Here is a 288,358-nt window from a genome sequence, read left to right as displayed (position 1 = left end):
TGCCTGCACTAGCTTTTGGAAGCTTCTAGTAAGTTCTAGGTTCTAGTAGATTCTTGAAGAAAGGAAAAGATAGAAGCAGAAAAGGAGTCCCAAAATTTGATTGTAAAACCTAGGGGAGATGAAACTTAAAATATGTGTGGGAAAAAACTTTGGATTATTGTGCATTTCACATTCAGTCAATAAGGAAGGCAAACTCAGGTGGTGAAAGCATTCATGTGATCTCAAGCTGCCTTAGTAGAGCTTCTTTCCACAGTTGAGGTGGATGACATGACTGACCACACTGAAATCCAAGGCAACTCACAACTCCAACAATTGACTAAGAGTAAAAACTGCTTCTGTGGGGGCCCTGATGTGGGAAACCATAGCACTACCAAACCCATAGCCTAGCAATGGGTGCTAATCAAGACACCCCAAATGGTGGCCCTTTGCACTTAGGTTTATAGCACCATACTGGCTTGTCTTTTAACAAATGTTCTGATTCTGATCCAGTCAAAGCAATGATTCGGCTTCTAGCATCTCAACTTCAGCACGCACACGATATGGCTCTTTGTGGTCTGTGTTGTGTCCCTTCAAAATTCATATTTGAATTCCTAACCCCAGTGCCTCAGAATGTGACTGTATTTGGACATAGGATCTTCAAAGAGGTCATTGAAATTAGGTTATGGGTTCAATATGGCTGGATGTTTATGAGAAGAGACCAGGACCCAGACACACACAAAGGAAAGACCATGTGAGGACATAAGAGGAAGACAGCCATCTGCAAGCCAAGGGGAGAGGCCTCAGAAGAAACCGAACCTGCCAACATCTTGATCTTAGACTTCCAGCCTCCAGAACTGTGAAAAAATGCATTTCTGAGTTTAAACTGTCTAGTTTGTGGTATTTTCTGTGGCAGGCCCAGCAAGCTAACATAGGCTCCAACACTGTGGAACATGCTTAGTCATCACACATAAGTAGTTCCTGCATTATCTACTTCACTGGAAATCCCTTGCTATTGGATTTCTGTTAATGACTTCATCTGAAAACAACACCACTTCCTGCCAAGAGCTATACCAGGAATCAGATATGACCATTTCCCAACAGAAATACAGTTTCTAGAAAATGGAAGGAGGGATTGTGCTCTTCTCTGGCCTGCCCGGATCCTACTTGTATTAGGATACTTCTCCCTTGTACTCAGTTGCTGTTGATGCATTCATCTTCCCAAATAGACCCATGGACAACTTTAGTGCAAGTTCTCTGCCTTCACCATCCTGGTGCATACCCTACACATGTACACACACACACACACTACGGAGTTCCTAGGGCAACAAATTGGCTGAGTGGATGAATGTCCACCAAAAAAAATTCTTACAAATAGTTCATTTTCCAGTGGTCATCTTCCTTCTGGGGAGAGAGAAAAAGCAAAGGCCGGGACCCACAAATCTACTTGTAATCTGGCTTCTTGGACAGGAGGAAAGTTTTCTCCTTATAACTTAGCTACTCATCTATCATTATGATTTGTTCAGTGCCCATTAGTCTCCCTAAGAATGGGTATGCTCTGTGTAAAATCCATTTTACAAGAGAATTTCTAGTGTGTTTTCCTAAACTTCAGGCATTAACTTGAGCTTGGATTTTGCTATCTGGTGGCCTCTCCTCTCCCCAGCAAGCCTTACCATACCAGCCTCTCTCCTTTTCCCCACCAGGCCTCACCCCATCAGCCTCTCTTCTCTCCCTATTGGCCCTCACACCATCAGCTCTCCCTTCTCCATCTCCTCTGTTGTCATAACGCCTCAGTTCCTTCAGAGCATTATAATAAAAATGCTATAAACTGGCGGGTGGCTTATAAACAGGAAACATGTGTTTCTCACAGTTCTGGAGGGTGGCAAGTTCAAGATCACGGTGTCAGCAGATTCGCTGTCGAGTAGCAGCTGGCTTCCTGGTTTATGGATGGCTGTCTTCTCTCTGTGTCCTCACATGGTGGAAAGGGTGAGGACACTCATTCCATTCCTAAGAGTTTACCCTCATAATTCAGTCCCCTCCAAAAGGCCCCACCTCAAATATCACATTGAGCATTAGGTTTCAACATATGAATTTTTCAGGGACACACGCTTTCAGGCCATGGTATATATCCACCATAGACTTCTTGGATGGGCAAGGCAGACACTTCCTCCAGCATCACCGAGGGAGCCCCAGCACACACATTCATCTCTTTTCAAAACCCTCAGTGCTTCTCTGTGGCCTTTCACAGTGGTTTTCAAAACAATGTCTGGGAAAACAAAAACCATACTTTGCACTATTGCTTCCATTTTATTTTAGTAGCAATGCATAATTCATCTTGTAATTTTCAATAATGTTAAAGGAGAATGTGTCATTTTGATGGCTGTGGGTATGAAGAAAGTGAAAAAAATAAGTCCTGTCTGATAAAGTCCACATTCCTTAGAATGTCTGAGAGCCCTACTGACCTGGTTCCCACTTTCCAAGCTCTCAGCCTCATCAGTCCTATTTCCCCTACACGCCCCAAAGCAGGAGACCCTCTAAGACACTCAAGCCTCCTAAGCCATTGTGTGCTGTTTCTCTACCTAGAACAGCTTTTTTCTCCTCTCTCCTTGACCAGTACTGGTTATTCTTCAAGGCACAAACCTCATCACCTGACAGAAGTCGACTTAGTTTCCTTTCCATCATCACGATTGTGTTATATCATGGGGATGATAGCATTTGGGTTGGCTTTTATTTTTGGTTTTCCCCCTTTAGTGGCAGGGATTGTGGCTTCTCCAAATATGTTCCCCCCAGGCCGAGCACAGAATCAAGGGTAGGGGAGGTGCCTGATGGATGTCTGGTGTATGAAGAAATGAGAGCCAGAGTAAATATGAGATACATCAGAGCTGGGTAATCTACATCATATTCCTTCAACTAGAGAGTCCCACCTGCCTTGTAAGTCTTCTGAGGTCTTGGGGGGGGGGTCACAGCCCCACATTTCATCTTCCAATGGCTACAGGTCTGTGAGACAGAGTCCCCTTCTTGAGACATCTGCCTAATTCACTTACGTGAACTCAAATTACTTCCCTGTGCTTGCTTCCCTTCCTGAGGCTTTGTGCTTGATATTTGTTCACCAAGTATATCAACAGTGTCGGGGGTTTAATCGAGATGTATGGACTATAAAAGGATTTACAGTATTGGCACATGTGTATGTTGGGGCCAGAGCTGGAGTCATCACTCATGCCTGAAAACGTGTCAACAAGGTGAAATGGCCAGATGTCTTATTTTCACAATTTTGTAATTCTCTTTGAACAACCAAAAAAAGTGTTCCATCCAGACAATATGTTTCTCTTCTAATAGATGTCACCTCCAACTACAACTGTCTACATAAAAAAATGTGCTAGGTGCCCTCTATAACTCTCCCTGCTCAGATCTGATTTGAACCCAAACAATAGGACTCGGGAAAATGGAAAGAGGGAGATGAAAGCAGAGCTCCCAGTGGAACCAAGAATGACAAAATAGTGACACAGAAAGCACGATTTATCAAATGGAAATGAGATCAATCATAGCCATACACTACAGGCATTCAACGAGTTTACCAAGAGCCTTTAGCTCTTGTCCCAGAGACTCCACTTTTGGGGCTCCTTCCAATGTGAAGAGCTTCTGAAGTGTGTAGTATAACAGAGTAGATAAAGAGATATAGTTTGGAATCAGAGACGTCCTTGAGCAAGTGATTTAAGCACTCTGAACTTCAATTTTCCCATCTGCTAAATTTAGCCAATAATGCATTTATCTTCTAGAATTGCCATGGGAATAGAGAGGAATAATTCAGGGTAAACACTAAGCAAAATACTTAACATGCTGTAAGCACATCATTATTATAACATATAAGAATGAAATGTAGAATATACAATTAAACAACTCTTCATACTAGGAGAAAGATCAGCAGTGTCATACCATGGTTCTTGGTAATGATCAAAGTATAATTGGGAAAATTTTTAAAAAGTGACTTTCTGGATGAAAGTAGAAAATTCAAGATTCTGGAGATAATCGGACCTGGGTTTGAGTCTCAGACTCTCTACATTTTAGTTTTTCAAATTTCTTCCCATCTTTATACTTGATCTTTAAAATGGGTTTGATCAACCCTCTTTACAGGGTTCATGTCAGCAGGAGAGCAATGATGTCCAGAGCAGGTTAGATGTAGAACCTGGAAAATGTTTAGTCCAGGGCTGAGGGATGATTAGTACCAATCCCCTTTGGTTTCTGCTAAAGGTATGGAAGGATGAGTGCTTCCCTAGAGGGAAGATCCTGAGTTTGAATCCTGGTACTCTTACTAATAGGGCACAGATATTTATTTAACATTTTAGAGGCCTTAATTCCCTCATGTGAGGAAAAAACAACAAAGGGCATACTACTGGATTCATGGCTATGAGCATCTGTGGCTCCATCCTTCCCGGGCACTTCTGAAGAGTGCCCAGAATGCCTCTCATGGGATTTCCTCCCAAAGACCAACCAGGAAAGTAGGACATCCCACTGTTGAGAGTTGCCCCTGGGGGTTGTAACACCCCTGCCCTTCCAGATCATACATGGGTGCTTGCTAAATACAACCCACCAGCCCTGGGGCTCAAGTGGGTGAGAAAGATGCATGACCTCAGCCTAAGGGGGGAGGCACCAGCATACAGGGCACTTGAACCTGCATGGCACCACCCACCCTGTCAGGGCCATGAACAGAGATGAGGGTGGAGAGGATGGGAGCTGGGACATGAAGAGGATGGATACATTATATGAAGTAAATAATCTTGAATTGACTCAAAATATTCCCTTCCAGTTCTAAATATTTGGTTCACCTTACCCTGAGTTGATATAGCAACAAAAACCAGGTGTTGGTTGAAAATGTCTTTCAAAAATTATGTGATGACAGATTTCTGAAAACATCTGGATGCTTAATGAAATTTATGTTCATTTTGTTCTCTCATTTACAAATACACACACACACACACACACACACGCACACACACAGAAGGGGATGGAAGGGAGGGAGATATAGAGAGAGGAAGCCGTAACCTGTGAGTAATATCAAAGAAGGGGCACTATGGACTAAACATTTGTGTGCCCCCAAAATCCATATATTGAAGCCTTAATTCCCAGTCTGATGGTGTTTGAAGTGGGGTCTTTGGGAGGTGAGTAGGTTTAGATGAAGTCATGGGGTATAACTTCCACGATGGAATTGATGGTCCTATAAGGGATGAAGAGACCATCCAGCATGCTCTCTTTCTCCCCACCATGCAAAGACATGGCAAGCAGGTGATCATCTATAAACCAGAAAGAGGACATCCACCAAGAACCTGACCATGCTGGCACCCTGATCTCAGACTTCCAGGTTCCAAAAATAAATGTTGCTTTAGCCACCCTGTCTATGGTATACTGTTACAGCGGACCACACTGACTAACACAGGAGGAAGCCCAGCCTCTGCCTGCCCCACCCCACTTCTCAGAGCTGAACTCCCAGTCTGAGGCTAGCACATGGGTGGAAGTCTCATCTGACAGAGATTATGGTATAAGGTAAGAGACATCTATACATTGAACTTCACTAAAACATCATCCTAAGGTCTTTGAAATTTCTCATTTCAAAGCTTTGAGAAATTCTCTGTGCTACAATAGATGGATAATTGGTTTCATCTTGGGAGCAGACCATTCTTTTGTTGTAGGAATACCACCTTTCAGATGGGAAAAGAGGATTGCTGTCCTTCAAACTCACCCCTTCTTTCCTTGCTGCCCACAACCCACATACATAGAGCAAAGATCCTCTTCTGAAATGGGGAGCTTTAAGATGCTGAGTTTTAAGCAGCTGACTACCTATGAAAAAGTGCTTAGATCACGGTCAGAACTGAAAGTCAGCAACTTGTGTTTCCTAGCAGAAACTTACTTCTCTATAGGCTTTAGAATTAAAAATGTTTCATTTGTTCTTAGATGTGTGTATAGAAGGAAGCCTTTGTGATCCATTTCTCACAGGACATCAGGAATTGAGACTTTAAAGATGCAAAAATAAGATGTGGCCCTGACTACCATGTCCAGTTCAAGGAGAATGTGCAATTGACCCGTATTAGATTGCTGATGTCCCACACAGAGCAAAACTAAGTAGGCAATTCCAGAATGAAAGTCACCAGCTAGATGCATTGTGCTGCATTTGGATGACTACCTTCTGATGGGATTGTCCTGCTGGAAGACACAGCATGAGGCCAAATCTTCTAGGAAGAGGGTAGGGCTGCTAGGAGGGAGTGGACTTTCTCTGCAAGAGCAAATCTGGACACAGAGGAGAAGCATCTGAAGGCAGGCCTTACACCAAGAAGGAGAGGGGACTTTGTCCAATGGAGGACAGAGATGTACTCAGTGTCTTACCAATGTGGTGTGGAAGGGAAGGCTGGCCTCTGCTTAAGGAGGAAACCAGGAGTGGTTACAAGACAGTTCTTACTGGACCAGCTTGGGGAGAGTCTCTTCCTACAGAATATGAGAGTGGTTTCACTCAGTATAAGTACTCTGAACTGTAATTCCCTTATTACTCAAGTCTGCCGGAAACTTCTGTTAAACATCACAGAACAAACTATCTTGAGGCTGTGGGATAAAAAGGAAGAGGGCCTTTCCTTCTCCCTGAAAGGCATTTAACCCAAGAGGGGGCTGTTGCTTCCAAAGCTGTGGTGCCAGGTAGAGACCCCTAAGTGAAAACTCCGGTGAGTGAGGAGACATTTGGGAGAGCCCCAGAGGGAACACACGCTGGGCACCATCACATATACCACGGGGAAGGACCCAGGACTGGGCTGAATTCCTGCCACCACTCCAGCAAAGGTCACAAAAGCACCCCTGGATTGGACTTTCTTCCTTTCTTTCAAAATATTCAATTGTCCAACTCAATTTCTTGCCAGGCTAATCTCTCCTTAGGAAGTTGCCTGGACAATACAAAATGCTATCTGATGTGTGGTGTTACCATCTTTTAGTTGAAAAGGAAATAGTTAATGAAAGCCAGGTTTTCATAAACTTAAATTTTTTGCCCTTCACATCTGCTTTTACCCCTTTTAATAGAGAAATTGAATCTGAGATGAGCTTTTAATTAAAAATCTCATAATAATATACAAAATCCAGGAGATAAGGAAATTAAATATTAAATACGGATTTTTTTCCTTCTCTTTTCCTCTCCACATTTCCTGTTATTTGGCATGGGCAAAGTTTATTGGAACAATAGGAGACAGAAGATCTTTTAGTGTCAGAAACGACAATGCCAGAGAAGGTTAATTTTGGTGATGTGAAGGTCCAATGGCCTTTTAACATATCAGTCCAGAACCAGACCAAGGGGCGGGCACCCCCACCCACACTTGGAGGTTTGGACACCACCACCCCACTCTCAGATAGCTAAATAAGTGAAGGACAGTCCACAACGGTAGCTGAATACCCTGGGAGACATGGGGGGTGGGTTGGGGGGAGGCTGTAACAAGGAGCTTGAATGGATGAAAGGCCTGAATAGGGGAAAAGAGAGATTCTGGGGGAAATAAGCTCTCCTGAGAAGTAAGGAGTCTCGTTTGGGTTCTTTTCCGCATCTGACAAGCTGATAGTGACACTATTGGACTGTGGAATGTGCATCCCCTTTCTTCCATGATGGGGGCAGGAGAGTGTGGTCGCAGGAGAAAGGAAAAATCTTAAATGTTTGACATTATAACTTTGATTCTAATGAAATTTTAAAAATAAAAATAATAATGTTTTGCAGTTCCTTGGAAAATTCCAATTATCTTGAAGTTCTTGATGAAGAGAGGGTGCCTAGTACCTTAGTTGTTTTCCAGAGCTGAATAGTCCTGGGACAAGAAGCTTTAGAAAACAGGAACACAGGCCTCCTAGTGACGTTTTTTAGTGTTTCACCAGCCAACTCATGCCTGGTGTTAAGGCAGGGAGATTTTAAAACCTACCCTGGCAATCTCTGGTGTAAAGATGTATCTGGCATGACAAGAGTAGATTAACTAATGTCTCCAAGGGGGGTGGAAGGGACACAATGATAAGAAAGCCAACAAACACCTCAGTGCTTGTCATTGCGAATTCACAAGGACATAGGTTTGTTTGCCATGTGTTTGTTTAAACCTCACCCCGTTCTGAAAAGAATCTGAGGAAATCCTTACGTATAGCACAGCAAGATAAAAAATAAAAATAAATTAGAAAACGGGGACAGAGGCAAACTAAGCTGGAATACTAAGATGAAAACAGAATTTAGAAAAGTCCTCAAGCAGAAAAGCATGCTGTGAATTTCTGCACAACGATTCCAGTTGGGCCACAGATGTATTTCTGAGCAAGGTGCACTGATTTTCTACAGGTAGAGGCACATAGGCCAGCCCTCAAATTAGCATTTGGACCAATTTCCATGTGGCAGGCATAGCTAGACAGAAAGTTTATGTGAGTAGCTCTGTCCCTACTATTAGTGGGAAAGGCACATATATTGTTCCTTAAGAAAAAAGTTGTTTAAAGATTTAATTTTCATTTGATCTGGGAATGTCCATGAAAAACACCTCAAAGCCCATTCTAAACTTCAAAGCCAGTTTCAAAGCCAGATGGTGAATTCCTTTGCTAATTTAACAATGAACTGACGACCTATTACTGCCAATATCCATGCTAGGTGCTGGGGACTGAGAAACTGGTAGATCAGGGTTGCCCACGTGAAACTAAGGGGAACAGACAGGCCAGTGACTTGGCAGGGATGGTGCTGGTCATAGAGGTATCTGTGGGTGTACAGAATTGGGATATACAGACAGAAATGGGATATAAATGTCCCCGTTCACTTGAACCTCTGGTGGGATAATGCTGAGGCATGCGCTCTTCGTCATTTCCCCGAGTTTCACCGTGGAGCTAAGCTCCAGGACCTACTATGGCAGTTGGCTTAAAAATGTACCCTCTAGTGGCTTCCTTCTCTGGGGAAACCAAATCAAAACCTTCCTGTGGGACGGACTAAATGGTTGTATATGGATGCGCAGGCTATTGTAATCTTAGAATGGGTATCTGTAAAGGCCCCAATATTCTCCCTACCACATAGTAGGTGTCCAAGGAGAGTAATGGGCATTTTTCGAGCACTTACTATACATACACATTCTAAGCACTGTACACATATGACACATTTAATTCTTACAAGAACCCTCCCAGATGGTATTACCATTATTATCTTCTCCACTTTTTATGCGAAGAAGCTGAAGGTGTGAAAATCAGTGTCTTGGCCCATGGTTACTCAGCCAGTAAGCAGCAGAGCTGGGATTTGAACCTAGGTCATGTGTGTGCTACGTTCACTGGAGGCTACCCTGTAAAAATCTCAGTGCTATACCACTTCTTACCAACATACAGCCCTCCGCTATTCATGGAAATGAAGTGACGCCAGGCTTTAAATGCATCCAAAATAATAAAACGTAAGAGAAAAAGGACAAAGCCCGCTATTTGGTTAAAGAAATGTATTACCCAGCACTAGCTCTATAAACTCAACCCAAACATGATTTTTACTTTCTCTGCATAAACCCAACAATCAAAAATGGAAGGTGCGGAGCAGCAGACTTTGGCTCATTATATAGGAGAGCTTTCTAATGGTCAAAACTATTCGACATATAAACGGGCTGCTTGAACAATCTCTTGAACACCAAGAGCAGTCGTGTCATTTGTGCTGGAGCTGTGGAGGGGTTCTGTGCATCAGGTGGTGGGTATACAGTAAGATGCTGAAGACCCCTGCCGACCCCAAGATCCAACAACACAAATTAATTGGTGCTTTTGGCCCTAGACTGTTACTTGTGTGTGTCAATGAGATATTACAGTCTCTCATGTAGAAATTAACGCACTGCAAACTTTCCTTCCATCCTCCCTTCTTTGCACGGCTGTTACAAAGGTAAGAAATAATGCTTATAAAGTTCCAGGCACACAGGAAGCAAGGATAATGGGGCCATTGGGTGGTGGCAATTAGGATGCAGCCTGGAGGCTGGCTCCTTGTACTGACCACATGGAAAGAGGTCAGATGGGTGCCCACCCTTACCCTCGAGGTCGGTGTCTTATCCTTAGGAGCCATGGCTCTGGGTTTGAGAGAGATGCCCAAGGTCACACCACCAGTCAATGTTGGCACCACATCTGCCTGATTCTAGAGCCTTTTCTGCTCCCTCCCTGTCGCCTCTGAAGGGCACCAATCAATTCTTATCCATCACAACTCAGGATCTTTTTTAAAACGACCTCTCCTGACTTTCAGTGAGGACAACAGGAGTGATTTAATTGAAAGAAAGGGCATTTTGCAGCAAGAAAATGTTGTCATTTTTGACTGTTGGCCCCTAAAACATACACAGGATTGATGAACTCACTGTAAGCAATCTTTCTCAAATTATTTTCCCTGAATCCCACAGAAATTGTGATTGTTTTATAGTAACTACTGCTGTGACACAAAGTGCCTTTAGCAAACATCAAACATGGCTAATGCCTTCACCAAGGGGAACAGCTGGCTGTGGAATAACAGCCCAGCCCAGGTGGGATCACCAGCCATGGCCTTGGCTTCGTGATTGAGATCTTTGAACATCAGTTATAACCCAGCCCAGGCGAGCTTCTCTTGGAATCAAACGAATTTATTGAAATGTAGCTTAATATTAGCTGCACAGATTTTAATTTTTTTTTTTTTTTTGCGAAGGGGGTTTTTACTTCATAATTTTGCTTAACGTTCTTCAAACTGCAGCCCTACAAAATAGGATGGAAGACTTTAGACCTGCTGTAGGAACTCTAGTTCCCGAAGCTCACCTTGGGCAAGTCACTTAACTTATTTTGCCCTCTGGTTTTAAGGAATAAAAGGAGGATGGGGAGAAGGGAAGGAGAAAGAAGAGAAAAGGAAAGCAAGAGGCACAAGGATAGGAGTTGGAGGCAGGAGGAAGAAGAGGAGAAGGAGAGGAAGAGATAAGGGAAATCCCAGGCACTGGACATACTCCTCCGGCCCTCCTGCATCAGAAGTCTGGGTTCTCTGGTGATGTATGAACTTTAGTTTCCCGTGTCTGACATTGTCGCTGATGCAGAGTCTAGGGGCCCGTCTGTTTTTGTAGACACGGACATGCAGCAAAAGAGCCATGTGGCAACACGGCCATCAAGCCCAAATCCCCTCCCATCCCTGCAAGAGCAGAACTATGACATCTGACCTAGAGCTGTGACAGCTGGGAACAACTTCATGCCATGTGAAGGCAGAGCAAGAGAAGTCCCCTGCCACATGGACAGCTGGATCTGGGATGGCTGTAGCCAGTGGAATGTGGGAAGGAACCTGTACCACTCTTTTCAGAATCCCCCAGTGCCCATTCTTCATCCCAGTCCCAGAGCAAAGTCCGAGTGCAGGAGAGCCACGGCCAGAACAAGGTCACAGCTGCCCCAGGAGAGGTAGACAGCAGGAATGAGAACCTTGTGGCATGAGCCACTGAGAGCTGGGGGTTGGGTGTCTCTATAGAATTACTGTGTCATCCCAATACCTACTAGTTATAGGGAGCCTGGGGGAATAGGAAAAATCACAGGCTGTAGTAAACGGCAGGGCTCAGGGACCCCTTGACCGCACCAGTCATGGCTGGCTCCAAGCTCCTGCTCCTGCTGCGGTGGTCCCCGCAGGCGCATTCACGCTATGGGTGCCTCTTCTCCTCCCAATGCGGACTCACCCAACCTCCTCTTAGTTTCTGATTCCAGGTGGAAGCCAGACTGACCTTACCCCAGCAGCTTTGTTCTTAGCTCTGGACCCGTACGGAATGCAAGAACTCTCAGTGTAGCTGTAACTCTCTGGAGGCACAAAGAACTTGCCAGAACACCATGTCAAGAACCCGGCCAAGCTTTAGCCTGGCTTCTACCTACACTGAATTGTCTCCCTAAAGGTGTCTCCAAGCTGAGTCAATGCTGCTAAGCCACTAAATGTATTTTGCTCCAACCCACATCGCCAAACCGGGCTCGGTGAATCTTTCCTTAGCTGCCTTCTGTGGTTTTCCATTTCCCCATAGCCCTGCCAGTCCCTCCTTGTTTGCCTTCCCACTCCTCATGGCCTCCTCTCCTCTCCTCTCCTCTCTGTTCTCCCTTTAGAAACCTCACCTCCTTGTCTTAGGTGGAGTTAGGCTCAGTTTAGCCTGGGGTCTTGCACCCCTCGTGCAGGAGTCTAAACAAAGCCTGTCTTGCCACCTTCAGCAAGGGTCCAGTGTGCGTCTCCTTGACACAAGGAAGCCTAGTGTCATGGAAGTAGGTACCTTTCATCTCTGGGAATGGCACACTGGGATGCTTCCATTTCTTCCCTCAAAACATCTTTCCATCAAAGGATACCATTGCCCCCCTGCTTGCCTTTGCATACAGCCTGCTCTGCTCTGGGGTGGGGTGGGGTCCTTTGTCCCATGTTCTGCCCAAATGACTCTCAGGATGTGCAGCCCTAAGCCAGGCTCAGATTGGAGCCCTCATCCTGGGGAGGGAAGAGCCAAGCGGAGCATTAGCACTTGACACCTGGTGAGTAGGCAAAGCAAAGGAGGTGTGGGCATTCCAGGTTAAGCACCAGCTGGAGAAAAGGTCTGGAAGCAAGAAAAAAAGCAGACAAGCAGGAAAATGTTAAAGACATTTTAAGACAGGCCAGGCAGGAGATGAGACTGTAGAACGGAGCATGACCAGAGCCATGGGAAGGTTGTGAGCTGATCAGTCAGATGCGCGTTTTGGAAAGATCGCTGTGTTCATCACAGGATGGCCGGGAGAAGGGATGGTGGAGGGAAAAAAATCCATCTTACTGACTTCTCAGTACCCAGCATTTAGCCAGTGGGTGGCTTGTGGCACTCAACATACATAGCTAGGCCCTAATTCATTAACAAGTGACTAACTGCTAACATTTACCAAAGGGCTGCTCTATGCCTCATACTCAGCTAGGTGTTGGATAAACACGCCTCATTTTATCTTCAAAACAAGCTGTTGGGAAAGACACTGTACTTATCCTCATTCTACAGGAGGTCGGGTAGCAGGAAGCTAATGCTTCCTTCGGTTCCATAATTCACTCAGGGTTGCTGAGCAAGAAAGTGGTAAAGCTGGGATCTGACCCCAGGGGTCTGCTTTAAAGCACCTGCATTCCTAACTATTGGGCCCAGTGTTCCCCAAGCTCCCTGAAGATAAAAATCCTCCAAGTCACTCCCGAAACCTACAGATCACTGGGGGCTTCTCGGCTGGGCTCCCAACGTCTGCTACTTTTTACTAGTCTGTTCATTATGACAGGAGTCCCAGGTGATGCTTATCTGCAGGGAAGCTTGGAAAACAGGGAGGGAGTAATGAATCCTTGTTGAATTGGCCCAGAAGGTGACAAAAATGCCTGGTGAGAAATGATAGTGCTGATTGACATGAAGAGGGGGAACAGAGCTGGGAGGCATGCCAGTCCTGGCAGAGGAGGAAGAGAATGCCAGGGACCCTAGATGTCAGGCCCCACACCCCTCCTCCCATGATCTAAGCATCAGGCAAGATCAAAAGAAGCAGAGAAGAGTCCTCAGTCACCCCCAAGCCATCATTGCAAACACCCTAACCTTGCAGGGAGACCGGGGCACCGCCCAGTAGTGAGGAGGGCTCCTGGGACCCTTCTCTAAGGTGCAGGCCCTGTGTGAGCTGAGTCAGTCTGCTGAAGATGGGCTCCCAAGTCCTTCCAGGTGCAGTTGAGCTCACTGCCTGGGACTCTTTGCCTCTGAGTGACCTGACCCTCTCCTTAAAGCAGCCCAACCCATCCCTGGGTGCCACCCCTGGATGTCAGACAGGCCCTCTGAGGCTCCCAGGGTTTGGTTGGTGATGTTCACCCTGTCCTTCTTTGCTTTGTTTTTCTCTTCATCCCTGTCTGGGTTCCCCAGGCTCCCCACTCTTGATTTCATCCCTCATATCTGGCCACATTCCTGACCTCTCACCTGGACAACTAACTGGGGTTTTCTCTGTCTGAACTACAGCATCTGGCTCAGACACCACACTGGAGTCTCTGTCCTTCCCATGGAGCTCACCTCCTGAGTCCTGCCCACCTCACTGGGGCCCATGGACCTGCCAGGACCTCAAAGATGGAGGCCCCACTGGGAAAAGAACCATTTGCCTCTAACCCAGGGCCGGTCTTCCTTCCTTTCTTCCTTCCTCCTTCCTTACTTCCTCTTTCTTTCTTTCAGATTTTATTTATTTGTTTATTGCAGATTTTATTCACTTATTTATTTATTTGAGAGAGAGAGATCGCATGAGCAGAAGAGTGGCAGAGGGAGAGGGAATCTCCAGCTGATGCCCCACTGAGTAGGAGCCTGACCTGGGGCTCTATCTCACAATCCTGAGATCATGACCTGAGCCACCCAGGTGCCCCTAGGGTCTTTCTTGGATTCAGAGTCCAGAGTGCTCACCATTACACCATGGAACCACCACCCCCAGGGCCTTTCTTAAAGGACATGGCCAGGCTGAGAACTACTTTGGTGAGGGCACAAGTGAATGTAATTGGAATATACTTTGCCTAAGTCAAAGCTTTTTTACGTTTAATATGCAAACAAATTACCTGAGGAGCTTGTTAAAATGTAGATTCCTGCCCGTGAAGGGAATGGGCAGGTGGTGGAGAGTCTGTACTGTGAGCACACACTCACATGATCTCAGGCTGCTGGCCCAGGGTCCTCACTTTGAGTGGAGAGGCAGCACTGATTCTCAGGCAAACTCAGCAGACAGAGGCTCTGTCCCCCAGAAGCCCACCCTGACCTCCCACCCCAGTTCACCTGGGCTAGGCGTCCTTCCAGCACCTCTAGAGCTGTCCGCTCTGCCTGCCATCTCCATGGTAATTACCACCCACCCAGCAACAACCAAGAGTTCTCTGAAGGCAGGAACAGGATCTTCTGGCTCTCCTTTCCCAGGCCTGGCACATTGCATATTAGCATTTGTTGCTTGAATGAAAAAATGAATACAATATGTCTAGGTAGATAAAGTTAAGTGTACCAAAGACCTAGAGTGAGGGTCAACAAACTTACACTGGGGAAGGCTAGATTGTCACCATTTTAGGCTTCGCGAGCCATAGGATTTTTGCCACAACCACTGAGCTTTGCCTCGGACACTACATCTATGAATGGGTGTGGTTGGCTCCAATCAAACTATTTATAACATAGTTTGTGTTGGATTTGGCCCAAGGGCCATAGTCACCGACCCCCTGACCTAAAAAATTCTTTTTTTTAATTTGGACAAACATTCAAGTCATTTGAATTTGGTTATTTGTGCTTCCTGTTTTTTATAGTGTCAACCAGTTTTGTTTTGTTTTTTTTTTGACAAATTATATTGGGTATACAACATTACTGGATAGAGGATTGACTTATTTAAACCTCTGTAAAATGAGAACAAGAGCCATTGACTTCAGGTCCCTTGATTCAACCTCTGACATTCCCACCTAGAAGAAAGTTGTGTCCCTCTGTGCTTAATCAAAACTGGAACCTTGGCTTTCCTCGCAGATTTTTCCTTGGTTCACTCTTTTAGCTCTTGGCCTTGCTCTTGGCTCAGGAAGCAACCCTAGCCTTAGGCTCTGGCACAGGGAAGCCACATCTCCTTATGGGTCCATAGCCCAGACCAGCCCACTCTCTTGGCCATCTGAGGGAGCTCATGTAATTGTGGTCAAGAGAGGAGCTGGTAGGACATGTGACATGGGAAGCAATCTGTCCACATCCTTTTCTCCACCTCCTCCCCCTCCTCTTCCTCCTCCTCCCATTGTCTCTGGAGGAACACATCTCTGCCTATAAGGTGGTGGTTGGATAAAAGGGATGATGATCAGGCAAGGTCTCTTGACTTCCTTGGGAAAGTGACAAGAAATGTAACAAGCTCATAGATCACACCTTCCTGTCCAACTGTTCCCACCAGATTGGCTTCTCGCTTTGAAAGATTGCCCAAGCAGGCGGCACAGGACAGACACCTCAGCAGTGTAGTGCAAACAACTTCCACCGTAATCCTATGTTCTCCTGTAACACTTGTCTCTTCACACATTTCTCAGGGAGCCCTTTTCCCTACCCCCTATTTCCCAGAACAGATCCGCACAGACTTATGAGGTTTTCACCCGTCCAAGGTGAAATAAGAAAAGTCATCTAGGAGCCCTCTCTTGTTACATTGTAAGGGAATCCTCCGTTCTTTCAAATCCTGTCCTTCAGAGCATTTGTCCAAATCATTAATTATAGATTTATGTGGATGGCTCCCTACAAGGTGATATTTTCCATGAGGAAAGAACCGTGTTTGTTTGGTTCACCTCTGGATGTCCGGCATGAAGGATGATTTTCAAAATATGGCACAGCTGGTATGGCGAAGTGGCTCCTTGCCAATCAGAGTGGAGGAAGGTCTGAACTAGCAGGTTCCAGTGGACGATCAGCCCCGCCCAAAGCCAAGCACAGTGCCTGATGCCGGCTAAATTCTCCACCAGCATTTGGGAATGAATACGTGAATGTATTGTGTTTTTCACAAAGCTAAGTTCTGTCAATTTAAAGAACTGAGTTTTATTCTGAGAGTATGTTCTTCTCACTTTCTGATGTGGGAAATTAGAATACTCTTTCTAAAAGAAATTAGAGTGCTAGTACATAGTAGAGTCTGTGTGGTTTTCATTTAATGAGTTTTTTAGTAAATTTTTTTTTAAAGATTTTATTTATTTATTTGACAGACAGAGATCACAAGTAGGCAGAGAGGCAGGCAGAGAGAGAGGGGGAAGCAGGCTTCCCGCTGAGCAGAGAGCCCGATGTGGGACTCAATCCCAGGACCCTGGGATCATGACCTGAGCCGAAGGCAGAGGCTTAACCCACTGAGCCACCCAGGCGCCGCCCCCTCCCAGACTCCACATTATTTTGAAACATTGAAAGTTTAACAAATCCAGGGTTCAGGGAAACTCTGCCCTATTCTATTTTTGTATTATTTTTGCTGCTGTTATTAAGATATAATTCGTATACCATAAAATTCATCCCTTTAAAATTTACAGTTCAGTGGGTGTTAGCCCATTCATGGAATTGTGCACCCATCACTGCTATCTGATTCTAGAATATGTCACGACTCTACAAGAAACTCAACACCTCAGTGAGTAGTCAGTTCCATCTCTCCCACCTTCCTTCCCTGATAATCACTAATTTGCTTTGTGGCTCTACAAATTTACCTGTGCCGACCATTTTGTATAAATGGAATCCTCAAACATATGGTCTTTTGTGTCTGGCTTCTTTCAGTTAACATAATGTTTTCAAGGTGCGTCTACACTGCATCATTACTTCATTCCTTCCTATGGCTGAAGATTATTCATCTGTATGGATATACCACATTTGTCTATCTATCGGCCACTTGGGTTGTTTCCACTCTGGCAATTTATGAACAACTCTGCTGTGAACATTCATATCCAAATTTTTGTTTGAACATTTGTCTTAATTCTTTTGAGTATACACCCATGAGTAGAATGGCTGGGTCATATGATAAGTCTATGTTTGACTAGCGGAAGAATTGCCAAGCATTTTACAAAGTGGATGCACCCTTTTACTTCCCCACGAGCAGCATATGAATGTTCCAGTTTCTCTCCAGGCTGAATACTTGTTATTGTTTGTGTGTTACAGCCATCTGCCTTAGTTCAGTCTGCTATAACAAAAACAGGTAGACCGGGGATCTTAAACAACAAACACTTGTTTCTCGTAAGTCTAGTTGCTGCGAAGTCCAAGATCAGGGTGCTAACAGATTCAGGATCTGGTGAGAGTTCTCTTTCTAGTTTGCAGGTAGCTGTTTTCTTGATGTTCCCTTGCATGGAGAAGAGAGAGGCCATCTCTCCCATGTCTCTTCTGGTTAGGACATGAATCCCTCTACCCTCAACCCTCATGATTAACCTAATTGCCTCCAAAAGCCCCACCTCATAACACCATCACTAGGGATAGGGTTTCAATCTATCAAGCTGGGGGGTACACAAGCATTCAGTCCATAACACCATGCTTGAGGGTATGAAGTGAAATTCCATTGTGATTTTGATTTGCATTTCCCTCGTGGCTCATGATGTGAAGCATCGTTTCGTATGTTCATTGGCTATTTGTTTATCTTCTTTGCAGAAGTGTCCATTTAAATCCTTTGTCCATTTTAAGAAATAGGTGTTTATCATGTTACTGAGTTGTAAGACTTCTTTGTGTATTCTAAATACTAGGCCCTTAACAGATACATAATTTGCAATGTTTTCCCTTTCTGTGACTGTCTTTTAATTTCCTGGTTATTGCCCAAGTTCTTTGTACAAGTTTTTAACTTTAATGAAATCTCATATTTCTATTTTTTTTCTTTTTTCACTATGTGTTTGGTGGTGTATCTAAGAAAACGTTGCTTAATCCAACATTACAAAGATTTACATCTATATTTTCTTCTAAAGGCTTTATAGTTTCATTTTTGTGTTTTGATCTAAGATTTATTTTCAGTCTATGATTCATCCTGAATTGATTTTTATATATTGTGTGAGGTAGAGGTCCAAGTTCATTCTTTTATATATGGGTATTTAGCTGTCTAAACACCATTTTTTTTTTTTTTTTTTTGCAAAAGGCCATTCTTTCTCCAACTGAATTGCCTTGACATTCTTGTTACAAATCAGTTAACCATAAATGTACGGACTTCTTTTTGGGCTTTCAGCTCTATTTCATTGATCTATATGTCTATCCTTATAGTAGTACTACATTGCCTTAATTACCTATAGGTTTCTACTGAGTTTTGGAGTCAGGAAGTGTAAATCCTTCATCTTTGTTCATTTTGGCTATTGGCTTGGCTATTCTTGGAATTTTGCATTTCCTTGGGAATTTTAGGACCAGCTCGTCAATTTCTGCCATGCACTATTTTACTGAGGCTTTGCCACATTCTCAGAGTCTCTGGATAGAGTTGACAACTCAGGTCAGGACCTGGAGGGACAGCACGACAGGGCCTGACCAGAACCTTCAACTTGTTCCAGGACAAGCTCTTGCTTTAGCAAAGCTACTCAGAGAAGCCTGAGTGGGTGGGGCTCCTCCCTGATACTGTGAGGTTCCTCACCTCAAATTCTGCTTGTTAGAGAGTGGCTGGTCCCCAGATTCTCAGAAACCCTGCCCTTCCTATTATCTCTGTCCAAGGAGAAATGCCGGTGCTAAAGGATCTCACTACCAGGGTACCCACAAACAGTGTTCTACGCAATTTTCCAGACCTCTAGCGTAATTTTGACCAGATTATTCTAAACTTAAACTCTTGCTGGACTTAAACTCACAACTCTGAGATCACAGCCTAGATTTTCAACTCTGACAACGTCTTCTCCCTATCCCCCAAAGACATTTGAGTCTGTGCTCCTCCAAACTTCAGACATTACCTCCCTGCCACACCATTCAAGCTGCCAGCTTGCCCCTGACTTGGCCAAAGTTAGAGAAACCAAACCCACATCTAGCTTCTCAGTTAGCGTTTGGACCAGCCCTAGTCGACTCTTCCTCCCCATCAAAGGGTCATAGGTGATTGTTCTTTAAGGAGAGCCTGGAGCAAGGGTCAGTGGAAGAGGGGAGAGAGTGATGGGTACAGCTGAGAGGAAGCCTCAAGAGAGAGCTAAGGAGAACTTAGTGGGTATGGAATCTGAAAAAGAGTATAAAGAATGCAGAAAGTGCTCCATAACTCATAGAAGATATTCATTAACCAATCTGAGCCACAGACATTAAAACATAGAGGAGCATCCACCTTTTTAAAACTTAATACAAGTCATTTCTAAGTTCTATTGTAGTAAGTGCTACAGAGAAAAAGTTCAGATGCTATTACAGCATACATGACAGACACTGTAGTCTGGGTAGCCCAATAGCTGTTCCCATCTGTACCTACACCCCGACCCCACTACTACTTTTCCTCACCACCTTCCATTGTGGAGGCTGGAGAGCCAGATGCCTTCCCAGCTTCTCTCGTAGCTAGGAGTGACAATGAGATGTGGTGCTGTTCAACAGGATGCAAACGGAAGACTGCTGCACACTTCTGAGAGCGCTTTGCTTTTCAAATGACGAGGACATCACCATTTGGAATTTCTTCCGCTCCCTTTTTATTGCCTTAAATGTGGTACGATGCCTGGAGCTGCATCAGCCTCTTTGCAGCCACCAAGTAACAAGCATGAAAATGAACAGACTAATGGTAGAATGAAAAGAAAGAGAGCCTAGAGTTTCTGGTGCCTCCTTGAACAACGAAGCCCCTGCCCACATTAGCAAACACTTACCTCCAGACTTTGTTGAACTGCTCTACAACTCCTAGAGTGAAGGGTCAGAGATAGTGTCACCGGTATATCCCCCACTGCTTTGTGGAACTGCCAGCACATGGAAGAGATTCAGAGAATGCACGGTGCACTGGCCACCAACTCGTTGTATCTCATACAGTCCTCAGTACTTAATCTAAACAAGACTGCCTGACTTGCCCAGGCACTTAGAGGTGAGGACCCGTCCAAAGTATCAGGAGATTACTGGCAGAGCTAGAAACAAAGATTTTTCATTAGACATGACTTTCTTTCTAAGGTCGGGTCCTTCTCTGGGGTCTGGTAAACAGCCTCACCTTTACTGTAGAGCTGCATCCTCCCAAAGTCCTAAGGTGCTTTGCTTCTTTCCGGGAGAACACGAGACATTTGCAGGGAAGGGAGAAGATGATAAATTCACAGAACATTAGTGTTCAAAGACATTCTAAACCTCGCAGCTTGGGAGTATAAATTGGTGCAACCAACTTTGCAGCACCATTTGGCAATTGCTAATAAAGCATCTGCATAAGCAATTCCCAGCTATCCACTCGCAGGTATAATCTTCAGAGGAGCCCTTTGATGTGGACATAGCAGACAGGCACAGAGAAGTTCATTGTCATGGATTTTGTAAAAGAAAACACATTGGAAAGTCCCTAATTGTCCTTCCATGAGGAACTGTATCAATGACTTACGGTCTCGTGGGTAATCAATGGTGCAATGGGATACCACACAGACGACAAACCAAATCCACTGGTACAGAAGCGGGGGGTGCAGGCATGTCTCAAAGCACACCACTGAGAGAAAAAAGCAAGCCACAGTAGACAAAGGAGACTGGATCACTGCTTCAGCCAGGTCAGGCTGCCATAACAAAATACCATAGACTTGGTGACGAAAACAACACAATGATTTCTGGAGTTCTGGAGTTGGAAGTCTGAGATCAGGGACCAACATGGTCACTATGTCCTCACATGGCCTTTCCTGGGGTTCAAATCCCATCAGACCAAGTCCCCTCCCTCAGGACATAATCGCCTCCTAAAGGCCCCATCATCAAATGCCATCACACTGGGGGCTAACGTTACATTACATGAATTTTGGAGAGACTTAAATAATCAGCCCATAACAACTGCTAATTCCTGCCTCCCATTTGGTGGACAGAAGGACCCAGCCTTTCGGAGGGTCATAAGCTTGCCTATAGCCACCCATACCATAGATAATAGAGCAAGCCTCCCTACCCCCGCCCTGGGGTGGGGTTAGCCATACCATAGAGGTCTTCCCTAAGCCATATTGGTCTTCACCAGCCATACCCATTTCTTCCTGCCACCATCATGTAACTTATAAGAATGTGGATTATCATTACTTTCTTCCATAATGCTGCCCACCCACTATTCTTTCCTTCCCCACCCTACTTGCCTGGGATTCAACTGGGACATTTGTACTCCACACGCTCTCCTACCTTTGAGAAGGAATTTTTCTTGGTCTGTTTGGTGTGCCTGTGAGTCCCTGTGCCTTCTGCCAGAAGCAGCTAACACATGTCTTTAGCTAGTCTACAAATGTTTGCTGAGTGCGTATATGCCAGATATTATACCAGCATGGGGGGAAACTAAAAAAAAAAAAAGTTGTTGTTTCAGATCTAAAGATTTTGGAGTTCAGTGGTGAGTGGACTTAAAACCCTCACTATGTCCTGGACACTGTTCTAAGTGTTTTACTGAAATGGATATATTTAATCTTCACAACATTATTAGTCCCATTTCACAGATAAAAATACTGAGGTAAGAGGTTTAGTTCAACTCACCAAGGTCATACTGCTAGCAAGTGGCAGAGCCAGGATTTGATTTTAAGGAGCCTGGTTCCAAAGTCAAATAATGATAAAATATCCCCCAGATACGTAAGAAGACAAAGACTGGGTGCTGTGCTGAGCTGTAGGACCCAATTCTCTGGAGGATGTGAGAACCCAGAGGAAGAAATACTCTTGGAAGGCTGCCTTGAGAAAACGACCTTTGAGCTCAGTCATGAAAAGGGCCAGAATTCATCCAGATGGAACTGGACAGATGTTGTCCAGACAAAGGGGAAAGCACATACACGGACCTAAGGTATGTGAGGGAGTAAATATGTTCAGGGTACTATGAGATATTTGATGAGGCACAGTCAGGACTGAAAGAGGGAAGATGCAATCCATCCATTTCAAAATCCTTCCTCTATTGTTTTTCTTTAATGAGGTAGCACAATATAGTTTCATCACTCTAAGTGCCCACGTTTTAGACCCAAGGAATGTTTGTGCTTAAATCTCAGCTCCAAAGTTTCTTAGCTTTGGATCTCATGGCATCTCATTTCCTCACCTATAACCTGGGGATAATGAAGCTCTTGCCTCAGAGTTGGGGTAAGAATTAAGTGAATTAATATAGAGCTCTTAGAATGAGGAAGTTTTTGTCATCCTCATCACCACCATCATTTGGCTCATTCATTTGTTTGGCATACTTGTCATGTCCCAGGGTGATGTGATGCAGGACAGAGTTGTGGGGGCAAGTCCTGAATCTCATGTTTCCAGCTCTTCCCTCTCAAAAGTAAATCCAAGGCTAGTGAGGGGAGGGACGTACTTTCAGCCTGTCACTTGGAGTAATGCAAAACGGCCCCACATGTCCCTTTCTGATGACAGCAAGCAAGGCCACTGCTGAAAGACAAGGACTTCTATTAACAAGGAGCACAAAGGAGCTGGGCATATTAACGTTTGACTTTGTGGAAGGAGAGACAAGGGCGCAGAGTGGGTCTCGGAGGCAGATATGGCTCAGTGGAGAGCGGCTCCCCAGGGGACTCCCACAGCAGGTGACCCTAGAGCCTGCAGGAAGGACCCAAATAGTAATGATCTCAACATTATCAACATTGCTATTTTTAACAATAGGGTCCTAGCTTACATTTCTAGGATGCTTTACTGCAATCATTAGTTTCTTTAAAGCTCACCCTACCCTCGTGAGTGAGTAGAAGCTGGGCTTATTTCTCCTATCTTGATTTTTAAGCTGAGGACCAGTTATATAACCTACTAAGAGGCAAGGCTAGAATCATAATCTAGACCCCAACCGTCAGGTCGAGATCTTTTTACTATAAATATATCCCTGCCCCGTGATTGTTCTTGAAGTACAGATAAGAACCAGACTTGTTCCTGTTCCATTTAAGGAGGAGTCTTCACAATCCAGACTTCTATAGCCCAAATGCCCTCCACTAGGGGAGCTGTAGGGGAGGAAGAAGTCAGACATGGGGAGATGGAGAGGAGAAGGGAGTTGGGGGAAATCAGAGGAGGAGATGAACTTCGAGAGACTGTGGACTCTGAGGAACTAACTGAGGGCCTTGGAGGGGAGAGGTGTGGGAGATTGGGTGAGCCTGGTGGTGGGTATTGTGGAGGGCACGTATTGCATGGAGCACTGGGTGTGGTGCATAAACAAGGAATTTTGGAACAGTGAAAAGAAATTTTAAAAATAAATAAAAATTTTAAAAAATACTCTGTGATATGAAAAATGGAAAAAATAAAAAAGTCCCACATCCCATCCATCGGTTTCCAGAATTTGGAATTTGATGTATCAGTGAAATTTTGCTGAATATTTTGAAGACAGATATCGGGAGGCCAATTTTGTGCTTTGTAAATTGAGAACATAAAAAAAAAAAGTTAAAAAAAACTCCTCCATATAGTATTAGAGAGAGAGGATATTTCAGCATTCCTCAAAAGCTCCCCAAAGTAGAAGGAATTTAACATCAGATGAAGGGCATTCCCTGAGAAATACACAAGGGGAGGGCCTTAGAAAAATGCACAACCCATTCAGGACAAGCTGTGAATGACTGTACAGGTTGTATACTGCACAACTTCAGGGTTGGGATTACAATTCACAAGAACTATCCTGATGTGGCCCTTATTTCTTATTTCCCTAGAAACCAGCATACATTTTTTTGGGAGGTAAAATGGCAGGTAAGAGTCCCTTCTAGCGTGTCATTTGTGTAATTCTCAATGTTCTAAAAGGACGTATAAACACTATTTGGTGTGTTTTGAGAATCAAATGGCATCTACCAAGTTTTCTCAAGGACCACTTAAGTTACACAGAACAATGTTTTAATTCCCTTTTATGTAGTAGCCTTTCATGCAAACATTTCTCAAAGAAAGTGTTTTGCATAGAACAAAGGTTGGGAAAACGCTAGTCTTTCCCATGCACCTAATTTTACAGAATAAAAAAAAATTAAAAAGTAACACATATCCCTGAGAGGTCCTGTGACTTTGCAAAGAACATGTGGTCTGTTAATGGTAAAACCTGGGGGCGCCTGGGTGGCTCAGTGGGTTAAGCCTCTGCCTTCGGCTCAGGTCGTGATCCCAGGGTCCTGGAATCGAGCCCCGGATCAGGCTCTCTGCTCAGCAGGGAGCCTGCTTCCCTCTCTCTCTCGGCCTGCCTCTCTGCCTACTCGTGATCTCTGTCTGTCAAATAAATAAATACAATCTTTAAAAAAAAAAAACCTGTTTGGCAAGTGGCTGGAAAGATGGGGACCACCTTTGGGCACTGTGAGCTGACAGCTCCCTACACCTATCTCAACTCCATAGACATTTGGCACTGAGGGAGTATACATGTACTCCTGGATGCTTCTTTACACATCTTTTCAAGTTAAAAAAAAAACATTTTGACCCCCCAAAACAGACCCTATTTAGACTCAGCCTTAAGTTCAAGTCACAAACATTTATCTGTTCCTTATTCTGTAGCAGACCCTGTGCTGGGTAGTAGAAGCTCATTCACTTAGAGTTTTTAGGTAATCAGAGATGGACTTGTTCCTCAGGATGATCTCTTGAATTCTTAGGAGAATTTCCCTGGAGTCCTATGTTACCGTAGCATTGAAGGCCTATGTAGTGACCTCCCTGTATATATGACCTTTGCCCTGTAACTTGTGACTCCCTCCTATTCTCAAAATGGGCACATCCATGTGACTTTCTCTGCCCCTTAGGGTGTTGGAAAACATTGTGCAAGCAAAGGCTCCTCCTGCTGCCAGCTGGCTTTCTGGAGGGATGTGAGAAAAATGAGGAGAGTTGGATCATTTTATATGAGGACCTTCTAGATCGGGGTTGCATGGGACAAGTAATTGCTTGGAACATAGCCTACTAAAAGATGATTGTTGTTTACCTGAAACTCAAATATAAGTGGGTGGCCTGTAGTTTCATTTGCAACAGCTTTCCAAGGATGTATCAGCTGGCTGCAGGCATGTGAGTGAGCCCAGCCAAGATGAGCCAAACCTGGCTGGATGAGCAGAACTGCCCAGCTGATCCACAGGCTCCTAAGAAATATAATGTCTGTTGTTTTAAGCCACAGAGCTGTGGGGTGGGGTGGGATTATTTTGCATCCCTAGGATGGATATCCACACAGCACCTTAGAAAAAGCCCTCCACTGATACAATCAGCTGTAACAGAAGAAAGCCAACAAAAAATCCTGTGTGAGCAGAAACAAAACTTTCCCATAAACAGCCTCTTGATAATGGTGGATTTCTGAAAATCTTATGGTCTACTATGGTTTGTGTTACCATTGGTAGCACACTGAGGTGTGTGATCAACAGGCAGTATGTTAATAGGGCACACGTCTTGTGGGTTCATATGAATTTGTGTGTGAGCTCCCACATATACATATCTCCAGATCTCGAGAGAGGCTGACTGTTCATGTGAGTGGTCAGTGTTGGTCTCTGAGATGCACTTTTGAGAGCTGGACGCCATGGTAGAAAAGGTAGGGGTGTGCTGTAGATCTTGATGGTTTCTCAAACCTGGGGCAGGAAGGGCTCATTCAATAAGAGAGGCTCCCAGGTAACTTCAGACAGAATGAAGTCACCATGATCTGGCCTGTCTGCCTTTTGTCTTCTTGTTTGCCTTTTTTCTTAGTTATCACAAGCACTATGGCTCTATTTCCATTGGGAAAATTTCCAGTAATACTAAAATACATAGTAAAGAGCAAGAATGTCCCTCATACCCTGTCTGTTCCCTGATGGGACAGATTTAACCTAGCATTGCATGGGCACGTTGTCCTTCTCCCAGCCCTCCAACACACAGGAGATAACAACATAATCATGGTTCTGCAAATTGCTGTTTTCTCTTAAAATAAGTCTTAGCCCTCGTTCCATGCAGTGTCTGACTGTTCTCACAGAGGCAGAGTTTTCTCCCCGCATAGGCCATGGATTGTAGAGCACTTCCCTTTTAATGGGCAGTTAGGTTGTTCCCACTTTTAAACGTTAAAAATAAATTTCTAGTTAATATCCTTGAATTCATGCATTTGTGCCCAAGAATGATTCTCTATTTAGAATGTTTTCAGAGCAGCAGAACTTGAGCCAAGGGTACATTTTAGAGTTTGATGGCTATTGTCAAATTTCCTTCTAAAAAGTATTAACCAATTCATCCCCCATCAATGATGCCTGAAAGTATGTATCTCCATACATCTTCCTAGCCCAGGATTATCAATCTTTAATCTTTGCCAAACTGAGAGGTGGAAAATGTTAATTTATTTCCATTTGAGTGTCTTTAGTAATTAAACAAGTTGAGTATTTTTCCATGTGTTTCTTGGCTGTATGTGTTTCTTTTATGCCTCTGCCTATTTTTCTGTTGTACTTCTTGGTTTTCTAAATGATTAAAGAAAAGATTTTCTATATTCTGGATGTTCATGAAAATATTACAATAATCTATTCCAGCAATTTAATTGTCTTCAACTTTATTCATTATGGAATTTGACAAATAGACGTTATTTGTTTTTACTTTTTAAAAACAATTTTAAATTTAGAATAGTTTTAGATTTACAGAAAAATTGTGAAGATTATACAGAAAGTTCCCATATACACTACATTCAATTTCCCAAATACCGGTGCATTGCATTAGTAATAGTACATTTGTTGTAATTAAACCAATGTTGTTACATACATTATCACTAACTGGAGTCTGTGGTTTATTTAGATTTCCTTAGGTTTTTTTTTTTTTTTTGGCAACTGTACCAATAATAATTTTATTTGTACATGTGTGTGTTTCTTTTAAGTTTCTACTTTAATTCCATTTGTTAACATACAGTGTTATATTAGTTTCAGGTTATGATATAATGATTCAACAACTTTATACATCATTCAGTGCTCATCATGGACAAGTGCATTCCTTAATCCCCATTGCCTATTTAACCCATCCTCCCACCAACCATTGCCTGTTGTCTATAGTTAAGAGTCTGTTTCTTGAATTGTCTCTCTGTCTCATTTTTTCCATTTATTTGTTTGTTTCTTAAATTCCACATATAAGTGAAATCATATGGTACTTGTCTTTCTCTGACTGGCTTATTACACTTATCATAATATTCTCTAGCTCTATCCATGTCATTACAAATGGCAAGATTTCATTCTTTTTGATGGCTGAGTAATATTCCATTGTGTAGATCTACCACAGCTTTATCCATTCATCTGTCGATGGACACTTGAGCTGCTTCCATAATTTGGCTATTGTAAATAATGTTGCTATAAACTAGGGATGTGTGTATCCTTTTGAATTAGTGTTCCTGTATTCTTTGGGTGAGGACTCAGTAGTATGATTGCTAATTTCTAGGACCCTCCACACTGTTTTCCAGAGTGGCTGCATGAGTTTGCGTTCCTATTAGCAGTACATGAAAGTTCCTTTTGTTCTACATCCTTGCCAACCCCTGTTGCTTCTTGTGTTGTTGATTTTAGCCATTCTGACAGGTGTGAGGTGATATCACATTGTGGATTTGATTTGCATTTCCCTGATGACTAGTGATGTTGAGAAAGTTTTCATGTGTCTGATGGTCAACTTATGTCTTCATGGGAGAAATGTCTGTTCGTATCTTCTGCCCATTTTTAAATTGGGTGTTGAGTTTTATAAGTTTTATGAATTTTATAAGTTCTTTATATAGTTCAGATACTAACCCTTTATCAAATACATCATTTACAAATATTTCCTCCCATTCAATAGGTTGCCTTTTAGTTTTGCTGATTGTTGCCTTCATTGTGAAGAAGCTTTTCATTTTGATGATGTCCCAAAGGTTTATTTTTGCCTTTGTGTTCCTTGCCTCAGGAGACATATCTAGAAAGAAGTTGGTTGCTATGGCCTGTATCAAAGAAGTTATTGCCAGTACTCTCCTTTAGGATTTTATGACTTCAGGTCTCACATTTACATCTTTCATCCATTTTGAAATTATTTTTGTGTATAGTATAAGGAAGTGTTCCAGTTTCATTCTTTCACACATTGCTGTCCAGTTTTCCCCATACTATTTGTTGAAGGGACTGTCTTTATCCCATTGGATATTCCTTCCTGCTTTGTCAAAGATTAATTGACCATATAATTGTGGTTTTGACCTAATGAAATTTTTCTCTTTCAGGATCCCACCCAGGATACCACATTACAGTGAATCATCATATCTCCTTAGGCTCCTCTAAGCTGTGACAGCTTCTTGGATGTTCCTTGTTTTTAATGACCATGGCAGTTTTGATGAATACTGATCAGGTATTTTGTAGGATGTCCTTTAGCTAGAATTTGTTTGATATTTTCCCCATGATTAGATTTTGAGTATGGTTTTTTTTTAAAGAAATACTACAGAGGAAAACTGCCATTTTTATCATATTATATCAAGGGTACATACTATCAACATGACATCACTTTTAATGTTAATCTTGATCTCCTGGCTGAGTGTTTGTCAGGTTTCTCCACGGTGAAGTTACTCTTTTCCTCACCATTCCATATTCTACTTTTAAGAAGAAAGTCACTTAAGGAGTCAGGCACTGTGTTCTACTTCCTGGAGGGAAGAGTATCTACATAAATTATTTGGAATTCTTCTGCACCAGAGGACTGTCTATTCTTCCCCACTTATTTATTTATTCAACCATTTATTTGTATCAGTATGACCCATGAATATTTATTTTACAATTTGGGTTATAATCCAAGGGAACTTTAATTTTTTGCTTGAATTGTCCCAGCTTTGGCCATTGGGAATTCTTACAGTTGGCTCCTGTGTCCTTTTGATAGATTCCCCTCTATTACTGTGACATTAAAAAATAAATACTCTATGGTATTATAAGGCTTGTCTTGTATGTTTCATGCTCCAGTCTTAGAACCAACTATTTCTAAAAGAAATCTTGGTTCCTTTTATTGGACAATGATATTACCAACCAACATTGGGGTGGTAGGTATGCTTGTTGGTATTGTTCATTCTTTAAGATTTCAACCACTCTAATAGGTGTGTAGTAATATCTGATCGTCGATTGAATTTATAATTCTCTAATGGCAAATTATGTCAACTATTGTTCCACATGGTTATTTGCTTCTGCATATCCTCTTTAGTGAAGTGTGTTTAGGTTTTTTGCCCTTTTAAAAAGTTGTGGTAAAATATACATAACATAAAATTTACCATTTACCCATTTTTAAGTGTATATTCACATTCTTGTGTAACTGTTATCAATAGCCATCTCCAAAACCTTTTCCATCTTCCAAAACTAAAACTCTATACCCATTTAACAATAATTCCCCAAATCCTCCCTTCCCATAGCCTCTGGTAGCCATCAGTCTATTTTCTATCTCTATGAATTTGACTATTTTAGAAACCTCATGTAAGTGGAACCGTAAAATATCTGTTGTTTAAGTCTAGCTTTTTTCACTTAGTGTAATGTTTTAAAGGTTAATACATATCGTAACATGTGTCAGAATTTCCTTCCTTTTAAAGGCTGAATTATATTTCATTGTGTGTACATACTAGGGTTTTTTTTAATCCACTCATTTATTAATGGACATTTGGATTGTTTCCACCTTTTGACGATTGCAGATAATGCGGCTATAAACATGGGTGTATAAATATCTCCTAAGTCTCTTTCAGTATTTTGGGGTATACGCCCAGAAGTGGAATTGCTGGATCATATGGTAATTCTATGTTTAATATTTTGAGCAGCTGCCACACTGTTTTTCATAGTGGCTATACCACTTTACATGCCCACCACAGTGCCCTGGGGTTCCAAAGGCTCCATATCCTCTGATACTTGGTGTTTTTCATTTGTTAATGATGCCCCCCAACAGGTGTGAAAAGCCATATCATTACAGTTTGATTTACATTTCTCTAATGATTAATAACGTGGATCATCTCTTTATGTGCTTGTTGGTCATTTGTATACCTTCTTTGGAGGAATGTCTACCGAGTCCTTTGCCCATTTGTTTGTTCTTTAGATTTTGAGTTATTTGCTCATTTATTAAGTTGTTTGTCTTTGTGTTGTTGAGTTAGGATTTTTTGTATGTTTTGGTTGTAAGTCCTTTTTAGATATTGTTTTATAAATATTTTCTTCTTGTCTGTGGCTTGACTTTTCAAACTCTTAACCTTATCTTTCACAGGGTGAAGTAAATGTAGATTCTCTCCCATACTTTATTCTAGAAGTTTTATAGTTTTTTATTTACATTTAGTTCTATAATCCATTTGAGTTCATTTCTATGAAAAATATAAGGCCTCTATTTCTGTTTGTTGTTGTTGTTATTATTATTATTTTGCATATAAACATTCAGTTTTTCCAGTACCATTTTCTTTCCCAGCACCATTCATTGAGAAAATTATCCCCATTGCATTGAATTTCTCTTGCTCCTTTGTCAAAGATCAGTTAACTATATTTATGCGGGTCCATTTCTGGACTCTATTCTGTTCTGTTGACTAACATGTCTATCCTTTCACCAATACCATGCTGTTTGATTACTGTAGGTTTGGAGTTTGTGTTGAAATTGGGTATTGTTAGTCTTCCATCTCTGTTCTTTTTCTTCAGTATTGTGTTAGCTAGCTTTGGTCTTTTGCCTTTCCATGTAAACTTTAGAATCATTTTGTTATCCACAAAATATCTTACTGATGTTTGTATTAAGTTGCATTGATCTACAGAGCAAATTGTAAAGAATTGACATCTAACATTGAGTTAACATGTTAATATTGAGCCTTCCAACCTGCAAACATGGACTAGCTCTCCATTTATTTAGATCTTTCTTTCATCACTGTTCTGTAGTTCTCCACATACAGATCTTGTACATAAGTAATTCATTTTCTGGTTGCTACTATAAACACTAATTTTTTAATTATAAATCCCCATTGTTCAATGTCAGTTTATAGGAAAGCAATTCACTCTTTATATTCATCTGTATCCTGCAACCTTGCTATAATCACTTATTATTTCCAGAATAAGGAATTTTTTGGCTATTTTTAAGATTTTCAACATCAGGATTGCCCAAGTGGCTCAATCAGGTAAGCATCTGCTTATGACTCAGGCTATGATCTCAGAGTCCTGGGATTGAGTCCTGTGCCTGGCTCCCTGCTCAGCTTCTCCCTCTCCCTCTGCCCCACCCCACTCCCCCAACTTGTGCTCTCCATCTTTCTCAAATAAAGTATTTTTTTTAAGATTTTTTTTTAAATTTATTTATTTGACAGAGAGAAATCACAAGTAGGCAGAGAGGCAGGCAGAGAGAGAGAGGAGGAAGCAGGCTTCCTGCCGAGCAGAAAGCCCGATGTGGGGCTCGAACCCAGGACTTGGGATCATGACCTGAGCCGAAGGCAGCGGCTTAACCCACTGAGCCACCCAGGCGCCCCTCAAATAAAGTATTTTTTAAGGGATTTTCTATATCAACAAACATGTCATCTGTGAACAAAGTCAGTTTTATTTCTTCCTTCTCAATCTGTACACCTTTATTTCTTTTCTTCCTGTCTGTTTTTTCTTATTGCACTGGCCAGAACTTCCAGTGTGATGCTGAATAGGAATGGTAAGAGAGGCCATCTTGACTTGTTCCTGATCTGGAGAAAAAGCACCTAGTTTTACACTATGAAGTGGGATGCTGGCTGTAAGGTATTTTACAGCTGCTCACTATCAAGTTGAGGTAGTTCCCTTTTATTCCTAGATTGCTGAGAGGTTTTTATCATGAATGGGTATTGTCAAAAGCTTTTTCTGCATAAATTAACATGGTCATATGGGCTTTCATATGTAACCTGTTGATATGGTAGTTTACACTGATTGTTTTTGAAATGTAAAACCAGCCTTGTATCCCTGAAAGAAATCCCATTTGGTCATGGTGTTTAATTCTGTTTACACATGATTGGATTTGATTTGCTAATAGGTTGTTGAAGATTTTTTACATCTATGTTCATGGGAGATATTGAGCCATAACTTCCTTTTGTTGTAATTTCTTAAACTGCTTTTGGTGTTGGGATAATTTTGGCCTCATAGAATGAATTACGAATGTTCTCTCTGATTTTATCTTCTGAAAGAGATTATGGACAACTGCTATTATTTGTTCCTTAAATGTTTGTAGGATTCACAAGTGAAACCAGTGAAATAAATTATCTCACAGCACTATTTTCATTACATCAAACAATTTTTTATAAGTTTGATTCTCAATTTGATTTTCTTCAAAATATTTTTAAATTTCCCTTCAGATTAGAGAAGAACTCAAGGTGAAGGCATTCTGGGTCAAGGACACAGCAAGGATGAGTGAGGGAACATGCCAAGTTTGTAGAATGAAGATTAATTTTGTATGACAGTTACAGAATAGAGGAGTAGTACCCAACAACAGAAAAGATAAGGGGTAAGAAGTCAGATCATTAATACCTTCACCTGTAGTGCTAAAGAGTTCAGATTTTATCTTAGAAGTAATGGAGGATAAAACACCCTACTGATTAGTGTTGAGTCCAGATACTATACTTTAATCTAAATGCTTGTTTTTATCTAGAATTTTTGCTACCTGGCATCTATCTAATCAGTATGGCTTAGAAGAGCCAATCTCCACAGTACCCTCATGTCAGGAAAATGTGGAATGCTAGTCCCTCTCCTGCCACTGAATCCTGAACAAAGGAAATAAGAGGAGTCTATTCTTCATTTCCCAGATTACAGTAGGTTACCAAGCAGTACACTGTCAGAGTACTCCAGAACATATTCCTTATGTAGCAAATAAATTCAATTGCAATTTACTGTCCATCTTCCTCTCTAAGGGTTTGGATGAGGGTGCAGTGGATTCCCTGACCTTTTCTCCCTAGCACTACCAATGACTGAGCAAGATTCTAACTGCCTATATTAAATCCCTTCCTCTTCAGAACACCTGAAAGGCTTTATCTTTTTCTGAAACACACCCCAACTGCTTCAGTACATGTCACAGGGGTGGATCCAAGGAACAGGACATCCAACGTGGTTATATCTGAAGGTAATAATGGCCTCATCTCCAGTGGAAAATCGAAAGTTGGGAGTGCTTGGCAAGTATTGGCTGTTTGACAAGGCATTACAAAAACAAGATGTACTCAGAGGACCATTAGCTGGTTTATAAGCAAAAATAAAAGAGAATAGAGAGAGTCCAGAAATGTGGGACCTTGCAGGATCAGAAAAACCTGACTGACTCTAGATTCCAGATGGTAGAAAATAAGATTTAGAAAGCCTTTTATCTAAAGAAGCAAGCAAGCAAACAAACAAATCTTGCAACAAAGATGAGATTAAGAATGTATGACTTTCCCACTTAATCCCAACAGCCTCATATACCATGAAATCGAAAGAGAAAGGCATGGGAGTGAAGAAGCAGAAAAAAAAAAAAAGAAGAAGAAGAAGTAGATTTGAAAAATATGTTCAGGAGAGATTTTTTTGGTATTGTTATTGGCTCATGGAACTGTCAGGAAGCAAAAAGATCAGAAGTCTACTAAGGTTTTGGGAGGATTGTATTACCAAGGAAACCATAATTTCAGACTAAAAAGATCCCTGACGATTTGAGACTTGAAACAACTATCACTCCTTCAGCCTTCTATAAGCAAACAACAGTCTCCAAAAACTGCGCAGCCCCCCAGGAGATTTTCTACTCAGCATCTACCTCACATGTGCTCACAGAAGAAAATGAGCAAAGAAGGATTCCCCCAGAGGGCTAACGCTGGGGCCATTGAGGAAAATGGACATGTTGGTTCTGCCCAAAGACCAGAACAAAAGTCTTGGGAACCTCTCTCTGCTAGGGCAAGGAAGCTTCATAATCTCTACACTATAGGATTTCCACTTTGATATGGATCAGTGACTAGGATGTGCCTTCTTTCCTCTCCTTTTGTGAATGAGAGATTTTACTGTGGAATTTCTCTCCCCATTTCACCATTGTACATCAGGGGAAAGAGACAGTTTTTAATTCTAGTTCGTAAGTTCCCAGATCCCTAATATCCTGTGTGGTCCTCCATGTCCTTTCTTGACCAACAGCATTTGGAGATTAACACTTAAGAGGACCTTGAGAATGATGTACTAAAAATAGTATGCCCACTAGGCTGGGTCCCTGAATGATGGTCTAGAGAAAGTCTTTTGCTGACCCATGTGGCATGGTGATGTCAGAGAAATAAACATCTAATGGGTTAGGAAGCCAAGATTAAGGAATTGTTTATTATAACTTTTAGAGTTAAGTATCCTAATACATTGAGAGATAATCTCAAGCCACATAGTAACTCAGAAAAAGATACACCCAGTACCCTGGTCTCTTGACCCCAGTCCAGTAAGTTTTCCACTGGTAGAATATGTCTTGGGCTGACCCTAAAATGACAGGTCACTCCCTGAAAGCCCACCTTTATTCACTAGAATGATGATATGGTTCTGTTGTTTCTCAGTCTATGGATCTAGTCTAGGTTAGCAAGCATGATGGAGGTATCATCTGCTGTCCCGGTTTCCCTCCCTTTACTTGTTGAAGGGTTTTATGAAGGTCTGTAACTAGGTAATCATCCTCATCCTTTATGAGCTGTGACAATCTTCCCCCCATTTTATTACATTTACTGTTCTTGCTTGCGCAGGTGCTCTTATGATTGGGAGAACAGTTGTCTTGCTCTTGAGAAACTCAGGATTATTCCTCAGTGTTTCGTATAACTTGTCACAGTATTTTTCACAGGAATTCTTCTCAAGTTTGCTGTGAGAGCCTGGCGCCGGCATCCCCCTGACAGTACTGTGAGGTTGGAGGGCTCTGACAGTAAAATCATCCCCTCCCAGTGACAGCAGCTAGTTCTCAGACCCCAGCTGGTCTCTCTGTTCCTTTAAATCCACCACCCAGGGTCTCCTTGGTTACCTCATGAATTCAGAGGCCTGAGGCCAAAGGCTGAAGGTTAAGGGTTTTCTTTGCAGGAAGAGAAAAGAAAGGAACACAAAGTCCTTTCGTATGTAACCTGTTTGCACTCATACAATAGTCCTAGTCCGTGGTGGGGAGTGGGGTGTTATCTTTTGGTACACAGTCTTTGAGGTATTGGCCACCCTGGGAAGACTGTGCTACTCCAACCACCATCACCCTATTTTACTTAGATGACTTTGTCTTTCCTTTGTTCTTCCATAAAACCCTACATTTATCTCTCTTGCAATATTTATCTGTTTTGAGAATAAAACAGCCATTCATCTCTGAATCGCAGACAGCTTAACCAGTGCGTGGTACACAGTGAGTAATCAATATTCGTCAAGCCAACATTGATTAAGCACATACTAACACCAGGACCTGTACTAGGCTCTCCAACACAAGAGTAACCAATACATACAAATCACCCGACCTCAGAGAGGTTGGGTTCATGGGAGATAGACAAGAACCAAGGTCACAAGGAGGAGAGTGTTGGGAGTCACTATTGCCACGGAGACAATAAGGCATTGGTGGTCCAAAGTTGACCAGAGGCAGAGGGGAAATGACATGGTCAGGGAGACTCGTTGAGGAAGACCCCAGAATGGAAACCCAAAAGAAGGGAGAGGAAGAGATCTGGGTGAAGACAAGTCCAGGGAGAGGGAACATTTCAGTCTTCTATGTGGTAGCGGAGCAGCAAGGACAGCAATGTAGCCAGATGGGGCCCAGCAGAAGGTCTGAGGTTGGATGGGCAGCCGAGGACCAGGTTGGTGCAGGCAGGGACCATGGCTTCATTCTGAGGACAGTGAGAAGCTACTGGAGGGTTCAAGCAGGGGAGCAACATGCTGCACTGCATATTTTTAGAAAGATCCTTCTGGACTACAGGGTTGGGAATGGCTGGCAAGGTTGAATGGCCCCAGGGATAGGAAGGAGGTGTTTGGTGCTCCCAGCAGGGGCTGAAGGTTTAGGCAGAGGGACAGCAATAAGCCTGGGCAGTGCTTTCGAGGTAGAGCTGAGGGGATCACAGTTCCCCATTGAGAAGGGGATAAGTCAGCCTCCAAACACATTATGACATTTTTAAAGCATCTCTTCCATTCCAAGTGTTTTACACTTGTTACCTCATCCCTGCATTCATAGGACATTTAGGGCTCATCCTATAGGCCAGGCACTAAGAAGTAGAAAGTATTATCTCCATTTCAATACTTGGGAAGTTCGATGACAGAAAGATAAAGGGCTCTAACCAAGGTCTCAGAACTGGGAACAGGATATAAGTCTCACTTCAACGTCCCTGTCATTACAGCAAACTATATTTCCTTGCACTGCTCTCAGAGAGGCAAGAAATTCCATAGTTTTTATCTCCTTCTTAAAAGTACTGTAACTACAAATAATAATCACACCTCCCATTTCTTGGGCACTTACTATGTCCTGGGCACCGTACCTAGAGAACAATATACAATGTCTCATTTAACTCTTAACACCCCTGGGAGGTAGATGATGGAAGAGGCTGAGGGAACTAATTAGCCCACATTAATATAATTAATATAGAATGCTAGCAAGAATCAGTAGGTAGTGGAACCTGGTTTCAAAACATGCCTCTGAAGGACTCTTTACCAAAATGGTTTTCTCTCTCCAGTGATACACAGAAAAGATCTGTATTGTCCTTTACCGTTTATGGAACACCCCCTACTCCCAGGAGCCACATCATCTCCTGTAGGGTTTGGACTGTTGGCCAGCACAGGCTTAGGCAAAAGAATGACAAAGAGACACAAGGAAGCTGTTGTGGACACAAAGTCTGGCGAGACTCCCCTGTTGTGCCACATTGTTCCAGAAGGAGAGCAGTAGCCCAACCCAGCATTTACCCATGTGGGTCAGATTCCAATACACACAAAGCACCTGAAAATACATCCCAGACAGATCCTTTGGATTGACACAGAAGAACCCCCCCACCCTAGAATGTTATTGAAAACATTGCCAATAAAAGTGATGAACCACTTCTGCAAGTGACCCAAGACTAAAACTTTTTTTTTCCCCTTCTTTCCTAGAAAGGCATCCCCTTCATCTGTCTTATATTGTAATCAGATACAACCTTGATAGAATGAAAGCAGAGGTCACACTGAACAAACTGGCACTTTACGTGCTCAGAAAAAGGCTCCTTTGTAACAGGGAAATTATAACATTTCTATAGAGGGATTTTTCTTAAAAGGACAGGTTGCTTTGTTCAAATGGTGCTGATTTCAGCGCTCTGAGGAGAGGCCCCTTTCAGAGTGTCGACCTACTGAAATTTGTGGGGTTCCTTTTGTTTGTAGAAAGCTGAATATATTACAGGGGGGTGTATTAAAATAGAAATGGTAAGCCATTTGACTAGGCAATGTTTTGATTGTCAAAAAACACCAGACCACTTTACATTTTGCTTATACAGTGTCAGATATCCTAGGAGCACTGTGTGAAACACGGTTTATCAGATCTCTGTGGGTCCTGAGTCACACTTTCTGTCCATAGCATGTTGATTCTCTTGGGAAGAGAGCTGACATTTTTTAGCAGTGGGAATCCTGATTACGGTATTAGGTGTACATTTAAAAGGACAAACAACAACAGAGCAAAACTCCTGAGTTTAGGTGATGTACAGGAAGAAAGGAAATAAAACTTGGACCCGTAGTACTCTACCATCCGCTGGAGCCAGGCCAAGCTTCAGGAAATCACATTGCAAAGCAGAGTGTGAACACAGGAAATGTGTTTGAGCTAAAAAGCAAGGTTTTGTGTCAATCGAAATGCCAGGCATGTCATGTCTCAACATGTAATGTTATAAAAAATTAAGTAAAGTGTTTCATTTTCCTGGTGTCAATTCTAACACTTAACAATATTTTTGGCATGGCAATTACTGTTTTCATTCCATTAGGCATTCTGTGAGTGGGAATGTTTTGTCTACAATCCTAATAATCATACTTTTTATGAGCAGATGTACTGCTTCATTAAACCTGATTGTTTATAATGAATAATAAAAGTTTTACCAAACCTACTAAACCCCATATTTGTCCTGCAAGTACTTGCTTCTCACCCCCTAAGATATGTCATGCATATGAAATCAGTACTGCCATTTTTCATGGAACAGCTGAATTTGTGGTGGGGTGAAATGAGAGTTCTAATCTCCTCTTCCCAGGTAAGAAAAAGGAGGAATTGCAGTGTGATAGTCTTTAATTTCTTTCACAGTGTACAAAGCATTATAACTTAAATCAGGGCAGGAAGAAGCTGCTTCCCCCTACCATCATAAGGCCACTGCATTATTTCCCAATAAATAGGACACGAGTTTCACTAATAGGAAACCTATGAATGTTTTGTGCATTCTGGCCCATAAATAAGGAGGAATGAATCAATCCAGAGGCAGCAAGATGGGTTCGATTTTAGACTGGGTGAGAGAGACCTAGCTATAGCACAGAGGAAGAACAACTGCCCCCCCACCAACTCCCCACCGCCAGGCAACTCTTTTGCAACCCTGGGACTGGACCTGCACAACACATACACTTTCTCTGTGTGAAGCTGCTGAGCTCTCAAAGTGCATGCATTACCGCAGCAGAGCCTAGCCTATTCTAACTAAAAGATATTCGCCTCTCAGGGCTGTGGCGAGGATCGGAGGAGAGGTGTTTGCAGAGCACCTGGGGCAGGCGGAGCTGACTCTTGCACATGTGCAGTGATGGTAGCCCCTCTCGCACCCAGCCTGCACTGCTGTTAGAACTGGGTCACCGCACCTAGAAGAAGAGGAAGGCTGAAGAAGCAGGTTGTCCCTGTCTCACGTCTCGGAATGTCATGACAACCTAGAAAATGTTACAAATCCCACGTGGGCATATGCCAGATTTATAGAAAGTTGATAACAGAGCTCTTGGGCAAACAAAGGCAGCTCCGGAGTAAAAGGTTGGAGAACATTTTGATGCAAATGAATGTAGAGGTATTTTTCTCTCCTGGTCAAATCTTCCTTGGCTGAGATAATAAAGAATTGAAGCATCCTGGTCCTGTCCCAGGGTAGTTAATCAGAGATGGCACCTGATGGAGAAGAGGTGGCAGGTCAGCCCTGGCCCTGGCCGCTGGCCATGGGCAGAGGAGCCAGTGGGGTCCTACGGGGTCACTTGCTCTGACTCCGGAAATACCTCCATTGCCACAGTAACGCCAACAGGTTCGGCCTGGAATGGACTTACCCTCTTTGTTCCTTTCTGGACACTAAAGCAGGTGCCGGCTTTGGCTCTATTTTCTGCCTCCAACCAGCTGTGTGCTTGGGAGGATTGTGTTCTCTCTTGGACATCCTTCCCTCCCCTGCACAGAGGCAGGTGGGAACAGAGCAGGGCTCTGCTCATTTCATGCAGCAACAGCAGAACCCACATTCCAAGCACAATCTTGTGCAGAAAGGCACCATAAAGCATGAAACATTAGAAATGTTTCAGTTGAGAAAGCAACAGGGGCTGAGGGACCCTCCACAGCCACCTCACTGGGCAGCTCCTCAGCATCCCTTGCTCTGCGGGCTCTGGTTTGAAAACTTCAGGCTTGGATCATCTTGCAGGTCCTTTTGAACTCTGAAATCCTGGGACTTCCTTCCTTTCATTCATGCACGGTTTCCCCTCCCCCAGCAGAGCCCTGAGCTGCCTGTTCACTGGCAGTTTTGTCTCTGACTTTTCTCAAACCTAAAGCTGGGATTCTTTCTTTGAAGGGACTAGAAGGAAGTGCTTTAACAATTTGGAACCATCCTCTGTTCCTGAGGATCCACCTCTCTTTTTTCCCCTTTGGAAAAACAAAGAGGGTACTGATAGGAACCCTTTCCTGTGTTTTCATAGTATTCATAGTTTGCATAAGTAATTTTATTTTTTTTTAATTTTTAAAGATTTTATTTGTTTGTTTGTTTATTTGAGAGAAAGCGAGCTTGTGGGGCTAGGGGGAGGGAGAGCGACAAACTGATTCTTCATTGAGCAAGAGCCCAGTGGAGGTCTTGATCCCAAGACCCTAAGATCAAGACTTGAGCCAAAATCAAAGTCAGCCGCTTAACCAACTGAACCACCCAGGCACCCCTATATGAGTCATTTTAAAGCCTTCCCTCAGTTTAAGAATATGGTAAAGGATGAGAGAAGGTGAGGCTATCCCCCTTCACCTATTAGAGGATTCCCAGATATCACTCAAAGAAAGACCTCGGGGCTCAGTGAGGTGCCCTACAGAAGCTGCTGCGGAGGGGGGAGAATGGCGCCACCCAGCTCCTTCTCCGGGAACTGCACCCAGCATCTCCGCATCCACCCCGAGCTTTGAATTGTGTGAGCATCTGTGCTTTATCTCCACTTATTTTGTGCATCTTGGCAAGATGTGTCCTTAGGTATAAGAAAAGAGCAGGAAGGTTATTTTTTGGTCTGGGAATGTTCAAAACATTTTCCATATGAATGAATGGTAATTGCTTTTTTGCTTTACCTCATTTTGGCTTACAGATATTTTCAAAGGAATGCTCTGCTTTCAGATGGCGGGGCACCCTGTACCGGGAAAGCAGAGTGTCCCTGAGTACCTGGACAGTATCCAGGAAGATGAATGGAGAAGGAACAGTGAAAGAGGGGAGGAAGGGTTCTGAGAGAGAGTAGGCCTAGAATGGATGGAGTGTTTTCCCAAGAGACCTAAACCTGAAGGGGCTGTTTTAGATGGGAAGAAACTGAGTTTATATTCTCCCCACCACCCACTACCCATTGCTGTCTCCAACAGCCGGAATGAGGAAGGCTCTGGGGCAAAATGAGATCACCTACAGAGAAGAAATTAAGTTATCATTTTTGCACCTGAGTTGTGGTGTGTAAATTCCAATTCTGCGACATAAACAACAGCAGGAACAAGGTATAGAGAGAGAATTGTAGAAAAGGGAGGTGGGTAGCGGACATTCTTAGCTGGCATGGTTAGATGGGGTCTTACCAATATGGTGCCATTTAAACGATGACCTAAAAGGCAAGAAGGAGTCAGACACACAAAGAGCCTAGACAAAAAGGTTCCCAGCAGAGAGAACAACATGCAGAATGGCCCTGCGGTGGGCAGATGCTTGGCATGAGCAGTGGGAGGCAGAGGAGAAAGACGTGGATGGGATTAGAGGTGGAAAAAAGGAGTAGATCATTTCAGTCTCCATAACTATGGTGGAAAGTCATTGAAGCATCTCTTTTAGTAGGGCAATGACAGCATCCAATTCATGCTGTTTGAAAAGGTCACTCTAGTGATGTATGGATAATATTGTGGAGGAATAAGAGTAGAGGAGAGGGTATGCAGGGAACTCTGGGCATACCCCATGCTTGAGATGTTGGGAACTCTGACTAGGGCAGGAGAGAGAGGGAGAGACATGGATGGGTTTGCAAATACTTTAGAGGGAGATTTACCCAGATTTGCTGATTGCTGGTGGATTGGATTTGGAGGGGAAGAAAAGAAAGGCATGAAGAATGAGTCCCAGGTTTTGGCTTGAGCAGCTGCATAGAAGCTGTTGTCACTAAGATGAAGAACACTGGTTTTAGAGATATTAAAAATACGCCTGCAAGTGCTTACCTTCTTGTCCCCAAGAGGTGCGTATTGTCTCCCCTTGAATGTTGTGACTGCATGGGCCAATAAAGTTCAGAAGAAGTGACTGTGGTCCCAGGCCAGCATAAAAGACTAGGAAGTCTCCCTCTTCTTAACTGCAGCATGTAATCCTTGGTCCCTGGGCTGTCACTCTTCTGGTTACTATCACTGCAAAACAAGTTATACAGAGTTTTCCTGATGTCTAGCAGACACTTATTACGCTCATGGATTTGGAAGACCAGAAATTCATATAGAACATAGTCGAGAATGCTTAGAATTCTCATCTCAACTTGGTCACACTGGATACGCAAAGGCTGGAGGCTGGACTGATCCAAAGTTCCTCTCACAGGACTGGCACCTGGGCTGGGAAAACTTAAAGAGCTGGGGACTGGAGAGGCTGGAGGCCTTCAGGCATCTCTAACTGTGGTTTCTCTGTTGAGTCTCTCCAGTTTGGCAGCTTTGGGGGTACCAGGCTTGCATGTTTTAGCCCAGTACGCCAAGGCTGAGAGAGTGAGCCAGGTGGACATGGCATCACCCTTTTCTAACTTAGCCCTGGATGTCACAACGCATCACTACCATTCACTGAAAGAAAAGCACTAAGGCTAGTAGCCCATATTCAAGGGGAGGGAATTAGACTTGACCTTTTGTACAGTGTGTGCAGGAGATACATAGCTATGGGGGTAGGTGAAGTTTGCTTCCCTTAAGACCATAATGTTGGAGAGACCACGTAGGGACACTCCATCGACAACAGCCCAGTGGAACCCAGCCTTCCAGGTATCCCCACACAGCACAGAGCATGTGAGTGGATCCCCCAGAAGAGCCCATCTGCCAACTGAACTCTCACCTAGACTGTCACCTAGCGACCACCATCAAAGTCACATGGAAGAGAAGAATCATGCACCTGAGCCCCACAGGAATTCCTGACCCACAGAATTATAAGGTCTGGTCAAAGGATAGCTGTTTTCACTATTAAGTTTGTACATAGTTTGGGACACAGAAATAGATGACTGAAGCACCGGGGAGGAGAATCTATTTTTGGACTCCAAGGATGGTAGGGGAGGGAGAATCAAGAGTTTCCTAAGAAACCTCGACAAGGTGGTTGAAGAAGTCAGCCAGACAGTCAGTGCACTATGTCAGGACACCTGCCATTGGAGGCACTGACCTAACACCCCCAACAGAACATGCTTGGATCCGGTCCATCTCTCCCTTCTTTCGCTGTGCATGCACAGGACATACTCAACCTCTCTGAGCAGAGGACTGGGACCATGTGAACCAACGGGTCCTGGGCCCGTGTGAAACAATTTTGCCAGGCATTCCACAGAGCTTCTCTCCCTCCACCTTTCCTCTAAGGCTAAAGAAATCTTATAAACGAGGCCCAGTATGAGGATGGAACCCCATCTCAATAAGATCTTAATGAAGTAGAGAAGATGGCTATTTATGTTGTGAGTTTTTTTAAGATTTTATTTATTTATTTGATAGAGAGATCACAAGTAGACAGAGAGGCAGGCAGAGGGGGTAGGGGAAGCAGGCTCCCCACTGACCAGGGAGCCCAATGTTGGGCTGGATCCAGGTCTCTGAGATCATGACCTGAGCTGAAGGCAGAGGCTTAATCCACTGAGCCACCCAGGCGCCCCTACATTGGGAGTATTATAGTCAAGGTATTATAGAAAAATAATAATACCTTGAAAAGAACAATGTTCTAAAATAACGTGTAATTTCTAAATGATCTTTAAAAACTTGGGTGCCTGGGTGGCTCAGTGGGTTAAGCCGCTGCCTTCGGCTCAGGTCATGATCTCAGGGTCCTGCCCGCATCGGTCTCTCTGCTCAGCAGGGAGCTTGCTTCCCTCTCTCTCTCTGCCTGCTTCTCTGTCTACTTATGATCTGTCTCTGTCAAATAAATAAATAAATACAATCGTAAAAAAAATAAAAATAAAAATAAATTAAAAAATAAAAACTCCAGGACTCAAGTGACTTCCCCAGCCCCCACCACCTCCCTTACATAAACATTCAGGAAGCCCAGATTTGTTTGTTCATTTTTTTTTTTTTAATTCAAAACATCCAAGGGGGGAAAAAAAAATCCTTTTCTTCTTTTTGACTCCTGAATGGTATCCACATCCCTCCCTACTATCCGTCAGAACTTCTTTTTTTTCAGTTGCTATTGACAAATCTGAAAAGATTCCCCCTGCACCAGAGAACTTGTTTACATATGAGAAGGAATGGGGGCCCTGCTGGGTCCTTCTGTCTGTCCTCTTGTCTCCCACACAGCCAACCCAGAAAGAGAGGGAGGAAAGTTACACACCAGGAAAAACCACAGATGCAAAACAGCAAACAGACACACTGAAATCACAACCAGGGTCAGTGACTTTTCCAAGTTGAGTCCTCAATGGCGAGTGAACCGGGAGGGCACTGCTTTATTGTAATTTGGCCTCTGGGGAGTAACGTGCCACTGCCATCATCTGCCCTCACCACCAGACCCTCCTTCCCACCCCACAAGAGTTTTTCTTACCCCAAAACAAGATAATAAGGCCATCATGGTTATTTTTTCAAAGCTAAGGAAAACATCTTAAATCTATTATTGGTACTGGGGGGGAAGGGAGATTTGGCTGGGGCCCCAAAGAGTGGAGGTGTATGCTAATTGCATGTTTTCAGTTCCGTTCTCCAGATCCTAAACACAGCCTGCTCCCTGGCAGAAACATCACAGGGGTCTACAGAGGCTTCTTTGAGCCTTGCAGAGGCTTGGACAGAGCCCTTCGGAGCCTGGGTATGATGATCACTGATTTTGTCCCGGCCCCAAGGTAATGGAGCCACTCAGAGCCTTTCTTCTACAGAAGCAAGAGGTGGGGTCAGCAGACAGCAGGACAAGGACGGCCCAGCAGGCTGACAGGAAGCCGCAGGAGGCTCTGGCTGGTTCTGGGCGAGCCAGATCCGAACCTCAGAGAGGGCCGCTCACAAATGAGCTCATCCTTAGCGTGGTGCCTTTCACCCAACAGCCACTGACTGTTTGGGCTGTTTTGAAGTAAGACAAATATATCTCCCAGCGGCTTGGAATAGAGGAGCTCATGTTACAAAGACTGGAGTGACAAAGCACAAACTTGAAAGCTTTTCCTGCTGATTTGGCAAAAGAGAGGGTGGGGAGGTCCAGGGGAAGAGAAGATCCCGAGCTTTAAAGATGTTGTCAGGGAGCTTGACCTTCTTACACCACGGTTCACCAAGGCCAGGAGCTCAGGGTTAGAAGCCACCTGGGAGGCAGACAGGGCAAGGAGTCTGCAGGACGAGTGCAGGTCTTCTCAGGGAGGGGATGCTGGAATCCCATCTTGCCTGTCTTCGCTAGAGATGGTCTGGTGGATTGATTGATCGATTTTATGAAAGAAAACGTTGCCCCCCAGACAGGTACCCTGCTCCACATTTCCAAGGTTCGGAAGGAATTTTATTCTCCTCCTGCTGCCCTTCAGACAGGTCAAGCGCCTGCAACCTCCTCACTCCCCCTCCCCACATTCTCTTTAGATAATTACTACCCTGTAGCGCCAAGGTTGGCTGACCTTGTTTGCACTGCCTTTATGTGCAGATGCCCTCATGGCAGGTCAGGAGATTGGGCTAGCCCACTTCCTCTAGGGCTCCGCACTTTGGACAAGTTGCTCTGCCTCTTCAAAACTTAGCCACTTATCTATCAAATGAGGGATGGACTGGGTGATCCTCAAAGGGGTTCAGGACAGCAGACCCCCCTCCATGTGCCCATTCGACATGCAAATTATTCTGAGCTAAAGGCAATCATGAGCAAGAGAAACTTTTGTCCTCCCTTAACTATGTAGAAGAATCTAAACGGGGGTGGGAGGGAACTTTCCCAGAATAAGGGCTATTAGGAGAGATAAATGTTATCTGTGTGACTCTTCTCGTCTCCTCACCAAACTTCTACTCTTCTTCCTGTTACCCATGAAGTGCATTCCTTTCCTCTGAAGTCCTAGACCTTCGTTTAGGATGATACACCTACCTTCTGTTGCCTAATTTCTGTGTCTGTGTGGATTGCCAGTACCTACACTATTAAATTTTATTTTCTCCTGTTAATGTCTGTCTTGTGTCAATTTGATTCTTAGGTAGAAGGACCCTTGAGGGGACAGGAATTCTTGCTCCTGACACCCTCCGTGCCCTTGCACCGCCCATTCCCAGGGACACCCTACCTGGGTGCCACCGTCAGAAAGTGGATATCGGGCTGATGGCTCCCACCCGTGTGGCTCCTCTGACACCAATAGGGTTGGTGTTGAAAGCAAATTAATTTGATTCTTCTAGAAGAGCTCAGAGCAAATGAAGGCAAATTGTAGAGGAGATGGGAAGTCACTCCTCAGAAAACAAAGGCTCCAGACAGAGAGAGAGCTGGATCTGTATGAGTTTCTTCTTGCTGCTAGAACAATTTGCCACAAACTTAGGGCTTAAAACAATACTTACCATCTTCCAGTCCTGGAGGGTCAGAAGTCTGACACAGATCTCGCTGGGCTGAGATCAAGGCATTGGCAGACCACCTTCCTTCTTGAGGTTCAGGGTCCTTGCCTCTCCTGCTGCTGCTACCTTCCTTGCTTTCCTTGGCTCACAGCTGCTTCTTCACATTCAAAGCCAGCAGCGCAGCCTCATCTAGTCTCCCTCTGACTCTGACCATCACTCCTGGGCCTCCCTCTCCCACCCTCAAGGACCCTTGGGATTGCATGGGGCCCACCCAAATAATCCAGGATACTTTCCTTCTTTGAAGATATGCTGGATAGTTATCCTAACTACCTGCAATGTTAATTCCCCTTGCTGTGTAACGTATTCATGCACATATCCTGGGGGATTTGGACATCGACATTTTTGAGAGGCCATTATTTATTTATTTATTTGAGAGAGGGAGAGAGAGAGAGAGAGAGAGACAGTGTGAGAGGTGGGGGGAGGGGCAGAGGGAGAGGGAAAGAGAATCTCAAGCAGACTCCCCATTGAGCACAGAGTCAATGCAGGGCTCCATCCCAGGGCCCTGAGACCATGACATGAGCCAATATTGAAGAGCTGGATGCTTAACAACTGAGCCACCCAGGTGCCTTAAGAGGCCATTATTTTACTCATCATGAGATTTATACTATGGTTCTTAGACAAGACAAGAAAACGCCCAGGCCTGTGGCCTCCTCTGTGGCCACGGTCCCTGTCAGTGAGATGGAGTCTCCTGCTTTTAACTCCTTATCTCCTCCCTTGCCCATCATGGAGCCCTGAAGAGTTTATTTTAACTACTTGTTGTATAGCTGCTCTCTTTCTTACATTGTAACTTCTTTGAGGCAGGAAACAGTGTCTGTCTTCTTCAATCCTCCGCCCTCCAAAACAGTGAATTAGTCAGCATTTACTGTCAACAAACACCTCCCCACCACCAAACCTCAGTGAGTTACAATGTCTTAGTCAATGCCACAGACTGAATTCAGGTCTGTCCCATGTGTTTGCACATTCAAAGACCCAGGCAATGGCAAGGATGTAATTCTCTTACAGGGAAAAAGCAAATAATAGAGAATAAAAGTACATTCTACCGTACCTGGGATCTATCAAAAATATTACCAAATCGATGATGAGATGAGCTACATTGGTAAAAAAAGGGAAGAACTGAGAATGACTAGGGTGTTCCTGTACATTATCACCTCCTTTAATCTTTATGACAAGTTTGCCAGTAGGTCTTACAATGTTTATATTCCGATGAAGCGTCTACTGGTTGGGAACCTCCTTGCGAACCTTTGTGAGTGTGATCTGAAACGGGCCCCCATTTGTAGAGGACAGGAAGAGACAGAAGAAAGAGGCAGCCGTTCTAGCTGGGGAAGCGGCAGGCAGGATAAGCAAGAGAACTTACTTATAAGGCTTGTCTTGGGCACCGCAAGACGAGTAGATCTCTTCACCTGTTAGCCAAATCTGAAAAGTTTATATAGAGTTTTGAGTTGTCACCTAGACCATCTAGAATGTCTCAATACCACAACACTCTCTCAAGGCTGTGTCCTTGGGGCAGCTTCTGGGAGTGCGGGGGGGCGGGGTAGTGGAATGCACATTCCAAGGACAAGGGAAGAGGTGATGAGCCTCCCATTGTTGGGGTCCAACTTACAGGTCAACTGGTGACCGTGTCCTCTTAGTGATCTCCCCCAACAGCACCTTTGTGCTGGAGTAAGAATTAAATCTGATTCTCTCTAGCCCTATCGCCCTGCCCCTCATCTGACCTATTTCTCTTGAATAATTATTTGGAGAACAGGGCATGCTAAAATGTCATCTTAAAGGATTGACATTTAGTGTATGAGCATAAATTATTATTAATAGTGGGAAGTTTGATTAATATGAATACATACTGTGAAAACAATAAGGATATGATTTATAAAAGCTTTCACGTCCTATCTAACAAACACGAAGCCATGTTTGTAGCAGGAGCTCGCCTCCAGCTTTCTCATCCATTCAGATCCCTTTCCACTCTGTCTTTCTGGACCAAAACTTCTTTTCCCCTATAACAACATGGAGTAGTTGACAGGTAACTGGTGAAAATTGCATTTGCTTTTTACCGTCTACCAGGATATGAGAGTCAACGATTCAGTAATCCAATTGTCGGGTGCCAATTTCATTTGAAATAATTGCTGATAAAATCGAAAAGAAAACTTCAGCAAATCTGAAAACAGATTATGGCAGAACTCAGGGGCACAATGGCTGATATTAAATATTGTTTCAGTACTTAGGATCAGACTTCATATTGAATCCCGATGAACACTGGGTCACAGGATTTGGGTAAAAGCCAGGCAGAGTCAAGCTTCCCATCATTCATGGTACTTGGATTCTAAGTGGGAGCTGATCCCTAATGCAACTGCCCTCACCTGAGTCCACAGTGATGACAGATTTGAATTCAAGAATAGCGTTGCTTGAAATCAGAGTAATCCTACTGAATATTCCTCCTATATACCCATGCCATCCCTCATAATTCTCACATCTCAGGAAGTGGGTATTACTTCCTTCATATAACAGAGGAAGACTTTGATTCCTGCCGAACGTCACACAGATATTGAGAGACAGCGAGGATTGAAACCTAGGTGGTTTGTCCAAGGGCTGTGATCATCCCACTGGACCACACTGCCCCTTACTCTGTCTGGAGCAGTGGTAGCTATATCATATAATTGAGGGTCAAAATCTACCTTGGATAATCTTATTTTGCTTTCTATGCTGATTAGTTTAATTATATTACTGCCACAGTCCACTTCATAAATGCTGCATAGAAAAAGCTGAATGTAATTAAAATAACCAACTATCCAAACAGATGTGCATCTGCAAAGCTGAGCACAAATTGAATTTTTAAGCAACATATTGCATTTTATATGCAGAAACGTCTCCATTAATTTGTTCATTCAACAAACACTTACTAGTGCCTTGATGCTGGCAGACACTGTAACAGACCCTAGAAACAGAGATGAATGTGACCCAGCATCTGTTGTGAGAAGCAGAGACCCCAGAGAGGAGTGACCGACCGAGGAAATCAGTTACGATGAGGCTCCCCCTCTACCTAGACCCCCCCTCCTCCCGGGGTTCCCATCTCTGAGTCACCTACAGCTTTCTCCCGGTCTCTGCCATCATCCCATCAGTCTGCACTGTCCTGAAATGGTGTTGTGTTCTCTTCCCCACTGCAAGGGTCCAGAATGACTGTGCATTAGCCCTGGTTTCTCTCTTGTGTAACTCGTGTGTCGTCCACCATCTCCTGCCCCTGACAGACACTGATACAATAGTGTCAGCCACATTTTGATTCTTCCCCAGCCCCTGGAGATCCCGCACTTGCCTGTGTGATTTCTGCTAAGTCCAAGAGCCTCCCTTCCGCAGGGCTTCTTCAGCCTCTCAGGTCTCTTGCTGTCTGTGCTCTTTCTGTCCTACAGCATGCTGAGCCCAACATGACTGCAGGCTCATTCCCCATTTCTGTGAAGCACGCCCACTCACACACATGCACGTTCCACTCATAATAGGCGTTTATGAGTTTGATAAACTTTAATGAAGATTTGGCAGCTGCGGGAAGGGATAGAATCACACATCACATGGCTTCCTGCAGACTGAGGTCAACAAACAGAGGGAGCTCCCTGTCCCCTTCTCTTCCTATCCTCAGGCTCAAGTTCAAGCTCAGTTTAGAAACATCTCCCAAACAGTAGCCACACCCGAGGCCTCAGAGTGCCCATAGTGCTGTGTGCCCTCAGGAGAACAGACCAGGGAAGAAAGCTCCAGAGGCCCAGCAGGTGGATGGGTTAGTGGCTGCTTGGGAGGGCAATTCCAGAATCCCATGCACCCCAAACCCAGTCTTAAAGGGGGTGCAGAGGATCCCAGTGGGAGGTGACCAAGATTGCCCGGTCTAGGGCAGTACTATTGCTCTCATTGTCTTGTTTCCATCCTTGTGGGTGAGGAAATCAAGGCACGGGTTAAATAACTTGCCCAAGGTCAAAGGGCTAAAAAAGGGCAGAGGCAGGATTGGAACTCAGGCAGCATCGTTCCTAAGAGTCATTGTGTTGCGCTGACTGCCAAAAACAGAGCTCAAGATAATCTCGTGTGTGTGTGTGTGTGTGTGTGTGTGTGTGAAGTAATTCCTCTTCAGAGTTCTACAGGTGCTATACGCTAAGAGAGACAAAAGCCCAAGGACAAGGGTTACCCAGAGGAAATAGTCCCTAACCTGACTGCCCGTTGGGGAGGCAGGCAAGGCAGGAGGAGGTTAAGAGAATGCTTTCCCGGGGACACAACATGGAGACCAAACTCTGGGTCATGCAGACTAACACATGCAAAGGCTCAGAGGCATGAGAGCATAATGCTATTTTCCTAGAATATAATAAAAACCATTATTTATACTTATTGAGCTAATTACTAATCAGTCTTCACTACAGCCTGTCAGGCAGGTGCTGCTGCTAACCCCAGACTAAGGAAAGATGAAACCAGAGCTGAGGTTCAGAGATGTCAGGCCAGCTAGTAGTAGGGTCACCCCAGGTCACCCAGCCAGTGACGGGTAGCAGCTCTGTTTGTAACCACTTCCCAGTGCTGCCGCTGATGAGTTGTGAAATGTTTGTTGAACTGGGTTAGTTGACTAAGGAAGAAGAGGCAACCAGGGCCCCACTCACTAAGGGAGGTGCCTCCCCAAACGTGCTGTCTGAAACCCCTCTTAAGGGCGGTCTTCTGTGTCAGGACCAGCCACCCAAAGTGGGGAATGTCTTGAAATGTCAACTTTTACCTGAACAATTTGAAGCTGGCACACCGGACCAAGGTATCTTCGTGTTTGTTTGTTTGTTTGAAGTTAATAACAATGTTCGATTTGTTACTATGATTCACTCTGACCCAGGCAGGACATCCGTGTTTTGCTGTGTCCTGCTCAGCACTCAGCTGGGGTTGAGTACCCCAGTTGGGAGCGCCGTCTGAGCGATCGATGGAGGCCCACTGAGGACATGGGCTGCTTGATCAGATTTCCCTTCTAAAAAACCACTTTTTTTTTTTCCTCTTGGATTATCTACACTGATCAAATTAGCACACTTCCTTCACTTGGAGGGGTGTATGCTCACTGGATTCCACTGGCAGAAACTCCTTCGTTCTTCAGCCCTCTAGGAGCTATCCTAATGATCTAGGTGGATAAACATTTCAGAATCAGGCTTTTGTTGGAGCTCCTTGCATTTGTAGGGCTCTACCCCTCATCACTTTACCAACTAATGGAAACAAAGCTTATGGCAGCTGGACTGGACTGAGTCCGCTCCTGTCTCCTGATGTGCCCAGTACCTTCAACCCTAGGCCACCTTCCCATGTGCCCTATTTTGATCTGCTGCCTTCACCTGAAGGCTGAGAAGTTTTCACTTAAAAGCTTGACTCTTCCGGGGTGCCTGGGTGTCTCAATCCGTAAGTGTCTGTCTTTGGCTCAAGTCATGATCTCAGAGTCCTGCAATCAAGCCCTACATCTGGGTGGGGTGGTCCCTGCTCAACGGGGAGTCTGATTCTCCCTCTTCTCTTCCCCCTGTTCATGCACTCTCTCTCTCTCTCTCAAATAAATCTATAAAATCTTTAAAAAACCTTGAATCTCCAATGTTACTTCTCCTCCTGTGTCTTGGCATCCATTCTGTCTCCTTGGTTCTTATGCAAGGACACTCTGCCTGCTTTCTTTGATTCTTCCAGGAAGAGTGTCTGGGGTAGATGGTTTCGAAGATGGCCCCTGTCCATCCCTCCCCTCCCCATATATGCATATAGCTTCCCACATCAAGAGGTGCAGTTTACTGCCCATCTTCCTGAATCTGCTTGGCCTGAGGGACTTGTCTGAGTAATAGGATGCAGCACAAGTGATATTCTGGAACTTCTGTGGCTGGATTCTAAGAAGCCTTTAAGATCCATTTGGACCTCTGTAGGATGCTCATTCTTGGCGTGCTCGCTTTTGGAATGAGCCGCTCTGATGCAGAAGCTGAAGCCAAGTGGAGAAGGCACATGTCGAAGCTCGACTCGTCAGCCCTAGAGGGGATGCTGGCCAACAGCCGCCATCAACTGACAGCCACGTGAGGGAACCATCCTGGATGTCCAGCCTTCGGGGAACTGCTGCCCCAGGAGGCCCCCCAGCTGGACCTGTACAACAGATCCTGGACCATCTGTAGAGTCATGAAATAAAATGATTAGTTTGGGGTCTTTTTCTATATAGTGAAGCTCCTGGAATGCCATTGCCTCCAGCCACCTTGTCTGAGGTCCCTGGACCATGGTTCACGTGTTTCGCAATGGTTCATGCCATCCCAGGTGGAGAGGCTGCAAGGGAACTAGGTTTTGTTTTAGCACAATGGTTTTGCACTCAAACCTTGCGCAGGGCTGGGGGGCATCTGGGGCATCTGGGGGGCCAGGCTGCACACTGCAGTAGTGTAGTAACTCAGGAAAATGTGTGTAGGTCCATTGAGTGACCAAAAGCAACAAAGATTGTATGCATATAGCCTGATCAAGACACGGTGAAGGGCAGGTTCTCTGATATACCCCGCCTTCTTTTGACAAGGAGGCCACACTCCTTGGACGGGTCAGATTCCAGGTTGCTGATTTATTGCACCTAAAGTTCAGGACATGGGTGTGATCCTCTGCCCCACTCCCTTCCTTACTGATTGGGATTCTGTTGCCTTCTCCTCTCTTGCACTGACAGCAGAAGTACTAAGAGGCTCTCTTTCTTTGACTTCCAGGTGATGATCAACGGGGGAGAAGACTGGAAATCTGGTGTGGATGAGGTGGTAGAAGACCTCTTAGGCACCCCACTTGAAGCCACTGGTCTAGCCCAGCTTTCCAGAGTACTCCTTTGGGGTTTGGTGTCCATGTCAGCTGGACAATAAAATATTAACTAATTTCTGCCTTACACTGTTTCTTCTGTATGTATCTTCCTATGGTCCTCACTGGGAAAGAAGTCCACAGCTGACCTAGATTCAGATGTCCCTGCATTCCTTGGCCTTTATGTCATCTTGATGCCACTTCATCACATGTTTATCGAGCACCTACTATGTGGCTGGCTCTGGAAATAATACATCAGAGAACCAAGAAGATTGCTGACCTCATTCTGGAGGGAGGAGAAAGGCACTCAAGGGTAAAACCAAAATGTAAACCGTATATCATATGGCGCAAACTGCTGGCAGATGTGAATGACTTCTTCCTGTGCAAATGTCACGGGACGGGAGAGCGCCAACTCCAGAGATCATGGCAGCCTGCTGCCAGCTGGGTGAGAGCAGCCAGAGCCCTCTGGAGACCCACAGCAACCCACCTATAGTGTAGAGATGGGTCACAAGAAGTGGTTCATTCTGGATTTATTTTGTAGGTAAAAGGAACCTGGGTTTTTGTTGGCTTGAGTGTAGCATAGGAGAGAAAATGTCTTTCAGCCTTGCAACAGGCTGAAATGAAATGAAATGCAGAAAACTGCAGGAGGTGCAGTTTTGGAAGTCAATTCCCTCGAGCCTCTTAATAAATATGGTAATTGTTATTTACATGAATATTGTTTGGTATTGGAACTGGGTTTTGCTCCCTACTAACAGAAGAAGCACAGTTAAATCACTTTGCCCCTTGACCCTCAGTTTCCTCATCTGTACAATGGGTATCAAAGTAACCACCTTACAGGTTTGGTATATGGATCTGACATAATGGGGTTAAGTACTTTGCATGGTACCTGATGCACAGCAGGTGCTCGATTGATGTTAGCTGAACACGGGCTTGAATGCGTGATACTGTGGACATTGTTAGTAGCAAAGCCCAGAATTATGTATACTACATGTTCATTCATTCATTTTTTTTTAGTATGCATTCAAAAACATAGGGAATTTGTAGGAAGCTTTGATTTCCAATATTTCCAATATTTCACTGAAAGGTGCATCTCTCCATGGTAGATTTTAAGCTTATAAAGGAAATGGGAATCTGGTTGGTGAGTTTCTTGCCCTGTCTCATTTGGCAACAGGCCACAAAGACAAGGCAATAATTGTTCTTATTTCTTCTCCAGCGCTCCAGACAGACAAGGCAGGTAGTTGGAATAAACTATTTAAACTCCTCTTTCCATTTGCATCCAGGGGAGTTTGCAGCTGTCCCAGTTTGTTACCAAGTAATGAGATGGATTAAATGATCTATTCAAACATAATAGTTACTTCCTTGATGGCTAGAACCCCGTCTTAGTTTTTTCTTGTATCTTACACAGCAGAAAACCTGTATAGGTAGAGCAGGTGTTTAACACATAAGCTGGTGGAATTTTGATTATTCAGCAAACATGTGTTAGAGAACAGCGCCAAGCTTCAAGTCATGGCTCACAAGGCCACCCTCCATGTGGTGGAGGTGATGATGCTGTCGCTGACTAGGAATGAGAAGCAGACACGGACTGTGAGTCAGACCCTGCAGGAGATCAGATGAGCTTACCCCTGATCTGCCCAGCAACCCAATGGAGAGTATTATCCCTATTTTAAGATGAGGACCCCGAGGCCATTGGGAGTGAGAGGATTTGTCCAAGGTCCCACCACTGCTGTGAAGAAAAGTTCGGGTTGGAACCCATATGTACCTATGACTTTTCATCAGATCATGAAAAGAAAAGCCTTATTCCCATGCTGGCGAGGATGCGGAGAAAGGGGAACCCTCCTACACTGTTGGTGGGAATGCAAGCTGGTGCAACCACTCTGGAAAACAGCATGGAGGTTCCTCAAAATGTTGAAAATAGAACTACCCTATGACCCTGCAATTGCACTGCTGGGTATTTACCCTAAAGATACAAACATAGTGATCCGAAGGGGCACATGCACCCGAATGTTTATAGCAGCAATGTCTACAATAGCCAAACTATGGAAAGAACCTAGATGTCCATCTACAGATGAATGGATAAAGAAGATGTGGTATATATACACAATGGAATACTATGCAGCCATCAAAAGAAATGAAATCTTGCCATTTGCGACGACGTGGATGGAACTAGAGGGTATCATGCTTAGTGAAATAAGTCAATTGGAGAAAGACAACTATCATATGATCTCCCTGATATGAGGGAGAGGAGATGCAACATGGGGGGTCGAGGGGGTAGGAGAAGAGTAAATGAAACAAGATGGGATTGGGAGGGAGACAAACCATAAGTGACTCTTAATCTCACAAAACAAACTGAGGGTTGATGGGGGGAGGGGGTTGGGAGAGGGGGTGGGTTTATGGATATCGGGGAGGGTATGTGCTATGGTGAGTGTTGTGAAGTGTGTAAACCTGGCGATTCGCAGACCTGTACCCCTGGGGATAAAAATATATGTTTATAAAGCTGTAAAAAAAAAAAAAAAAGAAAGAAAGAAAGGATGAATCCCCAAGTTTTGTAGCAACATGGACGGGACTGGAAGAGATTATGCTGAGTGAAATAAGTCAAGCAGAGAGAGTCAATTATCATATGGTTTCACTTATTTGTGGAGCATAACAAATAGCATGGAGGACAAGGGGAGATGGAGAGGAGAAGGGAGTTGAGGGAAATTGGAAGGGGAGGTGAACCATGAGAGACTATGGACTCTGAAAAACGATCTGAGAATTTTGAAGGGGTGGGGGGTGGGAGGTTGGGGGCACCAGGTGGTGGGTATTGTAGAGGGCACGGATTGCATGGAGCACTGGGTGTGGTGCAAAAATAATGAATACTGTTATGCTGAAAAAAATAAAAAAATTAAAAAAAAATAAAAGAAGAAAAAAAAAAAAAGCCTTATTCCCACTTGAATAAATATTTCTCCATCAGCTACTTGAGCACAGTAGAACCAGGTTCAAATTCCATGACTCTCCTCCAGCGCATCTAGATTTAACTCAGCTCAATTAGCGTCACTGTTTGAGAGCCAGGAGGCTTGGGCGCTGCTCTACACACCCTGCCGAGGTGAGGGAGACCTCCCTGCCCTGCCTTGGCTGTGCTGTTGCACAGACGAGTGGGGACCCTAGAGTTGTCTTGGATCTGTGGGGCTTTGTCTGCTCCATGCAAGGGTGCCAGTGCCAAGCTCCACACCACCAGAACGTTTAGGTGTTTTCATATTTGGGGGACGTGGAGACAGGGTGGAAAGATGAGAGGATCAAAGGAAGGGAGGAAAATGTGAGTTGCCTCTACCAGGGAATTTGTCTTAGAGAGAATGGAACCAGTATGGTGAAATCTCAGAGAATAGTGGGGAGGTGGAGAAGACAGTATTGGGGGATTTGAGACATATTCCAGAGACAACTAAACTTCTCTAATGAGGACTCTGCTCTGGCTATTTTAAGAATTTCTTTGCAATCAAGCATTATAGAGGGGAAAAAAGAGGGGTCAGGTGCATTATGGGAAAATCACTTTGTATTAGAAAAATAATAGTGTTGATATCCTTTCAACAGATCTTTAAGTATGATTTGTCCCTTTGCTTAATTAATTGCAGATTGAAGAGAATTTATTCTGTGACGAGACTTTGTTCTATTGACAGTCCCATCTGATGAAATATAGATTATTTTAGGCTATTTCAGAAAATGCCTTGCATATAGATATTAAAATAAACATGAATGATCTGGCTATATCTTTCCTTCCCCTCAATTTCACCCTCATGGATCTTCGATCAATTGGTTTGTGTCTGTATCTATTAGCACAAAATTTCATTTCAGAGAAAAATTATGCTATGTGAGGAAAAAAAAACAGTTTTTAGATATTATGAGAAAATGTTAAAAAAAAAAAGGAACATAGTTATGAAAATAATTCCCCCAGTGGAATCACCATGATTGGTTTTCATCAATGATTCATAATGAGATCAGAAAAAAGGGAAATATTCAAAGGCATGGATTTGAGTGGATTTAATCAAGTAAGATCACTGACTGCTGGAGGTAGAAAGATCTCAGAAATAACCTAGCCTTATTCTGTGCTTGTGCAGATGAACCAATTAAGCAAGGCTGTGACGAGTGGGGAAATCTTGGGCTCTGGGAAGAGAAGATTTTTGTCTATCTCATCTGCGTCCCTGGCCTTCTCTAAGAGTCAAAATGCTCAGTCCTCCTTCTCCCCATCTATAGAATGAGGACCCAGGACAAAGTGCTCCCCCTCTAGCTGGCACTGCCCTGACCACCTGACTTCAGCGGATCACTGCTGTTCTCCATTTAGAGCACTTATCACACATGTGATTTCCATGCTGGTATGTGAGCTTATTGGTGTAAGATGTGTCTTACCAGACGAGGAGCAGAGACTGGAGCTCCCTGAGGCCGAGGCCATCCCCCTGCAGCTCCGTGGAGCCCGGCAGAGAGACCCAGTGATTTGCTGAATGGATGAATGAATGAAGGGCTGAAACATAGTCTGATCATCGTGGACGTAGGCACTATCACCTGAATTTCCTGGATATCAGTTACAGGAGAAAAAACAAAAACAGAAATAAGATTTGGGCATACCGGCTTCAGTTTTATTAAAATGGATGTAGAGTTCATTTTTTGGAAATTATTGGCTTTCTACACCTGACGTATAACAAACTGTTAAGTAATTTAACACACATTCAAACTTTTAGCTGATAAAACCCAGAAATTTGATGCTTCTCATGAGTACAGGAAATGAATGCCCTGTATTTGAAGCTCTCCCCACCTCCACTTCCTTAAAATTATCTAGATAATAGCTATAGCATTTTTTTTTATTTAAACGCTAACACTAGCTATCTGTATGTAGTTTCCCTGAAACTACCACTGTTCAGAGCCATCTATCCAGTATAACATGTCAGATATAATGTATGCAGATGGCTTACGTGATGCATGTTAAACCCAATTTTGCTTAACTGATTACGTGGAAAGATGCCACAAACTGATGGCAACAACAACGATGAGTCATTTGTTCATCTACCCGACTAACATTTATTGAACACCTGTGGTCCCTGGGCTCCGGGAAAACACAGCCCGGTGGGGACGAGGGATGAGTGTTTGGAGGAGGCCGTGATACCATGGGGAAGCCCGGGCTCTGGGAGCCCAGAGGATGGGCACCTCATCTAGGAAAGGCATGCTGTCAAGGTGAGTTCTCCAGTTAGAATGGGAGGATCCGGGGGGGCAGGAGGAGCTTGTGAGCTTGTGGAGCAGTCAGGGAGCAAGAAAAGTGATCCTCTGGGATGTAGAACAAGAGCAGGAGACTACAGCTGTCCCAGATGCTGCAGCCCAAACGTGGAACAGACAAGTATCCTGCAGCCTGCTCTCCAGGGTGCTTCGGACAACTTAACAATTTCATCATCAGATGGGCGCTTTGACGGGGGAGGTCAGAGTGAGTCCTGAAATGTGGTGAGAAGTCATGGTCTTACTCGGACTGACGCTCCAATGATCCGTGATATGGACCACAGAAGGTTTACGCTAAACCTGGCAAGACCAGGCATGGACACACACCACGATGGTTCTCAAAGAGAAAGGGTTTCACCATTTCGTTCAGTGCCGCCAGTGATTCAGAAGCTGAATGAGCTTGGGCTTCAATTTCTTTGTCTGTGAAATGGCAAGGTCAGTAGCCTTTGGTGGATACTGCCGAGACACTAATTCCAACAACTACCCCCAACCCGATCCTAACAGCCGAACCTTGTGGACTCTTCACACCTCTCTTCTCAGAAATGTGTCCTCTTATTTCAGAAAATGTGGCTTCCTCAGAAAAAGTGCTGTTATAATTGAGAGATTACTCAGCACTATTTCTAGCTATGAAGAAATAGTGCCATTCCATCCTCTACAATCACAGGGACCAATCTTCTTCCTTGCTTTCCCTCCCTTCTCTTCCACTGCTGTCAGGACTTGACCATTTACAGCTCCCCAGACCTCTGCAGTGGCCAACAGGAGATGCAGGTGAGGAAGAGAGGGAGGCAGGCGCGCTTTCAGCCTGTTGGAGGGGTAGGTGCATCACACACAAGCAAGACATTTACAACTAAACATGGCGGATGCTTCCAGCTCAGCTCAGATCACCGTGGCCCCGAGCAAGACAGAACCTTCCTGAAAGAGGGGAGCAGTAGTCAAGAGTAGGATCCAACCTCAGGAATGGAGGGGGTTGGAGAACACAAGAACAAACCCTCATCCATGCTGGCCCCGGAAGGAAGTCTGCACATGGGCAGGAGCCTGACTAACAGGCTGAGGACACTCTGGGCAGCCCACTGCTGGGTAAAGTTGGGCAAGACACCGCATTCTCGGGGCCCCTCTCCCCTCTCCCCTGTAAGATGGGGGGAAGCATAGAATCCTCTTCACTGAGACACTGTGAGGAGTAAAGAGAGAATTCATGGAAAAGGCGAGTTAGAATCAGTGTTCCAGACATGTATCAGCTACTGCAAAGGTCTGGGCTTTGACAGACTGGTAAAGGGGGAAAGACCCAGCATCTGGAGTTAGATTGGCGTGGCTTCCAAGTCTGACTTACTGGTTATGCAAATGGTCCGAAGGAGGAAAGCATTAATTTCAGAGGATGCTTGGCATGGGAAGCAGATGCAACCCAGCATTTATTAAATGCCTACCATGTGTAGGGTTCTCTGCTCGGTGACTGACATGAGTTCTGTTATTTAAAATCTACCACACTGACATTATTGTCTTCATTACTTTTACCTTTATGACATTGTCATTAAAACGGAGTCTCCAAAAGGTGATGAGTCTCATCTGAGGATACACCTGAGGAGCTGAAGGAAAAATGTTTGAACCACATCTCTGTGCCTAGGACAACCGTTTTGGTTTTGCTACATCCCAGGCCCGAGCCCTCTGGCTCCGCTGAGTCTCACAGCAGACTCCTTCACGTCCTAACGGTTACCTCTGTAGAGGAGCCTTCTTTGGTCATTCCACCCACAGAAGTTCCTCCCATCATTCCCCCCACCCCCAGGGCCTCAATTCCTTTTCTTCAGAGAACTGGTACAATCTGCAGCCCTACATGTCTCCGTTCACATAACAATACACAAAACTATTGTTTATTGAAGACGTTATCCTGATACTATTCTAAGCCCTTTTCTTGTACTATCTCATTATAGCTCATATCAACCTTATGAAGTCAGTAATTGACATATGCTACTTCATTTCATTCCATAACAGTGCTGTGAGGGTGACATCCATATTTTCAGTTTATAGGTAAACTGGAACTGGGACACGGGGAGGTTAAGTGACTTCCTTAAGGTCATAGAGCCAGGAAGTAGCGTGTCTATCTCTTGCACTAGACTCTATACTTTCTGAGGGCAGTGTCCCTGTTCCAAAGCCTGGAGCAGTAACTGACATGTGATTATATATACTCAGTAAACACTGATCAATAGACAGATGAACACCAAGGAGAAAAACACAAAAGGATTATGAACTGGTGAGGAGATGTGCCCTTTGTTCTCAGAAACAGCTGCTCTATCTCTGGCCACACTCATCTACCTAGTGCTTGTCTAGTGTCCGGGCACTGGCTTGACTGTGATAGTCTGGGGGGCATTGTGGGTGCCTGTATATGTGTGTGTGTGATGCTCTGATGGGTTGAGGCTACGGGAGATTGGCTGAATATGTCCTAGCTCTCCACCAGTATGTTCTGGTGGACCAGTGAACCATACTTCCTTTGCAGCCCCCACTGGGAGAGGCCAGTCATAGAAGAGCTCTTTGGGGCTTTGTGTGCAAAGAGGTGGGGAGGAAATGAAGGGATGTGGGTCAACAGTCATTGTCAGAGGGGAGGAAGGGACATGGGTTAACAGAGTCAGAGTCAGGGGGATGTTTGGAGCAAAAGGAAGCCATTGTAGATTATGAAGCTTCCATTCAATGAATTCTTGGTACATTCGTCCAACCCCATAGATCATTGTTGGGGGAGCGAGAAGAGACTTGAAAAGTAGGCAGGGACATATCCACAGGCCTTTCTTGGCTGAATAAAGGGGTTGGGTCTTCATCAGAACTACCAGCAGGGGAGAAGGTTTTAAGCCAGAAGGAAATGAGCAGACTTGCATTGGCCAAGATCAGTTTGGGTGCAACACAGATGAGGGCCAGGCTCAAAGGCAGAGGGCAGGAGGCTTCTGAGGAAAAGGCAGAGCAGGGACAGAGAAATGGGGGAATCTGGGGATATTTGGGAGAGGAAGCCAACAGGTACTGCTAATAGAATCACTGTGGGCCTGAAGGTGAGGCAGTGGCCTTCAGGTTTCTGGAATGACAGAGAGGACACTCCATGAGAGAGAACATTAAAAGAGAGTAGGATTTGGGGGGCTGGGAAGAAGAGTAAAACAAAAGCTATTTTTAAAGGGAAGATAACTATTTTATGAAAGGCAAAGAAGCAAATGCAAAATAATACCAAATTAATCTCTTAATCAGAGGCTCATTTGTTATAAGGGCTCTTAGACTAATTTGAGGGGTCTGTTTTAAGAGCCAACTTGACGTCTTGCTGCAACTATGCAGTGACTTAACTGCTTTGCACACAGCCTCAGATCCTCAGCCAATTTTAAAGATCTTCTTGGAAGCAATTCTCCAGCATCGCACATCTCCTTGGACCTCACTTGAAGTCAACTGTCCTCATGCCACTAAAACCTGACGGCTCCTTCAGTAAAGCTTTGGAGTGTTCTCTTCCACTCTGTATTCCAGGAAATCTAGAAAATAAATCATCAGCGAAAGAGGTAATTTCTGTAGATTGTTTTCTCTACCCACTTTACAGAGTCTGTGTGATTTGACAAGAAGCCGAAGTTTCTATCATTCACTTTCTGTAACAATTATCGCTTACCAAGCCCCCAATTTATGTGCTGGACAATTTATGAACACAATATTAGTTAATCAACCTCAATATTTTGTGAGGTAGATACTTAGAGTTAAGGAAACTGAGGCTTAGAGAAGTTAAGTGGTCTTGATTTTTCAGAAGTGAAAAGACCCTTTTAATGTTAAAAAGGAAAGAAAAGAAGTCACTTGTTAAAGGAGTTGACAGGCTGAGCTCCAAAGACTGGGCTCTTCCCACTATGCCTCTGAGATATGAGCCCAAAGCAAAACACTCAGAGCAAAAGCTCGGAGCCTTCTGATCCACACAAGCAAGATGCATCCTTTGCATGTGACTTAGTTAAACAAACAAACCCTGATGTACACGTGGCTCCAAATTCGTTAATGTTTAAGTCACTGAGCCTGTCTGTGAAATTCAGACTCTCAAAAGAGTTCTCTTCCAAACTTCCTCCTGCCTTACAGATTTTCAAAGACAAAAGATGGGAGGAAACAACTTGCATTCACTGAGAAAGTGTTGTGTTGCCTGGAGGAAATGTTTGACGCTGGAATTAGGAGCCCCATTTCGCAGATGAGACAATGAAGGCTCAGAGAAAGGCAGCGTATCTTGGCCAAGTCACACATTCAAGCTGGGCAGGGAAGAGGTAGGACTTTACTTCCGGTCGACTAAATCCTTCGTTCGTGGTCTTGAAGTTTAGGAAGAGTTTTGTTTTGTCCATAAGACAAAAAGAATCAATACTTTCCAGGCCATAGAATGCCAAACGGTACATCTCGGTGATGTGTGTCACTGAGCAGATCTCTCGACTTTGCTGACTCCATCATTTTCTATCTTTTATTCCTGGACAGACAGACAGACAGTTTTGCTTTGCATTCAGCCCTGGAGGGAGAACAGTGTCTCAGACCAGTACCGAACACTGAGGAAATCAATGAGCCAAAATTTGTTTACAGAGCTGAGATTTTTCTATTTAAGCAACGTTTATAAAGCACATATTATGGCGCCTGGCCCTGTTTTAAGCACTTTCAAATGTTAGCTAACTTCATTCTCATAATAATCTAATGAGGTTGGCGTCCCTGTAATCCCCTTCCTCAGAGTGAGTGAGAAAACACAGAGACGTCAAGGAGCTCAAGGTCACACAGCTAGAGAGAAGCTGGCTCTGTAGAAGATGATCTTCACTGCTATACAAGCAGCCCTTTGCCTGAACTAGGTATTTTTTGGCAGAAGCATGGGACAGAGGCTCTGTGCTACCCTTCCTTTTCCTGAGGACGGGGACCCACCCCTCATGAGCCCTGTCACACTCTTCATTCACGCTCAGATGCTCAGAACATTTGCTTCTACCGTATCTACTCAAACAGGGTAAAGGAAGAGACATTCCTCCCCTCTCTTATTATTTTATTCCTTTAAGGATTCTTGGTGAAGGTTGGCAGTATTAGTAATGATAACTGCGGTGTCACCTTTGACAGGGGCTACCAAATGTCCGTTGGTTCCTATTTCTCCTAGAGGAACTCCACTTCTGTCCAGGTAAAACTCTGTATTTACCAGCTCTGTCCTGGGCAGGTAAGGTTGGCTGTGTGTGTTACGGTTCTGACTACAGATACTTAAGCAAGAACCACTACATGGGGCTTCTCATAAATCTTAACAACAGAGCAGACTCAACAGGTAAAGATCATTTTCCTGTCAGCCCTCCCCCTCCCCACATTTGCCTCCCTGGAATGAGGTCGGATGCCCAGGGAGGGGTGGAGACATCCCACTGTGACACCCTAACATGGGTGAAGCAGAAAGACTGAAGGAGCCTGGCTCACTGCTGACATCTCGCCGCACATTTTGTAGCCGATGTTGGACTCCACGTGGGGTGAGACCGGGACACGTCTTGTCTGGCTGAGCGCTGAAAGCTGGGGTTTCTATTTCATGCCCTCGAACCTCTTCTTCTGATCTGTACTGCCTGATACCACAGCCACTAGCCACATGTGGCTAATGAGCGCTTGATTTGGGGCTAGTATTTGTGAAGAACTAGAGCTAATGGTATTGGTATTAAGTTTTAAATGAATTTGAATTTTAAAATGGGAGCAGTGTAAGATATTCTTCCATTAAATGCATCTTTATAGGGGCTTAGTCGGTTAAGCTTCTGCCTTCAGCTCAGGTCATGATCCCAGGGTCGTGGGATTGAGTCCTACGTCAGGCTTCTCTCTCTGTCAAATAAATCTTAAAGAAAATTTATCTTTATAGTATTGATAGGACAACACTTTATTGTAACCATTTGCACCTGGATTGAGAAGGGCTATAGGTGCAAAGTACACACCAGGTTTTAAAAATTTAACATGAAAAAAAGATCATAAAATATCTCAATATTATAAAAGTATTGATTACATGCTGAAAAATTATTCTGGATATAGGGGGTTAAAGAAACTATCTCATTAAAATGAGCTTTACCTGTCCCTTTTCACCTTGTTTTTTTTTTTTTCCATCTAAAATTACTTTATTTATAAACATATATTTTTATCCCCAGGGGTACAGGTCTGCGAATCGCCAGGGTTTTTTTTTAAGATTTTACTTATTTATCTGGGATCAAGAGAGAGATAACAAGAGAGAGTATGAGGGAGAGGGAGAAGCAGATTCCCCACTGAGCAGGGAGCTTGATTCGAGGCTCAATCCCCAGACCTCGGGATCATGACCTGAGCGGAAGGCAGACCCTTAACCGACTGAATCACTGAGGCATCCTTTTTTCACCTTGTGAATGTGGCTGCTAGAAATCTCAAAATTGCACTTGTGGCTCCCATTATATTTCTGGGTATTTTACATATATGCTCTCCATTCGGGGCTTGCTGGGTGTCAGACTCTGTACAGAGCACTTTACATCTATTTACCTCATGGAGATCTTAAACTGCTTGTGGGAATGATCCTGTTTTCATTCCACAAGTGGGCAGACTGAGGCCAGAAGAGGCTGCTTCACACAAAGCACTCTTTTGGTTGTGGGTAGACCGATGGCTGGGTTTGGATCCTCAGCTGGTGGCTGCAGCCATTCTGTGCTCAAGGGTAACCTACTGTGTAGAACTGTGCCCAGATTACCGTGGTTGGTACAGTCAAGCTGCTGTAGCTTTGCAAAGCTGCTACCAGTGAGTGTGGCTCGGAAACCTCAAGAGAATTCATTCTCCAGCTACGATTCACCAGAGGAAGCTGGAACTTCCCACACATACCCCACGTACCAGCTGCCATTCCAGGCTGGATCAAGTGAATCAAGATTGCGTGAGTTTATCTGGTATCCTACGCCCGCGCCCCTGCCCATTAACAGTAAGCAAAGGATTTCGAGGTGTGTAACCTGCCATTATAAATCCATACAGGGTAGTGATGAAGGCTGTGCATGGGGAAGCTATCGCCAGGTGATACAGAACCCAAAGCATGAAGTCCATAGGGACACCTGGGAAGCCCATGGTTACTGACAACAGTCCACTCCTGTTCTGAGATGTTTTCTCATGCAATTCAGTGGGTGTGAGTACAGAACTTCGACTTCATGTCCCTTCTTCCTCCACAGCCATTTTTGTTAAGATTAGCTCCTCATTTTTTAACAACAGAAAAGCACAAGCAAACACTGGCATTTTTTTTTTTTTTAATGTGACCTGGATGTGTTTGCTTTGCAATAGACTCTCCAAATGTCATCACCCCCTTGAGGGCTGATTGGACACGAACTTGACACTTCCCAAAATGCTTTGTATGAGCATTGTGCCGAACTCAGACACGTGCAGGTTTGTTGTAAAGTGTCTGGCTAATGTGGCTGGAATTGTTTTGTGGACAGCTCTATGCACGTCAACAAGAAAGAGTGGGTTAGGAGATGGACATGGATCTTGTTACTACTGTGGCAAAAATATGTTATATTTCAACAGCGACTTTCAAATCACAGCACCTTACAAAGCACCAGAGGTTGTGATAATTTGATGTGTTGTTGAAATATAGCAAGTGCGCTGGCAGTCCAACATCACATATCCCCTTTTAGTCCAGGAAGCGGGGGACAGAAGGCTGCTGCTGCACAGAGGGAAATAATAAAACACACTTCTACGATGGTTATACCTGGGAACTCAGAGCACTTTTCGGGGTTTTCTCTGCAAATCTTTATTGTTCTCATCAGATCTCAATAAAAGAGGATGAAAACAACAACTAGTAGCTGCTCCTTTACAATCTCAGAGATAGAGACAGAGAAAGCGTGGGGTTTTGGAAAGATCGCTGAGCCAGACAGTGACGGGGTCAATCAAGGGGTGATCTGCTCATCCGTACACACCTGACTGGTTGTGACACGCCAACCCTGGACACGGCAATTCTTGTTAGTTTCCGTTACCTAGCGCGCTTATCCTTGAAACAGACAGAGGCTCAGCATAGAGAAACATCCCTTCCGTAACCTTCCTTTGCCTCGTGCTCACCTCCTACTCTGTGTTCTTCCTTTTTCTTCCTTCTACTCCTGAGTTCTTCTCCCTTCCTCCTATTTCCCCTTCCTTTTCCTCTTTTTCTTTACCTTCCATGTTTCAGTCTTTCACTGAAGAAGATTCTTCACTCTCCTCTCGCCTGGGAAGGAGTTAAATCCTACTTGTGATTCCCTTTTGGCGGCTTCCAAGTCCGACCCAAGCGGGGGAGATCAACCGGACTCAGCAGGAACTTGTGAGGGTGTGTACTTCCACGTTTGGCCACGAGGGGGCGCGTGCGCAATACTGTGGTTCCCATCGGAGGCTCTAAGAACCGCGAGGGCTCCCTTCCTGCTGACCGGTGAGTCTGCTAGAGGGCCTGGGTTTCAGTCTACCCAACAGGGAGGGGAGCGACTGGACTTTCGGGGAACATGAATATAGAGACAAACAGGTGTCTTCAGTATGTGAGTGCCTGAGCTGAAAGGTCCCATTCCACCTGTCGTTAGACGCGGGTGGAGTGTGTGTGTGTGCGCGCGCGTGTGCATGTGTGTGTGCAGTTCTCCACTTCCTGCCTTCCATCACTTAAATGTTCGGGGCAACAGTTTCTTCACCTCTAAAAGCGAGTGACTCGTGAACGAGCTGCCCACTGCGGCTCCTTCCCGCCGTGTCTCTGCACACTGGACGCGGGAGGCTGGGGAGGCTGATTGAGCAAATAGGAGCGAGCCCCTAACAGATCAACTAGTCCTCAGTGAGGCCCTTCCGGGCTGATGGCTGGGCTTTGAACTTTGGAGGGCTACGGACTTTGAGGAGTTCCTCCGTGTCCTCCCGCTCACGTGTTAAGACTTTTTAATCTACTCAAGGTTTGAACGTGCATTTCCTGTCGCTGTCTGGAGCCAGGGATCAGAGCGAACGTGCCTGGTGCCTTTCTTCCTGACACGTAAATGAGTGATTTCTAGGTAAGGCTGTGCCATCTTTTGGTGCTTGTCTTACATGACAAACTCATTTGTCTCAGGTAGCTGGGAAGTGGTGCCGTCAGAGGCCGTGTTTCAGAAGAACGGACTTGAACGGGTGTCAAGGGCTTGCTGCAAACTGACCGCCCAGCCAGGTGCTCTGGCTGTGGAGGCAGAGGGGTCCACAGATAACCAGACGCCAGTGTGATGTGTCGTGGGTGCACGGGAGCGGGGACAATGCTTGCGGGGAGTGGGGAGGAGGGAAAGTCAAAAGCCTTCAGCATGGTCACTTAGTGCCCATGATGGGCCTTAGGAATCTGCTTGGCCACCATCCTGGAAGATACAGATTCCTCTCCCAGTGCCCAGAGACACTGAGTATCTGACTCAAGATCACACAGTTAGAGAGCGGGAGAGCCAGGGGTCAAACCGAGGCCTCAAGTTCCTGGTCCAGTTCTCAACTTCACCCCCCCACGGCACTGCAGGGTCTTGGGAGATCTGGGATAGTGCTCACCCTTCCTAAACCGAAGGAATAGGACGCTTATGGTGTGAACAGCAATCTGGTAACAAACATGACAACTCCCTCCGAAACATGCCGCCCGCTTTTGTGTATTGTCTGAGGCACGCGGTTGCTGTGGCGATGTCTGAGAGGCTGGCCAGTACTTGTCCACACCAACACATGGGGGCGGTAGGTGGGGGCTCAGGGGGATTCTGACAGACAGCCGTGGTGCCAGTTGGCTCAAGTGGCGGGGCTGCTCCCGAGACGGCGTGGGGACGGCAACACTTGATAAGGCTGGCTGCAGAAGAGCCCCTCTGTCTCTGGGGCTGGGAGGTGAACCCCTGACATACCAGAGGTGGGAGAAAAGCTTTTTATTGGAGCCCAGGGCCTCCTCTCCAGGTCAGATGCAAAATGTGCAGATGGGACAAGTGGCCCCCATGGCCCCGCCTGAAGAAGCTCTGTGGAAGTCCGTTTGGTTCACGGCTGGTCCCTTGTACCCAAAGCAGACCCTGCCCTTGGCATGTGCTCAGGAAATACTGGTGGGTGTCTGCAGAGATCTCTGGTCTGAAGGTCAGAAGACCTGAGTTTGAGTACCATCGGCACTGGCTTGCAAATAATCGGAACTGTTTCTAACACCAGATTTTCTCATCTCAGGGATCTGACAGCGAGGGCCCTGAGGAGTGGCCATCTCACGAAGACCGACAGAGTCTGTGGAGAGGTGCGTGGGGGCCCCACAGCCAGCAGTCAGCCAGCTTGGTGGGTGGGGACAATTTCCTGAGCATCTCACAGAGACATTCATCTCCTTCCTCCCTGGAGGACCCCATGTGGGTACTCACAGGTAGGCACCTGCCCTCTTGGAAGGTTCAGAGAGGAGGAGGGTCCAGAGCGGAAGATTCAGTGCCTTTGCTGTCAGCTTCCTGGTGTACAGCCCTCCTCCCCAGCTGCCAGGGGGACGTGTCTGCCAGCCTTGCCAGTGGAGGAGGGCTGGAGCGGGTCACAGCTGTCAGGAACTGACACCTGGGAGGGAAGAACAGGGAAGGGGGGGAGGAGGCCTTAGGGTCTATCAGTCTAGGATCCCTGACTGACAGCCATGGGACTTAAGCAAAAGTATGGAACTGCTCTGAACCTCAGTTTCCTCATTTATAAGTGGTGATAAATAATATCTTCCCTACAGGTCATTGGGAAAACTGAAAATAGTGAATGAAAGAGCCTGGCCCTTAGTAAGTGCTTAATGAAAACAGCAATTACTCAAAGTGTGGGCAGTTACCTGGGCAGAGAGCCTGAATGGAAAGGAGGCTGTAAGACCAAGTGATGAGGGGTTTGCTGAGCGTCCAGCATCTGGTCCCCATTCTCCTCCCCTGGGGCTCACCGATATCCCAGAACACCCCTTCTCCCTTCCACCCTTTAAGTGTGGCCATCAGGGACACACACCCTAGCATGTAGGTCCTGCGATGCAGGAGTAGAAGCCGGAGGTACGTGCATTCCTTTCCAATGCTCTAAGAGAAAACATAGCCCCACGAATCCTTCCCAGTGCCCCCGAGGGCTGCTGGCTTAACCATGGTTTTGGAGATGTGGTCCACATTTGTATCTGTATCTGTATCTGGATTCTCATCTCTCCTTTACAGACGAGGAGACTGAGGTACACAGGTAGGTCACATGAGCAGGAGAGTCATAATGGCAAATCCAGGCTGTGGGGGTCGCAGAGGCTACAAAATTAACCTACCCTTTGACTGCTTCTTGAGAGTTCAGAACGAAGAGAAACATGAACATTCCTTCTGGGAACTCTGAAAGGACACTTTTGCTGGGAGGCACTGCAGTCTAGGGGTGGAAAAGGGGATGGGGTGTTTGTGCATAGTGCTTGGGGCTGAGACTCAGAGCAGCTTAGCGATCCTTGATTTCCACTCTCGGCATCTCTGGCTGTGGAGGCCTTCATGAGCCTGGGAGGAAGATCTGCCCCAGGCAGCTGGCCACAGGATTGGCATTCCATTGGTCTGTTCCTTCAACAAACATTTCTGGTGCCCCCACACCTGTCCCAAAGGCACCAGATGCTGGGGACCCTCCCTGCAAAACAAAATTCTAGCTCTGCCCCTGAGATGCTCAGGGTCTCCTGGAAACAGAATTACAGCTGTGAGCCAGGGCTGACCAGTGCAGGTTGAGGGAGGGGAGGGGGGGGGGGGACGGTGCCTTGACTGCTTTGCAGAGGAAGTCTTGGAAAGCTGTCCAGGGAAGGTGACATTGAGGCCAGGACTTGGGGATGGGGTTTGGCAGGGGAAAGGCAGGACAGACTCAGGAGTCTTTGGCTTGCTCAGGTACATTTTACTCCACATGCCGAGGACACCTGAAAACGTCCTGAGGGAGGGCCTGTTGGGGAAGGGGGCAGAATGGGACCTAAGACATCAGCATCCACGTGTGTCCAGAGGACTCTCCCCATGAGGGGACAGGCTCCTGCAAGGCTCCCTCTTCCTCCTCCAGTCACAGCTCTTTATGGGAGAAGAGAAAGACACGCCGGTGGCAAGTCGGGATGACAAAGACGCCCTGAAGGGCACGCGCTTTTATGTAACGGACCTCGGTACCTGGGGTCCCTCTTTAGGCACCCAGAGCCCAGGCGCCAACGAAGGACGGCGCGCCCGCCTTATTTCCTTGCAAAGAGGGGACAGCAAAGCGAAATAAGTTAGGCAAGTCCTGAGAGCCTTAGAAAGAGCAGGGCGGCTCGCCCGGTTGCCTCTCCCCAGAGCCCGCCCGGCGAGCCCGGACTCCCCGCCCTGACCGCTCTCCCGGCCAGGCCTCTGTCTCCCCTCCGGGGAACGCTCGCCCGGTGACCTTGGGCGAGCCGCCCGACCTCTCGGGGCCTCAGTTTCCCGGCCTCTGCGTCTGCCAGCGCCGTTACCCTACAGCGGGACTTCCCCGCGCCCCCGGAGCTGGAGCAGAGCGCCCCGAGGGCCGGAGGCGCCGGGACGCCCTTCCCAGAGGACCGCAGCTCGGCTGGGGGCGGCCCCCCGAGGCGGAGGGCGGGGCGGGGTGGGGCGGGCGGCGGGGGCGGGGCTGGGGGGCGCGGGAGCGGCGAAGGGGGGGCGCGGGAGCGGCGCGCAGGCGCAGGCGCGGCGGGCGGGGCGGCGGGCGGGGCGGCGGGCTGGGTGCTCCGCGCGGCGGCTCGGAGAGCGCGGGGCGGCGCGCGGCGTGCGGGTCGCGGCTGAGCTGGGCGCCGGCGCCGGCTGGCAGGGCTCGCCCGGGACTGCCTCAGGCTCGCCGAGCTCGCCGCCGGCCCGCGTCGGCTCCTACTCGACCAGCTGCGGGGCTGCGGGGGCCGCGTCCCGGAACAGCGGCCGCCAGCCCGGGGCAGTCGGCGGCCACCCCGGGGGACCGGAGCCGCGCGGCCGACACTCGCCCCGTGCCGCCTCCGCCGGGCCGACCGCCGGGCTTGGCTCCGCCGCGCCCCGGCCGCGGCGCCTGGCCCGGGTTGCGCGCCGCTGGGGCGCGGGCGGGGTCGGGGGTTGCGGGGCCGCCGCTGCTCGCCTGCCGCGCGTCGGCGTCCCGGGCCCGGCGGCCAGCGAGCATGGAGGAGAAGTACCTGCCGGAGCTGATGGCGGAGAAGGACTCCCTGGACCCCTCCTTCACGCACGCTCTGCGGCTGGTGAACCAAGGTGAGGGCGCACGCTGGCCGGCCGTTAACTGTCGCCCTCGGCCGTTGGGGCCGGGGGAGTGGTGGCCGGGGGCTCGGAGACTGGGGAGGGTCGGGAGCGGGTGGAAATGCCGGGCTCTGGGTAGGCGAACCTGTGGGGTTGGCTAGAAATAGACCTGGGGAGGCGGGCGCGGACCCAGGTAGTAATCTCCGGGCATTTGGGTGGGGACCTGGGAGAACGTGGGATACCTGGGGGGAAAGAGAGATGTGCCTTTGGGAGGCTTGGCGGGGGCAGAAGGTTGGGGCGTTCGGATGAGACTTGAAGATCTTTGGGGACTCGAAGATACCCGAGGGAAACTTATTGGTAGAGGACGTTGAACATCTGGGGGCTGTGGCGGGGTGGGGGTTGAATGATCTCATTGGAGGGTAGTTTGTGAGGGACTCGGGGATCCTCGTATGTTTGGTTTGTCCCGGGAACTGAAGAAAGAGCTGGAGCAAAATGGAAGGATTTGAGGGGCTGAAATGCACACGAGGTGAAGGGAACAGGTGCTTGGCTTGTTAGTGAAGTTTGAGGACCTTGGGGGAGGTTTGGGGTCAGACCCTGTGCTTTTCAGAGGAGAGGGACCTGGCGGTCCTAGTAGCAGAGCCCAGTTCCTCTCCTATCCGTCTTTTTCTCCCATGCCGAGCTATAGCCACCCTGGCAGCGTGGTCCGCCTCCCTGGGAGGGGGTGGGGGCAGCTCCAGCCAAGGATTGCAAGCTGGCCTTGGAGGGGTTGGTAGGGGAGAAGAGGCCCACGCAATTGCGCCCTTCTTGGCTTGGCTGTCTTGTCTTTGGGAAGCTCTGGGTGGGTCACCCTCGCTGGAGGCTGGCTAGGGGTTGGGAAGACTGGGCAAGGAGTCTTGCTGCCTATGCTTTTCAGCACTGCTCAGCCAGTTCAGGGTGTGAACAGCCCTGGGAAGTACAGGGCACTGGGATACAGGGACATATGGAGACGTGTCTACCTAGGACAGTATTTCCTGGTTTGTTCTTCCTCCAGCTTCTTGAGTAATCTGGGATGGAAGGTAAATCAAGCCTGCCTTCCCAGGCACAGTCCTCAATTCTTTCTGTATCTGTTAATCCATGTTTCAGATAAAGATGGGTTTGGGGGCCACTGGTGTTCTTTTTTTCTCTGAGTGATGGCAGAAATAGTATCTGGTTAGATCTGTTACCCTTTGCATGAATCACTCCATGAAGTGGCAGTTTGTGGTCCCCGAGTTAAATCGGGTCTGCTGATCCTAATGCTGGCCCTGGTTCTTTTATTGTTGGAAATGAAGGATGAGGCAGACATATTCTATTTGTATATAGATGTCTATATTTTAAAAACAGCAACCTCCAGCATTTGCCTATTTCAACCAGTTCTTCGGAGTAGGGTGTGTTGTCGACTGATGGTGGTAGTGGAGAGACTCAGTGTCTCCAAGAATTTAAGCATGCATGCCGTTTGAATTGTTGAATAGAAATTGGTTTTCAGAGCTTTCCCATTTTATTTTATTTGCAGACTTATTTTTATTTCTTTAATAAGGTGGGCTTGTGGAAAAGTAATGGGCTTACATTCTTAAATTAGAGAGAAAGAATTTTCAGTTTATTCCCATGCTCTTCTGAACGGTTCTGCACTTAGGTTTCTACTCGTTGCTCTTTATGATTTACATAGATCTTTTGTTGCCTGCTGGGCTGTCATTTCTGTGAAAGAAATTTCTTTGTATGTTGTGTGAGATCAATGGCATTAAAAAGATTCTAGACTGTGGAATCCAGTGCATTTTTTTTTTTTTTTAATAAAGAAGTTGACAAAGTTATGTTTCACTCAGTTAAGGAAACAGCTCAACAGAAGTGTAATGAGTTATTTTGAAAGTTAGAATTTTTTTTTTTTTCTCTGTGCCATGTTGTTATAGTACTGTGTTGCTAATGCATTCAAAATTATTTCGGTTTCTGTTTCTACTAGTGTTAATGGCCTCTAGTTACTTGAAACAGATATTGGACAATGTTGCCATTTAGTATTTTTTTAGATGCTGAATGGGATTACCTTACTTTTTCCGTAAAGAATGTAATTTGTGTAAGAAGTACATTTTTTTCACATTGAACAGTTATGTGAAAGAAGGAAAAGGTGATACTGAGATGCTCTTGTTACTGTTAATTTAGATTACTTCAGACAAGCATGTTTTCCCTTTAAATCATAAGCTGATATCCAGAAAGCAAAGCCCTATCATTTAAAATATTAATCATGCTTAATTATGTAACTCCAAGTGCATTTCTAAATAGCATCTTAAATCTGAATCTGAATGGTTATTAGGAAACTTTGATTTTGAATCTGATAAGCGTCTTGTTATTGGCTACAGAAAAGTATTTTTATTCTCATTTAACAGCATTTTTGACTCTTTGCCTTAAAAAGAAACTATTTTTTTTCAGAGTTTATTCTGAATCTCTATACTGGTGTCAGTGTTCCGGCAGTAACTTGTGCAGTGACGACGGTCAGCAGTGAACGTGATACCTCATGTTTGCATGGAGTGTGTTCAAGTTTCCAAGTCTCTTCAGGGTACATGATGTCTAGTTCCTGTCTCATGCTTGCACCCTGGTGAGGTAGACACCGGTGTCTCCATTTTTCCGGGGAGGCACCTGAGGAACCCAGTTATGCAAGCTTGTGGGCAACGGAGATATAATTTGAACTCAGGTCTTCTGTCTCCTAAAGCCATTGTTCTTGCTACTTAGGTCTTCCTGCAAAGACAGAATAAACTACTTCACACATACTTATTTAAAACCCCGCAGAAATCAATATCATTAATATGCTTGCTTCTGGTTGACTTATCTTGATTTTTTAAAAAAGTTTCAATCTGTACTTATCTAGTGGTCTTTTTAAAGAAATAAACGTTGCTAGCAGATTTATCCTACAGGATTTTAATGCTCCGGCCAAGAGGCACTTTTGCATTAAAGCCCTCCTGTGACCTGTTTATTACTTTTGTAATCAACACATTATGATAATGAAACAGTTTATAAATGAGATGTTGCCATTTAAAAAAAAAATCAGTAGTTGTAAACATTGATCAACCTCCTAGCTGAATTATTTTTTTTTCTAATAATCTTTAAGGAAGAACTTGAGCTGGGATGACATTAGGATGTGTGCTCCCAAGCTAGTATAGTCCAGCTCTTACACATTTTCCAGCCTTATGTTTCATGATGGCATTAGTTGCTGACTTTCTTTTTATTTTCTCAGGCTAACTAGCTCCCTTCCCCCTCTCCCCCAAACACTGAGTACTTTCATTTTTCTACCAAATGTAATGGTTAATGTTTACTTGATGTTAAAACTGAGTCAAAAAAGATAGGCTTTGGTACCACCCCCTTCCCCCACTTCCATGCCTATAGAGAATTGACATTGCCTGTTCTAGCCAAGGAGGTTAATTGGAGATGAAAGTAGCGTCCCATGTTTTGTATTGTATTTGCTAGGAGGGGATGTGCTGACTCTTACAAAAAAACCATCTTTAGGAATGTCTTATGCATTATAATTTAATCCAGTTCTCTGGTACTGCTTTGGATGGTTTTTAATCCAAGCCAAGTAACCATTAAATAAGATTACATAACCCTGTATTTTTAATTATCTGATATAATATATGGATTGGTGGCTGATTCACTGCCAAGTTATATTTAGTGGTTGGTTACAGGGGAAGTGTAGCAGAGGATTCAAGATTAAGCTGGTCTGTTTGTGTCCAGATTGATAAAGTTGTCTGTTGGTTTTTCAAAATAATAATTTTTCATCTTACATCAGTTTCTCTAAAATCAGTACTCTTAGCATTATTCAGGATATGTGTGAGGGGCAAAAATGTATAAGGGGAGGATCATTACTAGCCTGATGTGCCGTGTCTCTTTGTTCAACAAAACCTGATGGCTAGTGTTTCCTTTTTGGTGACCCCTTTTGGAAAGTGTTTGTGATTTGCTTGACTATTGTCAGATGTGTGGAGTAAGAGAGACGAAGGAGAATGGAAATTGCAGAATTATATTTAGATGTAGTGTGTGATTCTCTGTTTCATCCAAAAGAGGCTGTGGTTTTTTTAGTTTTCAATTGTTTTTCTTAGGGTTTTCAGAATTTTTAATCATTTTTTTTGGTAAGAAAATGGAGGGGATGCTGTTTCTGAGTTTTGTGGAGCGTGCTATGATTTGAAGTGATCCAGTGGTTGGCGCGTGATAGTGTTTTGGTATCTGGTCATTAGTGAATGTTGCTGGAGAAGCTGCCATGCCAGGTCCTGGGCTGAGTCGTGAGGTGGCGAGGGAAGAACAAGGGAGACTCTGCTCCTGAGAAAGGAGTGTGCTCACATGTGTTAATCTGAGAGTGAGTGTCAAGTGTGGAGATGCCCTCTTCTTTCTTAAGGAAAGTCTTCAACTATCCTTCAGCTGTCCTTTTGAAGTGCTGAGTGACTAGATGGTTTAACTTAGTCAGCCTAGGGACATATTTGAGGTTTTTCTCTGTGCCGGGTCATGTCTGTAATGTGAATACTGTAACCGCCCAGAAATGTAGATGTTACTAGTCCAGTTTTTCAGTTGTAGAAATCGAGACTCCAACAACTAAAGTGAGTTACCGAGGACATTGCAAAATGTCCCAGTGAAGGTACAAGCTTTGTTCTTTCCTGAACCACACTGGCCCACAGAGGGAGAGGGTCCCTTCATGGCTGGGCTGGGATTGAAAGCCCGGTTACATGCCATCCCTTTTTATAGCTTGCCCTTGGAATTTGTGCTCTAAGGGATCTCCTGTGATCATATCCTTCCCCCCGAATGGATTTAGGTGGCCCATTTCTTCCCAGAGCAGCTGGTGCTTACCTCTATGGTGTGATCATCCTTGCGCCATGTTATTAGGACCTGTCTTCCATGGGAGAGTGTCAGCTTCTGGGTAGCTGGCCTGGGCTTCCATGGCTTGGTCTTGAGAACCTCATGGAGCTCTTAGATCTCTCCACTCCTGCCTTCTCTCAGTTTTCACAGTTTTCACAGAGGCGGAAGACTCAGAGTGTTGTCATGGTAGGGCAGCTGACCTGGGCACAGATCCAGTGAAAGAGGCTCTGAGTGGGATGCAGCGTGGGACCAGCAGCAGGAGGCCCCCGTGCTCTTTGCATGTGGTGGGACTGTGGGGCTCTTCTCCAGGAGACGTGAGGAGATATTAGCGGGTCTGCTTGCCACCAGACGTTTATTTACTTTTCTTCTTCTTAAGGAATTTATTAAGCCAATATGCTCTAATACAATTAGCTCTCCTTCCCTAAATTCCTAATGACAGACTAAACCCGGAAATTTGCAGCCCTCGTTACATGGCAGTGAAGCCGTCTTGCCCGAAGGAGTTAATCCTCCAACTCAGAGGTCAGACAGACACCCCAAACCAGGGGAGCAACCGGGATTGCAGACTGAATGCCCACAGCGGATCTGATAGCACAAGACCCTTTTGCTTGTTGTCATCATTCTCACTGAGTGAAGATAGACTGGTTTATATTTTTTACCAAAAAGTAGACGTGTTCCTAAGCACTGGGGATAATGATGATGATGAAAGCTGCAAAATGGAGGGCCTCTTTGTGCCGGTGCTTCCTGTGCTTTGTCTCTAACCCTCACAGAGATCTTGCAAGGCAGGTGGTTTCATCCCCTGCCTGACTCTTTTGTTTTTTTCCAAATGACTCATCTGAGTCTCAAAAATGTAAAGCAGCTTGCCCAGTCAAGGTGCACAACTTTCAAAAATCAGGCTGAAGTTTTGAGTCTGCAGTGTTCTGATAGGATGCTTGAAGAAAAGTAGATGAAAGGATGGAAGTCGATGTTGTTTTTAAATACAAGTTTTATTATAGTAGAAGCCAGTTAGGAATTTCCACTGCTGATGATGAGTTTTTAAAAGAGGTCCCCCTAAAATGTGTTTTACAAAAAGTCAAGTTCACTTTTTCCCTACATTCTCCAGCAGCACTTCTCAGTCTTCAGGAGGCATTCAAGGTAAGGATTCTTAATTATGAGTATTTCAGCGGTCAGGGAGAAAATAGGAAAATTGTCACTGTGGAAAGTCACTAAGACAATGGCTCTTTGTCTTGAAGGAACCTCTCAGAGGCACAAAGCTCTTTATATTTTAATATTTATCACAGAAACATTTGGTTGAAAGGATGGTATCAGGGATTTTTAGTCAGTTTATTGTATGTTTAGAAATTCTCCATTTTCTAAAAATAGGCTCAAAAAGTGGAGGGAAAAGAGTGCCAAGAACATAAAAGAACATATTCTCACAGACAATGGTTTTGGCTCTCTGATGCCAGTGGGCTCGTGGGGAGGATGTTTGACTACCCTTGCCTCATAATTGCTAATAGTAATAGTCACCATTTATCAAGAACTTTTCCTGGGTTAGATGCTCTATGTGTGTTATTGTGCTTAATTTTTCTCACAGTGTTAAAAGAGTAAATCGTTTTACCTTATTTTACACATGAGAAAAGTGAGGGCATGAAGGACAAATTATTTGCCCAAGGTCAGACAGCTAAGTGGTAAACCAGGATTCAGGTCCTTATCTGCCGCCTCCCAGACAACAGACAGCTCACCTGTGAGCACCAGCAGAGCTGGAAGCTTCCCCTGCGGCTGGAGTTTCACCTTGGACTTCCACGGGAAGTTCTCTCTGCCGCGCAGCAGCTCGGCAGAGTCATTGTTCAGTATCAGCCCGGTGGTGTGTGGGGAGGGCGGACTGCGTGCTGTGCAGAGGGGCACACGGTGGCCTGACCAAAGGGGGCAGGAGCTTTGTGACAGTGGCAGTGTGGAAGGTGTAGCGGATGGCATTTACATGGGAACTAGGGTTACTTAATAAGGGAAGAGCTGCTCCAGAGGTGGCCGTGGGATTATGGGAGGGGAGGACTTGTAGTCGGAGCCTATGCACGTTACTTATTTCTGGGCGCCTCGGTTTCCCATCTTTAACACAGGAGCACGTACACTCCTCTGTTGGGCTGTTGCTTCAGGCATGACGCGAGTACGTGTCTAACACATAACAGGTGCTTGGTAAACGTTACCTGCTCTTTTTACACGATGGCCTGAGACTGATGTGTGTCCTGGCACCACTTTCCAGACGCAAAACCTGTAATAACTTAATCCTGTAGTTTCAGTTTTCAGGGTGGTTTTTTGTTGTTGGGATGAGTTTAGTTTTCCAGCGCAGGAAATACTGAAGGACAGACTCATTCTTGGGAAGCTTCCTTAGTGGTGGCCGGACAGTTAGCGGTGCTGGTTGACTGTCCCCGTGACGCTCAAGATGTGGTAGCCCCTGGAGTTTCAGGTCGCCCCGGAGCGTCCATAAACAGCTTTGTGACCGCCCCTAAACATAGTTGGACACTCAGCAGCTTCTCTCCACAAGCACGAGATCTCTTGCTCTGAATTGGTAAGCAGTACATTTCCATCGTTTTCTGCATTTCCATAATTTTCCACCAATCAGCCCCTGCTGCTATTTTAAGGACTTGAAAAGGTGCTCCTGGCGTATCGCTGATGTTCTTCGTCGGTATGGTAAAGAGCACGAGGATGTGAGAGCGCCCTGTTTGACAGACGTCTTGTCTTCCGGGGGCGTCTCTGTCGGTGTGAGCTCCGCGCGGGGAGGAGAGCCCAGGGGAGCAGGGGTGGTTTCCCCGCCGTGTCTCCCTTGGTCGACGCTGGTGCTCTGCTCCCGCTCCACTAGATGGCGCTGCGCACAGCCGGTCGCCCTCTCCGCGCCCTGGGGCTTCTCTGAGCCCGCGCAGGCTCGTCCACAGGCCTGTGTTGCTTTGGATTTTCCTGTATGAGCCCTTCTCGTTTCTGATTGTAAGAGCAGACTCAGGAGCTCCCCGCAGTATTGGCAGAGAAGCATGACTTCCGTCCTGAAGGCACCCTCTCGAGGGCTTCAGGTGTCCCAGGCGCTGCTCGCGCGTTGCTGGGTTCATCCTGGGCCGGCCGCGAGGTCGGTCCGTTCTCACCCTGCAGATGAGTCCGCGGACGTTACCGGGTAGCTAGCCTGTGCGAGGTCACGGTGGGGGGCTTGCCATCCCTAGAGGGAAAACGTCCCCAAGGTGTTTGAGCTGAAACTGTATCCAGGGTAAGGGGGGCACCTGGGGTCGTCGGGTGGATGGCTGCTGGCCACAAATTCGTTCATTTTGTGCGGAAAATTACAGTCCTGTTGTTTGCATTGGAGCATAGGAGTCAAAGTCTTTGATTTGTGTGAGGAAGCAAACAGTTGTCACGAAAGCTTTGTCAGCTGCGGTGGGAGTTCCTGCTTCCTCCTGGGGTCAGGGGCTTGATCAATACCAGGTCCAAAACCTGGGAGAAATTTTGGACAAAACCACGATTACATTTTTAGTAATTTTAGCAGAGCTGAATACTGGATAGAGTCCATAAGCCTTCCAAAATGTTTGCTGAGGTTTCTTTCATTTTATTCTACTAGTGTTTGTGAAGTACCCGTGGCGCTGAGTGTAGCTGTGTGTTCTGGGCCAGTCGTTTCCCTGAGCCTGCGTCTCCTCATCTGTGCAGACAGTGGTGCCTGCCTCGTGCCTCACTAGGGCAAAGTGACGACGATGTGGTGCTTGCTTTGTTTTACTCTAAGATTTTAACGTACAGCACATATTTGTTACACCTAATACGAGTTCACTACACACCTTTCTCATGTATCTTTTATACCTGAATTTCCTACCTCAGCTCCTGGTTATCTACCAGTGAGTAGATTATCTGCTGGTGTTTTCTTTTTTTGTTGTTTTTTTTTGTTTTGTTTTGTTTTGTTTTTTAGATTTTATTTATTTATTTGTCAGAAAGAGTGAGCACAAGCAGGCAAAGTGGCAGGCAGAGGCAGAGGGAGAAACAGGCCCTCCACTGAGCAAGGACCCTGATGTGGGACTCGATCCCAGGACCCTGGGATCATGACCTGAGCTGAAGGCAGCGGCTTAACCAAGTGAGCCACCCAGGCACCCCAAGCTGGCAGTTTTTTTAGTGCTGGCTTTCTCCTCTCACCTTGTGACTCCTCCGCCCCTTGCTTTGGGTTTGGGTATGCTCAGCAAACATGAACAGAGCATTGTACTTAGAGAAATCCCTCTTACGTTTTGTTTGCCCCACAAGGGCAGACCACTGCGAACTAGAAATACCAGATGAGGTGCGGATGGTTTGGTAGGACAGAGAGGTGAGGGGTGGTTTTCAGTCACCCAGCGTGGAGTTCCCATCTCAGCTCTGCTACTTCGTGCAGTGACCTTGGGTACATGACCCTGCTCAGCTCAGTTTTCCGTGACTGTAAAATGGTCATTTAAAGAAGAAAAAAGGGAAGCCGTTGGAGTCTTCGAGCAGTTTACACGCGCTGCGGGGGGAGCTGTGCAGTCGTGTGGGATGTGTAGTGGCGCGGGTCAGGGGCGGCTGCCGCCTCCGTCATCATCGTCATCGTGGTCATCAGCATCTTCACTTCACAGTTTTTATCCAGAATCTGTGATCCAGAGAGCAGAGAGGGAGCTGAACATGCCGAGGGAACGATTCAGGGAGTGAGTGAGCGCTGTGGTGGGAGGAGCTGGGGGCATTTTGGGGCTCAGAGCGTGAGCAGCTGGCCCAGGGCCCGGAGGGGTGCTCTTCGGGGAGGACTCTGCTGGACGCAGCTCTCCCCACAGGCGAGAGGAGGTCTTGGGCAAGGACATGGACCTTTCCCGACTCCCCCAGATAATTGCTGTGTCCTGTCACACCCTCATCCGTGTTCCTCTGCATCCCCGTGCCCTGCACGTCTGTGCTGCTCTGTCCTCGTCCCTTCCCGGTCCCGTTGTTAAGACCTTTAGTGCTTATTCCTGACATTAAAAGCTTTCATTTGGAAACAACTTTAAGTGTTGAGACTCCGTATGCCCATTTATTTGAGTTCACCGGTCGTTCACATTTTCCCACGCTGGCCTGCCGGCCTCTCCACGTATCTGCATATGTTCCTGACACTCGGGAGGTAAAGTGCCTGTGTCACCTCCCCAGACCCCGACAAACACAAGTACCTTGGTGTGTGTTTTCTAAGAGTAAGGACCTTCTCTTATGTAACTGCAGCCTAGAGCGCAGGGTCAGATTTAGGGAGTTAATGGCCGCTTCCTACGACTGTCTCGTCTCCTGTGCACGTGCCCGTCCTGCCCTTCGCTCCCATTTGTCTTCAGCGGGTGCGGGTGAGGATCCCGCCGAGCCTTTGGCTGTCAGGGGTCTTCAGTGTCTTCATCTGGAAGAGTTCCTGTCTTCCTTCACCGTCCGTGGTGTGCACTTTTGATGGCTACACACACCAGGTGTTTTGGTAGAGTGGTCCTGGGTTCAGGTTGTCTGTGTCCTTAATACTGGGTTCACGTGTGTGCACTTTGAGCTGGCACGCCGCGGAGGTGTGGTGTGTCCTCAGTGCTCAGATGGGGAGGCGCACAGTGTCACTGTCACCGCCCTGTTCCCCGTGAGGTTCTGTTTGCTACTTGGTTCAGGTGCTGCTGTTGTCTCCCCTGCAAAGATGCCGTTTTCCTTGCGGAGGGCATTTGTGCTTCGGCGGAGACCTGCTTTGAGACCATGTCAGTACCCTGTTCCTCGTGATAAACTCTTCGTCACAGACTTCAGCATCGGCTGGTGTTTCCCAGCCGAGTTCCTACTGTGCCGGCCGTGAGGTGGTGGTGGTCTTGTTCACTCACTGCATCTGCAATGGCTGCTCGACGTTCTGCTGGAGGGGACATGTTGAAGGTTTCTCTCCCTCCTCGCTCCCTCCAGGTGTCATCTATCCGTATAAGTTCTTGACTCAACTGGTTATAATCCTATAGTCACAGTATAAACTGACCATTCAGTTGCCCCAGATTTGTCCGTTGGGGAGCCCCATGTTCTGGCTCCTGGTCCTACTGACAGGAACACCCTGTGCGTCTTCTGAGTATTATTATTATTATTTTTTTACTTCCTCATAGCATTTTGTTCCAGGCACATCTTGTTGCTGTGGCTCTAAAATCGGCCCAAGTTACCCAGTTTCTCATGTGGGATGGTCGTTCACCGTGTGGATCGGGGCTGCTGGGGTGTCATTGCTTCTGGGCCTTTGACTGGACAGCAGGAGGTGGGTGTGTGTCTGTGGGGGTTGGTCACCACCTTCGCAGGAAGCTGCGTGGAGGCTGGCAGACTTCTGTAAGAGGCCAGGAGGGGATAGTCTGTAGGCTGTGCATTCTGCTCAACTCACTGCTGTAGCAGAAAAACAGCTGGAGATGGTATAGAAACGAATGTGTATGATTGTGTCCTGATGACACTTTAGAGAAACAGGCCGTGTGCCATAGTCTGCCTGCCCTTCCCTGCTCTCAACTACTAGAGAGCAGGGACCAGGCCTTGCCTCTCTTTTCCAATGCCATCCACACACAGAGTTGTGCCCTTGGGATGAAGGGATTAATCATTCATTCATTGTTTCTGTTTCAGACCATTCATTCCTCTTAGATGGATGTTTTGGATATCTGTTTCTTATGACATGTTGATTTGTTGGGGATTTAATTTGCAAGATGTGAGTCTTTTAAAAACATAGTATGGGGTCGCCTGGGTAGCTCAGTGGGTTAGAGCCTCTGTCTTCAGCTCAGGTCATGATCCCAGGGTCCTGGGATCGAGCCCCTCATTAGGCTCTCTCTCTGCTCAGTGGGGAGCCTGCTCCCCCACCACCTGCCTCTCTGCCTACTTGTGATCTCTGTCAAATAAATAAATACAATATTCAAAAAATAGTATGCACAATATGCAAAGTAATAAAAATAATTTCATAAAACGAGAGGCGAGAGTGTTTTATCTCGCCATGATAAAATGCTTACCTTTTTCTTCCTGAAGACCTCTCTCAAGACAGAGCCGGGAGGTGTGGGCGTTACACATGCCTCTGCTCTGGTCTAGCATAGCTCCTGGTCTGGGTAGTCCTCAGCTGAAAGGCACAGTTCCAGCACCAACTAACTGGGTGAGAAATCTGAAAATCATGCTCCTTTTATTGTCTCAGAATAGGTTTTTTTCTTCACAATTTTCATTATGTAATTTATTCAAAAAAAGACCTTCATTATAGCAGTAACAAATGGGTTTTATCAGGGAGTGAACCCATTCTCAGAGACAGGTATGTCGTTGGGTAGGACCAGCTGTTGTTGACGTACAGTGACAAGGACTGAGGCAACAGGGGACATGCGCCAGAGCACCGCAATAGCAATAGCGGGAGCGTGAAGATGCAGATTAAACCAGTCTAAAGTGTCTCTGATGACTCCGAAATAAATCAGACTTTTAGTTATTGCTTACATTTTTTTTTTTAACTCCCCAAATTCAAAAGTCAGTTGTGAGTGTGTCGGTGAGCAGTTCCGTTTGCCGGCAGGCTATCTGTTGATCAGAAGAGCATGAGGTCGCTCTTGGTCCTTTCTCAAGACTGTGTCACTGAGCAGCTAGCTCATGGCTCTGTGGAGAGTCTGGTCTGGAGGGAGAGGGGAGCTGTGCAAGTCTCTTGCCCCCACCTGGCTCTTTTCTCCCATGTCCTGGGATGCCTTATAAGATTTTGATTTGGTTAATGAGTTTTACTGCTTTTTACTGTTTCGTTGTTTTAAGTACGGGGAGTCAGGAGGAAGTTCTGCCTTAGTGTCTGTGTGTCTCGCACCTACTCAGGGACACCCATGAAGAAAGCACTGTCCACCCTTTGGACATGTGGCCCATCGTGTAGGGTACCATAGGTTCAGAACAAACTCCCCGCCCTGTATTTGTCATGCCTACAAGCACTTGGAGACGCACACATGCAAACACGCTCACACACAAGTCATGTGTCCTAACAGTCAGCTGACTGTATTCTGTATTGTACTTTCTTTTAGTTCCTTTTTTGACTCTGTCAGGGTTATGCTCATAAGTGGTAAACTGGGGTGTTACTTTTGGTAATAATAAGCTCTGTGAGCCTCAGTTTCTCCATCTAGAAAATGATGATGAGAGAATCTGGAAAGTGCCTGGCATCTTGTGGGCACCCCTTCTCCAGCAACACACCTGTCCCCTCTTCAAGGAGCCCTGCACAGGCACAGGGACAGACTTGACAGCCATTGTGTACTTCTGGAAGCGTTCCTTTAGAAGGCTGCACGTGAGTTCTTGGCTCCCCAGTGTCTGTGAGAGCGCCGTGTCCCTTCCAGTAAAGGAGTCACAGCAGGAAATAGCATTGGGGCTTGGACAGTTAGCAAGATGCTGTCAGCACAGGAACAGCCAGATCTGCCAGTGAGGCTTCAGACTTTCACTCTTTCCGGAAATGACTGTCCACCTTTCAGCGATGCTTTGGGAGCGTCCTCACAGGCTGTGTGTTTCTCCTGCCTTTCACCCTGGACTGGAGGGTGTTCTTCAGAAAGGATCGTGCTCCTCAGTGGGGCTAAGTGCGGGGACACAGAGCTGGGTCGTACTTTATTCGGGCTGAGGGAATTTTCAGCTCAGTAGGGAAGCAGCCAAGTTAAAAGATACACACAGTGCGGGGTGGTAAGCGCCGCAGGAAAGACCAGCGCCGGGTCATCTGGCACTGCCTGGGAGTGGTACGTTATCCCGACGCACGTGTGACTCCTGGGGCAGCTGCAGAGGGTGACACACCTGTGACACCGGTCAGTTAACGCCTCAGCATTGACCACAGGACACCCGTCAGGCAGGTAGTGTGTTCGGGGACTCCTCCTCGCCTCCCCCTTGTGTCCCCTGCAGTGGGACCCTTCCTCCTCTTTGCTGCGGTCCTTGGATTTATCACACTCCGGATGATAATGACTTGTTGGGAGTTATTTCTCCCACAACCGTCCAAGGTCGTTCAGACAGGAAATGTGACTTACTCTCTTTGATTCCTGCCCGGTGCCCAGCACAGTGCCTGGGAGATAAGGGGGTTTCAGTAATGTTTGTAGGAAGAAGAGCCAATTGGTCTCACATTCTTGTTCTGTGCGTTAGGGCAAGGAATTCATTATCTCAGGGTGCTTTGTTGAAGAAACTTGGAGAGTGTTTTCATCTCATTTGAGGTGAGCACGTACCTTCACCTCTCCAAACTCAGTTCCTTGGTTTGTTCAAGTAGGCACGGTACTGCCTACCCGCCCCCGCCCCACCACCCCGACTTCTTTTGAGGATTTAGTGATGCACCTCAACACTGTATAGAAGAGAGACTCTGAGCTGCTTGGGTCTCTGGTGCTCAGAATGGTGCCAAACACAGTTGGCACTCGGTGTCTGTTGAATGGGTAATACACGTGAAAGCACCTTCTATTTCTTTGTCTGGAGTACAAAGTAAAAGCAGGAATGTGCTAAGAAGTGGGGTAGCGGGACACGCAGGGACTAGAATGTGCAGGGCCTGTAAACAGATGGCTAAGGAGCGTGAATGCTTTCAGCCGGCTGCATGGTTTTGGATCATTTGGGACGTTGAACAATACAGGTGGAACAGTGTGTGAGCTCAGAGTTCCGTGTGGTATTCCCAGACGTCTGATTTCGCTGAGAACGCATTGTGTGTATCTAAAGCCCTGGTGGGGGAGGTTCCGTGGGGAGAGGGTGCAGACTGCAAAGGGGAAAGGACAAAGAGACCCTTGTTGCTGCATCAACATTGGAGTTGTGGGCAGAGGTGAAGAAACCCTCTGTTGTTTCCTTCTCTTACTTCATGAAGGGTGTGTGAGTCCATCCATGTAAATTACACTTGAAACTGTGTATTTTAAAAGCTTTTCTTGTGTGCACGTGTGATGCATTTCTTCTCACATAGGAATCTTAAAGTTTGTCGCTGCCAGTGATGCTTACGCAAAGCGGGATCTCTGCAGGCTTCTCCAGCCCCGAGCTGGTTCCAGCCTCCAGTGCCTGGTGGAGCAGTCAGGTTGTCACGGGCTTGTCTGTCCTCAGAGCTTCCTGGCTCCGCGTCTGCTCACGTTCGTGAGCACACGTCTTCTGGACTGACTGTTGAGCTGGTTCACACTTTGCCGGTAGAGCTTGAATTTGAGCAAAATGCTTTGTGGCTTTTAATTCTCACCAGCAGATGCCTGTTGAAATCACTGCTTTCTTCGTGAATGCTTGGGTTCGTGTTGCTACGGTCAGCAGTAAGGGTGGGTCCGCTGTCCATCCCAAAGCTGAAACCTGCCGCCCAACCCAGAGCCGAAGAGCGGGGCCTCAGAGGCTCCCCGGGACACCACTGTGGGGCAGCATAATGCCCTTGCCGTCAGAGAACAGGGGCCGCAGGACTTGGACACAGGAGCTGAGACGGCTTGATCTGTCCCATCTCCTTTCCTCTAGGGCTTTGGGAAGGAGATGCTCGTCATCCGCCTCATGCTGCCTCCCCTAGTGTTGCTGTTTGGTCTCTGGCATGGGTGGTAGAAACCTCACGGCAAATGGGTAGAGCCAGGCGGCTTTCTTCCTGGAACAGCCGGGTGCAAAAATGGGCCCCAAATGGTGAGTTCCAGGAGAAAAGTCTGGAAAGGTTCCCTATCCGATGATATTTTTTATTTTCTTGTCTGCTTGCCCTGGAGTTGTCACCTTCTAGTGATTGGGCCCACTCTGGTGGCCCAGACGAGTCCGTGGAGCCACAGTTCTTTTTCACGGGTGGTGATGTCACGGTTTTGGGGAGACAGCAAGGATCGTTGGTATCCTTTAGAGATGGGAGTGTGTCAGTGACTCTGTATTTTAGCTCCTTTGGCCGCAGACTATACTAGGAATTAATGAAACACTAGGTCCTAATTTACAGTCTCAAGTTGTTACTTTCTCCTTGAATGACGTTTCAAAACCCTTTTCCAGAATAGTTTTGCCATTGGTTTGAAAAATACTAATAATAAACTTTCTGAGTACCTTGATTTGGGGTCCTTGTTTGGAGTGGATATTGGTCTCCGCTGTTAATACATCTATGTCAAAGAAGCAGTATTTCCTCTATTAAAGAAAAATCATAACATGCAGAATAGGTTTCAAACCATAAACTTTGCCTCGAAACCTAACATACAGTATACTTGATGCTAGGACGCCCAAGGGAAGTAGGTTCCATGTCTTGCTTAGTTTTGAATAAAAAAGGGTTCTCTTGAGTTGGCCTGCTTCTTTTAACAGCAGGTAATGTATGCAGTGGGTTATACCTTAATTATATTATTAACACCGTGGTTCCAAAATGATAGAGTCCATTTATATTGTTTAATATCTTATGTTTTTTATGACAAGGGCCAAGAATCAAAGCACTGCTTAGATCCCTCATCAGTATATTCAGTAAGAAGTGATTTTCTTAAGAGATTTCATTAAAGGTGAGGGCCATCTATGTAGAGAAAACAAAAACAGTTTGGTTTTTCAGTTTCCAGGTTCAGATGTTATTTGTGACTTATTTACAATAAAACTGAAAAACAGGACGGGGCCGTGTATCAGCATCCTACCGCTTCTATAACAAATTGCCAGGGATTTTGTGGCTTTATTATCTTCCAGTGCTGGAGGGCAGGAGTTTGGAATGGTTCTCACTGAGCTAAAATCCGACTGTTAGCAGAGCTGCAGCCCTGTCCGGGACGCAAGGGCAGGAATCATTCCCTACCTCTTCCTGCTGCTGGAGGCTGCCCGCAGCCCGGGGCGCCTGGCCTCTTGCCCCATCTTCAAAGGCAGCAGTGGCAGGCTGGGTTCTTTCCACACAGCTGTCCTCGTAGGCCTCTCTCTCCTGCTTTTCTCCTCTGTTTGTAAGATTCTGTGTAATTACCTTGGGTTCACCTGGATAATCCAGGATAATCTCCCCATTTTAAGATTGAGTGATTAACAACTTTAGTTCTATCTGCAGCTTGCAATTTTCCTTCGCCATGAAACTTAACATTTCTAGGTTCTGGAGATGAGGTTGTGGGGCTGTCTTTGAGGGAGATGTGGGTTTTTTCCTACCACAGCGGGATCAGGGCAGGCTGCAGAATGCCGATGTTTGCCAGTTACCAAGTTAGGGATTTTCATTTGTTACGATATTATCTCGAGTTGTACATCAGGGGTTCCAGAGATATTAACTAACTTGTCGGTGTCACACAATTGTTAATAATAATGAGCTGTTATTGAGTCTCTCTAAGTGCCCGAAGATGTACAGACAATATTTTTCTCAATTCTTAGCGCAGGTCTCTGAGATAAAAGACACAGATTCCATTTGACAGGGGAGAAAACAGGCTTTTGTGGAAGTTGTGCCTGGCCTCATGTCACATGGTCAGCCTGTAACTGAGTGCTTTGGATTTTTTCAATCTGCTTCCCTACTCCAGTGGATTAAGATGTAAGGGCCGTATGGACCTCATCATCATACGGAAGTTGTTATCTGGGTAATATTCAGAGTACCTTTCAAAGCGTTTGTCAGAGATTGTTTGGTTCATGTGTCAGAATGACCAGGTAGTTAATTGACTGACCTGACAGTTCCGTTTTCCTTCCCCCTGCCCTTCTGTTTCTTACCTGTCTGTAGACCCTCCCGGTCTGAGCAAGTGCTTACTGAGCTCCTCCTTCGTCCCTGCTTCCCATGATTTTCCATATTGTTTCATGCATCGCTTTATTTACTCTCTACAGCAGCTTATACAGCTAGATGTCAACACCCCCATTTTATAACAAAATCAGGCCTGACAAATGTGAAGGGCGAGATTAAAACCAAACTCTGTGTTGACCGAAAACCGGTGCTCTTTTCTGCGGTGCTGTAGAAGGCGTAACTGTCCACAGATTCATGCTTCAGTCCTACATACTCAGCACCATCACGTGAAATAATTCCATAAAATATGAGGAAAATATAGAGAAAAGAAACTAAACATGGCTAATGTAGTAATTAAACCGATAAAGAATGCCCGAAGAACACAAGTTTATATATTCAAAAGTAGGGCTAAAAGGTGCTTGGTTTTTACTGACCCTGGTGAGCTCAGTGACCTGTAACAAACTAGGAGGACTTGATTCAACAATTTGTGTCAGATTTGATGCAGTAATTTGTTTCAAGTAGTATTTATGGTGAGCTGATCAGTGTTCTCCAAATATGTCTATATCCTAAGCCCTAGAATTTGTGAATATTACCTTATGTGGCAAAAAAGACTTTGCAAATATTATTAAAGTTCTTGAGGTAGAGATATTATCACAGATCCTCTGGGTGGGCCTGGTCTAATCTCACTCGTTCTTATAAGGGAGATTTGGAGGAGCAGTCAGAGTCAGACAGAAGGCATATGATAGTGGAAGCAGTGATTATAGTGGTGTGGCCACAAGCCATGGAATGCTGGCAGCCTCTAGAAGATGGGAAGGACATGGGATAGAAGTCTCCCTTGGAACCTCTCTAAGACCTGCTTCTTTATATACCTATCCTAGACTTTTAAGTTCCAGGACTATAAGGTATTGTGTTCATGTTGTTGTTTCAAGCATCTCAATTTGTGGTAATTTGTTATGGTGGCAATAGGAAACTAATACAATGTTCTTAAATAATTATGGCTTCCTTAACAATCATAGTTTGAGACTTCAGTACACTTTTACAGTAATGGATACAACAACTAGGTAGAAGATCAGTAAGGAAATAGATTTTAGTAGATTAAATAGATTTAGTAGATTTATAGATTTTAATAGATTTAATAGATTAAATAAATTTAATAGATTAAATAATATTATAAGTTGATTAGACTTAGTAGACATCTGTAGAACATGTTCCCTTGACAGTAGCAGAAACAACAGTTTTCTTAAGTCACATGGAACATTCTCCAGGACAGATCATATGCTAGTCCATAAAACAAGCCTCAGTAAATTCTAAAGGATTATGCAAAGGATGTTCTCTGGCCACAGTGAAATGAGATTAGAAATCAATAGCAGAAAGAAACTTGGGGAATTCACAATCATGTGGAAATTAGTAGACACTTTAATAACTGATGAGCCAAACAAGAAGTCACAAGGAGAATTAGAAAATACTTTGAGATGGGGCACCTGGGTGGCTCAGGCACCTGTGTGCCTCAGAGGGTTAAACCTCTGCCTTTGGCCCAGGTCATGATCTCGGGGTCCTGGGATCGAGCCCCGAATCAGGCTCTCTGCTCAGCGGGTATCCTGTTTCCCTCCCTCTCTGCCTGCCTCTCTGCCTATTTGTAATTTCTCTCTCTCTCTGTCAAATAAATAAAATCTTTAAAAAAAAAGGAAATACTTTGAGATGAATGAAAATGAAAATACAGCATAGCAGGATTTATGGGATGCAGCTAAAGTAGCACTTAGAGGCAAACTTATAGCTATAAATACCTATATTAAAAAATGAAGATCAATCTCAAATCAGTTATCTAATCTTCCTTCTTAATGATCTATGAAAAGAAACAAATTACACGTAAAATAAGCAGAATGAAGGAAATAATACAGATTGATCTGTTCTTGAAATGTTCCATGTGGCTTAAGAAAAATTAGTTTCTGCTGCTGTCAAGGGAACGTCTTCTGTAGATGTCTGCTAATAATACATATTAGAATGGAAATTATCAAAAAGAGAATAGAAAAACAATAGAGAAAATCAACAAACCAGAAGTTGTTTTTTTTAAAGATCACCAAAATTTAACTTCAGCCGCATTGACTAAAAGAATAGGGAGAAGATTCAAATGACTAAAATCAGTAATGAAAAAGGGGTACCTTCTATTGACTTTACAGAAATCAAGGGCTTGTAAGGAAATATTATGAACAATTGTATGTGCATGAATTAGATGACTTGATTGAAATGGGCAGATTCCTAGAAGAACATTAACCACCAACATTGACTCAAGAAGAGATAGAAAATTTGAATAGAATGGTGAAGAGATGAATTGATAAATAAAAAATACTCACTGTGGGACGCCTGGGTGGCTTAGTAGTTAAGCATCTGCCTTCAGCTCAGGTCATGATCCTGGGGTCCTGAGATTGAGCCCTGCATCAGGCTCCCTGCTGAACAGGAAGCCCGCTTCTCCCTCTCCCTGCTTGTGTTCCCTCTCTGTCAAATAATATCTTTTAAAAAAATTAAAATAAAAAATACTCACTGAAAAGAGTCCAGGTCCAAATGACTTTACTGGTAAATCCTACCAAACATTTAAAAAATAATTAATACAAATTCTTGACAAACTCCTCCAAAAAAATAGATACTTCCCAAATCATTATATGAGACCAGTATTACCCTTATTACAAAATCAGACAAAGACATCACATACACAAAAAAGCTCTGACCAATCTCTGTTATGAATATAGAAACAAAAATCCTTAAAATACTAGCAAACCAAATCCAGCAACATATAAAAAGGATTACATACCATAATCAGATAGGATTTATCCTAGGAATGCAAGGTTGGTTTAGCATTGAAAAATTAGTTAATATACCATCAATGGAATACAGGACCCCAAAAAAAAATAAATAAATAAATAAACATAGGAAAAGCATTTGGTCAGTTCTAAACATTTCATGATAAAACATTCAACAAACTAGGAATAGAAGGGAACTTCCACACCTGGTAATAAAGCATATCTATGAAAAACCCACAGGTAACATCATAATTGTGAAAGACTTTACCCCTAAAATGAGGAAGAAGCAAATATTTTAGCCTTCACCCATACTGTTTAGCATTGTTCTGGAGGTTCAAGCCAGGGTAGTGAGGCAAGAAAATGAAATAAAAGGCATTAGCATGGAAGAACTATGATTAACTGTATTTTATAGATGACATGATCTTTTATAGAAAACCATAAGGAATCTACTAAAAGTCTATTAAAACTAATTAATGATTTCAAGACATTTCCTTCCTTCCTTTGCTTTTGGATTTAAATTTAAAAATGAGTATTTTTCTGATAAATACAGTCTTATTTATGGAGCAAATGAAGCCAGGGTTCATGTCTGTTTTGTAGACCACTGCATAACTAGTTCCAGCACATGTGTCTGGTGCATTGAAAGCTCCCTTTATGCATTTGATAAATGATTGCTTACTTTGGGAAAAAAAAAAAAATAGTACAAATTTTTTTTAAAAAGTTGCATTCCCTAAAAAGCAATCATTTGTGAATAGTCATTGTCAGTATTTTAGTTTCCTTCTCCATATAGAATTTTAGATTTTTGTGTTTAGTTTAATGTTCTAGCATAATTGTTTTTTTAGGTCACTGAGAAGTTGAAAACACTGTTTTTCACGGCTATGTAGTACTCCGTGTTATGTACGACACCATATACTCAGCTGATTCTTCACAAATGAGCATTTCCGGTTTTTGGAATTATAATTTGGAATTGTCTGTCCCATTGCTTTGCAGCGTGTCCATTTGTGCCCTAGCTCAGAGTGTGTGACAGCCTGAACCTGCTTCCTTACCGCTGGTGCTGCTCTCCTCTCTCTTAAGGTTTGCATTTTGAAAGGAAGCAGTGCAAATGGTGGTTATTCATCCTTTCTGATGACTGAGTGATATTCCACTGGGGATTATGCTAAGTGAAATAAGTCAAGCAGAAAAAGACAGTTATCATATGGTTTCACTCATATGTGGAACATAAGGAAGAGTGTGGAGAACCAGAGGGGAAGGGAGGGAAAACTGAAGAGGAAGAAAACAGAGACAGAGACAAACCATGAGAGACTCTGGACTCCGGGAAACAAGCTGAGGGTTTCAGAGGGAGGGAGTGAGGTGTTGGGGTAAGCCTGCTGATCGGTATTGAGGATGGTATGTGATGTGATGAGCGCCGGGTGTTACATGCAATCAATGAGTGGTTGAATGCTACATCAAGAGCTAATGATGTACTATGTATATGTTGGTTAACAACATAAAAAATAATAATAACATCAAAATAAAAGGAAATCTTTTTAAACAGTCATTCCTGTGTTTAAAAGAGTTTACTGTTTCTTCTTAACAGTAAAATCTTAATTTCTCAGGAAAGTATCATCCTTTCTGTGGTCTCCAGCCTCATTTCTGTCACAGAGTCCTGAGGTTATTAGCACACTGGATTTCTTGTCTGATTCGTGAAAACCACATGCTCTTTTGAAGACCGTTTGTGTGTTGTGTTTTGTTTTTTTAACAGAAATGCCTTTTCCCCTCCTATGTGCTTATTAATTAACTCATTTAAATATTTAGGGATTCAGCTGGGGTATCTCCACCTAGAGAAACTTACTTGCCACCCACTCTCACCTCTGGCTTGGTTTTCCTTGATTCCCTTTTCTGCCTCCCTCTGTCATAGTCTTTCACACTGGATTGGTATTTCCATCCAATATGTGTCTTCTCTTGACTGGGTGAGCTCCTTGAAGGCAAGGACTGTGTATCCACCATGCCTAGAACATAGTAAGTCTTCAGTAAGTGCCTCAGTGCACCTCTTTGCACATAACTCTGCAGTGGGCATTCAGGTAATTTCTGGAGGACAATTTCCCAGAAGTTGGCTTAAGTAGGTCAGAGTTTATCAGCATTGTAAAGGTTCTTGACCCACATTTGCCAAATTGATTTACAGATGAGTTGTATCAGTTAAACTTTCTGCCAGTCAGTAGTATATGTACATATATTTAAATGAGGCCTTCTGAATCATATTAAAAAAAATTCATTCTTAATATTTTCTTTTTTTACAAAATAACGAAAATTTCAATTTTAGTATAATTCACATATAGTACTGCATTAGTTTCAGGTGTACAATATAGTGATTCAGCTACTAGGATAATTTATATTGTCTGCCTAGGGTGTGGTTATTTAGGGAGATGCTAAGTAGAGAGTATATGTAGAGGCTGTAAGTCTGTCACCTTTTATGTTTACTTGGTCATGGGAGCATACTTTACTAAGCTAAAAAACTGAGTATTTACATGGTATTACATGTTATTGGGTATTACATTAATATCTAAGGTCAGAGTTACTTGTTGGGCAGATGAACTTAAAGTAGCTGAAGTTGTCCACAGAACAGAGAGAAAAATAATTAGCAATGATGTATCTAGTGTTTGGATTTGCATCTGATAAAAACTGCAGTGGAATTATAAAGCAATTTACAGTGCTTCCCTGGGAAATAGGAAATGGTTCTATTTATAAGGCTTAATACTAATGAAAAGAGAAGGCAGGACTGAGCTCTTGCTTCCCAGGACCGGTTTCTGGGAGAAACCTTGTGTTCCTCTGAGATAGTTCTCTATCCTCTATATGCTCAGTTGTCCTTATACCTCCATGGTGTGCCCTCCTTTCTCCCCATCTCTCTTTCTTTGTGTGTGTGTGTGGGTGGGTGTGTGTGTTCTGTGTTTTGGGATAGGTGAGGAGTAGCATTAGAAGCTGGGGAAAGCTTGCTGTTTGAGATTCTGATTTCCTTGTTTGGGCAAGTGTTAGTCTGGGGAAGAAGATATCAGTGGTGCTTTGGTCTAGTTTGCAGCTGTGAGGACTCATGCAAGGTAAACCACCTCTGCAGATTGGAGAGCACTGTCCTCACTAGCGGTGCTGTTGGGAGGTGAGAAGGTTGGGGCAGGAAGTGAAACATTTGTCAAGAGTCTGACTAGTGCTTGGCATGTAGGAAGTGCCCAGCGGTGTTTATATTTTCTTTTGCATAAAGCTCTTCCCATCAGATCATTTAGAAAAGAAAGTCCATTAAATCATGGGGTTTTGTTACCATTCTTGTGCTTGTTCCTGGGACAGATCCTTTTTTCTGTTCTCCTAGCATTTCTAGACATCATCTCCCTCCTCCCTGTGTCTCTCTCCCTCTCTCTGTACCCCTTTCCCATTGAAAAGAAAGGTCAGACTGATGGTTTTCTCTACTGAAATGTTGTATTTACTAATTCAGTCCTCTTTGAACCGCCTTACGTTTGAAAGTCGCTGATCGTATTTTATGGACCCTTTTCTTTCTTTTAATCACGTGGCACAGTGGTCAGACCTGTCGGAAAACATCTTCTCAAACCGGTCGTTATTATAGTTGCATCGTTGTCCGGCACCAAACCCGAAGCATGATGGATTGTGGCAGATAATCACACTCAGCTGCCCGGGCGCGTCCGCTGTGGCTTACAGCTGTCTGCACGCGCCTGTGACTGCTGTCGACCTCAGGCTGCTGAAGCTGTGGCATGGCGGCTGGAGGAGCGAGTGGAGGGCCTTGTCTGTACTTGAGAATCTTTGAAGCTAATTAGTTTTTGGAATTAAATAGGATACAGTATATGAATCAGATTCATACTCTGAATTCCAGTAAGTGTGCTGTGCTCTAAAGGTATCCCGTTCAGGTGCCTGATTCTGCCGCGTGTGGGGATTCCCGCTTCCTTTCACAGAGCCGAGCTTGCTCTTCCACAGCCCCGAGACCTTGGCACAGGTGGATCCAGTCATGACCTGCTCATTCTCGCTCCCCACCCGGAGCTCTTAGACTCTGTTTTGGGGGCCAGTCCAAGCCATTTCTAGATGTGTAGTAGAGCAAAATGCACAATTCCAATTTGTTTTGATGTAAGATGACTTTGAATGTCCAGTATGGGAAGACAGTACTGGATTGTGACTAAGAATGAGGCCTCTGGGGTTGGCTGGCTTAGATTCAAATCTGCCTTGTTGCTCCTGCTTGCTGACTATGTGTCCTGGGCAAGTAATGTAAGCCCTTCCTGCCCAGATGTCCTCAGGTGGGGTCCGATGTGGCAGATAGCTCTGCAGGTGGGGCTGGGGGTGGAGATGTACCTGCTGACATGGGAGGCGCTCCTGGCCTGGGCGGTGGGCGCTGTCCATGGTAGCTGCCATTCCACCGTTGGCATTCGTGGAGAGCTGCGCTGGTGCAGGCCACCATGGTCTGTGGGCACGCCAACTGGACTGTGGAACTGTGTGCTGCCCTGACAGTGTCCTCTCCCTGCCTCGGTTACCCTCCTCGCTCCATTCCATTTTCAGAGCACCCCTTTACTGTCTGACATGGCCCATTTGTCGTCCGCCCTTCCCTGCTGGAATAGAAACTGCATGCTGATAGCATGTCTGTTCAGTGCTGTGGCTCCAGCACTGATGGGCACATAGTAGGCATTCAGTAAGAAACAATGAATGAACCAGTGCTATCGAGAAAACCCGGAACTAGTCTGGATGGGACGAGAAAAGCCACAGCAGTGGTACTTGTTATGTTGGACCTTGAAGAATGAACAAGAGCTTGCCAACTGTGTGCAGGGTTGGAGGAGAGCATGGCAGCCAGAAGAGCAGAGGTTTGGAGGTATGCAAGGGTGGTGTGAATGAGGGGAGTGGGTCACCCTTGGTGTCGCATCACCCAATGGCCAGTTTGCCTGCAGATTATAGGGGTTTGTTCTCTGTTTGGTCACTTGCTTAGTTGTCAGTATCATTTCCATGCAAACTCTAGCTCTGCTCCTTGCAGGAAGGGTTTTCCTGTAAGGTTCCATATGGTAGCTTGATCTTTTTGGTGGAAGTTAATTTCTAGAATATCAGCCATTCCTCCATGTTATAATCAAACATTAATAGGGCCAAATGATGATGGTAAAGGTGATGACGATGACCAAATGATGATGGTAAAGATGGTAAAGATGACCAAATGATGACAGTAAAGATGATGATGATGATGACCAAATGATGATGGTAAAGATGATGATGTTGACAATGACCAAATGATGACGGTAAAGATGACGATGATGACAGCAGTGATGGCATTTGAAAACTTTTTATAGGGCTTTTACCAAAGATTTTCACCTGCTGTTTCACTTGAGACTCTTAATAACACCATAAGATGTACAGAATTGATGGGAATCCCTGGTTTCTAGCCTAGGCACTCAGAATGCATGGCTTACAAAGATAGGTCAGGATTGTTGTATCACTACCAGAGGCCTGAGCTCCTGGGTTCTACCTGGTGTCTTTGTTACTGACCTGTGCCAGGCAGTAAGACCACCCTGGACTCTGGGCCCAGAGAGTAAAGAGCAACATGCCTGAGCAATGCGGTTCACACATTCCATTTTGGTTCCCACATAGCTTTCTGACTGTCCACAGGCTGTCCTGGCTCAGGGTCAGCATGTAGACCTCATGGTTTGAGAAGCAAATGAAGAGGTCAGTGAGACTCAGTCCCTTTCCCATACCATGTATAATGCTTTATTTTTTCCTAAAGGCATCACCCCTTTGCAGGTCATAAACTCCATGAGGGCAGGTCTTTATATCATTTGCTGCTGGTGCCACATAGTCAAAACAAGGCTTGGCATGTAGAAGATGCTCAGTGAACATTTTGGATGAAGGACTATTACAGGAGCAGTATTGTCTATAAGAAGCCTACTTGCCCTAGGTTCTTCTCTGAGCTCCTGTGTGTGTGGCGATGCGGAGGTCAGAGGACTGGACTCCTCCCAGAAAGAGGTTTGCTCCTAGGCAGGGGGCATGTTCTGTTTCCTAAGTGAGAAGAGTTAATGATCTGCACACAGGCTCCCTCAGAAAGGCACGGTAATCGTTGTTTATATGTACTTTGTGCGTATTTAGGGAGGGATGTCTCATGTTTTGTCTCCCAGATGTTTTCAGTATATGCACACAGTTTGAATAATAACAGTGATGTTTACCTGTGTAGCAAAACCCATTCTTATATGGTGTATATTTATTATAAATTGACATAATTAATTGTGACAGAAATAGATTCGCAGAAATACCATTATCAGATCTGATCAAACATGAATCATTCTGCAAACAAATACTTATTTTTGGAAGCATATCTGATGAAGGAAAAGCAAGTTCTTTTTTATTCTGTCTCTCTTTCTAGAAGAGGATGGTTGAGCTAATTTGTATAAAAAGATTTTTCTCTTCTATCTGGTATTTTGATCTCGAACCTTTAGAGCTATATGAAACAGATTTTCTTCCTGCATTCTTTCCTCTATATTGTCTTTTTTTTCAACATTTTAAGTCATTTAAATATTTTACACCTAATGTCTAAGGATAGTTCTCATTTGACACCTTTTGTCAATGGTTGTTAATATAATTACCATTTAATGTCTGGTAGGACATGTGTGGTGTCTCTGCTCTGTGTGAATTTCCTAGCACATAGTAGGCTGCAGATGTTTGTGGAATCAGTGAATTTATTAAATACCTGTTGTATTAGGCACTGCAGGAACTGGATGGAGTGGGGATTCCTGAAGGAAGTGTGGCCCCGCTGCCGGAGGGGTACTTGGGGGTGTAACTCAGGGGTATGTTTGGAAGGAGACTTCACAGTCTGAACTTAAAGCGTACACAGGATTGAAAGAGAAGGGGGGGATGGATAACGGCATGAACTCATGGAACCTGGAGAGAGCACGGTGGGTTCTGGTTGGTGAGGAATTCTGGGTGGATGGCTCGGTAAGGAAGGGAGAGAAGGACCAGCTTGCCTGAATTCCATTTCAGTATCTGTGCTAACAGGGAGAACATGGATATTGGCTTGAGTAACTGGGGGAGTCTTTAAAATTCTGGGGCCTTAAGGATTGTTTAAACACTGTTGTACTTTGACCCACAGAAGTGCTTCAAAAATGGTATCTTTTTAAAAATCAGTGCTAAAAAATTCAGTTTGAATGTGCCTTATTTTCAGAAATGGTTGCTATGTGTGTGCATGAGTAGCTGTCCATGTGTATATGGGTATTTACGTACATGTGTGTATGTCGGATATTAACCTTGAAAAAATGCATACATACATACATACAGTATATAAATACATTTATAGAAAATAATGTATGTATATAGTTCTACATACAGTTGTGTATATAGTTCTACATAAAGTGTGTTTTATGTATTGTGGATATTATGTATACTGGTCACGCTTTGTGAAGGGGAGATTATTACTATATTGATCTAGAAAAGAAGTAAGAGGGAAGTGCATTTATAGATCTTTAATTGTTATTGCTAAACTATTGAATAATCAGCTTTATTAGGTATACATGATGGGTTTCAGGAGAGATCATGTTTCTTTCAGTTATTAAGCTGTGAAAATATCCCTCTTATTGTGACTTGATCCTGCAGCCTGGCAGGGATAAGAAGTCGAGAGACCTCCTCCAAGTTCAGCTTATTAAGAAAAACACTTCATTTATTTATTTATTTATTTTTTAAGATTTTATTTATTTATTTGACAGACAGAGATCACAAGTAGGCAGAGAGGCAGGCGGGGGGGCGGGGGGGAAGCAGGCTCCCCGCGGAAGAGAGAGCCCAATGTGGGGCTCGATCCCAGGACTCTACTTGTCTTTCTTGGCACCAGGTCCACAGTCATGAGCAGTGTGGCCAGGACCCTCCTCTGGCAGAACTTGAGTTATAGTGGAAGGATGGGCACAGAAAAGGAAACACCAAGTGGATAGCCAGTGAACGGTCAGTTCTCTGAGGTCCAGACTAGGGCATTTCAGTGAGTGGGGTAGAAGGGACTGTCCCCCTGTAGATGGAACTAGAGCAGAAGCCTTCCTAGGAGCACAGAGACAGACACGTAACCCAGACCGGAGTGTAGGAAATGGCTTTCCAGGAGATGGCGATGCCTGGGTCCAGTCTTTCGGGTTGAGAATAAGCTAGGTGTCCACAGGGTGGGGCTGGAGGTGGGCAAGGCATCAGCTGCTCTCGCCTTTACTGCTGGGGCACTGCCTGGTAGCAGGGTCAGGAGAAAGGGGTAAGCAACCTAAAAGACTAGGCTTACCTGTAGGGCTTTCCCAGCTTCCTCTCATCTTTAGCACTCTCTTTCCAGCTCCTCAGACCAGAAAGAGAGGGCTGTTCTCGGAGTTCTTTCTGTCGATCATGGTACAGAGGTCTAGATTTTGGGCTGCCTTTAAGTCTAGCATGGGAGAAATAGGAGGAGAACAAAGGAGCATCATCACTGGGTGGATCTTATTTCCAGTTTCTGGTTTCCTTCCCCAGGTCTCCTGCCGCCATTTGCTTTTAAAGCCCTTCAGATAACTGCTGTCTACACTCTGTCTGTGTTTGGGTCACATTCCTGGGAGATAACTGGTAGAATGTACGTAATTCCACTTTCACTGAAGCTAGAATCAGAACCTTCTTTAAAATGTAAAATTTTGGGTGCCTGGGTGGCTCAGTTGGTGAAGCAGCTGCCTTCTGCTCAGGTCATGATCCTGGGGTCCTGGGATCGAGTCCCACATTGGGCTCCCTGCTCAGTGGGGAGTCTCCTTCTCCCTCTGACCTCTCCCTGCTCATGCTCCCTCTCCCTCATTCTCTCTCTCTCTCTCAAATAAATAAATAAAATCTTAAAAAAATTAAAATGCAAAATTTTGATTTTTTTCTGAACTAAAAAAAAGTGCTATAATTCATTTTATAGATATAGTAGTTTACTGAATGATTTTAATTTTACAGAAATGATTTTCAGTGTCCCCTGTTTTTATAAAAGTGCAGTGAACTTCTTTGTGCATTAAAAGAAAAATGAACCTAGTTCAGGTTATTCCTTTAGAATATTGACTTCATTTTTGCTATTTTATAAGCACAGTATTGGATAATATTCATTAATATATGCTGTGTGGTAGCACATGCTTAGTCCATTAGCTCATGGGATTCTTCTAATAACTCAGTGAAGTAAATACCCCCTTGGTTGTTAGAGTTTTGATCAGGAGATTCTCTAATTAAGTGGTTAAAAATTTGGCGTCTCAAACTAAAGAATAGATTGTGTGTTTTTCTAAATATCTCAGAAAATTTGCTCAACTTTTTTTTTTTTAATATAAACATTTAATGTAAGTATTCTCCTGAGCAGAAGCTGATCACAATAGTGGGTAGAGTTAATGCAAAACTATCTTCTTGTTGAGTAAGTCATTATCACAACTAGAAATAAAGTCCCTTTATTCTGGCTTCTGATTCTTTTATATCTATCATTAGCTAAAAATACGAATAAAGTTAAAAAAGTGTTTTGAAGATATGAAGAATGTAAAATACTTAACAGCAGTCTCCAGCCTGTATATTCTAAATCAGGATTCACAGTCTTCGGCCTGTCAGCCAAATCTGGCTTTTTTTGACTTGCAAGCTAAGAATGGTTAAAAAAAAAAAAAAGTTCTTAACGTGTGAAAGTTACTTGAAATTCAAATTTCAGTGTCCATAATAAAGTCTTATGGGAATACAGACACACTCACATGTTACCTGATACCTGTAATTTTTTCACTGTAGGTTTTGTGCTACGACAGAATTGAAGAGCTCTGACAGACTTATTTATGACTTGCAAAGCCAAAATATCTACCAGCTGACTTTTCACAGAAAGTTTTCTAACCCTGTTCTAATTCAAATTGTTACTAGGAATTTGACACATCTTTCAATGCAAAAATCACATGATTAAAGGTGTGAGTCACTGTGGGCTTTGGAGTTAGCATATGTGGTTGTGTTTGACCAACCTGTGACTCACTAGCTGTGTGAAATACGAGGAGCTGTGAGCTTTAAATGCCCTCATGAAACCACAATGAACGAATCCTAATAAGTGTCCAGTACATGGTGGTGTATTAATAGATGTTGGTTTTCTTTCTTACTTTCCTTTGGTTTCCAAGCTGACCCGTGGATTTCAAGTTAACCCAAATGGAGTGAACTAATGGTACCCACATCGACTTACCTGCATCCCCTCCCTCTTTGGAATAGAGTCCCTTCCTTTCCACGTTGCCATAGGAGTGAGAAGGGCTTTTTTCAACACAGCTCTTATAAGTTTGAGAGCCTCCCTACCTTCCCCCTGGCAGGGACAGGCTCATTATGTTGCCTCTGACCACTGTTACTTACCTAGAAAGAATTCTTTGGGTTTTAGAAAAAATGAGACTGTTTCCCTTTTCAAAAAAGAAAAAAGCACAAGATGAAGAAAATGAAGTGGAATTGTGCACTCAGTTAGCTAAGCTTTATTTTCATGCAGGTAAGTATTTAGTCTGGGCAAAGGTACACGTTGTATATGTGTATGTATGTTTCATTTTTAACTTACGATATGAGAAAATTGGTTTGGTTATAAAGCTGAGGACCAGAGGGCCCCGAGAGATAAGAGTCAGTGGTCCTATTTGTTGGAGACCCAGGGGAGAGTTGACATAGTTTCGTCAGTAGTTTAAAGCAGTAGTTCTCAAAAGTGTGGTCCGTGAATCCCTGAAGGGGTCTGTGAGGTCAAAACAATTTCTTCCAAGAAGGGATGTTTTTGCCTTTTTCACTGTGTTAATGTTTTTACCGGTAATGCAGATGTAATACAGATAAAATCCCTGGCCCCTTAGCACAAATATCAAGACAGTGGCAGCAGACTGTGCTGGATAGTAGTTTTACCGTTCACCACTACCAGGTGCTGGCAGGACAACAAAACCAAACCAAACCAAACCAGTTTCACTTAAGAATGTTCTTGTTGGAGGAGCAGAAATTGTTAATGCTATTCAAATGTCACCCTTTGGATAACATTTCTTTTAATATTCCTTGTGACAAAAAGGGAAGCCCGTGTATAGTACTTCTTATGGATACCTTAGGAGTAGATAGTTGTCTCAAAGAAAAACGTGTGGTTGTTTGTTAGCTGAACTAGCCACTTTTTCATAAAAATCCAATTTTACTCAAAAGAAAGATTGACATTGAGAGAGAAGTCAGGGTTATTCAGATTTGAGTATTTTACGGACTTTTTTCTCAAGAAATGAATGAAATGAGCCTTTCCTTCAGGTTAAGGAGCTCATAGTATTTGTTGCCAGTGATAAATTTGAGCTTTCAAATGAAAATTAGATTTTTGGAAATTCTAAGCACATGCTTAACTGCTTCCTAATACTTAAAGATTCTGAGGAGAGTAGTGACATAAACACTTGTGTTTTTTAAATATTGTAAATGAAATGTGTTTGCATTTGGAAGACCTACATAACGTGTGTGATGTTACAAAATGACACATGAGTAAAGATTCCTTCTAATGCAAGATAGACCAAATAGATTATAGTTTAACAGAGTATGAAAAGTTCGTTGATACAGTTTCAGATTCCTTATTGCGTCCGACCTTCAAGAAATTAGTGCCTATTAAGTAGTTGTGTACAAAGAATATCCACAGTTGTCTGAAGAGATGCCTCCTTTCTCCAGATGAATGCCGGTGTGGGTTTTTTTGTTTGTTTGTATTTGTTTTTTTATTTTATTATTATTATTTTTTTTTTTGTATGTTCTCATAAGATGTTGCAGTAGTTGAAACACAAGAGAATACAGCTTTTTTTTTTTTAAAGACTTTAAAAAAAGTATGCAGAAGTAAAATAGTGCCACTTCCTCTTGCTAATTTTTTCTTTTTCTTCTTTTTCTGGAAACTGCAGTTATTTCCATGAAAATATGTTTTTATGTTACAATGTAATCATTTATTTATTAATTTTTTAAAGATTTTATTTATTTATTTGACAGACAGAGACAGTAGGCAGATAGGCAGGCAGAGAGAGAGAGAAAGGGAAGCAGGCTCCCTGCTTCGCAAAGAGCCAGATGCGGGACTTGATCCCAGAACCCCAGGATCATGACCTGAGCCGAAGGCAGAGGCTTTAACCCACTGAGCCACCCAGGCACTTCTATTTTTGTTATTTTTTAAGTTAATGTTTTAAAGTTTCTCAGGTTTAATTCAGAATATGGTAGGTATTAATACTTTATGACATGCAAACAAAAAGCTCTCTGAGGTTCTTAAGTATTTGTATGAGTCTAAGTCTAAAGGGGTCTTATGATCAAAAAGTAGGGAAACTCTTAGATCTGTGAGACCATGTTCCACATCTAGGATAACGCTTAGTACATTTGCAGGGACTCTAGAAAGTTTTGTTTGATGAATAAATTTCTTGGCCAATAGCTGCTCACACATTGCTAGGTGGTGTTCTGGTTGTCTATTTGGTAATTGCTTACTCTATATAAACTACTATCATAATGTAATAAAGTAGGCTATTTTATAATTAACTCTTTTGTACATTTAAGGATATTTTGGTAACAGGAAAAGCCACTATTTTAATAAGGATAGGTTTTAATATCTACTGTATATGTTCTGTACCTACAATCACCCTTCTACGATTATTTGACAAACATATAGATTGGTAACCTGATAAATCTCAAGACTGGAAGACCAAATGGAATATTAACTATTTGTCGAAAACCACAGATGCTATGATGTGTTAATATGACATAGTGGATACAGAAACATTTTGAGTGCTGGGTTCTGCTGAACAAATATATAGGATTATTAACACAAGATCTGTGAGTTGCAGTACTTTGCCTCATTTTTTTTTTCAACTGAACTTTGTGCATATTAAATTAAAAATGCATTTTTCATTCACTGTCTCACAGTAATTAAAAGTACTTGTTTATCTATTGAACTAATCCACTTGGAGAAAGCTCTGTGGATGGAGAAGGAGTTAAGATGAATCAAAGGAAGTGGGAAGCAGATGTGGAATATATAGGTTTGTGTTCTATTTCCAGTTTGTTTCTTTGTTTTTGCATATGGCAAGCTTGAGATTAATTGGTTTGCTTATATATAATTGTTGTAGCACAATTTGTTGAAATGACTATCTTTCTGTACTGCATTGCCTTTGAATCTTTGTCAAAAATCATACATATATATTTCTAAGTTAGCTTATCAGTTCTACAGAATAATTACTGGGCTTTTGATAGGGAATTGCATTAAATTTATAAACTTCTGCCTTCCGCTCAGGTAATGGTCTCAGGGTCCTGGGATCAACCCGCATCATGCTCTCTGCTTGGCGGGGTGTTTGCTTCCCCTCCTCACCCCCCGCCTGCCTCTCTGCCTACTTGTGATCTCTCTCTATGTCAAATAAATCTTTAAAAAAATAAAATAAAATACTTTTCCTAGGGACACTTGGGTAGCTCAGTTGGTTAAGCTCTGACTGTGAATCTCAGCTCAGGTCTTGATCTCAGGGTTGTGAGTTCAAGCCCCAGGTTGGGCTCCTCGCTTTGGATATGAAGCCTATTTAGAAAAAAAAAAAAAATAAAAAAAAAATACTTTTAAATCTATTCGGATATCCATATGGCTTTTCTCTTTTCAGTTTGTTGATATAGTGAAAAACATTGAATTTTCCAGTGTTAAGCCTTTATCTTCTTGGGATGATCCAAATTTGGTGGTCATGTATTCTCCTATTTAGATATTCTAAATTCAATTTGTTAATATTCTGTTAAGGACTTTTTCATTCTCATTCATGAGGGATATTGATATGTAGCTTTCTTCTAAAATCTTTGTTTGATTTTTTTTTAGGCTAGTGAAATGAGTTTGGAAATGTTCACTCTTCCTCTCTATTTTGGGAGAGTTTGTGTACAGTTGGTATTATTTTTGCCTTATGTGTTTAGTAGAATTTACCAGTGAAACTCTTTGGGCCCAGGGTTTTCTCTAAGAGAAGTTTTTAAACAATGAATTCAGTTTCTTTAATAGATGGAGGCTTACTCATGTTATCTTTTGATTCTTGAGTGATCATTGGTAGTTTGTGTCTTTTTTTTTTTTAATGCAAAGAGTGGCTTTGCTTTTTTTTTTTTGTTTTTTTTTTTTTTAAAGATTTTATTTATATGACAAATCACAAGTAGGCAGAGAGGCAGGCAGAGAGGGGGGGGAAGCAGGTTCCCCGCTGAGCAGAGAGCCAGATGCAGGGCTTGATCCCAGGACCCTGAGATCATGACCTGAGCTGAAGACAGAGGCTTTAACCCACTGAGCCACCCAGGTGCCCTGGTAGTTTGTGTCTTAAGGAAATTAACCATTTCACTGAAATTTTCAAATTTATTGATAGAAAACTATTGATAATATTTTCTTATCCTTTCAATGAATGTGACATCTTTGGTGATGTCACTCTCATTCCTGATACTGGTAATTATGTCTTCACTTTTTTTTTCCCTTGATCAGTCTGGTTAGAGGCTTATTATTTTTTTTGTGTGTGATAAATAAGTTATGATTTATTGTATCACTACTGAGCTTTTTAAAGAATTAGCTTTTGGTTTCATTGATTCAGTTTAGTAATTTCATTGATACCTGCTGTTGGCTATTTCCTTCCTTTGTTGCTTGGGCTTCGTTTGCTCTTCATTTTCTGGTTTCTTCAAATGGAAGCTTAGATCATTAGATTGAGACTCTTTTCTTTGAAATGTAAGCACTAATAGCCTTGTTTCAGTGCAGGATGCTGAGCAGTCTGGTTTCCTGCTCTTCCTCTGGTAGCAGATGCATTTTTGCCTGCTGTCAATATAGTATGTATTGGGGCCGATTTTTGTTTGTTCGCTTGCTTTGTTTTGTTTGCTTTTAAACAGATTTTTAAAATCTTCTGCTCACCTCCACCCTCTCCAGTGAACTATGACTTTGCTTCCAGCCCTCTGACTGCAGGTGGAGGAGGGCACCGTGCAGGTTATGTACCCTGCCTCAGTGGCAGATGCCTCTGCTCTTTGTGAGAGAAGGATCTGGGCTGCAGAAGGGCTTTTTATTTTTTCTGCCTCCCAGTGGCTTCTTGTCACTGCTTGTCCCACCCAGAAACTGTGCTTGAAGTCTCCTGTTCCTCCCTGGTCTTAAGCACCTGGTGGAGACCTGTGGTGAGTGGGTATATTTTCCCAGGCATTTTAAACTGTCCTACTGGCTTCCAGGCAGCCTCTAAGAATTTGTTTAAATTTCAGGTGTTTTCTTCATACTTTCATTTATGGCTGCCACTTTCATGCTTTGCCAAGGGTAAAGGATTTCTTGGGTCCCATCTCTCCTTGGAGGAGCTTGCCAGGCTTTAGGATTCAGTTCACCAGGTTCGTATCTCAGCTTTCTGACAGACTCACAAATTATTCTGTGGATCTTCCAGCTTCTGTCTGTGCTAAGTAGCAAGCCATGCTGTCCGGCTGCTGCCTGCATCGTGGGTGTCAGCTGTGCCTCAGCCTGCGTGGCTCTGAAATGTTAGCAGTGAATTACCTTGAGAAGCCCAGGAAGTAGCTGATCCACAGCTGGAAGAAGGAAGTCTGAGTTTGGTTCGGATCAGGGCGCTACATCAGCCAAGAAGGTGGTCTGGGCTCCTTACCGAAAGCGGTTAGGCCACCCGAGTGCTTGTGGGTCCGTTGTGATTTCATATTTCCCTTATTGGGTTGTATCAGGGTTTTGTCTTTATGGGTCTGTTTGTTCTGACCAAGGCTGAGTGCTGGTTCCTTGGTGTGGTGTCCCTGGTGGAGGCAGAGTCCCAGGTGCCTGCGTGGGGTGAACAGAACCAGAGCAGTGAGTGCTGGGACAAGAGCAGTGTGTGAACAGTCTTGTTTTTGCCTCAGGGAGATGATTAGAGAACTTTGGAATGGAATCACTGAACTATGTAGACATTGCATTTTAAGCATAAGTGTGTGGCATTTTAAATATTTTAGGAAGCATAATTTAAGCAAGTAAATATTCCTTTTGAAATGTAAATATGTGCTTCAGAGAAAGTGTTCCTTTCCAGGGAACTCAGGGTGGACCCTGCAGATGAGTGCAGGGCCAGGCTGGGGATGGAGCTGCAGGGTTGCAGACATGGTCGATAGGCGCATGGATGCTGAAATGGGAGGAAAACTGCAGGGGACAGGGAGGTCATGCAGACAGAGAGAAACTTGTCCAGAAGACAGGTCAGTGAATTGAAGAAAACTCTTGGGAAGCAGTTTTTTTTTTTTTTTTTTCTCCCAACAAATACCAGGGATTTTTTGTTGTTGTTGTTGTTGTTTGCTTTGTTTTGTTTTGTTTTTAATCTGCCAATTGAACATGAGGGAGGCTAGTTAAAGCTTAGGCAAGTGGCTACCTTGGTAATATTCCTTAACTTGAAATCCGCACGGCCCGATGTATTTATTCTCTTTACTGCGGTGTCATAAACTACCCAGACTTAAAGTAGCGCAAGCCAGTCTGGTGTGAGCGCACACAGTTCTGGATTCAGCTGAGCGGCTCCCATGTGGGAGCTGCCCATGGTGGAAGTGAGAGGGTGGCCAGGGTTACAGCATCTGAAGGCCTGGCAGGGCCAGTGTCCAGCTGCCCCCTCCAGCAGCTGACAGGTGCTGCTTGCTCCTGGTGGCTGGGAGCGCAGCCTCAGTGGGTGACCACCCCGCCTGCCCATTGCCTCCTCATGGGCTTCTTAGTGCCCTTAGCACCCGGGGATGGGGTGTGGTGGGGTGGGGGGGGTGTGGTGGGGTGGGGTGGGGTAGGGTTCCCAGGGGGAGTGTCCCAAGGGTGCATTTCCTGAGGCTCAGGCACCACCCTGAATGCCTCTTATGACCACGCCTGGAAGTCCCAGTGTGCCACCTCTGCTGCCTGCTTTTGCTTAAGTCCCGAAAATGAGCCCAGATGTAAGGGGAAATTAGACTCCCCTGTCTCCGTGGAGGGTGGCACAGAAATTGCCAGCACCTGTATGCTTTGACACGTGATGAGCAGAAGCACGGTTTCCTGCCCGTCTTTGGAGCAGGGCAGCGTGGTTATCCCTCCTCCGCTCGCTGGCGGGGCTCTGGGTGCCAATTCGGGGCTGTGGGAAATGCGCTCACTAGTGGATGCGCCAGAAATGCTCCGTGTGACCTAATGGTAGGTTTATAAGGGTATTTTTGAGAAGAAGGTATGCTCCCATGGCCTGAGCAGCCTCTCCCACGTGCCCTTTCTTCTTTATGCTTCATTCAAATGGCTGTTTTGAAGGCTTTCCTTGTTTGTAAATGTTTCCTTTCTGCATGAATTCAACTTTGTTAGCTTTAACATCAGCGTCTCTTGTGGTCTGTTATGAACGCAAGCAGCGTACCTGAAAGCTCCTTCTTAGGCTGGGATTGGAAGTGGAAGGTGGGTGATTTGTAAGGGTATCAGACTGCCTCTGTACAAGTGAAGAAATTGTCAGTATGCTTCAATGTAAATGTATCTAAAAGCAGCATTTATGATCATCAAGTACTGTGGTGGGTAGGTTTCCTTTATGCACTAGACTTAATGTTTTTTAGTAACCCATGAAAAGTAAGTACCATTTTCGTCATTTTTACAAGTGAATAACATGTAACCAAGTGGCTAGGTAACTTATCTGAGGCCATAAGGCTAAAAATTAGCCATTGTGGGGGTACTCTTCCATCTAACTTCTCAAAAACGTATGATTATTCTGTCACTAATTGGGTCACTATCAGATGATTTCTATGTGGTGGTAAAACAGGAAGCAGCCCCGTCCTTTGGCAGTAAATCACCATGGCACAGAACACCCTTTTCTTTGTGCCGCCCTGTGGTTTGTGCACCAATTCTTAGGTAAAGTGTTCATTTAAGGATATTGCATGGCTCTCTGTGAACAGAATGAGTGGTCTTCAAGATGTGCACAGACCCAAAGACGAAAAAAAAATTGATTCTGGTCTATCCATATTGCACTGCTTGGAGGGATTGAAACCATAGTACATAAAATACACTGTCTTTGGGGATTTTGGGGTTGATGAGTACCAGCGCTTTTGGTCGTAATTAAGAAATATTTCCATAGCAGTGTCCTAAGCGGATCTCCTGCCTTGCTGAGTTGTTCCGTACATGGCAGGTGAGAGCCAGATTGATCATGTAACAGAGCGGAGCACATAATTCTTGTGTTGAAAATCTTTCAATAAGTCTTAGCCGCCACTTGCCTTCTGTGACCTGAGGTAGACTGGGTTGAGCTCTTCTGCTAATGTCTTTTGTAGCCTGTTCACTCACCTGTTAGGACACCCAGCACCCTTTGCTATAATTATCTCCCTAATGTCTGCCTTCCTTGCTCTTTAAGTTTTTTGATCACTGAAACTCTGTCTGGTTTCTGAAAGAGCGCTGCAGCCAGCATGACCCCTGGCATGGGAAAGGCATTCAATCAATAGATGAATGAAATGATTTTGAACCAATGAGTGAAGATTAGTTTTCTTATTCTTTTTGGATAACTAAGTACACATATATTAATCACTTACTAATTTAGTAATCTAAAGTATGTTGAGCATTTACTCTGAAATATAAAGGCTGCAGAAGAAAGAAAGGCATTGTCCTCGCTCCCCCGCCAGGGCCTTACCCTCTGGAGTGGGGAGGGAATGCGCATTGGTTCCTGTGGTGGGTGCGGTCTGTACTGCACACTCTTACCTGTCTGTCTCCCTCTGTCCTGTTCAGTACTGGGTATTGGCCTTTGAAAGAATCCTCATTATTGTAAATGTGGGTTAGATCCAGGTCTCACTGGTTCTGGTCATTGCATTCACCCCTGGAACTGACATAATGTTCATCTTTCTTTCACCCTCCCACGGCCACAGTCAGTTTGGGGGCCTCTTCTAGGTGAATGATGTGCAGAAAATCAAAGAGTGTTGCAGATTTCAATTGGGAAAAGTAGGTATTTTCAGTGTGTTTGGTGTTTGGTTTTTCTTTGTTTTTGGTTTAGGGGGATATCACTTAAAATACATAAATATAACAACACTAACAGGTAATAAAAGTATCTATTGCCTGCTAGGCATTATTTGTATTCGTTTACTGTTTTAGTTGCTTCTGACAGGATTGCATAGTGGGCATCAGTGTCTACATGTGGCCAATAAAGAAAGAGAGTGTCAAAGATTAAGTGGTTCGACCAAAGTCGTGGAGCTTTGAGGGGTCGGGGATGTCATTTAAATCTACTTCCACCCATTTTTAACTCCCGTCTTCCTATAAATCTGCCTTGATGCCTTTAAAACTCCTCATACACTTAGCTATATGTGTGTGTGTCCCGTTACACAAAATGAAAATTGCAACTCTTTCATTATAAATTTCCTTTTTCAGGTTCTAAAATCCAAGATACAGAATCTAGCCAGAAGCTCATGTTTTATTCCAGCACAGTATCTACACATCTTAGTTTTTACTTTCACTGCACTTCTCAAAACTATTAATTTTTACTCTAGAAACACATCAGAGTGTCTTAAGCTCATTTACCTTAACTTTTGCTTTCTGAGTTTTTAGCTTCCCCAGGAGGAGGAGATTTACTTGGATTTTTATTTGATCAAGATATTTTTGTATTAGGTGACAATAAAAAAAATTTAAGCAGTTTCCTTTTATCCAACCTCCTTCCTTGCAAGAGCTCTTGCCCCACTTACAGTTCTACAAAGTTAAAATGAAATAGAAAGTATTTGTTACATTTACAGTACAGTTTCCCTTTGCTAGTTCTGCAATGGAGTTAAAGCTATTATGTACTGGCTGCAATTACCTTCAGGATTTTTTCGCAGAAAATCAGGTTGTCATACTTAATGATGTTGCATCTCCTAATTGAAGAGAGTTTTTCACTCATCTCAGAAAATCACCGCAACTACTAAGGTAGGCCAGACATAGCCCTAAAAACACGGACAAAAGGATTTCAAGAAGAGACAAAAGTTCAGTTGAAAGTAGTCCAGTGGCCAGTGAGAGAAATGCAGTTCATTGTGAAGTATGATAAGCCAGGATCCTGTTGAAGTTTGGTATTAACTTTTTTTTTTAAATAAAGTGATTAGATGAAGTGATGTTATTGGAGACTATTTTGTGTGGAGGGGACAAATGGTGTCTTACTTCACATGGTATCACTCACAGTCCTTTGTTTCCAGAGAATGGAAACTGACTCTGACTCACCAACAGAGCTTGAACATCAGAGCTCCTGGGGCCAGTGGAGGATGATAATAATAGGTTTTGAAATGGACAGGAGCAAGAGGCCCTCAAAGAGGAATTGTCTAGAAAGGAAGCAGATGTCACCATACCATCGTCTCAGAGGCTGTTAGTTCCAATTGTCCCTAGTGGCTGCAGCACTGGGGGAGGAAGAGATAGAGAGCTCAGAAAATACTTCCTGGAAGAAATGGAAAATAAAACTCAGAAAACTTGTAATTTGCTAATGGTCACTTAACTACTTCATGGTAAAAACCAGCAGGGAATTCATGTCTTATGATCATTGAAGACCGTGTGTGCATTCATTCATCCAGTGCTCGATATGTCCGTAGCACTGTCCTGAGTGGTGGAAGTTAGCCATGATTACGGAGCTACACAGTCATGGTAAATGCTACAAAGCAGCCTGGAATGAGTGCTTTGGGAAGATGAGTAAAATGATTAACCAGGAATTAGTGGAAGTTTATATTAAGCATACTGAACTTAAATATTATCACTGAAGAGTGTAATGCTATTGCTATAGCCAAAAACATGGGCCTTTAATCAGATGTGGATTCAGTACCTGTTACTTCCATTTGTTGCTTTGGTAGGCAAGAGCTCCCTTTGTTTGTTACCTCCCTCAGAGATGAATTAAGACAAGATATTTAAAAGTGCCTGAAATATACTTCTCTGATAGTCAGGAGCTTCTCAGCAATGCTGACCTCCATCTCTGTCTCTGCTTATACCATATGCAATATAGTGCATGGCTGAACAAACATTTAATTTAGAAAATAGATATAAACAGCATTGGCTGATTTTTGGAGCCCTGTTCCCTTTATTTTGTAATATTTTCTTTCTTAGAATTAGGGCCTTTGAATATATCTGGTTGGTGACGTACATAAAGGTGTGATGTCCTGGCATTAGGACTTTTAAGAGTCCACATAAAATCACAGTCATGATGTGGTTCTTGTTTCAGGCAAAAAAATGTCCCTGTTAGCATATTATTTCTATGAATTGTAAAGGTCATTTTTATTTTTTTAAAGATTTTTATTTATTTATTTGACAGAGAGATCACAAGTAGGCAGAGAGGCAGGCAGAGAGAGAGGAGGAAGCAGGCTCCCCGCCAAGCAGAGAGCCCGATGTGGGGCTCGATCCCAGGACTCTGAGATCATGACCTGAGCCGAAGGCAGCGGCTTAACCCACTGAGCCACCCAGGTGCCCCTGTAAAGGTCATTTTTTTAAAAGATTTTATTTATTTATTTGATAGAGATCACAGGCAGGCAGAGAGGCAGGCAGAGAGAGAGGAGGAAGCAGGCTCCCTGCCGAGCAGAGAGCCCGATGTGGGGCTCGATCCCAGGACCCTGGGATCATGACCTGAGCGGAAGGCAGAGCCTTTAACCCACTGAGCCACCCAGGCAACCCTGTAAAGGTCATTTTGAGAAGAATCACATATACCTGTTGAGCAAGAAACTGAAACAGTATCAGAATGTTTAAGAGATCTGAATGCATTTGAGGGAGGGAGGAAAGAATTCAAGAGGTCTGAGCTCTACATAGATTAGAGGAAAAGAAGTTTGAAATCCTACATTTCTACCCATCCTCCATTAAGATGTATATCTGTTTACGGGATGTCCCAGAATGTAGCTTATCTGTCTTTTTCATCCTGTCTTATAGAAAAGTGGTCATGTAAGGATTTCTTTTTTTTCTTCTTTCATAGGTATATAACAGAATTCTCTTTCACATTTTAGTCTTCATAAAATGGCCTTGTAGTCACTAGAAGACATTTTGGGGTGCTGCTCTCTGGGATTCTCACTTTCTGCAGTCTTCAGCCTCTCCTCTGGCCCTAGGTTTAACATATAATACGTGAGTTTTACACTAAAGTTCATACCATTACATCTTGTACATTTTGCATGAGTTGTTGAAGCTTTTAATTTGCTTCCTACTTCTGATGTGTGAGGCCTGTAGAGGTCTCAGAACCTACTTTTCTTTACCATATGTTTTCACTCCTGTACAGCCTTCTGCTGGCATCTTTGTTTATTGTAGTTTAGCCTTAAGCAGCTGTGGACACAGAATCATCGGTTAGAGTAGAACAGCTGTCGGGCACTGCTGCGGGATGCGGCTCTCTCCTCGGAGGGCCAGCCCCCTTGCTGCTCCTGCCCCGTCTCAGTGCTCCAGGCTTCCCAGCCCGTCCTGAAGGAGCTGCTGCTTCTCACAGCACTGCAAGCCCTTCCTGACCTGCCTGCGGTCTGCCTGCCCCTTCAGCGCTGTCACCAGACACTCCCCCATCACTCCCTGTTTTTACCTTATGCTTCTGTCACTCTGTTGCTTCATAGTCTTTGCAGACATGGCCACAGATCCATCTACAAAGCCCTGCTCGTGCTGCTCCCCATGCATGGGACGCCGCCACACATATCCAGGCCCGCTCATTTAGGCTCTGCTAACTTAATGCTTATGCCCAAGTTCCCTTTGATCTTGGACTTGGAAATGCTTACTGCCTCCTTTAAATTTTGCAGTATTTCATTTTTGCTTTTCTTAAAGTGATTAAATGTATAGGTTGTGTTGTGAGTAGCCACATGTATGTACTTCTTGAGAATGGGGTCAGTATCATGACACGATTCAGTAACAACCTCCATTTATCGAGCCCAGGGCTGCCTGCCACCAGAGTCCACGCTGGACTTGTCCATCCCTTCCAGGTGTTTGCTAGGGAGCGTGGGTGGCATGTTGTAAGGGCTCAGTGAGTTGTTGAACTTCATGACATCTCTTTCTGCCGATCATATACCTTTTCACTTCCTTTTTAGTTTTCAGCTGTATTCTAGATCTGTGCTGTGGTAGCGTCTAGCCACTTGAAGCTATTCAAACTTTCTTTTTTGCTTTTTAAATTTTTTGGAGATTTATTTGTTTATTTATTCGACAGAGAGAGAGAGAGAGAGAGAGAGGGCGCACACAAGCGGGGAAGCAGCAAGAAGAGGGAGGGTGGGAAGCAGGCTCCCCACTGAGCAGGGAGCCCAACATCAGACTCGATCCCGGGATCCTGAGGTCATGACCTGAGCTGAAGGCAGACTCTTAACCGACTGACCCATCCAGCCTTCCTGAAGCTATTCAATTGATTAATGTGACATAAAACGAAAAGTTCAGTCGTACGAGCCAGATTTCAGGTGCTGAGTAGCCACGCGTGGCCTGTGACCACCTGTTGCACCGCCTGGACCTACGTTTCCATCCTCAGAGAAGGTTCTCCTGAGCTGGCGTGTGTGGCTTTGATTGCCTTCTAGAGGATCCCTGCGTACCTGTGGTGTGAGCGGGTGACATACTTCCAGGACGGAAATGACGTAGTACACAGACTGCCGTGTGGAAATACACCTGCACATACTGCCAAAGAATACTTTCCACCTTGATATCATTGCCTTGTTGGATCATCCCGGAGGCACAGCTCGCTATAGACACCGCCTGTGCCCCACTCTCTTCCCTGTTCTCGGGAACTGTTCCTTCCCCCAGCACACGCTCTTCACGGCCTTCTGGAGGGAAGCAGATGTGTTTTTCCTCAGGTCTGAGCTTAGAGAGCCGGCCGAGCTGTGAACGGGAAATGTAGAGTCCCCTGGCAGGTCTCCCGTAACTGCAGCTGGAAAGGCTCCCCATCGTGACCTGTGGTCTGCGGCTTCCTTGTGCCGCTTGGAGGTAGTAGCCGCCCAGCCGGGGGCTCGCCTGGGCCCTTGCCGCCGGTCCCCGAGCTCGAGTCGCTCTCGCAGGTTGTCGTGGACAGGCGTCTTGTACATGGTCTCTCGTTCAATTTCTGCCTCGACCGAGTGAGATGATAGGTGAGCCTGGTTCTACCGGTAGGGAACTGGAGTCTCAGGGAGGGAAAGGCACTCACCCGAGTAGACCATTTGCCCCAAGTGAGTCAGAACAGATGTGTTCAGGCATCTTCAGCTTCATGTGTGGGCTACCCTGGTGTGACCCTGCCCGGGTCCTTCCCAGTGGATGCTCCACTTCCCCTGCTCCGGTGGCTGACCGCAGGAGAATCGGGAGTTACTGTGACTCTAGTTTCTCTGCAAGTCTTTGTCTGCTAATTAAATTAATATTTAAACTTTTCGTTGAAGTTTTATTAGCCTTCTCTTCATATATACCTCTGCTCACATGAATATGCAGAAGTATGGGATGTGTGGGAGGTTAGAATTTGCTGTGTGCAGTGTCGAGGCCTGGCATGTGATGTAGCTGCAGAAGTAGATGTCACTGTCCCTGATTTATAGTCAAGGGGACTGAGAACCCTTTGACTTTTTTTTTTTCCTTTTTTTCCAGTGTCATAGTGTAAGCAAGTGCTGATCTATGGTTTGAACCCATGTTTTTATTCGTTTTTATCACTTCAGGTCTCACTAAATTAAGCTCTTCTTTCCATATCATCATTAATTTATACTCTTATTACAGGTGTCAGAAAGCTAGACAGTTGTGTTTGTCTGGAGGTTGTAGGTTAATATGCTGTTCTGGGAGCACCATAAGCAAAAGCAGGTGACAGATAACCTGAGTAAGCATTCAGTTGGGGCTATTTTTGAATTTTCCTCTGAGCAACTTAATTTTACATTCGTTTTATGCTCATGCTTTGGCTTCATTTGTTCGCAAACCTGAGATCATGGAATTTAAAGGACTTGGCTGGTTGTAGCATTTGCATGTAATACCTGTGATACAGTTTCTTTGTCAGAGGCATAATTAACAGTATGATTTGTACATCTACTGCCTTCTGGTATTCACAACACAGTTTGTAAACTTAATTAGTTCCTGGAATAGCAAATGTTTTGAAGATGATAAACACTTTCCCTCTCAATAATGCGTTGAATGGTTATATATTCATAGGAATTTACTCTGCGTTCCTCAAATTAGAATGCGGGTAGGTGTGCTTCTGAAGGTAGACGTCACCTGCATCGCGCATTCCCAGATTATATTGTGTTTTGTGCTTTTCACAGGGGAAATCAGAAATTTAGTTCCGATAATTCAGCCTCCAGGATACTCATTATGGCTCCATTGTATAGAGAACATCTATGCTGATGTCATTACAGAGATGCCGGTTTTCCCAGCTTTGCTGTGATCTTCACGGTACAGTCGGGGTGGAGTGGGGAAGGAGCTCGCCACCTCCGTCCTGCTTCCTAGCCTCTGCTCTTCGCCCTCTCAGACCTCTGAGGCCAAGGCAGTAAGACTGCATTCTCAGCGGGTGACAGAGACGCCGCACAAGTATGCTGTGTGCCCGGGAAAGCTGTCTGGCCTTTTCTTTGGGGCCTCATTACCATTAACAAATAACCAGTCTAGAATTTAATTGAGTTTCCAAGCAATACGGAACTGGAAGGATCAAATTAGAAGCGGTTCAGTGCCATTCGATTAGCAACTCCCAACCCCAGGTGTCAGGGGCAGATCCCAGAAGCCTGGGTTTCTCCTCATTTTTATATGTGAGGAAATGAGGGCTCAGAGAGGGTAAGGGACTTGCCAGAGATGCTCTGGTGGTCAAGCTCAGGCTACCCTTCCAGCCCCTGTGCTCCCTGCCACTTCCCTGCCTGTTTTGTTCTCGGATGGGACCCTTGAGGGCCCCAGTGAAGGCCCAGCAGGGGACCTGGCACATAGTACTGAAACCCCGAGTTGGTTAGACACGTGGCTGGAAAAGCAAGCGAGGACACAGAAGTGACATTGACTAGTCACAGTAGTCAGACCCTCATCCTTAGGGCGTGGGGAGCTGAGGAAACTTGGAGGAAGAGCTCCATGGAGCTGGGACCAAGGCCCCGTCTGTGTGTTACTCAGGGAGCTTGACAAGGGAGCTCAAGGGCCGGGACTTGGGCTTCTGAGTGGAGGGTCCTGGCTTGCTGAGGAAATACAGTGAGTGTGGCTCTGGGACGGTGGGGGAACCAGTGTCATGGCTCGAATTGGAAACCGCATGTGGGCATGCTGCCCAGAACTGGAAGCCAAAGGGGAAGAGTCAGCAGCCCCCAGTCTCTCCTCCGGCAAGTCTGCATACAGATGGAGAGACCGCAGCTTAGGAAGTGGCAGAGACTGTTTATAGAAGCGAGAGATAGACAGGTGCCTTTCGTTTGGGTTAAGTAAACCTGTGGGGATTCTTAAAAGTTCATCAGGTCTTGTTGTGCTCTCCGTCAGTGTGGAGAATACCAGCGTTCTCTGTCATTCACTCAATAAGTGTTTTCAGCGCATGTTGTATATTTGGTGCACAGGATTAGGTACTGGGGTGTGGTGATGAAGAACACAGTTTTGTGTGTGTAAAAGCTGATCAGGTAGACAGGTGATAAAGGACGTGTGTAAATCTCAGGGTTGAAAAGAACCCCCAAGTTCGACTTGCCGTCCGATGACTGAACCCTCTTTGTGATGTTCCTGTCTGGTCGGGCTCATCTGTGTTGGGCAGAGCTCTGTAGGTGAACTTCAACTCTCCTGAAGATCACTAGTCATTAGTCTCTTGTCTCTCTGATGTCTACCTTTCAGTCCTAACTGTACCACCGGACTTCGTCCTGACCAGATCTAGCCCCAGTGTGTGACATACAGAAATATCTGTATGTACGTTCTATTTTCTCATGAGTTCTCATGACGCTATCCTTTAGGATAAGAATTTTCAGTTATTTCAGCTGGTTTTCCCAGGCAGCACTTTTCAGCTTTTCCCCATTATTTCCTGCCTTACAGAGTCTTTTTAGACTTTTCCCCATAGTCATTCCTTCTCCCTCTCTCATGAGTCAGTGATATTTAGGGTCCACTGTGTATCCGTGTGTCTGCTGCGACCGGCAGCTGCCACACGAAGTGGGGGATTCTTCAAGCTGGTCTAGAGGAATGCTTCTCTGGATTCCTGGCTGTGCTGCTCTCCTTAGTGTTCTCATCTCAGTTTGTTAACTCGTTTGTAGACTAGAACAACAAATTATCCCACCTCCAGTGCCAAAGACAAGAGACTAGAAGACTGTCAGACATCAACCCAAGGTAGTAATTGCTGGTTTTAGTCAAAGTAAAGCCCTGTATCCGTCCTTCGATCCTGTCTCATTTGCCCGGACAGGCCATGTAGGCCAGTTCTGGAAAGTAACAAGTAATCTGTATGTTCAGCCTTAAAATGAATCAGTCAGTTGTCAGGAGATTTGACAAGTGGAACCCACTAGCCTGCATAATTGCTTAACTAAATTCTTTATGGTTGAAAGACAAAATGAAAACAAACAAATGCAATTGACTGGCTTTACCCTGGCTGATTTTTTGTAAGATCCCTAGAGGATTTTAATGCACCTTTTGCTTTAGAAAGTGAAGATCTGTACCCTGCTTGACAAATACCTTTAAGAAAATTCCCAGTGGGAACGTCCACTGTGAAGAGCCGGCATCTGACTCCTAAGGAGAAGCCATGGACAAAATGTAGCTGGAGAATGACCTCATGTGGGTAACTCTTCCCAGCTTTCTGCTGGCCTGGGAAGCTTGTCCTCATTTCCAGTGAACTGTATGTGTCTGTGTTGGCATGTTCCTGTCTTCAAAAGCTGGGACCGTTAAAGTGCATCCAGATTCATTTTTTTAATCAGTGTCTTAGCTTCCATGATGATGAAGTTTGAGTGACAAAATGTTTGTCTCTGCTATTACTGCATTTTGCTTTTAAAGTATTTAATGCCTGTTTGGCACTGTTCAGGTATCTTAGAAGACATTGAATTATGAGGGAAATACAGTATTTTTAGGTATCTTTTACGTTTTGTATTAATATTAAGCTATGTTTTTTGTTGCTGTTGTTGTTGTTGTTTTTAGCCATGTTCATTATTCTAGCATATCCCATGGTTTTGTTAATACACTTTTAAATAGTGTCAGAGTAGATGTGGTCTTTGGGATCTTGTTGCAATCCTTGATGTGCTATTAATTTTTTTGTATTCTTTTTATAAAAGTGACCCTTATCAGCTTATGAAAAATATGATTTAATGTCTTATGATTTAATTACTCTGACTTTTTGCTGTATAAATAGAGACTGATTATGATTATAAAACTGGCTTAAAAATGTCTATCTAGACATTGCATGATTATATTCTGCTTTGAATTTATTTCAAATAGTCCATCATAGCCACAGAGTCTGTATTTGGAATTTCTAGCCAATAGAAAATATTCATTGGTAATCTTATTAGATATGAAAGTAATAGCAAAATGCTTGCATTATATGGTTGTTATAGGATATCATTAGTACAGTCATATTTCTATCTCCATGTGTGGTAATGCCAGCAGGATAAATGAGAAAGACACTGAATCTTCACACAAAGGAAATGGGTTTTATAATGAGTACAGTCGGAACAGAACTAATCTCTTTCTTGGATCATTACTTCACCTAATCATAAAACCTTTTTTAATTCAAATCCTTGCAGGGTTCTAATTGGTGACCTCTGGAGCCTGATAATTGTTTAAGATAGCTGGTCTTTTGCAGTATACTTAATGATGTTTGCAATTAAAAGTGAGAAGTGTCGTGTAACCCTCAGGCAGGTATAACTAAAAAGTAGAGTTTCCTTATTTCAGTCTTTAGTACTTATTCCCATCCTTCCTTTCAGTAGTTACCAACTTAAATCATTATTAACTTGAATTAACCTCATGTAGTGTTTTCTGCATTTAATCTGTGGGTTTACCAAATCTTCATTGGACAGATGTCTTAGGTTCTATCAAGAATAGCCCCGAAGCCTAGGGAGCAGCCGTGGTACTGGTCTGTGTGGGGAGACAAGAACTCCTAGCCTCTCCCTGCCTCCCGTGTTCGGGTGATTTAAGGGGAAGCTGAACCATTCTTTGTAGCCAATGCCAATAAATACTTCTGAACTTTCTTTGCTACCAGATGAAAATGGGTCAATAGAAATTTGCCAACATTCACCTTTAGAACTGGTAAAACCATGGGTGAGCCTGAGCCCGGGTCATTTGTTGTCTTCACCACTCTGCATAGCAGCAGGCTGGAAATGTGTTTGCCCTATTGTGCATTTATTATGTTTTTAACTCCCTCTGTTGCTTCTGTCGTGTTTCTCAGTAAACATTGGGCATTCCGTAAATGCAGCCGATGGACTGTTCCTATAACATTCTGTTGATTTATTGGTGGTGGAATTTAATCTCTTGTGCTTACCTGTTGGCTTGGACGGTTTTGTTTGGTTTTGAAGCCGAAGTTGTATGGTAATTTGCAGAAGAAGCAAAACCTTTGAGAGTCCATAATCCTGCAGTCCGTTGTCAGCTCTGGTGCTGATCGGGTGTCAGAGAAAAGGGTGATGATCGCTGCCCCATCGCTCTGAGAAGTCAGGGGCAGTAAATGTAGGTAGAGCCTCCAGTGTGCTGTCTCGCGTGTAGGAACTCTTTTAACTTGTTAGACACCTTCTACCACTTTTAGGGGCATCTCAGCTCTGGTTTACATGCTTTGGTCTTTATTGTTTTAAAATTGCGAGGGGGGAAAAACCTTTTGTAATTAGAAGTTTATTTTGAAAAGTGTTAGAATTTAGAACCAAAATCTAGTAATCTACTTATTTCTGAAGGTCTTTGAGTCTTTCCCCTTGAGGCACTGAATTGATCATGCTGTGTCTTCGTATGATGGTTTTTTTCTTTGTTTGGTGATTGACTGCATATATTTCAGGAGAAATTGAGATGCCAGTGCATTGGAGATGCCAGTGCATTTTTCTTTCCTTAAAAAGAATTTGACAAAATGTTCGTAATAATTCTGAGTAGTGTTCAGAAGTTACCTGGATTTGATTCTTTGGAATCTTATAGCTCTTGTTTAGAATCATATAGCTTTCACAGATTCTTCTCGAAATCCATTCTATAATGAGATACTTGTAAATCAATCATTGCAAATTAAACACTGTGTTAAGTGAGAGATGCTAGACTATATTTATTCTATATGTAATAGTTTTTAAAGCACTGTGATAAACGTTATTTCTTTTGATATTTTCAATAGCTTGGTGACTTTCTGCAAAAATGAAATAATCCAAAGCATTTTTTTTTTCTCATTCAAAGTCAAGATCCCTGTGCTACAGTAGTACCAGAAACTGGAGCGAGCATAGCTTTAGGAAGAGATGAACGGTGGTTGGGGTCCTGAGTCGGGACTATGTTTGGGACCTCAGCTCTGCCCCTGGAGGTCTCTAAGCAGCTCTTCCCTTTCTGTACAGGGAAGATCACAGCTGCGTTGCTGCAGTGTGACATGGATTAACTACCTGGAAGAGAACAGATAAATTCTGGCGCCTATACTACTGCTATACTTTTGTTAATTATCTATGATGAGTAGAAGGAATTCCTCCCTTCCTCTTTATCAACCTTTCTTCCTTCTTGAAGCAGTTTGATTTTCCTTTCTTTCTATATATGTTTTAAGCTTATGTGTTATATATATATTTAAGGATATTTGTGCCTAAACATCTGTCTTTATAAAAATAGTTTACTTCCAAACATTTGTAATATTTAGAGTATTGGCTCTTGTCCTGCTTCCTGGATGGTATGTGTGTGTGTTTGTGACGAGTCTGCCCATCCTTGTTAGACAGTGATAACGCATCTCAATGCTGCGGTGCCGTTTATTTCTGTTTATGGAAGATGATTTGCAAGATCATGAGCTGTATGAATCAATATAGTCTGGGCAGGTTTTAGTGTATTCAGCTCTGGTTTGAGTCTAATAGGTATTCAGTTAGGTTTGGATTACTTAAATAATTCTTTAGTGAAAACATTTGTCATGTTGGAAGTTAAAAAATTTCTTTTCAGACCAGCAGCCACAGTAACGTTTTAGTAATCTGTCAAATAGAATTTGCAGTGGCCTTGAACACTATTTATAACATCTTTTAAGATCAGCTTCACTTGTCCAGCTGGGCTCTTGTGTTATTTTGAACTGGGTTTCTGCATGTCGAGCTTGTAGTTATTCTCCTCCTTGTGTGGGCTGAGCCCTGTCTTCCCTAATTGGTTCCTAGAGGGTGCGGTGCTTGGAAAGGGGCTCCTCTGGCTGCATTTCTGTCCCCACTCGGACTTTATTGTGTCTGATTGGTGCTATTTACCAACACTTTTATGACCCTTTTAAATGATTTTTTTACTAAGTGACTTTTATTTATTTATTTATTTTTAGAGAGAGAGAGAGAGAGAGCGCACATGCATCAGCCGGGGAGGGGCAGAGAGAGGAGGAGAGGGAGAATCTCAAGCAGGCTCCACTCAGTGCCTAGCCCAAGGTGGACCACCACTGAGGTCATGACCCTGAGCCAAAATCAAGAGTCAGATACCTAACTGACTGAGCCACCCTTGTACCCCCTAAGAAGCTTTTAAACAACTAGTGAGATGGGCTTTGACACTAGATAGACCTTGATGTCAATCCTGACTCAAATCCTAATTACCTGACTTCTGTCAAACTTGTTAACCATTTGAACCCTGTGGTCTTATTCTGTAAAATGGACATGATAGATCATAGATTTGGTAGAATAAAGAGAGGCTGTAAGTCAGACAGAGCCCTGTACCTGGTGAATGATTATCAATCGAATAATAACAATAATTACCTCGTTAGTACTGGTGGAAGTGGCCCCTGAAACAGCTGTCATTACTTGTCAGCCTTTGGCTATGTGATATTCCATGTGGTAAGCTCACGTGGAAAGGAGACATAGAAATTCTTTTAACGACTCCTTTGGTTTTTACCGAAGATGTAGGGCCGGAGAGCTGCCCTTTGCCTTGCCACATCCTCTTTCCAGCCTCTCCACTCTGCTCTGTGCCCAGCGGCCAATGTGGATGGCGTGAGGGCCGTCTTAGCAGACACTCCTGCCCTCTGGCTTGTGGCTGGGTCAGTACCTGCCCCGTGGAAGGCCCCACAGATGACTGTCGGGAGGGAGAGGCGAGGTCAGGGTGCTTGTTCTCTTTGGCTTCTTCCCTGTCAGGTTACCGTGAGTTTTCTGTGTCCCTCTGTGGGAGTCTGTGACCCCTGTCAGGCTGCCCTCGCCATACAGCCTCCTTCTCTGCCTTCCCTTGCCCCCTCGTGCTTCATGTCTTGGGGCAGTCACCCCTCCTTTGCTAGATAACCCCAGAGTGCGGGACCATTCTTTGTTGCTCTTATTGTAGATTCTCTGCACCTGTAATATATTGGCCCTTAATTAAAGCTGCTTCAGATTACCCCGTTTGAACGCCATGTGTTTCCTTCTGCAATCCTCTTTTTTGAATCATTCACCCAGGGAAAGAACAGAAGCTCTAGGAATAGGCAGAGTCGCAGAGTCTCAGAGTTTCTAGTAACAGTTTCTGACCTAAAAGATCAATTCCGTATGGGCTCAGCACAGGGATGTGTGGGTTTGTTAATGCATTCTTTCATTGGCCTTGTATAAAGAATGCATTTTTTCCTTTATAGAAACACTGTGCGCTACGAGTCCAGTGGGTTGTTAGCCAGATAAAATGTTTTAATGACCCGTGGATGGAGTATGTTGGGAAAGTGTCCTCATTCAGAGTCCTCGGTTTGAGTCTCGATGATGTTGCTTGCGTTTGGGTGACTTTTAGAAACGCATTTTCAAACTTATGTCATGTGTAAAATGTGAATAATGCTCACCGGTCCTGGAATATTGTCAGGGTGATGGGAGACAGAGCAGCAAAAAGACTGAATAAAAGGTAAGGCTATAAGCACGTGTATTTTAACGATGAGTTCTTTTCACTGTCCAGTCTCACAGCGTGTATGTGGGAGCCCTCACCACATTCCAGGCATCATGAAAGGGATTGAAAAGGGGGTGGCTGACAGTCTGTTGGAGAAACCAGACAGGAAGTAGCAGGTTAGACCTCTGGTAAGCATCATGCTAGAGTGCTGTGTTTTTTTGGCTAACTGGTCTGGGAATTCAAGGACAGCTCTTCCAGGAAGTAGAGTTTAGTTGGAGATATCTAACTAAATATCTTGATATATAACTAGATATATAATAACTATATGTATCTAGTTATATCTTGATATATAACTAGATATATAATAACTATATATATCAAGATATATCTAGTTATATATAGATATATATCTAGTTATATATCTAGTTATATATAGATATATAGATATATAATAACTATAATAACTAGATATCTTGAGGAGAAGATACCTCAAGGCAAAAAGCCTACAGAATGTTCCAGTCTTAGCGACCAAGTTCAAAAGCCTACATATGACATGGTGGGTGAGGTGCTTTAGAAGCTATGGACAACAGTGGGTGTTATGGGTTAGGAGATACAGCATGGGGACAGGAGCACAGGTGTGTCCCTGTGTGTTTTCTCTGATTGCATATTCAGTAAACTAGATGGTTTCTCTAAATATGAAGACTTTGCCTCTGACAGCATTCACATTTGTCATCTGTCCACATCAACTATAAATAAACTGTCTGGTGCTGTCCCACAGTGGTTGTTCATCCCAACAGACTGTTTTATTATCTAGTTGTGTTTTAACCTGCCTCTCTCTCTCTCTTTCTTTCTCTTTCTATCCCATCCATGTGACTTGCTCCTGAGTGGCCAGGATGTCCTTAAGGATGTTTTCCATCACAACACTCCCCACCTGACAACTGTAGTAGCTCCCCATTACTGATCTGTTAGGATCTCAGTTTTGACCTCAGGAACCTGGCCTGCCCTTTTATGCTCTTGTCCTCACTTCTTCTCTGTGCTGACCCCTCGTCTCACCCTGTACCTGTTCCATCCTTCTGCAGGAAGCCAGGACTTGGAGTCAGGAAATGGAGTAGTTCATGCTTCTTCCCTGACGGGCTCTGTGATGGCAGGATCTTGTCGTCCTTACTTGTCTGATCTATTCCATTTTGTACTGTTTGAAGAGAAAAGGGGAAAATAGGTTTTGCTATCTTAGTAAAACTCCATCTATCAACTGTACAGTCTGACTCATCGAATGAGCGAATGTGAACTCGTGTTACACAGGGCTACTTACCTTCAGTGAAGAATTCATTTCCTTGCCTGACAAACTCCATTCCTTACCTTGGAGCTAGCTTTTCAAATAATTGCCCAAATTCCAAAGCTGCCGGCCCCTTTCCTGCAGCACCGTGTGCGTCGTATTACTGTTTCCGTGCCACACATTCTCTCTATTCTGTTCCCAGCTGCTAGTCCCTGTCCTCAACATATCAGAACCCAGCCAGTCCTTGCTTTTGGGTAGGTGACTCACCTAAGGGAACTGCTCACCTAAGTGAACCTTATTGCATTTAAAATAACCGGATTCTCAAATAAAATAAAATGTTTTATATGTCATTTTTGGACACCTGCCTGTTGCTTCCAGTGAAATAAGCAACCCGGGTAAATCCCTGCAGTTCCAGTAAAATAACACAGGAGTGAATAACTTAAAATGAATGTTCAAGAGAGAGTAAGGCTCTGGGTTACTAGCCAAGATGCAAAATATAATCATGGCCCTTTCTTTATGAATTTTTATTCTCTTCTTTTTATTTTCAAAAATTTTATAAGATGTTTAGAATTTTATTTTTATGTAATTTAAATGGGTGAAATATTCATGTTTCAAAAATTTAAAACAGGGACACCTGGGTGACTCTGTTGTTAAGTGTCTGCCTTTGGCTCAGGGTCCTGGGATGGAGCCGGGCATCTTTCTGCTCCGAGGGAAGCCTGCTTCTCCCTCTGCCACTCACCCTGCTTGTGTTCCCTCTCGCTGCCTCCTCTCTGTCAAATAAATAAATCTTTAAAAAAAAATGTGAAACGGGGCGCCTGGGTGGCTCAGTGGGTTAAAGCCTCTGCCTTCAGCTCAGGTCATGATCCCAGGGTCCTGGGATCGAGCCCCACATCGAGCTCTCTGCTCTGTGGGGAGCCTGCTTCCTTCTCTCCCTCTGTCTTGCCTCTCTGCCTACTTGTGATCTCTGTCTGTCAAATAAAAAAATAAAATCTTTAAAAAAAGTGTGAAACAACATAAAAGATAAAGTCCTGTTTATTGTCACCTGATTCCCTCATGTCTGCTAGTTATCAGTGTTGCTAGTTTCTTATCTGTAAGTAGAGAGGTGTTTCCTGTGCATATGCAGGTGAATACGAACATATGTTGTTGTATCGTTTTACACTGTGTGTGTGTCTGTGTGTCTGTGTGTCTGTGTGTACTCAGCCATGTATCTGGTGGGGGCCTTTTGCTATCAGAACAGAGAGTTCTTGATCTTGTAAAGTAGCTGTCTGCTATTTCATAGTGCATGTGTGTCCTAGCTTCTGTAACCAGGTTCCTGTTAATACACATTTAGATGATTTTCAGTGTTTTGCTATTAAAGACAATGCTAGAAGCTTTGTACGTAATATTTTACATTTAAGCATGTCTGTGGGTTAATTCTTAGAAATGGAATTGCTCGGAAAAAGGAAGATATCAATTTAAATGTGCTTGATTCTGTGAGAGAATTTAAACTTTTTTTTTTTTTTTGGAAGATTTGTTTGAGGGGGAGAGAGAGCAAGGGGAAGGGAGAAGGAGAGAAACTCTCAAGCAGACTCCCCAGCGAGCATGGAGCCTGTTGTAGAGCTTAATTCCAGGACCTGAGATCATGACCTGAGCTGAAATCAGGAGTCAGAGGCTTAACTGACAGTCACCTAGGTGCCCTGAATGTAAGCATTTTTAATGAAAATTTATAGTGCTCTAATTATTTAATATTTTAAATGAATAACTGAAAATTTAACACATGTAAATCCAAAGGTAATTTGGCTGTTTCGTAGAGGATTAGTGGACTTTACTATATTTGATGGGCTAAAATAAAAAGGTAAATGGCCATTGCTTAGGAAGCTCTGTAGTCACCCAAGGCAAAAACAAAAAAGAAATGAACAAATAAAAAAGACATTGTAAAAAAAAAAAAAAAGACATTGTAACTGACCCTAGACTTCTGGGATGACAGAAATGTGATGTCCATGGTTTGCAGGGGTGCTTGAGTGGTTAAGCATCTGCCTTTGGCTCAGATCCTCATCCCAGCATCCTGGAATCAAGCCCTGCATCGGCCTCTTTGCTCGCCGGAAAGCCTGCTTCTCCCTCTCCCACTCCCCCTGCTTGTGTTCCCTCTCTCGCCGTGTCTCTGTCAAATAAATAAAATCCTAAAAAAAAAAAAAGATGTCCATGGTTTGCAAGCATAACATTATAATCCCCTACATTATCTAAAACCTAATCACACATTTGCTTATTATTTCTGAGCTGGGAGATGTCATTGGTACACTGCACTGTGTGGTAACAAATGTAATCCGGGGATTAGTAACAAAAGTCAAATCCCTCATGCATTCGACCTCAGAAATTGGATTGGATTTTCTCTATGGTTGGCCTTTACTAGCTACAGTTAACTAAGAGGTCATATCCACCTTGTGGGGGGGGTCAAGTACCTTTCCTTCCCTACGGAAGATGAGAGAGGTGGTCACATGAGCTTTGGAAAATGAAACTCCCAGGAAGGGAAAGGCGTAAATACCAGAAAGCTGTTCCATTATTTCATACATCATTTTGTACAATCCCCCTCCCCCTGATTTTTTTTTTAAAGATTTTATTTATTTATTTAACAGACAGAGATCACAAGTAGGGAGAGAGGCAGGCAGAGAGAGAGGGGGGAAGCAGGCTCCCCGCCGAGGAGAGAGCCCGACCTGCAGAGCAGAGAGCCCGATGTAGGGCTCGATGCGGGGCTCGATCCCAGGACCCTGGGATCATGACCTGAGCTGAATGCAGAGGCTTAATCCACTGAGCCACCCAGGCGCCCCTGATTTTTTTTTTTTTTTGCATTGTATTTTATGGGACTTAATGAAAACATGAGACTACTTACAATCCTCAGTCAGGTGGAAATTACAAAATTGTTGATTGAATGAATAGTCCCTAAAAAGACCACAGAAGTTTTGACCAGTTTTGAATTTGGTAGCTGGAAGGTCTGGGGAAAGTACAGTAGCTGTGGTTTAAGCCAGGCGCGTTGGACCCCCTGGGGACTGGGGCTCCCTCTGCCGCTGCCGCTGTGCAGTCGGCTGAGTCCAGTCCTTGCAGACCAGCACGCTCGTGGAATGGCCTCAGGCCTTCACAATTTTCAAATAAATCTTATACAGTGAAATACTTTATTTTAACATAATTCAAAGCTTACTTAAAGTAACAAGATATTTTAGGAGCAGAACATTTTCAAAGTTGATGGTCTAGAGAGGAAATTAGATATTTTATATATTTTTAAAAAAATTTATTTTCCCTTCCAAAATCATAGGTGTATCTCAAACTTTAATGTAATATATTGTAAAATACATATTTTTCTAATATTTTAATCTTTATGCTTTTATGTGTTGCTTAAAATGTTTACTGTCACTGATGCTAGAAATAACATTTGAATGCTGACTCTGAAGTTACGTGTTGTCCATATGTTAAGAGTGCTCAAAATCATAAAAATGCAGTGTTATCTGAAAATAGGTAATCACACCTATTTTAACAAACATTTATGTATGTTAAAAGTTCTTTTTTTCTTTCTACCAATTATATCTAATTTTGTTGAATCTTATATGCTAAAGGCATTTCCAATTGTAGCATAAATGCATAAATAAAAATGTGGAATTAATTTTCTTCTAATTAAAGCTGAAGTCATGAATTATTACACTTGATGGAGCAGATGGCATGCGACTTATTGTTCTTTACCGAGGAAAATGAAACTAGTTTAACTCATGCACACCAGTTCTCCAAGTTTAAACCCCGTGTGTGTGCGTATGCACGTGCAAGTGTGTCCTCATGCATTCCTGGAGAACTTCTGGAAGAGTGTATGATACTGTTGCAGTCCTTACCTCTGGACTATGGGTGTGGGAGAACCCTCTTCTTTTGATTTTGTATCCTGTTATACTGTTTTAAATTTTTACCATGTATATATTTCATTTTTATAGGAAAAAGTCAAAATTCAAAGTACTCTTAAAGGTGTTTTCAACAACAGTAACAAGAATCATCCAAGTAAATCTTTGCATTTCACATTCTTCTATCTTCGTGTACATTGTTCCCATACAGATTCTGTTTGGAATCCGTTTTCTGGATGAAAACCTAGGATGATACAAGAAAGCAGACAAAAGAATCAGTTTATTTGGAAGTTTAGTATTTTCTTCCGGGCTTTTCCTGCTTGCCTCCATCTTCCTCCCCCGCACTCGTAATCCCTTTTGTGTAGTGTCTCCTGACACCAGCCCTGTCTCTAGCACCAACTGGCTGTCCAGCAACTCCATCCAGTTCAGTTCTGACAGTGGCTCCTGGAGTTAGGGGATGACCCCCCCGCCCCCATTAGGGGACGACCCCCCCCCCGCCGCCAAGGAGGAGGCCTGAGTCCCGCAAGAGTGCCCTCACTTCAGACATAGCTGCGGATGGGGTGCCCAGGCTACCCACACTGCTGCCTGATGAGCTGCAAGCGTGGGGCTTCCACGACTCAGCCTCAGGTTCAGGAATGCGCTAGAGTGACTCTCAGACTCAGGAAAGCATTCTACTTCCCATTATGGTTTGTTCTAAAAAATACAAGTCAGAAATAGCCAAACAGAAGAGGGGGTGTGGAGGCAAGGTGTTGGGGAAAGGACGCAGGGCTTCCCTGCCCTGTCTAGGCACCACCCTCCCAGACCCTGTTGTTGAGGGGGTTTTATGGTGTTTTCATTATGTGGGCACAATTGACTAAGTCACTGATGATTGAACTCCTTCTAGCTCCTCTTCTCTCTCCACGGGTGGGAGTGCTGAACACGCCAGCTTGGCACTTGCTTGGTTTTTCACATGGTTGCTTTTTCTGGCAGCCAGCTCCCTCTTCCTCCAAGAGTCATCTCATTAGCATAAAGGCCTGTATGGTTGAAAGGGGCTTGTTAGGAATGATAAAGTGCACTCCTGTCTCTCAGGAAACTCGGAGGGTTCTGGGAAATCTGTGCCAGGAACCTGGGACAAAGACCAAATGTATATTTTTCATTATGTCCCACATATATACTGACTTTTTACCGTGCATTGTTAAAGAAAAAATTATTCTGATACTTGTTAAAATAGAAAGGACGACTTTATTCGGGACTCTCATGATAGGTGCCAAGACGGTCTTGTGGAGAAGAGAGATCAAGGTCAGCTCTGAATACAAGCAAGACAATTGGGGGTTTAGCTCTGAGGAGCAGATGGAGGGGTAGGGGGTGGAGGAGGGGAGGCATCAATGCCATTGGGATCCTTAGTGGTGACTGAAGTCTCCAGCTGTCAGCAGAGCCTCCATGTATCCTAAGGTGCGATGAAAATCTTATTTTCTGTCTTACATGACATAAAAAATGGTGGGAGAGACAGCAGTGGCACACTGTCTTTATTGTCAGGCAAAACTGGAGGTAAATCCTGCCTTTGCTATCAGCAAAGTAACCTTTCAGAACTTCCTGTTTGCCAACTCTTGTGAGGATTGAATTATGTCATGAATGTGGCACATATTAAATTCTTAAGTATTCCTAGCCCAACAACCAGAACAAGTGAATATGTTTGCCCCTTTATATACCAGATGCCATCTTTGGGCTTTCTCCATGCTGTGGTTCCCTTCCTTGAACCTGCGTATCTTGTGGTCCTTCTGGAAGGAGCAGTGCATGTACACATTCCCTTCAGCTCTCATTCAGACACCTGCTTGTGTACCTCTTGGACGGCCAGATGCTGTAGGCAGCAGCATGAGGAAACAGCATCTGAAATGTTCCAGGGGCTGGGAGGTGCACGTGGTGTGTGCTTAGTGGCAGATGTTTATTGGATGAAGAGAGAGATTTTTACCTAAGAGAGATTTATGTTCTGGTGGGAGAGTATTTTGGTCCACTCGGCCTGCTCTCGCAGAACACCAGAGACTGGGGAGCTGATGAACAACAGAAATTTATTTCTCACAGTTCCGGAGGCTGGAAGTCTAAGACTCACATGCCTACAGATTTGGTGTCACATGAGGGCCCATCTCCTGGTTCATGGACAGCAGGTCTCTTGCTGTGTCCTCCTGTGGCAGAAGGGGTGAAGGAGCTCCATGCGTAGAGTTTCTTTCGCAAGGCACTAGTCCTTCTCCTGAGGGCTCCACCCTTATGACCTAATCACCTCCCGAGAACTCCCCACCTCCTAAGACCATCAAGTTGGGGATTAGGATTTCAACCTGTGAATGGGAGGTTCCAGACATTGTCTGTAACAGAGATAAACTATGGAGGCACCACATTTTCTTTTCAAGAGGAGTCATAGTAGAGTTGTACATGAAGTATTTTCTGAGCATCAAGGTGGCAGGGATTGATTCCTTCCTTCCTGCCTCATTGGTGAAAGGGGTTGTCACACATTAAAAAATAGTATTCAGTGTGGCTGAATCTTGAAGGAGGTGTATGACGTTGAAATAATAACATTACAGGCAGCGAAAAGAACGTTAATGAAGACATGAACGTGTAGTTGATACGGGTCACTTGTGAGAAGGGTAGATTTGGTTGGGGAGGTCAACGGACAAAGTTGTGCGGGACTTTTCATGCCATCATAAAGAATCAGTTCCTGTGGTGTAAGCCTCAGGGAGCCAGAAGCTAATGGATAGGGATGTCAGTACTTGGTAACACTGAATGGAGAATGTTTTCTGAACTCTTCTCAGTGGTTTGAGCAGCTTCTCACTAGGATTCCAGAAGGCCCCAAGAAACTTATTTTTGTGTCTGTTTTTTTTTTTTTTTTAGTTTGTTCATTGTTCCCTCCATTAGCGTGGGCTGTTGAGATTAGACTTTGCAGAGCCATGGTACATGCCTTTTTCCTGCTGGTGAAGGAGGTTTGATAAAATGGGAAATATGCCGTTTCTTGAAAAACTCCTGTTGATTGGATAGTCCGTATTTCTGTACTTGATATCATGCCACAATAATGCTAACAAGAACTTCCAACCTCTGGGGTTCTAAATCAGACACTTCATGGTTATCTTTTTTCCTCCACAGAAATAGAAAAGTTTCAAAAAGGAGAAGCCAAGGATGAAGAAAAGTACATCGATGTGGTGATTAATAAGAACATGAAGCTGGGACAGAAAGTGTTAATCCCTGTAAAGCAGTTCCCTAAGGTAAGACAGCGAGGTTTGCAGGTTGTGGCAAACCTAATCACAAGGGAGCAGATGTTGAGTTTATGTTCTGTTTGGTATTTTCTTGAGGTGTTTTCCTTTAGCATAGCCCTCCCCTACCTCATACCAACACAGGCACACTTTTAAAGTTAATTAAAAATTAAAAACTTACCTAGTGATCTTATCTTTTTCCGTTTGACTCTAATGTGAGTTAGGGAGCCCTAAAGAACTATGCTTCTGAATCATCCTAGCGATGTGACTTTGGATAACCTATGTAACTTCTACTTTAATTTCTTAATTTGTAAGATGAGATTGGATTGTTAAGAATTAAATAAGATTATCCATATTAAACGCTTAGCATTGAGTGTAAGCACATGAATGTTCAAAATATTATCTACTCTACTTCTCTGTTAGAGAAAAATGTTATTTCTCATTTATTGTAAGCATTATGTCATTGAACATGATTACAATAGGTGCTTTAAAGTTTCTATCTGATTCTAAATCTTGGTCATTTTAGATTTGGCATGACTTGATACACTGATACTCTTTCTATCTTGTTTTTCTTTCTGCTGAGTGTTCGTGGGCATGATTTATGCATACTGTTGTGTACATTGGTAGTCCATTACTTTTGACTGCTCAGTAGTAGTCCGTTATCTGAATACGCAACAATAAATTTATTCATTCATTCACGAGGGCAGTTTTCAGTTTCAGGTTATTATAGATTAAATTACCGTGAACATTTTCATACAAGTTTTCATACATTTTCATACATTTTTGGTTATGTTTTTATTTCTTTTGAGTAGATAGGCATGTAAGATTTAACTTGCTATGTATTTAATTTTCCAAGAAATTGCCGTACTTTTTCCCAAAGTGATCATACCTTGTTGCTTTTCCAGGAACAGTGCGAGCCAGTTGTAGTGGCCCTGTATCCTCATCAGTGTCTGATGTTCTCAATCTGTTGAATTTTTGACCATTTGGATCGTATGTTGGTATTTTCCTGTGGTGTTTATTAGCATTTTCCTGATTAGTAATGATGTGTTCATTTCATGTACTTACTTACTGGCCCCTCCTGTATCTTCTGTTTTCGAAGTGTCTTTTAAGGTCCTTTGCCTATTTGTAAATGGTCTGTATGTCTTCTTGTCATTGAGTTGTAGGAGCTTTTCTAAATGTCCCAAAATAAGTCCTTTGTTAGATGTATTTTGTGAATATTTGGCTCAGTCTCTGGCTTTCCTCTAATTTTCTTCATAGTGTTTTGTGATCTGTAGAAGTTTTTAATTTCCTGATGTCTGTCTACTATATCAAGTTTTCTTTCCTCTTATGATTATTACCTTCTGTCAACTAACAAATCTTTGCCAGCTTCAAAGAGATGCTAGATTTGTTTATAAGTTATAAAGCTAGTCTCCTGTATTTCTCTAAAAGCTTTACCATTATAGTTTTTACTTTTAGGTCTATGATACATTGCAAATTGCTTTTTCTTTATGTTGTGATGCAGAGGGTTCAAAATTTATTTTCTCTCCATGTAGATATCCAGTTTTTCCAGTACCTTTTGTTGAAAAATGTTTTCCTCCCATTGATGGTGTTAGCACCTTTGATGAAAATTACATAACTCTGTAAGCGGGGGGTCTATTTTTTGCACACTCATTTTTGTTTCATTCATCTATTTATGGATTCGTATGCCATTACCATACTATCTTCATTACTGTAGCTTTTTATAATAAGGCATGAAGTTGAGTGATGCAGTCCCTTCAACGTTATCCTTTCTTTTTTAAGACTACTTATATAGAGGTCCTTTTCAATTCCATGTAAATTTAAGAATTATTTTATTAACTTTCACAAAACATTCTGCTGGGATAATGATTACAGTTGCACTGTATTAATTTATGGAAATACTACATCTTAATAACATTGAGTCTTCTCTTCCTTGACATGGTGTATCTTTCCATTAATAGATTTTTATTTATTTTTTAATTTTTTTCCATTAGTAGATTTCTAAATTGCTATTAGCATTTTATACTTTTCAGGGTAAAACTCTTACTTGCATTTTGTTAAATTCATTCTTAAATCTTTTTATGTTTTTTTGATATTGTACAATGGATATTTTAAAATTTTATTTTCTATTTTTTTCCTTCTAATAGAAAATTTTGTATATTGACCTTACATTCTGCTACCTTGCCAAATTCAATTGTTTTCATGAGTTGTTTTATAGATTACTTAGGATATGCTGTGTGTACAGTCTTATCACCTACAAAACAGATTACTTCTTTCCCTCCAATTTTTATGCTTTTTATTTATTTACCTTACATTATTGTATTGGCTAGGATCTCTGTGTAATGCTTGAGTACAAGCAGTGAGATTAGGCCTTCTTTCCTTGTTACCAGAATGGAAAGCATTAAGAGTGGTAACAGCCAGGGGGTTTTGTAGATGCCCTTTGTTAGGTGGAGGAAGTTCCCTTCTGTCTCAGTTTTGCTGAGAGATTTGATCCTGACTGGGTGGTGAATTCCATTGAATGGCCTTTTCTGTATCTATTGAAATGAACATAGAAGAAGGTTACTTCTTTACACTGTTAATATAGTGAATTTTATTGATTGATTTGTCTAAATTAAACCAACTTTGGATTCGTGGGTTAAACCCTACTTATTATTATGTCTTATATTTTGTTGGGTTCAAATGCCTATATGTTCATGGGCAATACTGGCCTATAATTTTTTTTTCATATATAACATATTTGTCAGATTTTGATATTAGTGTTATGCTGGTTTCATATAGTGAGGAGTGTTCCTTTCCTTTTTTTTTTTTTTTAACTCCAAAGAATTTATGTCAGTCTGATGCTGTTTCATCCTCAGTATTTGATAGAATTCACCACTGAAACCCTTTGAGCCTTCAGTTTGATGGTGAATTCAAAGTCTTTAATTGACATAGTGCTAATCAGATTTCCATTTCATCTTTTGTTGTCTCCTCCCCGACCCGCTGACAAGAGATTTATCTATTTCATCATAATATTTTAGCTATTACTTTTTCAAATATTTTTATGCCCCTTTCTTTCTCCACCTTTGGAAACCAGTTACACGTACGGTCACCATTTTGATATTTTCAGAATGGTTCCTCTATCTCTTTTCTCTGTTCCCCTCTCCCTGCCCCATTCTTCAGATTGACTTATACTTTTGTATCTTTAATTCATGGATTATCTCTTACATTATCTTCATTTTCCTGTTAAGCCCATCAGATAAATTTTTATATCAGGCATTGTAACGATCTGTTTCAGAATTTATTATTTGATTCCTATTCAAGTATGTGTATGTAAAAATTGTTCTTTCTCTGCTGGGATTTTCTGCTTTTTATTCATTATAGGTGTTACATTATTTTGTGTTATTGAGTGCAGATAAAATAGGTGCTTTAAAGTCTCTAATTCTAAAATCCTAGTCATCTTGGATTTGGCCTGAATTGATAAACTTATCTTGATAGTCAGGCATAGTGTTCCAGTTTTTTTGTGTGTCGAGTAATTTTTGGATTGTACCCTGGGGATCGTGAGTGTTGTGTTGTCAAGACTCTGGATTCTGTTTTGCTGTTTGAGGAATGTCGGTGACTTTGGATTCAGACAGCATACTTGTTGAGTAGAGTGCACATCTCAGTTCAGTTCTTAGTTTGACTTCTGCATTTGTTTTTGGCAACAGGGTCCTAGGGATCAAGATTTGGGCGGATTTTTACACAAATTTGGAGCCCCCCGCCCCCGACTCTGTCTTTCCTAGTATCCCTCCCTCCCATTTCGGCTCTGTGGTTGCCTCAGACTCTGCCACCCAGGCTAAAAACTCTAAACCAGTAAGTTTGTCCAGGCCCAGTCTTCCAAGTCTTGACTCTCTTCCAGAATCCCCTTGCTTTTGATCATTCTCCAAAGGCTTCAGACAATTGGTTTTTGTATTTTGTCTGGAGTTTAAGAATTTATAGTTGTTATCTATAAATGGTCATCCTGTTAAGAGCCTACACAGCCATACTTGCAGAACTGAAGATACATATTCTTAGAAAAGAGGAAACTATGTTGTGAACATTTCATAGACAGATTCATTACTAAACAAATCTTGGCTTACAGAAACCTTATAAATTGACCACTATGCTTGATACACTATATGCAAAATATGCAGTAGATAGGAAGATGAACACTTTTTTTGTCCTTAAATAGTTCATAGTCTGGTAGGTGATTAATCTGGAATTAATACTTTGTGATTATGAGCGAGTATATGAAATAAAATATGGGTGTAAAAGTACCTGAAATAAAATCTCAAATATTGTTTTTCACTGTCAGCTTTGATGAGAGTGGGGGCAGACAAATTATAATTTGTGTCTAACAGGGAGCAGAGTCTATTTCAAGCACATACAATATCTGAAGTAGGCTGCTTAGAATTCCACTGCTTCCAGAACGCTGAGAAAAGATATTTCTGCCTCGCCAAATTGAGCCTGGGAGTTTCAAGCCAGACTTTTGTGAAGGCTGATCTGGCACTTGCGGCAGTTCCAAGAAAAAGCTTAAAGCTCTCCTGCTGGTGTCAGTGTGTAGAGGAGCTGAAGGAAGCTGGTGATGGTGGGCGGAGTGGTGGTGGGCACCCAGTTACCTGACGCGACGTACCTTCAGCTGCTGGGGCAAGAGGGCAGTGCTGTTCGTGAAACTCCATCCAGTGAAAGGATTTCCATTAATTGAATATTTTCTCTCAGTGAACCACTTCCAACTCTTTCGGTGGACAGCCGTGGACGTGAGTGTTTTAGGAGCAGAGCTCAGGCACATCCGCGCTCGAGTTGTAGCCAGAGCTTGTAAAGTGGGAAACTCAAAGTAAACACTGTATTATGGGGTGTTTTTTAAGACTTAAAGCTGTAGTAATTGTTATCCAGAGTTTTCCTGTGGAGAAACCCTTACCCTTGGTCCTGAGCAGCGGCTAGATGCACTGTAGGTGCCAAGTCCAGGTTGGAACCGAGAGGTCCTCTGTGGTTTCCATTTTATGTTCTGTTGTTGCTGTTGTTTCACACATCGCCGAATCCGTCCGTCCATTCATACTCCTAATATGAGCAACCTGATGTCCGGGAGATAGCCTGAGGGGTCCATGGTCCGGGTGCTCCTGGCAGGCAGAGAGGAGGTCGTGCTGACTCTGGGAGAGGCCGTCCCGGAAGCGGCCGTCTCTGAGGAAGCTGGCTCGGCCTGGGTCGGAAGTAAGTCAGGGCGAGGTCGCGGAGCGGCCGTGACAGGGAGGCCCAGGGCAGAGAGCAGTTGTGAAATTATAAGCCATTTTATTTGGCTAAACAGGGCAATTTCAGTAAGAAGTGAGGATTTTTATAGAGTAGTAATAGATAAAGTGATCAGAGAGCGGAGGGCGGGGTAGGGCCCGCCAGCGAGGGCCGCGGGCGTCCCACCGGAAGTGACGTGTGAACCGCGCGGCCGGATGCGGGGCTTCTGCAGGCGCCTGGTGCTGGGAACCATCAGAGTCGTGCTGGGGCAGACTCCGGGGCGCGGTTCAGGAAAGTAGGCTCTCCGAGGAAGTGGGTTACATCTCAGTGCAGCCTTGCACACACCGATGCTGTGCTGCTGCGGTGAGATGTCTGCTACGGTGAGGCAACATGTAAAGCAGGTAACAATCCCAGTTGGACAATTGTTTCAGGAAAATAAAAAAAGACACTTGACTCTAGAGCAGATGCTATGTAGAGGGTAGGACCATGTGCCGCTGTCTGCTTTACGTATCTGTACTTTAATGTTCAACAAGTTGGTGCAACTTTTGTAACTGGGATAAAAAAAGATTGCCATTTTGGGGAGAAAATGGACCTGCAATTGTTAATTTGGGAGAGACCTTTGAACAGTGATTGTTAAGATTTAGGGTACTGAGTTAAATTCTCTCAGTTTTAGTTGTAAGTTTAAGTTAGATTTATTAATGGTCTTAATTTGCTAGTTGTTTAATCTATTCTAATATATGCACACTAATTATATATGCGTACTATTCTAATATATGCATACTATTTTCAAGTAACATATTAATCAACATGGTTTATTACATTGAATGTCTTCCTATTATGAGCATATTTTGAATTTGATTTATTTCCTGTTTCACAGAAGCTCTTAGGCTTGGGTCTTGAGAGAGAGAACAGAGAAGTACCTATAGAAACATGTTCCATCCTGGAGTTTGAATTAAAGCTCAGAAGACTTTCTTTTTAAAAGTTGGTTTGCATTTTTCGCTTGTCGCATGTTGCAGACAAGTAAAAGTCTATGAATTTACTACAGGGTAGAAACCTATTTCATAGAAATCTTGACGGGTTTAAAAATTTCCCACAGTAGTATTTTGACAGTTATGTTGGTATGTTAACACTTGCCTTTTATGTGACTCCTAATTGATTTTCAGAGACATATACTATTTTTCCAGAGGCTTTATGTGCAAATAGTGTTTATTTTTTGTGTCCATTTGGTAGTTTATCTGTAGAAATAAAGTGATAGCATGCTTGTATGTATGGTACTTGTATGTATGTGTGTTAGGTACCATTACAAAAGTTGATGTTGGTGTCCAGTGGGGATTTTGAAACTTGTTGACATCAAGGAAGGCTGATACTAAAAATAATCACTTCAAGACACATGTATTTGTGGTAAGTTGCTATTAGTTTCCCTCCTGCTATGCATTAACTTTTGGGACACCATGATGAAGTAGGAAGGCCACTCTGGACTCCAGTACCTCAGGGAATGTACTGACCTGTAAGGCTGTTGTTTGACCATGAACCATCCAGGTCAACCTCCCTCTATCTCAACAGCCCACACCTCCCAGGGAGCCAAGAGCCATGCGGTCGCAGGTAGAGATGGAGGGGTGCATCTGCAGAGGCTGTTTTCCCCATGATTGTGATCTTGTGACACATGCTGGTGTCATGATAATTAGAAAGTTATTTAAATTGGTATTTGTAAATATGATAGCAACTCAAAAATATTATGAAGAAATTTCAAATCTTATGCTATGACTTTTCCTTTGTTCTCTTTAAATAATTTTTCTGATTCTTTATAGATTGATTTTTCTTTATAGTTCTTGATTATTGACCAGGAAAGTAGCACTTAAACCTAGATTTAGATTTCTTAAGTGGACTCCAAAACCAGCCAGGCATAAATTACAGGGCTCCTGAAAGAATTTGTGTTCCTGGAGAATATTATTTATGTTCCTGAAACATAGACATAACCAAATTTTATTACTTTAATTCCTCCTCTTCTTGGCCAACCTACACCTTCTCCTGTGTTCTTATTTCACTGGATGACAACACACATGCATACCTAAGTTCCCAAGCCTGAAATTGGTGTGTGATTTTTGTCTGCTAGCTTCTACTTGATTTACCTCCTCCCCCTCCATTCTTGAAATGCCATGACTTTTACACATTTATTATTTTTACTTCCTCAATTAATTACACTTCATCTCTATGTTTGTATTCTATTACTACTCCTTAATTTATGCTGTTGTCGCTCGCCCATCTTATGTAACAGGCTCTTGTCCAGATCAATTTCTTGCCTCTAGATTCATAACCTCACAGCCAGAATGTTGAAGTCTGGGAGTTTTGGTTAAAATTTCAATCTCATTTTTGGATAATTTGCGTTTTCTAATTTGTTTTGTCATCTGCCCTCCCAAGGAGTAGAATCCAGCCTTGAGCAAATAGAGATAGAAAGTATGTAGATTATTTCATATTGTACATTATTTGTGGATGCCTGTATGTATGGATTTGGCCCATATCATCTCCTGGAGTTCTTTGTACATTTCATTGATTTTTAGAGTTGCTGATGTCTAAATAAGTTGAGCTCTTTGCTGTTTAGAAGTCAATACTATGTTAAAGTTACAATCAATGTGACAGCACCAAATAATCTTCACTACCAGTAATACTTAGTGATTTGTGGTTGGCAAATTAATAAACTTAAATAATTATTTTTATCTGTAGCTTTAATAGATCACAATAATCTCCGCAGCAAAGAAAATCAATAAAAACTCTGTTGACTAGTGCCATTTGTCCCAGGATAAAATAAATTTTAATTCCACAAGTATTTCTTGAGAAACTGTTATGTAAGAAAAATGGTGACTCAACTATGGCTCCCAGTTACTCCCAAAGGATTGATACTCTAATAGGGAGAACAGAGTACATTTCACTAAATAATATAGTGTAAATACTAAATTAACGTAAGAGGCAGACAGACACTCCAAGAATTTAAACATTTAAGAGAGAGCTATTTTTGGAGAAAGAATTACAGATGGAATTAAATTTAGTCCCTAAGTGTAAGTTCAGGATGTTAAGTAAGTAGAGATCAGAGGGGAGGGCAGAGTAACTATTGAGCCAGAATGATTTAATTATGGGAAATAGTAGGTTGTAGCAGTCACTGGAATGATGACAACTAGTCTGGAAAGCCTTCAGTGCTGTACTTGGGCATCAGAATTTTACGTAGCCCGGAGGGAACCCTGGAAGACTGATGACACTGAGACAGACAACTAGAATGTATAGGGGAAGGTGTTCTATATTCTAAAAGAACTTACTCTTTAAAGTCCTCTTAAAAATTAGGAATGATTGATTTAAACACAAGTTTGGAATGTTCAAACAAGTTTAAACAAGTTTGGCATGACTTTTATTCTTAGGAAATTCATCTGTGTAGAGATGTCATGGAAGTTATTGTAGTAGTAAGTAGTAGTATTGTAGTAGTAAGTAAGAAGTAACTTGACTTAGTTACTAGCTCTGCTAAGAATCAAGCATGTTGTTTCTGAAACACCCACTCCATTTCATGTGGATGCCATGGTCCCAAGTCTGTTAATAGATTTAAAGTTGTTTGGAGTTTGGCATTTATGACATCGATTTAATTCAAGTAAGATGAGTATTCTGAATATCAACTAAAATGTGGACTTATTTAACTAACTGTTGGGTTAGTGGTTACATTATTGGGATCTAAAATGGTCCATAGAGCTAATAAAAGTGGTGATCTGGTCTTTCCTTTCAAGCGAAGGCAGGTAAGATAGATCTCATACACTCTTTACTTTCCGTTCTTGCCCTTGGGTGGGAATCAGAGGAGTGTGGAGATTATGAACAAAATATGTTTCTTGAGGGTCTAATTCTCTTTCCCAGGTAAGGTAAAAGCAAATGCTCGGGTGATGTTTTCCAAAGTGGTATGTATGCACAACAATATATTTGGTGCTAGAAACACTTGCTAGAACTTCTATTTTAATGTATATGTATATAGCTTATGGTTTTCTATGTGTCAGACACTTTTCCAGCATCTTACATGTATTGACTACATGTAAATAATCTTCACAACTTTAGGAGGGAATGATCATCTCCTGTTCACATATGGAAAAAAAAAAAAGAATAGAGAAGCAATTTGCTAAGGGTTACACAGTTACTAAGTAACAGGCATTTGAATCCCAAAAATCTGGCTCCAGAGCCCATGCTTTTATTCAAAAAATTAAATTTAAATGGACCTTGAGAGCTTGTTTGGAGGTTCTAGCAGGGGAGCGCAGCTACTCATATACCCTTGACCAAAGAACGGTCCTCTCCTCCATCGGGGAAGGTCATCCTCTTCGACCGAGCGCGCAGCTTCGGGAGGGACGCACATGGAGCGGTGAGGGAGGAAGGGGACACCCGCCTAGCCAGCCAGATCAGCCGAATCAACCCTGGCGATCGTATTTAGTACTAGGTGAATACTGATTCCCTTACAGGGTTCATGCTAGTGCCTGCAGTTCTGTGCGTGCGGAGGCCATATCTTCCGGTAAGGTGGGGGGTTCCACAGTGTAGAAAGTCTCCAGGTCTTAATTTTCTTTCAGTATATCTGGGCATAAGGCTGTGATATGTGCCTTGGTATGGATTCATGGACTACATTAGCTAGTTTTAGTTAAATTTATCTTTAAATGGGCACAGATTACTACAAAAGAAACTGTAAATTAAAGGTCTACAAATACATTTGAAATGAGCAAGAAAAATGGCAACACTGATCATTCCCCTGTGCCTCGTCCAAGCTGCCTTACCACAAAGTAAAAAGAACTGTGATCCAGTTGGATATGACAAGAAGAATCTTCTCAACTGGAGCTATTTCTCTATGTCCAGTATGGTTAATGATGAATCTTTTGCCCTAAGTATTAGCAACATTAACCAATGATAGAAGACATACAGAATTTTAAAATAAATGAGTGCCTACACACATACACACATGTACACACATACACATATGTACACACAGACACACAATTTGTGCGTGTGTGTGTGTACATTTAAATATCTCCTTAAGAGGTGTGGGAGCCAGTTGTGGGGATAATTCTTTGCTGTCTCATGTAAGATCTTGCCATACTTGAGGCAGAGTCCCAAGGGTGCATTTGCATTCGTCATCACTGGTGACCTGCTCCCTTTGTCCTCCTTCCTCTGTTACATCTTCTTAGCTCTTAAATTAATGAGATATAGACTTCTTCCTGTATCTAAGCATCTAAAAAAAATTCTTTATATCCTCTCCTTTGTTTCACAGTCCTACTTCAGACCCATCTCTGTATTATTAGACTACACCGTCTATCTGATGCAGTACCCTATTATTTTGTAGTCTTTCTCAGTTGTCTTTTTTAGCATTTTAATGAACTTTAGATTTTATAAGACATTCAGTTACAAGATGCTGTTGGCCAGTTAGGACCCATATACCAGAAATCTGCTGCCTTCGTCTGTGCTTGTGTGGCATCCTCTAGGTTTTCTTTAAGTTAACTAAACTGTGTTAAACCCCTGGGTAGTGACTCTTATACTCTGGGCATTAATTTTGTTTGACATTCATCATTCTCTTTGAATGCATGAGACACTGCTTAGCTGTTAGAAGCTAGGTGCTGTTGTACACAGTTGTTGAGTTGTTGCACAGATGAATGAGACAGGCTCTCTGCCCTCAGAGGGTCACAACCACTGCCCCCATTAGGGAAAATAGGTAGGCAGGTACATTGCTAGGCCTAGAAAAGACTGATGTTTGAGGCTGTGAAAACTTAACTTTTTGATAAATGACTGCTTTGTCCTTGTTCTCTGTGCTGTGCTCTGCTCCCAGTGATCACTCCCTGCCCTTCCTTTGTGTCTGCCCTGACCTTGCAGCAACCTTCCTGTGAGAACTTGCAGCAGAGTAATGTGAGGCTGACTTATGGGCATGTGCTTTAAGAGGAATGGGCAGCTTCTCCTTTTCTGATCTTGGAAGCCATAGGCCAGGAGGAAGCTTTGCCACCTTGAGGCCACTTGAGGATAAGTGGGAACCCGGGAATACCTAGGTGGGGTAGAATCAGTGAAAACAGGGAGAACTGAGGACCCCAGCTGACAGCCACCATCAGCGGTACTGGACATGGGAAAAAGCCATCTTGAGAGTGGGTCTTCCCTGCCCCGGCTGATCTGGCCGTTGCCACATGAAACTCCCCTGGGGCTTAGGTTGCTGAATTGTGAGCAAGTAAATCAATGGTTATTGTTGATAGCCATTAAGTTTTGGGTTAGTTTGTAGCTGTCGTGTAGCTGTAGATAACCAAAATAGCTTTAAAGCATGCTTTTCTCGCGTCCAGGTCAGACCGGGTGTGTGAAATGACCTGCGTGTGCATGTGTTGTGCATGTGCACGCCAGGACTGTAGAAGTATAGTGGCAGGGCTGTGGGGGGGAGAAGGGCCATCATGTACCGAAGGGGTTGCTCTTAGCAAGTGTCAGGGTGAGCCCAGGATTTCATTTTGGCGATGAAATAGTAAAATGCATTTAACAAAAGCAGCGGAGGTGCAGGGAGCATTAGAAAATTCAGTTACAGTCAGGGAAGACCCCGTACCACTTGTGAGCGTGTCTGTCACTGTGACCAGGAGGGACTCCACCCCAGACAGAACCTGAAACAGACAGTTGGAAACTCTTCCTCTTGTGCCAAAGAGTACTTTCTATTTTGTGATACAGCTGGTACAGCTGTGGATTTCCCAGAGTAAAGCAGTGACAGCCAGAAGACTAGAGCTGTGGATTTCCCAGAATGGAGCAGTGACAGCCGGGAGACTGGAGCTCCAGTCCCAGGGCTCGTGAGCTTATTCTTTTCTTTTTGTTGATCCTGTCCTTTTTTTTTTTTAAGCACGACTCCCTCCTGTGTAGCAGTGTGTTGAGAGTGGAGGTGGGAATTAAGATGTTGGTTTCAGAGTTGAGTAAAATACATTCCCTCCTCTCCGGAATCTACATAAAAAACAGTATCCTAAAATCTGGCTTGATAAGTTACAGGGGAAAGCAGGAGGAGAAGGAGGATGCTGGGAGGCCCCCACAGCAGGAGCCCTCTGGGCCTGGGAGATGGAGTACGCCATGAGCCGGGAGGGGCTGTGAGCAGGGATGGGCTGTGAGCAGGGACTGGCCGTTAGTAGGGACTGGCCTTAGCAGGGACTGGCCGGGCATGTACTTTGTCCCCGGGTGCTCACTTTCCCTCAAGTGTGGCGTTTGCCATCCTTAAAGGACTAAGTTCCTATCAACAGAGAACAGTTAAGCAGTGACCAAAATACAAAAAGAAAATGATACCATCCAGATTGCCATCTATATTTTAAACTCAGAATTAAGTCCGGATTCTTGACAGTGGCCTGTGAAGCCTGCTGGTTGTCTCTGACCCTCTTCCTTCCAGCCCCAACTCGCTCTGCTCCCCTCAGGCTGCCAGCTTCTTGGTTCTCAGAAGCCCTGTTGTGCCCCAGGGCTTTTGCACTAGCTGGTCACATTGCAGGGAACAGTGACCCACACCCTTGCTCAGCACACAGCTCCCACGCAGCGTCATGGGCCATCCCTCTGTGAGCACCGGGACGTGCTCCGATGCTTTCGTGCACTGCCCTGGGTGCTCCCTGCCAGCTCGTCAGTGTGGTCATCTTTGTATAAGCTGTTCTTGTCATGGGGCTCTTACTGCTGGACGTGCAACTCCATGTGAGCAGGGCCATCAGCTCCTTCTCTTTTCCACTCCGCCCCTGGAACGTGCTTGCCTCTTCACCAGCATGTCGTTGTTGTAACACCTACTGAGGGCTGGAACCTGATCTAACTACATGCTTTGTTGACTTTGGCAATATTTTTTAAAAAAAGCAAAGTGGTCTTGTCCTTGCTCCTGCAGATAAAGCTTTTCTTCTGGGTGGGGGTGGTTTTGAGGGCATGGGTCTGAGCAGATCTCAGCAGTGGCTGCTTCCTTCGCCCATATGGCGTGTAGGGGAGTGGCCTCGGGAGTCTTCCTGCTCCCTGATCTTCCTGTGAACACCTGGAGGCTGGGGCAGGAATGTTGAATTTCTGCGCAAAAGTCCTTTAAGGAAGTGTCAACTCCTCTAATTCTGTAGCTTTTAGGGCTTCTGCGCTCTCAGGGGAGCCCACCCCGGGTAAGCAAAGAAGCAAATGCCGGAGGCTCTTTTCGCCCTGCCGGCAACTGAACTCTGCCTTGGTGCCCCCCCCCCCCCCCCCACCTACTTGGTGTTTGCCCTGGGGCTTGGGAGTTAACCTGCATTCTGTCCAGCTCTCTTCCTGTCTGTCTCACAGGGCAAGAGGGACCTTCTTTTCAGCTCTGCATCTGAGCTGAAATGGGTAAGTTCTTGGTAGTTTTGAGAACCAGAAATGGCTAAAGTCAAAAGCAGGAGAGTAGTGGAGTCAGAGAGGAGGGCAGGAGCCGTGCTCAGCAGAGTCAGGACACTGGGACTTGACCCTGAAGATGGTTGGGGGTTGTATTTGAATCAGAGATGTATCCAAGTGAGCTTCGTGTGAAGAGCTCTGTGCTGACTGAGGAGACAGAGGTGGATTTGGCGAAAGGATTCTGTGGCAGGCGAGGTGAGCGAGGATGGTGGCAGGGCTGTGGTGGTGTGACCGCAGTAAAGTAGACTGTGAGAGACATCGGTGAGCTCTCATGGGTCCAGTGAGCATTTATGAAATGCTCTCTCTGCACAGGTGTTGGAGCTGTAGGGCACCAAAGGCCCCATCATTGCCATCACGGAGTGAATGTCAGGTTCCTGGCTAGAGTCAGGGTCCTACGGCAGGGCGGCTGCCTGGGCCCAGGAGCTCTGGAAGATAACGCTTGACGCTGTGAGGACCCAGTTACAAGTTCAGCAGTAGGGTTGAGTTGAAGGTCAATAAAGCAGTCTTTTGTTGGACTAACCAACTTTTTGGTGAGCACCCAATTAAGGGGACCTTTTAATGAAGATAGTGACATGTTCTTGAGGCTTAGTTGTTATGAAATGACAGCTTAAGTGTAATTGCTCCCTCAGGAACAATTTCACATTACAAATGTTGTTTAAACCAATTAAAGCCAGTTCAGAAAAGCATTTAGTTTTTACCAACAAAGAACATAATTGTGGGATCTTATACATTATGCAGTGAAAACTCTATGTTGGTTTACCATCTTTGAAAAGTTTCCTATTTACAATCGTAACACTTGTAATACGGTAATGTATTTATAATGTAATAATTAACATCTGGAAAAATATAATTTGCTTTGGAAATATCACTTTCACCTTTTATTCAAATCTAGGCACAAATAAAATTATTTATTCATTTATATTTTTATTTTTTATTATGTTATGTTAGTCATCATACAGTACATCATTAGTTTTTTGATGTCATGTTCCATAATTCATTGTTTGTGGATAATACCCAGTGCTACATGCAGCCCGTGCCCTCCTTAATACCCGTCACCAGGCTCAGCCATCACCCCTCCTTCCTCCCCTCTAAAACCCTCAGATTTTTTCCCAAAGTCCATAGTCTCTCATGGTTCATCTCCCACTCCAATTTCTCTCCCTTCATTTTTTCCTTCTCCTAATGTCCTCCATGCTATTCCATATGCTCCACAAATAAGTGGGACCATATGATAATTGATTTTCTCCATTTGAGTTATTTAATTAGTGTAATCTCCTCCAGTTCTGTTCATGTTGATGCAGAAGTTGGGTATTCATCCTTTCTGATGGCTGTGTAATATTCCATGGGATATATGGACCACATCTTCTTATCCATTCATCTGTTGAAGGGCATCTTGGCTCTTTCCACAGTTTGGCGATTGTGGGTATTGCTGCTATGAACATTTGGATGCATATGATCCTTCTTTTCACTACATCTGTATCACAAATGAAATTGTTAATAAAATTGAAAGTTAAAATATATTACATTCTCATTTTAGAATATGGTAGTCAAAAATCAGATCCTGACTTCAGTTAAGGAAAGACTTTATTTGAAAATATTATTACAAGAGCAGGGCGGGGGCCTTGTAATAAAGAGAAGATCTGTGCCTCATGAGATCAGTCAGATGGCAAAGGCTTTGCTTTTATGAGGAGAGGGCATGAGGCCAGCAAGGTGGGGGAAGTGGAAGGAGTGGGTGGAGGCAGCATGTCCCTACTGAAGGGACAGTAGATTGGAGAACGTTCCCCTTGAGGCTGGCGCCTGAAGGGGGGTGTCTTTCAGGGGTTGTATGCTGGCCTAGGTTGCTGGTGGGTCATATTCAGGGGCCTGAGGAAAGGGAGAACTTCCCTGAAGTTTGATCAGGTCAGGTTAGTGGACATTTTCTGATTGATTAATGGGGACAAACAGGTCGGCTAATCTTTGGTGGGGCAGAGAATGTGGATTTAAAGGGTCTCTGGCTTTGTCATAGGTGGACGGTGGGTCATCCACAAGTCCTACCTAAATCACCTGGGGAGGAGTAGTTCATTGCAATGAGCCATTCCTAGAAATGGAAAAGGGCCTAAGCTTGTCCTCATCGTCAGTCTTAGTCAGGAGCACAGGGTTGGGTTAAATTCAGCATCCTCCCGGCGCTCAGCACTCACCTGATGTACCTTAATTTTCCTGATAACCCTTCAGTGTGAGGTCTCTCATAAGCCATGACTTGACTTCCTGAGGACCAGGAAGGCTGAGGAACTGCCTTGGTCACACTGCTGGTAAGAGGGCACCCCACTGCTTCAGAAGGCTCTGGCCCGGGAGAGTCATGTTGTCTGAAGAATCCAAAACATATATTCAGCTAGTGTCACTTAGACCTTTTCTTGCTGCAAGTATGAACCTGGGCTAGCTTAAGTTTTGGTTTGTTTTTCCAAGTATGAAGGGTACCTAGTAGAATCTATAGAGAAATGGAACTCGTAATCTGCAAGAAGGACAGCAATAGGGACTTAAAGCCGAAGAAAGAGAGAGGAGCCAGAGTCAGTGACTGCTCTCCCTAGCAGTGTTTCTCAGTAGGGACAAAATTGACATTGTACACAGGACACCTCTTCCTTGTGAAGGGCAGTTCCATCCATCTCCGGTGTGTGATATCCTTGGCCTTTGCCCACTAAATGCCAGTACTGGCCTACATCATCGTGACAACAAAATAGAAGTGCTAAGTATTTCCAGATTCCCTAAGGAGGTGATGCACTCAGGGGTTGAGAACCCGACCACCGAGCAGCCGGGCGTATTGCCATTGTTGTGACTCAGCAATAAGGACATGAGTGTCCGCACTTTCGGTTCTAAACCTCAGATTCTCCTGACTGCCAGTCAGAGGCCAACTCCATGACTCGCCTGGGTGGCCTGGGCACAGTGCTGCCGTTTCAGTGTGCTGGCTTCCTTGGTAGCTTTGCAGATGGAGGCGGGTCAGTTTCTGGTAATCAGTGGGTATTGTTCATATAAATTTATGTATGTCCATAATAGTTGAATTCATCAATTTATTACTAATTTGGCATGGAGTGTGCACAGTCTGTTGGTTGCTCTTTTAGGTGATTTTTTATACCTGTCTCTGTTTAATTCACATTTACTGATTCATCAATCAGTAGGCTGTCCAGTCCTTGTGTTGTAGATGAAGTCTGGGACTCATGACTGTGACTTGACCTGGGACATGTAACTCCTGCACACTATGTGCCTGGACAGAGAAGGGAGTGAAAATGTTTCTGACTGTCAAAACGCTCATTTATGTCCTTTTTTGAATGAAAGGTTAATAGAAATTCAATGCAGAAAGAAATCTCCTAAAGGCATATAAAATTATAAAAATGTTTTTCCTTCTTCTATAGAGTTCTGCAAGTGACCTTGAATAAGTCATATCATTCTGTGGATGTCAGTTTCCTCATCAGTATAAAATTAGATGTTTGCACTGGATGATTTCTAAGGTGTCTTGGTTTTTTTAGTGGGGAAATATTTAGCGATTAACGGTGTGATGTAAGTATGGCTTCTCAACCACAAATTTTGTCTCATGCCATCTTTGAAACCTACCAAAATGAATATAAAAAGAAAAAAGGCACAAATCCTCAAAGACAAGAATGGAAGGCTGAGGCAATAACAGGCCGATGATGGGAGTTAAGTTGTGGTGGTTGCAAAATAAATGGACACATGGTAATGACTTAGACAACAAGAGAAAGCAGAATTTGGGCTTACAGGCCGAGAGGAAGTGTCCCAGAAACAGGCTTGTTAGTACAGAAATAGCTGGAGAAGACTCAGGAATCCTGGATACCAGTTATTGAGAAGGTGGACTGATGGGCAGGACTGAAGAAGGGATGACTAGGTTCTAAGTTTGGGTGAGAAGTGTTGAGACCACTGGGTGCTCTTCCTCGCTGATAAAACTGGGTATCTGCCGTTTTAACTGCAGCAGGCTAGAGACTGCCCGAAGGGGTTGAATAAAGAAGACTTGGGCTCTAATACCCAGAGAGATATGACTGAGGGCTAGAGATGCCACACTGAAAAGGAGGAAATTATTTTCCTTAAATAAAGGTGTGTATACCTACTAGTGGGAATCCCAGCATTCCAGCAGCCAAGCTGATACCTCCTTCTGGGAGATTGGGGAATTCCTATTCAGGGTAATGCTTATCTAGGCCAAGAGAAGAGAAACACAGATACTGATATTTGAGTAACTCTTGATGAAAATACTGGCCTCTTATCTTAAAGTGAATTGTTAAGTCCAGTTGTCAAATTCTGTGGATGAAAGCAGGACTTCAGCTACTGTTTTGGAGACTCAACCTTAAATTTTAAGAACAGGCAGCGGAGGATTACTAGTCCCTTGAGGAAAGCCCATAATGTAGAAAGAGACCAATTCATAAAATGTGAATCTGTTGGAGGAAGCAGATACTATAAGCTCCAAGTGGGGGTGGGGGTGGGGAACACTGCCATTAATATCTTCAGAAATATGAGACTTTATATCACTTCCATAAAATGTTTTTAAGATGTTGTAAAAAAAGAACAAATAAAAGAAAATACTATTAGTAGTTAAACATTTGATAGCAGAAATGGGAAAATCAATAGATATGTAGGAAATGTACTCATATCCCCCAGAAAGTAAAACAAAGAGAGAAGGTGAGAGGAAAAGAAGAAAAATAAGAGAGAAATTTAGAATTCCAGCTCAGGAGATCCTAATAGCCAAATAATAGAATTTTCAGAAAGATGAAGCGAGTAAATGGGGAACCAAGAATGAGGTAGAGATGAGTAGGTGGAGACACTGATTTTTTTTCCCCCTATGTTGTATTATTTGATATTTTTAACTTAATATGTAACATTTCTATATTTTTAAAAAGTGATCGACTTTAAAAAGCAAAAAATACTTATGTGTGAAGGTTAAAAATACTGTAGATATTTGAGTTTTCTTTGAAGACCAATAAAATTAAAAGTAGGCCAAGAAAAAAATACCATTTGACTTTTTAAAAGTACATATTTTAAGAAAATTACTTCAGTTACTATAGGGAAATTGAGGAACAATTTTCTCTTAAAAATGGCAATAGCACAGCAATGGCACAGTTCATGGAGGAGAGCTGATACCAAAGCAGCAGCTGCATGAGTTTGTTTGTAATCAGGAATCTTGCCAAAGAGAACAGTTTCCCTCCTGGTCAATAGGGCTAACTTTCCTTCTGGGAACAAGAAGTATTCTTGACTTACCTTAATCATGGTAAGGCATAAAAGTTGTATGAAATTCCTGATTATAATCCTTTCTTCAAGATATATTTATTATCGGTTCTGTGTTAGGCATTGTTCTGATTCATTTATATGGACACCTTTAGTATTCCTAAAAGCCTTATGGGGCTATGTTCTGTTGTCTTTCACCGTTCTCATTTTATAGACGAGGAACCCAACGTACAGAGAGGTCAAGTAACCCAGTTAAGTAGCTGGGTTACTCAGCTGGTAAATGGAAAAGCCGGGTTTTCAAACTATGGCAGTGTAGCCTCAGAGCCAATACTGTTAATGAATTCACTTCTGCTCTGCTTATTAAATAAAGAACCCTAAGAATTAAGACTAAATAATTTGTCATCATTTTCGTAGCTAGTTATTTTGGAAGAGATAGATGGATTCTGTCCTGAAGCTTGGTGAGCCACTGAATGCTCAAGAACTTGCCTAGGCCTAAGCATACTCCCTGGTTGACTAACCAAGCTCAAGTTCTGACTAGGTGGAAGGACCCAGACCCTCCACAGTGACCAGCCCAGAGCACCTTACATCTTCCCCACCCACAGCTGAAGTCAAATGTGTGTTAAAATTGTCGGGATAGCAAACTAGGGTTTCTGGGAATTGTCTTAATTTATAATTTGTTAAATCTAGCCATCATTCAAATGATTGGTTTTTACTTTACAACTTTTAGCCCCGTTATATGTGCTTTATGGAAAACTGTACAGTGCGAGGCATATCGCAGGAACTTATTTATTTGGCATTACTTAGTGATGTATAGCATATTGTAGTGTTTACTGACATTCAAGATTAATAAATTATTTTCAGATATGAATGTTACAAATTTGGTTTGTTTATTTTTTCCCTAGTTCAACTTTGTGGGGAAACTTCTGGGTCCCCGTGGCAATTCTCTGAAGCGTTTACAAGAAGAAACGTTGACAAAAATGTCCATCCTTGGGAAAGGTTCCATGCGAGACAAGGCAAAGGTAACATTCATCATAGACAAATGGCTACTTTGGAGACAAGTTACCTAATGCACTATTAGGTTATTTATTGTATTAATACAAATTATATTAGAGCTAGCTAAGATTGCAAAGGAAATTACGTGAAAATGTTGTGTACAGTGACAGAGTTTCTGATACCGTGTAGAAAACTGAGTCACTCGGGCCAGTTTCAGAATGTATGATGTCCTACATGTATGTCTGTAACTCTTACCTTCATTTGTAAAATGCAGTAGCAGTGCCTGCGGTTTTGACCATATAAGCAATACCTCGTAGAAAGTACAGCAATAGGGAAATTACCACAAAGAGAAATCAAAGTTAACTGCAGTCTTAATGCCACTGTTTGCATCTTGGATGAGTTCCTGCTGGCTTTTTTTCTATGCCTGTATTTCACATAGTTGCGTTTATAAAGAATATGCTTGGATTTGCTCTTTTTGCCTTCCGTTTGATACCCTATACATTTTATCAAGTTAAAATTGATTTTAAATGTTTTAATAGTGGCTTTGTATTCTCACACACAGTAGTTCTAGTTGGTTCTATTCCTGCACTGCCTCTTTTTTTTTTTTTTTTTTTGTAGTAACCTAAAATTACTGAGTTATTTTTATTGATCACTTTCTTAAATATACCACTACTGGAAGAAATTTTCACATTTCATAATGTGCTATCACCTCCATTGTTCTCTGTTATCATTTTGTTGCTCTGTCGCTGTGAAAGATTGGGGTTACTGAAAACCGAACCCACACACAGTGGTCACTTCCCATGAAATGTTGAACAATGATTGTGTCAGGCAAGAAAGTTATTTAGACAAAATCCAGCCTCCTGGCATGCACAAAAAAATCCATTTAGACAAGGCTTTTATAATAAAAAATGGCTGCCATTTGTTTGTCGGACAGCTACTGTGAGTGTGTTACTCTGTGTTATCCCTAGAAAAATGATGGAAGATGTATAACATTGTCCTTATTTTACATGTAAAAAACCTTAGATTTAGAGTACCTGACTATATTATCTGGGTTAGTCAGTGAAGTTAAATTATTTGATTAAAATAGGGCTACGTATCATATTCTCATGGGGTGTGGTTTTAAAATATAAATTCCCATATAGACTTTTAAGGGTAGAACCTTAAAAGGAATTTTCCGTGGGTGTTTGAGATGATTCTAATGCATGGCCAGGTTAGGCTCACTACCCACTAAGCCTCGCTGTCTCAGATGATGTTACTTTGATTCCCTGACTCATCTGTTCTGGAAGCTGGAGGGAAAGGAACCATATTGGTCAGTTGGTCAGAAGTTTTGTATAACTTGTAGGAAACTAGCCCATCCTTGCTGATACCTTAATTAGGTCTTCAGTAAGGCCATCTGGTCATCAGGTGCATGATATGACCAATGAAATTTGTGAACATGCTGCTTATTTTGTTTGCTGTTAAGGGAGTTTTTTTGGTCAGAAGCAACATTTTGTGGCAGACAGTGGCAGTGGTCAGGGATCCACGGATAATTTTACTGTACAAAAGAAGCCAGGAAAGCAAGTCTCTAGCTAGATTGTATGTCCAAGTAATAGCAAGTGCCTGGCTAGCCATTTAATAAAAAGGATTCTAAATATCATCCCCTTGCTGTCAGGACTTGGTGGTGGTTCTATATTATGTTGTCGTTTTAAGGGCTGTCTGTGCTGTTGGTGTTTTGGGCATTCAGGAATGCAGTAGCCAAGGGTCCTTTCTGAAGGGGAGTCTATGTTGCGAAGTGATATATAACCTTTCTCTATGTCACTAAAGACACTTTGTTCGAGTCCTTTGAGTAGCACTGAGGCAGCTGGGTAATGAGGTGCTTTGCCATCTACTAAAATGGATCCCTTTGTCTCCCTGGTCACTGAGTGCCCGCTCTTCATTGCGTGGGGCACCCTGTTCTCTTACACACTCAGTGGGTCTAGGCTGCTTCCCTAGACCACTTACCAGCACTTTACTAATCCTCTCATTTCTGTGTCCTTGACCACATTGGTCTGAGAATCTTTATAGAGATTCTGTAATGTAAGATTCTGAAATGTAAGTGGCTGGTCATTTCCATTCCATCAGGACACCCAGGAACTGGGGAAGTAGCATACATTTGGGGCTTACAGTCCAGCAGAGCTGCTCTCAAGGGACAGGATGAGAAGTCCTTTATATCTCGACCACATAGACCCCCCACCATCACCAGTGGCCCTCAGTGGAGCAGCGAGTACTCAGAGTCCAGCTTGTTAATCCTCAGGCTTTCTGGATATTTCTTCTTTTCAGTGCATAGTCACTCTAGGAAAAGACCCCTGGTCCATGTTTGGAAGACAAGGAGGAAGTGTCACATGTACACAGGAGGTGTTCACAGTTATTATTAGCTTTCTTATTCTCTGCATCCCCGGGGCAAGCAAGGATCTGATCCTACACCAGGAGGTCATACCAAGAAACAGTAATAAAGTGGGGCACCTGGGTGGCTCAGTTGGTTAAGTGTCTGCCTTCTGCTCAGGTCATAGTCCTAGGGTCCTGAACTTGAGCCCAGTGTCTGGCCCCCTGTTCTGTGGGGAGCCTGCTTCTCTGTCTCCCTCTGTCCCTCCCCCCAATTTGTGCACATGCTCTCTCCTCTTGCTCTCTCTTTCAAATAAATAAATAAAATCTTAAAAAAAAAAAAAAAATAGCCTGAGAATTGTCATCTCCTTTCAAGGAACTACCTTGGCTATTCAGAACAAGGTAGGAAAAATTTCACAGGACAGGCTTCTGCCCCTGCGGAAAGCTCATTTGGGCTCTTCATTTGAACACTAAGTGTTGTTCGAATCCTCCCAAATGTTGCCAGTCCAGTTCTCAGATCTTCAGTGTTCTCCAGGCATTTTCCTAAACCTCACAGAAGAGGGGGCCGGGCAGTCTGTCTTGTCCTTCAGAAGCACACAGGTGTCAACTCTGCTTCTGCTTGTTGGCTCCTATCCGCCTGTGGCCATAAGCAGTAAACTTTCTAGACTTCTTCTGGCTCTTTCAGACTTGAGCTCATCGTGTCAAATCTTGAGTCTGTCTTTTTCTTTTTAGAACTCTTCAGTACAGTTTTACCCACTCCCCCTGCCTTGTTTTCCTTTTGCGCGTCATACTGTGGCCGGCCTCTGCCCCACACAGCCAACAGTCACACCTTCCAAAGCATTTCAGTGATGTCACCATAGGTCATAACTCAAGTCACAGGCTTGCTGCAGAAGCAGAGACCACGGGGATCCCGTGTCCTATACTGCAGCCAGGTCCTACTGCCGGAACTCTTGAATGCTGATTTCTGTTGTTCCTTTTAGTCTGCAGAAATTCTCAGTTAATAATGTTTATTGCGAAAGAGATTTCCATTACTATTAAAAATCTCGTCTTTTAGCTTTTCATAGTGTTCACTATCTAAATTCTAATGAGACCATAATTCATTTTATTCTTGTATTTTCTACATTGATGAAATTTTGGGAGTTATTACTGACTTGGGTCAGTTGGTTATGTAGCATAACAATCACTGTAATGCTGTGGTCTGTCGAGCCTTCAGCTTGTGCCCAGCATGCTAGCTGTTCTGCCCTTATTGTCTATGTTCTAGACTAATAGGATAATTAATACTGCCGTCATCATTTATTGAGTGTTTATTATGTACTAAGCATAGTTCTAAAGACTTTTATGTCTTTAAATATGAAACTCCTTTTTTACTACAATGCCTGTATATTACTAATAACTCCTAATTACTATTCTGATAACTTTATTACTACAAAAACCCTCTGAGCAGTAGATACTATACTTTTACTCTTCACTGAAAATCACCTCTTTAAGATGATAAAGTAACCTGTCCAAAATTATACAGTACATGTTGAATCTGCGATTTGAAAGCAGAACTCCAAACAAAGTCTGCGTTCTTCCCCAAACTCCATAGTGCCTGTCCCCACTAACCCAGGAAAGGAGCTGGTAACGCCCCTCGATGTGTGGAGAGGAGGACAACAGGCTGGGCTAAGAAGGCCTGCCTGGCTGTTTCCATCTGCGGCAGCAGTGGCAGAGCGCCGCCCTGTGAATCAGTCACAAACTCTCGTGAGTGTCCTCAGTGTGATGCCGTATTCCAATAGGTAGACAGTGTTTACATCAGTAGATTATGCTTTTCAGAAGTGAACTGTTGAACATAAAATTCGGTTCTGTGAAGTTTAAAACTTCAGCTCTGAAAGACAGAGTATCAGATCAAGGGATGGAAAGTGCTCTGATTAGAATAAATAGTCTGTGGTTGGCCTAAAAGAATCATTCTTCTTATGCGTGACCAAGTGTGAAGGAAATGCAGAGGGTATTATGGCAGCTTATATTCGCTCTCCTTGTTTCAAATGTTTTTCCTTTAGTTTCTGGCCTACTTTCTGTAAATGCGAAGGAAACTGGCATATACTCAGTCCTGGCGTGTGTAAAGCAGTGTTCTGGGTGTACGTACGTGATCTCCTTCACCCGGCATTTATGGAAAGTTGGTTCTTTCACTTTTCTCTTTGGTCCTGTATTAATACACTTATGTTAGCACCAACCTGATTTTTCAAATTAAGGGTCGGATTACATTTCTTCAGTCTAAACAAATGCACCTGGTGTCTGGCACGGCTACGCTTTGGGCATATCTGACTCAAAACCCCATGTCCTAGTCATGCTCTAGATGGAGATCTCTCTTCCTTTAAAAGCAATTAGATTAGTGAAGTAACACCAGTTGAAGGCTTAAATGGTGAAATCAAGGGTGCTTGTGCCTCTTTGACCTCTTGGCCTGTGGTGGAATTAAAAGGTGTTGTTGCCAGGAGATCTAGGGTTCTCCTTCTCATGGGTTTGGTATTTTAGAGAGTCTGGGAAGGTTTCCCTGTTTTGGAAGTCACTCTAGGTGTAGGTACCTACTCATCTTAATCTGTCTGTATGATTTGAATGTTGGAAACAAAGACTTTTAGAAGACCCAGATTTTGTCATTTCCCACTATAAAGAATACTAGTTAGGAGAAAATAATGAACCAAATCATTTGTCTCTTGCTGACTGGTCTAGGTTTTTTTCCTCCTCTTTTTCCCCCCTGAATTTCATTATGTAAACAAACAATAAAAAAAAAAAACACTTTTTTAAAAATGTGTATCATAATTTTGTAAAATCCTGTAATAAAATCTTTCATTTATTATTTTTTTTTCACTGTTTTATCCTCAGGTACAGGGCCTGGCATATAGAAATTTTTTTTGAATGAATATATGAATGAGCAAATGAACATAGAAACGATGAATAATGTTTACCTATTCATTCAGAAGTAGTTGTGGAGTGTCAGCTGTATACCAAGCACTTTTCTAGACAAGGAAAATGAGCACCAGAGAAGACAATCATGGTTTTTGTTCTGTTGCGATCACCTCCAGTGAGGAAAATTAGATAATAATCAAGTAAACAATAGGTATTTTCAGTAATTTGATGGTGGAAATGGTTTGTGGCAGCATCACGGATACTCACCCTAACCAGTGTAGAGGGAGTTTAGGAGATGAGCTGGCTGGAACCGGGTGTCTGAGCAGCTGCTGGAGGAGTGTCAGGCTGGGGGAGATGGGAGGAGACAAAGCAGCCGGATCATATGGCCAAGGGTCTCCCTCTAGGCTAGAGACGGGAGCTGAGACTTATTCCAATAGAATCTCGAAGCCTTGGGTGTTTTCATGGAAGGTGGGCATGGCAGGATCAGATTTGTGTTTTAATCCTTCCTCCTGCGGGTGCTGCTTGCCCTTAAGCAAGCCTTCTCTGACAGCTGCATGCTGGATCAGCTCTGTGTAGCGTTCCTGTGTCTCCTCTTACACAGACACCCTTTCAAGCATGGTTTTTCTTTCTTCAGGAAGAAGAGTTGAGGAAAAGTGGAGAGGCCAAGTACTTTCACCTCAATGATGACCTCCATGTTCTCATTGAAGTCTTCGCTCCACCAGCGGAAGCATATGCCCGGATGGGACACGCACTGGAAGAAATCAAAAAGTTCCTCATTCCTGTTAGTACAGTTTTCCTTGATAGTTAATTTATACTTTAAAAGCTCTTCCTTTATTTTAGTCCTTGGTAATTCTTATCAGTAAGTATTATTTGCACAGCACTTTATTTGTTAAAAGTGTCCCTGGGAATTGGCATTTTTCTTTCTTTATAAATGAGGCAAGGTATTTTTAAAGAGATTAGGTAATACTGGTAAAGGCTATACGGCCAAGAAAGTTGAAGAGCGTAAGCACTAGTTCAGGTTTTGGAACTCACATGTCCTAAGCCTTTTTGTGACACTAAAATCACCTACAAATCCATTGTTCTCCAAAATAAACATACTAGTGCCTTCCATGCAGCAAGTGCTGTGTGTGGTGTTGGACCAGCAGACATAAAAAAAAGACCGAGGCATCCCCTCCAGGGCGATGCAGTATAGGGAAGAGAGAAGCCTAAGCCAGTGATCGCAGTATAGCATGGTCAGCATAACCACGGACATACGCATAAGGAGCACAGAGAAGAAAGGCACTGTGCTGGCAGTTAGCTGGTTTCTGCCAAGTGTTTTATGATTTGTTTTCTTGTTTATTTTTTGTTTTTGTTTTTAGGATTTTTATTTATTCGAGAGAGTGAGAGATCACAGAGGGGTAGGGAGAAGCAGGCTCCCTGCTGAGCGGAGAACTGATGCAGGGCTTGGTCCCAGGACCTTGAGATCATGACCTGAGCCGAAGGCAGAGGCTTAACTGACTGAGCCACCCAGGCGCCCCTTATGCTTTGTTAATAGAACGATTGCTCTTCTGTTTTAGCCCTTCCCAGACACTTCGGCATTGCTAAGAATATGAAAACTTAAAGAGAACGTACCCATACCCCTATTAGGAAAGTTAATTTAGGTTTTTTATATAATTTACATGTACTAGATTAAAAATAAAAAACAGAACATTGAATACTTTGGTTCCTTAGACAATTTATTTAGAGAAGCTGTCCCATCGCCAGACAGTTGCCTGAGGTAGGACTGAGTTCAGCAATCCCAGGCTGGTCTAGTGGGTTGACTTACATACACATGTATGTACATACACAGCACATTTATCAAGACTATATTATCTGTGAGGAAAACTGTTGAATTTATAGGGAAAGGATATTTTAAGTCATGATTGCCTTGGAAAAGGCAAGGCATGGATTCTATAAGTTATTTTACTTGGGAGCTTAATTCCCTCAAGCCAATATGAAGATCCACTTATTCATTTAGTTTTTTATTTTATTTTTTTAGAGAGGAGGGAGAGAGAGGGTGAGGGAGAGAGAATTTTTTTTTAAAGATTTTATTTATTTATTTGACAGAGAGAGACAATGAGAGGGGGAGCACTAGCAGAAGGAGTGGGAGAGGGAGAAGCAGGCTCCCCATGGAGCTGGGAGTCTGACGTGGGGCTCAATCCCAGGACCCTGGGATCAGGACCTGAGCTGAAGGCACACACTTAACTGACTGAGCCACCCAGGTACCTCGAGAGAGAGAATCTAAGCAGGCTCCAGTCTCACAGGGCTCAGAATCACAACCCTGAGATCGTGACCTGAGCCAGAATCAAGAGTCAGAAGCTTAACCGACTCTGCCAACAAGGTTCCTCTGTTCATTGAGTTTAGAAACAAAGTTTTTAGTACTTTCTATGTGATAGATACATGGGAAGTAATAAAAGACATTCTTTTTTTCTGCCCCTATAGAGTCTATATAATGGGAGGACAGGTAAGAATCAGATGTTCATATAAACGATTATAAGACTGCTACTCTGACAAGACTAAGAAGTTTAATGTCTTAGTGGTCATTCAGTGTGGACTAGGGAGTGCTGACCTAGCCACGTAGGCTGCCACAGGACGTCCCACTCCATCCCCTTTACACTTCTCTACCAGGACATGGATCTGACTTCTCTCCCCTTGAATTTGGGCTGACCAGGAGAACTCTGCTTAACCCAGAGTCACAAAAATTTTCTGCTGTGTTTTCTTAATATTTTTAGTATTAGTTCTTTCATTTAAGCCTATGATCAATTTTAGGTTAATTTTTATGTATGGTATGAAGTTAGGATCTGGGTCTGTCTTTTTCTGTGTTGATATCCGGCTGGTTATCCCAGTACTGTATGTTGAAAAGACAATCCTTTTCCTGTTGAACTGCAACACCGTTGTTGAAAATCCACTAAACATAAATGTCTGTATTTGTTTCTTCATTCTCAGTTTGTTCCATTGATTTATATGTCTGTCCTTATGCCAGTGTCATGCTCTTAATGACTTTAGCCTTCTAGCAATTTGGTTTCAAATCCAGGTTGTTGATGCTTTTTAAAGAAAAAGTACTATCTCAAAATTGTTTTGGCTATTCCGGTTCCTATGCATTTCTACATATATTCTGGATTAGCTTGTCAATTTCTGCAAAACAAACAAAAATCTCTAAATGTTTTGATAGCGGATTGAATCTGTATCTCAGTTTGGGGATAATTTCCATCTTAACAATACTTAGTTTTCTAGACCATGACTGTGAAGTGTCTACTTAACAGATATTTTTTGTTTCCTTCCACAGTGTTTTGTAGTCTTCGAGGTGCCAGTCTTAGACTTCTTTCATTAAATTTATTTCTAAGTATTCTATACTTGTTGATGCTATTGTGAATGGGGCTTTCAAAATTTCATGTTCAGGGGCGCCTGGGTGACTCAGTGGGTTAAAGCCTCTGCCTTCGGCTCAGGTCATGATCTCAGGGTCCTGGGATCAAGCTCCGTGTCAGGCCCTCTGCTCAGCAGGGAGCCCGCTTCCTCCTCTCTCTCTGTCTTCCTCTCTGTCTACTTATGATCTCTCTCTCTCTCTGTCAAATAAATAAATAAAATCTTTAAAAAAAAAAATGTCATGTTCAGGGGCACCGGGGTGGTGCAGTGTTTAAGCATCTGACTCTTGGTTTCAGCTCAGGTCAGGATATCAGGGTCCTGGGATTGAGCCTCACATCGGGCTTCAGGCTTGTGAGGGAGTCTGCTGGAGATTGTCTCTCCCTCTCCCTCTGCCCCTCCTGCACATGTTCCCTTTAACCCTTCCTCTCAAATAAGTAAACAAATCTTTAAAAAAAATTCATTTTCAGATGGTTACCAGGATATGGAAATGCAGTTGATTTTTATACACTGATTATGTGTCTTGTGACCATGTTGGTCTGTTGTTTTGACTTTTATGGAATCATTAGGATTTTCTACATACAGAGTCATGTTATCTGTGGAAAAAGTAAGTTTTGCTTCTTTGTTTGAAATCTTAATGTCTTTAGTTTTTTATTTTATTTTTCCCTCGTCACACTGACTAAAACTTTCAGTACGTTGTTGAGCAGGAGTGGTGAAGGTGGAACATCTTTGCTTGTTGCTCTTAGTCTTTCACCATTAAGTATGACGTCAGCTGTAAGCTTTCCCTTGCTGCCCTTTACCTTGTGGAGGAAGTTCTCTTCTGTTCCTGGGTGTTGAGAATTTTATCGTGGATGAGTGCTGGATTTTGCCAGTTGCTTTTTCTGCCTGTTGAAATGATCATGTGATTTATCTCTCTCTCTCTCTCTTTTTTTTTAATAATAGTGTATTAGTTGGTTTTCAGTTGTTAAGCCAACCTTGCATTCCCAGGTTAAATCCCACTTGGTCATATTACCTGTTGCTAGGATTGATTTGCTAGTAGTTTATTGAGGATCTTTACATCTATAATCATGAGGGATATTGGCTAGTAGTGCAATATTTCCATGACCTTTGTATTAACCTGCGCATTTACCATTTCTGGTGCCCTTCGTTACTTTCTGTGGATAGAGTCGCCATATGGTACTACCCCTTTTCAGCCCAAAGGACTTCCTTAGTCTTTCTTGTAACCTTGATCTGCTACCTCCCAAAATTGTTTTGTTTTTCTCAGAATGTCTTTATTTCACCTGTACTCTAAAAGATAGTTTATATAATTCCTGGCTGACAGTTTTTTCTTTCAGGTGGTAGAAGACCAGTCTGCACTTTCTGGCCTTCGTTACTTTTGATGGGAAGAGTCCTTAATGATTTTGTTGTTTGGTACATGATCTGTTGCTTTTCTCTTGCTGCTGCCAACATTTTGTCTTTCATTTTCATTAATTTAACTGTAATTGTGTATGCTTATCCTTCTTACTCATTAAGCTTTATGGATCCAAAAGTGTACATTTTTCTTGAAATGTGGAACGTTTTCAGCCATTGTTTCCTTAGGATTTTTTGCCTTTTTCTTTCTCCTCTGCTCCCATCAGTCCTGGAGTCCCTGACTCGTGTGCTGGTGCGCTTGACGGTGTTTGACACATCTCTGAGGCTCCTTTCTCTTCATCCTTCCTTCTCTGTGTTCCTGACTGGGTGATTTTAATTGGCTTCTCTTCAGGTTTGCAGACTCATTCTTTTGCCATCTCAAATCTGTTGTTAAACTCCTATGGTTAAATTTCATTATAGTTGCTGTACTTTCTCTCTCTTTTTTTTCCTTTTTCTTTAAATCCCTCTCTCTCTCTCTTTTTCCCCCAACATCTGGACCCTCTCCAAGACAGCGTCTTCATACTGCTCACCTGCTTGCTTGCTTGTTTGCTTTCTCTGTATATGGGTCACATTTTCTTGTTTCTTTGCATGCCTCTTAACTTTTCTTTTTTTGAAAACTCCACACGTCAGATAACATATTATAGCACATTTGCATTCAGATTCATTTTAGTCTCCAAAGTTGTTGTTGTGGGTTTTTTTTTCCTTCATTTCTAGTGATTTAGTTGGACTAAATGTGCAGTCTGGCTACTTCATGGTTTATGGCTTGGTTCATTTTTCTCCTCACTTGTATTCTGACCTGGGCCACTGGGTGCGCCCTGGGCGTCCGCATCACTCAGACGTCACCAGAGGTTAATTAGAGGCCGTGCTCACACGCACGTGCTGATAAGGATTCCAGCCTCTGCTGATGGAGCTGTGGGAGCACTCAGGCTGGCCAGTTGTCACAGCTGCCCTGGTCTTTACTTGTCACCAAGGTCTTGATCCCTGCCCTTTACACATGCCTAGAGTCACTGTTGGGGAGGGATGGAGGGTGGAGCTTTATGCTCTCTTCAGGCCTTATATTCAGCAGAGATGTGCAGAGAACACATCAGGACTCCCTGTGACTGTTAAGTTTCTGGCTCGTCCGCCAGTCTGTTGCTTGCCTCACCCCAAACCTAAATATTAGGCTTGTTAATTCACTGGACTTTCATGTATTTACTACCAGAATTGTTACTGATATTGACAGTGCTGTTGGGCATGTATTTTGTTGTTGTTGTTGTTGTTTGTTTGTTTGTTTTCCCACACTTTCTTCCAAATTAAGTGAACTTCCTCCTGCAGCAAACTATTGGTTTTCATGTCCTTCCCTAGTGGTGGAACTGACACGTCATCTGGACTGGGGAAGAAGGATGGCAGCCCCCCCAGACAAAATGCCAGACTCCCACATTTTGTACCTGACACTAATAAAGTTACTGTGTTTTCAGTTTTTATGCAACTTCAGTCAGTTCCCAGAGTTCGGAAATTTTTTTTTTTTTTTTTTTTAAAGATATAATTGTTTTTTTAAAGATTTTATTTATTTATTTATTTATTTGACACAGAGAGAGAGACAGCAAGAGAGGGAACATAAGCAGGGGAGTGGGAGAGGGAGAAGCAGGCTTCCCATCGAGCAGGGAGCCTGATGCAGGGCTTGATCCCAGGACCTTGGGACCATGACCTGAGCTGAAGGCAGATGCTTAACAACTGAGCCACCCAGGCGCCCCTGAAATGGTTGATTTTAACTGTGTGGTCAGCTTTTATTGTTGCTTTTTATGGAAAGGTTTTACTAAGCTTCTTGTTTAGCTAAATTACAAGTATTCTCTCATTACATTTATTTTTTTAAATCTTAAGAGTATTTTGGACCCTGACCATGTGAGGATGTGTACTATTTCCCTTCATTCGTTTTGATGTCTGTATGTTTCATCATATTCAGTCTGTATTCAGTCTTCAAGTAATGAACATTTATGTTACTTCTATAGATTATAATATAGACATTGATCCCAGGATTAATCTTTGACATAATCATTGGTGTATTTGGGCAAATATATCTGAAGAGAACATCCGTGGCTGAGTATCCACTAAATTTTAATGAATTATTTTTAATGATTTCATTTAAAAAGTTTTTTCCCATTCTCTAGGCTAACATATCTAAATATGTTCTAAATTTACTGGACAGTAAAATCCCACGTGTACCTGTGTAATTAGAATTCTGATCACTTTTCCACTCTTCACAATTGATGACATGTTTGAATTAGTGTGATAATATTTTCACTTTTCTGATAGGAAGTTAAAATGATAATTTACTAATGACTAGTTTAAAATGTAGAATTATCATTTAGTCTGTGTGCTAACATATGTCACTTGGTTTCCCACCTGATTTCAAATCATCATATTACAGACCAAGAAAACTATAACTACAATGATTTTTATCAATAGTTCTATCTGACAGAAACAGTTCCCTAAAATTTTAGTCTAATGTCACAAATCTGGTGAGTCCAGTTCATTAAATTCAGGCTTAACCCAGATGTGTTGACTCAAATTCCATAATTTGTTTCTGACTACAGTTTGTCTTCTTGAGAATGTATTTTTACAAAGATGATGTCTAAAATGGGCTTTCGTTCTAATTTTTGTGACACCATTGTAATCACTCAGAGCAGTTTCTTTTTCCGTTTAAAATTTTTAATGGTATTTTTGGATGCTGTGTTCTTTTCCCATTAACCTATTTTGGAACCATGTACAATTTTGTGTCACACCTCCTCGCACTTTCCAACAGGGCAAATATTTAGCATTTATGTAGCACATTTTCACATTTTATTTAGCATGTGCTTTACAAATAATTTATGAATCTTCACACATTTTTAGTAAAATGGTAAGGAGCATATTAAAAGGCTTATTTTAAAGAGGGTGAAATAATGATAGGTTGAAGTGAGTCTTTTGCGATCCTAGTGCCCTAAATAAGTTAGAGAAAGAACCTCCGTCTGCAAGAAAACCTAGACGCCTGGTCGTGTGCCCGTCCCACAACCTGCCCGTCGTGGCAGGTTGAATTCGCCTCTGCAAGTGTTTGCTTATTATGGTTTCAGCTTTCTCTGGACTTCCTTTTCGACTGGTGTTCACACTACTTTTCCTATTCCACAGTGCCTTCCACTACAGGATTCAAGTCATTTTTTATACTCTGCTTTTTGAAAAGTAAGGGAGAGATAGCAGATTTTTTTTTTTTAAATAAGTGTATGAAGTCTATTTCGTATTTTAAACTCTAAATAATTCAGGAAGCTGTTGCCCCTGAATCTTTTATTCACACTCGGAAAGCCTGTTTCTTTTATCGTAGGAGCCTCCATTCCTCGCTCCAGGGGCAGTCCCTCCTCTTCCTCTTCATGGAGCCGCACAGCTGGAAAACCTGCCCGCCTGCTCTGTGTCTGTGACTTTCTCCCCCTCCCTCTCCCTTCCCCTGAGACGGATTCCAGCTCCGCCCTTCCCAAAACTACCCTTGCTGAAGTCAGTGTTGGCTTTACTCTTGGATCCCGTGGGATCCCGTGGGACGCAGCACTGACTTCCTGTGGCTTTCATGCTAGGCGGACCTCCGTGTCCCTCTCAGGGGCTTGCCTCCCCTTATCCATCCCCCCGTGTGGCTTTTCTTCCGTTACCGTGCATAGCTGTCCAGAGCCCTTCTCCCGCTCCAGTAACGTGCCCCAGCGTCCTGCTTATGGCTGACATTTGTAAACAGATGGTTTCTTGCTAGAGGTCCACGCGACAAGCTCATTAATTCTCTAGAAGGACCCATAGGACTCAGAATATCGGTTATACACTGTGACTATGGATTATTTCCACAAAGGGATACCGATCAACATCAGCAAGGAAAGGAGCACAGGGAAGACTTGGCCTGGGCTTCCAAGTGTCCCTTTGCAGGGAATTCCGCAGGGACACGTTTGATTCGTCCAGCAGTGATGTGTGACAACACACGCGAGGGTCTGCCAACTAGGGAGGCTCCCCTGCGCCATGGTGTGCATGGTTTTTATTTTTTATTTTTTTAAAGATCTTATTTATTTATTTGACAGAGACAGAGATCACAAGTAGGCTGAGAGCAGGCAGAGAGAGGGGGAAGCAGGCTCCGCACAGAGCAGAGAGCCCGATGTGGGGCTCAGTATCCCAGGACTCTCAGATCATGACCTGAGCCAAAGGCAGAGGCTTAACCCGCTCAGCCACGCAGGCGCCCCACTGCACGGTTTTTATTGGGGATCCATCACGTACGCATACGGCGTCCCTGGTCTGAACTCAGCTGCTCCCAGTCCAGCATCACCACGCCACTTCCTGAGCCAAAACAAAGGTTCCCCGCTAATCCCATTGCTGGGGCAGACTCGTTTCGCCACACTGTACTGCTTGGCCTCAAAGCCACGCATACAGAAACTCTCTTAGCAGGCGGTCCCCTCTGTGGGCTTAGAGGTTATCTTTCGGGGGCAGCCACAGGCTTGCCTTGACGACAGGCCCTGCTCGGTGCTGTGTAGCACCTGAATAACCCTTCCTTCTCCACTTCTGTATCCATATCTTTAACTTCTAAATTTCTGGTTTTTATGTCTGATTGTTATGGGACTTCTCAGAATTAATGTGTCATAAGCCAGTGCAGAGTCAACCTGTACCAAACTGGTTACAACATGATACCATTGTTACTTACCCCTCTTATTTTCCAGATGTCCACTGACATTCTTGACTTTGCTGATATACCTCTGCCATCTAGAATATTACCATGTCTAAGAAAAATTAAACATTATAAATAACACCAAAACTTCCTTTCCTCATCCTGCCTGCCACTTCTGTACTCCAGGTTGTCCTTACCACACACTGGAATTATCAGCTTCCATCTGGGATTTCTGCCTCTAGTGTGCTTTTTTCCATTGAATATCTTTATGGAGATCTAAATCACATCACATAAAATTCACTCCTATAACGTATACAATTCAGTGGCTTTTCATGTATTCATAGAGTTCTTTGGCTGTCACCATAACCCAAGACCATTTTTATTACCCCCAAGTAAACCTTGTAATCAACAGTGACTTCCCATTCTTCTTCCTCCCTAGTCAACCACTCACTCACTTTTTTGTATTTTACACAGCCTTTATGGAGATAAAATTCACATACCCTACAATTCATCCATTAAACGCCCAGAGTTCACTGGATTGTTGTGCGTTGACACCACAATCTGCTTTAGATTTTCATCATTCCTCAGAGCAACCCTATACCTTTGAGCAAGCAGTCCCCATTCCAGTCCCCTGCTGTCCCTCACCTCTCTGTCTCATACCACCAGTAATCTGTCTCTATGGACTTGCCTGTTTTTGACATTTTGTGTAAAACGAAACAGTATGTGTAGTCTTTTGTCCTGCGTTCTTTCATTTAGCGTACTCTTTTCAAGGTTCATTGAAGCTGCTTTTCATTGCTGGATGATATTGCATTGTACGGATATGCTATGTTTTATTTGTCCATTCTTTATTAGTCAAGGACTTCGGTTGGGGTTATTTGTACTTTCTGGCTATTATCAAGAATGCTGATGTGATCATTCGTGTACAGATTTTTGGAGGGATGTATGTTCTCACTTTCTTGGGTATGACCCAGAAGTGGAATTATTAGGTTTCATGGTAGCTCTGTGTTTAACATTTTTGAGGGGCGCCTGAGTCACTCAGTGGGTTAAGCCTCTGTCTTCAGCTCAGGTCATGATCTCAGGGTCCTGGGATGGAGCCCCGTATTGGGCTCCCTGCTCAGTGGGGATCCTGCTTCCCCCTCTCTCTCTGCCTGCCTGCCTACTTGTGATCTCTCTCTCTCTCTCTCTGTCAAATAAATAAATAAAATCTTTAAGAAAAAAAAAAAAGCATTTTTGAGGTAGTGCTAACTGGTTTTTCCAAGTGGCTGGACCAGTTTTCATTGCCACCAGCAAGGTGTAAGACTTCCATTATCTTCAGTGTTCTCCTTATTACTATAGTACCACTTGTTAAAGAGACTGTTTGAACATCAATCTATAGTAACTTATTTCTGGGCTCCCAATTCTATTTCACTGATCTTTACGTCTACCCTTTAAGCCAGTACTACACAGTCTTTGTTACTATGGCTTTGTGGTAAGTTTTGAAATGGGATTATATTAGTCCTCCAATTTTGTTCTTTTTTCTTAAAATTATTCTGGATATAATAGGTCCCTTGGATTTTCATAGAAATTTTAACAAAGAAGCCAGTTGGGATTTTGATAGGGATTTCCTCATCTCTGTAGATCAGTCTGGGAGGTGGGAGAGTAAGGCAGAGATACTGTCATCATAACAATATTAGGTCCTCCTATCCATGAACATTGGGTATGTTTCCATTTACTTAGATTTTTAAAAAATTTCTTCCGATAGTATTTTGTTGTACAGTATACAAATCTTGCTCTTACTTTGTTAATTTATTCCTATGCTGTTCTTTATGATGATACTGTAAGTGGAATTATTGTCTTAATTTTATTTTTGTATTGTTCATAAAGAAATAAAATTGATTTTGGTATATTGATCTCATTATATCCTGAAACCTTTTGTAATGTGATTATTTAATAATGTTTTTGTGGATTCTTTTGATTTCTGTATACAGGGTTATGCCATCTGTGAGTAAAGGTTGTTTAGTTCTTCCCTTCCGATCTGAACACTGATTATTTGTTTCTTACATTATTGTCCTGACTAGTGTGATGTTGGATAGAAGGGGTGAGAGTAGACATCCTTATCTTGTTCCTCATCTTAGGATGATTCTTCTACGTTTTTATTATTAAATACGGTGTTAACTCTGGGATTTCCTAGTTGTTGAGTGTTTTTATCATTAAAGTATTGGATTCTTCTCACAAGTAGTTTGGTTTCTCTGTATTAAAATGATCATTTTTTGTTCTTTATTTTATTTTTATGGTGTTATATTAATTGTTTTTTTTATATTAAGACAACTAGCAATTCTGGAATAAGTTTTACTTGATTCTTGTGTATATTTCCTCCTTTTATTTTGTTTATGCTGTTGGATTTGGCTTCCTAATTTTTTTGAGAGCCTTTGTTTCTGTATTCATAAGGATATTCATTTATAGGTTTCTTTTCTTGCAATGTCTTTGTCTGTTGTGGTACCCTGACAGTACTGGCTTTATAGAAACAGTGAGGAAGTACTCCCTCTTCTTTCATTTTTCTGGAAGTTTGTGAAGGATTAGTATTAATTCTTTATTAATTATTTGTAGAATTCACCATTAAAGTTTTGTGGGCCTAGGCTTTTCTTTGCAGGACACTTAATGAGTACTAATTTAGTCTCTTGGCTTATCTGTCAGATTTTCCATTTCTTCTTCAGTCAGTTTTGGTAATTTGTGTCTTTGTAGAAATTCATCTGTGTCTTTCTATCATCTTAGTTACCTAATTTGATGGCATCCAATTGTTCATAATATTTCTAAAACACAAACCTAGATATGCAACTTTCTTCCTTAAAACTCTAAAGTGCTGGGTGCCTGGGTGGCTCAGTGGGTTAAGCCGCTGCCTTCGGCTCAGGTCGTGATCTCAGGGTCCTGGGATCGAGTCCCGCATCGGGCTCTCTGCTCAGCAGGGAGCCTGCTTCCCTTCCTCTCTCTCTGCCTGCCTCTCTGCCTACTTGTGATCTCTGTCTGTCAAATAAATAAATAAAATCTTTAAAAAAACAAAACAAAACTCTAAAGTGCTTTTTAGTACCCTTAGTTTTAAACCTTTTAAGTTACATTTAAAATGACTGAAGACTTTGTTTGATTTGGTTTCTGCTTTCCTTTCCACTTTGAGCCCAACGCCCCTCCCCCAAAAAACATACCCCAAGTTGATCTTGTAATTCAGCCATATGGCACTTCTTCATGTTCCCTGGACACCATCTCTTTAGGTCTTAAAATGTGCTTTTACCTGCAGCTACAGTAGTGTACTGCCCCTCTTCTGGTAGTTAGTTCACACTCATCCTTAGATGATACTTCTTTTGGGAACCTGCTCTCATTGCCCACAGCTGAGTTACAGGACTTTCCTTTTTGACAGTTTAGACCTGAATTTTCGTTTTATTGTAAAACAGATCACACTTCTTGATGATTCTTGAATGGGGTTGGAGATATTCAGGAAAGGAGTAATCAAGGATGACTCCCAGGGTTTCTCAGTTGAATATTTAAAGTCGTAAGATAAAGAAGAGCAAGTCTCCAAGAATAAGATATATTCAGCTTTGAAAATGGTGCATTTTTCTAGTATAATAACCAGATGGAAATGTACAAGAGGAATGTGTACACGTGGTTCTTAATTTCAGTAAAGCTATCCTGTTGTATGTATGTCCTCCTCCTTTGTTAGATTGTGAGCTCCTTGGCTGTAGGGAGCCAGGCTTCCTCCTCTAGCTCTTTTAGTGGTCCTTCACAGATCGCAGTAACTACTAGTTGAATTGAGTTGTAAATAACAGTGCCATGTGTCTGTATATGGTATTTTAATTTGCTTATAAGTATCTTACTTGGAAAGTAGGTCCAGCAGAAGGAATAATGGCTGATTGTAGAAAATTTTAGTTTGGGAAAAATACACTTTTTTCCCCCTTTTTTATAACAATTTATTGATGCATTTTCATTTCAACAATCTCAAATCTTATTTTATGAATTCAGCTATTTCCTTGACCTTTCTTCTATTAAAAGTTGTTTTATTCTTGTCCTAAATACTTTTGTATTTTTCACATGAGCTGAGTTATGCTGTCTTCTGTCTTCTGTGTAGGACTATAATGATGAAATCAGGCAAGCACAGCTCCAAGAATTAACATATTTGAACGGTGGTTCAGAAAATGCGGATGTACCGGTTGTTCGAGGGAAACCCACCTTGCGTACAAGAGGTGTACCCACCCCAGCAATAACCAGGTAGGTGTAATTAATTGACTTACTTTTTTTGTCATTAGAATAGGGTACCATGGCAACCGTTTTAATGTCTCCTTTATTAATAGTCAGACAGCTCTATCAGTATATCCTAAGGAAGCCTGCTAGAATATGTTCAGACATTATAATGTTGTAATTAAGGGGCTTCACTTTGCCTGGAGCGAGATATTCTTGGGTTTAAATAGAACCTGTACCACTTACTGGCTGATGGCTATAGCCAAGTTTATTTATCACTCTAATACTAATTTTTTTTTAAGATTTTATTTATTTATTTGACAGAGACACAGCAAGCGAGGGAACCCAAGCAGGGGGAGTGGGAGAGGAAGAAGCAGGCTTCCCGCTGAGCAGGGAGCCCAGTGCGGGGCTCCTCCCCCGGATCATGACCCGTTGCGTAAGCAGATGGCTAACTACTGAGCCACTCAGTACCCCTAATATTAATTTTTAAAATTTTTTAAAATGAGGCTTGTTTTAAAATAATAATATTGATATGCAAATTGAAGTCTTGGAAGCATGTGCCTTCCCCATTGAGTACAGGATTAGGCCCGTTCTTTGCCACATCTCTGTTGAGCACCATGTCAGGCACCAAGTGAGTATCCAGGAGCCTGCTGTCATTTTATTCACTGTGAATGCTCTGAAACTCTTCAGTTGGTCCAGGTACACAGAATTTTTTTTCTGTCTTTGGACTGATGACTATTTTTAATATGAAAAATGAAATCAGAGAGAGAGACAAACCGTGAGAGAGACTGGACTCCAGGAAACAAACTGAGGGTTATGGAGGGGAGGGGCGTGCGGAGGTGGGGTGACTGGGTGGTGGGTATTAAGGAAAGCATGTGTTGGGATGAGCACTGGATGTTATACACAACTAATGAATCGTTGAACACTACAACAAAAGCTTATGTGCTTTATGTTAGCTAACAGAACATAATGAAAAATAAAAAATAAAATGTTTTAATGAATTCATAAGACAGTTTAAGCAAAACCATATATTGAGATATATCTCAGATTTATTTAAAAATATTTTTAATTTTTTAATCTTTGCATCCAAAAGAACTCAGTAGAAAGAAGTAACAGATTTTTCACTGGTGACTACATATATATTTTTTCAGATTGATTTTGAATGAAATAATTTCAAATAGCATTCTTTTATATCTCCAACTTATTTAGGAGAATAAAAAGTCAGTTTTCTTATTAAGTGTTGCTGATCAGTGTATGGTCAAAGAGAGCAATTACAAACAGGTGTTCTTGTGATGTAAAATAAACAGATCTGCTCATGGTACCAAGTGGGTTTACTCTATTAAAAAAGGCTGATAATGGATCGCTGTTGATGGTTTAGTGAAATAATTTATGTAGGTTTCAGTAAATGGTAAATCCCTCTCATTTTTATTTCTTCTAACATTAAATTTACTTTAAATCATAAGAAATTCCAGTTGACCCTTGATCATTGTGGGAGGATAGTGGTACTGACCTCTTGCATAGTCAAAAATCTGTGTATAACTTTTCACTCCCCCAAAACTTACTACGAATAAGCTACTGTTGACTAGAAGCCTTACCCATAACACAGTCGAGAACACATTTTGTGTATGTGTTAAATACTGTATTATTGCAATAAGATAAGCTAGATAAAAGAAAATGTTAACAAGGAATTCATGAGGGGAAAATGCATTTATACTACTGTACTGTATTTATTGTAAAAAGATCCGTGTGCAGACCAACTCATGCAGTTCAAACCCGTGTTGTTCCGGCGTCAACTGTACTCGCTGCGTTAGTTTCCTGTGGCTGCTGTGATGAATGACCACAAATTGGTGGCTTTAAACAATAGAGATTTATCAGTTCTGGAGACTAGATGTCCAAAATCAGTGTTGGGCAGACCACAGTCAAGGTGGTGGTGGTGGTTTCCCTCTAGGAGGGAATCCTTTCCTTGCCAGATGCAGCTTCGGTGCCTGCCAACATGCCTTCCCTTGTGGTCTTATCACTCCGGTCTCTGCATGTTGATTTCTCTCCTGTCTGTCTGTCATCTCCATTTGCTTCCCTCTGCCACGTGATAGCATTTAGGGCCCCCCGGGCGATTCAGAGTACTCCTCCCTTCCCAAGATGCTCACCTGATAATCACATCTGCAAATGCCCTTTTTCTAAAGAAGGCAACATTCACAGAATGAACCTCCCAGACGGAGGCGGAGGGAAGAGAGCACACTCAGTGTCACTGTTGAGGGCACTTTTTAGGGGATGCTGTGTTCCTTAACCAGAGCTATCATTTTGATTGAAGATAAGTTCTCATTTCACTGTCAGGTTTTTTTGTTTTGTTTTTTAAGATGTTTTTTTATTTCGTTGTCAGAGAGAGAGACAATGAGAGACGGAGCACAAGCAGGGGGAGTGGCAGGCAGAGGGAGAAACAGGCTCCCCTCCGAGCAGGGAGCCTGATACAGGACTTGATCCCAGGACCCGAACCGAGGCAGACGCTTCACCAACTGAGCCATAGGCATCCCTCACTGTCAGGTTTTAAATTAAGTTTAAACAGATGAGGAAGGCAGAAACTTTTTGGTATTTTGAGTATAGTATCTGCAGAAACACCTCCATCTACCCGGATGAAAAATTATTCCTCTTGATGACGCATGTCCGTGGCTTACCACTGACAGCCTTTCCATTGGGTTGGCAGTGAGTACCTTTCCCGTGGCGGGTGTGGCTGGTTCGCACTTGGCACTGGGCAGAGCACCTCACACACCCCTACCTTCTTTCCTCCATTTGACTGTGGGCTTCCTCGGTACCAGATGTTTCAAATACTCTGCTTTTCTCTTCCTCAAAGAGGTACTCAGAGCCCTCCTGTATTCTTTCTTAAGTCCTCACTCTGTTTAGTCTTTACTGATTACTTTGCCGTATTTCCTGTGTTCCACCCCCCGCTGGAAACTGTTTATTTCATGAAGTTGGTGCTCATGTCCTTCCCATATCTTCGTGAACATTGCTCCTCTGCCCACAGTTCTGCATCCCTTCCCAGCCCCTCACCTCTTTACATCCTGCTTTTCTTCGTGTCTTACACCAAAATTTATTTTAATACTTCTACTTAATCTACTACTGACTGAGTACTTTTCTAAGCATTTACAGATATTAACTAGGTTACGCCTCATAACGGCCCATGTGAGGGGTCACTGGTGTGTTCACTCACCATTTCTCAAGCGAGGGAGGTGATGACTCGCCCAAGATCTGTAGACCCTGGTTCCACCGTCCGTACCTCTCTTCTCTCTTTGGTCCTCCCTTGCGTTTCACCTGGAGCCGGGCTTCCCTCCATCCATTCTGCCGCTGCATTTCCTCCATAGAGCTTTGGTTCTGTTCCTTTCACTGCACTTTTATCGCAGCCCATGATGGCACCTTTAATACAATCTATGGTGGAAATACTTTTATGTTTTTTACCACTTTCTCATTAAATCACATATAGTAACTTGCCAAACTAGTATGCGCATCTCACAGAATAAAAAATAAATGGATGTGGGAATTAGGACAGAAGGTTACCAAACCCCAGGAGTGAGGTTAGCACACAGGAGTACAGTCGCAGAGTTGGTCTTCGAATTATACTTTGAGCTTCCTTGTAGCCAAAGCTGAAGAAGACGTGGTTATGGAATCACACTGTTTCAGGGTCTAAAAGAGTAATAAAACAGAAGACAAACATACTTCTCAAAGCCCAGGGCCTTCAGGTCCTGAGACCTGTGAGAATTATCTCCAGTGCACAGTCTTAGTAGGCCTTTGCTGTATCTATTCCCTCAGTATACCATTTTGATTTTACCTCTAAAATAAACCTTGGGGCGCCTGGGTGGCTCAGCGGGTTAAAGCCTCTGCCTTTGGCTCGGGTCATGATCCCAGGGTCCTGGGATCGAGCCCCACATTGGGCTCTCTGCTCCGCAGGGAGTCTGCTTCCTCCTCTCTCTCTGCCTGCCTCTCTGCCTACTTGTGATTTCTGTCTGTCAAATAAATAAATAAAATCTTTAAAAATAAAATAAACCTTAAGTCTGGTTTTCATTAATCATCTCTTCCTCCCCACCTCAGTCTAGCCACACTGCTCTTCCACTTTTCATTTGCAGTCTTTAATGACCTGTTAAAGTAGATATTGTCTTCTCCCTGCCTTAGTTTTTGGGTGGCTCCCTTTGCCTCTAGGAGAACATCCAAACTTCCTGCCGTGCTCGAGGACACACTCATAACCTGGCGATCTTCTTGCCCTCTCTGACCTTGTGGTTTTCTGGACTGTGGTCTGGCTGGTCTCATAACTCTCTGGCAAACTGGCCAAGCTTATTTCCTTCCCAGGCCCTTTGCATTCACTGCCGCCACTGACCCCACCTCGGAATGCTTTGTCCAGGCCTCACACGGTAGACAGACACAGGTCCATGCCTAGGAAGCCTTACCAAGCACCTTCTTGAGAATCATCGTACCCCAGTCCCAAAGCTGGGATCCCTTCGTAGCATTTTCACACTGAATTCTACCTTTTTTGTTCACATTTTCATTGGCTTCTCCTCATGATAATGTAAACCCGTAAAGGCTCTTGTGTCCCTAGGACCTGGCATAAAGGAATCACTTAGTAAATAATTGTTAAGTGACTGCAGTACAATAGCAAATCCTTTAGGCTCTTGCTGATCAAGTGTCAGTCATTTGCAGTATTTTGTGTTGATGTAGTTCGCTGTCCCATGACTGAATGCACTAGGGGATTAGCTTTGTGGGAATGGTCATGTGGCTATCACCATTTTGGAATTTCAGAGTGGAATAAATTATTACTGGAGGCTTCATGAATGTTCCCCATTCTTATCACTTCAGGATACTTTTCTGCTGAAAGATGTAAATGATCTAAAATTAAATCCTGCAGTGGGAAGTTTTAACAAACTCTAAATCAACCTTTCATTTCAGTTTCAAATGCGAGAACTAAACTTAACACCTGTTGTAACTCAGGAGATGAGGAAGTTTCCTCACTTCCGGTCTGTCCTGTGCATGCCTCCAGGGACGTTGCTGTGAAGTGTGGCCTGCCTGGCCCTTCGGGGTCTGCGGAAGAGCAGAGGGAAGCTGGAGAGGGGGCCACTGCAGGCAGCACACTTTGGGCAAGTCCCCTCCTCCACCCTGACCTGCTACCCAGCGGTCTGGGCCAGGCTGTCCTGGGCCCGTGGGGATGCTCCTTCCACGCCTTCTTCGAGATAGCTGGCTTATTCTGTGCTGCTTTCCCGCTGACCTTTACTCTGGCCAGCGGGTCCTTCCTCCCAGGTAGCAGGCAGTCTTAGCTCCCTGCATGTGAGACCAGAAACGATAGGAAGAAGAGTGGACCAAGCAGATGAAGCCTGCCTCTCTGAGTAGTGAATCATGTTCCTCAGCACTGGGAGCTGAATATGGTGGTTTGGACCCAGAACATGAAGCTGACACAATCACTCAAGGCTTTTTATGAGCTTTCATTAAATTGGGGAAATTTTCAACTCTGGTTTCTATAATTTTTTTTTACCTGCCCCTTCCTCTTTTCTTTCATGGACTGAAGTTCCACAGTAAATCTTTGGGTGGCATTTCCCAAACTCTCTGCCAAGGTGCTGGGGTGCTGCGGCATTCCCCAGGACCCCGCAGTCCTCAGCATCTCGTGGGCACCGCTCGAGCTCTCAGCGTGAGGGAGTTATTTATAGTTTCAACATTAGATTGTGCCCCACTGATGTCATATCTCTGTAAAACCAGTGTTTTGGCATTTGTTGTGTTGAGCAAACAAGTAGCCACAGTTCTGTAGAGCACTACATAACCTCTTATGTACGGGGTCGGATGGGACACCGGCACTCACATGTCCTCTTTCACATTGATTTCCATGTGATTTCACCGTTTTTTAAATCCATCGTGAATGATATCATAGATGCTAATGATTGTTTCAATGATTGAAAATGATATATTTTCTCCCATAGTGTATGAAGTTATGAGAAATGTTATCAGGAACACTGAATAGTTAATATAAGAGTCATAAATATTTCTCTAGTATATGATAAGATTTTTGTTAATCTACCAATCTATATTAAAAGGTCTTTTTTTTTTAATAAGGAAAGGGTAGATATAGGAAAATGACAATATACTTCTTTTTTACTAGTCTGCATTATTGATAGACGTTTTCTATTAAAAAATAACAACGCTTCCTTGGGATATAACTTAAATTATTTGATTTTCTGTTGGACTGAGCTTCTCAGGACATTCTACCACCAAACTGTCAGAACTCACCCTCTTGTCCTTCCTTCTTATTTCATAAAAACCTAGGTATTGGTACATGACATGTATGCCACACTTCCCAGGCAGAGAGTAGTAGAGGATTTCCCTGGGAAATGAGTTTCTCTTCTTTTCTTGCCATAAGGTTCATGGATTTCTCCTACTGAGCTGCTTCCTCCTTTCTCAGTATTCACTTGCTTTCCGTTCCAGCGGTCCCTGGGGCTGTATTACTGAGTGGCCATACTGGAGTCGATTAAGGGGAAATAAAAGGAGAAAATGAAAAATGTGTGGTTTCTTTTAAAATCATTTTAATAGGCTTTGGGAAGACAAAATCCATGGCAAATAATGTTATAAGGACTCTGAGAACTTGGTGCAAGAGCTGGTAATTCCGAAGCCAGCCAGGGGCAGGCAGGTAGGAATGGCAGCAAAGCGCGGTGCTCCTGGTCACAGCGAGGTCGACCGCACACGTGTCAGGTGCAGCATACAGTCAGATAAATGTTCTCAGCTCCCCTGTAGGCGTCAGTGCCAACTGGAAGAAGATTTCTGACACCCAACTTGCCGCCTGATTTTTCCCTACAATAATGTTAAACAAGTTCTACTGATAAGCTGAGACAGTTGGAGGCAGATGGAACCGCAGAGTGTTCATGTGCAGTGGGACTCTCCTCCCACCACACCCTGGTTGTTCAGAAGCTTTAACATATTTCTTCCTCTTGGAAAATCAGTCAGTCTATTCCTGCTGTTAGGTCATTTAATGTCACAGCGTTTCTTCGAGCTCTTTCTGTGACAGTATTGAAGTTACAGAGATGGCTAAGTCGTCATTTTGACTTCAGGGAGTTTCAGAAGTAGAAGTCAGAGAAACAAGTAATTATGGCAGAATAGTGTAAAAAGGGGATGGGAGATATAAAAACAAGTGGAATGGAAATAGAAATGAGGGGGCAAATAATTATTTAAAATATTGTATTCATTTGAAAGAGAGCACAGGAGTGGGGAGGGAGAGGGAGTGTGGGGCTCAATCCCAAGATCCCCTGATCATGACTTGAGCCAAAGGCAGATGCTTAATTGACTGAGCCACCTAGGTGCCCCATTGGGTACAAATAACTTTGAATGGGGGGCATGGGTATAAGGCAGGAGAGTGCCAGAGGGAAGTCATCCCAAGCAGAGGAGCAGAGACTGGAAAGCAGAAAAGATGGGGACTGTGCTTGGAATTTGGGTGTGACTCTGGGAAAATCAGTCCCCTGGCTCTTTGGAGCTGTAGGGCCTCCTCGGGTCTCTCCCCAAGCTAAGCCCTGGTTTCCTCAGCTGTAAAATGGAGCTAGAACACTGAGCACATGCTAATCCAAACGCTGCTTAATTTTTATCATGTCCGTGGGCTTAATTTATTCAAGCCCAACTGTTCCATGATTCCTTTTCCGATTACACAAAAAGATCCACATTGCAACTTGAATTCTTACAGAGGACCTTGGGCAAAGTACGCATCTCTCTTAATCTCCTTTACTATTAATTCACTGTTACCAGAGAGGAAGAAGACTCATCCTCAAAGTTGCAAAGGCAGAAATAGGGCTATTAGTTAGAAATGATAAAGACTTTTGCAATTTTTATTTTTAAATAAAGAAGAAAGGTACAAGCATGCTTACAGAATTGGAAGACAGTGACAGGCTTCAAAGTAAGTGATGAGCTCTCTGTCTTCAGGGGGGTACATCACTGGTGGGAAAGAGAAGATAAATGCATTTCTTGCACTTTATAAGAGGTTGTGTTTCTCACAGTGCCTTATATTGTCAGTAATTTTACTAATAACTAGTTGGTAACTTCTTGAGGAAGAAACAAATTGCCTTAGATTTATTTTGTACCCTGTACAATGTAAGATAACGAAACAGTTGGTCTTGAATTTTTTTTTTTTTTTTAATTGTGTTGGAAATGGGATGGATCCCAGAATGAAGAATAGGTCTGTATGTTCTGGGTCCAAACCAGGAGCAGCAAGAGTTTGTTGGAAATGGAACTCTAGACCTCCTGGCTCCCGACACAGGTCCTCAGTGGGTGACAAGGACGCACAAGAAGTGTGGATGTACTGCTGTAGAGCCACATTTCAGATCAACTTTAAAGGTGCTAAGAGGAAGGGCTGCCAGAGGGTCTGGAAGCTTCGGTTGTCACTGGCTTTGACAATTTCTTTTGCATGTTCTGAGGGATTATAACCTTAGGCCGTGTTCCCTGTTTGCTCTTATCTAGCCTCTCATTCACTTGTCAACCTCTGGCAAAAAGGGAAAGTCTCAGAATAATTAAGTTTCCCTCTCGGAAAACTGCAGAGATGAAGACAAGTCCATGAGTTTGTTAGGGAGTCTGTGGGGGAAATAAACTGCCCCTCGGTGGTTAGTGCACCAGGGCATGGGCCTCAGGTAGTGCCCTGGGAAGGTTAGCTTCCCGCTGTGATACTGGTGGTACCAAACTAAGACCCTGTCCTAGGCTCCCTCAGGCACCCAGCCTGTGATCAGCTGTGGGTCCTGCCCAGTCAGTAATGCCAGGGCTGACTTGAGCACTCAGGGCTTCTGCCACCAAAGTCATTGTTTTACCCAGTACTTTTTCCTCCTCATAAAATTTATAGACAAAGGCCAAACAGCGTAATAGTATATGTTTATTCTCTTTCTCTCCCAGACTGCATTACTGCTGTGAAAAGGGTAGAGTGTACATCAAGGTGCTCTTGCTAACTGATGTGATTGATACCTTCTTTTGTTCTCCCCTTGTCCTCCGGTAAGTGGCCCAAGGAAGGTGTCAGGACAGATTCCAAATGGAAGACTGCGTGATAATTACCACTTACTAAATTACTGTGTCAGGTTAGGCACTTTATACCTCCTGTGTGTAGCTCTCACGACTGTCTTCGAAAGCAAGGTATTATTGAGGCCATTTTACAGGTAGAAAACTGAGGCTCAGCAACTAAGGGACAGAGCAGATTTGAGGATGGGAATGCTGGAACTGAAGGCATGTACTCTTTCATCACATGCTAAAACGCCTGCCAGTCTATAAATAATTAGTTCCTGATTAGTCATTCAAAGCATTGTTCCCGTGAAAGTACCTGTTCACAGACTTTTCTAGATTATTTCCACATCTGAGTTTCAAACCAGGAACCAGGGTCTCACTGCTGAAGAACACAAACAGAAAGAACCATGACCATCACACCGATTCCTCGGCTTACAAAGCTTTCTGTTCAGAGGTGTGATCTTCCTTCTTTCTCATTAGCCTCATTCTCAACAGTGTAGCAACCTAATTTTATCAATTTGAATCAATTTTTCAAGTAAAAAAATAATAAATTCCCACTCATTATTATATCATTTCACAGACACTTTTTTCCTCTTCTTATCCCCATGTTATCAGTCCAGCTGTTAAATTTTACCCTGAACTTCATTTGTCGCATACGGGGGACATTCTGCATAGGATCTTTATGTTAGCCACTATTTCCTGCATGTCTTCGTCTCACCAGAGTGTCCTTTGAAGCAGCTGTGCTGTTTCACGCAGTTCCCATGGAATTGCAAACACATAAAAATGAATCTTCAAAGGGTCTTTCCTAGATAAGTATCCAGAGCTACATATATCAAATGACTTGTCTGAAATTCTGTAACAGGTAGTTTACTGTGATTCCATATACCCAGAGGGCACATAACCAAACAGTGTTGATGATGCTGGGGAAGAATTGTGAGCCTTTTGAATATATAAATTTATGTCTGTCAATTTAATGGAACACTTATATTTATAGATTGAGAAACCATGTTGAATATTTTGTGGTCCATATAGTACCTTGGATGGCAGGGATGGGGTATTAGATAAGGAAGCAGGAGGCTTAGTTTGGATAAACACAGATTAACTGAAATATCACATATGAATTAGATCTACTGTAATTAGAAACTACTCTTTTCTCTAATCATATTGAAGATGTTTCTAGATATATCCTGCAGATAAAAATACGAGTAAGACAAGAATTTATAGTGTCCGTCACTGTAATTCACAGTGAGTGAAATGTACATAAATTGTTGATCTTGATTGAGTAGGAGATGTGGTAGGTACTTTCTGTGTCCTGTGTCGTTTTTCTGTACACTATTACTAAGAAATAACTGTAACCCAGTTCACAGTGGAGTAACTGGCTTGGAAAATTCAGATTTGATTTGTTTGAATATTAACTGGAAGGCGGAACTTAAGACAGGAAACATAATCTATAATTGAATTCAGGTCTGACTCCCATGACCTTTCTCTTGACCACCACTTTTACTGTGCCAATTTGTATGGCCTAGGATGAGCAAAAACAGACCTAATTTATGTAATACTTACAAAAGAAATAATACAAGTAACCTAAGGGTGAAAGTCTTAAGATTTTGCATCTTTTCAATGGCTTTAGTGTTTTGAGAAGTACTGGTCAGGTTCTTTGAAGATGTCCCTCATCTTGGATGGGTCTAATGTTTTTCTCAAGATAAACCTGGGGTTACAGGTTTAGGGAACAAAAACCATGAAGATGAAGTATCATTTTCATCACGTCCTATCAGTGGTGTCTACTGTCCACATGACTTTGTGCTGCTGATGTTGCCTTGGTAACTGGGCTAAGGTCAAGGTCCTAGTTGTTGGGTTTCCCCGCTTAAAGTTGATTTTTTCCCACTTAAAGTTGATTTATGTAGGGTAGATTATCTACATAAATTATTGCACGATTTTCTTCTTCTCTGCAGTTTGTTATTTCAGTCATTTGTTTATATTAGTGTGGATTTACGGATATTTATGTTTTATACATTGGGTTAGAATCCAATACTGCTTTATTCATTTTACTCACGTTGTCTTAGCTTTGGCCTATGGGTGTTCTTTCAGTTGGCTTCTCTACTCTTCTCATATACCCTCATAATTTTTTTATTGGTTATAATATGTACATACGTATATACCTTTATTTATTTTTTGAGTACATCCTTGCCTTCTGTCCTACAAGTTGCTCCAGCATCATCTTGCATACTTCCTGCTCTAGTCCTGGAATCGGCCATTTCTCCAAGGAGCCCCGGTTCCTTTTTATTGGAGAATGGTGTGAGAGACCAAGATCTGGGTGCTGGTTCTGTTTCTTGCTGCTGGTAGGTCCTTGCTTCCAGGCCCTGTCGGCTGACAGAGCGAGGAAACATATGTATTCTACTAGCCCATGTATGTATACACATCTGTGTATGTTTCTGTGTGTGATCGCTTGTACCCATAGTAAATGAATCAAGAGTTGATACTGATGTCTCCGATTCCAGTCGATAACCATAGTGTTCATTCTAGCCTCTTCCGCTTGCTCACCTGTAACCTTCACTCCCGCACAAGAAGTGTAGCTTCCATTATCCATTGTCCATTTAATTGCTTGAGTCCAGTGTACGTATAGAGTATATCAGAATCATTATGTGTACCTGCATCCCTCCTCATGGGAAATAAGCCTATCACCTAGGGCAGTGCTTATGTGCATTTTCTTTTGCCTTTAGTCTTACAAGCTTCACTCATTTCTAAATTTATTCTTCTTCTCAACTTCATAAAGGTGTTTTGTATGTTTTTAATGTAGTTAAAATATTTTGTCACATTTAGCATTCCATCTTAGAAGCCCTCAATTTCCTAAATTATATACATATATACATATATATATATATATATATATATATATATATAGTTTGCATACATTAAAGTTCACAAAGTTCTGTGGGTGTTGACAAATGGCTTTGTGTCACGTATCCAGCATTTCAGCATCCTGCAGAATAGTTTCAGCCCCCTAAAGTGTTCCTACGGCTTTACCTTTTCAACCTTCCCTCCTCCCTTTAACCTGCGGCAACCTTGTTTGTTTGATTCTTGTTTGTTTGTTTTTTTAACTCCTCACTAGTTTTTTTCTTTTCCACTGTTTCCTATCATTGGAGTCATACAGTACATAGCCTTGGCTTCATTTAGTTAGAAACATACGTTTTAGGTTCATCCATAGCTTTTCCTGGTTTGTGAGCTCATTTTTCTTCATGACTAAATAATATTCCTTCATATGTGTGCACCCCAGCTTGCTTATCCATCCCCCCCTTAAAGGGCATCTTGTTTGTTTTAGCCACTATGTGTAAAGCTTCAGTAAACATTAATGTGCAGGTTTTTGTGTGGAAGCAAGTTTTCAAATCAGGTGGGTAAATACCTAGGGATACAGGTGCTGGTTGTATTGTATTATCATACAATACCATGTTAACTTCATAAGGAAGTGCCAAACTATCCTCCTGAGTGACCGTACTCTTTCGCATGCCCCCTGGCAATGAATGAGAGCACTTGTCCTTCACATCCTCAACATCAATTGGTATATTCAGTTTCTTTTGATTTTATTTGTTCTGATAGGTTTGTTTTAATTTGCAATTCCCTAATGACAAGTGATATAGAACATTTTTCCCCCCTTTGGTTATTTGCCATCTGTATAACTTCTTCAGTGAGCTGTCTCTTCTTTTGCCCATTTTTTAATTGGATTTTCTTACTGTTGAGTTTCAAAAGTTCTTTGTATATTTTGGACACCGTGTTTTCTATCCGATACATGTTTTGTAGACATTCTCTCCTTTTCTGTGACTTGTCTCTTCATCTCTTAACAGTGTCCTTCTCAGAGGAGAAGTCTTTAATTTTAAGGAAGTTCAGCTTACTAATTTTTATTTCGTAGATTATGTTTTTCATACTGTTTCTAAAAACTCATCATCAAACCCAAGAAATCACACTGATTTCTTGATTTCTTCTGAATTTTCTTCTATAAGTTTTATATTTTATGTGAGGTCTAAAGTCCATTTTGAATTAATTTTTATGAAAGATGTCTCTATGTTCTTTTCTCTCTCTCTCTCTCTTTTGGTAGCATATGGATGTCCATTTGCTTGAGTACTATTTGTTTAAAGGACTTTTTCATAGAATTGTCTTTGCAACTTTGTCAGTAGTCACTTGAATATATTTCTGTGGATCAGTTTCAGGTCTGTCTCTTTTGTCCCACTGTTCTGTGTATCTATTTTTCCATCAATACTTACTACCTTGATTATTATAGCTTTATAATAAGTCTTGAAATCAGATACTGTGATCATCTAAAATTTTCTTCTTCAGTATTGTGATGTCTGTTCTGGGTCTTTTGCCTGTCTATATATTCTCCAGAATGTGTTTGTCAGTCTACAAAGTAGTTCTCAGGAATTTTACTGGATTATATTGAGTATATAATATAGGTCAAGATGGGAAGGATTGGCAACTGAATAGTATTGACTGTAACAATCATTAAGCATGGGATATTTCTTCTTTGATTTATTTCATCAGAGTTTGAATGTTTTCTCAAGCTTTGCTTATGTTGAGCTATTGTTGATACAGCTTGTTTCTTCTGTCCTCTCTGACTTGGAATCTCCTATTTTATGTTAGACATACATAAATAAGTTGAATTCTACTTTAGAAAATACCTGTATTTATTTAACTTAAGAATGGTATTTTAAATTACTGTGTGTTCAATACATTATTTGGGAAGTTACATTTAATTTTCTCTTTCATCGAACTCTGATGTATACTTGTGTTCTCAGTTTGACGATCTTTCTAGCCTCAGTTTCCTTGTCCATAGACAAGTAGAATACAGCCCACTTCATGATGTAGGCATGAAGGTCAGATGTGACTCTGGCCTGGCATCACAAAGAAGTCCTCAGTAGATGAGGGAGCCTTCCCACATGTCCTCGCTTACTACTCTGTGTCTTAGCCAGAAATTGAGTCTTGGGGTTTCTTTGATGTTATAATATTCATGACCGCTGTATAAGCCTTAAACGACTTAACTTCCTTGCAGTATGTAGTTGTTTCTCATTTGCTCTAGTCTCCATTTTGCATTTGATTTCCTTATTTCTTTTTATAGTAATATGGAATGTTGATTTTCCTGAGGTGTAAATGCATGTGAACCATGGCCTGGTAGAGAAATGATGACTATTGCTAACGTGCCCCTCTTGCTTGCAGGGGAAGAGGAGGAGTCACAGCCCGGCCAGTTGGAGTTGGTGTACCACGAGGGACGCCAGCTTCCAGGGGAATCCTTTCCACCCGAGGGCCAGTGAGTCGGGGAAGAGGACTTCTCACTCCCAGAGCAAGAGGAGTTCCCTCAACTGGGTACCGACCTCCACCACCACCCCCAACACAAGAGACGTATGGAGATTATGTAAGTGAAGGAGTCCTGCAGCAGCTGTGCTGATCTGATCGAGCCAGCCACACGCAGCATTGGCTGTCGTAACCAAGTGTCCACCCTCACTTGCTGTAGTCCTCAAAAATGCTACCTTAGTTCAGCAAACGTTTACTGAGTGCCAAATGAGATGTGATACTAGCAGTATAAGAAATGAGAAGAAATAGCCTCTTTTGTCAAGTAACTTACATCTGTGATAGGGAAGATGGATTTGGGTGGTAGGGAGGTTCTAGCCCAGGATCAAGGAGACATGTCATCAATCTCTTACGGGTTTTAATGTAACATTCATTCATGTTCCACTACAGGTTGCCTCTGAGTAATTCAGTCATTTAAAAAAGAATCACCTACATATACCAAGTTGTTTTTACCCTGAAGTGTTTCCTCTTAAGTGCTACTGTTGAATATGGATTCTTAGTTGAAATTTTTTTCAGTGAAGAAAACAAAAGTTCCCAATTTTTTACATTAATGCAAATCAGTATGTGTTTCCATTACCATTTGATAATTCTTTGATACGGTTCATAGACTTACTGAACGTAAGAGAAAGAAAATATATCCATGGAAACTGAGTAGAGGGGAAGGACAGAGGCGTTCTTCAACGAGAATACAAGCCCCCTGGGATTCTTCCTGTGACTTTCGAGTTTAACATAAATAAAGAAAATAAGTGGTGGATGGATGCTTCATGTTAGTGATTGAACGTCTTAAAGAAACAGTACATGAACCGTTGTCAAAGAGAAGCAGTGAGGGTGATGGGGCTGAGGTACAAGAACCGATGGGTTTTCACGTTTTATGTCAGGGAGAGCTCTTGCTGGGTGCCCGGTGGCTCCCTGCATGGTGTCTGGAAGGCTGTGTTCATTCTCTGGGACATCTTCAGCTGCATCAGCAGCCACTGGAAAGATCAAAGTCTTTGTCCTGGATGTACTGAACTTTGTGTCTTTCCCTCGGTGTGCTGTGTCCTCTTGGGCTTCCAGACCTTTGTTGGTGCTGCTCTCTGCTTGGAATCTCATGCTTCCTGCTTGTCAGCTATCCTTAGGGAAAGTCAGAGGAAGTAGGAGCTGCTGTATTGAGCATTACTGCTGGAGTCACATGTCTCTCTCCCACCTACACTGGGACTTCTGGAGGGGCAAGGATGTTTGGCTTGTATCTACGAGCGGCAGAGAATGGATCCTGGGAACTCAGTGAATTTGACAAATAAATCCCATAACACTTTCACCATTTTGCTATTCAGTTGGGAAAGGGTGTGACCTCTATCTCTTCTCCTTATTTTCTTACAGTTTGACACGTTCCTGTGTCCTGATATTCTGACCAAACTGACAATGATAATCATGCCTCAAGCTCTTCCACAGATGCCGCGTCTCCTGAGAATAGCAGAGACTGCAACCGGGGGAAAGTGCTGTTCGGTGTTTGTCGTTTTCCACCTGGGCTTTCTCTTAGGTCTGGATTAATGCAGGTGTGGCTAGATGGTGTCGCCAGACCGTCAGACACAGGGTGTGGGAGGCCTGGATCCTCGGCCCCTGGCGCCGTCAGTATGGTCTGAGTCAGGCAAGCTGCTTGTTGGGCTTTTCAGTCACATTTCAGAAAGAGCTGTTGCCTTCTCCCCATACATTAATTCACCTTTCCACTCAGATGGATTGAATTCCGTCTGTCTCTAGGTGTACACTCTAGTGAATCCAGAATGCAATTAGATGAATTCAAATGAACATTTCTGGAAAAGTTCAAGTCCAGAGGAGAAAGCCGTTAAAACAATTGACTTGAGAAGTATTTGGTTGAGTTAATTTACTGCCCTTCCCACGGACTACCGTGGATGATGCAACAGTGGCCATGCAGAAGAGTCTGTGTGTCCTTCCAGGAGCAGACGGGGTTCAGGAGCTTCGGGGAGAAAGGGAGCTTTCACTTTTCGGGTCCCACACTCAGCTGGCGCTCCTCCAGGTGCGAACTGTGGCTGCGGCCACAGTTCCAGGGTGGCGGCCTCTTCCTCTCCCAGGTAACCGATGGCTGTGTTTCCCGCCCTCATCTGAACTTACGTGGAGTGCGACATAGGCATTTCTGTCACGTCCACACAGCAGCTCTTGCACACACAACTGCTTTCTGAATGTGCTCTAGGTGCTGGAGTAGGGCACATACACAAAAGAAAGATGGCTGACTCTTGAACAACACGGGTTCCAACTGCGTGGGTCCACTTGTATGTGGATTTTTCTGAAAATAATGGTACAGTACTATAGATGTATTTTGTCTTCCTTATGATTTTCTTAATATTTTCTCTGAGTTAGTTTATTATAAGAGTACAGTACTTCATACATGCAACGTTCAGGACATGTGTTAATCAACTATTTATGTTATTGGGAAGGCTTCTGGTCAGCAGTAGGCTATCTATTAGTAGGGCCAGCTGTACTGTCATGAGTACGGCCTCTTCCCCAAGTTGGATTACTATAATGAAGAGTTTGGATTGTGTGCTATACCTTCCCCTCTTGATTTGTATCTGTTACTCCTGGAAACACTTATGGAAGTTAATAGCCAAGAACAAGGATTTTCCCCATGTTGCCTCGCATTTTGCAGACCTTTTATGCTGTTATATACTGAAAGCTTCAATAGCGGAACACGTACACAGCAAACAATGTTGGGAGCTGGTGTGAGGAGGAGACACAGTCCCCTCACCTCTGCGGCTCGCCCTAGTAGCTCTGCCTCTCAGGTGTGCTCTTTTGACCTCAACTCGTTTCCTGACCACAGCTTTGCGGTGTCTGGTATATTCCCAGACATTGGCCATCGGTCCTAACTATCTGAAATCCTGAAGATTATTCACACAACATGCTAAGCTTTGGAGCACGGGAAGGAGAAAATGCCCAGACTTAAAAAAAGAAAATTTAAAAATGTGTTTGTTTGTTTGTGGGACTTTGGAAGAGGTGGATATCCTAAACATTATCCAACTTAGAAAGCTTGAGATCCTATAACGCCCCAGATAGTTCTTCACTCATGCGGCAAGTGGGAAAGTTGGTTGATCTTTAAAATAATCATACCATTGAACTGGAATGAATATAAAGGAGTTTCTAAACTCCTTGAGAATATGGATCCCTCACTTGCCATTCACCTTTGTCTATAACTCCTATCACCTAGTATGCTGTCGGGCACATAGAAGGTCTTTACTAAGTGTTTGCTGAATGTGTGACTGTTCTCAAGACTGAGTTTTAAGGGATACCTGGGTGGCTCAGTCTGTTGAGTCTGTTGGCTCAGGTCAGGATCCCAGAGGCCTGGCATCCGAGTCCCGGGTTGGGTTCCCTGCTCAGCAGGAAGCCTGCTTCTCCCTCTCCCTGTTCTGTTCCCCCTACTTGTGCTCTCTCTGTCTCTCTCTCTTCACTGTTGGCATATAGCTGTATAGTGTAGTCATTAGTATACATCTGTTTCTCAGCAGATTATAAACTTCTAAGGAAAAACACTCTCTTGCCTGTAGCATAGTTTCCGGCACATAATATGCACTTAGTAAATCTTTACTGGATTAGAGACCCGATAAGTTTTCCTAATGAAGGTTACCATTGATCTTTTCCAAGTCATTACTGTAACCATCCGATGGGAAGCAGTGTGAGAGTTGGCATTTGAAAAAACATCTTGCCTTAGTTATCCCTGTCCCTGGTGTTCAAAGGGCAGTTACAGGTTACAAAGAGATAAGACTAATTCTGTGTAGCTCCTGAAAGTTGCAGAGTAACATAATTCTTATCTCAGTATAAGAATGAACTTTCCAGACGATGTAATATTTAATGAGAAGCTACTCTCCACAAGGCATTTTCATGTATGTTCTGTCATGTTCTTCTCATAGCCACTCAGTGAGATGTTATGATCTGTTGTGCAAGTGAGAAGTTAAGTGTCTCGCCTAAAGTTGTGTGGCAGATAAAGGAGGAGCAGATGCGGGATTCAGGACTCAGGGGCTGTCTCGAACAGTCAGTGCTTTATGAAGAACCGTGTTCTAGTAGATGAGACTGTAGGCTCTTCTCCTCTTTGGAGAAAATGTAGCGGCAACCTCGTCTTGCTTCCCCAGGACGGTGGGCCAGGTGACAAGAGATTGTGTCAGATGACCCCTGTGGCCTGGCCGTGTAATCAGCCACTTGTGTTAAGCTACCTTAACTAGATAAATGGAAATTCCTAGGAAATTCCTAAATAATTAGGAAAAACAGGATGGGTTTAGGAATTTTAAAAATAATAAATGACAATAGTGTTGTATTTACTAGCAAAAAAAAATAGTTTTTTCTTTAAGAGTTTCAGAGCACCTGTAACTCTCAAAAAGACGTGTCATTCCTCTGGAACTCAGAAATGTGATTTTTAAAGATCCTCCTCAAAGTACATCCATAGTGATTAAATGTTTTATTTCTATGAACTTGTTTGGTTCTATCCAACCAATTCAGTTTGCTTTTCATTTTAACTTCCACTTAACATTTATTATCTGAGGACATTATTTCCAGAATAAAAGACAAAAAATCCTATCAGTTGCTTATTTAAACCAAAAAGGGGGTAACATCCTATTCCTTCAGATCCTGCCACAGCTGCTACTTTTTTGAGAAAGCATACGTTTCAGTCCTTAAAATACTCCGTGTTCTTCAGAGTACGTGCGCCAGCCTGAAGGGATCCCCGCATGGCACTAGGCTTAAACACTCAGCAAGTGGTGAGCATTACAGTGGCCGTTATAAGAATACGCTTGATTAGCCCCAGTGAGAAAGCTTGATAATTTGAAGGTATTTCCTTGTCAAAATGTGACTATTGAAATTGGACTGATTTTTCTCAAGGTGTATATGCGAAGATATTTGATCATTTATAATGTCACCTGGGCCAACTGTTCTTCATCACAGTCACTGTCACAAATGCTCCCTGAGCATGTGTCCTTGAGAAGAACATCTGTTAGTAAATCAGTCTGCTGCTCTGCGAGGAGATGAGCGTGAGGAGAGGGCAGGCGACAGGCAGTGGCCGTGCGTGAGGAACAGACTCTCCATTGGGGAGACCAGATCCTCCCGTCGGTGAACGCTTGTCTTTTAAGAGTAACTCTAAGGAAACAAGACAATTCAAAATGATTAGCTTTTTTTTCCAGGAGAGAAGAAAACAGATAATGGATATGTTTCCAACCATTTGCCAAGAAATTTGGGACCTTCTGCTCCACTTTTAACTTAGTAAAATTAGACATAATTACTGTAACTTCTCATCTCTTTTTTGAGAACAAGAAGTACCTCTTCCCCAAAATGACATTGATTCATTACTTGTGTCCAAATAATTAAATAACTGACAAAGTAATTAACATAACCCAGAATACATTCAATGAGAGCACTTTAACAATTCAAAGTGTTGGTGTAATTACATAGAAAGACATGTCTGATGCTTCCTGGCAGAGCCCAATTTACATATGAATTTCTAAAATGAAACCAGTTTTGATAAATCACTTTAGGCTCCACATGCAGAGAAAACACACAATCAAAATAGATCCATGTTCTTTAAACGCTCACTATCTTTTATTGTTGCTGAAAAATGTCTGTTTCCATGATTTCACCTAACACTGCATGTTTGTGGGGTGCTTGGGGGGCTCAGTGGGTTAAGCCTCTGCCTTTGCCTTGGTTCATGGTCTCAGGGTCCTGGGATCGAGTCCCTCATCAGGCTCCCTGCTCGGCGGGGAGCCTGCTTTCCCTTCTCTGCCTGCCTCTCTGCCTACTTGTGCTCTCTCTCTGTCAAATAAATAAATCTTTTAAACAACAACAACAACAACAACAACAAACCCCGCTTGTTTGTAACTACTTGATCTAAATCTCCAACTCTCGCCTCTCCCTTGCGTGCCCTCCAGTGTCCACCTCCTGTGTCTTTCTGTTCCAGAGTGCCACACAGCACTGTCAAAGCTGTGGCCTAGGCCAGCCCCGTGGGCTCACAGAGGCTGGTGAGGGTGGACGGCATATCCCCAGGCGGCAGGGTCTCACCCGTGCCTCTTCTCGTTCCCTATAAGCAGACAGCAAACAGAGTCTTTTCACATCTGCATCGCTCTTTGGTCTCCAGCTCCTCATGTCACCCCAGGGCATTTGCCCTCCTCGGGAGACACCCCTCCCTCGCAGCATCCCGCTCACATGCTGTGACCATATCCTCCAAGAGCACCTGCACTTCTCCCAGTCTCACCTGTCTGTAATGCTTGTCCCCATGTCTCACCTGCCACCAGCTTTCCATCAGTCCTCTCCTATCCCTCTGCCTCCTCTCCCCTATCCTCTTCCCTCCTCTCCTCTTCCCTCCCCACCCTCCCTCTCTTCTCTTTTCCTCTCTTCTCTCACTTCTCCTCTGAGTTTGCCCAAAGCCTGCCACAGGCCTGACAGTTTAGAGATCATACATTAACATGTGGAGGGTGGTCTTTGTTACGGCCAATGAATGGTGTCATTCCATGTGTCATGTGCACTGTTAAATATACTTAGTGAAGTAAAATTAAGTATCTGGCACCAATTTTAGCAGCATAGCATGGCTCATTTAGTGAACTAATAAATGTGGAAGACAATGCAATTTAATAAAGAGAACGTTACTTTGTGAGACAAGTACTTGGTTTCTTGTCTCCGTTCTTATCAGTGTCACCATTGTTTCGTATGCAAATTGTTTAACCCTTTTGGGCGTTGGTTTCTATGACTACAAAGTGCCAGTCATGGTACTTCACCCAAAGAACCAGTAGGTTAGGCCAGACACCGTCCTAACATTTTTTTTTTTAAGATTTTATTTATTTATTTGACAGACAGAGATCACAAGCAGGCAGAGAGAGAGAGGAGGAAGCAGGCTCCCCGCTGAGCAGAGAGCCTGACGCAGGGCTCGATCCCAGGACCCTGGGATCATGACCTGAGCTGAAAGCAGAGGCTTTAACCTACTGAGCCACCCAGGCGCCCCCCCGTCCTAACTTCTTTTCCAACTTTAAAATTCTGTAATTGGTTGTTTTCTGAAGCTTTCTTCATTCTGTCACCCAGAAATGCTTTTTCTAATAAGTAACTACATTTTCATCAGCTAGAAATCTTGGTACTGAAAAGAAAGTCACAGAACAAACACAGCAAACTATATTTTAATGGAAGTAACAAGCTGAAAGTGGAAAGTGAGTGAGTGGCTCTGAGTCTCTTGAATTCTAGAAGTTTTGAAAAATGTTTTAAAAATGAGAGTTCTTTTCAAGTGCATACTCACCATTCAAGATGTACAAACTCAGATCATCTTAGAAGCTTTAATCATTTATTCTTTTCTAACTCATTTAATTATGCCCATGTCACCCATCTATTTCTTCATAGGAAGTACGTGCCAGTCAGTGATGTCCCCGATATCTTCATGTGAATCGCTGTAGGCTTTGGAGGCTGAGCTGATGGGTTGATCCCCTTTAAACATAAACATGGTAGGGCATTCTAGAAGTCCTTTAACTTCTTCAGAATATGGAAGCTCTGCAGGTACTTGATATGCTCTGATTATCCCTCTGGGATGCCTCCCTCATGGGGTGCAGTCGTGCCTACTTGCAAGAGGCGAGGGACGGCCGGGCACATGGAGGGCCCCCCCCAGAGCCGGTGCTCTGCCCCGTGGGGATGGGGCTTCTCAGGACTGTCTTGTGCAGCTCTTAGGGGGCATTTCCTCACAGGACATCTGCCGTTCACTTAATCCAGGTTTAAAAAGTCAGAGACAGTTTTGAATGGGAGCAGAAATCTGAACCGTGGGTTTCACAAGCAGACATGCCTCTTCTGCCTGTTCTCCCGCATCACGGCGCAGTAACGCTGCAGCAGATGAAGCTGGCTTGAAGCAGGAAGCCTGCTCCCGCCATAGTCGGTGTCCCCTCCAACACCTGGTCATGCAGGGACTGCCACGGACTCTTTTGCCAGAGGGATAAACTCTTCCAAATTTTCGGTGACTGGAAACATCCGTGCAGAACGAAATGCAGTGTTTGAACATACATGTAAATCTGTGATGTAGATTTTGTTCTGAAGACTTGGTGAAGCCATTGTCCTCCTTCATTTGTGAGCTCACCTGGAGTTTCGATTACATGACTAGTTTGGGGACTTTAGTTACAGAAGAACGTTGTACCGTTGGCAAATTTTCCCAGTGCAGTGACTACTGGCATAATTTTTTGACAGTTAACTAATCTCTAAATTGTTTCAATTATCTTGTTTTCCATAGTGAGAAATTTAATTAAAACAGAGTACAGATTGTGAAAAGGTTATTTATGAAAATGCATTTTAAATGTGAATTGAAAAGCCTAGGGACACCTTTTTATTTTAGATAAAAAGATGAAGGTTCTGTAATTTTTCACATTCATTTTACCAGAAGCAAGAGCCACATGCAATTTACTTGAAGTGTCTGTCAGGACCTTCATAAGTTGATCTCTTTCCTAAATTTTTGGGAAGTTGACCTATTTTGGAAACGCAGAACTTTGAGAAATGATTTCAGATTTTAAATTTATGTATTTAGAGGTTTTTTTTTTTGTTTGTTTGTTTTTTGTTTTTTTTCTTCTCTGTATTTTAAACAAACCAACCAGAAAAGCATTTTAAGAGCATGGAGAACTCTGGAATGACAGTGTCTCTAGGGCATGGAGAACAATTTTTGCCTCTGCAGTGAGGGCTTGCCCATTGAAGTGAGCGAGCGATGATGGTTGTATCTGAGCTACCGGGATGGAGGTGTCGTGTCCCTCAAGTGAATTAGGGCTGCGGCAGGGAGGGGCTTGAGAACCATGGGAATGGGCCTCTGTTATATGGATCCCCTACAAGAACCTGCCATCTTAGTTTTGTCATTTTCTTCGCACATTAACCAGCGTTCATCGAACTCCATCCCTGCGTTCAAGCAGATCAGGGTCTAGGAAGACACACTGTTACTGTCCCTGCTTTGAACCCGCCCATGACCCTGTCTGTTTCAGGTGGTGGTTCTTTGTCATGTCCATGTGTAAACACCCTACTTAAGATACTTTCTTAGAACAATGTGATCAGGGGCGCCTGGGTGGCTCAGTGGGTTAAAGCGTCTGCTTTTGGCTCAGGTCATGATCCCAGGGTCCTGGGATCGAGCCCCGCATCAGGCTCTCTGCTCAGCGGGGAGCCTGCTTCCTCCTCTCTCTCTCTCTGCCTGCCTCTCTGCCTACTTGTGATCTCTGTCTGTCAAATAAATAAATAAAATCTTTAAAAAAAAAAAAAAAGAACAATGTGATCATTCCCTTCACTTATATCATTATTTTCCTTACATTTCTAGTTATTGATGATAGATGCCATGGCTTTTTAATCCATAGTGCCCATCACGTAGTAATCAATATTTGATTTCTTTTTTTTTTTTTAAAGATTTTATTTATTTATTTGACAAAGGGAGAGAGATCACAAGTAGGCAGAGAGGCAGGAAGAAGCAAGCTCCCTGCTGAGCAGAGAGCCCGACGTGGGGCTCGATCCCAGGACCATGGGATCATGACCTGAGCTGAAGGCAGAGGCTTAACCCACTGACCCACCCAGGCGCCCCAATATTTGATTTCTTAATACAGCAAAGGAAACACACACATACAGAGTATTTCAGGAGGACCAATCAGGGAAGACTGCTGCTTGATGGAACGTGGAAAGACTTCTGGAGACAGCAGACCAAACAGAGAAAGGCGCTAGCAGCATTCAGGCAGGCAGAGACCCACGGGAGGCGCCAGTGGATGTTGGGGAGGCCGGTGGAGGCACGGCCAGCAGAGGCGTGGCCAGCAGAGGCGTGGCCAGCAGAGGCGTGGCCAGCAGAGGCGTGGCGGTGCCATCTTACTGATGAGGTTTATTATCGTCTTTATCTTTATCCTTTTGCTTTCATCCAGTTCGTTAGCAGAGTGTGAGGTCATAACGGGACATGGAACCTTGAAAGATATATTTCAGGGCTAAAGTACACTGTCAAGTTGGGTAACACGTGCGGAAGGCCGGCTGGCCGTCCAGCTGTGTCCTCGGAATGTGGCCCTGTCCCGGGGAGCTGATTATAGTACAGGGTCTGATCCTCTGTTTTATGGGGATGAGCCCTGTATTTATCGCCATAGTTACAAACAAAGGCTGGAGTCAGACTGACTAGATTCACATCTTTGCTGTGTCTTTAATTGCTGTGTAATTTGGGTGAATTTCTTATCTGCTCTATCCCTCAGTCCCTGATTTTAAGTGGAAATATTAGTACTTATTTAACACATACTGTTATGAAGATTAGACAGATTAACATATGGAAAGTATCTAGGGGCACCCGGTGGCTCAGTGGGTTAACGAGCTGGCTCTTAGTTTCCCACTCAGGTCATGACCTTCTGGTTGTGGGATGGAGCCTGGGTAGACATCCCCCCTCCCCCGCTCTCCCAATGGGGCTGCCATGCTTAGCAGGGAGCTGCTAGAGGAGTCTTTCTCACTCTGCCCTTCTCCCCTGCTCATGCTCTTTTTCACTCTATCTCAAATAAATAAATCTTTGAAAAAATGTATTTAAAATAGTGCCTGGCACGTAAAAAGTAGTCTATAAGTCATTTTGGTTTTGGCTCAGAAATCTCAGTTCTTCAGTTTACCAAGTAGCTCTGTCTTTCATGCCAGACCCTTGCTAACTGTGCCCAGGACATTGATACAGCAGTCCCTCTTTAACTGCGGAGGGTTTGTCCCAGGACCCCCGGGGCATGCTGAAGCCGCAGATACTATTCAATGCTACAGTCACTGTTTTTTCCTGTTCACAAACCAATGATAAAGCTTAATGTATGAATGAGGCCCCTAGGAGATTAACAACAACAATAATAGTTACTGCAGTATACTGTAATGAAGGCTATGTGAATGTGATCTCTCTCTCAAAATATCTTATTGTGCTGTGCACCCTTCTTCTTGGGAGGATGTGGGGCAATAAAAGGTCCATGTGGCCAGATGGAGCGAGGGGAGTGACGCAGGCCTGTGACGTAGCGGGAGGCTACTATTGGCCTTCTGACAAGGGGTCACGAGGAGGATCATCTGCTTCTGGCCTGTGGTGGACTGTAGGAAACCACAACCTCAGAAAGCGAAATCTTGGATAAGTGGGGATTACTGTTTACGATAAGTATAATACCCAGTGCTGTTCACACTTACGAAAATAGTTAAAAAGATAATTTCCAGTTTTAAATGGAACGGGGTACAATAGGAGTTCTCCTCTGCTGCTGTGGAAACGCAGGCTGATACTAGTTCGGAAACCTATTTGACACCCCTGCTAAAGCTGCACACGTGCTTCCCTGAGACCCCGCGGTGCTGCTCCTGGGAACGTACGAGGACGCACACAACACTTGTGCAAGAGCCACGTAGGCAAAAACTAGAAAGAAGCCAAATACCTTTCAGAACAAGAGTAGATAAACCAGCCGCCGTGTGACGATACAGATCGGTACTTTCAGGCAGCGAGAAAGGAACCAGCCGCTGAAGCTCCCTCTGATGACAAGGACAGATCTCAGGGCACTGTGCTGGGCAGAGCAGTAGTCACCCGGATTCCACTGACAGAAAGCTCAAGCTCACTTGATGGTGGTTACTGCCTGGGGGAGGTTGTAACTGAGGACAGGTTTGGGGGCGGCCTCGCTGTGGGGGCGGGGCGTTCTGGTTCTTAATCCGAGTGCTGGTTACCTGCTCTGCACACTCACTAAGCCGCGCACTTGGGGTTTGTACCTTTTTATGCCTTGTTGTATACTTGGATAAATGGTTTTAAAATATGACCAATTTGTGTCTGAAGAATGCTATACCAGACAGACCCAATAGTCTCTCCATCACACAACAGCACGACTTCCTGCAGGCCTATCTGCCCTTAGACCAGGTGGTAACCCGAAGGTTTCTCTGCCTGGAAGCTAAGCACGGAGCAGTCTAGTGCTAACAGTGTAAACTCTGATAGTCTGGGGCTTCGGTTTCCTTGTGGAGGAAGCTGTGTTCTGTGCCGTAGGTGTGCATTTCTGTGTTCCAGGAGGCCCTTCTTCCTGGTGACGTTGGAGTCCCTTGGTGCCTCCCTCCTGGCCAGCTGTCGTTCTCACAGGAGCTGTCTTCTCACTGGGAAGAGTGAGTGAATGAATCTACAGCTGTTGGTCATTCATTATTGACCCACTGATTCAGAAAGGATTTACTGAATGCTTCCTCCTGTTGGGACTCAGAGAACATGGTGGCCCAAAAGACAGGGAGACCCCATTCATGAGAGTCTGCTCCAGACCTTGCCGAGAGTGGCTGGGAGGGGTGAAACAGAAGCAACAAAGAAAACGTCTTTGGAGGTATAAGAGCTAGCAAAATACAAACAAACCAAATGCTAGCTAGCCTCTTGAGGAACGCCAAAGAGGTGAGCTCAGCATTTTTGAGCACATTTTCCCTTGGGCAGCCTTTCTCAGCTGGGCTGCCTCATCTCTATCATGGGATATAGCAAATGGTGCTAGGAAAGTACTGCCTTTCTAGATGCATGGGAAAGAAGTGAATTCACTTTGTACACAGTGGGTGTGGGGTATTGGGCTTTATTCTCTGGTAGAACCCTGCTTGAGAACCCCTGGGGGGCCTTCTGCCAGTTCCTGAAGAGGTAGCTGAGAAGGTAATTGAGCTTTAAAAAACCTGAAGTTTGGAAAGGTTTAAAAAAAAAAAACAAAACTGGAATTTAAGGCCCCTAGGTTTGGGTGCAGAGGGTTGATAACCCTGTAGGCTTTGCATTGGAGCTCAGAGAAGCACTTACGCGGGAAGGCTGTTTGGAGGTCCCAGTCCCTCTGGGCTAAGGCTAAGCTGGAATTGCTAATTCTCCTATCCTCCCACCCAAAGCAAATATAAATTCTCTCCGGAGAAATATGTAACATAGACTTTAAATTTTTTCTGTAATTTTTCATATATAAATAAAAGTTGAAGTCACCATAATAAAAAACAGAAAAAAAAATAGAGATAGTAGATTCAGATATCAGATATAAACTTTAAAGTAACTCTATGTTCTGTATCATCTAGGAATTAAAAGATGAGATTGATGGTTTAAGCAGAGAACTGGAAAATACAAATACAGAAAGCAGATATTCTAGAACTATAAAATAAAAAAAAGAACTAAGTAAATGGTTTTTAGCAGATTAGATGCAGATGAAGGAAGAAACAGTATTGAAGAAGTCAAGTCAAATGAAGCAGAAAGACAAATCTCAGACAACACAGAAACTCTCATGAGGCCCAGAAGCTTCTGGTGGCCACCTCCCTCACTTCAAGTCCTGCAGGTCCCAGGTGACCTGGCTCCTGCCTTCCTCTGGCTCACTCAACCTGGCTGACTCTACCTCTGGACCTTTGTGCTTGTCGTTCATCCTGCCTGAAATCTACCCCCCACCTCCTTAAACAAATCTGCATAAGCAGCTCCTCACTCCCTTCACACTGGTACTGGAGTCCTTGCTTAAGGCTCCTCTGGCTGCCTCCCCCACCTCCCCCCTGCCATCTTTGGGATGCTTGGTTTTCTCTGTCTGCCGCCCCACCAGAATGTCAGCCCCCCAGGGACAAGGATGCATTTTGGTTTTGTTTGTTTGGTACTGTGTCCCCCGTGCTTGGAGAGATGCCTGGCAAGTAGTAGGCATTCAACAAATGCCCACCTCCTTTGGAAAGCAGAAAAATAGATGTAAAAATCTTCAGCATGATGTGCATAATGTGGCCTTAATGCAGTTTAGTAACTCCCCTTTCTTCCATCCTCTTGGGATTTCTGGTTTAATTTGGTTTTCTTTAATATTCTGTGTACAGTTTTCCTTTCCCTTGTTTGTGGAATTGCTAGGTTAACTTAACCTCTTTGTTATCTAATTTTCCTTTATTGTGTTTTTGAACACCTTGTCAAATCCAGACAGATATAATTGTGCCTGCTAGGTATGAGCTGAGAGGAAAGAAATCGTTCTGTGAATGACTGACGTAGCTCTGTTTTCCCAAGCTGGGTTCACTTGTGGAGAGGATCACAGCTGGTCGTGGGCAACTGCTGCTTCATCCAGAACCATGGCGGCACCAGCATTTGCTGAATGGACACACAGACATTGCTGTTTTAGACAAAGTTATAAGAATTTATCACATTCTATAAAAGACAAATCCATGGATAGCTCTGCTGTTTCTCTGGCTTAAGAGTTTGAGAATGTTAAAAGGGATAGATCCTTAAATAAATCTACATTTATTGGGCGAGTACTGTGTCAAGCGGGTTTCATATATACTTTCTGGTTAATCCATCTACAACCGTTGGAAATAACCATAACACGGATCACGATTCCCATTTGGCATATTATAAAATTGAGTTTTGAGGAGGTTAGGTGATATTCCCAAAGCTGCACAGTTAGAGCTGGAATTTGAACACAGGATCAGACTCCAAAGGCTGATAGGAAGAATTTGTATAATCTAGAAGCTGTGTATAGTATATTCCTCCTAGCTTGTAAACATTACCTGGGGATGTGATTTTGATTGTTGAATTAATCGCTTCTCGGCCTTTTGGCTAAGATCAAGTGTGATTGTTGAATTAATGATTTTTAAATGATTATGGAAAAGATTCTTATTTAGAATTATTATTAATATTGTGATTTTTGTCCTTAATTATAAATCAACTTAGTTATGTGATATGTTCATGGTCATTGGTTAATACTTGACAAGGATATTATTACTCAGAACCCTGGGAAAATGCGTTTTTGAAAAGACTGTTTTTAGCTTAATGTTTGTCTTATAAAGTCAAAATAGTCATTATAAGATTATAGATGTTTTATAAGATTTTATTTATTTGAGAGAAAACTCATGAGCACGAGTTGGGAGAGGCAGAGGGAGACGGAGAAGTGAGTCTCCACTGAGCAGGGAGCCTGACGTGGGGCTTGATCCCCAGGATCGTGACCTGAGCCAAAGGCAGACACTTAACTGACTGAGCCACCCAGTCACCCCAAGCCTATAGATTTTAATAAGTTTTAGTGCTGTATTATAAATTAAAACCTCTTGCATTTCAGAATGACCAGATATCACCCTAATTAAAGTGAGGTGTTATATAGGGTAATTGTTTCCTTTTAAAAGGACATAAAACTGAAACATTATTTTTGAAATCCAAGTCTTTTATAAATTCTTCTGTTTAAAATGGCTTTTCCCAGCTTAAATGTTATGCTTGATTTTACTTGTGACAGAAATAGAATTAAAAATAGGTCATGCTGTTTCCTTTATCTCAGAAAAATCTCTTTTCAAAGCAAGATTTCTTTGGTGTTTGGCCATGTGTCGGTTGGAGTTTTCTAGGTCGGGAATGGCAAACAGAGAATCTCTACCTATGTGAGAACATGTTTCTCCTCATACAGCCCTGGCGTCTAGCAAGTGTCCAGGTCACCCTCTCAGTTAAATTCCACATAGACGTCTTCACTGTCAAAGATGAAAACTCAGAGGTGTAACCTGTTGAATCAGTAACTCTTTGCTAATAAGGCAAGACTTTATATCAATATACATTTATTTCTTGTCCATGTTGTTTGCTGTTTTTAATAATGTTCTGACTTTCAGAAATAGCATACAGAGTTTTAAAAGGGAATTTTTGCTGAGGACAGGCAATGTAAGACCGGTAGGTAATGTTTGACAGAAGAATTCGGGTGAGGTCTCATTACCACCGTTTATCGTATTTTATAATAAATATTGCATTTGATTCTACAATATCTCCTTAATTTGCATTCATCTTAAAAAAGTTTTTGGTCTACTTCTGCCACTTGGTCCGTACTTAGTTTTCATTGTCATTCATTTATTCAACAAGGTCACTGTGAGCCTCCAACATGGCAGACATTGAGGATATGAGAACAAGCAAGGCTTGGGTCTTACCCATGAGGACCTTGCAGACTTGGGGGGAAGAAGGGAGGCGGAGGGATAATTCCAGGTCCCTTGTATTAGCGAGTTATCGGTTATCGTGGAAGCACAAAGGAGGGTGTGAAATTTAAGCCTGAGGTCTTCTGGTGGAAAACCTAGAAGGGGGTAGCAGAGGGAGCGGCGGGCACAGAGCATTTACAGCATGAAACGGTGAAGCTTCTAGAGGTGCTGTGGCACGCCCTGCGCTGTCTCTGGGCAGGATGCTGAGGCGAGCCCGTGCGAGGCTTGGCAAGGTGTGCTTTATTTTGTAGAAACAGGATGGGTGGGGAGTGGAGATTTGTAAGAAGGGAGGCAGCAAGCTCAGACCCACATTGTAGTGGCTACTTCTGGCGGAAGGTTTAGAAAAGGGAGCACTTCCAGGGAGATGAGTTAGAATATCATACGAGTTCAGCTGAAACCTTCTGGGTGATTGTACCGCAGTCATCATGGGGATGCAGAGATGGCATGGAGATAGCTGAAGACTTCCTGTTGGGGGGGGATGCTGGGGGGAGGGGAAAGCCCCAGGCACTGACTCTGCCCAGATGAAGGTGCCTTCAGAGAGCTTTGTGGAGACCAGTGGATTCTCAGCATTTTATCAGACATGTATATCTCCTGTGCCATCCCACTCACGGGTACAGGACCCTGTTTTAAAGTGTGGCAAAGGAGATAAAACATCTTTGCACTGCATTTGAATAAAGGCAGGGAGCACTCTTAAGCTTCCTTCTGAGGGAATTCAGTAAGTTCTTGGAATAAGCAAGTTCATAAGGCCCATGCTCAGGGCAGGGGACAGGACCAGGCGGGGGTGCATCTGCATGCTTTTTCCTCTGCAGGCACTCGGTCCGGCAATCGAATGAGCATTGATGTATCGAGCCGCCCTTCCTAGGCTCCAGGCACTCTTCCTGCTCTGTGTAAAAGAGTAAACAAGACACAATCCGTGTTGGTAACAGTGGGGGAGGCCAAGGCCCACTCCTTCCCACCCAGGAATGGAGATGTGCGGATCTGCTCAGTCGCTGCATCACAGGGTGTCTTGGGACTGAGCAGATACAGCAGGAGAGGAGAGTCCTCCGAGCCTCACAGAGAAAAATTCCCCCGGCAGAGGGTGGGGATGCAGAGGCTTGTTGGGAGCAGCTCAGGAAATACGGCAAAAAATGAGGCTGACATGTTGACTAGGCCACGTCACAAAGGAGAATGTTCTCTTGGAGAAAATAAATAAATGCGGGAAATTACCTGAAGATTTCAACCGTAAAGAAAATCGTTCAACACGTCTGAGCACTGCCAACAGGGACATAGATGTCCCCCACCCCAGGTTCTGGAAGGCTTTTTAGAGTAGATTCTCAGCTTAGTGGTGTGATTGAACCAAGTCTGGGATGCCCTGTCTCTACTAGATTTACGATTTCTACCCAATTACATGTTAACCTGTAGCAAATAATGTATTCACTATTTGTTAAAATCCCTGATCTGGCCTCAGAAAAATCCAAAGAGGAATCTCTTAATATCAAATTAAATAAATAAGAAAACCAGCAAGCAGTAGTTGGAAACACTAAGAGCATTCAAAAAAAGAACAAAAAAGAGAGAAACAAAAAGAGCGCACTGCTGATGCCCAGATTGGTTCTCAGACAAAGAAACCTAATGCTGAGGGGCTCTCACTCCCTCTGCCTGCTGCCCTTCCTCATGGGAACGATCTTGAATACTTTCTGATTAAATCCCCGATTGTCTACCAGTGACCTCCTCTCCTGTCTTGCAGTAAGATGGCCGATGATCACCAAGAACCCCTCTACTCCTTCCTAGAAACTTACAAACGTATTTTGCACCTACACTCACTTTTCTTCTTCGCTCCAGTCACGTTGTTCTTCACGCTTCCCTGTATTATTCAAGTGTCGTCCACAGAACAGACAATTTTTGTGATGGGAGGAGCTCTGCCCCCCATGGCCAGATCCATCTGTGAAATCATCATGAAAGAAATTATGTGAGAATTGCAATTTTAATCCTTTAAAATCTTCAGTGTAAAAACATGGAAGTCAATAATTCAGTGACCTAAACAATTTGAAAATGCAAGTACATTTCTAGCCTTGTAATATCTGACGGAATAATTGAACAAGGAATGAATAACATAACTGTAGGGTTAAAATAGTATAGCACTAAACATTTTAGTTATTTAAGAAAGTTCCACTCATTTACAATCTTGGTCCTTCAAATAAACAGAGCAGTGGAATTCTTCACTTGGTGAAGCCATACTCTTCAGGCTCCTAACACATTCCTGGAGAACTCTGAGCTCCTCATTGCCACACTGTGCAGTGCCATGACCTAATGACCAGTCCAGCCCTCCAGATACACCCTGATCTTCTGTGTCCGCACCCTGTTCCCTGTGTCCCTAAGCCACAAGGTGGATCATGTCACTCAGAACTCAAATCCATGCTGTGGCTTATGGGTTTCTCAGTTTCATTGCTCTCTGCTCTTTATAGGTGCCCCCAACAAGCTGCTGGTTTTCCTGGATGTGAGGGTTCTCAGATTTCTGTACCTCTGCTGTTTGGCACTTGCTGTTCATTCTGCTTGGTTTTTATTTTTAATGATTTCAACAGCTGCTTTTGCTTTTCTCGGCTTTTGAAACAAAGTGCTAGCATTGGCGCTTCGGGGTCGTCTTCTCCATTCCCATTCCCTTTTGGGCAACTTTGTGCCACCTCAGTGCTCACCTTTGCCATAGCACCTGACCTGCGGTGTTATCGTTATCTCTTTAGTGGTCCGTCGTCTCCCTCTCGCCACAGACGACGACGATCCTGTTCCATTTGTCACGTCTAACTGAGTGCCAGGAACAGGGTAGGAGGCAAGTGGAAGGGCTTTGGTTTGTTCTTGCTGTTTTTTAATTTAACTTAATATTACTCTTCCTGTTAGGAACACCAGCTTCTTTTAATTTATGAACTCACCAGGATTATCAGTAATAACTGCATTTATATGACTTACTGCGTTGTTAAAATCCCATCAGTTTTGTTGTTGTTGTATTCTTTGCCTATATCTTGTCCGATAGCTCTCTCCTTCTTGCATTGGTCATTGGAAGATCACCAAATGAGTAATCTGCCTTTTGTGACTGTGAGGAACACTGTGGTTTATATATTGTTTGCTAAGTGTATTCTTCACTTTTATTTTTCCTCTGCCCCTATTTATTGAGTTTTCATTTTATATTTTATTCTGTCTTGTGCCCAAAGTACTAGGCATGCAGCTCTTCAACAAATACTAAGTTCCTCCTTTGTGAAAAAACATCTAAAAGAAAAATAGGTGATCTTGTGCAAAATGTTTGAGCCTCATTCCTACAGAGAGAGTACTGCCTCTTAGTGTTGATGTTTGTTTTACAAAATGGAAATCATTATAACTTTTTAGATATTTGTGATTGCCTAAGCCAAGTAAATTGAGGTCTAATATTTAATAGATGCTTTTTAAGAGAGAATAAACTAAGTTATTTGGCTCATACCCTTGCACGCAGTGGCTTCTGATGTTCTGTATCTGTATCTGTTAGCTGTGTTGTTTGAGAAATCCAGGAGAGAGGTCTTTATGGGTAATGCTTTAATACAATAATTAATTATATAAGCTGTCCTTCATAAAGTTCTTAATACAGGGTGTGTGCTTTTGCTATAATCTGTACATATGTGTGTATATATAATTTCTCATCCCTTCAGAATATTTAAGGGATTCACAATTTACAGGTAAAGAAACAGATTTCGATATGGGAATGAGCATGCCTAAAATCACTGATGGTAACTTATGGAAGCTCATCTAACTCCAGATCTTTCTCTCACCCCTTGACCACATTTCTCTACTTCAAGAGATCTGGTGGTAATCACTAAACTGATTAACACTGGTGAGACCAAGTTCCAAAATAGTTGTTTTTTTTTCAGGCTCATTTAAATATTAAGTATATAGCAATTAATCCAAGGTCACTATATAATTGACTAACACCAGAAACTTGGTGATCAGTTTCAGGGTAGAATTCATACACTCATGGACATAAATGTCATTGTAATATATCTAATTTGATTTTATAAAATGGTGATTTCTCTGGACCTTTTTGACTTCCACAGTGCTTTTCAGATAACCACAGTATTCTTGTTTTTAAATCTGCAGAATGTCTTCAGTTTGCACTGGGAGGATGGCTTTTGCTCTTGTTGTTGTTGTTGTTATTGTTATTGTTATTTTATTGTTGAGTTGTAAGAGCTCTTCTTTTGTTCTGAATATGAGACCATTATCAGATATGTGATTTGGAAATATTTTCTCCCATCCTGTGGACAGTCTTTTCACTGTCTTTCTAATGTCCTTTGATGTATACATTTTTAATTTTGACGAAGTCTGTTTTTGTCTATATTTCATTGGCTGTTTGTGCTTTTGCTGGAATATCTAAGAAACTCATAACTGTTTGAAAATTACGATGATTTACACCTATGATGTCTTCTAAGAGTTGTATAATTTTAGCTTGTATACTTAGATGTATGATGCATTTTGTATTTGTTTTTGTATATGGTGTGAGGTTACAGGACAGCTTTATTCTTTTGCATGTGGGTATCCAGTTGTTCCCACACCATATACTGAGAATACTGTTCTGTTCACCATTGAGTTGTCTTGGCAGTCTTTTGATAGTGAGTTGACCATAGCTGTAAGGGTTTATTTCTATACACTCGGTTCTATTCTGTGGATCTGCATCTCTACCAGTAACTCACTGTTTTGATTACTTAGCTTTGTAGTGAATTTTGAATTGGGAGAATGTATGATCTATCCTGGGGAATGTCCCATGTGTATTGAGAAGAATGTGTATTTCATCCTCACTGGGCTGACTGTTCTATAGCTGTTAGGTATAATTAGATTGTATTGTTCAAATCTTCTATTTCTTTTTTGATCTTTTTTTTTTAATGTTCTTTTTATTATTGAAGTACGATGTTGAAGTTCCCAGCTATTATTGTTGGATTATCTTTTTCTTCCTAAAATTTTGTCAGTCTTTGCCTCATATATTTTGAGCTCTGTTGTTATACACACACACACACACACACACACACACACATATACACACATGCATATATTTTTATAATTACCATCTTGATAGACTGACTCTTCTATCATTATAAGTAAATGTGCTTTTATTCTGGTAACAATTCTTATCTTAAAGTCTATTTTGTCTGATATTAGTGCAGCTATGGTAGTCCTCTTTTGATTTGTATTTCCATGGTGTATCTTCTTCCATCCTTTTTTTTTTAATGTATTTTTTTTAAAGATTTTATTTATTTATTTGACAGAGAGAGATCACAGTAGGCAGGCAGAGAGAGAAGGGGAAGCAGGCTCCCTGCTGAGCAGAGAACCCAATGTGGGGCTCGATCGCAGGACCCTGGGATCATGACCTGAGCCGAAGGCAGAGGCTTAACCCACTGAGCCACCCAGGCGCCCCTCAGTGTATTTTTTATCTTTGAATCTAAAGTGTATTTCTTGTAGACAGCAAGTGGTTGGATCTCATAAACATTGATGCCAATTTCTGTTTTTTATTCCATTTAATCCATTTACATTTAGTGTAGTTACTAATAAAGTTGGTTTTATATCTGCCATTTTGCTATTTTTTTTTCCCTGTGTCTTATGTCTATTTTGTACCTTACTATCTCTTTCTGTTGTTAGATTTTTTAATTGGATCACTTTAACTGCATTGTCATTTTTTTTGTTTTTGTTTTGTTTTGTTTTGTTTTTTAATATTTTTATTTATTTATTTATTTGACAGACAGAGATCACAAGCAGGCAGAGAGGCAGGCAGAGAGAGAGGAGGAAGCAGGCTCCCCACTGAGCAGAGAACCAGACATGGGGTTCGATCCCAGGACCCTAGAATCAGGACCTAAGCCGAAGGCAGGGGCTTTAACCCACTGAGCCACCCAGGCACCCCTTCTTGTTTGTTTGTTTGTTTTTTTAAGATTTTATTGATTTATTTTTAGAGAAAGTGCACATGCATGTGTAGGCTGAGAAGGAGCAAAGGGGGAGGGAGAGGGAGAGAGAATCTCAAACAGAGCCTCATGCAGGCTCAGTCTCATAACCTCGAGATCATGACCCAAAATGAAACCAAGAGTCAGATGCTGAGTCAACTGAGCCACCCAGGCCCCTCTCTTTTCTTGTTTCTTATTTTATTAGTCTGCCCTGGAGAGTACAATTTACTTTTTAACTTATGTCAGTCTTTTTCAAAATTACACCAATTTAATTTTAACAGTACACAAAAGCTTTGCTCCTCTTTAGCTATGTCCTTACCTGCCCCCTTTTGTGTTGTTACTGTCATACAAGTTGCAGCTTCATACATTGTGTGCCCATCAACACAGAATTGTAGTTAGTTCTTCATCCAGTTGTTTTCTAAATCAAACAAGAGAAAAAGAGGAATTACAAAAGAAAAAAGGAATTGCAACAAAAACACTATAGTTTAATACTATAGTTTAGTATTTCTTTAAGTAGCTACCTGTATCAGTGTTACTTGTATTTTTTTCATGTGGATCCAAGTTACTTTTTAATGACCTTTCACTTTACCTTAAGGACTTCTTTTACTATTTTGTGTAGAACATATCTGCTATTGATGAATTCTCTGTTTTTATTTCCTGAGAATACATTAATTTTTCTATTTTTGAAGGATAGTTTTGCTGGTTATAGAATTCTTAGTTGACAGTCTTTTTCTTTTAGTACTCGGAATGTGCAATCCCATCATCTTCTGGCCTCCTTGGTCTTTCTTGAGAAATCAGCTTTTGATCTTATTGTGAATCTCTTTCACATGATGAGTGGCTTCTCCCTTGCTGGTTTTTTTTTTTTTTTTTAAGATTTTATTTATTTGATAGAGATCACAAGTAGGCAGAGAGGCAGACAGATAGAAAGAGAGGTGGAAGCAGGCTCCCTGCAGAGCACAGAGCCCAATGTGGGGCTCGATCCCAGGACACTGGGACCATGACCTGAGCCGAAGGCAGAGGCTTTAACCCACTGAGCCACCCAGGTGCCCCTCCCTTACTGTTTTAAGATCCTCTGTTTGTCTTTCAACATTTTGGATGATGACGTATGTAGGCATGGGTCTCTTTGAGTTTACCTTACTTGGAATTTTTTGAGCTTCTTGGTAGATTGGTAGATTAAAGTTTTTCATCAAATTTGGGAAGTTTTTAGCCATTATTTTTCTATATAATCTTTTTCTCCTTACTTTCCTCTCCTTCTGGGTACCACATTATGCATACATTCATGTTTGATGGTATCCCACATGTCTCTGAGAACTTGTTTCCTTATCTTTTTGTATTATCTTCCTCATACTGGATATTCTCAATTGATGGACCTTCAGGTTCACTTATTCTCTCTTCTGCCTAGTTATATCTGCTGTTGAACCTCTCTGGTGATTTTTCCGTTTCACTTTTTGTACTTTACAACTCAAAAATTCTCTGGATTCCTTATATTTTCTATATCTATAGTAATATTCTGTATTTGGTGAGGCATTGTTCTCATACTTCAGTTCTTTAGACACAGGGTATCCTTTAGTTTCTTGAATATATTTCAAATAACTTATTTGTCTTTGTCTGGTAAGTCCAGTGTCTCAGCTTCCTCAGGGACAGTTTCTGTTGATTACTTTTTTCTTCTGTGTGAACCATACCTTCATGTTTCTTTGCATATCACCTAATTTCTTTTTAAAACTAGAGATTTAGGGGTTCCTGAGTGGCTCAGTTGGTTAAGTGTCTGCCTTCGGCTCAGGTCATGATTCCAGGGTGCTGGGATCGAGTTCCACATCAGGCTCCCTGCTCAGTGGGGAGTCTGCTTCTCTCTCTCTCTCAAATAAATAAATAAGATCTAAAATAAAAAATAAAACTAGAGATGTAACTTAGCGTGCCAACTGTGGAAACTAAATGCTCCTTCTTCCAGTATTTTTGTTTTCCTTTTTTATTTAATGACTTTTCCAAACTAATATTGTGATATTTATTATATCACAATATTACTGAAACATCTCCTGTTACCTTAGTGGTCAGCTAATGATTGGACAGAGATTTTAATGAATGCCTGGAAACTAAGTCCCTAACATGTTGGAACAAGTCATTAAGACTCAGCCAGTTGATTTACAACTAACTCCTTCCTTGGCTTTGCCTTTCTTTTTTGTGCTGAACCTACAGATCCCTGGAGAGGAGAGCTCAGGACCTTCCCAGGTCTTTCCTGGGCTTCTACATGGTACTCTGCAGACATGTAATCTTCTAGATTGCCAGGAGTGTGTCAGAACTATTCAAAGGGCAAATGGATATCTTGTCCTCCCACTTCTCTTGCTGGCCTTTGATTAGACTGCTGTTTGTTCCACTACCTCAAGCAGCTAAAATCTTATATAATTGCCTCTAATTATTTTCTTTGAATACCCCCAGGGAAAAGGCATTTTGCACTGGATGAGCTCCAGGTCAGGTCAAATACAATACTCTGGAAATGAGGTTTTAAGAACATCACCCTTTTCTGCTTCCTCCAGTGGTCCCCAGACTGCTGGTGTCCACTGTGGTTACAGCTGTTGGTTTTCAAGGCTCCCGCAGAGCTGGGAATGGTGGGTTGGAAAGGGACTCATTAAAACATCACAGAGCTCACTGCTTGTACCAAGATTCAGCCAAGTTTTTAGAAATAAATGCTCCTTAGATCTCTGCAAACCCTTTGTTAATTTTCAGACTTTTGAAAATGTTGATTCTGAGAATTTTTCCAGTTTCTTTTGGCTTTTGTAGAGAAAATTTTTGGAGGTTTTTACTCATCATTTTCACTGATGTCACTCTTACATTTTTCTTTGTACCATACCTAGATATATATTTAAATGTTAGCTGAATTAATAAAGAATTACTAAAAGCAGAGTGTTGTTTTTTTTTTTTTTTTTCCAAAAACTTTTCTGACCTTTTTTTATACTTCTCCTGTTTTATTTTAGGACTATGATGATGGATATGGCACTGCTTATGACGAACAGAGTTATGATTCCTATGATAACAGCTATAGCACCCCTGCCCAAAGGTAAGAGTCAATCTCTGATTAGACCCCCATTAACAGACACTTTTCTCTGTCCACATACGTACATTCTGGGAAACGGGGAAGATCAGACAGCAAGGGTATCGTGACTTGGCTTGCTTTGTTTTTTGTTTGTTTTAATTGGAGAAGCACTCTCTATCCTACCAACTAGCATGATTACTCCTCCCAAATTTGTCATAGTGCTAAAGCAATAGGCTTGAAAAATAAAAATGGAAATATTTTTTACTCTAAAAATGTAACTTAGGTGTTCGGTATATTCTGAGCAGGAACTGTGTCTGTGCAAGTCCTAAGGCTTAAAACCACATCAGCAATATGTTAAATATCCTACATTGTCAGTGCCTACGGTGGAAAGAACCAGAAGTTTTGTTTGGCATTCACATAACGTTTCTGTTTCTTAGCAGCAGTGATCCTATTTTCTAACAACTTCAGATTCCTATTTGTGAATAATGAGGTAGCTCTAATTCATTTTCTAAAGAGGTATTTACCCAGAAATAAGTAAGTGTTATCCGATGCAAAACAGAGCTTTATAGTTAACCTCTTGTGATATAATATACCTTGATGTTCATTGATATATGAAATCAGTTTATTCCTATTCAGAATGTTTTCTTAAATGCCTAGAAACCATTTGGTTTTTGTTTAAAATTCTAAGTGGAGTACAAAGATAGACATATATACAAAATATTGGCTTTATGAAGTATGAAAAAATAAGGACTATGTGGTTGTTTTGATGAACTCATGTAGTGCCGGGAAACTTTGAACAGGTTGGTCCTGTTATTCCTGAGCTCTGGCATTGAGGCTGACATGGATAGAAAGTTCTTTCTTCTTTTTGGCTCATGTCAGATTTTTTTCTCATATAACTTATAATAGTTAAGAGCCTTCAGACTTGCAGTCTCAACTGGTCTTTTTGAGTAGGAGTCTGGTGCACTGTGCTCATGTCCTTGAGAGGGTTGGCACAGCCTGGGGGACTGGCACTGGTGGGTGCTAACCAAGACTTTACATATGGTACCTCCTGTTAGTGTCCTGGCAACTGTATCAAGCGTGTGGCCCTGTTCCACTGTAGAGAGGAAGGATTAGTAATGTGCCAGAAGTCCCAGGTGGAGTGTAAGCCTTTACTCACATGTGTCATTTAATCTGCATGGTAACAGCAGGAGTTATTGTATCTGTTTTACAGATGATGAAATGAGGGCTCAGAGGAGTCACTGACCAATCCACAATGTGAGCCCAGACTTAGAAAGCGTATCGCCTTTCCACTTTAAGCTGTGATAATGATCATGATGAGGATGGTGACATTATTAATATGGCGGGTCACAGGCATTCGCTGCTTCAGTCATTCATTCACCCCACATGTATTGAATTCCATGTGTGTTGGGCTCTGTGCCTGATGCTTGGAATACAAAGATTATTGAGACAGAGACCGTTTCTTTGAAAAGCTCACAGTCTAGAAGGAAACAACAACAAAATACTCAAGAGCAGTGTAATGTGACTGTCATTATGAGAGGTCTGAGGGGAAATTCAGTATTTCCGGAAGTAGGCAGTGCTAAAGTCTGCTTGAGAACACTGAGGACATTTCACTGCAAAAGGGGAAGTGGGAGGGAGAGTCACTGGGGTACTAGCAGGGAAGGGCATTTCACAGAGCTGGAATAGCAGGGCCGGGGCTTGGCGGGGTAAGTGGTATCTGGAGCTGCACTTGATCTGCGGGGAGGCGATGAGGTGGGAGCCCGCGACTCCCTGCAGGGTGTTGGGGCTCCCCGCTGCAGGCGGCAAGCAGTGGAGAGCCCATAGAGTTACACGCTGGGACAGTGCTTTTTGACTTAGAGTCAGTGTCATTCCATGGCAGCGGAGGGGCTGGACTGACAGGTGGTGAGCCTAGAGGCAGAGACCAATTAAGAGGCTGGTGCATTATAAGGCCTTTCAATGTCATGGAAGACTCACTTAAAGAGACATCTTGCTGGACAACCAGTCTGCTTTCTTTGAAGTGATCTTTTCAGTGTTGCACCTCATCACACCTGAAGGAGGACAGAGAATTGTATGCGAATTGCCCACACTGACAAATGTAGAAGCCACTCTGTGTTAGGTAATCTGAGTATTCATTTAATCCTCACGACCTGTGACATAGACATGAGCCCTTTTATAGAAGAAGGAGACTGTGATTTCCAGGAATGAGGGGACTTGCCTGGGATCACACAGCTTACAAGCAGAGGAGCAGGCTTTGCACCGAGGTCCGTGGCCACACGCGTTCTCCCCACAGCATCGCAGGCTCGACAGGATAGCTCCGTCCGATAAACCCAAGGGAAGCAGCTGTACTGCGGGGTGGGATGGAAAGATGGTTTCATGCACTGTAGGAGTTTGTAGGAGTCTGTAGGAGTCACCGTAATAAATTTCCACACTCCAGGCGGCTTAAGCAACAGAATTTTATTTCCTCATGGTTAGAGAGGCTGGAAGTCCAAGGTCTGGGTGTTGGAGGATTTGGTGTTTCCTGAGGCTTCTTCCTTCAGCTCGCAGATGGCCACCTCCTCGCTGTGGCCTTGCCTGGTCCTTCCCTGTGCACATGCATCCCTGGTGTGTCCGTGTGCGTCCGCATTTCTTCTCTTCTGATGGTATTGGTCACACTGGATTAGGACCCACAAAGGGCCTCATTTTAACTGAATCACCTCTTCGAGGGCCTTGTCTCTGACTCCAGTGTCATTCGGAGGTACTGGGCTGAGGGCGTCAGCATGTGCTTCGGGCAGGGGACATGGTCCGGCCCATAACAGGCACATATGGCGACAGTGCTTTAAGCGCAACAGTCTGTGTGTCAGAATTAGAATAGCGAACTTTCACACCCTCCCCAGGATCAGATAGTATTAACAAGGAAATCACCATCACCACTGTCTTCAGCTAGTGAGCCTTTCCTCTGCACCTGGTCTTGTCCATCCTCTCTCCCCTCTCAGTACGCCCTAAAATATTGCTCATACAACTCACGTCATCCCCTCCCATACAGGTTCAGAGAGGTGAAGTGACTCACCCACACACTCAGAAGCCCAAGCTGTGGTCCAGACCCAGCTTGGCCCCACAGCACCCTCTTTGTCCTGTGTCCCCCTTGCCTCCATTCTCCCCTTGTCATGGCTTTGATTTCAGAAGGGGGAATTCCTATTAGTATTTCCCATATACAGTATTCAGTAATTGAATACTTCATGGGGCTTTAGAATCCCATAGGAATCAGGCCTCCATCTGAACTGGAGGTGTTTCCTTATCAGACTTGGACTACCTTAATCACACCTAAAATTCCATTTATGCTGTATATTAATGTTGTACACCAGGACTCATGAAATGAAGGTCTTACTTTTCCAGTTTTACATTCGATCCTTTCAGCAAATAGCATTCAGTGCCACCGCTCTCAGGGAGCACACAGCCTTAATGTTCACTAATAGGCGACACCGGGTAACACCCGATGACCTGTAGTCTGCAGTTCCTTGGATTTGACTCTTCAGGGTCTGTAAAATTAATTTTGTACTTCAATAATTCTCTCAATCAGAATTTGAAAGCCCCTTCTGTGCTGTAGTTGTAAGGTTCAGTATGACTCAGAATTCTTCACCTGATCTGCTTTGAGATGACAGAGCTGTTCTGAAATGTTCTTTGGCACATCATGGTATGGAAGAAAGCATGAGCAGAGGTTCGCCTGCACTGTCCACCACGGTGGCCACTAGCTTATGTGGCCGGTGTACCTTGAAATGTGGCTGGTGCAGATGGGGGTGTGCTAGAAATGTAGGACGTACACCAGGGTCCTAAACTTAGCATGAAATAAAGAATATAAAATGAATGTATTACTAAAATTTCTTTTACCTGTTTCCTCCTCCTCCTCCTCCTCCTTCTTCCTCTTCCTTTTCCTCTTTCTCTTCCTCTTCTTTCTAATGTGGCTACTAGAGAACTTTAAATTACAAATTTCTCTTGAATAATGCAGAGTTAAAGACTGGCTCACTCTGTCTCTCTGGCACACAGTGTAGCATCTCCAGATTAGGGCCTACACCCTTCCGGGAAGCAAGTCAGCTCACCAAGTGCAGAAAGAGAATTAGGAAGGGTCAACTCGTATTCATACTTTCAAAATTTCTATTTTGATGTTTTGTGTTATGTGTAAATATAACCGTTTAATACTCTAGTGCACATGTTCACAAAAACAGTTACAGTTATAAGATCGAAAGTGGTTTTCTTTCTGATAACAGATGTGTTATCAAAAACTTCTGGAGATCTGGGCCATAGTGGTTAGAGTCTGGCTGACCTGTATTTAGACCCCACTTCAGTATTTGCTGGCTCTGTGGCTTTGGACAAGTTACTTGACCTCTCTAAGTGTCAGCTTGTAGAAGGTATAGCTCTGTTTCTTCTGTAGATGGTCAGCCTGCAAGCTGAATGAGACAGGAAAGCCTACAGTCTGTGGGAATTGCTGGGGGGTAGGGAGAAATCATGTCATCCACAGTGTCTTTTCTGTGAGAGAATTAATGAGGTAATCTGTGTACGGCAGTTAGGGCACGGTGTAAGGCAGTTAGCACATTGCGCTGAGTAAATCCTGGTTGCTGCCCTCCTTTCCCAGTTGTAAATTTTTCTGCATCTCATTTCACATAGGGAAGGTACTAGAAAATTTGGAAGGATTGTGTGAGTCAATGATTTACAGGGAAAATGAGAAGAGAGAGAGGGGACCTTTTGGAGGGCTCCTTCCCCTGGGATGGTCAGTATCAGTATTTAACATAAACTGGGATTAGCTAGAACTGAGCAGCTAGAACCCACTTGAAAAGAAAATAGAGCAAGACAGCAGGCTCATATGGGTGGCCACTGGGTATTTTTACCTGCTGTGCAGAAGGGTCCCTTTCACTAATGACGTTTAAACTTCATAAGCTGTAATCATTTTATGACACCATTTTGCTGTAGAAACAACAGTTTCTCTCAGGAGGTTTTACAAACTAGGAATTATTTTCTCCCGATTTTCAAATACCTTGTATTAAAATTAGAGTACAAACGAGGATCCCTGCAGAGTGATAGAAAATTCAGTATAGTTGAGCTACATTTCCCTACTGATTTTTCTAATGACTTTGATAGTGCTAATACGGTAGTGTAAAACAAGGCATTGTTTCTCTAACGTCACACATTTAATGAGTGACAAGCTGTCCACACAATTACCGTGAAGAGAAATAGGAACTATTCTTTATAATACTGGAATTGTTCTAATATACATTGGCTCAAAAACAGTTATGGTGGCCTTCTTTAGACACCCCTCCTGAGCAGCTGTGGTACATAGAGCTGGTGATGGACGGCCTCGGCCCTCAGACACTTGCCCCTCCCCTCACATGACTCGAGACTTCACAAAAGTCCCAATTTTGACTCTGAGAAATCACTTGTAAATATATCCATCTCATTCTAAACTAAACAGAATTCATTCTTTATTGAATGTTTTCTTTATCCTAAAATAATTGCAGTGTAAAACACGATGACCATAGTTAATAACACTCTCAGATTCCGGAAGTTTGCTGGGAGAATAGATTGCAGGCTTCTTACATAACAACAGTGTGAGGAGAGAATATGTTAAGAGCTTTACTGTAATAATCATCTTGCTATAAATTTGTAAACCAAGTCATCACATTTATTAAAAATATCAAGGTATCTTCGATTGTGTACCTAGTAATTGTAAATTCTCAAAAGAATATTTGATTCCTACTGTGATCATAAAGAAAGTAGAACAAAAGGTTTCAGAAAAGTGTTAGTGGATGACTGTGTGTTAAGAATCGTGAGTTTCTGGATGAGTTTAATAGGACATTCCAGTTTCCCAAGAGCTCTGTGGTTTGACTGTACTTTCAAGTACATATTTCATTTCATCCTCCAAAATCTCTGTGAAAGCACCTAAAATTTCTGAAAGAAAGAATTAGGAATAATAGCTGTCTGTTTGGGAGGCTCTCTTGAGTCTAGCACTCAGCATTTATGTTCTTCACATGCCGTATCTCCGCTTTTCACAGTGGCCGCACGTGGTGAGTGCCCGGCACACAGAAGTTGAGGAGAGCAGTGTTTAGCAACTTTCCCAAGAATACACAGCCGAGAAGTGCTAGAGGAGCCTGGGTTTTTGTCTAATGCCAAGAACCATTATCCAGCTAAGAAAAATTTTTGAAAATGTAGAATCGTATTGACTTGTCTTTGTAAAACAGCAGCTATGCCCTCTATCCGGATAGGCAGGGTGACGGAAGCTGCCAGAAGCTGTGCGCACTCTGGGTTTGTTTTCAAATACCAATTCCAAGGGAAGCAGTGAGACAAAAATTAATGTCGCCATATGCCCGGCGCCTAGTTGCTGTCGCTGCTCTTGGCGGCCGAAGGGACTGCATGTCCAGCAGTGCCTTCTCAAGAGCCGACCGTGGAGGTCGGAGAAGCATTTGGGATTTTCACTTTGGAAATGAGGACCTGTTGTTTAGCTTAAGTTGTAACCACTTCAACATCAGTGAAACTGTTTTTCAGAAGAAAATCGCCATGTGTGTGGTGTCTTGTTTGCCTGTCGAGGACTTTTTTTAAAGGCAGTAATGGTTTGGTGTGGATCGAGTTTGTTCACTCTGCCTGGTCAGATTTCTGTCAAGTGTGCTCTCACCCGGCTGGCTCCCCTGGGTCATGTTCTGCTCGCTGCACGGCTACCTACGATGCCTCTGAGCGCAGACTAGGCAGTGGGAGCTGTTGACGAACAAGTACGTCCCTCCTGTGTTGTGTAGACGTTGGCGAAAGGCAGAGATACCAGCCCAGATTATACTGTAAACCCATAAATTCCTTAATTATCAGCCAAAGACTCTGTAGTAAGAAAGGAGGGGGGCTATTGTGAGAAGGGGAAGCCAGCACCTAGAAGGGAGGAGGGAAGGACAGACCAGGCTGAAGTGTTGGCAGGATTTGAGAATTGCTCTGAGGACCATCACCGCGTGCTGACCAGCCCTGCAGAGTACGGGTTACACTCTGAGAGATACGTGCATGTGGTATTGTCGTCTCTGGTGTGAAGTTTAACCTGTTTAGCAGGTGCGAATGATCACCCCCAGCTTATTCTTGGGAACACAGACACAGAGAACGATTTAATAAGTTACTCACTTGGTGACTCTTGATTTCAGCCCATTTTCTTTCTATTATAGGAATGTTTTTCCAAGAGTAGTTTACATACCACTAATGTTTCACAGCACGATTTCAGATGGCACACAGGCAGACCTCTTTGTACAGTTCTCATGATAGATTTTAAAATCATTGGGAAAATATACTTAGCATGTCAAGCACACGATTTTATGAATATCGCTATAATTCAGTTCTGATACATGGAGGTGAAATCAGAGTCAATACAGAGACGACTGTTCAGTCACTGGTAGGATGAGCGGTGCGCATGGATGACAGAAGTCCTGACAGCCATCCAGGAGGGACTGCAGTGTGACCAACACTGCACTGGGTTTGTTTTCTGGGGACTGGCCCCCTGGGGTGTGCCACTGCTGAGCAGGGAGGGGCGGTCAGTGAACCAGGGCCATGATCGCGCCTCCCTTGGAGTTACTAAACTCAATACCTTGACTATATTGAGAGCAAGCCAGGAAGTTTTATAGCTTCAGCAGGAAATTCCTTAGAATTAAATTAGTAAAAAATAAAGGAAAAGTTTCCAGATTTATTAAGCGAGCACACTTTGAAGAAGTCAAGTATCATTTGAGTACTTGGGAAGCGTTCATTACCCTGTCAGAGGCTCTGATGCCTGCCATTTTGTTCTGCCCCCAAAATATGGATATTTTGGGGATAGAACAAATCTGTAAGTTCATCAGGAAGGAAGCGGATGCTCAGAGAACGTGAGCCTGACCGAGGTCATGCAGCTGACATTCAGGCCTCATACCCAGCTCTCTGTGAGCCCAAGCCCCCGTTCTTCTGCTCCCCTTGGAGGTAACAAGTGGACAAACCCGTCCCTCTCCATGTGGAAAGTACCCACCTCCCGTGCCAGCCGTGTGGAATCTTCACGCGTGAAGCAGACGAGTCCACGGGAACACGGGATGGGGCAGACGCCGGCTAGTGGTAGTAAATCAGTTGCCACTGTCAGTTCAGTCTTTCGTGTTCTTGAGAACTCATGAGATTTATCACTGAGGAATTGCAGAATAATGGCAGCATGTGAAAACACAGTCCACTGGGGAGATGTACTACATCATTCGGATTTAGCACTGCCATCTGTTTAATGGCATTGAGAAGACTAAAGCCGTGCTTATGATCAGCTGTTCAGAGCAGCGACAGATGCCGTGGAGCGCGCAGGGGAGGACGAGCACTGCCGAAACGTGGACTGTGCGACGGGGTGCCCAAAAGTCGGGGTGTTGTTTTCCAAACCCCGCTCTTAAATCTTCACTACAAAGTATTAAGTTCTGTTAGAGAAAGCGATCTGCTCTGACTCTACCCACGTCTTCTTTCCTCATGTCTCACACATCCTTAAAATGTGTTTTTATTGATGTTTAGAAGAATTTTCCTGACAAATCCTATATGATTTAGTTACATTGTGATGTGATTTAGTTTAAAAGACTGTGGGCTATAAAACCAGAAACACCTGGGTTTGAACCCCAGCCCCATCACTTCCTTAGCTGCATGGTTTTCCTCCAGTCTTTCCTCATCTCTGAAATGATGACAATATCTGACTTAGAAGACAGATTATATGGAATGGCCGATGTGACATAAAGAGCAGCTCAGTCAGCTCGCTCACATCACAGACTGAGCACCGTGCAGCCTTATGCAGTAGGCTGCAGCTGTTATCCCCTTTATAGATGCAGAAATTGAGGCACAAACCTTATAGGACGTGGAAGGTAAGTGCTGGAGCTCCTGTGTGAGCCCAGACGGTCTGAGCACTCTTCTCTACTCCTCTTCATGCGCCTGTTAGGAGTATAGTCTCTGCGTCTAGAAACTTGTGCAGTCTTTTTCTGAGGAAGTCTCCTGTCAGTAAAATCCCAACAAATAAATAATCTGAATAAAATTATGCTTGCCATTTTGATTCCTCATTTATGAAGTAGAGAGGTATTGAAGGCTTCATTTAATTTAGATTGTTTAGAATCATAACATGTTTGGAAGCACAGACTTGAGGTCAAAGCTTGAAATTACTTGTGAAGAATGATTTATAATAGCGAACGTCAGGGTGCTTGAATTGCTCAAAAATCTAGTCAACCCTCATTTATTGGATTCATGACTTTAGCGGCTGAAATAATTTAGACGTGGTATAAATTGTATTTCCCCCCTCTGTTTGTCATCATGAAGGGATATGTTCGTTTTGGGAAGTAATTTACAAGTGTTCATCAGGAACCTCAGAGGTGTTTGTAACCCTTGACTCAGCATTTGCACAGTACATGCCTGCGCTTACTGTACAGTGAGTAGTCGACAATGTAAGTAAGTATGTTTAAAAGCTCTTTAAAAAGAATCAACAGTTTTGGCAAAGTTCAGGGAAAGAGATATGACATTTTAGATTTGGGAAGGAAACCTATCCATACCACCTCGGCCAAAGTAACAGGTCAAACAGTGCCTTAAGGAATGCCGAGTCAGGGCTTGGTCAGTGAGGGCGGAGGGCCAGTCTCCTGGATTTGAACCCTGGCTCGGCGCTGACCAGCACTATGGCTGAGGTCCCAGTACAGAACATGACCTTCAGATTCCGCATCTGGAAACCATAGGTGATGGTAACAGTAAGCTCCCCATAGGATTGTTACAGAGTTAAATGAGTTAATAGACAGAAAGCTCTTTGAACAGCTCTGGCACACTGTACATGCTATCAGTAGCTATCATTACTGTAATTATCTAAAATCCTTGGGGCTAAGAGTCTGAGATTCAGAATTTCTGAATTCGGGAAGACAGTACGGTTGCATACCATATGTTGTACATCTCCAGTAGAGTCTGCTTGTGCTTCTCCAGGAGAGCGATTACCCCTTGGATTATTTGAAGTTTATGATCAAGGAAAATGTGACTACAGAGAGAGGAAAAGCGTGTATGGCAAATAGAAAAACAAGGAGATTTCTGAAGGGGGCGTGGTGTTCAGTCTTGGCAGTTTGTAATCTTACCAATATAGTAATTTTGTGAATGCTAGCAATTAATTTTTAAAGAGGATGGACTAAAGGATAGGGTGGGACCATCCTGTCCAGTAGGAGCCTTTATGGGAGCCGGGCCTCTCTTGATTGGGCCCCAATTTTTGTCTATAGCCTCATGTCATCAGCCCCAGATGCTCTAACCTTACATTGAATTGTGGGCAGTTTGCTCGATTACTCATGAAGTAGATGTCAAAGCATGAAGTAGGACAGTAAATTTAATTCCTTTGTGGCTCCTTCAATTATTTCTTCACACATACCTTTTAAAGACATTGTGGTTATATTTTTCTATAAACATTAGTGCATTTTTTTTTAGACTTTTCTAAGAAAGCACAAATAGGATGATTTGTTTTTCTTTGCCTTTTCTTCCTTGCCGGACGGCTTGCGGTGGAGCTGCAGTTCCTTGAATCAGGGGTTTTGCCATCCAGCGAGCTTCCCCCAACCCCCTTCCTCCCGTGTGCTGTTAAACACTGAGCCGATCTTCTCTGTTTTCAAAACACTCTCCTCGCCTCCATTTTCCAGTAGTACCTACTAGACTACTGAGACTCTGTCTCCTTTTTGTACAGAGAGGCTCTCAGTAGCAAGGACCCTTTTATTTGTCTTTTTGTTCCCCATACCTCGGACACTACTGGTCAGAGAAGTGATCTCTGTGGTTTTCAGTTAAATGGATAACATTTAAGAAGTCTGTATCTGTTTTAAAAGTTCCTTTTCTGGAAACACGGTAAAAAGTCTGATGCATTGAAAGTCTCTGGTGAAAATGCATGTTGCCCACACTCTGGCTGTGTATGAGGGTCACTGATACAGAATTTAAAAAAAAAACAAGCAGGTGCCCAAACCAATCTGCTGCTGCTTGTTTTTAATCTGGATTTTGATGTAGCATAGCTATCTGAAAGTTCTTAAACTCTACAGATAATTTCAGTGGGCAGCCAACATTGAGAAATGTCCTTTTTTGACTAGTAAGCATTACATAATGAGGTGAGATATATATATATATCACTTTTCTCAGTATCTACCAAATAGTTGCTAAGTAAATGTTTGTTTCCCAAAGAAAAAACAGTGTTGGAATTTCTGTAATGGCTTCCATTCATTCATTTAGCAAACAACATGAGTACCTGCTGTTTCCTAGAACTGTCCCAGGTGCTTGATAAGTATCCATGAACAAAAAAGGTAAGGATCATGCCCTTGTAGAGCTTAAATTCTAGTGCTACTCATGTTTAAATATGGCAGTCATGCTCAGCTCCATGGAGGAGGTGATGGAAGACTTGAAGGAGGTAACAGTGTTTGCCGGAGGGGCCATCTGTGGGAGCCAGGGGTCTGTGCAGAAGACCCCTGATGGGGTCTGTCTCATGTCTTCTGGCATCCTTAAAGTCTGTCGTCTTCCCTTTGAGTCTGTAATTCTAAGTTTTTAATAGGAAGCTTCAAATTTCCCTTTGGAATAAGATATTTTTGAATAATTTGGAACAAAATGTTTTAAGTGTCCAAGAATATGTTACAATAATTCTTCCTGTCTATGAGTCTCAGCATGATTGACGGAGCTTGCAGACTTAAAACTATGAAGATAAGGAGACTGTTGTCTTGGCCCGTGATGGCCTTGGCTTGTGGATAATGGCTCCCAAAAACACCCACAACCTCACCTAGAGGTTGTAGGACCTAGAGTTATGTTCCCTTGGATGTCAGAGGGGACTTTGCTGATGTGATTGAGGATCTTAAGATGGGGAGATTATCCCTCATGATCATAACCACAAATTCATTCACCAAAATATGTTAGCAGATCAAAAATTGGTTACTTTATCATGATCAAATAGAGTTTCTCTCAGCAATGCAGTATTTATATAATACATGAAAGTAAATCATAATTCTCCACATTAACTGATGGAGAAGAATCATGTGATTGTTTCCATAAATGCAGGAAAAAATGTTTGACAAAGTTTAACATATACTGATGATTAATAACAAATAGAGGTCTGAGCAAACTGAAAATAGTGGAAATGTTTTCCCCAACTTGATAGAAGACATCTGCAAGAGAACACACACACACACACACACATATCAAGCTAACATCATTCTTTACTGAAATATTCCATGCTTTCCTGCTAAGATGGGGACAAAGCAGATTTGCCCACACTCCACTTGAACTCAGTGTTGTGCTGAGAGGCCTGATCTGGGCAGGAAGGCGAGTGAAAAGGAACAGTAGGCATACAGATTGAAAAGGAAGAAGTACACTGTTCTTATTCGCTGATAACATGATCAGGTAGTTGAAAATCCTAAGGGACCCACTAAAGAACTACTCAGTCTATTCAGTCCGTTTGTCAGTTGTAATGCAGCCAGTATATAAGTCCTGTATTTCCACAGACTCGACTTCCACAGCAGTTAGCAAGTGGAAGACAACCCCCGAGAGACACTGTGTGCAATAGCGTCAAAAACATAAAATACTTAGGGATCATTTTTAAACAGCCTTATTGACATATTTTTACATGCTGTAAAATTCACCATTTAAGTTAAAAACTTACTACTTTTAGTAAATTTACAAAGTTGTGTGATTGTCACCATAATCCCATTTGGGAACTTTTTTTTTTCTTTTTCATCACTGTAATAAATTCCCTCATCTCTGTTGCAATTAATCCCTTTCCTAGCCCCAGCCCACCATTAATCTCATTTTTGTTTTTATAAGATTTGCCTTCTCTGAGCATTTCATTTAGATGTAATCAAAATATATGATATTTTATATTGGTATTTTTCACTTAGCGTTATGTTTCTGAGGTCCATCCCCATCACAGCATTTACTGGTATTTTATTCTGTTTTATTACCAAATGGTATTCCATTTATAGATACACTGCATTTTGTTTATACTTTTACTAAGTGACTGATACTGTTGTTTTCGCTTCTTAGCTCTTATGAGTGATGCTACTATGAACATTTACGTGCAAGTCTGTGAGCTTGTGTTTTCATTTCCCTTGAGTAGGTATTTAGGAGTGGAATTGCTGACTCAAGTGGTAATTTTATGTTTGACCTTTTAAGAAACTACCCGACTGGTTCTTCAAAGTGATTCTATAATTTTAAATTTCTACCAGTGATGTGTGAGGATTCTTAAGGATAATTATAACAAAAATGTGCAAGATCTCTATACTGACAACCGTTACTAAAACGTTGCTTATCGAAAGTAACAAAGGCCAAACTAAATGGCGATACATACCACATGTTTTTGATTTGGAAGACTCAATATTGATAAAGACACTGATTCTCCCTGAAGTTTTCTGTAAATTCAGTACAATTTCAATCTAAACTCCTACAGGTTCTTTTGTTTTTGTTTGATTTGGTTTGTTTTTCATTTGTTTTGGGATTTTGTTTCTTTTTGGTACAAAATGATAAGATGGTTCTAAAATACATGAAATTCAGAGGACCTAGAATAGCTAAAGTAGTCAATAATGAAGAACAAATCTGGAATACTGACTTTTCCAATGTATGAAACCCCAGTAGTGAAGCCAGGGTGGTGCTGTGGAAGGGGTCACAGGCCAGTGGATATCCAGGAGTGGACCCGCACATAATTGCTTTTGAGGGCACCAGAGCAATTCAGTGGGTAAAGAATTATGTTTTTTGTAAGTAATGCTGTGACAGTTAGATATTTGTGTAGAGGGGGATAGATTTGATTTCACACACACACACACACACACCCCTCATACATTTACAAATGTTAATTTGAGATGGTTAGAGATTTCAGGTTAAATTTATAAAGCTTGTAGAAGAAAATATTGAAACAATAGAAATCAAGAAAAGATTTAGAAATTTGACTTTATCAAAATTTCAAACATCTTCTAATCAGAGGACATCATTAGAAAATAAATAAATAAGCCACAGTCAGGGAAAATATCTTTGCAACACATACATCTGACAAAGGACTTTTATGTATACGATATAAAGAAACTATACAACTCATCAAGAAAAACATAACCCGATTTTTATAAGAAAACCTAGAGCAGGAATTTTACAGAAGTAGATATTCAAATAGCCATGAAGAATATGCAAAAGTGCTCAGAGTCATAGGTCATGGAGGAAGTGCAAATACAGATTAAAACCTCGGTGAGATATCACTATACTTGCACTTGAATGGCTAAAATAAAAATTAACATCAAATGTTGACAAGGTTATTGGGCAACTAAAAACCTCATACATGAATAGAGCAGTACGACGATGAGAAGTTTGGCAGTTTCTTTAAAAATGTTGAACATATATGTACCCTATATGGCAGTAATTGTACTCCTAATAATTTTATCCCAGAGAAATAAGAATACGTATTGAGAAAAAGCTTTATTTAATAGTGTTCACAGTGACTTTATTTCTGAGAGTCAGAATCTGGAAACAGCCCAGATGCCCTTCCACAAAGGGATAAACCGTAATGTCTTCAGACCGTGGAATGCTGCTCAGCAGTGAAAAGGAACAGAATCATGGCGGTTGCAGTAATGTGGATGAAATTAAGAAAACTTGTAAAAAGTACTTGCTACAAAGCTCCCAGTCTGAGTTTGTGTTTAGTTATCATCTACTTAACTACCGCTGATCATAGATGGTCATTTTACCGGGCATCTGGCAATCCAGAAAGGGGAGAAGGGAGCAAGCCAGTGGAATAGTTCGGTGAAGGGCACTGACGTGGTGTGTGCTAATGATAAGTTGTCCTCAGCGAGGCTTAGGCCTCAGGTGCCTCAGAGGGCGCAGAAAGTATCCAGAGAAAGATCGGTCGAGGCTAGTTTGTGGTGGACCCGAATACCAAGCTCAAGAATTTGACATGGTTTTTTGATTCTTTTAGACCAAGGTTTGCTTCACGCCCACCACCACCATGCTGGTCCAAGCCCGCATCGTCGTGCTTGCTTCTAGAATACCAGTAGCCTCTGTGCTGTTTGTCCCACCTCCACTTGTGACCACTTTCCTGTCATTTCTCTGTATTGCAGCTGAATGATTTTTTTTCAAGTGTGCTGTGATTATATTTTCTCATAATATTAAGCAATTTTCCTTCAAAACTGCAATTTTATATTGAACTAATTTCTCTGATCAGTGTCTGTCTGCTTGAAATTTTTTCACCGTCATACCATCCCCCCCAGTGCCTAGCACAGCACCTAAAACAGAAAATGCTCAATAAATGTTTATTGACTAAAATGGGAAGGTAGAGAATTTAAGTTCACATCAGTAATTTTAAAACAGTGTAGATATATGATTTGAACTTCTTAATGTTGGATTTGAATTTAAAAACAACTGTTATGGGTGGTATAGCTGAAATTATCTTAATTCTACATATTTGAAGAGTGAGATTGAATGATTTGATATGCACATAGATGCAAGTTAGTGTCTACCAGCTTCTCCAGAAACACTGAAAACCATTTGCTAGTCCTACATTGTCTCACAAAGATGCTGACAATCCCGCAAAAAGTCAGATGAGGTTCCTTCCATACTCACGTAATATTTCACATGCATAGATACTGCTAATCACAATCAAATGTCTTTAAAAGTAACACAAAATCGCTTTGATATCCCACTATCAGATGTGTCAGAAATCTCTTCCAGAAGATACCTCCTTAGAGCAGATGGAAGCACTGGCTACAAAAACAAATTCAAGATCCCGTGAACACTCCCATTAACAAACGATTCCATGAAATACTGCAGATTGCTCATAAAATGTTGATAGACCATTTTGAATGCGATGGAAAGAGCCAAAGGAACCAGTACGGAGAGATTATGTGCCTTGGCACACAATGTAGTTGGACATGGGTCTTCATAGATAAAAGTAAATAGGCTCATCAACCCAACCCCCATTTTGTTCTCTGTCCAAAATATCTTCTTATATTTTTTAAACTTGTAGGTACATATTTCATGCTTCTGAAATAACTTCTCAGCAACCTTCCCAACCTCATTGTCACTTGGGGACCCACCTCTGACCTTTGCCTTCACGGGCTCCCCCCCAAAACTCCCATCTGTCTTGACAGTTAAATTCCATCACATTCTAATCCACAGTCTTGATGCTTCATACAGAGAATTCGCATTAGACTTTCTTGTTGTGTCTCGTGCTGATATACATAATTGATAACAATTTTTATATCCTCTTTTGCCAGAAAAATGTTATAAAAAACAGATCTGTTTCCTTGTGTTTTTTCATAAGAAATCTTCATTCTAAATGTTAGTGTTTCTGTGAAATGAATTCATTGTTGCAGTTGACAGCTGTGGTACAAATACTGAAGTGTGAGTCAAAGGCAGGTAACCCCGCTCTGTCTTCTGTTGTGCGAGTAGAGCCAGCCAGCCGTAAGCCTCATGAAACCTTGTATTTAATTGATAAAGTGAATGGACAAAACAGTACTTAGCTCTGGGGGCGCCTGGGTGGCTCAGTGGGTTAAGCCGCTGCCTTCGGCTCAGGTCATGATCCCAGGTCCTGGGTTCGAGCCCCACATGGGGCTCTCTGCTCAGCAGGGAGCCTGCTTCCTCCTCTCTCTCTGCCTGCCTCTCTGCCTACTTGTGATTTCTCTCTGTCAAATAAATAAATAAAAATCTTTAAAAAAAAAAAAACAGTACTTAGCTCTGGAAACTTAAATAAGGTTATGAAATTGTGGAGTACTGTGCAAACAGAAGGAAACCATTAGCTGTTGGGGTTTTTTTTTTTTTGTCGTCGTTAGATTTATATCACTGAAGGTGAGGTCCTCTCTAAGCAGAAATAAATGATGTAACATCGAAATAAGAACTCTGAGAAAAATAATACCTGTTTAGGAAGAACCTCTGCTTTAATGATGCTAATCATGACTGTCCTTGAGGTATATATGCACCACATTATTTTATATGAACTTCACAGCAATCTTATGAAAGATTTAGCTTTTTGTTTTGTTTTTTAAGATTTTATTTGAGAGAGAGAGCACAAACGGGGGGAGGAAGAGGAAGAAGCAGACTCATTGATGAGCAGGGAGTCAGACGTGGGGCTCCATCCCAGGACTCTGAGATCATGACTTGAGCCAAAGGCAGACCCTTAACCAACTGAAGCACCCAGATGCCCCTGAAAGAGTTAGTTTTAAAACTTGTCTCCAGGTGAGAAAATTGGATTAACTTTGACTCAGTTTATATACACAGTAAATGCTGGAGCCTGGCTTCTGATAATACCTTTGTTCAACTCCAAAGCCTGGTTCATAACTGTTAATTCTGGGCTGTCTTCCAAAACGATGACAGTAAGAAAAGAAACCTGCTTAAAAAATGAAAGTATGACAGGGCGCCTGGGTGGCTCAGTGGCTTAAAGCCTCTGCCTTCGGCTCATCATGATATCAGGATGAACCCCTCGTCGGGCTCTCTGCTCTGCGGGGAGTGTGCTTCCTCTTCTCTCCCTGCCTGCCTTTCTGCCTACTTGTGATCCCTGTCAAATAAATAAACAAAATCTTAAAAAAAAAAAAAAAAAATGAGGGTCTTGAAGTGGTGGGGTGGGAGGTTGGGGGAACCAGGTGGTGGGTATTAGAGAGGGCACGGATTGCATGGAGCACTGGGTGTGGTGCAAAAACGATGAATTCTGTTATGCTGAAAAGAAATAAAAAAATGTTAAAATTCTGAAACAAAAAAAATTAAAAAATGAAAGTACGAGTCTCTAAAGAGAGTCATGTTAGCCATGCATGGACATCGTACCACCAGCATCAGTGTGTGGGGCTGGGAAACAAGCACACAGCATCACTGAGACTTGCTTGGAGGCATGGCTCAGGGCTGTTGGAGGAAGAAAAAAGGCACAATGTGAACTAAAGATACTCTTGTAAACAAATTCTTTCCTTTTTACTCTTCCCTTTTTCCTGGAATCTAATCAAAATTCATAGTTTTTTGTTTTTTTTTTTAAGTTATGGAGAACCATCTGCAACCTTTTAAGCAAGAGTTTTGATAGGAAGAAGTAGCACAACAGAGGGGTTTGATGTTCAAATAAGAAAGCATAGTTGGATGTTTCTGCGTTAGAAAAAGAGATACTCAACATCCCGTATTTCAGAATATAGTGCTCTATCTTTTAGGACTAAGATGAGCTCTGAATTACCCATAAACTGTAAGAAATGAGAGTTTTCTTTTCTCTCATGTAAGAATGTAAGCAACTGCAGATTTCTGGGACACATCTTTATAGTTACTAAGTGCCAGGCCCCTTCTTTCCTTTTTCTCCACCCTGTGTCCTGAGGCTCCTTCCAGTCTCGATATGGCTGTTGACATGTCAACCATCACAGTGGGGCTTGGGCAGAAAGGAGGAGGAGGAAGAGGAGAATGCCATACCTCCTGGCTGGGTCAGCCTTCTGTTAGGAAACTTCCCAGAAGTTTCACTCCATGAGTTTGCTTCTGTGTGGCCTGCAGAAGAATCTAAGAAAGGAAGTTTGGGGGACTGATGCCTTATCACTAGCAACATACCCCCATCTTATAAGGAGTCTTTTGCTAAGAAAGAAAGGAAAAGTGTGCTAAACAGACAAGTGACCTTACCTTTTAGCACATAAATTAGGGATTTTTTTGTTCTCTAAGACTTTCTTCTTTTTAACAAGACATAATGTATATACAGCAAAGCACATAAATTCACACCTGCCCGAAGTGTGTGGTTCTGCGACTGCTTACCTGTGTGTGCGCCCCTGCAACCAGGAGGACATGTCCGGCACCCCAGAGCTCTCTGGCTTTTGCTTTTGGCTCTGGGATAGCTAATTCCCATCGTCTCTTGGTCTCCCAGAATTACATGGCTTTAAAAAAAAAAAAAAGGTACCCAGACGTATTTCCTATTTTTTCGAGTATACGGTGAGACAGTTCTTAGACAGTGGTGCAAGGTTAGTGTTGTGGAAGGAATCAGTCTGGGAGGTGACGGTAACTAGACTTACCCCTGACTCCATGGCGCAGTAGACACCTGACTTTAGAGAAGTCACTTCCTGTCTCTGACTGGCTACTTTCTCTCAAGCCAGATAGAATGTTGTGGTTCTGCTTGGAATGCCTTTCTTCTCCTTGTCTGGCTCCTCCCTCTGGAGTCAGCTTAGACCTTTCCTCCTCCAGGAAGCTCGCTCGTGTCCCCCAAGAGTGATTCAGACACCCTGCCTCTGAGTTCCTTTAGAGCTCTGGGTGTCTCATTTGTCACATTATTCCCTTTGCCCACTTAACACCGTCTGATTTGCATACCAGACCAAGCGAGTTTTATCACAAAAAACAAATCTTGGGGTGGCTCAGTAGGTTAAGCCTCTGTTTTTGGCTCAGGTCACGATCCCAGGGTCATGGGATGGAGCCCTGCATTGGGCTCCCTGCTCAGTGGGGAGCCTGCTTCTCCTTCTCCTGCCCTTCTCCCTGCTCCTTCTCTCTCGTTCACTCACACTCTCTCTCTCAAATAAAAATAGACAAACAAACATAAATAAATAAATAAGATCTTAAAAAACAAAAAATACCCAAAGACCAAATCTTTCTCACTGATGCATCTCCAGTGTCTGGGACATAGCTGCTGTTCCATAAATTTCTGTTGAACAATGTTCAGTGAAGATACGTGAATCTCATTAACTTCTACTAAGACCATCTTTCTCAAGAGATAGTGTAACAAGTAAGAATCTCTTCTTAAAGAGTGGAAAAGTGTTACTATTTTTAACCTAAACTTTTAAAACAGAGATAATACCCAATTGTAAATTTGTTCTAAAGATGAAAGATCCTTTGTGGGGAGAGTACCTAGCAGGATCATGGCTCACAGTAGGCATTTGGTAAGTGTTGTCTGCTCTTACTATTATTACGTTAAATCTTCGCAGGTCCGGCCTCCAAAGGTGAGCATCGGCTGGTCCTGGTTGTTGAAGTAGGTCCTCCGTAAATCAGGCTTGCCAGGCACTTGGAGGGCACAGGCTTCCTGGCCTTTTCACATCTGTGCAAATCTGTCTTTCTGAGCTGTCTTACACAGAAGGTGGTACTTTCCACCTCTATGGAGAACAGAAGGAAAAGAAAGGATTTTGAGTGTCTCACGAGAGATTAAGGTTAAACATAAAACAAGTACTTTCTGGCAGGGCTGCTCAAGTGTGTTACTGTGGCAGGTTACTCAGGCTTCATTTCTGGAAGTCTTGGAAAGTGGAGAGAGAATCATTTCTCTCAGACGATTAAGACAATTTAGCCTGAAGGCAGGGGATGGGCCACGTGGTCTCTCAAGGTCGATTTCTTCCCTTTGATTCAGCAAAGTACCTGTAAGTTCCTGCACTTTGTAGCGAGGGCAAATTCCCAAGCATTTCACAGTGGAGAAGCGGAACATCAGCTGTAAACGGCGAACTCAGTCTCTGATTATGTGGCGAACCTGTGTTAACATTTAAAATCTTTTTATTTGACAAAGTAATTGTTACGTCTGAAATGAGGCTTTGCAGATGTAATTACCACAATAGGGTTAAGAATAATAGTCACCGTTTATTTTGTACCGACGACGTGGCAAGCCCGTGACAAGTGTTTTGTGGACACGAGCTCACTTAATTATTACTCATCCATTACCACCCTCTCCCCAGAGCCCCAGCTGCTCTGTCCCTTCCTGAGCAGCAGCTGTGAGCCAGACACATCCTCATTCCTTCCTGCAGTGTTATTGAGCACCTTTTGTTTTCAGACACTTGTAGCTGCTGAAACTCAACAAGCTGCCTGCCCAAGGTGACACTACTTCCGAATGCTAGGACAGGCCTCAAAACCCAGGGAACCTTCTCAATCCCAAGTCTGCGCTCCCTGCCTTTGCGTGCAGGCCCCCAGTGCTGTCTTCCTCTCCGGGTTTTAAGGGCGTTTGTGTGGCGAGGACTCCAGATTTATGTCTGCGGTGCCTGCAGCCGTGTCTCCCGACTGTGGCTTCCCCGTCCCAGAAGTCAGAGAGGCCTCTCCAACCTGGCGGGTCCCAGGCCCGCCCCCTGATCACCCCTGCCCGATCTGGTTAGTGGGACTCTCCCGGTAACTTCCCACCTCGTCCGAGGTTTGTAGGACTGGGAGCTCCGCCTTCTTCCGACGGTCGGAGCCCCTCCCCGCCCAGGCGCTCTGTGCCGGCCGCACTGCCCTTCTGGCCCCGCATGGCCCAAGAACGTGCCCACCTCCTTCACCCACAGCCCGCGGCTGGGACCTGCCCCCCTCAGGCGCTGGCTGCTCCTCCGGCCTTGCCTTCAAGACGCTGCTCGCGGAACACCGTGAAAGCGGGCTCCCGGGTGGGCCGTGAGGGAACAGCTCTCGGCGGGCCAGGCAGGTCTGCCCGTTCTTACTCTCACTGTGTGTACATCCGAACTGCTTATTGTCTGCCCTCGCGTTATAACATAAGCTGTATGAAGGTGGGGATTTTGTGTAATTGAGTCCATGACTGAATGGAAGAATCCCTGCCTCAAGCGCTTGGCTCGCAGCATTGGCTTCAGTAAAGGGCGGCACAGCGGCAGGCGGCGGGACCCGAGGGCCGGAAGTCGAGAACCGGAAGTCACTCGCACGCGCCCGGCTGTGTGCGCTGCTGGCCTTCCCTCCCTGCCTGTGCGCGTGCGCGCTGGCAGCAGGGCGGGCCTCAGCAGTGACAGACTTGGCTGAGTTGGGTGAATGTATTCTTCTTACAGAATCAGGAACTACTATTAATGTCCCAGTAAAATTCAGATTGTAATAGTCTCAGGTTTACAAAATTAGAGGGCTAACACATACTTAAATATAACCAGTTTCGTTGATTTTTTTAAAGTTTTTAATTTATTAGTAAAGAAGAAAAAGCTTTGTTTTCTCACCCATCCTTTTAAAATCCTATTTCATCCCTGAGGGGCGCCTGGCTGTCTCAGTCGGTTGAGCGTCTGACTCTTGGTTTTGGCTCAGGTCATGATCTAGAGGATGGGGGGACGTGGGGGCGGTGGGGGGGGGGAGGTTGAGTCTCCTGTTGGGCTACATGCTCAGTGGGGTGTCTGAGATTCTCTCTCTCCTTCCCTGCCCCCCGCTCTTCCCCCTGCTTGCTGGCTTGCTCTCAAATAAGTAAGTAAATCGTTAAAATCCTATTTTGTCTCTGAAAACAAAAGGAGAAAAAATTTCAATTGCAATTTTTAAAATATGTTCATGGAGTATGTATTTGGTATCAACCCATTTTTAAGATAGGATTCCGTTGTAAACTGAAATTTATGTTAACTCTTAATTGATTAGGGAGCTGAACTAATTCCCCACATTGTTTTAAGCCCCATTTTCCACTTACTCTTTTTACCAAATCGTATTTCCGAGCTTAAAAAACAGTAAAATTATTTTTAAAGATTTATTTATTTGTTAGAGAGAGAGCACGCACACTTGCAAATCAGGGCAGGAGCAGAGGGAAAGGGAGTGAAGCAGACTCTGTGCTGAGCGTGGAGCCCAAGACAGGGCTCGATTTCATGACCCCGAGATCATGACCTGAATTGAAACCAAGATTCCAAGGCTTAACGGATTGAGCCACCCAGACATCTGGCAACATCATTTTTTAAATTTGCCTTTCTTTTCCCTCCCCTGTCAGTCTTGTGATGGGTCTTCTCCCGAGCAATGGAATATCTGACAGATTAACGATGTCAACTCTGAAAGGTTGAGAATTCCGAAAGTCAGACCTTAAATTTTTGTGCTAATAGAATTACTGAAGCTTCCTCTCAGTGAAAGAGGGATTCCCTGATTAAACTATAAATTATACCTGACCATTTAAGTGGAATATTCTAATTAGTGGCACATGTCTATAATTTTTAGTCCTAAAGAGAGTTATTTATTTCAAACCTCAGTGTATGTTTGTTTTCTTACATTTTAGGCACTAGAAAGTGACATGTACCAGTGAGGGGATTGAAACTACCCTCATGTTAAAACTGTGCCTGATGGGTCTGGAGGATCTACATACCTGCCTTGCTTATAAGAAGTCTAAGTTTCCTTTGACTTTTTTTGCCTATCTACTCCATAATATCTAGATTTTTAATCCTGGTGTGTGTGAGATCTGGGGCCGGGCATTTGTGACATTGAGCTCTGTCCACCTGACTAGCTCTGTGAGTGAGCCCTTCCTCCCCATCATTACATGGACAGTGAGACGTTTTTCCAGATAAAAGAATCATTCTTGGGACGCCTGGGTGGCTCAGTTGGTTGGACGACTGCCTTCGGCTCAGGTCATGATCCCTGGGTCCCGGGATCGAGTCCCACATCGGGCTCCCAGCTCCATGGGGAGTCTGCTTCTCCCTCTGACCTTCTCCTTGCTCATGCTCTCTCTCTCTCTCTCAAATAAATGAATAAAATCTTTAAAAAAAAATCATTCTTCAGGCAAGTATGTAATAGTCACTCTTCCTTCCTCACACTTCCTGCCAACAAGCATCCTATACCTCAAGGCTCCTTTATACTTTATACTCTCAAAAATTAGAGTCACACTGTTGTTTGACATGTATGGCTTGTATCTGTTAACATCTACCATATTTGAAATTAAAACAGAAACATTTAAAAATAGTTATTAGGGGTGCCTGTGTGGCTCAGTGGGTTAAAGCCTCTGCCTTCCGCTCAGGTTATGATACCAGGGTCCTGGTATTGAGCCCCGCATCGAGCTCTCTGCTCGGCAGGGAGCCTGCTTCCTCCTCTCTCTCTGCCTGCCTCTCTGCCTATTTGTGATCTCTCTCTGTCAAATAAATAAATAAAATCTTAAAAAAAAAATAAAAACAGTTATTAATCATGAAATATATAACAGGAGTCAACCCATTGCATGTTAACATTAAATAATCTATTTTTATGGAAAATCACGATTTTCTAAGACAAAAATTAGTAAGAATTGTGGCATTGATTTATATTTTGCGCATCTCTTTAATGTCTGGCTTAGCAGAAGCTGGCTAGATTCTTACATCTGCCTCTGTATTCAGTTTGACGTTATACGTTGTTTTGGTTGAAGTAGTTGGGACAACAAATACGTGGCTGGAAAAGAGAAAAGCATTTTGACAGCGTTCCGCATAACTGTGGCTAGTCTTTGATAGTCCACCAAAACTTGGCAGGTGCTAGTTTCTTAAAGGTTAGTTTTAATATGGATTCTGAAACCATGTCCATAAACTTTTCATACTCAGTTACATTAAAATACCTTGGTCCATTTACCCTCGGTGGATTTGGAAACATGGTCATTTAAAAAGTCCTCGTTCACTGAGTTGTGCATATTTTCATGATGCTGTGACACATTTCCTTGTGCAATATCAAAAAAATCATATTCGTTTTTCCCACCACCAGTCTCAATAGAGAAGTCTTTAAGTACTGGCTTGCTCTCAGTACTTACAGGGGCAAATAATTTTTCAGATTTGTAGTTCATACCTGCAAGCTTGAATTTTATCATTGGTAACAAATACTGTCATTTTTTCTTGAAGGAACAAGCTCACTTCATTCATTTTTGAGAACACACCAGCCACATATGTAAGTCTGCATAGTTATGATCTGGTGTGCTTCATTCCTGCAAGTAGAAAGGGGTGCTGTGAGCAGAGCCTGAACTCAGCCTATCCTGCACCCAGCAGCAGAGCTCCCGTAAGCACACTTTCATGTCATCATGCAAAATCATGAGAAGGCATGGACTTAACAGTGGACATTTATTAAGATTAACAGTTCTTACTGCTTTACAAGATATTTTTAAATGATAGTACTTTTCTTAATTTAACTGTTAGTATAGTTTGATGCCACTGCCTTGGTTCTTGCCAAAGCACTGAAAATTTTACCCACCACATTGCTTGAAATGTGAGCACAGTGAAAAAGATGAATAGCGTTAGCTTGTTTTCGCAAGAATAGTTTGACTTGGTGGGCCCCCTGAGGGATGGCAGGGGCTCCTAGGAGTCCACAGCCCATACTTTATTTGTTTTGTTTTTTCAGTGTTCTAAGATTCATTGTTTATGCACCACACTCAGTGCTCCATGCAATATGTGCCCTCCTTAATACCCACCACCAGGCTCACCCATCCCCCAACTCCCCGCCCCTCCAAAACCCTCAGTTTGTTTCTCAGAGTCCACAGTCTCTCATGATTCATCTCCCCCTCCGATTTTGGAGATGCAGATTGTATTAATGCTCTAGGAGAGCGCTCAGTTAGAGATGGATCCACCAGCAAGAGAGGGATGAAGCAAGTTCTCTAAATCAGGGTAAGCCTTGTACAGCCTTCCCATTCAGTGCATTGTCCTCACACCATAAGCTCCCTGAGGGCAGACATATCGCCACTGGGTGCCTGTCCCACAGTGGGATGCTGTGAACCCCAAGTGTGTCCAGAAAGAGCAGCTGGCCCTTGCCTCCCTCCCACATCAAAGCTACATTGTCCAAATTTGCAGTCCTCAGGGGAAGAGGGGCAGAAGATGAACAGCCTTACATTTAGATCTGCAACACACTTAGCAGAACACAGAAGATGGGAATAAAGTCATGCTTTGACCTCTCCCATCTCAGAGGGCAGTGGTTCAGTTCAGAGAGTAGCCCCAGTAGGAGCTGGAGTGACCAAGCACCTTTGGAAGGTCCAGATGTAGCAGAGCAGTGAGCAAACGGCTAGACTTCTCCCATCTGACCTGTGCTACCCAGTTTGAGACGTATTTATTCAGCATCTTCCCTAGAAAATATCAAATATTATGAAAGGGCTATTCAAGAAGTAGGGCTCTTACTGAGAGCGTATTGGACTTTTTTTAGTCACTTACCCTGAAGGAATTTCAGGTCTTTCAGTTATCTGTCATAATGGGAAAATGAGAGTAGTCCCAGAATTTCATTTTAAATATGACTTTTAATCTGTTTTGCTGTATCTATAAAAATTCTTAATGGTTGCGTGAGGATCCCAGGCTCCAAGCAGAATGGAAGCACTGGCCTGGGGGCTGCCGGACTGGAGCTGTTACCTAGGCCACGTGTGCCCCTTCCTGTAGTTTTTCCTGTCAGATAATAAATTTTCACTAAATGCCTGCTCAAATATTAATTTTTATCAAAGGATTATAGATAAAATTTTTTCTCAAAGGAATGAGCCAAGACAATCCAGAAAAACACCAACCCTTTTATGTTAAATTTCAACAGCGTAGAATTTACTAATTTAATTTTGGAAGAGATCCACTTAAGATCAATTCTGGGATGAATTCCAGATTTACCTCCCCACCCCTAAAAATTGCCAAAACCATCTCAACAAGATATCCTTATCTTAGACTCTTGATTGAGACATGGACAGGGTTCAGTCCTAGTGTTGATATCAGTCTTCCTCTGATCTCTACAGAAGACAGTTACGAATTAGACAGGTTCCCATCTTCTGACCTCATTTTTCTCACCTGTAAAATTAAAAATATCTGCTTCAGACAGGGGCTTTGAGGATTAAGGGATAATCTGTAATGCATTATAAAACTAAAAAAGGATTTAAAAAGAGACAGGAAGATTGAGTCAGGAGGATGGGCTAAGAACACATACCTGATCCGTCCTCCCCTTTCAGAATCCAGGAAGTGACAGAAACAAGTTTTGAAAGATTCCTGAGGGAGGGAAAGCAAATGGAAGGCAATCTATGAGAAATCAAAATGAAACAAAGCCCAGCCATGGCAGAGAAGTGTGCTGCTGTGGTGGAGGGTTTAGGGCAGATGCAACCCCACACGTGGCTGTCAACATGGGGCACCAAGAGAATTGACTGGGAGAGCTGCATTTGGAGTAGCGAGGCTAGTCTGGCTACTGAGAGGCGCTCAGCAGTGCCAAGTGGTAGTGTTTCTTCCCAGATGACTGTTGTGGCCATGCAAAGCCAAAGCTGACTGTGCCACCCGGTAGGACAACCAGGAGCCCCAGGTACAGGAGACCAATTACTTATGTATCCCACCCAACAGTATACTCTGTCCCCTTTCCACAACCACCAGAAGAAAGCTATTTTAAATAAGAGGTAACATATGCAGCCATCAAAAGAAATGAAATCTTGCCATTTGTGACGACATGGATGGGACTAGAGGGTATTATACTTAGCGAAATAAGTCAATCGGAGAAAGACAACTATCATATGATCTCCCTGATATGAGGAAGTGGAGATGCAATGTGGGGGATTGAGGGGTAGGAAAAGAATAAATGAAACAAGATGGGATTGGGAGGGAGACAAACATAAGAGACTCTTAATCTCACAAAACAAACAGGGTTGCGGGGGTGGGGTGGGGTTATGGACACTGGGGAGGGTATGTGCTATGGTGAGTGCTGTGAAGTGTGTAAACCTGGCGATTCACAGACCTGTACCCCTGGGGCTAATAATACATTATATGTTAATAAAAAGAAGCCCTGTTCAGTATTTAAAAATAATAATAAGAGGTAACATCCCTAGACAAACAAACTGAAAATCTCAAATCAAAAACATCCAGCAAGTCCTGAGCATTTAAAAAAAAAAAAAAAAAAAAAAAACTCAGCAAACTGAAAAACCAATACTTGGACAGAACAGAGTTCAAAGAGTAGAAGGAATTTTAAAGTAAGTTAAATCTTCATATGGGTCAGAGGACATGGAAGCCACAAAGGCCAAACCAGTTAGGGAGCCTGGGATTTAAAGTCCAACAGAAGGCCGTTGAGTATCACCAAAGGATAAAGAGTCACCAAGTAGGATAGAAAAACTGGATGGAAGATAGAACCCAAAACTTCATAAGTAACCTAACTGGCATTACCAGGACGGAAAAAACTAAGAGTAAGGGAAAGAGAATTTCATAAAAGAAAAAACTGAGAAGTTGAAGACACAAGTTATTATTTACATTGAAGGGCATACTGAGTGCGCAGAGAGCTGTGAATGTAACATGAGATGAAGAAAGAATTAGGGCCAGGGATAAGCAGACTGCCCTAACTTTTCTGTTGAAAGGATTAACTTCAAGCTTTCTAGCATTATAGAAGAGGAGAGGGCAGCTTCTCACGGATAAACATCGGCTATGGCGCCAGACAGACCTGACGTAACAGCTTTGGGCCTTACGTGTTCATGATTGTCCTTGGATAGTTTAGGTAACTTTCAGAGCTTCAAATTTTATTATATATAAAGGGATAGAATAATATCTACTTCCATCAATTTGTCATGAGGTTAAATGAGAAAAAATACACTTGGGTGCACACTTTCTGTGCCCCTGTGTATACCAGCTGACCACTACTAGTGGAGTAATTCCCCCTTTTTTGAGAGTTCGTGAATTTCTTTGTAGCCGGACCCTGACTCACCTATTGCCTCTTCCCTCCTCTTTCAGTTCCTCAGCCAATCCATGTCACCTTCCTACCTTCTTCTCACCTCCCAATGTAATGAGACTCTGATCCCAAGGTATTTTGGCCACCCTTCTGTGCTCAGACACACCTGTACCCTCTTCTGTGGAAATGTACTTGTTCATCTTCGTTAGCTTCTGGAGAGTAATGATCACACTGTATTTTCCAAGTCTATTCAACATCCCAAAAATATTAAATCCTTTAAGTCCTTTTATTTTGTACCTTTAGAAGTGAGGTGAGAGGAGTAGTGTGTCATTCACCTTTATTCACTAATAACACTTTGTCTTATTTGCACTGCCTCGGTGATTTTAATAAATTTTACTGTGTGTCTACCTTGTACTAGGTATTATTCTAAAGAAGCTTGAGGTATGTCATCGAATAAAACAGCCCCAAGTCCCTCCCTGAAGAGCATATATTCTCATTCTGCTGAGAGGAAATAGTACGTTTAAGAAATGAGTATGTAGCATGATAGAAAGCGACATATGCTGTAGAAGAAAATGGAGCAGAGTCCTGTGGGTGAGGGTTGCCGGAGCAGGGGGGTTGCAGTCCTAATGAGTGGACCTTGTTGAGACAGCCTCCTTTGAGCAAAGTCTTAGAAAGATGAAGTTAGCCACACAGATATCTCGAGGTCAGAGCATTCTAGGCAAAGGGAATGGCTGGTGAAAAGAAAGACTACACAACTTTTTTTGCCCTGAGCGCACTGGAAACTGACTATATGGGGAGTTTTGCCAGCGGTGGGCCATGAATTCCAGGGGGCACAGAGAAAGGATTGCAGAGCTGGGTAGGAGCTGAGGACAGACAGCAGCAGGTGGGCAGGACTTTGAGTCCTGTGGGTAAGAGCATCCTAGTGGTCTAGGGCTTGCTGAGCTGACGTAAATACAAGGAAGGGGTCTCATGTGATTGGTTTCAGTGACTTTAAAGTAGAAATTGGTGGAGAGTCTTGAAGAGGTTGAAAGGGCAGGAGACAGATGAATGTCAGGATTGCCTTCTTGATCCCACAGGGACAAGGTGATAAGGGTCTCAGAGTTTCTGTTCTCCTCTTGGACCCCTGTCAATGGAGAATGGAAGGTCTAGAGAGTGGTGGGCTTGGTCCCAGGGCTGCAGTTTGCTCCCTGACCCTCTGTTGTCTGTTTCTTGACTGTGGTTGACGGAACCAAGAACCTCCAGGAAAGCCAGGAGGTAGGCCGCATCCTCGAACTTCCTTTGGCCACTGGGATGGGGTAGAATGTGGCGGAGTAAAAGGCCCTGGGCAGACATGGCCTTAGTACCAGCATGAGCAGAGCCCGCTCTTGATCCGTTCAGGGACCAGCTTCTTGGATCCCTTGTGATGGAGTTGAGGCCTACTTGGCCTAATGTGTTTTCCAATCTGTTATTGATGTTATATTATAATGTCGTATGCATAAGTGAAGAGATTCTTCATGTCTTTTTCCTTTTGTCATATGTTGGGTGTTGAGTTTATCCTTGGGAAATAGGACACATCTTTGGTTAGTAGACATTTGAGGGGCACGCGCTGAAGGGCTGGCAAAGCAATTCAGTGGAACTGACAGCTCTGAGAATGGGGCTCAGCTGCTCCCAGCTTCCTGGCTCAGTGACAGTCTTGCAATAAATAATCAGAAACTGGGTGAAATGATAGCAAATGTCAGTTTAAAGTTTTCACTTGTCAAAACCACGATGGTCTTATCACCAAACCATTGCCGGAGTAGCAAATTGTACTCCCTCTGATCCTCCTGTTCACTGGAAACGTTCTTCGCCCCGGACTTTTCTACACTGAACAGTTTTAGGCACTTCCCAGACCGATGTCCAGTCTAAACGGATGTGCATGACTGTTCAGTCCGTTTAATCAAGACTTGGTTGGGTCAAAAAGCCACTGTTCAGGGTCTCTGTCGGCGAGCTTCAGTGCCTGCCATTTACAACCCGAGGTGCGCAGAGGGGGCCTCTGTGAAGGATACTCTCTTAGGCCTGTGAAGACGTGACTCACTTTGTGCAACAGATCCAGTTCTCAAGAACATCAGCGTTTTATTTGTCTAAGGAGCCATTATGCTGTAACTTCTGACCTTTGGAAAGAGGACTGAGGTTCATTTAATTTAGTGCTGAGTTTCTATGAAATATTAGCCAATTTATTTGCAACAAAATGGGAAGTTGTTTTGACTGCTTTGTGGCCAATTGCTGTGCGTGAGCCATCGAGAATGTCAGAGCTGCCCGGGGTCTGCATAGCTTCTAGAACAGGCCTGTGGTTTGACGGATGGAGCACGAAGGCAGCGGGTAGGACGGATCTCCTAGGGAGCCCGGCAGGTGGGGGTCCCAGTTCAGACTCCAGTGTCTTGACCAGTATTTGACACTGACATTTCATCAAGGGGTTAGTTTCTGAATTTCTGAACTCAAGATGGGGAAAAAAAAAAAAAAAATACTCTACTTTAAAGGCAATTCTCATATTTAAAGCTATAAAACCTTAAGAGGTAGGAAAGCAATATTACTTCTTATATTGCTTGTTGTTGCTGGATTTTTGTTTTTTAATATAAATGTTTCTTTGATCCTTTTTTAGCTAGTTCCTCCCATTTGCTTCTCACCATAGATAAATTTGTTGCCTCGAGAGAAAGTGAGGGCTACTGAAAGGGAGAGAGGGAATTTGAGACCAGACAGAGAAGGCAGTGATAATTCACCATGATCACAGGGCAATGAGTTGTGTGTAAATCCTTCTATTTCCGAGCATGAGGAGGGATCCTAGATGCCCCAGAGGGGGCAAATCAGACATTCTGGAAGAGTGACAGAGCAGGTCAGAGTGGACAGGGAGCTCCCCCCACCCCCCACCAGTGTAAGGTGGCCCCACAGTGAGCACAGTCCGCAACTGGTGTAGGTCTTCATCACGTGGTGTGGGCGCTGTCCCTTCTGAGCTGTGTGACTCCGGGCAGGTGGCCCAGCCTCACTGAGCCTTGGCTTCTCCGTCTTCAAGGACAGCGATTTTAGGAAGATCAAGTGCAGTCATGCACATGGATTCGTGGTCAGTGAAGGGGTCTCACTGAGCAGCGTGCCCGCCCTCCCTCTCCCTGCCTTCCTCCCACGTCCTCTAGGAGTGTCAGCTGTCAGCCTGAAGACCTTTTTATAAAACTCGGCAGCCATGTGCCCCTCCTCAGAAAAGCTGCACGTTGCCACGTGGTGTAATAGGTCAGCTGTAGGAGTGACTGTTCTCTTCCTGGGCAACATTTAAAAAGCCGTGGAGCTTCTTAACACGGCACATTCCAGAGAGCTTATGTCCTATTCCGGCGAGCTCCCTTCATAACCAGTATGTTACACTGTGTTTAATTAACTAGTGAGGATGTGATTAAACCAGGATAGCAAGATCTGACCTATATTTTGCACGTGGAGGAAGCATTTTATACCGAGGAATAGTCTAGCCCCGGCGTTTTTTTTTTTTTTTTTTTTAAGATTTTATTCATTTATTTGAGAGAGAGAGACAGAATGAGAGAGAGAGAACATGAGAGGAAAGAGATCAGAGGGAGAAGCAGACTCCCTGGCGAGCAGAGACCCCGATGTGGGACTCGATCCAGGGACTCCAGGATCACGACCTGAGCTGAAGGCAGTCGCTCAACCAACTGAGCCACCCAGGCGTCCCTAGCCCTGGCGTTTTATCAGTGCTTATTAACTCCGTGCGATGGAGGTACTTGTAGACACTCGGATTGTTCAGGCTTTTTCGTGCATCTGTGCCTTACGTGTGCAGTTTGCTCTGCCTGGAAGGCCCCTGCCGCCGTCTCCCTGTCCGTCCCTTCTCTGCACCCCTTCCTCAGCTTCACCCTCCTGGCGGGTGGCTCAGAACTGCTCTACCATTACGTTCTCTGGGAAGCCGTGTGATGCAGCCGCTGGTGAGGCCGCCGCCTCTGTCCATCTAGAGGAAGGTCCTGGGGCCGGGCATGGTGCGGGGGGGGCAGGGGGGACAAGGAAAGTGTGCCATCTCGGGGAGCCAGCCCCTGGGAAACTGGGAAGGTTTTCCAAGGAGGTAGCATTTGGGCTATAGACTGAGCAGCATGTAGATTGGAAGGAAAGCAAAGAAGAACATTTCTGGCCGAAGGAGGAGCAGAGGTGAAGAGCCACCCGCACGTGCTTGAGGCAAAAAGGAAGCTGTTCCCCTTGCTTTACTGCTCCGTCCGAGGATCGCTCTGCTATGCTGCAGCGTCAGAGCGGCTGAGTCTCCGGTGCCGCTTGCCTGACGGGACGCGTGGGAAGAGAGCCAGGTGTGGGTTTGATCGACGAGTGTGTCACTTCTCTGTTCTCTGAGATTCTGGCTGGCATCCTGGCTTTCCGATCTACAGCAGCATCCTTATCTCTAAAATGGGTATGACAGCCCCACTCACTTCAGGGGCTGCTGTGGGGACTCCGCGGGACCTCGGCAGCTGGCACTCAGCAACACTCACTCTACAGATTTTATTATTCATCTTGCAACTTCCTAAGGTGTTAAGCAGCTGAGCTGGATCATTTTCTATTTTGATTAGAACTTCTTACTTGATTGCATGAGGCTGGAATAATGAGAATGTTTATTTCCATGACAGTCCAAGATAACAAATTCAGGACGATTGTTTCCCTACAAAATTAAGTAGAGTGGGAAAGTGCAAAGCCTGAGAGGGTGAGTGGAAGCTCCTCCCTGGATACCCAGAATAGCATCATAAACTACTTATATCTGCTGTGGCTTAGTAATCTAGATTTTCCATAGGTTTGTTCCTATAAAAATTATGCCTGGTTCAAATACATTGTGTATTTGTAGCCTGTTTCGCATTATCTGCAGAATGGCCCTGATAACAGGCTCCCTCTGCCCGCCCCCCATCTCAGGGATGCCATGTGTTAGAACATAGATGTGCCTGTGCTGTGCAAAGATGGTCTGCCTCCATCGTCGTGGACGTTGCAAGGGGGCCGTGACCAGAGGGTGCAGAATCACCCTGCTGTCCTTTGCAACATAGTCATCACACCGACTTCCTGACAATAATGCCACAGTGCTGGCGAAACAGAACATTGGACCTCAGTCCCGGTTATAAAGCGCTGCGAAGCCCACAGATCGTGCAGCGTCGGGTTTTCTGGTAGGCAGGAGTTAAAGAGGAAGGAACGTTTTTGCCTTCTTTCCGTTGGACCTGTGGTTCTCCGTCCTCTCCAGGGCCATGTCAAGTGTGCAGACCCTGCCCTTCCAGAACACACAGGCTGTGTATCCCTTATGCACAGAGACACTCACGTGGTGCTCATTGGCCAAAGCCTGTGGCTAAAGTGCCAGGCACATTTATCAGGTACTACAGCTGGAAATCTTTGATATTCCTGAGGTCTAAAGTTTCTGTGCTAGGTCTCTGCATCTCAGTGGGAATTCTTCCTTTCAGTGTGTAGCCCTGCCCTTGACTGGCTATCTTTAAGTTTTAGAATACTTCACTGAATATGATTTAAGCTCACGGTCAAGTTATTTTATCCTGTTTTCACCTTTTTTTTTTTTTTTTGGCATCTTTTGTTCAATACAGTGGTGCTGATTACTATGATTATGGACATGGACTCAGTGAAGAGACCTACGATTCCTACGGTGAGTAACTGGCCCACACGAACCAGAAATAGAGTGGGCAGAGTGGTCCCAGAAACACCTTCAAGACCGGAACTGAGGAGAAATCCATAAAGACATTTTGACTGAAACAGCAGCTTCCCTTTCAGTTCATCTGTGCATATCTAGCTATTTTCAGCTCCTTTAAGATTTAAATTTAATATTTAAAGAGGACTAAAAACTCAAAGAAAATTGCCTACATTCACATTCTCAACTTAGATTTTCTGTTTGGGTTGATTGCCATGTGCTGATTTTCTCATTTATGGAGTCCTTTGCCAGACTGCAGACACTTGATAGCTCGGGACTTTTTGAAGTGTCTTTGCTTCTTTTTTTTTTTTTTTTTTTGTGTGTGTGTGTGTGTGTGTCTTTGCTTCTTGACAGTGAAGGAAAATGAAGCCCTGGAGACTGCAGCTCCCAAAGGATTGTCCCACCCCCATCTTCATATTTTAATTCATCTCTGATCCCATGCCCTCGAAAAACATTACAGTGGGAGTCACTCCGTAAAGGTTACAAAAGCACTGAGCCAGGGGTGGGGAGCCATAAGGCGCTCTCTGGCTTATGGGGAGACAGCTAAACCCCACTTAATTCAGTGAGAGCTGGTAGAGATGCTGGGGAATCCAGGTCCAAAGTCTCTATGCAGAAGGAGGACAGGTTTAATTAAAAGAATTGGCGGCAGCAACATAATGATAGCAAGAAGCTCCTTTGCCGGAGGGCAAAGAGATCAGAGAACAGGAAGCTTCAATCAGTTGCAAAGCTCTGATAAATGCCTCCAGTACCCAGTACAAGTGAATCAGGATTCTGGTTAATGGATGTTCTGACATTTCTCTGAACATAACTGAAAAATCATTTTCCGGTGCTCCTTTTGAAGTGCATTTTGTTATATCACCTGCCCCAAGCCGTGATGACCTCACCTTGGATTTTTTTTTTTTTTTTTTTTGTTATTTGTAACAAACACTTAAGAGAAATACCTTGGTTTGCTGAATGCTGTCTACTTAAATGGATGCACGTTAGCTTGAGGGAATGACGTTGATTGCATGCTTGTATCAAAAGAAGAGGTCATTTTAAGTATTTTTTCTTCACAGCCTTTTCAAATTGGTCTCAATGGACACATGGCTTTTAAATTGCTGTATGTTGCTGCAGAGATGTTAACTGTTTGTTGTCGGAGACTTGTAGATGACTCGCTGAGAGCGCTGGGATGGAACAGGTGTTTAATTTGAGGAGATTGAGATGATGGAATGCCTTTTGTTATTTGTACACTTGTCTGGTATGGATTTAGTATTAGGATGAGTGAGACTTGACATTCTGTCTTCAAGTTTATTTCATATTCGGAAAGTATTGTTGAGGCTACATTTCCCCTGAACACGACTTCCGTTCACTCTGTCCACAGCAGGACCCGGGACTCCCTCCCACCCTGCCCACCCCCACGGTTCTCATCACGTTTGTCTGCTTTTGCCTGCACAGATCTTTGTGTTGTCTTTGTTTTTGCTGTCAAAAGAAGTCTGAGTGATCCTCTTCCCATTCTCTTTCCCATTCATAAATGTCTTAACATTTAGCAAAAGGCAGTTCAGTTTGCTGTTTGAGTGTGTGAGCTTTTGTTAAAAATGAGTGACCAAAAGGAAAGTTCTTGCAAAGTCGGTTGCGATTTAAGATACAAAAATCATTTTTTTTCCCATACTGATAGGTATTGTTAGTGGGGCGACCATTTTCTATTGTGTTTGTAATTTTTCTCTAAGTAATTACCCTTGTTTTTGTTTTTGTTTTTTACCCCTAGTACCTCAGGGCTATCTGTCTTCAATATGACGTCTACCACTGGTTCAGGGTTAAGGTAGATTCTGAAAAATGAAGCCAGCGGGATCCATGGCAATGATCTAATTGTGATTTGATATCTTACTGATTTTAGGGCAAGAGGACTGGACTAACTCGAGACACAAGGCACCTGCAGCGAGGACCACAAAGGGCGTCTACAGAGACCAGCCCTACGGCAGATACTGATTGTACTGTCTGGTGTTGTGAAATAGCCAGTCTCCACCAGTCCTGTGTACTGTTCAAAGTAATGTTTTTCTATGAACAATCCCTTTTTAAATAAATCAAAATGCTTAAAATCTGAATGGATGGAAGTTTAAAACTACTTTGTGGAAACATCAACCTGGGCAGAAAAAAAAAAAAAAAGACATGTAAAATTTTGTTATTTCCAGTCTGTATATGAAAAAAATAGGTCATCAAAAGGAAAAAAATAACTTTGATTAACTAGTGTTAAACAAAAAACTAGGTTTACTAAATATGTTAATCCATCCTTTTAACATAAGCCTCACCTTTCATTTTAAAGGTTTCCATAGCAATTAGTTATTTTATCTTTCAGCCATATGCTAGTTTTTTTCTCTTGCCAACATGCGTAAAAAGGGAAGCCAATTACAAGTGCAAATAATGTGGTATTCTTTTGTAACTCAAGTCTTGAAATGTTCTGTAGTGTTGAGCAAAGTCTCCTCTTGCTTGATACTAAATAAACTTTTGAAAGAAATTCCGTGTGTGTGAGCTAACAATTTCATGTTTCTCTTATTTAAAAAGGCCTTCATAAATAGTTGTAAACAGGGAAAGAGTTCATTTAACAACGCTTGTCATAAAAGGGTCACACTAAACATTGTACAACTGACTTAAAAAATGGTATAAAATTAAATGTACCATTCTATACTCACCGTAGATTTAAATGCTGTTTAAAGAGTCCACATGGTGTTAAGCTGCGTGAGTAGCAAGTTAAAACGACGCAAAACCAAATCTTGTTTAAAAACTGGTTTTAAAATAACTACTGATTTTCTGAAAAAGATGTGATCAGTTTTCATCTTGTTGAGCGTTTTTTCACTAGTGCAACTTTGGATTTTTTATGAGAATTTTGGTACCTTAATGAACACCTCGCTCCATGCTGGAAGCAATAAGCACAAAGCTTTTAAAGACAATCTGACTTGACTAATTGAGGTCGCACTCGCCAAGGCTGAGGATGTGTAACCCTTAAACGGTCTTCATTGTCAAAGGTAAATAAATCAAATAAGATTTTAATCTCACTTAATTTATCTTAATATAACTAATAAAACCAGGGAGATTACAACTTAGCAAGTTTCATTATCCATTTTAGAGAGGTTTTAAGATCACCTAAATTCTCATTTTAAAAAGTTTAATTTGTTTTAGTAATCTAAAAAGCCTTAGTTCAGTCAGTTTAATTGGGGCCAATTATTCCCTATTAAACAAATGTAAAACCTCATAACTAGTTGTTTGTAATACAGTCTTTGGTTAGTAATTGAGGGCACTTCTTAAAACTGACAAATATTTAATAAAGTTATTCTTTAATCATTTGGCTTAAGTTTTTTTTTGGTGTTTTTGTTTTTTTTTTTTTTAATTGTAGATGATGTAAAATGTTTAGTTTTTGTTTCTTAAGAGATTTCCTTCTCTTTGAGTAAAAAGGTCTTTTCTTTTGTTAGGAAATGTCAGCCATCTTGGGAAGTCAGAGGAACTGGTTGTGCCCAAGGAGCAAACAAAGGTGAGTGCCTTTTGTTCCAATTATTGTGATGTGTTACGGAAGATGAAGACAATTTCATGCTTATCTAAAGTCCCATGGAAAATATCCCACGCTGGTTCCTATTACCAGCACTGGTGATTACGACAAATTAACTCCTCCAGTCAGAACAGAAGCTCCCTGAATATAAACAAGTCAGACCCAGCCAGCCTTGCTGGTGCCACGGAGGGCAGAGGCGTAAGTCGTCACAGCAGTTAATACTTGGGTTGCTTTCTTCAATAAGAAATCGAAGCCCAGGCAGTAACATGAAAAAATGTCCAAACTATTAAGGCAAAAAAGCAGTTTATCAAGCCTAACGTATAATATGACCCCAATTTTATTTTAAAAACTGTGTGTACTTGCTATATATTTGTAGGTAAAAAATTATACTGGTATGCACCAGATTTTTGACAATAATTATCTTAGGCTTGTGGAAGTATGACTGTGTGTGTACTTTTCTGTCCTTTTTGAATTTTGCAAAACAAGATTACTTGTATAAGACAAGTAACAGTTGTTTTATAAAATTATTTCATATTTTTTTTTAAGTTAGGGATCTGTAAGGAAAATGTATCATTAGTTTGGTTTCAGGGTATTCTTGTTTTTTTTGTCTTGTTTTGTTTTGTTTTTCTAAACCATCAGAAACACTGCTTAGGCCATGACATCACAGAGTGTCTTGCTTTTTAAAAGTAGTTGTATTTGAGCTCTGCCCCTGACTGTGTGCCTTTGGACATCAGCACAAGGAGAATGATGCTTAATGCATGTAGTTGTTACTAAGAATTGAGTGAGCTAATACTATGAGTGTTTTGAGCTAATATTGTGAGTGTTTTGTAACCTAAAAAGTATTACAGTAAATGTGAAGTTTAATTGTCAAGTTGAATGCCCGTATTTAACGTGTATGGGAAATAGCTGAGCCTTTTTCCCCTCCAATAGCCAAAATTCACCTGAAATAATTACCTTAACTGTTGGGAAGAGAATAGGTCTCTTTATTCTCATGGAACAACATAAGAGTTTTGGTTTTGAGGGGTTTTTGGGGGGTGGGGCAGGGGGACTTTTCTTGCATAGAAAGAGAATGTGACACATCATGCATTTTTTCAACGTGTGGTTTTAATATTGGAATTTTTCACTCTTTCCTCCTTAGTAAGTAATTTTGGAGGGGGATTAGCATATTGAATAATAATGTAGGTTTCTTAAGTGAGAGATTATAAATAGGTCCCTAGAGGGTAAACCCCCAGATGGTCTTCAGAGCTAATTCATAGGCATTATTGTTCAGTTTATTTTCATTTTATAGAGAACCCATAGCCCCATTGGACTATAAAAAGGGATCGTGAGCCAGAAAGGTCAGGAAGCCGCAGAAATACTTTTGGACAAGAATCCTCCTGCTTGGCTTCCAAGGGCTTCCCATTTTGAGCACATAGTCTGCCGAGCCTTATTGCTTCCGGTTTCCACATGAAGACTCTGCTGTAGACACGCGGTCTCCCCCACCCCTCAGAGCACGTTGCACCGTTCCCAGATCTTTCCCCTAACCTTCGTCTCCCCTCCTGGGATTAGTTTCTCTCCTCATTTTACAGTATGTACTGAGCTTGAGTTCTGTACTAGACACAGAAGAGGCACCGGAAACGTAAAGATCTTTAAGACGTGGGCCTTCCTCAGGCTGCGGTAATTCAGGATGGAAAGGAAGCGGGCTCGCCCCTATTCCTCCACCCACAGAAATCGTGCCCACTCCTCAGGACTTGGCCCAGTGCCCTCTCTGAAGTAGCATGCTGAGTTTATACTCATTTTAGTGACGTAGGTTGGTCACACATTGCCATTACGACCAAGCATAAGCTTGTCACTCTCAGTAAATGATTTCACTGAATCCTCACAACTACAAGAAGGTAAGTGTGGCCTCCATTTTACAGAGGAAGACACTTCAGCTTCAAAATGTGAAATCATTTAGGTAAAAAACTCACACCCAGCAATTGGTAGAGCCAGTTTTAAACTTTAATCCAGAATCTCTGTTGTTGGCTGAGCTCTGGACTAGCACTGACTCCCCCATCATCTCTGAGCACAGGGGCTGGTCTACATGTTTCCTGTAACTCCCAGAGCCCTCAGCGTCATCAGCACACAGCTGTTGTCCAGTAGTCCCTTCCCTGTCTCTTCCACCCCCGCACCAGATTCCTTCAGGAGAAGTTCTTTGACAGTATTTAGGTTCTGAATCATCTGATCAGGACGTCCGGCTTGAATCAATATCAGTGTCCACGCAGATACGTTGTGCTACAGATCCTGGAAGTTCAGTGCCAATGACATAGTCCTGTCCTATCCTTGAAGACGTGACAGCCTGCTGGGGAGTTGGGCAAGGAAGGAGTCCGTAGCACAGGTGCAGGTGCGTGGAAGAGAGACCTGTCTGCCAGGCAGGTGCCAGCAGGGGCGTAAGTGCCAGTAGGGGAAGCACAGAGGGAAAGGTATTCTGGGAAGCATTCATATCCCAGCTCTGTCGTTTACCAGCTTGATGACCTTGCTTAATTACCCGACCTCGGAACTACAGTCGAGATGGCAGTGTCCCACCCATAAAATGGCACAGGAATGCCGGCTACCTCGGTATTACTGTGGAAGAATTAGAAACACTTGCAGCACTGGTGCAGGTATTTGCTCATTTGTTGCTTAATGTAAACGCACGGACTGATAAGAAAGTACGATTATCTGGGAGACGGCAGCTATATTAGGTAATCAGAGAAAGCAACAGATGTGCTGTCTGGGCGGCGGGGAGCACATAATGAAGGGTCGCACACGTTCCGCTAAGAAGCTTAGACACAGTGACCCCATTTTCCATTGTAACATCCTCCTCACCTCTCAGCTTCCCCGCTCCCTCCCCCTAGGCAGAGAGAGGGCCTTGTCAGTCTCTGCTTCAACAAGAACTTTGTACCAACCTCTGTTTGCACTGGCTACTGATCTGATATCCAGACACAGAGTGTCTTAAAAAATAGGGCTCTAACCTTTTATCCTCTCAGTCTCCTCTCAGCAGAGTAAGTATTCAGCAAGTCAATGAATATGAGAGAGTGACATTGTCAGTGGATCGATAGGATTCCTAGCAGACAGTGTTAGGGGTAAGCACCCCTAATAGTTAGCAGAGACCAAAAAAACCCCCAACAAAAACAAAAACCTTACTTATGTCCACAGGATTATAATTCAGAAGGTCCAGCTCCATTGGTTTAACTCAAAATTAGACAGTGCTTCTGGTCATTGTGTACAGAGAAATGGATCCCAGAGTCTAAAACCAATAATTTGGAGAAAAAAATAAAAATGTAATCAAAAGTCTAATTAGCCAAAATAGAAGCCACTTTATAGGGTTTAGGTAATGAATATAAATAATAAAGTTTGTTATTTTCTATGCAAATAAGATCTATTTACAATGATATTCAGTGTCTTGTACAGATAGAAAGGGGAAAAAAACCCTATGATTATATTGAAAATCATGAAATCTACTTTGTCTTGATTCTGTGTCCATCTTTCAGAAAGGCTGTAGAACATTTTCAGATCTGAATTGCATCCTTCTCTTATCTAATGGAAAATCCCATCCAACTGAGGTTGATTCTCAGTGGGATTCGATTTCAGTGATTGGCACCTAGCACCAAAATTGTTTCAGACCTTAGTGTGATGATCCCCTCGCTGCCCGCCGTGCCCCACCCCCACCCCCACACACACACTGGCGTGCAGGGTAGAGCTCAGGCTCTTGGCTTTGAACCCAAAGCCCAGTGTGACTGTGTTCCAGCCTCATGACTGCACCAGCCTTCCTACTGGACATCCCTCTTGGTGCTTTCTTGTCTGGGTTGTCCACTGCCTGAAATCACGTTTCCTTACCCCTCTCAGCCAGCTCTTGGCCCAGTGAGTCACTGAGGTCTGTCCAGCTTCAAAGTGAGCCTGGGAGCTCCCCTTTGTCCCAGAAGCCTTCCTTGGCACACCCGTCTCCACCTCAGGCCTGGTGTCGGATCCCTGCTGAGAACTCTTGGAGTTGCCTGAATTCTGCAACAACTGTCCCTCAACGGATCGTTCATGCTCCTCTCCACCCACCCTCACCAGTGTAGAAACCTCTAGTGTATGCGCCACGCTTATGCCCGGGAAAGGATCCGTGTACAAGCAGTTGAATATGTGAGTGAGTGAAATGAATGAGGTGGCTCAGTGTCTCCACAGTAGAGGAGAGTGGACTGGGACGTCCTTGGCCTTACCAGGTGGAGTTAGAGTCATCCTTGAACTTGGAGAGAATTAGGCAGGTTCTTAAATGTGGTCATTCAGGTGTAGACAGAGATACCCAAAAGTCTCATTTGATCACCACTGCTGGCAAGACCCGGGCCTAACTCATGTGTCCGTGTTTGCGGCCTCATACCTGACAGGGCCAGAAATGGGGAGAGAGAAGAAATAGGCAGATGCTGTGTGAAGTGAGCCGGGCTGGAGCTGGAGGCATTGTCCCCGGGCTCTGTCTCTGCTCCACTCACTGATGTGTCTTTCTCACCAACTACAAAACGAGGCTCTTTGAACGTGGAATCAATCATGTCTTTCTTGACTGGTCCACCCAGATGCCAGCATCGTGCCTGGCACGCAGTGGGGGCTGATGAGGTGTTCGGTGTGGAACACAAGAGGAAGGGAGTGAATGAGCCAACAACCTTGTAATTCTTAAAATGCCAGCCCTGAGCACTTTGCAATATTAGTTTGGTTTCTTAGTGGAAATAAGATAGTTACTTCTGGGGATGCCTGGGTGGCTCAGTTGGTTAAGCAGCTGCCTTCGGCTCAGGTCATGATCCCGGCGTCCTGGGATCGAGTCCCACATCGGGCTCCTTGCTTGGCGGGGAGCCTGCTTCTCCCTCTGCCTCTGCCTGCCACTCTGCCTGTGCTCTCTCTAGCTCCTCTCTCTCTGACAAATAAATAAATAAAATCTTTAAAAAAAAAAAAAAAAAGATAGTTACTTCTGCAACTACTGACTTTTTTAGTGGGAGGAAATGGGAAGCTGGAAAGCCAAAATATGTCCTTTATTTAATATGTAATACATGTGCTTGGTACAAAATCCAAAAATTTGAGGGGTATATGATGAAACCCCCAAGCTCCCAAGAAGCTGTTGGCTTGGTTTGGGTATATTTTTCCAGAGATAGTCTGTGCATGAGCAAAGCACATGTTTCTTTTCTAACTATTACCTTTTTGCACACGAAACAGTACACTGTTTTCTACCCCCTTGTTTCACTTTAGAGGGCATCTTAAAGTTCATTTTCTATCATTCTATACTGTAAAGCTACGTTTTCCTATTTATTGACTGAATAATAGTTATGTGGTTTATAATTTAAACAAGTACTGATGGACATGAAGTTCACCCCCAGCATTTTACACTCATCAGTGCGAGTGCTGGAAAGCCTAGCCCTCCATCGCTGCGATTGCACACATTTGTATACAACTTAAGAACACATTTCTGAAGTAGGGTCATTGAACCTTTCCATTTTTTATGAATGTTACTGTATTGCTTTCCTGAGGAAACTTGAACCCTACATACTGCATGCATTCCTTACTGTCAGCTGTTAGCACCTGTGCCCCACTCCAAGTGGGCGCCCAGCATGGCGGCTGGCACGGTGTGGGTCAAGTCTGGGTGTGGATGAGTGAGGCATGTGGGGGCACCGGACCCCTTCAGTGCAGCCCCCAATTCCCAAGCCTGAGTGGATTTGCTTTGGGGGCCCGGGGTGCTACTTTGCAGTGTCCCCACCCAGCTTTTCCTGTGCTCTTGTTCCCCAGATCCTGCCCACGCTTTGAGATCTTCCCTCTCTTCTTTTGCCAAAGAACCCTTTTTTCTGTTCACCCTGAGAGTACCGGCTGCCGGCACTCGATTGGCAAGCACCTAATTTGGAGCTTCCAGCCAGAGTCCCTCAGGGTCAGGAATGCGTCCGTTACATTGTGTGCCCTGAAACGGTCATCAGGCTGTTCTGGAAGGACCCATCGATGAACTAAACAAAACCCCAATTAATAGATTTACTACATTCGGTGTTTACCTTTTACAGTATCAGCCTTTCAGTTCAGGTGGCATCGATGGCTCCCAGCCCCCCACCTCCCCCCCACCGAAACACGCGCAGGTGGTACCACATGGCTCCCAAGACGTGGCTTCCTGTCTCTTGCATGTGCAGCGATCAGAGGCTAAGTGAAGGCAGAGGTGGTGCAGCCGTGGGGCAAGGGGGCGAACCCTGGGCGGAGGGGCAGGAAAAGGTTTCGCAGAGATGGGCAGGCATTGACAGGCTGGTGTAGGTGAATGAGGCAGGCACTGACCAGGGCAGGAAGCTGCGCCATGTGGGGGGACCTGAGCAGGTGCCTGAGCTGGGAGAGGAACGGGGCAGTGCCGGGGAGCTGGGAGGGGCCAGGTCATGGGGCACCACGAACAGTATGGTGCTGACAGGTCCCCCCAGGGCCGGGTGTGTGTGACCAGAGCCATGAGGAATAAGCATTATGACGGCCACTTCTCCACGCTGATTGGGTTCATTCTTCTTCCTTCTTGATGCCCATTGGGTTTTTGAAACAACAGTTATGTTCTGTGTAGCACATTAAAATATATTCCTTGGTGTTAGTTAATAAAAACTTGTAAATACATCTGAACATTGGGTCTCCTCTCAGAGGACAGGATGTCAAGGACTGTCTAGTGTGTACCCCTAGGGACCCGTTTCACATTTTGGTATTAGAGGTTCCATGTCAAACAAGGGCCGTTCTGGAATCAGACCCAAAAACCTTGTAATGGAGAGTATTTTGATCCTCCTCATACTAATTTACCATGCATCTGCCTTACCGAACACAAATATTTTATGTTCTTAAATTTCTCTAATTCTTATTTTGCCTCGTTTTCCATAAATATCCTTATTTCTGTTAAGTTTCTACTTGCCTCCTTCCTCTGCCTAAATCCTGCCTTCCCCAACAGAGCATAAATAATTATTAGCTTCTTGATGTATACAAATGTATTTCATTTTCCTCTCTTTCAGGGGCTTTCCTTCGAGTTATGGACTGCTTAGAATTCGTCGACTCACCAACGTGCCTAGTCAGTAAATGAATTCACTTGGGAGCTTAAAAATCATCTGAATTTTTTTCACAATTTTATGTCCTGTGAAATGTTTTATAAAATGATACGCTTTTTTAATTTGGAAAGCCTGTTTAAAAAAAGGGAAGAAAACTGATCTTGTTTTGTGGTCTCCTAACAACAACAAACAAATGATTTGTGTGTTACTTAATAAAAGCTGCCCATTTCAATCTTCTGCACTTTACTATAAACCTAGAAAAACAAGGTCTTGTTATTTCAACAAGCTCTAAATTTTGCACACTTGAGAACCATGTATGCCTGCGAACTCACTGAGAGAAGGCCAGATTATATACATAGTCCAGATTTGAAAATGATTTGTGCGTCTCGGTGATGGACCAACAAATACGGATGTGTTCTTCCAAAAGTATCCTGTCACGTAAAAGGTTAATAGAAAGGCTTTTGCAGGAAGCAGAGTGGTACAGCCAGAAAAGAAAGCTGATTTTCATGCCTCTCTGTAATTTGTTATGGAACATAAAGGTCATAATCCCTGTGGACAGTATTATTCTGTTTGTTCTCCTTTCTTCATTTACTGTTGCATTGTGACTTTAATTCAGTATGCCCCAGGAGGATGTTTTATTCCTTCTGCTGGAAGCTCACACAACATGTTTCCTGGTCTTGGAATTTCAGGAACAGTCTTGTGCATTGTTAAATTGTCACTCTCCTACCTCAAAGACACATTTCCTCTAAGGCATTCACTTCGACAGCGTGCAGCGTTGGGAACATTGTGATAACCGCCGAGTAACTTCTAAGAAGCTCACTTTTCCTTATCATCATGAGAGGATAACTCTCATGATGCATCTGAAAGTCTCCACTCGGCCATCATGGCTTTGCACTTGTCACATACACAGATGTGCATCTCAGAAGCACGAGGACAGACAGCCCCAGGTCGGAGAGAGTGCAGCACAAGCCACGGGGGCAGCAGGTGGGTGCCCCGCCCCTGAGGCTGTGAGCGCCCCGCAGTGCTCCGTCGGGAGGGCGGTGCACAGTGACAGCTCCAGGGACCCTTTGTTTGAAATTAACTGAACAACCAGGAACTTCAAACCATAAGCCAGATTGTTACAAATGGGAAAAAAAAAAAAATTTGAGTTCACTCGTTGCAGCCTTTCCGCCCACGGAGTCAGGGACACTAGTCGTAGACCTACCAACAGTCCCAGGGACTCGAACTCTCTAGCTCCTCACCCGTCTGTACCCTTCTCCTCGCTCCCACTCCTCCCTAACTTAGCTCACGAAACCCATACTTGTCTAGAATGTCTTCCGTGCTGGGCACTGCCCTACAAGCTAGAGCGGGCAGAGAACAGATCAGAGAGCCCGTCCTCAGGGAGCTCACTTTCCACCAGGAGGGGGCAGGCCACCGGCCACAAGCCCGGAGAGGGCCGGGTGGTGCTGGTGCTGTTGAGGAATAGGAGCGCCTCATCGTGGGAGGCGGGGGTTCGACTGACAAGGCAGCAGGTTAGCAGCACCTAGAAAAGGAAGTGTGTGAGCCACACCAAGACGCGAGCAAGTGCAAAGGGGCTGAGGTGGGGACAGGCTTGGAGGCTTGAGGAGCAGGGAGGGTGTCGGTATCGAAGTGGTGGCATGAGCAAGGGGCAAGGAAGAGGACGGTGAAATTGGCGGGGGTGGGGGGGTGATCTGGAGCATGTAGGGCCACCTGAGAGCTTTATTTAAAAGGGAACTTTGTGCGGGAGGGTTTGAGCAGAGGAGTGGTGTAACCCATGTGTTCTAAGTCACTTTGGCAGCCTCCTTGAGAATAGGCTGTCGTGCGGCCAGTTGGAGGCACCCCCTCAGAGGCCACGGCAGTGAAGGGAAGAGGAAATGCTAGCCTGTCCCTGTGGGCAGCCATGCAAAGGTTGGGACCTGCCAAGCTCCAGACGTGCCTGGAAAGTAGAGCCCTTAAGCCTGTCCATGGACTGATGTGGAGCGCAGGGCAGTGGCACTGGACGGCACAGAGAATCTGGTGTAGGGCCACTGAGGAAATAAATCCCCTCCCTGTGATGGGAAAACGCAGGAGGAGCAGGGATACGTTACGGATTGACGGTGGGGACACACAGAGGCCTTTGTGACCCTGGTTGTCTTCGCAGAGAGAGAGCAGGGAGCAGATTCGAGAAAAATTGCTGGAGAGGGTGCAGTTGAGATGAGGGAGGTGGGAGGCGCCGGGAGGGATGCAGGGGAGTGATCCACAGGGGAGGCTGGGCCCCAGCAGCACAGGGCGCCCCGGGAGCAGGGTGGGAAATGGGGGGCCAGCAGGGGCTCCAAGGGTGCAGGTCCCCTTGCTCTGGGGGCTCCGGCCCACAGGACAGACTTCCTCTCAGGGGACTGTTTTCCCTACTCGGCCCAGGGCCCGACCTGGCCAGGGTTCCTTGGGCATCCCCACAGATCATACCTCGGGGCTGGGGGAAAGCCTGAGAGTGGGTCACTGAGCACAGGAGCGCCAATGAGCAGAGGAAACCTGTATATGTGAAACTCGACGTTTCTCCAGCTGAGTTCCCTTCGGTCCGTCTCAGGCAGCTGAGCTCCCTCCTCCTCGTCTTCCTTGCTGCTCCCAGCAGCCTTCCAGGCATGGCAGGCTGAAAGAACCATTCCAGCCTTTGACTGTAAAGGATCCCAGGGACTTCTCATGGTCTTAAAAATAACAGCTGATGGGGTTTTCAACACGTTTGTGTTCGATCCTGAAGCTAGCTTTTTAAAGTGGTCCCTCCACGGAGCTGTCCACGTTCTGCTTGCTGCCGCGCGGTCTGAGGGTCTTCTGCAGAGCGACCTGGGCCAGGGGCTGTAGCGCTGACCCACCGGAAGCTCTGAGAAAAAGGTGCTTCTGTGGGAAGTGGACAGTCCCTCCTCCGTGGCCCTGCTCGGCAGTGACCTCCGGGGTTTCATTCCCTGCAGACCCTTCACTGAACATCCAGCTCTGACCTCTCTCCCGATGGCCTGGGTCCCACTCAGCGGCCTGTCCACACACCGGAATGTACGCGTGGGCCCTTCCCACTCAGCCTGCCCCACATGGCACGTTTCCATTGCTCTGCCCTTGACCCAAGATGCCCTTCCTCCAAAGCAGTCCTCGTTGGGGCTTCTGGCAAGAGCACAGCACGGCACGTCAGAGCGTGGCCTTTGGAGGCCGGTGCTAACCAGAACGGACACCTGGTGTCTCGGTTATCGATTCCTGCTGAACGAACTATCCCAGACTTCAGAGGTTTACAAGAGCAAACATTCACGATGTCCTGTGTTTTCTGAGGGTCAGGAGTCTGGGTCACATTCTGGCTTGGAGTTTCTCACGGGACGGCAAAGTGTCCGCTGGGGCTGCAGGGGCCACTCACGGAGCCGCTCCTGGGCTGTTGGCCAGGGGTCCCCACGGGTCTCTCCACCAGCTGCCTCCGTGTCCCCACAGCATGGTAGCTGGCTTCCCCAGAGCAAGTGGTCCACGAGAAAGAGTCCACGAGAGAGAACACATGAGACAGAGCCATAGGCTTTCATACCCGAATCCCAGATATAACATAGTGTCACCTCCCCAGCAGGCTACTGGGCAAACGGCAGCCCCGCTCCAGTGTGAGGTGACTGCACACAGCTGGGGGCAAACGCGAGGAGGCAGGGATCCTGTGGGGGGGGGGGGGGCAGTGCTGGAAACCACCCCCCCACCACACCTGGCAGGTCACTTTCCTCTCTGTGCCTTACGTCCTTACCTACAAAATGGGGGGGTAGTGCCGCGCCTCCCTCCAGGGGGTTGTCAGAGTGAGACCCGGCACCTCGTAAGCACGTGATATAAATTAGTTGTTAGCTATTGTGGACACCCCCCACCCCGCGTGTGCAAACACGCACATGCACACGCACACACGCCCTCACACACATGCACTTTCAACATAGATGTCACCCCCTGATTCTGCGGGTATGAAAACCCTCAGCCATCACGCTGTGTCTCCTCCCAGAACAGTGACCTCCTGAGGGTCCGCCCTCCCCCCATGACCCAGGCTCTGCACACAAGCAGGCGCCCAGGGAAAGGCCTGCCAGGTGAAGCCCGGGTCCTCCACCTCGGGGAGACTTGGCAGCCCCTTCCCTCCCACCAGCCGGTGGAGCCGCGACGCTGCCAGCCACCACATGCTCTGTACTTGGTGTGCGGGGTTCAGCCTCTGCCACTCTGCCCGCCTGGGCTCACAGCCTTCCCCTTAACCCCTGCGGCCCCCCGGGGGACTTGGGCCTCTGTTTCCCTGCTCATCCTCCATCTCCCACTGCAATGGTTCCAGAGCCATCGATAGCCCACCCCCAAGCCCTAGCTCTCCTCTTGCCTCTCTTCTGTCAGGAAACCCCCATCTTGGAGCCACTTGCTAGGCCCTGCCTCCAACCATTGGACTCACTGGAAGCAAGAGGCTGAGCAAGTAGCTCTTCTGCTCATTTCTTCCAGATCAGACCACCTGGGTTTCGGGCAGGGTGCCAGGTCTCGTATCCCCTGATGTCCTCTCACCAGATTGGCCCTCCAGAGCCAGGCGTGTGTTTGCCGCCTTCCCTCCTTCCCCATCAGCTGAGTGACGTGGGGAGAACTGTTCCCCAGTCTTAGTGCTTTCATCTGTGAAATGGACATTCTTGAGGATGGCCCTGGAATGTTTTTGAGAGACCCTCAGAAGATTGGTGCTGGTGAAGATAGCTGGGCCCCAGGCAGGACAAAGGAAAGTGTCACTGTGGCTTATTCACTCTTCCAGCGCGGGAGAGCGGGGCTGGGTCCCCCAGCATTAGGAAGGGAGGACATGCTTGCCCTCGGGTAACTCACGGACTGAGGAGAGAGGAGAAGGTGGCTGGAGGGTCACACACACATTCTGTAAAAACCAGAATCCAGAGAACAGTTCAAATCTCTAGCCTCACTCAGTGTTTCTGGTGAACAAAAGGCAGGAGGCTGTCCCCTACCAGCAGGCTGTGATGTGCTCATTCATTCTCCCAACTCCATGCCCCAGGGCGGCAGCGGGCATGCGGAGGGAGAATCCGTGTCAACACCGGGAGAGCAGGCATCCCAGTAACACAACAGTGCAGACAAAGGGAACTGAATCTGCTTCCCTTTTCTGGCAGGAGATTCATGATTTCCAAAATGCCAGAAGATGATCACAGAAGCAAGACCCAAACTCCTCACAGGAGGGAAGCCCAAGGCCAGCAAATCTGGGGCAGCAGAGTCCAAGACCACACGTCTGGGCCCTGTGGCCGCAGCGCTGTTTTTGTCCGCATCCATACAGGAGGTTTAAATCCAGAATGTTCTAGGAGGGAGAGGTGGTGTAGGCCTCTTGGCCTGAACTCTCCAGATTGGGAGGGCTCCAACACTCCTAACGGGCCGCCAGAACCTATTTTCATAGTGAAAAAACACATGTTGCATTAATCAACCCAAAGACTACACAGGCTTAACTGAGGTGATGTTCCATCCACGACTCAAGGTCTCCATCTTAAACCAAACGGTGCAATTGTATTACAGAATATTTATTTCCCTCAGACCTCTTTTCCTGTAAATCTTTAATACTGAATAATTGAGGTCAAACTGTAGATGCTCCAGAGAAATTTTTCTTTTCATTAAACAAGATTAAATGAGATGCCCGTGTCTCCGCTCCTGCCCCACCAGCAAGTTTCCTCGGCTCACACAGTCCTCCAGCTGACTTCACCAGTTACCAGCCATCTCCCCACAAATCCCTAAACGTCTGGCTTTTCATGAGAAAGCGGATGATCCGGAGCCTCAGCCCGCTTTCCACACGGCCCCCTGGTCCGCACAAGCCGCGGTGTGGCCCAGGCCCCCTTCCCTGTGGGCTCGCACCCGGCCTGCGGCAGCGGGGGCTGGTAACCGCTCGGCCTCCTTTGCATTTGGCATCCACCGCCCCGTGGCGAGACATCTTCCAGGCTCACTGTCCTGTGGCGGGAGGAAGTCAAGTTAGCCAGAAAGAGTGTCAACTTCAGTCCCCTGCCTGTACCACAGTCCAATGGTGACTTGAACCACTCAGCCACACATCCGCCTTCCTTGTGCCCATGTCCGGAGTCCCTGGCAGCACAGGATGTGGGAAGGGAGGGATGTCCACCCCATTCCCTGGGGGAAAGCCTGCCCTCCCCTCGCTGACTGCCTGACGGCCCCCAAGCCTGGAAGCCTGTCAGGGACACCTAGCAACAGCAGCCCCTGCGCCAGAGAAAGGAGGGGCCCTGCCACAGGGGCTCCCAATCAGCGGCAGGAGAGATACTGCCGCCAAAGAGCCAAATCTGACCTCCCCTCCCCTCCCTACCCCCACCAGTGCCGCAGAGCACCCTGCCTCCCCCACATCCAGCCTCTCTGGCACCCAGGGGCCTTCCATCAAGTGGGCAGGTTCTCATTCCTATACGTGCTTTATAGCTTTCCTGGCCAGTGCTTCCGTGGAGGCAGGACCTCCTGGACCTAGGTGGGGACCCCTTTGCAGATCAGTGCCTATGGCTTTCTATATGGCTTTGTTTCCAGAAGGCATCAGAGGCAATCCCCCATCCCAGAGAGCTGGCCTCCCGATTCACTGCTGAAGGGTTCCACCCCAGCCCCTGGCAGGAGCTCATAGCACACTTGGCTGGGAGGGGGGCTGGAATCCAGAACAGAGAGGCTCGTCATGGTGAGGTTACACCACAGATCCCCACACAGCCTGGACCCCTGAAAGGGCAGCAGCTGGAATGTAGAGTCAGAGACCAGCCAGTGTCCTTGTCGGTTTCCAGGAGTAGGTCCTCAGGGCCTGAGAAGGAATAAAGAGGCTGGGAGGAGGGAGAGCTGTGGAGGGAGGACTCAGCATACTTCAGATCCCACAGAACCTGTGCTGGGCCCATGGTACACATGTGCATGGCTGTCCTCCCTGTAAGGGCCAAGGCCACGGCTGCTGGAGGGGGAGGAGGGCCGGTGCCTGTGAAACCAGCTGTGTCAAGCCGACTTTGGGGGAGGGGGTTGCTCAGATCTCTAAGCTCAGCTTCGGAGCAACCTAGGGCCACACCACCCTGGGACTGGCTCCCTGGGAAAGGGACCCCACCCTTTCTCGCATCTCTTCAAGAAGCCAGGGCATGTGGCACTTGTCTCCACACATGGTGCCCCGGTGGGCATGACGTGGTGTGTGTGGTGTGAGACACTCCCCCTGAGATCACCCACCTCCCCTCTCAGTTCTACCACCTCCTGGCTTCCTGATTTGGGGACATTCCCATACCCTCTGAGATGTGGTTTCCTCAGCTGACAAACCGGAGTGATGGCACAGCCTCACCGGGCAGGTTGCGAGAATCAAAGCGAAACCTGGGTACAGCTGGCCCAAGTCCCCAGCCCATGGCGAGGTGGGACCAGAAGGAGGGGGGCAGGGCAGGGAAGCAGAAAGGGGGACAGAGAAGGAAAATAGAAGCTGTCCCAGCTCTCCCAGGACTAGCACAGACACTTGTCTGCTCATAGTGGCTTTCTGTTTCTAGACAGCCGCGTTCTCTTTGACTGCTTTGTAGACTGACGCTGGACAGAACAGAGGGTGGGGGTGGGGGGCAGCCCCTGCAGGGGCCTGGGCCCGCTCCCTCTGCCTCCAAGAACACCCCTGCAGTGAAGAGCTGGGAGAACGTCAGAGGTGGGGGTCACGAGCGCTACCCGAGCTTTGCCCCCTTCTCTGGGGCCCTTTCGAGGGCCTTCAGCAGACAAAAGTCATCGCTTGCTGAGTTTTTTTTTTTAATTTTTTTTTATTTTTTCAGTATAACAGTATTCATTATTTTTGCACCACACCCAGTGCTCCATGCAATCCATGCCCTCTACAATACCCACCACCTGGTGCCCCCAACCTCCCACCCCCCACCCCTTCAAAATTCTCAGATCGTTTTTCAGAGTCCATAGTCTCTCATGGTTCACCTCCCCTTCCAATTTCCCTCAACTCCCTTCTCCTCTCCATCTCCCCTTGTCCTCCATGCTATTTGTTATGCTCCACAAATAAGTGAAACCATATGATAATTGACTCTCTCTGCTTGACTTATTTCACTCAGCATCATCTCTTCCAGTCCCGTCCATGTTGCTACAAAACTTGGGTATTCATCCTTTCTTTTTTTTTTTTTTTTTTTTTACAGCTTTATAAACATATATTTTTATCCCCAGGGGTACAGGTCTGCGAATCGCCAGGTTTACACACTTCACAGCACTCACCATAGCACATACCCTCCCCAATATCCATAACCCCACCCCCCTCTCTCAACCCCCTCCCGCCATCAACCCTCAGTTTGTTTTGTGAGATTAAGAGTCACTTATGGTTTGTCTCCCTCCCAATCCCATCTTGTTTCATTTATTCTTCTCCTACCCCCTCAACCCCCCATGTTGCATCTCCTCTCCCTCATATCAGGGAGATCATATGATAGTTGTCTTTCTCCGATTGACTTATTTCGCTAAGCATGATACCCTCTAGTTCCATCCACGTCGTCGCAAATGGCAAGATTTCATTTCTTTTGATGGCTGCATAGTATTCCATTGTGTATATATACCACATCTTCTTTATCCATTCGTCTGTTGATGGACATCTAGGTTCTTTCCATAGTTTGGCTATTGTAGACATTGCTGCTATAAACATTCGGGTGCACGTGCCCCTTCGGATCACTACGTTTGTATCTTTAGGGTAAATACCCAGCAGTGCAATTGCAGGGTCATAGGGTAGTTCTATTTTCAACATTTTGAGGAACCTCCATGCTGTTTTCCAGAGTGGTTGCACCAGCTTGCATTCCCACCAACAGTGTAGGAGGGCTCCCCTTTCTCCGCATCCTCGCCAGCATCTGTCATTTCCTGACTTGTTAATTTTAGCCATTCTGACTGGTGTGAGGTGATATCTCATGGTGGTTTTGTTTGTATTTCCCTGATGCCTAGTGATATGGAGCACTTTTTCATGTGTCTGTTGGCCATCTGGATGTCTTCTTTGCAGAAATGTCTGTTCATGTCCTCTGCCCATTTCTTGATTGGATTCTTTGTTCTTTGGGTGTTGAGTTTGCTAAGTTCTTTATAGATTTTGGACACTAGCCCTTTATCTGATATGTCATTTGTAAATATCTTCTCCCATTCTGTCAGTTGTCTTTTGGTTTTGTTCACTGTTTCCTTTGCTGTGCAAAAGCTTTTGATCTTGATAAAATCCCAATAGTTCATTTTTGCCCTTGCTTCCCTTGCCTTTGGTGATGTTCCTAGGAAGATGTTGCTGCGGCTGAGGTCGAAGAGGTTGCTGCCTGTGTTCTCCTCGAGGATTTTGATGGATTCCTTTCTCACATTGAGATCCTTCATCCATTTTGAGTCTATTTTCGTGTGTGGTGTAAGGAAATGATCCAATTTCATTTTTCTGCATGGGGCTGTCCAATTTTCCCAACACCATTTATTGAAGAGGCTGTCTTTTTTCCATTGGACATTCTTTCCTGCTTTGTCGAAGATGAGTTGACCATAGAGTTGAGGGTCCATTTCTGGGCTCTCTATTCTGTTCCATTGATCTATGTGTCTGTTTTTGTGACAGTACCATGCTGTCTTGATGATGACAGCTTTGTAATAGAGCTTGAAGTCCGGAATTGTGATGCCACCAACTTTGGCTTTCTTTTTCAATATTCCTTTGGCTATTCGAGGTCTCTTCTGGTTCCATATAAATTTTAGGATTCTTTGTTCCATTTCTTTGAAAAAAAATGGATGGTACTTTGATAGGAATTGCATTAAATGTGTAGATTGCTTTAGGTAGCATAGACATTTTCACAATATTTATTCTTCCAATCCAGGAGCATGGAACATTTTTCCATTTCTTTGTGTCTTCCTCAATTTCTTTCATGAGTACTTTATAGTTTTCTGAGTATAGATTCTTAGTCTCTTTGGTTAGGTTTATTCCTAGGTATCTTATAGTTTTGGGTGCAATTGTAAATGGGATGGACTCCTTAATTTCTCTTTCTTCTGTCTTGTTGTTGGTGTAGAGAAATGCAACTGATTTCTGTGCATTGATTTTATATCCTGACACTTGACTGAATTCCTGTACAAGTTCTAGCGGTTTTGGAGTGGAGTCTTTTGGGTTTTCCACATAGAGTATCATATCATCTGCAAAGAGTGATAGTTTGACTTCTTCTTTGCCGATTTGGATGCCTTTAATTTCCTTTTGTTGTCTGATTGCTGAGGCTAGGACTTCTAGTACTATGTTGAATAGCAGTGGTGATAACGGACATCCCTGCCGTGTTCCTGACCTTAGCGGAAAAGCTTTCAGTTTTTCTCCATTGAGAATGATATTTGCGGTGGGTTTTTCATAGATGGCTTTGATAATATTGAGGTATGTGCCGTCTATCCCTACACTTTGAAGAGTTTTGATCAGGAAGGGATGCTGTACTTTGTCAAATGCTTTTTCAGCATCTATGGAGAGTATCATATGGTTCTTGTTCTTTCTTTTATTAATGTGTTATATCACATTGATTGATTTGCGGATGTTGAACCAACCTTGCATCCCTGGAATAAATCCCACTTGGTCGTGGTGAATAATTCTTTTAATGTACTGTTGAATCCTATTGGCTAGTATTTTGGTGAGAATTTTTGCATCTGTGTTCATCAAGGATATTGGTCTGTAGTTCTCTTTTTTGTTGGGATCCTTGTCTGGTTTTGGGATCAAGGTGATGCTGGCCTCATAAAATGAGTTTGGAAGTTTTCCTTCCATTTCTATTTTTTGGAACAGTTTCAGGAGAATAGGAATTAGTTCTTCTTTAAATGTTTGGTAGAATTCCCCCGGGAAGCCGTCTGGCCCTGGGCTTTTGTTTGTTTGGAGATTTTTGATGACTGTTTCAATCTCCTCACTGGTTATGGGTCTGTTCAGGCTTTCTATTTCTTCCTGGTTCAGTTGTGGTAGTTTATATGTCTCTAGGAATGCATCCATTTCTTCCAGATTGTGAAATTTGTTGGCGTAGCATTGCTCATAGTATGTTCTTATAATTGTCTGTATTTCTTTGGTGTTCATTGTGATCTCTCCTCTTTCATTCATGATTTTATTTATTTGGGTCCTTTCTCTTTTCTTTTTGATAAGTCTGGCCAGGGGTTTATCAATCTTATTAATTCTTTCAAAGAACCAGCTCCTAGTTTCGTTGATTTGTTCTATTGTTTTTTTGGTTTCTATTTCATTGATTTCTGCTCTAATCTTTATGATTTCTCTTCTCCTGCTGGGTTTAGGGTTTCTTTCTTGTTCTTTCTCCAGCTCCTTTAGGTGTAGGGTTAGGTTGTGTACCGGAGACCTTTCTTGTTTCTTGAGAAAGGCTTGTACCGCTATATATTTTCCTCTCAGGACTGCCTTTGTTGTGTCCCACAGATTCTGAACCGTTGTGTTTTCATTATCATTTGTTTCCATAAATTTTTTCAATTCTTCTTTAATTTCCTGGTTGACCCATTCATTCTTTAGAAGGATGCTGTTTAGTCTCCATGTATTTGGGTTCTTTCCAAATTTCCTCTTGTTATTGAGTTCTAGCTTTAGAGCATTGTGGTCTGAAAATATGCAGGGAATGATCCCAATCTTTTGATACCGGTTGAGACTTGATTTAGGACCAAGAATGTGATCTATTCTGGAGAATGTTCCATGTGCACTAGAGAAGAAGGTGTATTCTGTTGCTTTGGGATGAAATGTTCTGAATATATCTGTGATGTCCATCTGGTCCAGTGTGTCATTTAAGGCCTTGATTTCCTTGTTGATCTTTTGCTTGGATGATCTGTCCATTTCAGTGAGGGGAGTGTTAAAATCCCCTACTATTATTGTATTCTTGTCGATGTGTTTCTTTGATTTTGTTATTAATTGGTTTATATAGTTGGCTGCTCCCACGTTAGGGGCATAGATATTTAAAATTGTTAGATCTTCTTGTTGGACAGTTCCTTTGAGTATGATATAGTGTCCTTCCTCATCTCTTATTATAGTCTTTGGCTTAAAATCTAATTGATCTGATATAAGGATTGCCACTCCTGCTTTCTTCTGATGTCCATTAGCATGGTAAATTCTTTTCCACCCCCTCACTTTAAACCTGGAGGTGTCTTCGGGTTTAAGATGAGTTTCTTGTAGGCAACATATAGATGGGTTTTGTTTTTTTATCCATTCTGATACCCTGTGTCTTTTGATTGGGGCATTTAGCCCATTAACATTCAGGGTAAGTATTGAGAGATATGAATTTAGTGCCATTGTATTGCCTGTAAGGTGACTGTTATTGTATATTGTCTCTGTTTCTTTCTGATCTACTACTTTTAGGGTCTCTCTTTGCTTAGAGGACCCCTTTCAATATTTCCTGTAGAGCTGGTTTGGTATTTGCAAATTCTTTCAGTTTTTGTTTGTCCTGGAAGCTTTTAATCTCTCCTTCTATTTTCAATGATAGCCTAGCTGGATATAGTATTCTTGGCTGCATGTTTTTCTCATTTAGTACTCTGAATATATCATGCCAGCTCTTTCTGGCCTGCCAGGTCTCTGTGGATAAGTCTGCTGCCAATCTAATATTTTTACCATTGTACGTTACAGACTTCTTTTCCCGGGCTGCTTTCAGGATCTTTTCTTTGTCACTAAGACTTGTAAATTTTACTATTAGGTGACGGGGTGTGGACCTATTCTTATTGATTTTGAGGGGGGTTCTCTGAGCCTCCTGGATTTTGATGCTTGTTCCCTTTGCCATATTGGGGAAATTCTCTCCAAAAATTCTCTCCAATATACCTTCTGCTCCTCTCTCTGTTTCCTCTTCTTCTGGAATCCCAATTATTCTAATGTTGTTTCGTCTTATGGTGTCACTTATCTCTCGAATTCTCCCCTCGTGGTCCAGTAGCTGTTTGTCCCTCTTTTGCTCAGCTTCTTTATTCTCTGTCATTTGGTCTTCTATATCACTAATTCTTTCTTCTGCCTCATTTATCCTAGCAGTGAGAGCCTCCATTTTTGATTGCAACTCATGAATAGCTTTTTTGATTTCAACTTGGTTAGATTTTAGTTCTCTTATTTCTCCAGAAAGGGCTTTTATATCTCCCGAGAGGGTTGCTTTAATATCTTCCATGCCTTTTTCAAGCCCGGCTAGAACCTTGAGAATCGTCATTCTGAACTCTATATCTGACATATTACCAATGTCTGTATTGATTAGGTTCCTAGCCTTTGGTACTGCCTCTTGTCCTTTTTTTTGTTGTGAATTTTTCCGCCTTGTCATTTTGTCCAGATAAGAGTTTATGAAGGAGCAAGTAAAATACTAAAAGGGTGGCAACAACCCCAGGAAAATATGCTTTAGCCAAATCAGAAGATATCCCACATTGTGAGGGGGGAGAAAGGGGATAAAAAGGGGTTGAAATAGAAAAAAAAAAAAGGAAACTATTTAAAAAAAGAATGCCGATAAAGAAAAAATATAAAAAGAGGAAAAATATATATATATATATTAGATAAACTATTTAAAAAACGTTAAAAAAGAAAACGGTAAAAGTTAAAAAAAATTTAGAAGAAGAGAAAAAGAAAAAAAAATTGAAAAAGAAAAAAAATTAAATTAACTGCAAGGCTAAAAAATCATGGGGAGAAAGCCATGAGTTCCGTGCTTTGCTCTCTTCTCCTCTGGAATTCCGACGCTCTCCTTGGTATTGAAACTGCACTCCTTGGTAGGTGAACTTGGTCCTGGCTGTGTTTCTTGTTGATCTTCTGGGGGAGGGGCCTGTTGTAGTGATTCTCAAGCGTCTTTGCCCCAGGCGGAGTTGCACCGCCCTTACCCGGGGCCGGGCTGAGTAACCCGCTCGGGTTTGCTTTTGGGAGCTTTTGTTCCCTGAGCGCTTTCCGTAGAGTCCGGATGGTGGGAATGAAGGTGGCGGAGAGCTGAGAGCCCGGGGCCCCACTCCTCAGTGCGCCCTCAGAGAACAGCGCCCAATGACTCCCGTCACCCTGGCCTCCGGCCGCGCTCCGAGCTGACCGAGCCTGCGACCGGTTCAAGGCAACCCCGAGCTGAGAGTCACTCCTCGGCTCTGTCTCTGCAGCCGGCTTCCCTGTTCTAATACCGGTAAGCTCTGCGACACTCAGACACCCCCGATCCTTCTTCAACCCTGCGGGACCTGAGGCCGCGCTGACCCCGCCTGGGCTTCACCCCAGTTAAGCCTTTGGAGCGATGTCCCTCAGCGGAACAGACTTTTAAAAGTCCTGATTTTGCTCCGTTGCTCCGCCGCTCGCCGGGAGCCGGCCCCTCCCCCCGCGGTCTATCTTCCCGTCGCTTTGGATTCACTTCTCCGCCAGTCCTACCTTGCAGATAGTGGTTGATTTTCTGTTTCTAGAGTTGCTGTTCTTCTTCTCTTCAATCTCCCGTTGGATTTGTAGGTGTTTGCAATCTTTAGATAAGCTATCTAGCTGATCTCCCGCTACCCGAAGTAGTCTCAGCTGCTACTTCTCCGCCATCTTGACTCGGGTCCTCTCGCTTGCTGAATTTTATCAGAATGGCGGTAAGTGTGGCCAGAAAGCCCGGGAAGAGGGGTCAGCTGGTCTCCGCAGGACCAAGAACGTGTGAGGAAATGGCTTCTCCGCTGGAGAACTTGATCGGGGACTCTACCGAGACCCCAACTTTAGCCCAGCGAGACCTGACAAGAGCTTAACCCGGAGCCTTCAGTCCATAAGTCTGTGCTGTGTGCGCTGCCGCGACTCGGTGACTTGTTCCCACAGCCTCAGGACACAGACGCACAGCTCGGAGGCCCTTCCTGTGTCCCCGGACTGTGCTCGAACGGGCTCAAGGTTTGGGGGGGGGGAACCTGCTCCTCTTAATTCTGACTTTCAGACAAATTTCTAAGGTTGCTTAGGAAGAGACTCAGCGGGAGGAGGGCTGCAGGAAGGGGCAGGAGTGATTTCTTTTTCCTTTCCCTTAAATACTATGCAGGCCGAGAAAATTAAGGCCATCCCACCTCAAGTTTAGCTGATGTGGGAAACAGAGGCAAAAGAAAATCATTGAAAGTCCTTACCTATTGACAAGCCCTTGAAACAGACAGAGTGGCTCTCCCCTGGGGACTTAACTGCCCTCAACTTGAGATTTTGCTAAGGACAATCCTAGCCTGACCAACCTCCTACCCCAACAGGTCCGACCAGGATCCTGTAAGTCTACTTTAACAATTCCTTCATCTCTAAACCTCTAAGATAGTGTCAAGAATCATTCCCAAGTATATGGCCCACTGATGTATATCTAAAGGGTCTCACGGAAGGTTTTTATTATTGGTAATAAATAAGCTTTCTCCCAGCAATAGCTAGCCCCACAAGGTCCTGGAGACCTTGCTTCCGAAAGTCCTTGGAGACTTACATCATCCATAATCCCCTTTGTCCTCACCCACCACCAAGTCCACCCCTACTCTGCCTTTAAAAAGTCTGACTGTAATCTGGGGTTCGGGGTCCAAGTCCCTACTCCACTGTGTCGGGTATACTTGGGCCCAAGCTTAAGCTTGTCAAATAAACCCTCGTGTGACTGCATCGGTGCTTGGCTCCTGGTGGTCTCTCGGACGCGAAAACTCAGGCATAACAATACCACCGACATTTTCCATTCTGTGAGGAGAAGACACGCTCTCTCATCGCCTCTCCTGAGAAATGTATTGCTCTTATTAGTTACATAATTGGATTCATAGAAGCTGGGGGAGTTTTGTAGTTTCTGTGGCCTTGTTTGGTCACCAGTGTCTTTCCACATAGAAGGAGTTGGGGATGGTTTCGGCATGCGCACTGTACCAGAGCAGGAAAGGAAAAGTTGAGGAAATGGTGGTGTGGGGGGAGGCCAGTGGGCTTGAGATAATGAGCTAAAGCCAGAGGAAGGTGTGATTGGAGAGGAATATGAACCCCATAAAGTCCGAGATGGGCTCCTGAGCATCCCAGCAGCCAAAGCAAAAAGCATTGAATGAGGTAAATGCAAAGGCTCAAGGGACCACGAAGTACGACCTTAAGGGAGAACACACAGGAGCCTCCATCAGCCGGGGGCCAGGGGCAGCGGAGAGGTTCAGGTGCAGAAGGCACAAGGTGGGACCAGGAAACCTTCCTGGAAGAGGAAATGCTTGAACTTCATCTTACGGGTTGGGATAGTGTGGCTGGGGGGAAGAATGAAGGAGAAGGCCAAGAGCAGCGTGAGCAGAGCATGGTGAATAGAAACGGAGAGTGTGTGCAGCTGATGCAAGTCTGTCTGAGTTGCTGGAGGGGGCCCTGAGGCTGGGAGGTGGCGGGAGGGGATGGGAGGGGCACGGGGGTCACGGTTGAGAAGTCCAGGAATACTTTACTTCCTTGCCAGGGAGCTAGAATTTGACTCTGAAGCAGTGAGGAGCCCCTGGGGGTTTAGTTTGGGGAGTGGCACCTGAGATGCACATTTTAGTAGCAGCTAACTGCCTTGTGGAAGGGGACAGCAGGCCTCCTAGAGGCCGCCCTGGTCTCCAGCAAGAATCCTGGGAGAGAGAACACCTGTTTGAATCCAAAGCTTGCTCTCTGCCCCATCTCCCACTCCAGGCTACATGGCAAATCATCTAAGGGGCATGCAGAAAGGAGAGAGATGCAAGGATCCCCGAAGCCAGGGTCCCCCCATCCCCAGTCTTCGGCCCTCCTGACTCAGCCTGCTTCTTGGAGACCCAGGCAGCAGATGGAGCCCAGGGTGTTCCTGGCAGTATGGAAGGATGCTTTGGCCAGCAGTGGCCAGTTCAGAAAGCCTGGGCTGCCCAGAGAGCCCCCCACCCCAGCCCTAGCCACTGCCGCCACCTGGTACCCAGGAGGCTCTGTCCATAGGAGCAGGTCTCCCCGTGGCTGAAGGAGCATCTTCCCCCACCTCCTTGCTGTCCACAGGTGGCCAGAGGTGCTTCTCAAAGACAGGCCAACCCACTTGTGTGCTCCCAAACTGGTTCCACTCGTGGGGCTCCTTCCCCTGCCCCTGAGCACAGAGCAGCAAGGAGTAATCACCATCCCTAACCTACCTGGCCCTCCTCCTCCCCCTCATACACCAAATGCTGCCAATCCAGGGAAAAAGGGGCTTTCAGGTCCCTAAAGGGGAGATGAGCACACGGGGTGAGGACAGGGGGGCAGGCTGTCCTTTCTGGGGCTGAGAGGGCCGGGGCCAGGATATGACCCTCCCCTAGGACTTCCAGAGCAGCGCTTTGCCCACACTCCTTAGCTGGTGGCTTCTGTTACTGCTCGAAATGCCTTAGGACAGGGGCCCCTTGTGACAAGGAGCACAGGCTCTGGAACCGTCCAGGAAAACCCCACCTTCACCTCCGGTCTATCCATGTTGCCAGGGGCAGGTGAGGTCGCGTCTCCTCCTCTGTAGACTACACAGCACTCAATTCAGAGTTGGGGTGCGGATCCGATGCGTGCAGCGACTCTTATGAGTATCTCTCTGATTATCTGCAGTGGGAATCTCTCGCGGAGCTGTGATGGGGTGACGTGGGACCACCCTGGGAACCGCAGAAGGGCTAAGGGATCCCAAACCTTTGAGAGGCAGCAATGTACCGGCATTTTGCCTACGGATAAGACAGAGCTCTGCACTCTCAAGCAGAGTTTTGAGATCTGTATCAGGAGCCTTTTGTTTGCAAGAGTCAGGAAAATCAGAACAACCTGGCTGTCTGTCAAAAGGGAATTACGGATTCCAGTAAGCAGAAAAGTCTAGAGGGGACAATGAGATGGTCTCTTGGGGCTGGTTCTGGACTGGCCAGTCCTCAGGGCTCAGGCCGCTCAGTGTCCTTCCAGGCAAGATGTGGGCCACCCTTACCCAGCTGTCACTTGCTGGACAGACTTGGGTCACATGATGCCGGCCCCCAAAATGAGGAATCTGATTGGCTCTACCCGAGTCTGGCTGATCTTGGGCGTGGGAGGTGAGGGAAGGCAAAATTGGGATACAATTGCCATAAATGGGTGGGTATCTGGGGGTCACCATCCAAGGTGGGTTTGCTGTGGGCTATGGTGGACAGGGAAGGCTCAGATTTCTGAGCAAGGCAGGCGTTGCCTCAGCCTGGAGGACCGTGGGCAGGGGAGAGGAGAGCAGGGCAGGTGGGAGTCACAGGTAAGCTGCCTTTCCTTTCTTCTTTACATGACATCCTTTCTCCAGCACTGGAGCGTGCCCATCTGAGTGTCTGGAAATTGGGTGCCTCTAGGCCAGGGCTGTCTGATTTAGCAAATGAAAATACAGGATGCCATGTACAATTCAAATTTCTGATAGGTAACAAAAAAGTCTTCAAGTATAAGCATGACCTTGGCAATATTTGGGACATAATTTACCAAAAAAAAAAAATTCCTTCTTTATCTGAAACTCCGATTTCACTGGATGCCCTTTGGTTTATCGGATGACGCTACAGTTAGGGTCTCCATTCGTTCTGAAGCATCCCCAGACCTTCCGAGAGAGATTATGCTTCTCTGTGTGGATGCGGACAGAGCTTATCCCCAGTGGGCATCACCTCCTCCAGAATGACTTCCCAGCTCAGTATGATAAGGAACCTTCCAGCAGTCAATTTTCCAGTGGCAGAATGATTCGGTTTCCCAAGAGGAAGGGAGGGGTGTCTGCTAGTGGAACTTATGTTTCCCCCCTCTTTATAACCCAATGAGAAGGAGCTCCCCTGTACCTTCTCAGCTGGGGGCTCATTTTTAGACTCCTGTGAACACTGGGATACTCTCTTTTCTCTACATTCCATGGGCAAGACCAGCAGGAGTTGTGATGTGAGAGAATATGCCATCAGTGTAAAACCAGACCCCTTGGGAGAGAGGGGGACCGTCTCGAGTTCTAGACTTGGATCATCAGGGAGGCAAAAGTGTTGACAAGTCCATTTAGCCACACCAAGGTTACTCACGAGGAACCATTATTTAATTGTATATACCAGAAAACCCCAAATAACTGATTTAAACACAATAGAAGTTTGTTTCTTTCTCATAAAGAATACCCTCAAATAAGCGAGGTAACATAGGGCTGGTACAATGACTACAGGGCCACCAGGCTTCTGACCTTCCTCTCCTCCACTCAGTCTGTACTGAGGCACAGACTTTCCATCTTAAGAGTCACCTCACAGGCCAACATGGCTGCTAGAGTTCTAGCCGTTGCCTCTACATCCCAAGCTGGCAACAGAAGGAGGAAGGACTAAAGGGGTATCTGTCCCAGTGAGGGCAGCTCCTCTCACACGACTGTTTGGAAAACTAACACAGCATTCTGCTTCCTATCTTCTTGTCCAGTCCTTAGCAATCCTGGCCGGAAGGGAGGGTGGGCAATGTCGTCTTTTAACAGCATGCATGAAATAATGCTACGGAGGGAGAAGGAGAGAAAGAACAGAGTGTGACCACCTCCAGCCTCTGCAACAAGTAATAGAAGGCGCCGTGTGAATCTCCACTCACCTGACCTACAAGTTCTTGGCTGGTTCTGACTCTAGGTGGGCAAGAGGGGGCTTTCACATCAGCCTGGACTACACAGCAGTTCAGACAGCTGCTGGACGCTTCCCCTGTTCGGGGAAGGCATTTCTACACTTCTCCAAGCAGAATCTTATCCACATGAACAAGCCCTGAAGCAGGAACCGCACTGGCTAAGACCATGCACTGGAGGCCACCGGGCTGCTCTCCTGTGCTCACCCTCGGCAAGCCCAGGCTGCATGAACAGTGCTGGGAAACCAGGGCATCGGACAACCTCGGAGGTGCCTTTCTCCGTGAGGCCCAGTGACCCTAAGGGTTGGTCACCATAGAGTTTTTTTTTTTTTTTTTTTCTCTCAACTTCAGGTAGAGGCCTCCTAGCTTTCTGGAAGGTTCTATCATGAGGTGCCCTGATTACACTTAGAGGATCTCTCCAGGCTCAACTTTGCATCTGGGAATTCCCTATTGCCACACGGAGTGTTCTTAGGGGTGAGACTCCAGGGGGAGCTCAGGACTCCTCCTGGTACCTAGAGGCTGGGTCAAGGCCAAGGACACAGTCTCCTCATCGTGCCCCATTCACTCAAAAACCAATTAGGAAGAAGGGCAAAGCCTCAATATGGCCTTCTAGGTCTGCTCTTCAGCCTCTGGTTAATCGAGTCTGGCTCACAGGCTTAATGTCCAGCCCTGGGGTGAGAGGCAGGAGACCTAGTAGCGTCTGTCTTCATCTGGTTTCCCTGGGCCTTGGGCATCTTGATGGGCTGGAAGAGGAGGTTGTGGAACACAGGCTTGGGCATCTCAGGTTCCCAGACATCCCTAATCTTTTTACTAGAAGCTCAATTAGGAAAAACTTGCCCCACACACCCACACGTGCATATGCTCCAGGGGGTAGCTGATGATGAATGGGAGCTGCTTCCTTCCCAGGGCCCAGAGAGCATGCAGGAACCCTCTCTCCTCATCCGTGTCCCCCCAGGGCCCAGCACGTGTCAGCACATAGTAGGTGCTTCATACGTGCTGGGTGGGCAAAGGCCACCAAGGGGTAAACTGTCAGGGCAGAGTCATGAGCGGTGCACTTACCTTGAATGGCAAACACCCACGAAGGAGTGAAAAACTGGTTTGGAAAAGACATTTGTATCCTTTTTACTTATTTATGTGTTTATTCATTTATCATTTATATTCTGTCCACCCCTTGGAAAGGATTTGAGGAGTCTTACAATATTAAAACACATAAAAGAAGTAAAAAAAAAAACCCACCCTACACAAAATAAAGACAATTTAAAATCAGCAGAGAAAAATATATGTAACAGGTACTTGGGCTGAAAAGTCACTCCTGTCTCTGAGCCATTCCTTGAGCTCCCAGGTGCCTGGGGGGTAGGGAGGGAGGGGACATCGCTGTTCCCGACAACAGGGATGGACCCGGAGGCTCTTCTGCTCAGGGAGAGGAGACAGACAGAGAAAGACAAATACCATATGATTTCACTCATACGTGGACTCTAGAAACAAAACAAATGAACCAACAACAATAAAATAGAGACACTCATAAATACAGAGAACAAATTGGGTGTTGCCATAGGCTGGGGTGCCGCGGGGGGATGGGGAAACTAGGTGCGAGGCATGAGGAGGTACAAACCTCCAGGTACAAAATAAATCTGTCACAGGGATGAAAAGTACAGCATAGGGAATAGAGTCAATACTATTGTAATAACTCCGCGTGGTGACAGATGGCCACCACACTTCTCACAGGGAACATGTTGTCACGTATAGAATTGTCTAATCACTTAGGTTGTACATCTGAAACTAATATATGTAAACTATGTCTCAATTTAAAAAAATCATCACACTATACAACCTAAAAAAGAAAAAGAAGAGGGAGGGGCCGCGCATTTACTGCCCCGGCTGCTTGGCTCCCGGAGCCTACTGGAGATGGCACACACAGTCCGGTCCTCTCCCTGCCACCACCCTGCCCGTCACCGCTCACGCCTGCAGCCAGCTCTGCACAGGGGACGCGGGAGGATTGTGACATCGCCCACTTGTGCTTTTATTTTTTTTCTTTGTTAAAATAATTGCAAATGGCCTTGGGAACATGGTCGTAGCTGGTCACCAGAGGCAGGTGGAAGGCTGTTCACTGGAGCAGGTGGCGGCATTTGTCTGAGCAGGTCTGTAGTTTGGAGAAGATCCCGCTGGATGGCCCCTTTGATGGGCACAGGCGGCCCCACAGAAAGGGTCGAAAGGATCTTCTGAGGCCTGGCAAAACCGTTCCTCTGTGTCCCTGGGTGCTGGTCACTGGGGAGCTGTCACAGTAGCCCATTCCCAAATGCACAGCTTTGGGCTTCCAGAGCATCTGGAATGGGGAGGGGCCGGAGAGGAGCCAGGGAGGGGAGAGGAGAGAGGGATGGTGAGTAATGGTCTCCAAGCGCTACGGGAGTGACTCCTCCTGCCAGTGGGACTGAGCCACACAGCTGAAGGGAAAGTGTGGGGACCCTTAGGAATCCATGCAGAGGGGATAAAGGGTCATAGGACGAGGAGCAGTGGAGGAGCTCCCCGTCCTGGGAGGCCAGGACTTCTTGCTGGTCAGCAGCCCTGGCCACAGCAGGGATGTGTGAAGGTACAGGGAATGTCACCTCCCTTTGACCAAAGCCCTCCACGTTTAGGAGTGATCATCCTGCCCACCCTTCACTGTAAGATTGCCACCCCTCTCTCACCTGTCCTCCAAAAACAGCACTGACAATCTGTTCTGTTTGGCTTGCACACCCCCACTGATGGGGAACTCACTATCTACCAAGGCAATCTGTTCCTTGTTGCACAGTGTTGGCAAGACAGTGTGGGAAGTGTCAAAACAGAAGCTGGGACAAGAGCTAGAGGGACTGGAGTGGTGGAGGGGCTCTGTTGTCCTCGGCTGGACAGTGGGCTTCTGGAGTGTAGGGAGTGTATCTCACCAGTATGTCCAGCCATCAGCACCGTGCTTGGCATGCAATACCCAGTCATCCCACATATGTAGATGGAAGTAAGGCTCTCCTTCTATTATCTAAGGAGAGCAAAGAGGTAGGGAAGGGGGTAAAGTAGTACTTTCTTATATTGACCTAAAACTTGCTTTCTTATTGCTTCTACTCATTGATTTTTAGGCATAAAAAAACCATCTGCCTGACAACGCTTCTAGAATGTGAGGATGACAATCATGTTCCAGGGGAACTATCCTAGGCCTTCAATCGTCTCTCCTTGCTGGACTCCAAGCTGTCTATCCTGGGCAAGGGGAGGGGCAGAGCAAGAGCCATCCTCCTGGGCCAGGCACTTGGCTTGCCCTTCAACAGTGTCTGGAGCCTCCTGACACCTGTGCGGGAGCTGGAAACCCATATTTGGAAGGAGAGGATTAGAAGGTCTAGGGCCAAAGAAATTCCCAGGCTCCCGAGACAGCAACTTGGTGACAGAGCAGGGACACCTGCCCTTTTGGCCCGGGCCAGGGCCAAGGTTAAGCCACAGAACTCCCATCTGAGCCTCCAGCCTGGGGCCCTCAGTCCGGGCGCCCCAGCAGGACTGACAGTGTAGACGGTTCAAATCACACACCTGGGCTCCGCCTTGAAGGCTCTGATTTGTAGGTCCGGGGTAGTTCCCCAACGGTGACTCTGACACAGTGTCAGGCTGAGAATTACTGCAGCCAGTGCTGAGAGCCCCTGGGGGGTAACTCTGGTGAGTCCGTCCAGTCTTGAAAAGTGTGCGCATCACCTGATTCTGGAGCAGAGGCAACAGGGAGACAGGGAGGTGGCCGTATGCACCACAGGCCTCTCACCTATGTGGGCACCGAATCTGGTTTTTCTCTCTTAGATAAACTTGTTCGGCCCTGGCTATGAGCCAAGCGCTGGGCCAAGAGCTTTCCTTGAGTTACCTCAGTTAATCCCGACGATTCTACGAGTTCCTATAACCATCATCTTCTTTTACCTGTGAGACGCTGTGGGCCCAGAGCTGGCAAGGGAAGAAGTGGACCCACCACCAAGTCCCCGTCCTCAGCCTGATGACCCACGGTCCTGCCGTCCCTGGCCTGTCACGTACTGCAGGAGATGGGGGGACACCTGCCTTGTCCCATGTGCCCCTCACCTGGGGCCCAGCCAGGAGGTCAGGGCGGGATTCACGGACCGGGACCATGGCCCCATCCCAGGCTACGAAGGTGACAGGCCAGATAAGCCTGGGCCCGAGCCCTGATTCGTCACTATCCGCACACCTTGCATCTTAAGAAAGGCGAGCTTGGTGTCATGCAGGCTTTTTTCTGATGAGAAACAACAGCCAGCGCCTTGGGATGAATCCAGAAACCCTGAGTCCAGCTCCTTTCAGAAGCTTCCAGGTCAGGCTTCCGCGGGCAGGACCACCAGGCTATCATGATGAAGGCTGACCCCTGGGGCAGCAGTGAGCTGGAGGTAGTGTCCAGGGTCCGGGGCCACCTGCTGGCTGCAGAGCTCGTCACATGGCATCTGGCCCTAGGGAGGTGTCCTCAGAGTCGAAGGAGAAGATGCTGGCCTCTAGCTGACTGGGAAGGAATCCTGGGTCCTCCCAGATGGCTGCTGACCGGCCTCAGAGGTGGCCTTGTTGTAGTCTCTTTTTTTTTTTTTTTTAAGATTTTATTTATTTGTCAGAGAGAGAGGAGAGCGAGCGAGCACAGGCAGACAGAATGGCAGGCAGAGGCAGAGGGAGAAGCAGGCTCCCTGCCAAGCAAGGAGCCCGATGCGGGACTCGATCCCAGGACGCCGGGATCATGACCTGAGCCGAAGGCAGCTGCTTAACCAACTGAGCCACCCAGGCGTCCCTGTTGTAGTCTCTTGGTGAGAGGAGGCAGCTCAGGCTCCAGGACACGGTGGCAGAGGAATGTGATGTGTAAGTGTTACTGCTCCGCACTCCCGCTTAGCCCTCCACCCAGGTGCGCCACCTGCTCCTGGGCCCGGGGGCTGCCCTTGTTCGAGTAGCCAGTCCTACCTGTTCTCCAGCCACAGTGAGCCTGTATGGATTCCCCGAATGTCCCAGCTCATTTTCCCTCCCAGTGGCTCCCGGAGGCAGGTTCGGGCTCTAGTCCATCGTACAGTTGCAGTGGTGGGAACAGAGACAGAGTGAGGCCCCGGTTCCCCAGCTGGTGAGAGGCTCACAGAGTTCCAAGCGGCCAGTCCCAGCACCCTTGCTCCTCAGCCCCCTGGCTCCCCAGGGTTGGCCTGGATGCTGCCTGCTCCAGACGACCTCTCACCCCTGCATGGCTTGGGCCCATCCTCAGCGCTGGTCACGCCAATATGAGGACGTGAGCTCCTCCCGTTTCTCTTTCTCCCACTCCCTGGGAGCCTCTCTGGGGAAAGAGCCGCGTTTCTCTCCCTTCCCTGTTTTCTTAGCAGGGAGAAGGGCCTCGGATAGTGGTTACTGCAGCGGCGGCGGGGGAGCTGCTCAACCTCAGATCTGACCCACAGGGGGATGGGCTACTTCCTGAGGACCATGGGAGATCGACCACTGGAGTGTGCATGTGTGTATCTATGCCTCGCTTTACTTCATACATAGTTTACGTTATTTTTATATCCCCAACAACATATTACTTAATGTCACAGTTTCAAAAAGGTCACATAAATGTGGTAATACCCAATATATTCTTCTGTAATTTCCTTCTTCAAAGGTTTGCATCGAGATTCCTCTGCATTGATGTGTTCAGCTATCATGCCATCATTTTCTTTGCTGAATAGTCAATATATGAATAAATTATAATGCGGTAATGTTTTTATCTAAAAGAAAAAGAAAAAGAAAAAGTTAAAGTAGCCTTGGCTTCCACAACCTCCATGCAGAGTTCTCTTGGGGATCTGGGGTGACTGATGCTGGGCACAATCAGGGTTTAGTCAAGCTCGAGAGTCGGTTTCCTCGTCCTTTCTTGCTCGATGGCATCAGCCCCATCAGAGGCACACTGCTGCACATTTCACTTGCTCAAGGAGGAAGGACGTAGTCATTACAAGAGAAGAAATAAAAGCCAACTCGACTCTATAAAAGCCCAGAAAGACCATTAGGAGAGGCATGAGCTGGTTTCCTCATCCCCCAGTCATGTTCCAAAGTCTGTCCTGAGACTCAGTCATGCTATTTAAGAACCCGATGTCTAGGACAGATCAACAATGTGTGTGATGTGGGGTGGCCCGCACGAACTGGACATCTTCTATTCTGAGCTCCCTGTCCCGGAAGGTATTTGTGCAAATACTGGGAAAGGCTCACAGAGAAAGCTGTGGGACAGCTCACGAGGAGAGGAAAGGCCATCTTCTGGAAGATTCTATAGCGGATGAGCTGGGATCATCATCACTCTGCCCCACCCTCCCCATCCGCCCTCTCCCGTCCCAACCTAGGCTGTGGTGGCACAATCTTGCTCCTCCCTCTGAGAACACCCTCGGGGGTCTCCAGGCCGCCCACCCAGGCATGCTGAGGGCTGCGGGTGAGGAGCTGCCCTCAGAGACCTTCACAGTTGCTCATCTTTGCTGAAAATTTACTTTGGAACCTGAGTGGCCGCTATGGAGTCCTACTTGCTTGGGTCAGCAATGGTTTCAATACATCATCATTAAATTGGCTGATGGTGGGCTGGGAAGGGAGGGGAGGGAGAAACCCATCAAATGCTGGCTGTCAGTAAATGTCAGGAAAGAGGTACATCAGCAGAAATAGCCAGGGCACATGGAGGGACTTACTTATTTATTTTCTTTTGCTTAGCTTTGGTTTGAACTTCCAAACTCCCTTTTTCAATTTCAAGCTCAAGGTTAGTTGCAACATACAGGACATAAGGAAACCAGAGGGGAGAAAGTCGATGTTAAGCAGGGTTTTGCGTGGACATGCGCTTCTTTTCTAAAAAATTACACGTGCACGAATGGAGGGAAAAAACCCAGACAAACAGGTAAGATTTTTGGTTTGAGCTTTGGGTAAATCTGTTGATAATGAACAGAAAGATTCCCAGTAGTGGTTTATCACTCATGCTGTTAAAGTAAGACACGGGGCTTTATCATTCTAGATTTTAGGTTGAACCATATGAAAGTGCCAGACTTATAAGTGAAAATGTCCTGATGTTGGTATTTTCACTGGATTCAAACTGACTGTTGGAGGAGGTCATCGAGAGGACAGAACAGCTGGTTGACCTGGGAGCTGGCCCTGCGGCAATCAGAGGCTCCTCACACCCTCCCTGTCTTTGGAATGTTCTGTTTCCATATGGAAGGTGTTCCAAGGGTTCAGCCTTGAGAGACTAAGGTGTTGTTGAGACCGTCTGGACTGAACCCCACTCAGGTCTCTCTATAAACTTTCGAGACTCTCAAGGGCCGGTGCACAGATCCACTCATCTTGCATCTACCCAAGACAAGCCTTGGCAGTGAGTCCCTTTTATTAAACAGCCGTCTACCTGTCTGCAGTGGGCTGCCTCTTTCTTCCGTCTCTCCTACACTCCATGTAGAAGGGCGGGTTTCAGATTCCGCCGAGGGCACTCCCGAGGCTTTGAACCAGCGCTGAGACACCGATTTGTGTGACTACTTGATCAAAATCTATTTCCCGCACTGATATGAAAGTTCCACAGGTATAGGATCTATATTTGTTTGGTTGCTTTTTTACTGAGAGTAGCATGATGTCTGGTAAATAGTATGTTAAGTATGTCCAAAAAAACAACAAAACAAAACAAAAACACCAAAATGAGGCCCAAAAAAGGGGAGTTACAGGTCTATGGAAATATTACCACCTAGCTGGAATATGTGGTGAGCCCAAGATCGGGAGTCCAGGATTAATGTGACCATAGTCTGTGAGAGAATCAGCACATTAGGCAGATATGTTCTTGCTATCAGCATCTCAGAGGCACAAATGGGGGGGATTTTCATATCCTGTGACCCCTGGCAACAGACGTAGACAGTCTCATTGCATTCCTGAAAACTCCTGGGTCTAGAGGGTCCTAGAGGAAGGAACAGGAGCTGGAATCCCTGAGGAGGGAGCCGAGGTGGTGATGGGTGGTTTCCAGGACAACTGGGGGTGTCCTGGTACAGAGTAACGCAAACCCCACTGTTTCCCAGAGCCCGGGGAACCAGGCTGGGGTTCCTGAGAGCTAGGGAGCAGAGGTGAGCCTCTCAAAGACAAAGAAACACACACAGACTGACATACAGACACACAGAGAGACAGACAAACACACACAGACATACAGAGAGAGAGAGAGAGAGCGAGCGAGACTGCGAGTACCAAAGGTCTGACCCGGAGAAGCCAAACCCGTTATTAGTCCAAAGAGCAATTCCAAGATTAGACTCAAAAGACACAGACAGTAATTTGGGGGCTGAGGGAACATTACAATGAGCCGAGGCGAGTGTGAGCACAAGGTGAGAGGTTCCTGACTTGCTCTGTGATGGAAGGGCAGCCCGGGTACTGGTGTGGTCCGGGGGGTCTGACTCAGCCTGTACCTGCTGTAACACAGCTGGGAGGGAGGGACTGGTGAGTCCTCCCTGAGAAGCCACGGAGAAAGTGAGACTTCTTCCATAATCCTTATTCTTTCCCTGCGTTGAGCTGGCTCTGCTTTCCTCTCTGAACTCCTCTGCCCCCATTTTGTTCTTCATCAGTGCTGTTTCTAAGGTCAGAAGACGGTGTCACTGTGGGAGGTGCCGCCCTCCCTGGGTTCCAACAGTAATGATCAATTTACACATGACTTAATGTTTCCAGTACCTCGTGCTCCTTGTATTATTAAACCCATTTTATAGAAGAGAAAACTGAGGCCCGGACAGAATAAGAACTTGCCCAGGGCTACATAGGCAGTAAGTGTCATGACAACAGTTCAAAAGCTGGCCACCCTGACCCCCAAGCCTGTATGTGTACTTCCTCGCTGTGCTGTGAGGGCCGGCAGAGGATGGGGTGGCGGGGGCATGTGACTGGTATCCATGTGACCACACAGATCATTGTCTTGGGGACAGAACCTCGCCTTTCCCTCCAGGGACTAGCAAACAGCCATTACTGCTACAGGTAGTGATGCTGTTTCTTAACCCTTGTCAAGAAGATCAATTAGCCAATCTCCATAGTTGCATTTCTCTGCAAACTTTAATCATTTGGCAATTATCAGGTCTTTCAGCCCCGTAATTATTTTCCTTGCTGATCTCTTTAATTTCTCCTGTTCCCCTGGTGACCTTGTATGCGGTGGTGATGAGGTGACCCACAGTAATATTAAATTCTGAGTTGCAGGGGCTTTGGGGAGGAGGACTGGAACATGAAGGGAGCCCAGCTGAGCTGTGTGCGCACTCTCGAGTAGGACGGCGGGCTAAGGGATGCCCGAGGGTCCTGGGGGGCAGGCAGGGTACCAGGTCTGAGTCCCCACTCTGCTTCTCAGTCTTGGGGCACATTTCCTCATTTGGAAAAGGGCGATGACAGGCCTCTGCTCAGGGAGTCGGGAAGATCCTCTGACGGGACAGCTGGGAATAGCTGGGGAAACAGCGGCAGCTTCTCAAACTTCGGTGTCCGTGAGCATGTGCATCAGCGGCGATCCTGCTTAAAGGAGGCCAAGGCCTCTGAGCCAAGAGGATGAAGGCGGGGCCTGAGACTCTGCATTCCTGACAGCCCCCCCCTCACCGCCCCCCCTACCCCGTGGTGCTGCTGCCTGGTAGACCACACTTGGAGTAGTGATGGTGTGACACGCTCTCCAGATGGGCAGGGATGAGGATGGTTACTTGGTGAGACAAAGAGCCTCAAAGCAGAGAAAAAGCTTACCAAGAGAAAGTGAAAGACAAAGTGGGGCCCAATGTGGTAAAGGGGAGAGGGAGAGAGAGAGAGAGAGAGAGGAGTGGGGGGAGGGTCCCAGGCTCAATACCGTGAACAGACAGGTACACAGGTTTGGGCTGGTGCTTGCACTTTTTAAGTTTCTACCATGTTCCGGGAGGTTGTCAGGGGGTACACAGCACACCAGGGAGGTTATCTGAATCCTGTTTACCATGATCCAACTGGTATGAGAAAGACTCAGTGCCTTGCCCAGGGTCACACAGGAATAAGGGGGTTAATCTGGCACAGAGCCTAGGTTGTCCGGCCTGGAGCTCATGGCATTTCTCAGTCTGGAGAGGGGAAGGGGCTTTATGTGACAGGAAGCATGGGCACTCCCTGGGAAACTGGCAATGAGAGCGACTGTTCTTAAGATAAGCACCCACTGGGTGTTCTCTTCTCACACCCCAGGTGCCTGGGACGCTGCCCGGTTCTCCTGCTAATCACTGACCCACTTCTCTGTCTGCCCTCTGTGCCCTGCAGGCCTAGGGACAAGGTAGCATGGACACCTTAGCAGAGCCAGAGATCTGCATCAGTGTAACCCTCTTACTGCCTCCATCTGGAAACGACCAGCACCCAGACACACAGAACAGGTGTGGGGCCTGGGGGATGCTGCGAATTACACCCCCACCCTGCATCTCATTTCCTGTGGGCCAAGTTCTAGCCAATGGGTGAAAATGGAAGTGACCTGTACAACCTCCCGGCCACGTGTTTTAAAAGGATATTGTTGCCTCCTCCCATTGAGGCCCCACCTTTCCTCCAGCTAGAATTCAGATGTGGGAGGTGCTGGCTTCACTCAGGCAGGGGAGGGCAGGCACCCAGGCCCGAAATTCCCTGTGGAGCCAAGCAGTCCCCTGTCCACCCACCCTGCCCTGGACTGAGATGGATACGGTGTCTCCCTTGACTTCTGTAGCTGTGAGCCTCTTTGTTACAGCAGCTCAGGCTACCTAATGCATGTCCGCCTAGGAGTGCATGACCTTAGCCCAGAATCTTCCTTCAGTCATTCCCGTCTTTCCTTCCACGAGGATTCTGTTTTAACCTTCCTGAAGTAGTCAGTTCTCTCTATGGTGTGTTCTCTGATTTTCACAAGCCTCACTGTTAAAGTACATTTAATTTTGCATTTATTACTGTCATTCCATCATCCACATCTCTGGGCCCTGAAGGCAGGGAATTCATTTTTTTTCGTTTGTTTGTTTACCCTTACTCATCCCTCTCTAAGGTCCTGGCGTGACTATTTCTGTGAATGAATGAGTGAGTAAATGAATGATGAGTGACTGAGGGTGAGAGGAAGGATGGGAGGGAGGAAGTCGCAGTTCAGTCACCCTTTCCCTGACTCTGCCGCAGCCTTCCTAATGCCTCTGCATGGCCCCACTCATGCACTTTTCCTTACTTCTTTTTATATCAGAAACTGCAAACTGAGAGAAGGTTGGAAGTAGGGGGCACATTTCTGGAACCACTTAAGAGTCTGTCCCTGACCTTCTACTGTCATCTGTGCGTGGTACAGTGTGTATTTCCTGAAACAAGGCCCCAAATCCATATATCGGCCTCGTGCCTCACCTCCACCCCCTCCTCGGACTCTCCTGGATTTCCTGAGCTGAGCCAGTGACGTCCTGTGGAGCAAAGGGACTGTTGTCTCGGTTGTTGGGTGTCTCTGGAATTCTTCTTTCCCTGTGTCTGGTGGCCTTGACATTTTCAAAACCACAGGCCAGCTCTCTTGTAAATATCCCTCCCAGTGGGCTGATGTTTCCCCCAGAAGATCCAGAGCATGCACCTTTGGTGACAATATCACAGAAGTGATGGTTGCCTGGCTTCGACTTGTCCTATCACTTTAACATTTGAGTAAGATGGGATGTCCTGAGCTTCTCCTATAAAGGACTTTCTTTTTGCAAGTGATAAGCATTTTGTAGGGAGGTTACAGTCCAAGTATGTGGATATCCCTTTCCTCAAAAGATTTTCCATGCGTTCGTTTATTCATTTGTATCACTATGGATTTGTGGCTTCCTAGGTTACAGGTTATATTCTGCTACTTTCCTTTTCATGTATTATTTTCTCTGACTGGCCAGTGTGGTTTCCTTTGAGCTGGCTTCTGTATTTTTTTTTTAACAATTTATTTATTTATTTCCAGGGAGAGATCACAAGTTTGCAGAGCAACAGGCAGAGAGGGGGGTGAAGCAGGTTCCCTGCTGAGCAGAGAGCCCTATGTGGGGCTTGATCCCAGAACCCTGGGATCATGACCTGAGCCGAAGGCAGCAGCTTAACCCACTGAGCCACCCAGGTGCCCCTGGCTTCTGTATTCTTTGGGTATGTTTCCATCATTCTTTTTAGAGAGAGAGCTCAGGCATATGTGTGAGTGGGGTGGGGAAGGGCAGGAGGAGAGAGAGAATCTTAAGCAGGCTCCATGCTCAGTGCGGAGCCAATGAGAGACTTGATCTCAAAACCCTGAGATTGTAACCTGATCCAGAATCAGGTGTCAGACACTTAAGTGACTGAGCCACGCAGGGACCCCTCCATCACTCTTTTAACACTACATTGATTTCTGGCACAGGGTGTTGTGGGCTCCTCTTGTACATTCCCTGCCTTAGCCTTGGAAATAGCCATTTCTCAAGAAGCCCTGGCTCCCTTTACAAGAGAATGATGCCTAGAAGCCAAGATGGTAGGTGAGAGGTATGCTCCCTGTGAGAGGCTACTGACCGAGGGCGGCTGCTCCCTGGGTGCTCTCACTGGACACCTCTGTTTATCTCTAGATCTAGCTGAACATACTGAAAACCTGTATGTTTATGGTGATGTGTCCAATTCCGATCCAACACCAGAGAGTTTCTTCTTTTATCTGTATTTATAAGTCCTTCTGCGACAGAGAGAAACCTGGCCTCCATCCTCCTGTTCGCTTAGGTGACTAATCCTCCTGTAGGTAAAACCTGTCCTGCCCACCGCCACCACCTCCCCCGCATATGTCCCATTATTCTTGCCCCATGTGGGAGCGCCCTCCTCACCCCTCCTGAGCATGTAGGTCCTCCTCTGCACACTTCTTTTAATGATCCCTTTACGTATTCATCTTCCCCACTGGATTCGGCAACTCTTCAAAGCTTGGAATTTGTTTGTTTACTTCTTTATATACTATATATACTATTGCCTGCTGCTGTTCCAGGTATACAGAAGGCACTCCATAAATGCTTGGTGTACGAAGAAAGGACAACATGGGTGAAGGAGGGCAGAAGCGAGTGGGTTGGTTCTGATGAGGGAGCAGCTCCAGGAACCGGCGGTGGGCGAAGCTGGAAAGGAGGCCGAGTCAGAGCCCAGAGCGCTCAGGGCTCCGCGGAAGGCAGACGCTTCCCGTTGTCAGGATCGCGGAGAGCCAAGGCCGCTTCCAGTCTGGGAGGCTCAGGCCAGCCCTGCGTTTCCGGAGCAGCTGTCCGCCTGCCCCTGGAAGGTGCCCTGGATAGGAGGGTGCGCCAGGCCCTGGGCTCCGCGGGGCCCAGCGGCGAGGCCCAGCAGCGAGGCCGTGCCCACCTCCCCGCGGACTCTCAGTCCTGTAGTTACTTCTGCGCACGGAAATGCAGCCTCTCACACGCGCTGTTTTTGATGTTCTCATGTATAAATGCATAAGAGAGAGCTTCCTTTCATACTTCATCTACTTTCTCGTCAGTCCCAGCTTCATTTCCAATTCCCTACTTCGGTGTCCTCGTTTCCTCCCTGATGGATTGCTCCATTCCACCCTGGGCTGCCGAAGGAGGGCACCTCAGGCTGGGGCTGCAGCGCTCCTCCTAAACCCTCGAAGCGGCCGGCAAACGTGCGAGGTGCGGGGCCGGCGGGGGCCGGCGGGGGCGGGCGTCCGGCCAGGGTGGCGGCGGCTGCCTGCGGACCCCCGAGACGACACGCGCGGGCGGGTGCAGGCAGAAGGGTGCGGAGCGCACGGCCCCGTCTCCCCGCGGAGCACCCCCGCGCTCCCTCTGATCGAGAAGCGGCCACTGCTCACCCGGCCGTCTTCCACCTCCGCCTGCACATGCGGTGGCTCGACCCACGGCTCACGCGTTTACAGCCACGTGCTTCCTTGCACAGCCCAGGACACGGCTTCCCGAGGCCAAGGAGGACCCGGCTTCAGTCCCGCCCCCTGTCTCCTCCGGCTGTCGTGATGTCTCCTCCACACGCACGCACGCGCACGCACACATACGCACGCACGCGCGCGCACGCACGCACGCACGCATGCATGCACGCACACTCTGCAGGACTTCCTTCCAGTGCCCCCACATCTTCCGAGCCAAGAAAGCAACATCCGTCTGAAGTCCCGGGGGGGGGGGGGGGGGGGGGGCTGTTCCCCTTCACGCTCATTGGCTGGGATCGGGTCACGTGACTGTCCTCAGGTGGAGAGTCTGAGCATGAGCAGATCGGCCTTCCCAGCCTCTGTCCCTGGGAGGCGGGGCTTGCTGGCCAGCCCACCTCCACCTGCCTCGGGGGCTGGCTCTCCAGGAAGACGGGCTCCATTGGGCGCTGGGCTGTGGTGCGGGTGCGGGGCGGGGGTGTGGGGCAGGGGTCCTGGTACCAAGTGTGGGTGATGAACTTGCCTGTCTTGTCTTGCCTCCCTCTCTTCTTGCCGAAACACGAGAGTCACACCGTCGCCTCTCCAGCGCTGATGGCATTCCCTGACCTACAGTAGGGGCTCAGTACTATTTACGAAATGAGCGCATCATGGCCGAAAATGACTGCTCTCTGGGAAAAACCGTTTTCGTGTTAAGGCCAGGAAAATTACCCTTTGCAACTGACCTTGTTCTGAGGGGACATTTGCCGTGAGGTCCAGTTCAGATCAGTAAATCCGGGAAACAGTTGGATGGGGGCCTTACGGAACCTTCCCGAGAACCCCAAGGAGGCAGGTCCGGCTGCGGACAGTGGAGGCTGTTTGAAGTGCTTACTTCAGAGCACGAGGAGGGGTGTCAGCCTTGGGAA

The 288,358-nt window shown here is 44.1% G+C and overlaps 1 protein-coding gene and 2 long non-coding RNA genes across 5 annotated transcripts; all 3 read left to right on the top strand.

Moving 5' to 3' along the window:
* Nucleotides 1-50,824: 50,824 nt before the first annotated feature.
* LOC125096939 (uncharacterized) lies at nt 50,825-53,120 on the top strand. The gene is made up of 2 exons (XR_007126444.1): nt 50,825-51,039; nt 52,961-53,120. It is a non-coding gene; the product is annotated as an uncharacterized LOC125096939 (long non-coding RNA).
* Nucleotides 53,121-65,517: 12,397 nt separating this feature from the next.
* Nucleotides 65,518-68,909, top strand: LOC125098357 (uncharacterized). The gene is made up of 4 exons (XR_007126805.1): nt 65,518-65,693; nt 67,124-67,219; nt 68,364-68,427; nt 68,884-68,909. It is a non-coding gene; the product is annotated as an uncharacterized LOC125098357 (long non-coding RNA).
* Nucleotides 68,910-70,817: 1,908 nt separating this feature from the next.
* Nucleotides 70,818-254,922, top strand: KHDRBS3 (KH RNA binding domain containing, signal transduction associated 3). 3 transcript variants are annotated; one of them, XR_007126577.1, is made up of 11 exons: nt 70,819-71,350; nt 132,243-132,361; nt 152,026-152,142; nt 157,971-158,117; nt 170,836-170,975; nt 185,136-185,331; nt 209,995-210,077; nt 243,737-243,795; nt 245,711-245,860; nt 247,281-247,339; nt 254,329-254,922. XR_007126577.1 is itself a non-coding variant. In XM_047725506.1 (10 exons), exons 1-10 carry the CDS (start codon nt 71,263-71,265, stop codon nt 254,356-254,358), a joined length of 1,038 nt encoding a protein of 345 aa, XP_047581462.1. In that variant the 5' UTR covers nt 70,818-71,262; the 3' UTR covers nt 254,359-254,922. The 3 variants fall into 3 exon arrangements, 2 of the variants coding, with proteins under 2 accessions (XP_047581462.1, XP_047581461.1); XM_047725506.1 differs by lacking the exon at nt 245,711-245,860 and having other exon boundaries at nt 70,818-71,350; XM_047725505.1 differs by lacking the exons at nt 247,281-247,339; nt 254,329-254,922 and having other exon boundaries at nt 245,711-246,328.
* Nucleotides 254,923-288,358: the final 33,436 nt, after the last annotated feature.

Source organism: Lutra lutra, chromosome 4 (assembly GCF_902655055.1).
Source record: "Lutra lutra chromosome 4, mLutLut1.2, whole genome shotgun sequence".
In the NCBI taxonomy this organism is placed as follows: Eukaryota; Metazoa; Chordata; class Mammalia; order Carnivora; family Mustelidae; genus Lutra; species Lutra lutra.
The sequence above is the reverse complement of the archived record's forward strand: the minus strand, read 5'-3'. Positions and strand labels throughout refer to the sequence as shown.

What these genes read in the sequence shown, in the direction of transcription:
- KHDRBS3 (XM_047725505.1), top strand. Translation starts at nt 71,263, where the DNA reads ATGGAGGAGAAGTACCTGCCGGAGCTGATGGCGGAGAAGGACTCCCTG. An exon ending in TCTGCGGCTGGTGAACCAAG is followed by an intron (nt 71,351 to 132,242) that starts GTGAGGGCGCAC and finishes TTTCCTCCACAG; the next exon opens with AAATAGAAAAGTTTCAAAAA. An exon ending in AAGAGACGTATGGAGATTAT is followed by an intron (nt 185,332 to 209,994) that starts GTAAGTGAAGGA and finishes GTTTTATTTTAG; the next exon opens with GACTATGATGATGGATATGG.